Raw genomic sequence first — 288358 nt, 5'->3', positions numbered from 1 at the left:
GATGACTTTATTGAAATCGTCCGCAGTACAGTAAAGCAGAGTTTCACTATTTTAAAGGTGGACAACTAGGATAACCTTGTCATATCATGTACTCTACCCAAACGTATATGGTTGCATGTAGACAAAGAAGGAAGTTCAGATTTGATGGTGCTGAAGCAGTGCTTGATGGAGATGTACAGTTGTGTTCAGAATAATAGTAGTGTAAGCCGATTTCCATACAAAATGCTTAAATTTGGCATTCTGTTACTTTCTTTCCATAGGAGCAATCGGCATGAAATTTTGGCAGTAAACTACAAATATAGCCAATTTCATTATCACATAATTTGTTAATTTTCACACTACCGGTAAAAAAGTTAAGCACCAGGCGAAATCGTTCAAAATAATAGTAGTTTTCATTATTTATATATCTGCTGTATTTTGAGTTTTTGAATTTTTCTAAATTTAACGCCGATTGCTCATAGCGAAACAAAGTAACAGCATGCCAATGTTGAGTATTTTGTAAGAAAACCGGCTTTTACTACTATTATTCTGAACACACTTATGACGCATGATAATAATGATAACACACGTGTACTAGCTGTGAATATCTCCTTTTGTGGACTATGTTACCAGCTTAGGGACCTACTTGCTTGATAAAGGCTTATATAATTACATAGATCAATTATTTCGTTAACAACTTCGGCAAAACACCTCGCGACCCTTTATCGCAGAACACTGAAAAGTGTTTCGAAAACTAAATCAGTTTTCAATAAAAATGCAAACAGAACAACGATGAATGCAATTATGCCTAAATGAATCACCATTGTCAATATGCCCTGTATAAAACGCTTATTATTGGCTCTAAAAGCACATTTATTTGAGAACAGGAGCGAAAACTATTGTGTGAATAAAATAGGCAAACTTCAGTGAGCTGGTCATTTAGTGAGAATGCCGGAAGAAAAAGTTACATCATTCAGGTGGAAGTCAGCGGCCCCGTGAAATACATTCGTGTATGTTCATGTGTATTGTACCAAATTATTCCAGATTTGAAACAAATGATTGATACTAGCTCTAAATCGACTATACAAGTATAAAAACTATAGAAATCTATGAAAAAAAAAATCTTAAGTAACTCTGGTAAGTTTAGTTAGTTGTTAATGTCTAATCATAAAAACGGTAACAATTTTATACTAGTTGAGAACAGTTTGGCCAACTTTTTGAGTGTTTTTGTAAGTATTTTGTAATATTTTAATGAGGATTATATTGAAATTTTAGATCTAAAACTTCAAATCAAGATTTTTCGAGATTCCTCCTAGGGACTTTTTTAAAAATTGGTCCAGAGGTGCAACATAACCTCAGAAATCGAGCCCTGTGCTCAGAATTGATGGACAATTTTTTTGCATAATAACGGTATGTCGGGGCACCGTGAGGAGACGTGTTTCAAAAACTTTTTCTGAACTTTTTTCTTCAATTTTACATAAAAATAAATTTCAGCATACTGCTTATATTTGGTGGGAGTCAAGCTGAAAAATATACACGACCTCGTTTGTTTTAATTTAAAGCCTCTAGGATTTGAAGAATCCCAACTATGCGAAATCCATTACCCACTTGCCCCACGGTACCTTAACATAATTAATAATTTCAGGCAAAAAATCGTAACAATCTTCTATTGCCACGATTAATGCGTTATATATTTAGGTTAAGTTAGGTTAAGTAAATTGAAAACGTGTGTTTTTTCTCTTATAAGCAGGTGAAATCAACTCACCTGTAAAAAATCTGAACTGCTACGGCAAATGAAATGTAATATGTTGTTAACAAAATGTTAATAAAATCTTAAATTTGTGTTACCAAATTAGGATGAAAGTGTTGTCTAACACAGAACACCTAGATATAAGAAATGAATGTAATGTTTGAAAAGATACTAATAAAGAAAAAAAAACAGGAATAGGCGTGATGGGAAACCTACGCTAATGGCTACAGTACTTGTAGGTAAAGTTTTGAATTTCGGTATGTTTTCTATGAAATAAATGCAACACCACAATTCATTGAATGTTCACAATATCCCTCTGTTTTTTTATTTACTGTTATTACTGATTTCTTACACATATTAATGCTTTATATTCGGTAGTATATCGTAATATGTATATTTTATATTAGTTCAATATATTAAACAATCTTATTTCCAGTTGTCAATAAATACAGAATACAATGCATCCATAATTTCGTCGGATTCACGAGTTTAGATAGTAAAGATCAACGAAAAACAAAAAGAAGGAAACAATTGTTGTTGTTGAATATCTAAAAACAGCAGCAGCTCCTTCCGGCTCGATGAAACAAGAGTCACTGTATATTGAAATAGTGAGATGTTGCTAGCAGTTTGAGTTGTGTGGAATTACTTTGGTTTCATATTTATAGCATACGGCGCACCATGGCGCCGAATCGCCTTCAAGTTTTTCAATTTTCTGTACAGTGAACAAGAAATGCTGTTGAAAAAAAGAAACGACTAGTCTAACCTTTTGTTTGTTTATGCAATTCTGTTTGTCTTTTGCTTTCTCTAAATCTGTGCGATGAAATGTTTTTATTCTTCTTTTCTCTGTGTTTGATATTAGTGTCGTTAAGTTCTCAAGTTCGTTCAAGTGCCTTAGACTCTTATAAACGTTATATTTAATTTAGCTTCAGAGATTTTCTGGAAGAAGTGTCGTATGATCAGTGTAATTTTGTAGAGTGGATTGAAGTATCGTCATATTTGTTTCAACATGTTCATATTGAAAGCCATGGTTTGATTAAAACATGTTAAAAAATGTCATAACGTTTGAATAACGAACGGAAACGAAAATTTTTACTGAAGTGTTTGAAAAATTATCAAGAGTTTCACGGGTCAGGTCTTTTAGTTAGGTTATTTATATTTCACAGCAATTTGACCATAGCTAAACATCGGTTTCTGAATTTATGAACTTATATCGTGTAGTGGGATTACTATTTTACAGTACAATAGATTAATTTCAATAGTTTCCATGTCACGTTAAAGGACTCGGTGTGTCAATACATGAACAATGATAGATTAGGTAAAATGTTCTTTTCCTCGCCGAGAGGAGAATGTTCACCAATATGAGTACCGTTCAACATTTTACTATTATTAAGTTGCTAAGTCTTTTTTCAGCAATATAACTGTAGAACCAAGTGAGAAAACTCTGAATACTTATTGAAAGCTATTTTGGAAGAAGTATTGTTTAACAATCGATTCGAATAATGGCTGCTGGACAGTTGTACGTACGTACATCCTAGAAGATTTTAAAAGAACAATTCGTGAGAAAAAAAAAGTACGTGTTTTATGCAAAAGAACAATGAAAGATGAATGTCGGCATATTTAACTTGGTTGCTTCCATCACAGTCTCATGAGTATTGAGTACCAGATGAAAGTTCGATATTTTTTGTTTAGACCTGATTTCTTGCTTCTTGTGGATCAATTACTTTGTAAAACGATGTCTTCCGGAGCAGTATTTCATGAGCATGCACAGATAAAAGTACATTTCCAGAAAAGAAATCAACACTAGTCACGACTGACTGACATAGGCAGTCAAATTACAGATAATACAATTAATTCAACCGAAATCAGTTTTATCAATAACTTGTAAACCAAAATGGAAAGATTGAGGTTATTTTTTAGAATAATAAATAAACATTTGAATCATTTCGCACGAATGTCAAACCGAAAAATTATCTACAGCAAACCTCTCAGCTATTCTAAACACTGACAAACAGACACCCAACTCTACTGATATCCCACTATTCACGTGTTTTTGAACGGGATTTTCAATAAGTATAGGTAAGTGGACCATCAGATCGTTCATATCATTTTTGCTGACAAACAGACGCAACGTTTAGAACAGTTACCGATTCAACACAAATATGACGAAAATTATTCAATTGTTACGTTTGTTTGTCTATGAACACTGTAGCATTGTGTGGTTTTATACAGGTGTAGTTATACGCATCTCAATAGAAAACGAGAGTACCACACAAAAATTGCGAATTTGTATGTATGTTTCTCACAGCGTTTGAGTTGCATAATGCCACTGATATTCTGAGCGATGCGTCTGTCTGTCTGTGCACTGAACAATATTAACTACCAGACCTTATTCACCTATTTACATTGCAGTTCATCACGTTACAAAGCAACTGATTGAAACATTCATTTTATTTCAAATCAGTTTCGTCGTCCAGCAGCTCGTCGACGTCTTTCTCCCAGTTGGTGCGATCATTTCCATCGTTAACCACTTCGTAATCCTGCAACTCCGCCTCCAAATCCTTTTCCCATTGCTCTTCTACGAGTGAAGTGTTCTCGGCGTTGAAGGTCCATATCGTGTTTTTATAACAATGGCGTGTATTCGGTGTAGATTGATGGTGTAGATGTTCGAAGAGGAGCAGGAAAACGAAAATTACAAGAACGAAACAAATTGAGTAAGCAAGTCTTAACCGATAGCCCACAACGAAAATCGTCCTTTTCCAAATGATTCAACAGCAAAGCAAAGTGGGTTTGAAATATCTCGTTAGATTTGTTTCCTACTGTGGCTATAAAGCACTGTCCTGCGGTAAAGCATCCATTATTTTGTCGTCTATTATTGTACTATTTAATCTATCCGTATCTACGTTAACGTTATGAACCTAAACGATTACCAGAGTTACACACGTTGTTGGCTTAAATCACGATCAACTAGTTTTCGAATAAATAAACCTTTGAACTAGCATCACGCCCATCTATTGCCATTATAGAGGTATCACATACAAACGGATGCAACTATTGAGATTCATCGTTTATTCAAACGTTCGAGAATTGGCAACACTGATGCACCGAAAGAAAATAACTCTCTTAATGCACATGACTTTGCACATCTTGAAAAACCTGATAGATTCTTGTAGTTAAATCGATACTGCTATCTACTTTCAGTGTTCTAGTGCATGATTACTTACATCACATGCTGCATCCGTTCATCTATGACAGTCGACTAAAAATTAAAATATTCTTTGCGTTTAGCGCTGTGCTAAATATTAAATGTATAATAAAACAATCGTAATTGAATCTTTCTCTTTTTTTCTCTAGAACTGTGTGCCGTAAGTGGAAGCGGCGATGTATATGTACACATCTACACTTGGATGCACCACATTTCCCGATGCATTTCGCTTCGTTTAATATAACTTTCTCTTTTGTGGTTAAAATAAGTGATCTGCTAGCTTCGTCTGCCGACCCGGTAATACACTCTCTTCATTGTAGTTTCCAATGTTTAATTAATCACAGCTTATTTTTAATTGCCTTAAAATTTATTTGTCTATACAGATTATTGCGTTACATAATTTTGCTATGAAATTATACGACTGATGGTTTGGTAGGCAAACAGAGGAAAAGCCGCGTTGAGAGGAAAAGGTAAAATTACACAAAAATCATATGCTAAACTAAACACGTTGTCGGGATTAACTGAAAGCTGATATTTGCTTCAATTTAGGCGTCCGAATCTTCTGTTTTTAGGGTTCATAAGTTAGAAAATGTTAAAAGTTTGTGAAAGTCACAGCAATTTATCACCGTTAAATCGTAAAAAACGAATTGATTTGTTAACTATTAATACGAGATGTATACAATAATAAAATGCAAGATTTTAATACAATTCTGCATGAAAAACTTACAAAAACATATACAGTGAAACCTCCACGATTGTACGCGTCATTTAACGCTTTGATGAAGAGAAGATCATCTTCTATCGCATAATGGTTACCCATGATTTCATGACCAACGGGTGTTATTATAGATTAAGTGAGATTTCATAGCTCCTATGATGGTCCTATACGTAATTTGAGAGCACTACGCATTAATGCTATTGAACAGCCTACCAGTAGGCGCAATCTGAGAATTTTTCATGTTTGTGAATGCAGATTGCAGAGGTTTTAATGAATACTGGAGTAAAATTACTTTGACAATATTTTCACAACATTCTGAAAAAAACCCTAATAGCTTATCGCATTAGCGTGTTAATATACCAAAAGAGTTCATCCTTGAAACAACTGCAACAATATCATCATATCATTTTCGAAGCTAGGAGACTGTAGGTAGACTCTAACTCAGATATACTAGAAATAGTATCTGTTTCTGTTGGCAATGTTGTTCAAACCTAACGAAAATCAGACGCCTGAACTCGGAAACAAATCAGCCTCCATTCATCTTATTTTTGAAATACAAGTCCGGTATGTGTTCGTGTGTGTGTGTGTCTTTCTGTATGCGTTCGCAGGAAAAACTTCAAATAAATCGACAGCAGACAATTGCTAGTTGCAACTAGTGATCCTTTATAAATCCTTTATAAAGGATTACTAGTTGCAACTGAACAAAAAAAAAAAAAATCTCAGATATTTCTACTTCTGTACACTGCATGCCGATCGGAAAACATCACCACCGTAGATATCTGTTTCGATATATCAACCAATCTGATCGTCAGCTTTAGTCGTCTCCTGGATGCTTTTCGCTTCGTTTCCACACAATTCTGACAGTTTTATTCACCTATTTTACTTTGATTCATCTTGATGCTCAACGACGTTGTTGGTTTTGTATTGTCTTTTCTCTTAAATTACGTGTGGTTTCTCTTCTTTGTAATTGAGTTTTAACGAATTAAATATTTTCTTTAAATAAGTACATATATTAATATTTGTATGTTTAATATTTCCCTTTATCAGTTTCTTAACATCCTACACCCTTGAATAATTAGTTTTAGCTTTCTCCTCTTTTAATGTTTTTGTATATATTATTTTGTCGTCAAAGATGTATAGATTTTAACGAAATGCACAACATTGAAAAAATCTTTACTTTCATTCCCTTTTTTTCGATTTGTTAGTTTAAATATGAATACTGCTATTTAATGATAATCTTTCGTAAAGTTCAACGCGAAATATGTGATTTTTTACAGACTAATCTTGGATTTTGTCATAGCTTAGCGTCTTGAAATGGCATTCACGCGGAGTTTAATCCGGGTCAAAACAAGGAATCACTTATTCAAAGAAAATATATTTCAAGCCCGTTCTATACATGTAACCGATTACAGGGAAATGTCTGCAGCTTAACAATATTTAGGTTAGGTTTGTTTGGAAGTTTAAACAGGTGCATGTGTCAGACAAGTGGTGGCTCCAATATATGAAGATAAATTAGCGCAATTTTTTATACGAGAATCACGGCCTCGGTGGGTTGTGAGTTAGAATTAAAATATTTTTGTATTTTTGTTTATCGGACTTTCAATCATGCCGGGATATTTAGGTGTCGTGAAAAAGTCAAGCCACAGCCAGATAGAGGTTAGTTCACTGGAACTCCTAAGATGTGCCGTTATGTGGTAAGCCATAGATAATTCGCATAGCCTTCCTAGCCATAGCTTTCTTCTGGGGTTAACATTACTCTGAGGTTACGAGGAAAATCACATCAAGACAGAAAAGTACACTTATTGTGTTCGATAGTTTACTTTGAATAGTTTAAGTATGGAAACGATACTTGTCGGGAATAAATATCGGTGGTCTCTAGCACCGATTACGAAATAAACTTTATAGAATTTAGAATAGAACGAGAACACTTTTTGATTGATTCAAGACTGGTTATGGCTCCTCCAAATATACATACTAACGTAACCATGCTTAACATCAAGATGTGTGTTTTGACTTGTACAGGATTATACTAAAATTTAAGGTATGGCATAATTGATTCTGATTTATCTTTGTGTGCTCGTATGATCGTGTTATATGAAGGGAAAAATCCTCCTGCTCCATCCGTGTGTGTTGCTGTATATTAGCTGAGATGGGTTTACGGTATGAAACTAGTGGTAATTATTTTTACTTTTGGAGTTAGTTACATATCTGTTCATGAATATTGTAACGTTTTGTTTACTGTCTCGCTTAACCATCTCTTGATACGGGCGTAATGGGTCTATGCTTTTAAATATTGTAACTACGTCTTTAGGCTGTTTGAGTATCAATTGTTGGTTGAAAGCAAAAGGGAATAAGAAAAGAATACTGTTAGTCACATTTTCGTTGCACATAATATTAGCTATAAAAAACAACTGAATATGGAAATAATCTTTGCTAAGCGAAAAATTTGTTGTTATACACTGAAAGCTTGACTTAAGTAATGCGATATTTAAAAGACATTTAGTAGGGTTGTGCCAACATTCTATTACAATACGCTACACAAATAAAAAAATGATACTAAAATTATAGGAACAAGTGAAAACAGAGTTGCCAGATTACTCTCTTCCAACCGTTATCTCTATCACACCGAATCAGTGCAGCTATACACACATACACATATGTACTACAGTCGATTCAAACAGCCTAAAGTAAGTAAGAAAAGTTTCACAAACGTTCTTTTTGTGTCAGTAACTATATAGCCACAGTAAGTGAATCTGGCAACCCTATTTACATAATTGGTTCGAGACTCTACATTTGCTGTAGCTGAATATGGGCGACTATAAAACAATATCCGTTATTGACGGATTGAACATATGATTTGTTAGGTATATGTTTAGGAATTTGATCATAAACCACGGAGACCTTCAATTTTAATCTTGAAATGAAACACAAGCAGTAGTTCATCATGCCTAGTAGTTGACGTGGTTTATGAGCAGTGTCTAGATGAGTGCTAAAACAAAATCTTATATCTAATTCATAGCGAAGTAACGCAGTGAACATAAGAGAACGCACGATTTATATATTTAAAACAAAAAAAAACAAATAAATCAGTATCTGTAAAAATAACAATGGCATGAATCAAGTGAAAAATATCATTGCTTTTCGTGAACAACAAGTTATGGGATACGAAGTACATTGGAATATATGAAAAACATCGGACAGAATTTGTTTGTTATCGTAGGATCGAACTCGAACAGTCGCTGTAGTATTTGCTAGTGTGAAATCTTAAAATACAATTTTTGAGAATCTATGAAATTTTATTTGAGAAATGAAGGAGTGATCCCTGGATGAAATATTTGAGGATAAATTTGTCGAATTTATTTCGGAATTCGTGGACATGTTTTTGAGCAATTAATGAGAAAATCGTGGGGATTTTATTTTAGGAACTCATGTAGGATGTAGATCATGTTTGTGAGATCTGAGTCATTACTGGGAGAATTGGTGGGTTAGTCTCTGACAAAATATTCAAAACTTGAAAAGCTCTAAAAAAAACAGTAGAAAATAACGTTATGATATTAATACTTCACAAGTCGAAACTGACTTTTAAGATATTCAAAGATTTTTTGGACAAATCCCTGGATTTTCTACTTCCAGGTATAAAGGCAGAAGCAATTTTGATGAAACACCAGGAGGAATTTTCGAGAAATCACCATGGTTAATCATGAGGCAATTATCGATAGTATTCAAGCAATGACATTTTTGAAAAATACTTGGAGCCCAGATAGCTGTAGCAGTAAATGCGCAGCTAATCAGCAAGTCCAATCTGAGGGTCGTGTGTTCGAATCTCGCCGGTCGATGATCTTTTTGTAAAGAAATCTTCTCGATTTCCCTGGGCATAGAGTAAAGGGTGTACGGAATCAAATTAATTTGATATATTGTACCACTTTTAAATGGTTGTAACTTTTTACCCGTTGGGTATTTTCTATTGAAGTTTTGGGTTTAATTTGATCAATGTGTATTTGTTTACGCTGTGTAAGTTTCGCTAGCAGATGTGCAATCGTTGTGAAGATGGAGTCGGAAGAACAGCAGCGGCGCAAAAAAAAAAATGCGCACGTACCTCTGAAATTCGGATCTATCTCATTGTGCCATCAGCAGAAAGCTGGGAGTGGTACATTCTTCGGTGTCTCGTGTTTTAAATCGGTCCCACGAACGTTTGACCATCGATCGGTAAGGAAAAAGTGGCAAAAATGGATTTCCGTATAGTGCTAAGGATCACAAAAAAAGTAGTTCAAGCTTTCAAGAGGAATCCTAACAGGTCTGTTCGAGATTTGGCGAAGCAACTGAATTTATCCAAAACTTTCTTGCAAGGTGCGAAAAAAGTGAAGGACTACATACGTACAAAGTCCAAAAGGCGCCTAATCGCAATGAACGGCAAAATACGATAGGATTTTGATGATACGTATGTAAAAGCAGACTTCCGGGGCCCCAATTTTCCACTGCTCATCATAAATTCGATGTCCCTGAGGACGTTAGAAAGTAGAAGATGTCAAAACTTGCCAATAAATATATGATTTGGCAAGCAATTTCGTCGTGTGGAAAGCGAAGCACCCCATACGTGACAACTGGAACGATCAAAGAGCAGGTGTACCTAAAGTAATGCCTCCAAAAGCGTCTACTTCCTCTTCTAAGGTCACACGATGGTCCTATCCTAAGGAAGTAGAATCGGAGGGAGATATGAAAAGCAGTGTTAAGAGAAAAGTTCATGGAAAAATATTTATAACATATTTTATTTTACTCCCTGAATGTTTGAAGATGATTGGTTGAACGCCGAATTTTTCCAAATATTTGTGACGCAATTTGATTCCGTACACCCTTTGTTGACATGGTTATTTAAATTCATGGAGATTACGGAACGGAATGATTTTCTCATAGAACGGAAATGTCCTCAAAAAGGCTCTGGCGGGACCTGTGCCTATTTGAGGACATTTCCCTAAAAAGCTACATTGGCATTGATTTTTTATTGGTTTTGATGTGTGAGATAATCTTTCTCATACTTTGCTGTTCGGATAGTTTACGTACACCCTGTAGAACAATAGAAATCCAGAATTTATTCTGGTAGGGTTTCATGTAAAAATCCATAAACAAAATATTGCTGTTTGCATTTGAGATGCAAATCTTGACTAAACGTCTTCCAAATGCGGTAACACAAAGCAATCAAAGGACACCTAGCAACGATTATAGAAATCACCGCCACCCTAGCAAGAAAAATCTATATTTGACATCGCATTTCTTGTGAAAAATCTTACCGCGTTTGGTGTTCCCGCATTTGATATTTGCATTTCAAACGCACACAGCAATAAAAAAATGTGGAGCAAACCTTCGAGGATGTTTTTTTTTCCTGTAGGGGTCTTTGAAAGGTCTAAGTGTTATCTAAAGTAGTGAGAGGAATTCAGACTAAAATAGTTAAATTTTCACATATTTTTATCGCTTGCAAAAAACGATGAAAATGTTCATTTTACCTGCACTATGTGGGTAAAATGAACAGCTGGTGGTGGTAAAATGAACATCATGCGAAAAACGTGAGCAAAATACATGTTTTTGGAAATTTTCGATGCATTCCCGAAAATATATCCATAAATGATTGTAACCCATTCAAAAATAAATTTAAAGGTATCAGATTCGACATCATATCATAACGATATTCACCTCACTGAAAAACCTCAAGACCTCCGTGTTAAAAGTTACGTCAGCTCGTGTTTTAAATCGTGGTTTTCTAAAATCTTAGTTCTCGTGAATATATTCACTTCAATCGACCCCCGTATCAACTCGAACACTTCGATTTATGCGCTAAATCGTCCGCGCGTGATAAAAATTCATTGAAATTTGTTTTTTCTCGGAAAAAGGCTTGGTGTTTGGAATATTCAGAGAAAATCTTGACAAAAAGTATACATTCTCACCTACAACGACGACGCGAGTCAAAATTTAAAAATTAAATTTTAATTTAAATAGGGTGCAGAGCTACTTGGGCATTACCATGATTCACTTTGGCATGGGAGGTTTTTTTTTTCGGCCGAATTGTCTGAAATCTTTGCAAGAAGAAGTACTTCAATAGCACGCAGCATATTGTTGCCAAATATGAGATCAGTAGCTTTAAAAAAACCCACTGCCGAAATGAATCAAAAGTGCCAAGAATAGAATCCGGCCCTAATAAATAAAATGTTATTAACCTCTGTAATATTCATTGAAAACAAACATGAGATTATTCTAAGTTATGTCTCTGCATAGGTTTAAAAATATGTCATGTAGTCATGTTAAAATGATTCCAGAAGACTCATATACCTAAATAAAAAAAAACATTATCAAAACATGCAGAAATTGTATTATTTTTTTATATTTCGTCTAATATGATATAAATGTTATGAATCACAAAATAGTTCAGTATGTTTTCCAATCTGAAATATAAATATATAATATATTTTAGACATTAAGCTTGTTCATTGAACCGCATAGTAAAACATAACATAAAATGAAAAAAAAAAATCAGATAATAAAGAAAATAATAAAGTTAAAAAACAATCGTCAGGAATATTTGTGTATTGAATGCCAAACTGTCCATAAAAGCATTACTGTCCCAAACAGGTGTCTAAAGTTGTATTTTCTACAATATCATTTTCATGTTTTAGCATACAATAAAAATGTTACACTTTATTAGGAAAAAAATAGATTATATACATTTGTACGGTGCAATATTGAAATAGTAAAGCTTATTAGTTTAAGTAGACGATAAACCGAATTTAGTACTATACCATTGAATTCCACTATAGTTTGTATCTTTTGACAGATACGCGTATTTCGAACTCAACTGTAAGGTCGAAATACGCGTATCTGTCAAAAGATACAAACTATAGTGGAATTAAATGGTATAGTACTAAATTCGGGTTTTCATCTACTTATAGGTATTCCACTAAACAGCTCGAGGATTTATTATCATCTTATTAGTTTACTTTTTTTGTATTTTTGACTGGGAAAAGTGCTTTCCATTATTTTTATATAATTTCCTACGCTTATGCATTTATGAACAGTAATGGTCTGTATAAATCAACGAGTTATACCTTATATACAAATAGAAATATTTTTATGTTATTGGACACCAAGAGATAAGTCATAGGAAATTGTAACACGCATTATTCGTCTTATGATACACATTATAGACTACATTTGTACTTTACCGTACTGGTGCATCGAATTGTTTGCAAACGTACTCACACATGTCATCGAAAGAAAGAAAATAAAAAAAAAAATGCTAATGGCGCAAGCACTATTTGCTACCTGTGCTTAAGTTATCCAGAAGTTTAAGAATGCATTGGAGAATGGTGCGTATCACATTAGACAACATAAAAACGTTATCGAAACGTCATTTTGAGACAGGATGCATGTTGAATGCTATTCAGGAGAAAACCATATAAAACTGCAAAATGATCAATTGCTACAATAGCCACCAATCATCATCGGATAAAGTGTGCATACCGGGATGATACGTTTTTATGTGGTTTCGATAGGTTTATTACGGAAACCGAATGTTACAGCAGTTTCTTAAGACTGGCCCATTCGCGAAGAGATTATCTGGAAATGGCAAAAGGATGACCACGTGTATTTTTTTGGGGGAGCTAGAGAGGATTAAGGATTTTGCTACGATCGGATAGATAAAAGTATATATACAAACTAAGGTTCAAGGAGACAGCAATAGTAAGGATAAGATGAACGGCTTGAAGTTTCGTGTTTCATCTGTGGTTATATCGACACATCTGTTTGTTTGAAACGAATTTCAGCTCTATCTTTATTGTGCCTCAAGATACACTATGCTAATCCACTGTGTTGTTAGCAATATTGTTATTGATTCTAGATATATCGTTATGTTCAGAGTAATTGTGGTTTGAAATAAATTTTAGACAAAAACAATATTTTTGACCTGCTCTACTTAATCTTTATGTGAAAAATGGCAAAAAGTTCCAAGTATGAACAGGTTTTTTTTTTAATATGTGAAAGTGGAAAACGGATCGGTAGAATCCATTGCTTCGCTATTGAACGATGGTTATCTAAAAACTTTATTAAACTTGTATATCTGAGTTTAAAAGTCCCTTGATTTGTTGGGGGAGAGTGTTATCTGTTCATAGTCTATGCTCCATGTAATTGCAAAATGCAGTATTTTCAGAATCGATGCGTTCTACAAACAACCACCTATTATGCACATTTTTAATAATTTTGTTTTTAGGTGTAGTCTGAAGTAAAGTGTATAAATAAAGAATTTGGGTTCAATAAAGCTCAGGGTAGAGTCATTTCGATGACTCTCGAAAGCTGCAGGTTAAAAACGTTTTGAGCGACAAAAATCAATGTTTGGATTAATTATATTGTTATTTAGGGATTATACGTATTTAATATTAAATTGAAGTTGTTCAAGAAAACCTACCATTTCTAGAACTGTTAATGAGGGTTTGAGAAGCTGAAATGATTGGTATATTTAGTACAGTGAGAACTAGACTTTGTGTTGTATGATATCGCCTTCTACGTTCTCTTCTAAACTAATATATGTTATAGGGAATTATGCAATATCTCGACCATAAGGTAAATAAATATTTGAAATTTGTTTTACTTTAATCCTTGTTAATTGTATTATTTTATGGGTACTGTTATGTGGAAATAAGCCATTTGGATAGTACACAAATTATGTCACGCTAAATTTCAACTTTTTGACTCCCTGTCCTTTGTTTATCACTTTTTGGGTATGAGTCTTCCGAAAATTTGGTAAGGCTTGTCACGCTTGCCTTGACCATTTACCCTTCTCATTGGAGCGTGACATAATTTGTGCATGACCCCATTGGAAGCAATTATAACTGGAGACTTGATCGTTCTTTGCGATATGAGATGAAGTAATGATTTAAAAATTTAATGATTATTAATTGTGAAAATATCAAAGAGATATACCATTTTAAAGAAATTAGATATTTGAAAAAAATAATGTTATTTGTGGCCAAGTATGGACTATGTAGCTTAAAAAAAAAACTCTGTCGAAGTGAATCAAAAGTGCAAAAAATGGGATCCAGTTCCCTATTACACAACATTAATTAGACTATTATTGAAAAAATAAGGTCAGATTAAGTCTCCAGGGAATCTGAATTAGCCAGTCTTCTCTACAGTAAGAACTGTTCAATTTATACACCAGACAACTTTGGCCCATTTTTTTTTTGTTTATTCATAAGATCACATGTTTTTATAGCACTGGTGACGGGTGAAGAAGTCTGTAAGTCGCAGACAATATAGACCTATCTGTAAAGATAAGCAACATATTAGAGTTTTAAAGGTATTTGCTCGCCTTACTAGTGATTTTAGTGTTTTATTTTTTGCAAAAAGTGAAGTGTTAAAATTCAATTAATGTTTTTTTTTTCTTTTAAACATACCTACTCTAATAATCCCTCCCCTAAATTTAATAAAACAGTGTAGATTCAAAGTGAAAAAAGTGAAGTTTCTCAGGAAGTTGTTTGGAAATTTTCAATTTTCGTTGAGGTCTCTTGACATAATATCATCATAATTGTTTTTCAGCTACACCTTTAAGATTTCTTCAAGTAATCTCTCCAAGAATTCCTCTAATGGGGCCTTCCTTAGCCGAGTGGTTAAAGTCCGCGGCTACAAACCAAAGCCATGCTGAAGGTGTCTGGGTTTGAATCTCGGGTGGTCCAGGATATTTTCGTAATGAAAATTTCCTTGACTTCCCTGGGCATAGAGTATCATCGTACCTGCCATACGATATACGAATGCGAAAATGGCAACTTAGGTTACTGTAGTTATCTAGAAGCACCGGTTTTGGCCATAGCTCCAATTGTAGCCATAGTGGATTACACACCATTTTATACAGAAAATTACAGAAAATTTGGCCAGGGTATTTCTAAGTTGGCCACAGTCATAAGAAATAAATGCAATTTGCCAATTGAGGCACCAGAGTTAAGAATGTGGTCAAAACAGGCTTAGCTGCCCTATATTGACAAACTTGATTTTCAATGCGAAAATAAGGGTCATGCTCAGTTTCGATATTTTTCATTCATGATATGGATTGGATGCTTTCATTTGGCGTATTTACAGTACTTGTAGGACTTTCTATACATATTTTCTTGAATGTTTTCTCTTAGGCTGACCAAAACTGCTTTTACCCTAGGTTTATGTCCACCCTTCAAATGTTATTGAAGTTTGAGAGTATGCTTCAAAATTAAAGTTATTTGCACTTACTATTCCATTTTTGACTGAACCTCAGTCAAACATCTGCCATGAGATTTGCAACATGATTTTGTGACATCCCGTTACTGATATTACAAAAATACACAACTTTGCCGAATATACCAATGCTGTGAAACCATCATATCGAAAGATATAATGAACTTATGGTAAAATTTACATAATTTTCGACCATTTTTCTAGGCAAGTTTTCCTGAATCTGCACTTTTCGGTAGCCATATTTAGTATACTTTTATGCCTTATCAGTTAAAGCCTCATGGCAATAGAATGATCGGGTCCCACAGGGCACATTGAATCCAACCATTTTTTGAAGAGCTTGGAATTTCGATCTTAAATAGTTTTTTATTCTTTTGTGTGCTCAGTGCGCAATCATTGAAGTTGGGATACTCTGTATTTGTTATATCACAAATAACATATTGAAACAACACCTTAGTCACACTAAAACTGTTCAATATCAGCATCAAATCGTAGTATCCGACGATCATTCGTTTTCGAGAAAATTTTAAGAACAAATAATATGTATTTTATGATAAAAAGCAAATAAAAATAGAGAATAGAACAAAATATCTGGTCGACCAAATTCCTCTCAGTTTTCAAGCATTTGGTTGTTGTGCCAGCAAAAGTGAACTTACGCCCAAACTTGCTGATACGTGAGAAACCTACCTAGTAAATTCTCAAAAGTAGTATTAATTTAAATAAAAAACCTGATGTTTTTCGATGCAATACTTTAACAGCTTGTGCACATACAGATGTCTTCGACATAGTTGTTTAGTTTTGTGATCTAAAATATTACAGAACAACCCAAGTTTATTGTTTGCACTGTGAGCACAAAAAAGGTCAACATACTATTTGAAGTCAAAATAAAACTACACGCTTGTCAAAAATTGTTGAAATTAATGTGCCTTGTCAGACCCGATCGTTCTATTGCCATGGGGCTTCAGCTGATATAATGAGGCATCAAAGTATACTAAGCAAGGCTGCCGAAAAGTGCCGATTCAGGAGAAACTTGCAAATAAAAATGGTAGAAAATTATATAACTATTACCATAAATTCATTATATCTTTCGATATGATGATTTGGTATATTCGGCAATGTTATGTATTTTTGTAATACTTATATAAAATGTTGTAGAACATGTCATGTTCATAAATTTCACATTGAGCATATAAATGGTCAAAGAACTGATATTTATTGTAAAATTGGTTAAATTTGAAACATTAACCGTGAAAACTAAGTCAAAAATATCAAGTATGTTCAGCAAAGTTGTTGAAAATAAAAAGATCTAAAACTTTGCTGAAATAGGGTAACGTATATAACTTGGTGATGCATATAATTTGGACAGGCTGGTCGTTCTATGCTCATTTCCAATGAGATGGTGACAAATCGATGTACGGGAAATCATGTATTTCACTATTAATACACTATGCTACTTATTAATGGTGACCATTATCATAACAATTACAAACTAGCTTCAGAAATATCAAAATTTAAAATTGTATCAACAGAATATCTATGAAACCTACGAATGCAAAAGGATGTACATTTCCAGAACATACATTAAATGCAATAATGACGCTCAAAATTGGCATTCCTGAAAAGTTTGAATGTGGCAATATGATAAAATATGTCTAAAATTGATGCTAAGTTGATCTAAAATCTTAACATGAGTATATAAGGCATAAATCAGATGATGTCCAAAATAGATTATGGTTTTTGTTCAGTTGATATAATTTGGCCATCTGATGAAACACACTGGATTGTCGCATGCATGCATACTTGCAGGCGTATTCCGTGGATCTGATAATATTTAAATTGAATTAAATTATTGATTATCACTAATATACACATCCAATAGGCGAAAAAATGTAGACGTTACATGTGAACTCTAAAAATTATATGATATGACAGTATTTTTAAGAAACCATTGTATAGATAATGAGATAACGCCCCTGTTCAAATTATATTCACATGAGGGTGTCCAAAATGTATATTTGGTGTCCGAAATGTATAACAGACAGGCCGCTAAAAACGCTGTTTTGGAAGCTTGCAGTTTGTAAGCATTTGCTCCCCAGAAACTCAAAGTACAATGACACATTATGCATATAAGTAACATTGCGTAATAACATATTAGTATCTAATGCAGTTAATCGATCGCCGTTTATAGACATATACTTAGCCTGTCCAAAATACATAATTTACCCTATTGTCGTCCTAAAAATTTCGTTCAAAAAATATGTTTTGCTCGGGTGCTCTATTCAGTTTAATTAAAAATATTTTTTATTAATACTCGGGATGCTAATCCAAAACAATGTCTCGAAGACACTTATAGGCTTAAACGCCTCTAAGAGGTTTTGGCCGTCAATTTTCAGTTTCGTCACACTGTGCGACGATCCTCATTGGTTCATCTACCGAAATTACTACACATACTAAATTGGGCTCCCTGAATACGAATATGCTCGCCAAATTGTACGAATCTTGATAACAAAATCTGTGTTAGAGATATATTTTACGTATCTTCATAAACTTTTTGGCTGACGCCATGTTCAAATACGTATTTAGAACAAGAAGTTTATGGATGATTATCCTTACCACACCGAACACAATTTTGGCATTTCACATTATTTTTTAAAGAAATGAAAGTTCTTTAACACAGAAAACTTTACAACACACAATTCAACAATAGTTAAGACAAACAACATTTATTTCCTACAGGTTATATTGATATTGGTGTACTATTAGTAAGAAATAAAGTCGCATGGTACGGTCCTGAATTTTCATCAGATTTTCGATATACCCTTTTTGTAATCTATGTCAATGTGTCAGAAATATGAAAAAAATAAAAACATTCATGAGCACAAACTGTGTTTATTAACTTTTCAGGAAAATTTAAGTTTTTTTCAACAAAAAATCAAGTCCCGATATCTGTTCAAAAATAACAAACATTCGGTGTACCTTTAAATAAATAATGTTTTATGTTACTCTAAGTAGGTATCTCTTCCTTTTGCATGTTGCGGGTTTTTGAATTATCGCTATTGTGGTTTTGTACATGTTTTGCCACATATTTTATAGACAACTCTAAAAGCCTAATAATTGCCAAAGGAACCATTTTCTCCACGCCTGCTATGGCTCCAAAATGTCAAGGATAAAACCTGTATTAAATTTATTTTAAATTGTCGGTTTATATGAAAATTAACAACAATTTTAGACAAATATTCCATATTGTTTCTTTTGTAAACCTTATGCTCAAGATAATGATCTTTTTAATTTTATGTTAAAGATAAACATAGCTTTACACGCTTGACATTTTTATTAGACCATTATTTACTACTGGAACTGATTTTAACTTCAGGCATGTTTGCAGTTTTACCAGCTTTTCAAAAATTAAATTGTGAGTAGAATGGTACATGAAGATTCAAAATATGTATAAAACCAAATAACAAAGTTGTGCGCTTTACTGAAGGTCATATTTTAAAACTTAGAAATTCACATTCACGCTGCTTGCGCCACATCTAAATCGTAATATTTTCGGCCAAAACTTTAATGTTTCTCATTTTATGTGATTTGTATTCAGAAGTGTGCTCTTCTTTTGCTGAACCTTTGTTTTTAAGAACTTGAGAGAAATAAGCCGCACCCTATCGTGCAGTTTTTGGCTACTTTTGATGCCTCAAAGTATGCACTAGGCGCATTAAGGAGGATGCAATCCATAAAGTTAAGTTATACAAAAAACAATGAATATTATTCGATGAATATTAATGGAATATTTTGCATGTTTTTCGAATTAGATCACAAAAAAGTTTGATAAAACATACTTCAAATTTTATGTAAACATCAATTAAACCAGTGTTTTATACAACTTTGGCGACCTGTAGCTAAAAATTGTGACGTACTGGGACATTTCTGAGATCGGCATCAGATTCACCGACCCCAAATCTACTAGAGATATAATTTAATCCTTGAGACACGCAAAAAGGTCATTTTTGTTACGCTGTGTTACCGTAAAGTACCCATATTTCACGTGCGCTCCTGATTTCGCTCACTGCACTTACATTTGAAACTCAGTCTTCTAAGAGCATCCTTCTGCTCCCAGATTTAAACAAGCATGCTTTGAAATCATCTCAATGCGCGGGATCGTTTTGAATCCTGATTTTTCCAATCTCAGCGTGCGGGATTTATGCAAAGATTCAATCCCACGATTGAATCTCTGTCATTATGCTCATAGTCAATCGATTGAAGGTAAAATGCTCTTCGTATGGAATATTTGAAGTTTCGTAGGGGATTGGGACAAATAAAACCTGACTACCGAACAAGAGACAAAGTAATATGTCAGGCAATGAAATTCAGCAAATAAAAATAGAGTAGAAATGGTATCATACCACTGCAAATTGGAACTACTTGTGGTTATTTTCACTCAAGGAGAAATTAATTTAGACAAAAATTCGAGCGCCGGAGTTTCGTTGAATCCAGAATTGTTTCAACGGAAATTCAATCATTTGCTTGTGATTCATATTTTCAGCTCAAGAGCTCGGAGTCCCGTCTACATGATGATTCATTCCGTCAGGTCAGAATACTACCAAAAATTGTTGCTAGTTTCCAGAAACTGTTCACTGGAAGCAGCTGTGCATCATAAAATCTTTCAGATACATTCCAAATGAGTCCTGTCAGACAAAAGTTTTCATCCGATATTGAATGAAATATCAATGCTTACTCGATTCATTTACGCGGCCAACAATCGATCAAGGATTGAATCCTGGGATTCAATCCTCTCATACACGTGGCATGATTCATTGCATGCCTGGATTTGAACAAAAGGTGCGCGCGGAATTAATCTAGCTCTGATGGTTTTAGATCTTAGCAGCTCTTGGAGTGGGATTTTTTAAAGACTGTTTGAAACATGTTTTGCAAAATATTTTTTTGTTGGCTAGTATTTTGAATAATTCTACTTCAGTTACGGTTCCATAATATGTAATTATATAGTCCAATATGCATCAACAAATATCAATAAAATGTCAGTGAGCGAAATTAGGAGCGTGCGCGAAATATGGTAGCATCAAGATCGAGTAGTGAATCCTACTTAAATAAATAGCTCCTGATCTTCATGAAAAAATATCTTGTGTCGGTTTAAGATAAAACAGCGGTGAAAAGTCACTAGTGCAACTATAGGGGTCGTCTCTTTCGTAAAGATTATTTTTAATAAGCGAGAAATCCAAAGTTTCTCAGGACGTGTCTATAATGTTTGATTTTTTCTTTTGAGCACACGGTTATACTAAATCCACTTTTTATCTAACACCAAACCCGCCCGGATCATAAATTGAACAGTCTTTAGTACGATATGAAATCTCATCGAGATAATGCATTTATTCGCCATGCTGATGATGTTCTATCTACAAATATCAATATCGATCATCGGTTGCAAAATAGCTTATTCGTTATAGGTCTATAAAAAGCTGTTGATCCATATTATATTGTTTCAATTCTGGATTAGGCATATTACACAGTGGTATGTTTTATTCAAGCCATGCATTTCACATTTGGGACTGTGCAATCGATGGAACTGTTTTGTGCGATTTTGCCACACACGTACACACGTGCTCAGCTGTATCAAATAGTGTTTCCTTGGGAAACCAAATTAATTTCAACCCTTTGAATCATGCCATCATTCTATGTGATATTTGAAACATATGTGTAATATTTAACGAAACATAAAACATGTAAAATCATTTAAACTCATATTCTCAGAATCAAAAGTGCTGCAAAGAACCATCAGTAATAATTCCGATTTTCGTTGTCGCTTTCCGCCGTAATTGACCATCACATGAAAATCTTACCACTTTTCTCGGTAGCATTGCCAATGCTTTCGCTAGCCTGCTTGACAAGAGTATCAATTCCGAGCTTTTTCATATCCGCTCTTACTTCTTCAAGAGCTTCTTGACTAGCTTTGAAAGATTCCGATACAAACTCTGTTTCATTCGCTGCCGGTGGCACAGTCTTGTCAGCATTTTCGCTACTGCTCAAAACAGCCGATTCTTTCGCTGTTTCGCGACTTATTGGTGGTTCTTATCAGCAGAACATAAGAAAAAGAAAAGAAATAAATTACGGAAAATATAAACTGAACTAAACTGGTGAAACATACATAAAACATCGTTTATAGTCAATATGTCCTACGTGAAACGTATAGAGCTACTAGACACCGAATTTCAGCAGAAAGAAATAGCTAGATATGATAGGCAATCTACTAATTTAATGGTACATTACCCTCTGTATCTTCACTGACTCCTCGCCTGACAAACTCGTTTTTGTCACCTAGCGTACCCAGATCTCCTGCTTGACATATCAGGGAAACGCGGTAGAAGTAGTTGCGCCAGAAGTTCTCTTCCGTGATGCTGAAAGTGAGTAGAGTAGATTTGATTAGATAATTTTGTCAAAAATGATTATAAAACAGTTACTTCCAAATTATCGTTATTGAAATGTGACAAGGTGCTCAATAGTCTAGCTAGAGATGAATTAAATATTACATATGATATTATTTTGGGAAGTTTACTGAAAAGCTAATACAAATTGAAAACTATGTAATTTTAGATTCACTGTAGATATAACATTATTTTATAATATTTCTAAGTTTAGTGTATTTAGACCTATTAAATGTTAATAAGGAGATGCTTTTGATCCATTTCTCGTTCAATATTATTTTAAAACTAGTAGGTTTAATTGTTGAAAAAATAAGTCAATTACTTACATTTTAGGTACTAGCTCAAATCGCATTTTCTCTAGCTCTTTGTCTTCATTCATGATGGCTAACGCAATGGGATAAGAGACATCATAATCGAATTCAAATTCAACCCCGGCTGGTGGTGCTCGCACAAAGTTTCGACGATCCTGTACACGAGGGAGGCACAGAGCGGAAAAAGTAAATTTAATTAACTGTGTGCTTCTTTAAAACCATAGCCGAATGCTTACCGCTGACAGACTGAGAATTTCTTCTTTGATTTTGGCTTCGTTCGCATGACCGGACCATGGGCAAGCACCTGGACCGCCGCCTCCCTGCTGGTTCTTAATGAATGCTTCCTGCTCTTTGTTGAACTCGCCGAGAATAGTCTAGTGAAAAATGGAAACAAATGAAGCTTTCATCATTCTTCATACTAAACAAACGCTAAATGGTGCAAACTAACATTATCCTTTAGGTGTTTAATTTTATCGCCAGCCTTATTGAACGACGAATACAGGAACGACCCGATCGATTTGGCTCCAGCTGTGACTTTGTGGGTAACTGAAATGGATATTAGCAATTGCAACATCAACATCATCGTGTGTACCAAACTGAGCGGCTATAAAGAAACAACGTGTTTGTTTGTTGACTTGTACCTTGACCAATTTGTCCGGCATTTTCGTCTGTTGGCGTTCCGGGGCCTGTGGCAGGACGAGAATCAGCTCCTCCGGTAGCACTAGCGATGAAAATAAAACATGAAATAAAAACCAAAGTGTTATTTTTCTCTGCCTAGTCAACTTCGGATGCTTTTGGTAATCAGAAAAAACTTTAAAAATAACAAAGTACAATTTCAAATCCTTAAACTTTAGAAACTAGTTTACTTTTGTTATAAAAAATATCTCAAAAAGTTGATTATACGGCAAAAATGCGAAAAAGTTGTGTTCATATTAGAAAGTTGTAATATCTAGGAATAAGATTCGTGTACGATGTGGAGTAATTAGTGTAAAAGTGTGAATATTCAAAACTATTGTGGAACAAGTAAATATCTGTGAATAATCAAAATACTTCGTACAAGTTTACTACAATATGAACCGGAAAAAGCAAAGCTTTTGCAAAAAGTATGGCCCTATTTTAATAAATGGTAAGCAGCATTTTACGATAAGGTATAGAGTTTTATTATGCAGAACAGTTGATTGTATTATTTTGATGTAATTATTTTTCATGATTAGTATAGATTTATAAATCACAGATATTGGACCCTACGATTTCAATTTTCTGCAAATTGCTTTGCATTAGGAATAATCTGTGATGCTCGATTCACCTTAATCATTTCTCTCCTTCCGTTATTACAAAAAAAGAGTAACTTTTCAAACATTCTTTCTGGCGCCGATAATGGATCACTATATATTGATTCATAAGCAAGAAATATAGCACATTTCTTTACTACTACTATCAATATCAACTAAAAACCAGATATCTGCCAAAGAAGAAATTCACAATTTCGGAATTGCCCTCCTTCCCCAGGTCCTGCTACGGAAATAATATTTGTGTTTGTATTAAAAAAAACAATATCCTGTCATTTATACATACTGAACTATTGAGTTATGATAGACCTTGAAAAATTTTTGGAGTCCACCTTACAAACATCTAAACAGAAATCATTTGAAGGTGTAATCACGAAGAATCTGGCAGAAATCTGTTGGGAACCCAGAAGGATTTGTCAAGGGTTCATTCTACGAATCGGTTCTTGGTGTATTTACTAAGCTGTACCTCAAGGTTTTCTAAGATTTTTTGCAAGTAATTAATCTATGAATTCCTCTATAAGACCACTACTGGAACTTTATCAAAAAAAAAAAAATAAATAAATAAATAAATAAATAAATAAAAATACTACATGAATTCTTTAGAGCAATTTGATTTGAGTAGTTTTAGATATTTTCTCAAGAATGTCTTCAAGAAGTGTTTCTTGAGTTTTTTCAAGGAAGTTTACAGACAACTACAGATTATTGGAATTTGTTGAACAAGTTTCCCTATATATTCTGCCAAGTACTAGTTTACAGAATATTCTAAAAATTACTCCAAGTGTTACATGTTAAGGATTCTATGGCAATTCCTATGAAAATTACTGCAGACAATTTATCGGAGAATAAAATCTATAGGTATTCTTCCAGGGCTTCCTGGATAAAAGCTCCAATCTCTTATAGATATTTTGAGCATTCTCAAGAGCTTCTTCAGAAAATAATCCGAGAATTTAACCAGATGTTCCTAGAATCTTGCATTGGTCGTCCGATAGATTTTGCCCACGGTTTCGCGCGTGTTTTCGTCGCTGGAAATTTTTTTTTCCTGTTTTGGAGCGTCTAGCTGGGTAGTGCTTCGTGAAACCCAAGCAGGACAGTTCGGTTTTGCGTCGTCCGATAGATTTTTCCCACGGTTTCGCGCGTGTTTTCGTCGCCGGAGAATTTTTTTCCTGTTTTGGAGCGTCTTGCTGGGGTGAGTATTTGGGAAGGCCCAAGCAAGACGGTTTGTTTTCGGGACGCTAAGAAGTTTTGCTGTCAGTGTCAGTTTTGTGTTCAGTCGAGAATGTATTACCAACTGGTGAGTTCGTTTCATGCTTATGATAACACATTTTTTCTTGAAAGCGTAACTTTTATGTAATATTAAAACAAACTTTGTATGATTCGTCACTACAAGTGTCGGCATTATGCTTTTTTTATACAATTTCAATATACATATATTTTTCTCTTTTTGACATTATTAAAAATTATCTTTTGAATTGTTCGACATTGTGAATGTTGACGTATTTTCTAAAACTTCTACCATATCGAGACAAAATGCACAGTAATACTCATATGTAATTTTCAAACAAACTATGTATGGTTCGTCACTACAAGTGTCGGCATTATTCCTGTTTCATATAATTTAAAATATATACATGTAATTTTCAGTTTTCGTCATTAATAAAAACGTCTTTTTAATTGTTCGACATTATAGATGTTGACGTATTTTTTAAAGCTTCTACCAAAAACTTGTCGAGACCAAAATACAAAACTAGCTTTAAATATAAGCCGCATATTTACCCCTTGTCCATGGATCGCATCACCGACCAGAGGTGACTCCCAGATCTTTTCCTCCCTCACTAATAAACACCCTCCCGTGGTGATTGTGGAGATGCAGAGGTATTCTCGGTCTCTAGAAGCAACAATCATTACACCCTAACATTCCTTCCCCATCCCAACTGGCTGTAAGGACTTGGCCGGCAACGTTATTGATCAATAATATTAGATCTGCTAAAATTGCACTTCGAGAGTAAGCTGAAACTCCCATCCCTTATTCATTTGGATCGTAGTGCAATTCTTACCAGTTCCGATCAATCACGGAGTAGCAATCATTGACATGTACAGTCAGTCTATGCTATGCTATGCTATGCTAGATGTTCCTAGAATCTTGCATTGATTTTCCAGGAATTCATCCTGTGATGTTCCTAGGGAGTATTATCTAAAATTTTTCACACGGTTCCTCTGAGAATGCAAACAGAAATCCTCCCAAAGATACATAAGGCATTATTTCATAGTTTTTTTTTTTCTTCATGCTCCCATTTATCTAGGAATATCTGTGAAAATGTGCATATGTAGATTCAAAAAGGATTTTGTCAAAATATCACTTCTTAGGTTCCATAGATTCCTGCAAATGATATTCTTAGAAAAAATATTGGACAAAACTATAGAGGAGTACCGTAAACCCGGGTGAAATTGATCACCGTGACAAACGATTTTTTTTCTTCCTAATGGAGCACAAATATCAATGTAACCTGCGTAACTTGAATTGTGTATTGTGAAGTTTTTTGCGTTAAACAATGCTTATTTATTTATAAACATCCATAGTTTTGACAAACATCTATAAACTTATAATTCTAAACAAAGTTTTGAATATGGTATTAACTTGAAATTTTGTGAGGATGCTTAAAATACATCCCCAAACCAGATTTCATCATCAAAACTCGTACCAATTTGTTCATTCGATTGAAATAATTGAATTTCTGTTAGACATCAGGAAATTACTTAGCTAATAGCATACATTTAGTCGTTTTCTGCGTAATTCTTAAAGTTTAACTTTTTTCTTTAAATATTGTTTTGTTTAGAATACAGCAAGTATATTCGAATCCAGGTAGCTCAAATTCAGTATGTAGAGTTGTTTAAATAATTAACAATAATGACAAGTGACCATAATTACATATGTTAGAAAACTTCGGTACATGAGCCAATGAAGCTCACCGTCGTACTTATTTTCCTACATTCGGTTGCTTGACATTACCAGGTTATAGAAACCAGACAAGAAAAACCGTGAAGAAGGATAAAATCACGGTATCTAAAACAATTTCTGGAGTATCTCTAGATTCAATCTCTATTTTTTTTTTTGGCAAACTGAAAGAAATTTTTAGGTTCTTGTAGTAGCTGTTGGAGCTAATTCTAAAAAAAATCCTAGAATTTCTTCCAGGAATACAGGCAAAAAACCTTGGTTGAACTGATTTTTAATCTCCAGAGAAATTCCTTATGGAATTAATGGAAAATTGGTTCTGCACCTATCCAAATTACCAGAAGTAATGCCTTATATAATAAACTGAGGAACTCTCAAGAAAATAAATCTGATTTGGGGAAATCTTTTAAGAAAATCTTGAATTGTTTACTGAAAAATAATATAGGCAGTATTTATGGAACAAATATTAAAGGATTTTCAATTGTCATTACTGAAGAAATTTAAGAAGAATTATTTGGTGGCATCTATTGCGAAACTGAATGGTTGTCCCCTTTGAAAATAAAACCTTGAAATATCTTTGGAGTGGGAGGAATCTATAAGATTTATGAATTATCTTGTGTCTGAAAGCAATAAATTCGAAAAAATACATTCTGAAAGAGATCGTTGAACAATGCAAAATACCCGGAGGAAAAATAAAAACCAATCCTGTGAAAATTCCACCAGGAATTCCGCAACAAATTTCTGAGGAATTTGGGAAGGAGCAATACTTCGGGAATATTTTCGGGATGCCTAGAGAAATTCGAGAAGTATTCTTGGAAGAAATGCTGGTGGAATCTATTTTGGGCAATTCTTGGCGGCACTGTATGGAATTTTAATATATAGTGGCCAGGTTTAAATTGCCGGTCCTTATAGTGTAACGTTTCATGCAAAAATTGTACATAGGTAATGATCGTTTTTGCGTTAAATTAATGAATAAACTTTTCAGGTCGCTTAACACACCTCACCCCCATGATGGAAATCGTGGCTGCAAGACGCTATTGAGCTAAATTTCGTTCACGCTCACCAGTACCACTATCAGGAAGAGCTAATCTTTCTGATAGTGGTGTTAGTTGGCGTGGGCGGGCTAAAAAGGGCTCAACAGCAACGTTTCTGAAAAAAAGGCTCAAGACCTCTTGGGCCCTTTTCAAATGTTTATCCAGAGTTATCGACTGCGAACTTACCTCTGTCAATAGAGCATTTTTGCATTCGTATATCTTGTGGAAGGTACGATGATACTATGCCCTGGGAAGTCAAGAAAATTTCAATTGATCCTTGAACAGTTGGGTTTGAAACTGATCATAATGGGTCACCATTAATTAGAATATATACGAAGGTATGAAAGAAGAAGCAATGGATATGTATTAGTAAAAAAGTAGATTAAAAAAACCTCACTAATTTACACGGCTTTCTATGGGAGCTCGCACGCTTGTAGTTGTGAAACATTCTGCATCGTACACGGATGTCCAGCACACTAAATGTCTTCTTCCCCAGCTCATATATATTCGCATTGGATTACCATCACAGAACCCATGACCTTCAGCTTGGTCTTGCTGTGCTTTTACCGCTACGGTTATCAGGGCCTCTTTTCGGTTATTCTACACACTTATATTTCTTCACCGACTTGAACAAAACGGTTTGCAGAGACTCCAACAGTAGAGATTTCTATAATTTTCAGTGCTAAATCTCGGAATTTATTTTATCTGTACATTTCAGGCAATTCAATTTATTCACCGAGATCTTGGAAAATGTAATCAAATTAATCAAGTATGTATTCAATCGTTTCCCCGTTTCTTTCCAGAATGCCAATGTCGAAAGTATCTTAAGCTAACTAAGTAGTCGTGAAAATCTTTCATTCTGTTGGAAGAATTTAACCTTCCAGTCGTCGCGCAGTTTGCCACCGTGAGAACCACCACGCTGCTGTTGTGAGCGAAAAGCGTGGTTTTTTCAACAGTGTTGTACAAAATACAACAGCGCGACGACTGAAGTGTTAACTATATTTCACGTTTCAAAGTAAAATTGGATTAAACGAGTTTATTATTTATGAGAGTTGTGAGAGAAGGGATGAAAATTTGAAACGTTATCGAAATATATACTCGTTTGTCTTATCAAATTCACTTCTTTTGTAGAAGGATATATCGTTCTAAATACTGTTGAGAGATTTGCAATATCCTAAAAGCTAGCTCATTAACCCTTTAACGCTCATGATGTCTGTAAATCACTACCACTTTTCGACGAATGAAACATAAACTAATTCACGTCGATATTGTACCGTGTGTATTGGATTAATATTATAAGTTTATCAGAAGAGTCATACAATTTACTTGATGATTTAATTGAGTAACCATTGTTAAACAATTAAATAACTTTCGATTTATAATCAAAAGCATACCTTCAAATTTTATCATGCAGTCAGCCAGTTCAATATCTTGATGATGAAAGTTTTTAAAACATCAACGATGGAGTGAGATTCTTCACAGGCCTAGTCTTCACCATTCGCCCATATCAATTGATAGAATGGTTTCATACCTGAAGCATTGGAGACTTAAACATATTTTAGAAGAAAAAAACGGCTCATTCTGGAGAGTCGTGAAGGGGCCTACCTTAGTCGAGTGGTTAGAGTCCGCGGCTACAAAGCAAAGCCATGCTAAAGGTGTCTGAGTTCGGTTCCTGGTCAGTCCAGGATCTTTTCGTAATGAAAATTTCGTAAATAAAATAACTGAACAAAAATGATGTTTTTCAGTAGTGTTAAACACGCTGCTGGGAAAGTCGAGCAAACCTGCGGGGCAAGATGGGCACTCCCTTAATTAACATTGATTTTTTTTTTAACTATCAAAGGTTTCTCATTGATACGCATTGTATATACTGCAACTGCATCAAGCTAAACATTTTAAATTTTGTTTGAGCAAAAAATTATTGAATCATTTCACAGTGTGGAGATATAAATGCATTATCAATTTTGTTTTACTAGAAATGGCTCAATTTATTAATACAAGCTAACCAACATATGTAATGAAGCTAAAGCATCTAGTCCATGTAATGTTAAGCGTATTTGATTGTTTTTGCGAAAAAAGATCTCACTTCCATAAGGTGTGCTCATCTTGCTCCGACTTGTAATAAATATCTAAATCAAGTAAGGTATCGTAATCCGGAGTCAAAATGATCACTGGGGCGAATTTGATCAGGTCGGTACCAAAATGCATTTCCTCCCAAGGATGTTGAAGGTTTCGTTGGCACCACAGACATTCCATGTATTCTAGTTTATAGATATCTAATGATGATTTTGAACTATTTCATTTTTGTTAGGGTCAATTTTGCATAGAAATATTCGCACATTTTGAAGGTATAAGAAATACAGTTGGAAATGTCGGTGCTAAACAATCCACTGGTACTATGCCAACATGTCAACTTTAAGTGTTTAAAATGTTGTGTAAGCTTTAGTATGAACTACTGCACTCATTTTTGATATCGTACAGCATAGCAAGTATAGTTTTTTGCTCATAAAACCGTTTATTCTCAAATATTATGCTTATTTCAAGGAAAATTGCCTACATTTAGACGTATCAGGCAGATTTCCAAAGTTTAATTTTGCAATAAAATTGTCAAATACTCGAGTTGTAAGAATTTTGACATCATTTTCAGATTCAGGAGACCCAAATTTAGTAGAAAGTGACATTTTATTTTTTTGAGATTAAATCTATTTTTATGATATGTTAAATATTATTTTATGAAAAGTCGATAACATAAACTGATAAAGATTAATGAAGCACTGATTTTGTCGAAATTTATCTGACAATATTTAAATTCCAAAGGATAACACAAAAAAAATGCAAAATAGTGATCAATTTGCCCCCGGATTACGGAACTGTATTTTTTTCAATGATTTTTTCCTTTATATACTAAAAGATTACACAAAGTCTTGAAATGTTGGCTGAGAATCAGAAATTTGGTCAAAATATTGTTATACGAGTCTTATTTTGTTCTGGTCATTTGTTATAATAAAAAAGTTATGATAATTTACTAATATTTTCAAATTCATATTATTTTCAATAAATTTTATAAAAGATAGTAGTTAGATGCACCTTAATTCAACAGTGTATATTCCAATAGTGAAGGTACTAAGCATGATTCAACTTATTTGATTACTCAAAATTCAAGAAGTGCACTTAATGACGGGGTTGGTGGTCTAATGGCTACCGCTTCTGCTTCATATGCAGAAGGTCATGGGTTCAATCCCAGGCCCGTCCCTTTCCTCGTACTTTGTAGTTGTATATCTCTCACTTGCTTCTATCTTCCATTCTAAATCTATCACACTCAAACTATTCATAGCAAACGCTAGAACCAGAGACGGACTAGAAACCGTTTCCCTAACGCTTCCTACTTCCACGCGCACGCCTTTCTTACGCCTGATACATAGGCAGTCTGCTAACCACAAAAGCAAACCTCTCTGCCATGCCTTTCCCCCAATCCATACACTCCCGCATGAACTGACGTGGATGCAGTGGAATAATACGGTCTACGTGGGAGTCAGTTCAATGCATCATCAATTCCTCCCCCTTCCCCTCATTGGTCTGCATTCTGACGTGGCAGGTGCCATTGTTGCCTAAAAATAGAAGATCACCAGCACTTATACACTGAGGATGCCTGTTAGTCCCAAGCAGTCATTCGGTTGGTTCCTTGTGTAAGTGCAGCTGATCTGGCGATACTGGAGTGCATCCACGGGCGGCCAATCAAGCTCAAGCAAGCTCAAGCTCAAGCTCAAAATTCAAGAAGTGCACTTAATGTACACATTATTGTTGTAACGGGAAGTAATGACCATTAGCTTATTGAGAAAAATGATTTCATCGCAGGAACCAACGGCATGTCAGTAAAAAAAAATACCTCCACTATTGGTACACTGTTCCTTTAGCTGAGGTATATTTTTAATTTGTGTCCCTATAATTGCGGTATCCGTTGTTTTCTTATGGGATCCTCCATTATAGGAACACATTACCGCAACTATTGGTACAAGTGAGTTAAGTTAAACCGTTTTGTTGTATTTTATCAATGTTGAAGCTATTTAAACGATATTTTAACTATTTCTTGTATCAACAAGTCAATACGTCGAATGGCAGTGTCCGTTCTGTAGTTAACACAATGGAATCAGCTAAAATTGCACTACCGCAACTATAGGAGCACCAGCAACTAATGGATCATTCACCCTAACGATATTAAAAAAAATAATTTGATCAGTCTCAAAATTGAGGGGTAATCATTTTCTCATCTTGCCCCAGGTGGCAATTTTGCCTCATCCTCCTCTATTTATCTAGACAATAATCTTATTAAAAATATACCGAACGAGTAGGAGAGACGCGTATTCGAAAAAAATGGTAACCTATGGCTTAGACTTCACTAAAAAACTCCCGCAGAAATTGAAGTAATGCATATAATAATTACTGACAAAACTTGAGAAGGGATGTCCTAAAAAACAAATGTAATGCTTACAGAAATTCCATTTGTCTGAGAAATTATTGCAAGTTTCTAGGGTATTCCATGCATATCTGGGCAATACAAATGGAATTTAAAAAATTCGTAAAATCAATGTAGAAATTTTGTAACTTTTTCAATTTTTTTTTTAATTTTTTAATGCAAGTTTAGTTAACTAATATATACATATACAACAAAACATTTGCAACTTTTTCGATTTTTCGTACATAGTAATCAATTTTAATAGGCTAGATTATGGTTATTTATGTACCGATTTGAATGAAATGGTTTCAGTACGTTAAAATTGAAGTTATATCTACTTCAATTTTAACACATATGCTTGAACGATTTTTTCAATTACTAGTTCAAAAGAAATAATTGTTTGATTAAAATGAAATTTTTGACGAAAAGTTATAATATATTTATTTGAAAATAAGAAAGCTTTACACAAAAACTGTCTTCAGCATATTTGTTCATCTTGCTTTGCGTTATTGTTTTTCTACTCGTGATTGGAAGAATCGCTCCAACATTTATGTTGAAATTCAAGTAATGTCTGACGTGCTGCGAATAGTTCATTAAAATCGGTTTAATAATAACTAAGATCTCAGGCTCCGAATTTGACCATTTTGTATGAAAAATCGAAAAAGTTGCAAATCTTTTGTCCAATACTGTGTGCATTGTTATGTTTTTGTGCACAAGGTAAGTTCAAAATTCAAAACACAAATCAAGTGCCTTCAGCAACGTGTAAAATTGGTATAAAATATTACAATAACATTCATTCATTCAACAAATACGCAAAAATGAAAATATTTTTTTTTATCGAGTGATAACTTTTTCACACTGTATTAACAAATCTATAATAAATCTGGCTCTCACGTTCTAAGACTATTTTGAAACAAGTATTAATCACGAAATGATTCATAAGAAACCCGATTCAGAACAAGTCTTTTATTTCGATTTTTGAACACTTGGATGACGACGACACACATTTTATTGGATATGTAGATTCTAACCACCCTTAGTTCAAGAATTAAATAAAACATTTTCCCCCTTATGGCTTAGTTGCTGATTAAGTTTTTTTTCCACGACGAGCAATGTGTTATTTTAAATGTTAGGACAAATAATAGCGAGATTGCAGCAGATTGTTATTATTGTAGCTCATAAATATTAATAAAAAGGAAACAATTACAAGTAAAATACAACACGATTTTTCTTTCTCAGTAGTACATTACGTATCACAAGCCATTCTTATTTCTATTAATCTTAATTTTCTAGATAGAAAATATTTTCAGAGTTCTACAAGGCATGTTTCGAGTAGATGAAGGTGCTTATCGAATGACCGTGTATGTACTCAATTCTACTAGACTGAAACATAGGAAATGCGGTGTTTAAGATTCTGCATAATAAATCAACTTACCATGTATTGAGATTAGCGAAAGCTGCCGAAAGCAAACTTGTACGAAGCTTCTATGTGAAAAACAAATCAAAACATTGATAGTGTCGAACTTCAATAAGCAAACATAACAACAATATTATGAAAAAGTGGATCAAAAAATGTAAAGCTGAAACAGATTATGGAACAAAAGTGTACCTTTCCTGTGGTCTGTACAAATTACAATATAAGTAGACGGGATGAGAAGAAAAAAGATAATATATTGTATACCACTGTATGGATAAATGATCGTTGTCATAGTTCATGTCGTTTGCTTGGCGTTATGCTACTCGCTGTATTCTCGTAGAATCAGACAAGCTAAAATTAACCAAAACTCAATCATATAAGCCCTCTGAGATAAACTCATCGTTCTTGATATACCCTTACGTAGGTTTTACCTCTTATAGGCATCCCTGTGCTTGACGTATCGACATAAACGTGAAGGTTGAGAGGCGTATCAAGTGGCACATATTGGACAAAAATCAATAGGCTATGTGCTTGTAGAACCTAAATTTAATTAGACCTTGAGCTCGTCTTTCTGCTCTTCTGGTCAGGCATCCTCCAGTGAGCTGGGGGTGGTTTTCGCACACTATCGACAAATTGGTACGTCAAATTGTGACGATATTAGCGATTATTGCTACCGTGATGCTCGTAGTACTTCAGGGAGCGTCTATGAATTACGTTACGCTTTTATTAGGGAAAGGAGCTTTTGTCAAGTGCGATGATATCAAATGTTTAGACCTATGCAAAACTTTTAGAACTAGGGCAAGTCGCCAATTGTTGAACAGCCCGTGTATTCCTTATGACGTGTTCAACAATTAGCGAGCATTTTGACCGTTCAAAAGGATGTTCAAACATGATCAAATTAATGAATGTTACCTCAGATCAGATGAATTAATGAATGTTATCTCAGATATCATTATTATTCTTTAACATAGTGGCTTTTCGCCCATGGCGGATTTACCACATTTTTCAAATGATAATTTCCACGAATAAGTAATTTTGAACAGATGGCATATCAATTTCATGATTTCTATGATAGTCTCCTCGAACAGCATTTTAAAGCATTTCTATTGCATGATGCGATATTTCCATGAGTCGATGTTCAAATATCGACTTATGGAGGTTTGACTGTAATTTCAATATATATTACCAAGAAAAACGATAAGAATTTCCTGATGTAAATAATAAGAAGAAGCGAAAACATTGCGGTACCAAATATGACGGTGAACTTCGATCAATTTCATGACTTTTATCATGGTTTGAATTGATTCTTATCATTTTTGTCTTTCCTCTTTCAGAAAAAAATGCTAAAGCTTGGTTTAATTCAAACCAACACTGTGATTTTTTTTTGTCTTAATAATGGTTATAATGGCCTCCAGATCATAAGACCAAAAAAAAGAGCTATCCATAAGGCTGTGGTGGGAGATTCATGAAAAACAACTTTCTTTAAGAAAATGTTCAATTTTACCGAAATCTTTCATTTATGATAACTGAACATTAAACTGAAGTATGGGTAAGGTTCAAGAATCCATCATGCAATCATCAGAAATAAAAACCCAGTTTTTTGTTCAAATTTCAAGAAATCTTCATGAAAATCTATCATTGCGTTATAGTTAGCAAGTGTAATGCAATGATAGATTTTCATAAACATTGCTTCGAATTTGAGCAAAAAAAAATTGGTTTTGAAAATTTGTAAAACGACAATGGTTATATTCCTCTTAAGGCGATCATAGAACTAGATCGATAAGATTTTAACATGGTTTGGAGAACAGTCTATTGCAATCATTGTCCTATAACCGTTTGTTAGAATATTTGATTTATTTTAAAGCATGATAAATTCTACTGAAATTCGTTGGGATAAGTGAATTTTATGCTAAAAATGACTACAGCGATCACAAAGTAGTCAAAAGATACATTTTTTTCAAAAGAGCGACAGCTTGATTAATAAGATTTGAAGTAAGGACAACCTGTAATTATTTGTAACACAAATAGTACTAACTAATAACTATGACTTTTCAATTAAGACATTTTTTTAACTACAGACATGTCATCATAAACTACTCTTATAAAAAATAACATATATCGGCGTAGTTACAACTTAGCGACCAGTAAGAAAATTGTGATATTTTCGTCTATAAAACAATTGATAAGCTTCGACAGTGTACCTTAAACTACCAAGCAAACGACATGATGTGAAAACGTCGGTACGATCTATTTTAGTTGTTGTAATGGATGTAAAAAAGTGGCAGGTTGTGGAGAAAACTGTTTTCGACCGATACCAGTGGTCATGTCCCCATAAGTTGTTTCCTGACTTAGAGTTATGATGAGATATATCAGATTGATTGTGGGTTACATGTGTATTGGTGACGCTATGAATACGAAATAAAACTGATTGATACCGTTGCGGAAATTACATGGAAACAAATCGATACTTGATAAACGGAATGGAATCGAAAACTACATTTATGTTCAAATTATATCACTTAAAACTAGATTTCAAATGGGCCATACACAAATGAAGAAATTTTTGTGATCTTCTATCTGCATTGCAATATTTTCTACATTACTATTGTTTAGTTTTGGAAACATTGTTGTCGTTTTTTGGAATATCAATTGGTTATGTGCGTAAGTTACGTATTGGCGAGCTATTTCGGAAAGTTATGATACGAAAGTGCATATAACAGAAAAGCGATGTCCAGAGGATAAGGCGATGAAATGAGATGTGCAAACATGGAAAAAATGCCGTGAAGCAGTTGTGAGAATGATTATGTTATAGCTGGATGTGGATCCTTGTGGTCAAGCGGAGTTTACGAAAAAATAGTTGATCTTAATTGAATTATTAACTATATGAATAGGATAATTTTTTCTCGAAAACCCCAGTAGAGTAAAGTGAGGCAAGAGTTTATTTTTGAGATTTCTAGCTCAATTTAAAACAAATGTTATAAATTTCATGGTGGTTCAAATGCTATTCAAGTAGGGGACTTCCACTCCAAATATTATAGAAATCGATTGAGATTTGGAAGAGTTATAGCTTTTTTTTATTGTCTTAAGGCATAGAAATTGTAATTTTCAGTCGAACTTTCATGGAACATGCATGGAACAATATCAAAATAAAATCTTATTCAATTTTTTTGTTTAAGAGGGTTTCTAGATCTATCATAAGGATGCTTTGAGTCGTATTAGTTTTTTCATAAATCCTTGGAAACCACTTTTGGCCTATAGTGGGGCAAAAGTTCGAATCAGCGGGGCAAATGTTCGACCCATACATTATCTCGCGGAAATAATTAAAAATTGCCTAAAAGCTACATATAACCTTTAATTTTAGCGAAATATGCTTGATCGTGTGAAAAAAGTCATCAAAATGTCTCCTTTTTAGTTAGTTTTGCGAAAAACTGATATTTTTCGGTATAATACATTTAACTCTGTTTTGGGCAATTTTTTGATGAAAATTTAGTTTGTATTTTTCAATAAACATAAGTTTACGGTTTGTATAAAGTATACATGTCACAAAAGTATCGATAGTATGTGTTTCAGTCAGCGAACTATTGCCCCACGCTTGATTCGAACTCTTGCCCTACCGGTGGGGCAAAAGTTCGTTCAAGACAATCAATTTTAGAAATGGGTAAACATTTAGGCAAAGTTTGTTCAGCAAAATTATAGCCAATATGGTGAAGGTTCACCGTGTGGTATTTATTTATTCACAACTGCTATTGTTTTTCTGAAAATATTGATTGTTCCACTAAGGTCGAACTTTTGCCCCACCTTACTCTACCTTACATCGGTGTTGCTATGTTAGAGTGATGACTGAACTATATTACGCATTTCATACAAAACTGTCAAGCTTTGATAATACATTAGGGTGGTTCCAAATGATATAAAGTTTGGAAATCCAATCTTCCATATCTTTTATACCATCCTTACCATAAAAATAGTGTTTTGTGAAATTTTCGGTGGAGATTTAATTTTTGGTTTTTGGTGGAGATTTAATGGGTGATCAAAGACGATGTGGGTTTATATGGAAATTACTATGGATAAATTTTGAAAATAATAAAGGAAGCTGTTGAAAAAGTGAAACTTTTTTGAAGTATAAGTTTTGTTTGAGAAGTTTGCATAAGTTTACCGATCTATAATCACACATATAGTTAAATAATAGCAAACAAAGTCATTAATATCTCATCTCCCATCTGTTCGATTATTCTCTTCAGCAACTTCTTTTATTATGGTGTAATGAATAAGTTTTTACTATGGAATGATAAGTTTGAACTTACAAGTTTGTTACAATTCTAACGTGTTTGGAATGTTTTTTTCCATAGTAATTTTTATACAAACTTAATTCTTCACCGGAAAAGCTGAAAAGTGCACAGAATCCTATTTTTATGGTCAGGATGACATAGAAGATATGGGAGATTGGATTTCCAAACTTTATTTAATTTTGAACCGCCCTAATGTGATATCAAAGCTTGACCGTTTTGTAGATACGGGAGATTGGATTTTCAAACTGTTTTTGTTTAATTTTGAATTGCCATAATATAACATATTAAGCTTATTTTACAGATTATTATATGTTTTACTAGATAAATCAACATATGTTGGTAAATTAGTTCCATTAAATTGATAAATTATTTATGAATTCCGGTAATGTTTTCATAGAAATAAGTATAATTCAACAATAATTTATTTCTTAAGAATCCCGGAAATTTCAGCTGTGTTAGGAAAAGTGAAAGTTGGCCATAATCCGTAAAATTAGCTAATGAACGAAAAACGATGGAAGTAATTAATAAACCTAGCTCCTTATATTTTAGCCCAAACGGACGTAATTGTTTGATAAGAAACTCAATTCATCAATGTTGCTAGACCGACATATCTTTTACTAAGCGAGCCACACACTTAGGCAGATCGCTGTTTTCGTCGATTAAAATCTCTAGTACTCTCGAATCCTAGAGGTTTGGTGTTTTCGACAAAATATTTTGAAATAATTTGTGCTACATTTTTGACATTTCTTCCGAAGACACCTATGCTCTAAGACTGAAGTGAATGGCGCGGCTCCACTTTTCTTTCTTCGTGACAATGAAGCTAATGTTCTTGATTAGTCGTAGATAACAAATTATCTGCTGCGTCATGAGCTACCCAAGATTTTGTAGAACACTGTTTTTGGACTCTTTTTTACTAAAATCTCAGAAAAACAGACGAAATAGCTAGAACAATTATTAATTCAAATCATTGTCATGCGAACATTAACACCCAAAGCTGAAAATATTGTATTTTGCCAACAGGCCAGTAGGTGGCGGCAGTGCATGTATAAAATTCGAACAAAAACGATACGAGCGCCACGATTGAGCCGTCGGCCAACTACCAAATATTAGAATTGAGCGTTGTTTCGCTGTACGATGAAAATAGTCCGAGTGTAACGTCGCTTGTCTGTGCTAAAAGTATTATATAATCTGGAAATTTTGCCAGCAAATAATGAAAATTTTCTTTGTTATTGTTATGTTTAAAAAAATTTACGTGAAAATTATTCAAATAATTTTTTTAACAGTTTTTGATGAAGTGTCATACAACGCCATCCACATCAGTGATAGAGCCATAAGTGTCTTCGGAACAAATGTCAAAAATGCCTAAATGAACAACTTTGCAGAAGAAAGTTTGTTGATAGGACACTTTTGTCAAAGGATAATACTGATTTAGATCAGTTTCAACTTATCTAGCTAAATGCGAATGAGTTAAAATGTGATAAAATTCATTTCAAAAAAACTTTATCTTTGACTTTGCTTTATAGCTGTTTGCGTTTGAAACGCAAATATCAAATGCAGGTACACCAAACGCGGTAAGTTTTTTCACAAGGAAGGCGAAGTCAAAGTTTGATTTTCTATGCTAGGTTTTCGGTGGTATAAATCATGGTTGCTAAGTATCCTTTCATTACTTTGTGTTACCGCATTTGTAGCCAGGTTCAACCCGATTTGCACGTCAAAGGCAAACAGCAATACTATCTTGAATCGCAAGTCAGTCCCATCTCTAAAGATTAGGCATTGGAAAAATTTACTGAGAAGTGTTTACACTTCTTTATTTATACAATTTCTGCTCGTAATCTGAGATGAAATTGCCTGATTTCCTGCACTGAATTATGCAGGGTCGTTAGGCAAATAACTGTAATGAATTCTTATACTACGCTTTTTCATACCGCACTGTTTTGAATTACACAATGAATCGTTGCGCAATTTTCATAAATTTCAAAATAATGGTAAATCGCAGCCCGATTTGAGTTTTGATATCCTCGAGCGGTCTTTTTCGAAATTGCAAAAAAAAAGTGGTAAGCTACTAGGTGAAGAACCAGCCATATGTCAATGTACTAAAATTCACCTTAATAAAGAAACAAAAAAAAATCTTGTAAGCAACTCGCTGCAGAACTCAATTTATATAGCACTCGTCGCAACTACCAAACTCGACAAGTGTTATTGAATACACGCACGAGTCGTGTTGTAAAAATGATAATTCTGCGACTTGTTGCGTAATCTACTTTTCATCAGTAGGTAATTCCACCAATCCGTCATGAAACAACCTACTTTCCTGCACCATATTATGAGTTTTGTAAAAACTCATTACCCAACTGATATTTGTTGCGTTGCGAATCATTACGCAACGCTATTTTATTACGTAACTCATTTGAGTTACTTAACGAATCCATTATACAACGATTCAAGGAAATTGCAAAACTATATTGTACGTAAATCTATATGATTTCTGATTTCGATGATGCTGTAAAAGCTTAATTATCCATGAGGGATATCCGGCTATTTGCCCAAACGTTGTTTGGCCAAACACTATTTGATCGAATGTATATTGACATGTTATCTATAGTTTCTTACTAGTGTAATTGTTCAGCCAAACGGCATTCGGACAAATGACCCTATCAGCCAAATGAGCCGCCCGTTAAGGAACGTCGGGTTAAGGTGAAGATGAATCGAAGCCAAAGTTAAAATTTTCAAGAGCACGGATCTGGAGAACCGAACATCCGTTCAAGCAGAAAACTTAATCGATTGGTCCCTAGCTGGTGGTGACCAATCGATTAGGTTTTCAGCTCAAACGGATGTTTGGTTCTCCAGATCCGTGCTCTTGAAAATTTGAGCTTTGGCTTCGATTCATCTTCACCTTAATATGCGCTAACTAAGGAAAAATGCCTACATATTTCGTCAAGAAATCCACCTCATTCTAATTGGATTTACAGGAAAGTCCAAAAAATAACTAAGCAATAACTAAAAACAGTCATGGGTAATCAAATCTGAGGTATTGAATTAAAATCAAATGAAACCTAAAACATTGTTTTTCAAAACAGTGGGGTAAAATGCGCCAACCAGTTTCAAACAAATTGTGTGCGGCAAAATCAAGCTATTTACGCAATTCTAATGCATGCACCAAATACAAGACCGTTCCATATTTTATTTGAGTTTCTGCGTCATTATTTCAATTCCACCTATGATATTTAATCAACAATTGGGTCCTGAAATATTTAATGAATTCTTGTTTTTATTTAATAATACGAAAGAGCATGTTCTAATTTAGCAATTTTTTCAGCTCAAATAACGGCTATAACATATTTAAATTTTAATCTTAAAAATGGTTCCCAATATGAACCTTGACACTTGACATGTTTGACGTTCACTTTATCGACAAAAATGCCACAGGGCTTTTAGATTTAACACAGAGGTTGTTCCTTTCTGACATTTCGGAAGGGACACGGAAAACAAAATATACCCAACATTTGAGTTTAAACCAAGGGGTGTGACAGCTTCTCCGTAAATAAATGTTTTTTTGGGCTTAAACCAACGAAAATCAGTTAAAAATATAGTAAACATGTGTTTCTAGCCTAAACTAAACCGTTTGGTACTAAAATTGGCACAGGGCTTTAGGACCCTATTATGTACCTAGTTCCCCTACAATCAAGAAATCGATGTTACGCACTTTATCACGTCAGTGCATTTTGCAACTTTTTTTTATTTTAATAACCTTTATATACATTATAAGGTCATTTCAACGTTTATCTTTGAATTGCTATTTCTTCGCAATTCCGAAACCAACTCTTAGGAAAACATGGATTTGATAGACGGTGGAAATATGATAGCGAACAGTATTTTGATGATTGTACTAAACACTTAAATAAAACGAACGAGCAGAGCACATGCGATGATTGTCACGATTGATAAGTAAATCTGTGTTTTTTTTTCATGAGAGCTTATCTACATTCATCGATTTCTCTTCATCGTTGCTCTCTTTGGATTATTGCAGAAAACAGATTCTATTTTCGTAACATATTTTTGTGCTGTAGGATGAAAAATCAGTTCTTGCTTCATTAACAAGAAATATTACAGATTTATTTACTTTAGCGAAGTTATTAGCGAAAGAGAGGATCGATGAAGAGAAATCGCTTATGTCAACACAGAAATATTCAAAATATGTGAATGTTCAATTCAAACGAAACTAAAATAGCGATGAACTGCAATCTAGAAATTATTAAACATTATTGATTATAATAAAGTACACAATGGCTTATTTTCATATAAAATGGTCAAGTTTGGATACCTGTAACTATGCTTATAGCAAACCGATTGATCTTGAATTTGAACTGTATGTTGCAAATAACTTCAAGTTAGGCTTTAAATTCTATGCAAGAATTACAAAGTTATTAAAAACCAAAATTGCAAAATTTTAATTCTTAGATATTTTGAATACGAACAATTTAGGATATATATAATATTCCACAATATTTTGAATTTCTTCTAAGTCGTTAAATTTGCAGAAGCAAATTTTCTTCTAAATATTACCATTTTAAAAATATTTCATTCATTTTCAGAAAATTTCAGTATTTTTTTCAAAATACACACTCAATCAGACTATGCGCGTTCAGTAAATAAAATTATCGAACAAATCAGAAATTCACAAGAACAATTCAGCAGCCTCTGACAGCTCATTACGAACTGAACTACCGAAATACGGTGAATTCTTTACCGAATAATCAGTAATTTTAATGTTCAACTGAAGCTTCGGTAAAATGTCTATTAGATTACCGACTTCAGTTATTTGAACAAATAACAGCGTCAATCAATCGTGTACGTTTCTCTCAGGGGCGTTGCAGTAAAATTGTTCATGGAATGTCTGAAAACGAAATTGTGCCAGTATCTCATAGATTTTCTAGGCAGATAATTATGATGAAGGTGAGTTTTTGGTAGCGTATAAACGGTTCACCTATAAACTAACGTCAATGTTTGCAGTCCTGTTGTCAGTGTTCGCAGCTACCGTTGAAGTTTCTCGTGCGCATCCTGCTTTGTGTTTCCGACAGAAAATGTGGCATCGATCGTCTATGTATTATATTCATGAGTGTAACTATATATGACGTCTATTTAACTTATGAAATAAAGAAGCACAATCACGAACGTCCATCTTCGTTGTTTTTATTCCTTACGAAAAAACAAGGTTCCAAGGAAAATAATCTGTGTACCGTGGCTACAGTTTTTCGGTAAACGATTTCCGACAATTCGGTTGTTTTGATAGCTGGGCACAAAAATGCGGATTACTGAAAGATCTGTAATCAACTCGTTTACCGAACCGATTACCGATCGTTCAGCTGTTGAGATTTCGTTAAATGGATTAACGAATTTGGTAATTTGATCTAAGTGTGTAGTATTTTTTAATAGCGTCAAAACTTTTGAACAGAATTCAATTAATTTCTCACATATCAAAGCTCAAGTTATTTCTGAAACGCAGTCCAAACTTGAAATCAATCGGTGAGCTATTTTGTACCATTTTGTATGAAAATCGGTCTTTGTGTAGTACCTTCCCCTTGGTTATGCGACCTTGCCGCGATGGGAGGGCATAATCCATTAGCCCATATGATGGAAACCAAAGGCGTAACCTGTAGTGGTGGTATCACATTTTGGCATTTTTTGCTTAAAGCCGCGTCATAATTCATATGGCATAGACGCATTAATATCTCGGATGTGATCCAACGGACATTCTGCGTCATTGATAGAATTGATGCCCATTTCAAATAATTAATCTATTCGAAGTGGACATTAATACTATTGGTGACGTTCAGTTTGCCTTTTGCTAACCAGAATGATCCGTAGCCACTCTTACTATTAGCTAGCTAGATACATCGTTATCATATACGACGTAGGGAATACTTAGGAACTCTTAGGAAAATGACTAGTAGATTCACTGAGTAGAAATAAGTGGCGACAATCTTATTTTAATATGGTTTTTACATTTCCATAATAAGAAATACCTCTTTTGTAACAGCGGTATAAATAATCTAATTCCAGCTTCATTTTCGCAAAATTTACAAGTAGAAAGTAGGCGTTGTGAAGCATTGCATTTGCCACCGAAAAGTGAATCTTGTAGGAGACTGTAATAGAAGCCTAAGGTAACTTTACTCTTCAATATTCACTATAAAAATGACTATGGAAAGTAAGACGCTGAGATCGCTTATTAGGGTACACTTGCTAATTCCGAAAAATTGTTGAACAGACAAGGAAAGCGACTTTTTTCTTTAAGGATATATGAACGTAATGACCAATTAATACTTTTAACAACAAAAATGAAATTTACTAGAACTACTACTAAACAGCCTAATTTTGTTAAGACTTGACGACAATTGACATTTAAGACTCTAATCTTACGTAAAAGACAGGAGTAATCAGAATAGCACTTGAATGACAAATTATTCAAAACCATTTCGATTAGACAGTATTAGTAATGACACTACTACACTACTATTTCAAACAAATTCTAATGGAGCTGCTGATTTTCACAATGCTTCCTTTTCTCAGAAGCAAGGGAATATGGGTATTTTTCAAAAACTACCACGTCACAATACGAATAAAAAACAGTGTTCATGTGGGCGCCATTGCCTAGTCCGTCTGAGTATTGGTCCTGGTAGAGGGGAAACTTGGCAAAAGCCAGACCGAGGGTTTAGCCTTGACAAGTTAAGCTGTCAGGCAGCTCCAACTGAATACCATACAAAAAAAAAAAAAAAAAAAAAAAAAAAAAAAAAAAAAAAAAAAAAAAAAAAAAAAAAAAAAAAAAAAAACCGGTCTTTGTGTAGTTTATTCTGGCCAGTACTGTATTTGACTGAACATGTTTCAAGCATATTCTAAAGAGCCTTTTGGTTAATATTGTCTTAAAATAAGTCATCAACGTTACTTGTACCTAATTATTGTTAATCTCTGAAATTTTCAATTATAGACGACCTGAGTGATTTGGAAAATTTTGCCGATACAATTATTTTGCCAGCTTTAAGTCCCACTGCCATTCGGCTGATAAAAAAAAAACAAATAATTTGTAAAGTATAATAGTTGATCGATTGTGCGGCAAACTCGCCAAGGGCGTAAAGCCACCAAAAGAAAGACAAATAATAATAATAGTTGATCGAATCTCATTAAAAAAAAACAAAAATCTCAAGACATACACCAAAAGGTGTATTCATCGCTATGTCAAAAACGTCGTGAATAGGCATACTGAACTAGGGGAATGAGGACAACAATAAAAAGGACATTATGGAAGAGTGAAGAAAGGCCATGTACTGTAATTCTACACATCACGAAAATTTCTTTTGCGTACATCATACAACTGAAAATATTGAACGAAATTTGAAAATGTTTTTTTTTTTTCAAATAAAACGAACGAATAGAAAATTATCGAATGGTGAAAATCTGCATCAAAAAATATGATAAACTGAATCAACGTTATATGATAGCATATTTGATCAAATAGTTCATAGGGGAAATTATTGATAGGATGATCATTTTTGTTCATTCGTATGGCACAATGAGGAGAAAATATCGTAAAAGTTTCTACATCGCTTCCAGCAGACATTAAAAATGTACGAGAACAGCTAAAATCGACTATGGGTAAGGCTCGTTAGAAGAACACTTCATAATATAGAGAAGCATACATGTCATAAATGGTAGCAAGCATTAGCGCAGAGAAACTGAATGCAACTATTATACTTATATATACTTATAGAACATGTCGAGTCAACTCAGCTTTTTTAGAAAATTGTTCGCTTTGTCGCGTACCCAAGTCTCTACAGAGATCGATTGATTGAAGAAGGATGCAAATAAAATTTCGCATATTTCTCTGAGCTATACAACATTCTCATTTCGTTTCCTCTTTTCTTTACGAGTGTTTCCTTCTCACTAACTAGCATAATTTCAATCAATTATGTATCGGCCCATTTACCTAATATACCTGGACCGGTCTTCGTCGTCGGCTGCATCCGTCGCTCCTGCAATACCTTGATTCGTATTCTCTGGCGATGTGGCTAGGCCCTCATTCGTGATGCCACCGTTTTCGTCCTGGTTTTGCTTACGGAGTCCGGGTATTGAGGGCATGGAAGGCATTGCAGGCATCGCTGGCATTGAAACCGTTGGCATGGATGGCATCGCGGGCATTGACGGCATTGATGCATTTCCGAGCCAACCTGTCACCTTTGACGATACGCCAGAAAATACACCACTTTTGGTGGGACTGTGGAACAGAAGATAAAAGACGATTATTAGCCAAGTACAGAAAGCATTACATGGTATAATAAGGAAGCTAGGACTTGACAAATCTTGAAGAAGAATATCAAAAGCCTATGGGTGCAGAGCTACTTGGGCACTTCCATGATTCACTTAGGCAGGGGGGTGTTTCTCGGCCGATTCGGCTGAAATTTTTCAATAAGAAGCACTTCAACACGACGCATATTGTGGCCAAAAATGGGCTCCAGTAGCTATAAAAAACCCCACCGCCGAAGTGAATCAAAAGTGCCAAGAATGTAAAATGTAAAAATGTAAAATAAAGACTCTGCACTGACTGTGAACTTAAACTAGACAACTTACAAGCATGAGTCACAGGTAAGAAATATGCGTTACGAAAATTTTCATGACTGAATCGGGAATCACACCCACACTCCATAACACGATATGCTTCACTAATGTGACCAGATGTCCCGAGAAGTGTCCCGCAAAATGTCCCGTATTTCAAAATCTTTCATTATTATTACCTACTTTTTAACCAACATGTATTATATGCAGTCAAAGAAATATATTAGCAACATAATGAAGTTTACAAGTTTCTTTCGTAAAATTACCCACTGTCACTGGTAATTACTTTATACTTTCTATCATCTATGTGATAAGATTTAAGGCAACTTCGTCCAACCTTTTAGATAGACGAACTAGATCTCAGGAACAATATTATCAAGCAATCTAAAAATTTTAATGCACAAGCAATTCAACATACAATTCTATAGTAATCAGTGTGCATTAGAAAGATGCAAATTTCGAAATTTTTGCTACCCTATGCTTAAACAATTTAAATTATGGTAAAAAGCATCCTACCAAAATTTAAAATGATTTGGAATAAATTTGACTGTGCACACGCCATTTGAAGTTTATATGAAGATTACAATGGAAAACGCCAACCGTTTGTGTTCAGCCCTCTATCTCTTCGTCATAATATTTTATGGAAAATTGAATACAGTTACAACTTTGCCGAAGACCACATTTTGATTGGACATCAGGAAAAAATGTTATTCATATTAATGAAAAGTAACCGCATATCAGTCCCACTATAGATTTCCGCACCGTGTAACGCAAAAATTATTCTTGTTCTGATCATTTTTATATTTCTCTTGGAAAGATATCGTAGTGAAAGTTTCATAAAAATTTGATCAAAAAAACAAAAATGCAGTGTTGCTCTGAAAGTAATTGAATGATCATCTCAGCATGGTTTAGACTTTGGAATCAAGAATAACAAATTATCCTTACGTCTCAACAAAATGTGGTCTTCGACAAAGTTGTAGCTGGGAAGATTTTACATGGGAAGAGTGTGTTCGCTTTTTCATATATTATTATGACGAGCAGATAGAGGACTGAACACAAAATGTTTGGTTTTTCCATAGTAATTTCCATATAACCTTCAAATGGCGTGTGCACAACCAAATTTCTTCCAAATCACTTCAAATTTTGGGAGAATGATTTTCATCATAATTGACACCGTTTGAGCATAGGGGAGCATTAATTTCAAAATTTGCATCAGTCTAGTGCGCATCGTACCTTTGTGCTGTGCGTACACGAATTCTTCCTGCTCTGGGAAGTTTACCGAAAGTCAGTACTTTTCAGTGCTAAAAAAAGTACTTTTCAGTGCTACAAAAACAGCACTTTTCAGCGCTAAAATAAAAAAAAACGGTACCTTTCAGTGCTACTAAAATTATTTTTTCTACTATTGATCCCTTTACGATCCTTATTTGGACCCGTTGCCTTCGATTTTTTGTTGGACCCGTTGGCGAAAGCTAGCGGTGGTAATCCTTCTTGGACACCGTCTTGGGAAAAAATCTCTTAGGAGTTCTCGTCTTCTTTCGTTTATTCACTAAAAAGGGTTGCAACTACAAACAAAAGGAAGGGTGAATCTCTGAATTCACAACTTTCTTTCAAAAAAGTGGGATCTCAAACTGTCACTAAACGTGGCAAGAATGGAAGAAAGGACGTTGCTCCGAAATGCGAACTTTCTTCCAAGGGTAAAATGAATAATGTTGATAATTGTATCGAAATGAGCAATCAGTTCGATGCCCTAGACAAATTTTCCGAACACTAAATCGAAGTAGCCTCTAGGCCAGGCTCTGGTAAGTTGTTCAGAATTTGAGGGATTTAGGCAGGAGATCTTGAACTCCATTAGGAGAATCAAGGTTTACTTCCAAATCGCAAAGAACGGAGACTGTCGCTTTTTTCCGAAAACTCTTAAAGATCGTGAATTTCTTCTCAAACATCTTGAAGATAAAAAGCACATTTTTTTACTTATGACGACAAAATTGAACGTTTGTTCAAAGTCGTCTTGAAAGGTCTCTCGAGTGACTATAAATCAATTTTTGAAAAGATCAAAAATGGAATAAATGATTTACTTGGATTTTCCCCACTCCAAGTAATCTTTATGAAACGGAGAACCCAATCTGGCATTGTTCGGAAAGGGCTTTCTCAAGAATATTATTAGGTTCAATTTAACAAAAAAGAACTTAATAATATTAAAGCTTTAGAAAAAGCAAAACTTATGTTCGATGTCCGTGTGACATGGGAACCTCACTCAGTGCCGTCGGTGCCAAAAGTGCACGGATAAAAATCTGATCCCCACACCATGATTTACAAATCATGAAATTCATAAATTGGTTAGGTCATAATATCAGGATCACAAATCATGGTTCCTGGAGTCATAATCATGATTCCTCATAAGCGTAACATCCAGTGTGAAAACACTTAGCGGCGCACTTTGCTTCATCTCATTCGTATCGATCTCTTTACATTCAAGATGACGAAATGGTTAAGTGGTAGAGTACGTGGCCCACAATCGGAAGGTTCTTGGCACGAATCTCAATGTACGCTATTTTTAACTTTTTTTTTATTTTGTCGATCATAAACGGATGCGGCTCAGCATTTTTGGCATTTGAATCATGATTCCGAGCAATCAGCTACAAAAACCTAACGTGTGTGTTGCGTTACGGCAATCTGACTCATGATATCATGAGTCCAAATCATGGTGTATTTTCATAAGACGAAAACACGCTGGAACCATGATATCATGAGTCATAATCTTGTTTTTGGATTCTGATTTCTACCCGTGTGGGGTCATGGTACAAAAAATTGCCGCATGGATGCTAAATGCATGATTTGCGAAGGGTCTTCTCATGCTAAGGACGTCTGTCCAGTGAAGGAAGATACCACCAAGTTTATATGCTCGAATTGCGGGGGCAATCATAAGTCCAATTTTTGGGCTTGCCCTTCGCGAAGGAGAGTAGTCGAGGCTTGTGCCAGGCAGATGAAAGATAATATCCGTTACGATAACGGTCGTTTCCGGAATTTGCCTGGTTAAGTATCGAACAATACTCATTTTTCGGTTAACGATCGCTTGATTAGGAATCATACCCATCAGGAAGATCATAATCATGCTCATTCACAAACTAATTTTAATCCGTCGGGTAGCCGTTCGAATCTTTTAATTTCGAATGTATCTATCCACTGAAAATCCTTTGCTGATATCGTAGCAGGTAATTTGAACTCCTCCCCTATTCGTACTATGAGTACCCATTCTAATTGTTTCAAATCAAATGAAAAAAAACCCCGCCGACACAGGAAACTCCTACTCCGCCTCTTCGTCTAACAAAAATTCTGACGGAAAATCATCAAATGTACCCACTTCAATTGATATGTCTGCCTCTGATTTTAATTTTCTAACTGAACAATTGAATCTAATGATTGATGCAATGTTCAAAGCCACCACTATGACTGAAGCAGTCCATGTTGGTGTAAAATTTACTAATCAAATTGGTATAGGATTACGTTTTTCTAATGGATCCAATAAATAATAATTTAAATATTTTAAACTGGAATTCTCGTTCTTTGAATGATAAAGAGGACGAGCTGTTTAATTTTCTTACAGCTAATAAAGTGCATATAGCAGTTATTACTGAAACATATTGAAACCTGGATACAAACTAAAAAAAGATTCTAACTTTTTTGTTTATCGTAATGATTGTCTTTATGGGGCATGTGGGGGAGTTGCAATCATCATTCATAGGCGTATAAAACATCAACTGTTTTCGTTACTTGAAACTAAAGTTTTTGAAACTTTAGGAGTTTCTGTTGAAACACAGCTTGGTAAATATACTTTCATAGCTGCCTATTTGTCAAACATCGCTCATGGAATAATTCGCAAAGTAATTCCAACAGCAGAATTTTGTTTGATGAGTGCTCTTCAGGATATTTCTCAATTCAATACCCTGATAGTCTTACATGTTTTTCCTCTCCTAGAAACCCTTCTACGATTGATTTGGTCTTAACCGACTCTAGTCATCTTTGTAGCCAACTGATCAGTCATGCTGATTTTGATTCTGATCATGTCCCTGTTACATTTTAAATATCCAATGAAGCGATTCTTAATCCTATCAGCTCCACTTTCAATTATTTTCGAGCCGACTGGAATATATATGAAACGTATATCGATAGTAATCTTGATGTTAACATTTCTTTACAAATTATCTAAAATTAAAAAAAAACCTCAGGAGTCAATACCGGCATTGAAAAAGGAAAACAAATTGTTACTAACTTATTGCGAAAAAGCTCAAAAACTGGCTATGCAGTTTGAAAGCGCACACAATTTTATTTTGCAATTTTTTTCCAATTGAAAATCAAGTTACTCAGAATTTTGAAAGCATTTTCAATCAAGAGAACGTTTTTGAAAATTCCTGGGAGACTGATTTGGAAGAAGTGAGAAATATTATTGGGATAACAAAAAATATGATTCCACTGGATTTGGACTTCCAGAAAGTAGCTTATCGTTTTCTAATTCATATATTTAATAAATGTTTTCAGTTGGCATATTTTTTTTGACCAATCGGACACTGTTAAAGTTGTACTAATTTTTAAAACCGTCTAATCAGTTTGCTTTCCTCCATGAGTAAACTTTTAGAGTAGCTCATTTTGAACACTATGATGGTCCACATTAATGAAAATTCAATTTTTGCCAATGAACAGTTCGGATTCCGCCATGGACATTCGACCACTAATAAACTTTTACGTGTAACAAATTTGATTCGTTCCAATAAATTTGAAGGCTATTCTACTGGTCTCTACTTGACATAGAAAAAACATTCGACAGTGTTTGGAATAAAGGCTTGATTGGGATTCCAAAGTTATCTCTCTAATTATACACTTCAGGTTAATTACCAAAACTCCAAGTCTGAAAGAGCTGGTGTTTATCAAGGATGCATTTTTTGGGCTCAATATTGTACAATATTTTTCCATCTGATTTACCCGAATTATCTCAGAATAAGCTTTTGATATTCAAACAAATTTTCAGGTCAGCCATGTTGTATGCTGTACCAATATGGGCTAGCAATTGTGACACCAGGAAGAAAGCTCTGTAGAGGATTCAACATAAAATTTTGAAAATGATTCTGAAGCTCCCTTCCTGGTTTGGTACTAATGAGTTACATAGAATATCCAATGTTGAAACATTGGAACAAAATTCAAATAAAATAATTAAATTTAGACAAAAATCGTTGCAATCTTCTCGGCGATAGGTTCGTCATAGAATTAAGTCAGGTTAAGTGAATTGAAAGCCCTTAATTTTTTCTCTTATAAGCAGGTGAAATCAACTCACTTGTAAATATTTTACGCTACGGCAAATGAAATGTAATATGTTGTTCAAAAAATGTTAATAACAGCTTAATTTACTTTAACCATTTTAGGATGATATTGTTGTCGGTGTTATAACACCAAGCACCTAGATATAAGAAATGAATGTTAGGTAATTACATTAGTCCCATTGATTACTTGGGGTGATACTATTGGTGATTTTGTAATTTTCCGTGGCTCGGAAATCAACATCAACATTTACATTGGCAAAATAAGCAAATTTTAGATAAACATTAAAAGATTTTAGTTTCTGGATCTAGACAACACAGATGCAATATCTAGAACAGTTTGTTAAAATCTTGCCTTTAGAAAGGCGACTGTAAGTCTTGCATTTGTTATCAAGCACAATTACTTGATTATCATAATTATATCAGGAATCATAATTACATTAAAAAAATCGAAATGTTAATTATTAATCAGCTACTGTGATAATCGCCCATTTAAACTGAGACAACAATATTAGTGATAATGAATAATAAGCGTAAATTAATTATTCATCGAAATAGGAAACAATTATTGATCATGAATAATTTTCTGAAAAATCATCAATCATCTGCTGAAGAACATATCTAATTTCACTTACGATACTGACGCTGTCCAATAATTCAGTCTCGGAAATGAATTTTTCCTCAATCCAAAGCATGTAGTTTTATATGTAAACCTATCCCAACGAGGTGTGCCGGGTACAAATACAAGGCTTTCATTTTTGAAGCCTACAGACACGTTCGGTTAGAATGTACAGCTGATATATTTGGTACACTGATTAAAAACCTATCGTATATAACAGAGTTAATAAAGGTTACAACAAATCTGTTTCCCACAACAAACTCTACTGGAATGATGGAGCTGATCACAATTTTTTTGTTTATATTTTCTACGGTAAAATAACATATGAGATATTCGATAGATAAAAAGTTCATGAATTGTTTTGTTTCTTTATGTGTTTTAGCTTTTCTCTATCTCTGAAGCTGTGTTTAAGCCACTCACAAAGGAAGAAATTCGTGGTATCGAAGCTAAATGTGTGGAATTGCAACAGACACCGGACATATATTGGAACTTGTTTCTAGAGCTACAATATCTGGACGATCCAATTACTCGCCGACACGTTCGATGTTTTGGTATAATGTGTGATTTTTATAGCGACGCAACGGGACCCAAGTTGGATAATTTGTATGAGCAGTATAAAAATGTTACCAGTCTTAGTTGTGATGAATGGTATCAAGAAAAACTCTGTTGCATTGAAAGTGTTTATGCTAATGGTATTCCACGTGACCTTAATCGAAAAGTGTTCATGGCATTCTCGTGTTTTATAGATGAATTTAGTGCTTTTGTAGGATATTGGTAATTACGATAATAAGTGAGAAAAAACAATGCGATGTGATATCTCAAAAGTGTGTTTGTACAAAGTTGTTCGTTATATAATTTTGTGAATTCGATCATGCTTTATTTTTGTTACTATACTTATCAATAAACGAGCTCTTCAATAAAGATTGAAACTTAACCCTATTAAAATTGAAGACTTCAAAACGTCTAACAACAACCGAAATAAATGAATGAAGAATTTGCGTTACTGTACTACGAGGTTAGCACTTAATTAAAGAGAAAAAAAAGCAACAGTTTACCAGTATGATTGAATTTTGTATATTATGTCCTTTGAAGAACAACAAGGACGTAACAGTTGTTGGTAAACACATCGCTAAAACAACCGTGGATCCTGTAGCAATTCAAGAATAGCTAATAAACTTTCCCTAGGAAGACCGTTTGTCGTAGACAAAATATGTTCTCATGGTTCAAAGACACAATATCTGACGAGGAGTGGCAACATCGACATGTGCCTCTCTATCATTACCGGATGCTACTGCAGTCCATTCCTCACGTAGTAAATTCCGGTTTGTTTACCACCAAAGTTAATAGGAGGCAGATTAGTAAAAACAAGTGAAAGCCATAACAATTGTGTCTGCTCAAATACATTGCATGGCGGAAGAAAACGGAATAAACCTGGGTTCTCAATCGCTTCTCCTTCTTCTTCTTCTTCTTGGCATTACGTCTTCACTGGAACAGAGCCTGCTTCTCAGCTAAGTGTTCTTATGAACACTTCCACAGTTATTAACTGAGAGCTTTCTTTGCCAAAGTTGCCATTTCCGCATTCGTATATCGTGTGGCAGGTACGATGATACTCTATTCCCAGGGAAGTCAAGAAAATTTCTTTTACGAAAAGATCCTGGACCGACCGGGAATCGAACTCCAACTGCGAAGTCATGATAGAAAAGTGTCCAGCGTTGCATAAGTATTTTTGTACAGCTTGGAAATGAAACTAAGATTGCTATATGCTAGACATATTTTCAGTTCAGTTCTTCGTAGATTTCATCCACTTCCTGGCGAAATCCTCTAACAAACTATTGACGGGACTGAAGAAATTTGAGAATTTCTCTCAACAGTATTAGCAGAATTATAGAACTTATACCATGACTCCACAGTTATGGATCAAAAAGTGTTGAGTCCAACCTATAAAATTCAATAAAACAACATAGAAAACATAAAACTTCAATGTAAAAGCACGAATTGAATCGTTTATAATTGGAACTTCGGTTGGTAAACTATTATGAGTGTAATATTCAGTTTATCTAACTAATGTATCAAAATTAAAAGTTCTATCAATTTCTGAAAACCGTATTATGGATCAATTTTCATATTATGGATCAAATTGTGACATATTACGGATCAGTGCGCAAAATCAAGAGATTTTCACCTCAATGCATTTCTATCGCATGATTTGGCGAAAGTTAACAATGCGTCACATATTACTGCAAAAAAAAAATAGCAGAGTTGGAGCTGGAAACAAGGGTAAAATGTCCTTTTATGGAAAGATTAAAAAGAATTATTAATGGATCAATAGATACAACCTAAAGGTGCTTTTCGGTTAGTTTACACTTTTGAGACACCCTGCTAAGACCGTTCAACCATGATAATTGTGCTTGTTTGGACGCATATTTCATCTCTAAATAGGTTGCTGCTCAAGATTTATGTTTTTGGAGATTTTTTCGGTGATACTGCATTGCAGTAACTAAAACATGAACTGTTTTTGCTCCTCACCAAGTATTTCACCCATTTGTGTCTGCTAAAAATGAAATTTACATACCTTGATGTTTTATGATAAAACTTAGTGCTATTGCCTTAAAATGTCGAATCTAATGATTTAAATGACAGAAATCTACATTCTTTTCAAGTGATCCATAACCGTGGTAAACAATCATTTCCTGGACCATATTATGGATCCCTAGTTAGAACTGCTAATATTCAGTTTTTAGAATCAACATTGTTGATTCAACAATCAAGAAAAATGTTTTACAAAGATGAATTTATACTGAATCTAAGCGAATGAGCAGTATTTATAACATAACATTTGAATTTTATCATCTTTTTTTTTTAGTTTCTTCATTAGTATGATTCCAAACATTACATTCATTTCTTATGTCTAGGTGTTTTGTGTATTAGACAACACTATTCTCCTAATTTGATAAAACAAATTTAAGATTTTATTAACGTTTTGTTAACAACATATAACGCATTAATCGTGACAATAGAAGATTGTAACGATTTTTGCCTGAAATTATTGATTATTTTATTTGACATTTGTTCCAATGTTTCAACATTGGATATTCTATGTAACTCATTGGTACTATACCAGGGAGGAAGCTTCAGAATCATTTTCAAAATATTATTTTGATTTCTTTGCAGAGCTTTACATTACAACAGCTAGTCCATATTGGTACAGCATACAACATGGCTGACCTGAAAATTTGTTTGAATATCAAAAGCTTGTTCTTAAGACAAATTTTTGATTTTCTATTAATAAGGGGGTAGAGACATTTTACATATTTATTACATTTGGCTCGAATGTCCTCAATGTGATTTTTGAAAGTTAAATTCTTATCTAGCATGAGCCTTCATCTGACCAATTTATTGGAACCCCACTCATCGTGACAACATGTCTACTTGAAAGTTTCAAGTAAAGAGCTTTTGGTTTATGTGGGAATATTATTAGTTGAGTTTTGGAAGCATTAGGAGAAATCTTTCATTTTTGCAAGTATGAAGAAAACATATCCAAACTATTTTGCAATCGACTACAGATGACACGCAGACTTTGTCCTTTGGCGGAGAGGCCTGTGTCATCTGCAAACAAAGATTTTTGACATCCCTGAGGTAACTCAGGTAAGTCAGATGTGAATTTTATCATCTGTGGGAGCTTAAGAATGCTGACGGCACCTCTTACAGACGTTTCATAACTACTTCCAACGGTAGTGCTTGATGAGTACCTGACAATATATGAAAAACTGTTAGGTGAGGTCTTCGCAGATTTCTGAATAAATCCTTCAGTATATTTATCTAATCTCGTGAAAATCTTATGCAGGTGTCTAGATGGTCTACATGATATGGTCGAAGACTCCCGATCCGTAAGTTACAATTTCGATTCTCGTTGAAAAATGATATCTTCACTTCAATCATTGCGCTGAATTTTAAACAGCACATGTGACGAAACTCATGACACCGCAGTGGGACACATCTCAAGAAAAATGAGACACACCAAAAAAGGTCTCACAATGTACAGCGCACTTAAGTCTACAGCACGTACGCAGTAACTCTAATTGGGAGTCATGGGATCGAAGCCCACCAGAACGATTCTATTATTTTTCACAATTTTACATCTCAATTTTTGTTTACGACCTTCAGTTTTTTTTTCAAAAACACCGTCGGCTGGTTTAAGCCGTAATATACATGACAAACCTAGTTGCACACAATGTTGGCTAATAACTTTATGCTTCAATTCTATTCATTACTTTTTTAATAAAGTTCTTCTTCATTTCAAGTAATTTATATTTTCTACTATTTTTTATGCGTTTTGACTGTTCTCGATTACCATGCTTGCATGAGATTGTGGTGAAAGCTTGAGAAATTTGAGAACCGAGTGTAGCACGCTGGTATAGTGGAATATAAACAACAGTGTCGCCGTTCGGTTTTCAGTGTGGGAAATTGAACGTTAGTGCCAACTGTTAGAATTTCAGAACGATGTAAACAAACTTGTCCCTATTTCGGAAATGACTATCTTTTTTAAAGTTCAAGAATGCTTACAATAAGGGGGGGGGGTCACCCCGAGCAGAAGAAAATAACTACTGAATACCAAATTGAGGTATTCCATACCAGATAATTTCCAATACTTACAACCTGAATGAGGTATGAATGAACCCTGCATTAAAGGTAAAATGCCTCAAATAATACCTTCTGCATATTCTACAAATACCAAGCTGATAATTAGATCAGGTATTGTAATACCTAAATAATACATTATGGATTTTCATATAAAAGTAAAATATTTCAATAGTAGTTCAATACCTTCAGCAGTCCTCAATAGCTACCGAATACCAAAATGAAATATTTTTAATTGTTTTGAACATTTTTTTCAAATACCATTATAATACCAAAATAAGGTATTGACAACTGAACAATACCTAATTATGGTATGATACCAAAATATGGTATGCATAAGTTATTTCGAGTTATTCCATCAGAACTGCTATGCTGATGATACAACATAAGTACCCGAGCAGAAGAAAATAACTACTGAATACCAAATTGAGGTATTCCATACCAGATAATTTCCAATACTGCATACCTGAATGAGGTATGAATTAGCCCTGCATAAGAGGTAAAATACCTCAAATAATATCTCAAGCATATTCTACGAACACCAAACTGATAACTAGATCAGGTATTGTAATACCTCAATAATACTTGATGGATTTTTATATAAAAATGAAATTTTTCAATTGTAGTTCAATACCTCCAGCAGACCTCAATAGCTGTTTAATACCTCAATGAAGTATTTTTAATTGTTTTAAAGATTTTTTTCAATACCATTATAATACCAAATTGAGGTATTGACAACTGAACAATACCTAATTTTGGTATGATACCAAAATATGGTATGCATAAGTTATTGGGGAGTTATTTGTTCCTCCTCGGGTAGTTTTCCTATTCGCGTTCTGCAATAACGAGAACATGATTGATACAAATGTGGACAAAATATTTGGACGAAAATCGTTTCAGTCTTCTATTGCAATGCTTTATATATTTAGGTTAGGTTCATTGAAAAGCGATTTTTTTATCTAATAAGCAAGTGAACTCAATTCATTTGTAAAATTCTGAACTACTATGGCAAATGAAATGTAATATGTTAACAAAATGGTAATAATAGCTAAATTTAATTTAGTCAAATTAGAATAACACTATCATTTTAAATTGATAAAACTAAATTTAACTATTGTTGCCCAACACAGAAAACTTAGATATGAAAGAATGTAATGCTTAAAACCATGCTAATGAAAGAATTAAAAAGAACGTGATTGCTGAAGTTTCAAGATGATGATTAGTCAAACATGATTTTTTATAAGAATTCAACATTGAATATGCTCTTTTCCTAGTGTTTGTTTTTGTGTGCTTTTGGAGGCATAACCCTTTTAAAATGAAATTATTTTTTTAATTGATGTTTAGTGGGGAAATAATAGGAAACAATTAAAAAATTTAACTGTTTTGTTTGTTGTACCAGTGAAGTCTTATGAAACGCTTAACTCGTAAGCGTATTCCATTCTCAGCGCTCTCAACGTTTGCAAACAGAAGGCAATATGCGTCTGATACCGCAAATACTTCTGTTCGTTATTGTTTCTGAAACGCGTGTACTCTGGTTGACAGTTGCGTAAAAAGTGAAAGAGTGAAACATCTTCGCCTACTAGATCGTGTTGCCTAGTGATCCTTTATAGAGAGATAAGCGGAAGTAAAATGGAAAGATTTGGCAACAGACCATCAGTGCTGATTTTGCTCGGCGTCGAGAACAATATTGTAACACGGAAATGACTTCCTCATCGCTAAAAAAATTATTTTGTTTCGTTATAGATCTTTGAGTTACATATTCAAACTAATAAACAGCCCAAAAAATCAACAACTAAAAATAGCATTGAAAAAAATTTAACCCGTATAGGCCTGAGTGAAAGCAAAAAATCTAAAACCCTTACCACTCAGCGAATTGTTAACAGATTCAAATGATTTTTTGTCAGTATACTGGCACACATATCTAGTTTCTAGAAGTGGACAGATGAACGCGGAAATATTCATGTGGCCGGAGTTATTCCGGTGGATTACTGGGTCAGGTCGGGTGAGAAGAATACTGTGCGTTTGTGCCCCTGAAGGTAGGCAAATTCCAAGTCACAGGTAATTTCCGGAGTCGGCTATAATGTGGCCACTACACAACGGAATTTTAAGAAATTTGCATCAGTGTAAACCTTTTTAGAAACGATTGAATTGGACAACTATGAGTTTTGCATATGATTAATCCTACAAATGACCATTTTCGGGTCCCGGGACGCTTCAAACTTACGATAAAGTAACCAATTTGTTTATGAACATCTGTGCCAAGCTTATGGGAACGCATTTTAGTGCACAATTATGTTTGATTTCTACTTTTCGAGAATTGAAACGGTTTAGTATCCAACAAATCCATAGCCGGTTCTTCAGGGTATTTCGTCCGAATGTACACATCCGGTATATTTCAAACGGTGCACAACTCATCATTTATAATGTTGAATATCAGATCTTAGTGATTTATGCAAATAAAAATGCTTGTCATTGCAAATAAATAAAGGTAACTAGGCATGTCCCAAAAAATAGCCCTTTTGTACCCGACTTGACCCAGTGACCCACCGGAATAATTCCGGCCACAGGAATATTTCCGAGTTCCTTTGGCTACTTCTAGAAACTAGAAATGTGGGCCACTGAACTGACAAAAAATCATTTGAATCTGTTAAGAATTCGCTGAGCGGTGAGAGTTTCAGTATTTTTGCTTTCACTCAGGCCTATACGGGTTAAAAAAGAAAAATATTTCATTTTTTGCTTCATGCAAAATTACTTTTACCGAAATAATTTTAAGCGGATAACATTACTCCTCAAGAAAAGTTCAAAACAAACATAACGCATGTTCGTTTGGCTCACACTTTGACAGCTCTCGCTGCTCGATTGGCTCACACTTTGACAGAAATGTCAGCTTCCGCGAATCTCTCTTATAAAGGATTTCTAGTGTTGCCTAGTTGCGGTAGAGAGTAGACACATTAGAAATAGAGTGCTAATGTCACGAGTATTCACGTTGCAGTTAATCATTATTCCGCTCAGGTATTATGCGTTGTTACGCATAGATTTTACTTATAAATAATCTCAGACTTGGAAGCGATCAATCATGAACAACTTCCCAACGACAATTTAAAGTGTAATGAGAGACTCGAAGCAAACCTTATACGCTTATACCTTATAAATTTATACATATATCATCCCTGTTGACCTTTTTTTGTCGAACCTAAATTTTGATGCGTACCAGGAACAAAAAGATAGAATGTCTCACGTACGTTGTACATTCAAATGACTGATAAAACTTTGGGACATAGTGGAGTTGTCAAATGCTTTCCATAAATCATAAGTGGTTTAACCAGCAAATGTAGAACACAATAAAGCTTAACACAATGAAGTTGTCTATTAACTTGTTTGTGATTTTGATGCTAACTACGGTAGGTTTATTACTCCTAATCGATTCAAGAACCGGAGTATATTATGTAACTTATATGGTTATCTTCCAGTTATTCGTGTCGACGCATCAACTTGGGTTCAAACCTTTCTCTGCCGAGAAACTAAGAGATATCGAACTCATATGTATGAAATTACTTCGGCAACCTATTGCATTTTGGTACAAATATCTCAACTTGGAATATCCTGACGATCCGATTACCCATTGCCATTTGAGATGCATCGGAATATCTACTGGACTCTACGGAGACGAGTTCGGAGCCCACTTGGACAATATTTATGAACAGTTTAAGGAGAATACACTACTAAATCGCACTGCATGGATGGAGGAGAAAAATAATTGTTTGGCGAAACAGTTTGCGGACGGTTTGCCGGATGATTTGTGCAAACGAACTTTCTTGACATTTAAGTGCTTTGAAGTTGATTACCTGTTAGCTCTTAGTAAATCGGATTGTAGTAAAATTAGTATATAAACGATGTGATGTGAATAAAAAGCGATTAATTTTACTACTTGTAGCATCTACTCAAAAGCAAAACCCACACCCGTTCAACCAATCAGTGATTTTCGATAGCGATCGGTATCGATTCGTTTTGAATCGCTAACGATTCCCATCGTTGGATAAAGATTTACGAAGAATGTTGAAAAATGGTTGGATTGGCAGAGTTTACAAGACTGTTGATGTGAATAAAAATCTATCGAACATGTAGTACGAATTCCTTTTAACATGAGCTTTACCTACATGAGTGTAGCTAAGAACTGTGATTATGAATTTCCGTATCCGCTGTGGAATTTTGAGATTACATCAATAAACCTTGGAATAATATAATTCCTAAGGATTCTTGAGATATTGATAGGAGTACTGATGTTTGTTTGTGAAATTATGGTGGAACTTCGAAGCAACATTAATGTGGGACTTTTGATAAGCATGTTGAATTCAGATGATAAATATGAGATTCAAGATTTTCGGTATTTTAATAGGACTCCTAAATTTTTGCAGTATCCCACAATTTTTTAGCATTGAAAATAAGTTATTTTCATAATAATTGTTGAGATTTGGTTGGAATCTTCGAAATGCAGGATTTTCTGTCGGAATCATTAGAAAACCAGTGCAATCCCGGTATTTTTTAGGGTTCTAGTCACTTGTTACTTGTTATTTTCTTAATTACTTAGTTTTTCATCAATACTCTTGAATGCTGGTGAGAATCATTGCGATTTCGAGATCATCAACAACTTTGTGGGAATCCTAAAATCCAGTTGGGAATATAAAAATTGTGAATTGTGGTGACTCCAGCGGTAATCGTTGGAATTCAGTGAAGATCTTCTCTGAAACGCAAGGATTACCCCCGAAATCTCAAAGATTCTAATCGAAATTTCAATGATTCACATTGAAGTCCAAGAGATTCCTCCTGTTTTCCGAAAGGGTCATATTAGAATCAGGATCCTTCCACACAGAAAAAAATCCGTTCTCGTATCTGTGAACAGCAGACGTGAACTCGTCAACAAGCAAAAAAACACCGTGAACTATATCATATTTATGCGTAAACATGATGGCTGCTCATGGTGAATTTTTGACAGTTCACGTTTTCCAGAACTCTTTTTTGAGCGTGCATAATTCCAAAGATAATAATCAGCGGAATTCAAAACATGTTACGAGAGTACTAAAAACTACTTTTTTTATTCTTCCAATCATAGGCGATTCTTTTAAGTGACAGTTTTGTTATTTTCATTGAAATCACAGGAGCTAGCATTTCAATATGAAATTTTGTCTCTTTTAAGTCATAGACAGTTCTTTGAAGTTTATGTATAACTTCAAAGAACTGTCTATGACTTAAAAGAGACAAAATTTCATATTGAAATGCTAGCTCCTGTGATTTCAATGAAAATAACAAAACTGTCACTTAAAAGAATCGCCTATGATTGGAAGAATAAAATATTTAATAAAATCGTAGGAAATAACTTTTTTGCGATTTCTCGTAGTAATAGGATGTTTATCATCACGCCAATCTATCATGAAACGGCCTACTCCTACACTGAAGTATGCAGTGCGGGAATATTCATTACGCAACCGAAACCAGTGTTGTAATGATTCATTACGTAACACTTTCTCATTACGCAACTGTTTTGAGTTGCGTAATGAATTATAACACAACAATTTTTCAGAAATTGTAAATTGATGTTGAATGCATTCCGATATAATTTCTCTCTTAACACTTATCATTACTATTTTAAAGAATCAATGAGAAATCGATTTAAAAAAATTGAGTCCATATTCTAGGAAAATGACAAGGCCCTAGAGTACTGGTGCGACTGCTAAGATTTAAGAAAATCATGTTCCTAAACGTTACACTACTGTAAAGCAATTGTTAGCAAAAAAGAATGGAGCTGGAAATACACAAGTCTCACGTACAAAGGCTAAACTGCAAAGGCTGATAATGTACCAGAAAAATAGAGGAACTCAAAAACCCTACTTAAAACTAAAGCGGATACACAAACAGAATTAGAATGTTTTTAGCTTCAAAACAATGAAGTGGTCCTTAAAATTGTTGGTGCTTTTAACTACAGTAAGTTCATTTCTGTTCATTGACTCTATATTTTAATGCCCTTCGCACATATCATTCCAACAGTTATTCATACCGTCACAACAAATCATATTCGCGCCCCATTCTGCGGAAGAAATACGGATCTTAGAGCAAGGTTGCGTTAAACTACTTCTGCAGCCATCGGTTTTTTGGTACAAATATTTGAACTTGGAATATCCAGATGACCCGATAACGCACTGCCACATAAGATGCCTCCTGATAGCTGCGGAGTTCTACGATGACGAGCTCGGAGCCAAGTTGGATAATCTTTTTGAGCAGCACCAGCACGACACGCCACTAGATCGCACCGAATGGACGGAGGCGAAAAGCATATGCCTGGCGAGACAATTCGCCAATGGGGTGCCGGAAGATTTATGCAAACGGGCTTACATGACGTTCAAATGTTTCGAAATCGAATTTTTAATATCTATTACTAGGATGGATTGCAATAAAATTAGTTTATAAGCTAAGATTTTCCCAGCTTGAGTCATATATTTATCCAACGAGGCTTGTCGAGTTGGATAAATACATTGAGTGCTGAAAAGGAACGAGTATTGCAGCAAGTTGCACACCATTTTTTTTTAATTCTGTTGCATATCAGCCTACTTCTAGGAACTTCTTTGTTGGCAGCTGGCAAACTAATATCTGAGTGCCTCCATCGAATAACTCTGGATCTCTTAATGACTTTGTCATCTAGCTTCTGATTTTACACGTTGGAGATCCTAATTCAGATGAGAGATTCTGAGTATAAAAAGGACTGATGTTGTTTGTTTATTACCGACACATTACACCTCAGGGTGCATTCGTGTCGAACTAAATCATTGTACAATTTCATTTAACAGGAATTTCTTAGATGCTCTTAGAAATAATCCAAATATAACAATTTTCGTAATCGTAACATTTTCTAGTGTGAAACGCCAAATGAGCTATTGAGGAATCAATGAAGAATTCATATTGAGAAAGTCATCTGAGGAAATTTCTGTAGAAACGTCATGACGGATCTATGGCAGTGTCTCTAAAACAGTCCCTGGATGAATTTATGAAACAATTCGTGAAAAAATCCGTGAAGAATTCATGGAGAAATTCCTAAGAAATTGTCAGTAAAGAAAATCGACGTAGGAAGTCCTTCAGGAATTCTTGTAGAATATCCTGAAATATTTCCTAAACCAATTTCTTAAACCCCTAGATTCATTTGTTTATTTTCCTGGATGAATTCCTGGAGGAATCTTTAAAAGATATTCTAGAGTAACAGCTGGAAAAATCGGTAGAAGAATTTATAGAAGAATCTCTTAAGGAAATTCTGGTACAATTTTCGGAGTGATCCCTGTGGAAATTATAACAGCATTGGCATTTTCTCAAAAAATACGCAGCGCATTATGTACGAATTCATCTTAGCATCGTTGGGAAAATTCTAATTCTAACCCCAGGAGCCCCAAAATTTTACACGAGAATTCACTGCTAAGTGAAAAAAGTAACTTTGGAGACTATTTTACTCTTTTTTTTTTGATTGGATATAGGATTTCATTGAAAATAGAGACCTTTTAAAGTCTTGCATTGAAATTGAGGGAGTTAGAGGCAAAGGCATGTAAGTGGCAAAGACCTAATTTTGTGAAAACTGATTTTGAAGGCAATCTTTAAGTCCATACAAATTGTATGCCAAAACAACAAGCCAATCTTCTACGAAATATGTTATTTTTTCTGTTGGACGGAAATCCTCATCAATAAACAGATAACGAAAAACCTCGCTCAAAATTTAAAATCTGCTCTTGATAAGTGGAAGAATAAAATGTGTAAAAATCAGATTTGTATCTGCACTAGTCTAGAAAGGACAGTATGGTAAAGTCGTGCCCATACCTTCTGAGACGCCCTATATCTAACTCAAAACCGACCAAAATGTCACTTAAACCCCTTTCCATTTGGGCCCTTCAATTGAAATGATGACCAAGTCTCTAAAAAGAGAGCTGCTTCCAATCCTAAACCTAACTATGTTACCATAAAACTGAAAATTGATTTACAAAAAACCAAACAGTGGTGCAACCAATGGGGGTATTAGGGCCAAACGACCCCAGTGGTTCAGTGGTTTTTACAATTATATTCTCAGAAATTGTGTTAGCTTTATCAAATTCTTGGATTCTAGAAAAGTTTGTTAGAAACAAAATTATCTGCGAATTGATCAAGGCTAAAACTAATAAATAAAAAAATTTGCTTGCTTTTTCAGAAAAAACAAACTATAATATAGAATTTATGTGAGAAATTCTCAATTATTCAAATATATTTAAAGCTTTTAAACAATTAATTGACGCAGTATTCGAAGCACCGAAAATCTTTCAGTTGGCTCAGTTTTATTACTTCCAGGGCATATAAATTTCCAGAGAAATGAATCTTTTTTTCAAGATTTGAAGTCCTAAGAATGCTGTCAAAGCATTTAGCAGCCGCGGCTGACCGGCTTGCCAGTGAAAGCATATCTGTCCCAATAGGCATTTTAACAATTTTACGATTTTGTAGGTGTGAATAACGAATCACATTTTTTTTAGTGATAATCAATGCAAATTGAGTGTTCATTCTAAACATTTGTTTCAAACACTAACGAAGAAAAATGAACGCATGAGTATGCATTACAGTAGTTAATAAATCGGATAACAAAGTTGTCGAAAAGCCAAATTGGACGAATTGAAATTTTTATGGTTTTATTACACATATTAACACTTTTTTGTTCTTCAGACTAGGTTTGTCGGTATTTACAGTAATGTTACAGCCCTATTTGAACATATTTGAAAACCAAAAAAATATATTTGAGAAACAACACAGATGAAGAGCTTTAGAGCGCGTGTTTGAAAGGGGTCGTTTATAAATTACGTCACACTCTAGGGAGTTCCCATGTAAAAAATGCCACATTTTCTTGACGTTCCCGAACGCGTCATATACTCAAGTTGTTCAACTCGAGAACCAAATCCTGGTTGTGCTACTATATCCTATGGAATATTTTTTGGAAGGAGAACTATTTAAAACAAGGGCTACAATTGTGTTTTGGAAAGACTGCCATGAAGGACTCTTGGGGATGGTACACAAATTATGTCACGCTAAATTTCGACTTTTTCAACCACCTACCCCCCATTGTCACGTTTTTTGTCTTCGAAAATTTTGTAGGGCTCGTCACGCTTGGCCCACCTGGAGCGTGACGTAATTTGTGCATGACCCCTTGGAAAAAATGTTGAAGAGATTCTTGGAACAATTGTTGAAGAAAATATTAGATTCCTGGCGAAATTAAAATCATGGCATTTTTTTGTATGAAACGTTGAAATGTGTTTAAAATTCATTCAAGTTTACATCAAATAACACTGCAGAACACGTTTTTATCTCAAGCACGAAAGTACCGCTATTTACTTAAGTAAGGGTTGCTCAATCCATTGCCGTTTTCAAAAATATCTTAACACGTCTAGTTTCTGAGATATTGGCTGTTGAAAATGTAATATTTGATTATTTAAGACAACTTGCATGAAAGTTTTCCTGCTTGTATGGTAATTGATTTGCTTAATTTGCCAAACTTCATGTGTATAATAATACTAATCAACTAAGTTTATAATATTTTCAATGCCCAAGTTATTTTTAATGGTTTAGAAAAGTATGTACCGTAATCCGGGGTAACATTGATCAGCGGGGTAACATTGATCGGGATGACTCATCTTGTTAAACGTTCAAATAAAGATTTATTGATGAAACCTTTTCGAACCATGAATGATGTCTCTCTTTCGTATATTCATAAGCTAATGATAATTAAGGTTTTTGTCAAAATTGCGTTTAGTTCATGCGCAAATTTGTCAACTTTTTGAAACAATGATTTCTATCATTTTCACTGACACTACCGAAAATTCATGTCTCACATGAGTTCTGCAGACGATGTGATCAAGGAAAATGCGGTTCTTACTAAAAATGGCATCGCCGAAAACGTTTCCGTTGTCAAATCTTTCATAAGTTTATTCAATTAGGTAACATTAACTAATTACTATTACAAATGTAGAATTTCCTAAGGAAATTGCCTACTTTTAGGCGTATTCCGCGGTTCAAGGTGTTTTTAATTTTGAAATAACTCAAAAAGTAAATGACTTGTAAGAGTTTAGTCTTCATATTCGGCTTCAGGGGCCCTGATTTTAGTAAGTAACGACATTTCCAATATTAGCGAACGTTGTTTACTTGGGTGATCAATGTTACCCCATATCAGCTGAATCAAAAAACCACTTGAAACATTTATTTAAACATGTTTAAATATTTCGAAAAACAAAATAAAGTACATAGTTAGGAGCGGTGGGTGCCAGTACTTGTTTTAAAAATATGAAACTTGTAACATTTGTATTGTGAAATGAAAAATTTAAGAAAAACTAAAAAAAATGATCAATGTTACCCCTGATTACGGTATTGTATTTTGCCAAATAAGAGAAACGAATAATTTTGTATGGAGACTACAAGAATGTTGAAAAAATAGATTTAATCTAAATTTAATCAAGCAATTTCAACCAAATTATAACTGAAATGAAAGTTAAAGTCCTTTTTGGCATACCTGGTGGATTAGATCACAAAAAGTGATAAATCATACCTAATTTTTATGTGAACATCAATGAAACCCGTGTTTTATATAACTTTGGCGACCTGTAGCTAAAAATTATGACTTGCTGGAACATTTTTGAAAACGACATCAGATTCAGCAATGCTAAATCTACTAGAGACACAGAACTTGATCTTTGAGAGTCTCATTTGTAGAAAGAATCACTCAAGAAATCTTTACATGAGTTCCCAAAAAATGTGGTATTTTTCGTCATATATGAAAGGCAAATTAGGTAAAACTCAAATTGTTCTTGTAAATGTTGCAAATGCATTAAATTGGTAATGAAATATTATTCCTGGAGTAAAAACATTTGATGATGCACAAATTTACAGAAATCGAGCTATTTTTAGATTGTGCCCGGTATTGGGAGATTCCTTTTTTGAATGTCCATTTTGGCTATAATACATAATCGAAATGACAAAATTTATATTTATATTTTCAAATTTATCTTTATTTGTTTCAAAAATAATACTTATCATAAAGTGGTATCAGGATTACATAAAACCACAATTTTTTTAATAATGAATTTAGTGGCGTAGGTGTCCGGTACTGGGAGTCTCCCCCTAACTTTTGTGGAGACTTGAGGATATGTTTAGGAGTTATCTGAGACACCTAAAATAATTCCGAATATGTCCATAGAGATGTTCCTTTTTGATTTTTTTGTGTAATCGTGATAAACAATATAACATGATTTCCTATTAAAAATGCTACGTTAATTTCTAAAGAAACCCCTGTAACAATTATTGCAAAATTAAGGTATATTTCCTGTAGGAAACCAAGAATAAATGGTAAACCTGAAAATGGATTTTTGAACAAACTTCTGCATTGTTTTAACACTTCACATCTCTGTGAGATTTTTTTAAGAAACTTCAGGACACTTTAGTTTTCAGTAAAAATTACCAAGTTCACCACTAGAAACACAAGAATTCATTTCAGTATTAATAAGGGCATCTCTGAAAGAATTCTTAGAGGATCTTTCAGAGGTATCTCTTGAACGAGTTTTTCATGGGTTACAGATTGCATAACATCATCTGAGTAGAGGGTCTTGTTTCCCGGACTCGAAAAAATCCCGGGATTCGGGATTTTATTTTTAAAAATCCCGGGATTTCCCGGGATCCCGGGACAAAAATCCAATAGTTCCAAAGCGACTATAGAATGGCCGGAGCGGGTATTGATGCAATGTTTTGTTTTATAGAGCAGTTTCATAATAACCGAACCTGTTTTGGAAGGTTAAGTTGAATTATAATAGACAAAAATAATTCATTCATCAATATTTCACCTATCTGCAGTTGAAACTAATGGGCAATTATTTATGTTAATTTGAAACGAAAATCAAACGTTATGCATAAGGTACAGGTGTAGGTGATACCAATCAATCTCAAATTTTACCAAATCTTTTAAAATCTATTCTCATGAACTTATTTACATTATTGTGTCATACGGAATCTTCATGCTTTCAAATTATTGGCATGACAACCACAGGCATGTTAGTCCTAAAAAAGTGTAAGGTACACCGGGCAAACTAAAACGGTTACGAGAATATGAAATGGCATTGATAAAATTTTAATATGATGAAAAATTCAACCACTAAAGCATTTGTCGACAAATGGAACATACCGCAGATAAACCTGCTATTTTTTATTGAAAATTTCGTTACTAACATACCTGAAAAAGTATAAGCATAAGTGGCCTTAAGCCTCAATAAAAACGCTTATTGAGTAAGCTAAATGCAATAACTAAAATACATTTTTGCATCAACAATCATCATAATAACATGCAGCTTGTTTTTTTTTGTCATTATTAGAAAATATTACAACCATATTTTCTAATTCAATATGTAATTTCGGGAAATCCCAGGATTTTCAAAAATATCCCGGGATTCCGGATTTTTTAGATCCCGGGATTACCCGGGATTTTTGTCCCGTGGTGGACAAGACCCTCTACATCTGAGCAAGACTCAAGCTAGGATGGTGGCTACCTACATACATACAGATTGCATAACATCATCTTTTGGTAATGATTTTTTCAAGTGATTCTGGATGATTTATTAAGACCCACTTTCCTTCGAGACTACAACCGCACGTGCACAGAATTTAACAAACATCAAATATTTATAACCATTTTGCAATCAATAAAACTATTTGTTACATTTTTACGTAAAAAAAAATAATGATTTTAATGGTTTTTACAATGTGCATTTTTTCTACACGCTTAGAAATACAGGTCAGACTCGTTTAACCGGAGTATGGATTTTTTTTCACTCCGGATAATCGAATCAATAAGAAAAAAATTGAAATCTTCGATAAAAGAACTTAAATATTATCTTTTTTCGTTGTTTTATTTATATGATGCGGTAGCGTAGCCAGAAATTATTTTTTGGAACAGTCTTTACAAAAATATATTTTTTTTTGACCAGCATACACAAAAACACTTTTTCAAACCCTCGTTTTCATAAATACGTTCAAAACTGTAAAACCATTCATATTGTATATTGCACTACCAAATTATCTCAGATTTAATGTGAAGATGAGTCGAAGCCAAACTTCATATTTTCAAGAGCATGGATCTGGAGAACCATACTTCTGTTGAGGCTGAAAACTTAATCGATTGGTCACTAGCTGTTGGTGACCAAACGATTAGGTTTTCAGCTCAAACGGATGCTTGGTTCTCCAGATCCGTGCTCTTGAAAATTTGAACTTTGGCTTCGATTCATCTTCACCTTAAGCATACAAATTGAAAAACAAGAACATCAAAACACAAATTCCGGATAATCGAGTCTAAAATTCCGGATAATCGAATCCCGGATAATCGAGTCACCGGATAATCGAGTCTCTAGATAATCAAGTCCGACCTGTACTTGCTTTGTTTAATTGAATAAAAACATTGTCAACCTTTACCCCTCTACCGGCAGCATCATTTTTTACCACTAAAAAAAATTCAAATCGCGATAACTTTTTTGTTTCTCAATATGTTTTCACAAGACCTCAAAAAACTCTTCTTGTTTAAGAATCCGTGTCGATTTTAATCATTGGTAATTTTGTTTTGAAGATATTCCGATGTTCCTTGGGGGACCGACATTCCCCATATAAAATGTCTTTGGTGGCCATTTTGTTTTTGGTCAATTTATCAAAAACTAAAAACAAAATGTGTACTATACAATTCCAGGTAATAAGGAGCTACTCTGAAAAAATCATACAAATCGGTTCAGTATTCTTGGTGAAATCTGAAAATTACGATATGAGGTTTTCTAGAGTTTTCAAGATCTTTATTTGTTCAGTTTGGTACCAGAAACATATATGCTCATTATTCAAAGACGAGTGCACCAAATTGCTTCATTTTTTTCACAACATACTAGCAATAATGTATCATTCCAAGGAGTGAATATCCGAGTACGATAAAAATTATGTAGCTTGAGATATTTACGTGGGTTATTGCTATGCGTCGGTCCCCCAAGGAATTTCGGAATATCTCAAGATCCAGATGACCAATGATTAGTATCAACACATGTTCTTAAACTAGAAGAGTTTTTTGAGAGCTTGTGAAAAAATGGTGCAAAAATATCGACAAACAAATAAGTTATCGCGATTTGAATATTTTTTTAGCGGCAAAATATGATTGCTGTTTTATAAACGTGATGAATTAAATTCAGAAAACAGTTTTGTTCATTCAACCTTGCAAAATTCCTATGCGTGTAGTTTAAATTTCATGGAAACATTTATTTAAAAACCGGTGTTTTATACAACTATGGCGGCTTGTAGTTGAAAATTGTGCTGGATCACTTCTGAGAGCGGCATCGAATTCAGCAACCCCAAATTTACTGGAGGCACATGATTTGATCCTTGAGATACGCAGATATGTCATTTTTGCTACGCGGTGTAAGGAATTGTAATTTTTGATTTCGGCTCCGTTATGCCTGATGTCGCTTGAATAAAATAATAAGTAAATAATATTAAAAGCAGTTTTATCAGGTTTTTACTGATTTGTCATGAAAAACTTACACAATTTGTATTAGACTGCATTCATCAAGAATTTGTTAACTCAAGGCAACCTTGGAACACTGAGCCTTGTATTTTTTCAGCGATAGTGATTCTACATTCTAATAAACTTTTGACTGAATAGAAACCAGAGAGTGAGATAAAAATGTTGCATCAATTTTATGTATAATCCGATTTTATAGACAATTTTGAAATCAAAACGTTCACTAAATCAAGGTATACCTGTACGTCGCAAATAAGTATTTTTTTTTAGTAATCAGTTTATAAGCTTTTGCTTGTTTTTAAGCATAAATGACGGTACAATTCGCAGTTGCTACTCCGTGATTAACTATTTATAACTCTTTAACTGTTTTTTTTTTTCAATAGTAAATAATTGTTTGTTAATAGTTTTACTATTTACACAGTTAATTAACATTGAATCAATCTGATGAGTATGGAATCATATTTAAAAATATTAACGTAACAAAGCAGTTATTTTTTTTTTCAGTCAGGAGGGGGAGGTCAACGGCTTCCTCCCTGCCTATCCTGGTTATCCATGCCCAAAAATTATTTATTCCTGTATAACACAAATTTAAAGTCTGTATCTTCGGTGTTACTCTTGAGGATAAAATGTCTTATTCTTACTTTTAATAATTATCATAACGTCATCTTCTTCTCATCAATTTAATATTTTGTCATTTCTCTGTAGTACAAAAATGACCCACACAGATTGTCTAACGAGATGAAACTCATCCACTTCATACACAATCGAGACAATAACGCTTTATTTGTAGCCTCTGATAAATGAAATCATTCTATTTTTCTATGAAAATTGAACTTTTTATAATTTTATAGACGAACGAAAAACAACACCCCACGAGCTCAAGTGTATGACAGATTCTTCGCATCATGTGATTGGAAAATTTCACTCTCACTAAGCTCGGCGGCAGTCAGAGATGTGATAGAAACGTCGTCTCTCAGTCTGGTCGATAAGGTTCCAAATTGAGACCAAAAATTATTTTCCCATGCATCATGTTGTGGATGGATACGTAAAAATTCACATTGGGTTATGCCGAGGGGTACTATTTTTGTACAACTAACTATGTGATAACCATCGCACTTTTCACTTACCTTTTGTCACCTTCATCTCCTAGGGGTGCCGCAGCTGCGTCTGCTGCCGGAGGAGGCGCTGTCGTTGTCGTCGTCGTTGCTGTTGCAGCGGAATTCGGGGGTGTTGGAACCTCCTCGTCCTGTGGTTCACCTTTTGCAGCTCCAATCCATGAGCTGACTTGGTTAGTTAATCCGGAAAACATGTTCACTGCAATGACGAGGTTTCCTCGTTTTAGATGGATTAAATTTTTCTCTTCGTTACTTTTGTATTCCTGATGTTTAATTAACTTTCTTAAGAACTGCTAAAAACCTATCACGTAACACGAGAAAAGTCTTTGCTATTACTAGGTCGAAGGTTTTCACTATTCACTTGGTTTCACTGAATAACGAAAAGTTCTTGGAAATACCTAAAAATTTCACACACTCTTGCTAACTACCAATGAATATAGAACATTGCTCGCATTTCCAATTAAAATAGTTGAAAAACACTTTTGCGAAACGCTATTTTCTTCTTTTTGATCAGGATTCCACCTAAGCAAGAAAATTTTTCACTCCCGGTGTCAATTAGAGACAAAGAATTTTCGTGTTCCAAGATGTGGAAAATTAACCTAGTGTCGAAATCAGATAATTACCAAATTTTATGGGCGAGGACTTTGCGGTGCTAAAATGTTCACACCCGAAGGTTTAGGACTTTGAAAAGGGGCTTTCCAGTACTGTAAATTCTGGAGAAAAGTACACTGAATTTCAACTTCCGTCCACCACTTGACACGGCAACCGATCGAATTCCAAATCGGAAATCGTTCTGCAAATGCGCATCTGCCAGGATGAAAAACTACTACCTCATCCACACGTTTCCGCACGAAGGATGCCCGAAAGGCCCGAATCGTCGACGATGGCGAGCGTGTGCTTGGTCCGGGACATGCGTACTGCGTAGAAAAATGTCCCACCAGGCACGACCAGTGATCTGTCAAAGTTCGGAAGCTCTCCTTCGACTCTGCGGTTCCTGCTTGATTGAAAACGCTGGTTTAAAAAGTGCCATTTCAAGTGGAACTTCGTTACCTCTAATGGAGTCGCGTGGTTGGCTAATTTTATTGCGTCAACGGATTCATTATTCTATTCAAAGTCATTATGTATGTGCTTTTCTGGTCCAAGGTCAATCGCCCAAATGAAGACCTTGTCGATCAGGGTTCGAAATAGTAGCAGTCAAAATTTACAAATTCTAAATGACTCGAAGGAAATAAGTCTGGGACTGTCTTATTCCCAGTTTTGCGTATATTCTAGTACTGCCCGAAAAGTACTATCCAGCAATATTAGTATACCTAAAACTATGATCTACTTATACGCCCAGGCGTAAGTAAATAAGGATACAAATGATGGATATGATGAATATGATAATATGAATATGGGGCAAAATGAGTCTTCCTTGATTTAGAACAGGATTTCTGTTATCTCGTCTACATCATGTTTGATTGGGGGTACGCCAAAAGAAAAGCCGTATTGGGAAAAACACGGTCATAAAATGGTGGGTTCACATCCCACTGGTCAAGGATCTTTTCTTCTTGGAAATTTTCTCGACTTTTGCCATTTTCAAATGGCAAAACTCTCAGTTGATACCTATGAAAGAGCTCATAAGAATGCTAAGCTGAGAAGCAAGCTCTGTTCCAGCTAGGACGCAACACCAGGAAGAAGAAGAAAAAATAGTTACAGGTCATTCTAGAAATCCTTGGAGTATAGACTTTTAATCTACAGGCGTAATCATTTTTCTAGATCATGTTTTTTCCGGGTCCATTGTGGGTTCCAAAATGTTATGTTATTCTAAATCTTGCATTGGACTTTGTAAGAATTATAATGTATAAAAATCTTGATAATTTTTTTTTGCGAAAATCTTACACAGAATTAAGTAGGAATTCTGTCCACAATTTTAAGCGAATTGTGCCTACGATTCCTTCAGAATATCGTTTAATAATCATTTTAAAATCTTACCTAGAAATTTTTGATAATGTTGTCCAGGATTTCACAAGAAACTTGTTCATAATTATATTACAAATTCGCCTGAGATTCCATCCAAATCTTACCTAGGGTACCTATATTGTAACCTTGACCACAATTTTAGAACATTACGTGTTGAATTCGATAAGTCATGGCAGGATTCTCACATAATCTGAAGATTCTGTAAGAAAGTCGTGTAGTTGAAGTCGTGTCAAGAATTCTTTGACAATCCTGTCTATTTTTTAAATCATGCCAATCATGCCAAAGATTCTGTGTAAATCACTCCTAAGAGATGGTAAAAGTCTTTTCCAGGAGATTCTGTGTGGCTATTAGCATATGATTCAGTGAAATTATGTAGGAAACTTTATCATTCTGGCAATGACTTTTGTTCATGTTTTATCGAATGTAGAAGGAAGTAATTGTAGAAAAAAAATGATGTTGTTATCCTAACAAGATTAATGTTTTCAACTTGTTTTTTATTCATAACTAGTGGTCCCGGGAAACTTCATCTGGCCATCGAGTAGGTTGTTGCAAAATGACATGTAAGCTCCCATTACAGATTGAATTTCTCCCATTTCCCTAGCCTTCCAAAGATTTTCCTAAACTTTCTATTCACACGAGTCGAAGTCCAGGTCAAATTCAACAGTCAAAGAATGATTGAAATCCATAGACCCGTTCTCAAGCCAACTCGTGAAATACAAACAGCATTTCATTTTTATCTATATAGATAGATAGATACAGTAATGTCCCGATTTTGTCAGCCCCATGCTGTATTTTTGGTTTACAAAATCGGGAAAGAGCTAAAATTGGGAAAACAAATTTCAACTGGTTTCAAGTTTAATTTTAACTTAAGGACTAAGATTTATGATTTTGGTAATATAAACTTTGTATTTTTACTTCCACTTTCTATGTACCGTAATCCAAGGTGACATTGATCAGTTTCTTGGATAACTATCAAAAATTTCAAATTTCAAAATTTCGACCTTTAGATGATTGTATAGACGTGGCCAAGGTCATAATTGACTTTATGCACCCAATATTGCCAGTATAGACGTGCTTACTCTGATTAAAATAAATATCAATTTTAGGCTGACAAAATCAGGCAAAAAAGGATGCTAAAATCGGGGATAGACAAAATGGGGTCAAAGAAGGTGCTAAAATCGGGGGTAGACAAAATCGGGGGCTGACAAAATCGGGTCATTACTGTAATACCAAGATGATCTTCTCAAGTAAGATTTAGTACAGAATCATCGTACCTTCGTGCTGTGCGTACACAAATTTCCTCTGCTCTTGGAAGTTTTTAAAACTACTTAAAGCAATAAAATAGTACTTCTCATAGCCACAACAAATATTTTTCAGTGCTACGAAAACAGTACTTTTCAGTACTATTTTTCTACTATTTATTTATATTATATTTATTTACGATCGTGGTTTAGACGCGAGCCTTCGATTCTTCGATGGACCCGTTGGTGCAAGCTAATGGTGGTAATCCATCTTGGACACTGTTTTGAAAAAAAGACTCTTAGAAGGTCTCTTCTTCTTTCGGGTGAATCTCTGAATTCACAACTTCCTCCCAAAAAGCAGGATTTAAAATTGTCACTAAACGTGGCATGGATAATGTTGATAATTGCATCCAAATGAGTAATCAATACTTTAGTTAAATTTTCCGAACACCAAATCGAAGCAGCCTCTAGCCCAGGCTCATTGATTCAAGTGAGGATTTGACTAGAAAAAAACAAGACTCATGTTCGATGTCTGTGTGACAAGGGAACAATTATAGAAACCTGGAGGAAACAGACACAAACCCACTCAGTGCCGTCGGTGCCAAAAGTAGGGTTATGGTATAAAACATCGCTGCAAGGATGCTACATGCATGCTTTGCGGAGGTTTTTATTACGCTTAGGACGTCTGTCCTGTAAAGAAAGATATTAAAAAGTTTGTATGCACGAATTGCGGGGGCAACCATAAGTCTAACATTCCCCAGAAAGCTGTATGTATATCCTGTTTTATTTTCCTTTGCGTGTGATCTTCAAATTCCCATAATCTACAAACGATATGTATAATCCTACACAATGTAGCAGTGAGTCAAAATCAATGGAGAGCCCATAAGGCATAAGGTCATTTGGCATAAAATGAACTGGTATAAAGCTATTTGGTATAATTCAGGGCTGGTAGCAAGAAGTTGTTTTACTGACCAGATTTAAGAAATAAGTGACTAAATAGTGACTACTGATTCTCAAAAAAGTGACTTGAGCATCTACCATAATCAGTTTTATTTCAGTTCTTTTACACTGTGTTACTCTTCATATGCTATTTTTTTTGTAAAATCTTTTTTTTTCATTTCACATTTCCGTTTAAATTCCCAAAAAATACATCTTGAAAATTGCTATAATTGAAATCATTGTAATTGTTCTTCTTCTTCTTCTTTCTGGCGTTACGTCCCAACTGGGACAAAGCTTGCTTCTCAGATTAATGTTCTTATGAGCACTTCTACAGTTATTAACTGAGAGCTTTCTTTGCCGATTGACCATTTTTGCATGTGTATATCGTGTGGCAGGTACGAAGATACTCTATGCCCTGGGAATCGAGAAACTTTCCTTTACGAAAAGATCCTCGACCAGCGGGATTCGAACCCACGACCCTCAGCATGGTCCTGCTGAATAGCTGCGCGTTTACCGCTACGGCTATCTGGGCCTCTGTAATTGTGTAGATCCCAAAAAATTCCCATGACTTCAAGTCAATAAGAATTTGAGATTAAAGCCTGATTTGCTACTGAAAAGGAATCGCTGAGAAATTTCTCGCCGATTCCTTGCAGAAATTTGCTACAGCGACTCCCATTTGAACTGACATTTCTTTTCAACTGCGTACTGCGATTAGAAAAAAGCGCATTCTTGATCGATTCCTTGCAGAAATTTCACATGCATCAAGATAGGCCGAGAAATTACTTGTCAACAGCGAATCAGGCTTATGTCTAGAATAATTACAAGCTTAAGCATATAGATGAAATTCAAATAATTATAATATTCACCGAGGAATACTCTCTATTTGGCTTCATTAGACTCTACTTTAACACTTCTAACTAATAAGGCCAATATTTTGCGTAACTAGATCAAGATTACGAAATACCGCAAAACGGGATATCTTTGATAGTTTTTTCGAAGAAAACTTGAATATGTATGCATGCTGTTTCGAACAATTACAGTTCATATTTTTAAAGCATGTACTGGCAGCCTAGCTATCGATTGCAGTTGATAGATTGCCAAAATATATATTTTGAATGGATATAGAATTTTTCATATAATCGAAAGTCGGTTTTCTGTTTTGGAGTTACTTTGATAATGTAGTATAAATCTAAAAAAAAATGAATGAATTACGTAACATTTATAGAAGCTTGCATACCTCTAGGCGATTATCGTTATATATAAATTTGTGACATAGATTACAAAAATGGTCCCAGTTTGTAAAAATGCTTTTCGCTAAGGGATTTGAGACCATATTCAAGTTCTATGATAACTAGGCTGATCTCAGCCTAACTTTCAACAACTGGAAGGTTAATGAAAATGAGCTAAAATCCAGATACAACCTTCTGCAACTATGTTTATCAGGGTATCAACTAGTGAATTTGTCATTCTGAGCTTAATTGAATGCGATTAATTAGAATACGGAACGAAACAGTGACATAGGGCCAATTTCCAATATATTTGAAACGAATATTCCATACAAACTTCGAATTGAATGCGCCAGCTAAGGCTTATATCTAGGGGGTACCCCGCTGAATTTTACAACTTTTTTGTTCAAGGTGAAGATGAATCGAAGCCAAACTTCAAATTTTCCAGAACACAAATCTGGAGAACCGAACACCCGTTTGAGCTGAAAACTTATTCGATTGGTCACTAGCTGGTATGAATTTTCACCTTAAACGGATGTTTGGTTTTACAGATTTGTGCTCTTGAAAATTTTAGGTTTGGCTTCGATTCATCTACACCTTAAGGGCCAGTATAGTAACGCACTATCAAAGTTGCCATGAGATGGAGTTGCTGTACCGTTCTCAAGAAACGCGGAAGTTCCATCAGAAGCTCAACACATCCCGCAAAGGCTTCGTGCCGCGAGCTAAAATGTGCCGGGATGGGAGCATCTTGACGGACGGACGCGAGGTGATCGAAAGATGGAAGCACTACGATGAACACCAGAATGGCGCAGAGAATACAGGCACAGAAGGTCAGGACAGCGAAGGTGATGGCTACGTCAGCGCAGCGGACAGTGGAAACCAACCAGCTCACACGATGGGGGAAGTTAAGGATGCCATTCAACAGCTCAAGAACAACAAAGCCGCTGGCAAGGATGGTATCGGAGCCGAACTCATTAAGGTGGGCCCGGACAGGTGGGCCCGGACAGGTTGGCCACTTGTTTGCATCGGCTGATAGTCAGAATCTGGGAAACGGAACAGCTACCGGAGGAGTGGAAGCAAGGCGTTATATGGCCTATCTACAAAAATGGCGACAAACTGGAGTGTGAAAATTATCGTGCAATCACCATCCTAAACGCCGCCTACATAGTGTCATCCCAGATTCTCTTCCGTCGTCTATCACCTATAGCAAACGAGTTCGTCCGAAGTTATCAAGCCGAATACCAGGTCCCTACGCACCATTTGTTCATCGATTTCAAGACGGCATACGAGAGTATTGACCGTGTAGAGCTATGGAAGACCATGTACGAGAACAGCTTTCCCGGGAAGCTCACAAGATTGATTAGAGCAACGATTGACGGTGTGCAAAACTGTGTAAAGATCTCGGGCGAACACTCCAGTTCGTTCGAGTCTCGGCGGGGACTACGACAGAGCGACGGACTTTCGTGCCTGTTGTTCAATATTGCGCTTGAAAGTGTCATGCGGAGAGCCGAACTCAGTCGAGGCACGATTTTCACGAGATACGGACAATTTGTTTGCTTCGTGGACGACATGGATATTATTGGGAGAAAATTTGAAACGGCGGGAGATTTGTTCACCCGCCTTAAACGTGAAGCAACAAGAGTCGGGCTAACAGGGCAGTTTCACGATAGACGGGGATACCTTCGAGGTGGTGAACGAGTTCGTCTATCTCGGATACTTGTTGACGGCTGACAACAATGCACAGTGGTCCAGGTAGCAAGTTTACGCGGACATGAACTTTTCGACGTCATTTTGTGGTTTTAGAGTATAGGCCTATTCACATGACGTCTCAAATCAGCTGATCGAGAAGCACTTGGACAGTTCTCGCGTAACTTTTCAAAACGTCCTAAGTAACAAATGTAAACAAATCGAGATTACCATTGCAAATCATTTGCGTTGCACCACTTAGCAGCACACTAGAACACTCGTTCTGATATATTAACAACAAATTAATCTATTAAAAGCTTAACAAAATGACCAATGTTCAAAACTGCATCGCTTTTAATCAATTGTTACATTGGACCTTTGATCAGAGAACCAACCACATGTCCTATGTAACATTTATGAATAAACACGATTCTAATGTTACATTGGACATTCCTGAATAAAGCTTTGGAATTGAGTTTAAAAAGTAGAATGATTTGGAGAAGCGTGTCTGAGACACTACTTAGATGTATAGAATGCCATAATAACTGCTTCTCAATCATTTCAGTCGATATTTTCAGAGTCGCACTGCCTCGCAAAATTGAAAACGCTCAAGTGACAAAAAGAGAATGAGTTTCACAAAACTGTATTTTGGTCTTTTTGCCAAACCATGTTTTACCGTTTCGCTGGATTGGATCAGCTGCAACTTTTCTTTTCATATTATTAGCGCATTGCGTGCATATAGGGGAATGATATTGAGCACACGATTGAGCATCATGATGTCATTGTATCAATCTGATTCAGATGCATGGTCGATCAAGCATATACATATGCTTCCTCGCAGCAACACGAGCATCGTACATGCGCGACTTGCTCACACATATTTGCAGAGCGATCAATCACCGAAGAGAGGAGAAGCTGTATGTATTTGTTAGGCGTGGGCTCCTTTCTAGAGTTCCTACAACAAGATGGACGGCGTCGTCATCGTCATCATTCCCCACCGCAATTTCTTGTTTCAACCGATGGCTGGTGCTGATTGCAACACAGCCGTCACCACCACCACGTCATGCAGTGGGAAACTCACACATGATCATGTGGGCGAAACCGTCATAAAAACGGGGGGAAAATTGAGGGAGAATCAGTGAGAGAGCAAAATGTCCTACATACAGCTCAACGTTTCCCCTCCTTATGTTGTTACATAGGACACATAGACGGAGGGGAAGAAGTGACGTCGTGGGATTGAATGAATCAAAACAAAGCACAGCTGGTGTCTCCGATTAGCACACCGCAACAAAATGTCGATATTTTCAGAGTCGCTCTGCCTCGCAATATTGAATACGCTCAAATGACAAAAAGAGAACAAGGTACACAAAACTGTATTTTGGTCTTTTGCCAAATCATGTTTTAAGCTTAAGCTGGATTTGATCAGCATTCGCTCAGCTGCCAGTTCTCTTTTCATGTTATCAGCGTATTGAGTGCATGTAGGGAAATGATATTCAGCATCATGATCTTATTGTATCAATCCGATTCAGATCCATGGTCGATGAAGCATATACATATGCTTCACGGCAGCAACACGAGCAACGTGCATGCGCGACTTGCGCACATATATTTGCAGAGCAATCATTCACCGAAGAGCGGAGAAGCTGTATGTATTTGTTTGGCATTGGTTTCCTGCAACACAATCGACAGCGCCGTCATCGTCATCATTTCCCACCGCTATTTCTTGTTTGCGCCGACGGCTGGTCAGTGTTGCCACATTTATATCTGTACCGAAGGCTCAAAAATCTTTTTTTATCTGTACCAGAGATTCCGAAAATCTGTAACCAAAATCTGTACCACATCCAACATAAATTGATGAAAAAACCCTTCAAATCCTAATTAATATGGATATTAACCATGGTTTTTATTGAAATAATTTCACTTATTACATAAAAAATATTGTTAAATTCTATGGAAACAGTATTTTTCAATAATAATTTTGTGGGAATTTTCCGCATTCTTTACAAAAATCGCCATTTCCAAAAATCTTTACCAATCTGTACTTTTTCGTGAAAATCTGTAATCTGTACCGTACAGAATCTGTACCAAAATTTATCAGAAAATCTGTACCTTACCAGATAAATCTGTACTTGTGGCAACACTGCGGCTGGTGCCGAATGCAACACAGTCGTCACCACCCGTCGTGCAGTGGGTAACTCACACACGAACAAGTGTGGGCGAAGCCAGCATTGAAACGGGGGGAATATTGAGAGAGAAACCAAGGGTGGAGGGCGGCTGTCAACTGGGAGTAAAATTGAAAAGCCGCCAACCTAAGTCCAGAACCAATTTTAAGGCTTAACGCGGAGAAGTAAAAATCATTCCTCGCAAAATTACAGGTAATCAATGCGCTTGAAAGAAATTGTTAGCCAGCAGTTATTTGCTACGTGCTACTGCAGTTCGCTGTTGGCAATTTAATCAGAAAATTCTGCTAAATTCCCAAAATAGATGTTTGCGAGAAAATTAATTACGCCTTTACCATTGTTTGGTCGTTATTTTGTATGGTTGTTTACATTTTAGAACCACCGACACGTTGGGATAGCAATAAAGAGCCGCCAGTACCACCCTTGAGAGAAACAGCGAGAAAGCAAAAAGTCCCAAATACAGCTCAACGTTTCCTCTCCTTCTGTTGTTACATAGGACACGTAGACGGAGGGGGAAAAGTGACGGCGTGGCCTTGAATGAACCAAATTGTTGTTGTTCGTGAGAGACTTTAACCCGAAGGTCATTCGTCCCTTCTTCAAATGAATCTAAACAAAGCACAGCTGGTGCCTGCGATTATCACACCGCAACAAAATGAGCAGTTTAACTTGAATGTTGAAGCAGTTCAACGCATGTGGATACAAAATGAAATAAAACATGCTTGCTGTGTGCTCAAATCAAAATGTCCGATGTTACTATAACTGAAACAAAATGACCGAAATGAATGTCCAATGTAACAATTGTTGAAACAGAACGACCTATGTGATTTATCCTATGTACATATTTTTGGTCAAAACGTCCTATCTGATGTTTTTATAGATTTCAGTGTAATTTCCAAATAAATTGACAAAATTTCATTTCATACGTTGAACTCTATTACACTGCTTCCCTCTACAAGCAACACAGTAGGGAAAAATTGTTTCATTTTGATACAGTTTCAAAATATATTTTCACAACCTTCAAGCTTGATTTACTCGAAATGTGTGAATTGTTAGATAGGCCGTTTTGAAAAGTTACGCGAGAGTTCTTCTATGAAAATGACAGGCCCGTGTTAGCACCGGTCCTCCACCGATGTAAACAAATGCATAGACGGATCTGTCACATGAAAAGGCCTATAGGTTGCTTCCCAGAAGTGTCTCGAAATTAGTTGTACTACAATTCGTACGAAAGGGATTTTTTTCTGCACTAATCACAATAGTGTCCTATACGCCAACTTTTTTATGTTAATAGATAGCAAGTTGGTATATTCAGCAAAGTTGTGGCATATTTTAATACAAAAAAACTTTGTAGAACAAACATTTTTTCTATCTCTTATACTTTCTGAGATAATTAACTTATTATATACAAACACGAACAAAATTATTTTTTCACTCATAAGTCATTTATTTACAAATTTTAGCAGCCTACTATGTTCTACAAAGTTTTTGGTACTATTATATTTGCTGAATATACCAACTTGCTATCTATTAACATAAAAAGTTGGCGTATAGGACACTATTGCGATTAGTGCAGAAAAAAAAATCGTAAGAATTGTAGTACAACTAATTTCGAGACACTACTGGGAAGCAACCTATACTCTAAAACCACAAAATGACGTCAAAAAGTTCAAGTCCGCCTAAACTTGCTATCTGGACCATTGTGCAATGATTGTCGGGAAATACGAAGGCGCATCATCAGCGGAAGTCGTGCCTACTATGGGCTCCAGAAAAAACTGCGGTCAAGAAAGATTCACCCCCGCACTAAATGCACGATGTACAAAACGCTCATAAGACCGGTAGTCCTCTACGGGCATGAGACGTGGACTATGCTCGGGGAGGACTTGCAAAGTCTTGGGGTTTTCGAACGCCGAGTACTAAGGACGATTTTCGATGGCGTGCAGGAGAACGACGTGTGGCGGCGAAGGATGAACCACGAGCTCGCTCAACTCTACCTCGAACCCAGTATCGTGAAGGTAGCTCTGGAAGCGTCAGGGCATGTTGCAAGAATGCCGGACAACAACCCTGTAAAGATGGTATTCGCTACGAATCCGGTCGGAACAAGAAGGCGTGGGGTGCAGCGAGCTAGATGGAATGCCCAGGTGCACCAGGACCTGGAGAGCGTGGGTCGCAGTCGAGGATGGGGAGAAGCGGCCATGAACCGAGAGAATTGGCGAAATATTGTTGGCGAGGTTTTATCAAGATAATTGATGTAAAACCAAATAATAATAATAATAATGATTTTTGAATAGCCATTACTCTAAAACTGGTAGTTCGATTTTAAATCTTTCACAGTCAAAAAGCAGGACTCTTCAACTAATAAATAAAAATATTCGACATTTGACATGATTATTATTGCGGCGCTCATTTTAAATCCACATCCACTGCCCATACTCGCATAACAGTCCCATATATATAGGGAATCCCATAGAATATGGGACTGTTATGCGAGTATGGGCAGTCCAGCGCGGCGGTAACGCGCAGATAATATGCACGCAATTCAAACGTAACGTAAAAATTGAAGTAGGCTTGGATTTTTTCGATTTTCAAAGACGCGTATGATTCATAGGGTAAAAGCACCGGTTTTGGCCAGCCTAAGAGAAAATGTCAATAAAAATTAAATGGGAAGCCGTATTTATACTACAAATATGTCAAATGCAAGCTTTCAATCCATATTATGTGTGTAAAATATCAAAAGTGAGCTATAACCATTGTTTCGCTTTGAAAATCCCGTTGGTCAATATAGGCCAACGAAACCAGTTTTCGCCAGAGATTTATCTTCGGTTCCTAAATTGACCAATCGCATTGATTTCTCACGAGAGTGGCCAAATTGGGAGTGCCCTGGCCAAATTAGGTGTATGGGAGTTAAAATGATAAGGAAAATGAATTGTTTTTCTTATGTTTTGAATCAATTTGGACGATTAAACGAATGTAGCTCTATCATGTGAATATGATCTACTGAACACAAAAGGTTTCATGCTGATTGGCTATGTAAAACGGTGTATAATCCTCTATGGCTACAACTGGCGTATGGCCAAAACCGGTGCTTCTACCCTATGTGTTATTTTTCTATAAGTGTTTCACCACACCGAAAAACTTTCAGCATTTGGACCAATTTTTGTAAAGTTATGAATTTTTGAAAAATCCGTGTTACGCTGTTTTGGGGTCACCGTTGCCTAAGGAGGTTTTTTTGCGTGACAGTCAATCAATATTTTTGATTAAAAATGGTGGTAGAAGATCTAATATGATTGAAATACTGCTTAAAACCTATGTATCATACACGAGTCCTTCAAACGCCAACTGAGGGAGAATAAAATATTGATTTAAGCTAAGTAAGCTGTTTCGCTCAAGAAAAGTAAAGAAATTCCTTTACTGAAAGGGTCAAGAAATTTCCTACAGAGAGCCCCCTTTGAAGTGACATTTCTTCTCAACTGCATACTGCGATCAGAAAAAAGTTATTTTCTTGACCATTTCTTGGGAGAAATTTTCCACGCATCGAGATAGGCGATTCCTTTTCTTGTCAGTAGCAAACCGGCCTTTCGGCCTGAGTGAAATTGAAATTTTCCATCAGTAAGTTTCATGGGTGGGTTTCCATCAGTCATGAGCGATTCGATGGAAACGATAAATGTTCTGAAGCATTTCTGTATCACCATTCTTATGTATTAACCTATGAATATATGTTTTGGAAGCATTCTCAACAAGTTTCGAAAGAGGTTCTTCTTCTTCTTTTTGGCGTTACGTCTCAACTGAGACAAAGCTTGCTTCTCAGATTAGTGTTCTTATGAGAACTTCCACAGTTATTAACTGAGAGCTTTATTTGCCGATTGACCATTTTGGCATGTGTATTTCGTGTGGCAGGTACGATGATACTCTATGCCCAGGGAATCGAGAAAATTTCCTTTACGAAAAGATCCTCGACCAGCGGGATTCAATCCCACGACCCTCAGCATGGTCATGCTGAATAGCTGCGCGTTTACAGCTACGGCTATATGGGCCCCGAAAGAGGTTCTTTTAAAATTTATTCCTAGAAACTATTGATGTATTCTTAAATAGATGCTTAGATACATGCATACGAAAAAAAAAGAGTATACTCTAGCTAAGGTACCGTCAAACGGGGTGACTTGCAACACTTTTCAACTTCAATCAGCCAAAATCATGATCTAAACAACATCTATAAATCTAAATTCCTTTTTGAACTTTTAATGGCCGGCCTGCCTACAGAATGAGATGACAGAAGATTGAATCAAATTATTTTATCATATCAAAAATAATAAAAAATATGAAATGTTTTGAATGTCCTCGTGCGGGGTGACTTGCAACACTCAATGCTAATTTAGATTTTGGTAACAAAATGCTGATATTTTTTATTAGTCGCACTTATTAACTATTGTTATTCATATATTTAAAACATTCGAACCAGTTCAAGAGCCTTTTCATTACTTATTTGTAAGAAAATGATTGGAATATTTATGTATGGGAAAATGAGGCGTAAAATCATCAAGGTCCAATATTTGAAGCAAACAATATTTTTAACGAATGTTTGTAGTTGATTGATGAAAGATTACTCTTTTGATTATAAAGTAGTCATAACACAAAACTTGTCCACTTCTATAAAACTCAAAATTGTTTGAAAATTAAGTGTTGCAAGTCACCCCGCATAGGTATATTCTTATGAAAAGTATTTTTATCCTGAAGTTGTTGCTACAATTTCGTAAAATAAAATTCATCATATTATCACTTATTAGTTATAGAAACACCATGTAGAGTATTAATTTTGTATATTAAATCTACCTCATTTTTTCAGGTCACGATTTGGACCTTCCATCAAGTATCAGTTTTCAAGACATTTAAAACAATAATGTTTAATTTGTAAAAATATATCTAATAACTGCTTTAACTGTGGTCACTACTTGAAGTGTGAGTCACACGTATTGTAGCACCGATTTATAACAAATATTCTTTTGATATTTGTGTTTTATAGCTAAATTCTGTTGTAAATTGCAATGTGTTGCAAGTCACCCCGCCGTTGCAAGTCACCCCGTTTGACGGTATATAGGTTATTCTTGAAGGTTTGATTCGGAAAAAAAGTCTATCCAAAGAAGTATGATAAGTTTAGTAAGTTTTATTTCCATAATAAGTTCAATTTCCATAATAAGTAATATTTCCAAATAGAAGAACATTCAATAATTCTATTTTGTTTAGAGATTTATTGTTAAAACCAACATTACAGATTTTGTGGAATTTAAAGGAGCTAATGTGCTTCATACTAGGATGGTTTGATTAATTAAAAGATTTTAAATTCAAAGAAAATAATTAGGATGCATATTTTAAAACGTAATGCTTGACAATAGAAGATAAAAATCTAATTATGCACCTGGGATCGAATCCCATCCCCGAGATAGTCACTAAAAATTTCAGTGAAGACTTCCTTCGGAAGGGAAGTAAAACCGTTGGTCCCGAGATGAACTAGCCCAGGGCTAAAAATCTCGTTAATAGAGAGAGAAAAAAAAATAATTATGCATCACAAGATATAAAAATTTCTATCGAATGAGAATGACCACGATATTCCAAAAGGACATTAAACATTTGAATATTTAGTTTAACAACAATTAACTTCTTGTTATTGGCATTACGCCCTCACTAGGACAGAGACTGCCTCTCAGCTCAATGTTCAATAAGCACTTCCTCAGCTACTAACTGAGAGCATTTTTTGCCAAAGTTACCATTTTAGCATTCGTAGATCGTGTGGCAGATACGATGACACTATATGGCCAAGGAAGTGAAGCAAATTTCCATTACGAAAAGATCCTGGACCGACCGGTAATCTAATTCAAACACCTTCAGCATGGCTTTGCTTTGTAGCCGCGGACTCTAACCACTCGGCTAAGGAAGGCCCAACGAACTTACACCGTACTAATAAAATAACAAGGGCCTAAATAAAGATAGATTTGAGGGTTTTAGGCCTATAGGAGAAGAGATTTTTTTCACTCCTACAGGCTTTCCCTCATCCCAAGAAAAAATAAATAAAATAATAACAAATTACGTGGAACTCTATGAAAGATTAACTTCATGAAAAGTGACTTGCTACTAGCCCGGTCCACTACAGTATTGAAAACTAGTACCAATGCCTTGAAATATCTCAACTATTAGCTTTAACATACGCATTTGTTATACTAAACCAAGACATCAAGAATTTTCAAGAGTAAAATTTAAAGAACAAAAAAAAACAACCTCGTTGGCAACCAATCGATCAAATTATCATTTAAGACCATTGTTTTGTTCTCTTGAAAAATTTAGATGTGGTTTTAATTAATCATCTTTTGATGATGTTTTCGATGTTATAATATATGATGAAACGCGGTTTTTATGAATCTTATTCTCATGGTGTCAAAATCTCGATCATGATTGAATTTTCATGAATCTTGGATTTTTACGAAACGTGGGCTAATATTTTGAAATTATAAGCTTAAAAATATTCCGTCGGTGAAAATTTTCCCATACAGTTTTATGTGCGAAATTGGTTTTTCTTACATGTAATATAGAAAAGAAACTTAAAAGTTGATAATAATCGAAATATTGATACCGTGATAAAAAATATTTCACTAGTGTCATCTAAATTCCGCAATATTTCCGAGATTGCTGAATTTGTGATTACTCCCATTCAGACACATAAATAAGGCTTAAAAAAGAAATATTTCGTTTCGTTTCTATAGCGCTCGCTCAGTTGTTCGAAATAACAACTAAAGCTTAATTTGCTGCTGAACAGGAATCGCTAAAGAAATTTCTCGTCGATTCCTTGCAGAAATTTTCTACAGCGACTCCCGTTTGAACTGACATCTCTTTTCAACTGCGTACTGCGATCAGAAAAAAGCGCTTTCTTGCAGGAATTTCCCATGCATCAAGATAGGCCAAGAAATTACTTGTCAGCAGCGAATCAGGCTTAAACTCGGAAAATTTCCCAACAAAAGCAAAGCTGCCGTTTTCAGAATATTGAAATATTTGACGAAGAAACAAATATAGTTTAATTTAGATGCCAAATTGTAACAGTCCAACCCTAAAAATTAAAAGTTTGCTCAATCAAATAAAACATTTCTTTTATTAGAATTGAAAATCAAAAATTAAAAAAAAAATGCTCTGTTCAACAATTTTATTTCAAAGAGTGCTCCGCAAGCCAAAATGGCATAAAACCTTTGGTTTAGATGATTTAAATATATTGGTATATTTTTCTCTGACCTCAAGTAAAATTCCCTGACTTTTCCTAACTGGTCATAAATCAAATTCCCTGACTTTTCAGGTTTCTATACTATAGTTTCCATCAATCTTTGTGTAAGTGCAGTTTTTTTTTGTAATTACAGTATAGAGAAAGGCATATGACATATTGCCACATGCATATTCAAAAATATTGCTCATTTTAATTCTTGAATGTTCATCTCGATGTAAATTATTTAAAGTTTCAATGTATAGCATATAACATCTCTAAAATAAACTAAAATTGGAAATTACAAACATTTCTGCTTCGGAAAAGAACTTGCAAATTTTATCTCAACAAATTTTAGACTTGTGAATAAAAGTGTAAATCAAAGCTAATATTTTGTACTTTTACATTGTTAATGCAACGCACACTTGTAAATTTAACTAATAATATTAGTACCACTGACTTGTTATATTAGCATGTGCATTGGTGCCTGAACATTTTTTTTATGGAGCTTGAATTTACAAATTACAAGACTAATATTATTAGTAACATTTTCATTATGCTACAGGGCCCAAGTTTATTGTTCAAGTCGATATACCTAGGTCTTACTAACGAAAAAGGCAAAACATTAATCAACCAATTATGTAGGTTGGTCACTCAGTTAATTACGAGCTCAATACTAGTGTCATCGAACTTCTTATGGCTAAGACCTAAATAATATAAAGTAGACAAATATATGCTAAATAAATTACTTCTTTTAATAAGTATTTCCATATTCAATCTACTCCAAATACAAGTTTCCAAGTAAAGTGTCTATTAGCTCGTTTTGGGATAAGCTATCGTCACAAAGCCAGCTATTGTTAAAGGATATTTGAAGAATGCATTTGATACACATTGAATAGTTTTTCATGTTCGATTTCTCCAGCATACATGACGAACGAGGAATTTGTATGAAAAATCGATAATAGAGGTAATTGGTAAGGCGAGCAATTGCGTGGAATTTTTCACTTTGAAAACAAGACGAATAGCCCAATCATGTACATACTTTTCGGAGCTTTTCCAATTGCTTTGCGGGACACACACAATAGCAAGTATTTCCAGTAACTTTAGCGATCAGATTTTAGGAAAATTCACAGTATTTTTCACTAAACACTTGGGAAACTGCTGGCGCTTGCAAGAAAAACAATCACTTCAATGATAACTCCAGCCAGTGACGTTTCACCACAAAACAACAGCCCTTCGATGCACACTCAAGACGGATCACTCTTTTCAGAGAATGTATTTACATTTTTCGAGCAGTTTTAACGCAGTGGTTCAACGCACTATTTTTGTTAATACAGTCGCCTCTCCACATCTCGATATCGTAGGGACCATCGAGATAGGATCATATTTTTAATTAACTAGATTGAAAACTTCTCCGTTGTTAGGAAAATAGGAATAATAATAAATAAGCAAACGTCATTCCATGCTCCCCAATATTTTTTAATCGCGAAAATCTGATATAGTATCCTTTGATAAAGTTGCTTATCGACATACAGAGAGAAAATCGGGAACGGAAAATCAACAAAACCACAACGAGATATGGAGATATCGTGATAAGGAGGATATCGAGATATGGAGAGAAAATTTATATGCAGAATAAAGGGACCGAGGAAATCATCGACATAAGGAGAGATATCGAGATGTAGAACATCGAGATGTGGAGAGTCGACTGTATAATTTTCGAGGTGCAGATGCATAAAAGCCTTGCTGCACACTTTGTTTGGTGACATGAGGCTGGTAAGTTATGTGAATTTACTCTTTAAAACATGATAGGTGTAGGGAATAAGATTAATTATAATGAAAGTTGTTTTATTGAATCATTAGAATTTGTGTGAAAATATACATCAGTGTATCCATCGCATAGAAGAATGAGCAAGAGAAGCGCACGGAAATCCAACTCCATCATTTTATCGGATCGATGTCAATCCAAGCGAGCAAAGGATGATCGGACGCTCCAGACAAAGACGAAAAGAACGGGTAGAAGAGAAGAATGAGTAAGGGAGAAGAGTATACATGGGCTAAATATTTTATAGATTTCAATGTTTTTTTTTGTGAAATCGATAAGAATTTTAATAATTTCAAAGGGAACCCTGGTGTTTTAGGGGAGATCCTCATTGAATTCTAAAGACTACCAATGGAATCACTACAATTCCCATAAAAATCTCGACATTCTAAGTTCTAGATATTCCAAGGATACTATCAGAAACCCCACCAAAATAACGAGAATATCACAGAAATACTTAGAACTTCCGGAATTCAACATGCTGTTAAAAAAAACACACGGGGAGCATCAAAATTCTACCGCAATTTCACCAGAATCTCTACTGGTGCTAGAAAATATGTGGTTCCAAATTTGATAGCTGTAATCTCAAGATCTCTTCATAGATGTGAAGCTAGTATTTAAAAAATCATCAATCACTGGCGTTGGCAAATGCCGAAAACCTACCCGAGAAAATTCTTTGATGTACCATCATCATAAAATCATAGACATGAAGAGAATACCAGACTAATCGCAAAATTACACTACAAATCTTGTCAAATAACAGCACCTTCATGATTTGTGCAAATTGTCGCGTAATCGATTAGATTCCATGCATTTTCTTCATATGCATGATTGTATTAATTTTAAGTGTCACTCTGAATAGATTGTTCTTTACGTGCAGATTCACTCTGCACTCTGAATGGAAATTTCTTAACGTGTAGCTTCAGTCACTGCTCATGTTCGAAAGTAAAAGTACTACATGTTCGAAAAGTTTTTTATTCATACCAAAAGTGTAGTAAACTTTGTGGATTTTGTTTTTGAGTAGATGCTACATGTAGTAAAGTTCAACGATTTTTATTCATACGACCCATTGTAACACGGACATGACTTCTTCATTGCTATAAAGTGTATTTTGTTTCGTTATAGATCTTTGAGCTACATATCAAAACTAATGAACAGCCGAAAAAATCAAAAACTAAAAATCGCATTGACTAAAATTTAAAAAAGTAAAACATTTCATTTTTTTGCTTCATGCAAAATTATTTTTACCGAAATAATTTCAAGCGGATTACATTACTCCTCAAGAAAAGTTCAAAACAAACATAACGCATGTTCGTTTGGCTCACACTTTGACAGCTCTCGCTGCTCGATTGGCTCACACTTTGACAGAAATGTCAGCTTCCGCGAATCTCTCTTATAAAGGATTTCTAATGGAAATCTGTTATTTTGTTGTTGTGAATTTTCTGATTTTGATGCCTGATGGATTTTTATGGAGCCTGATATGCTCAATCCAAAAATGCATAAGAAAATCAGCTTTTGATGTTTGTTTGTTGATTGATAGAACATATAAATGAAATTCTGCTATTTTATTGTTGAAAATTTTCTGATTTTGATGCCTGATGGATTCTTATGGAGCCTGATAAGCCCAATCCAAGAATGCATAAGAAAATCAGCTTTTGATGTTTGTTGATTGATAGAACATATAAATGGAAATCTGCCTCTAGCGGATTGGAGCGTCTGAGAAAGACGTATGTTCCGAATGAGTCGCATACAAGGAAATCCAATCCTCGAGCGGATTGGTGCGTCTACGAAAGACGTATGATCCGAGTGGATCAGATTGAAGGAAATCCAATCCTCGAGCGGATTGGTGCGTCTGAGAAACGACGTATGATCCGGGTGGATCAGGTTAAAGGAAATCCAATCCTCGAGCGGATTGGTGCGTCTGAGAAACGACGTATGATCCGAGTGGATCAGATTGAAGGAAATCCAATCCTCGAGCGGATTGGTGCGTCTGAGAAACGACGTATGATCCGGGTGGATCAGGTTAAAGGAAATCCCATCCTCGAGCGGATTGGTGCGTCTGACAAACGACGTATGATCCGGGTGGATCAGGTTGAAGGAAATCCAATCCTCGAGCGGATTGGTGCGTCTGAGAAACGACGTATGATCCGGGTGGATCAGGTCCTCGAGCGGATTGGTGCGTCTCAGAAAGACGTATGATCCGAGTGGATCAGGTTAAAGGAAATTCAATCCTCGAGCGGATTGGTGCGTCTAAGAAAGACGTATGATCCGAGTGGATCAGATTGAATGCAATCCAATCCTCGAGCGGATTGGTGCGTCTGAGAAACGACGTATGATCTGGGTGGATCAGGTTAAAGGAAATCCAATCCTCGAGCGGATTGGTGCGTCTCAGAAAGACGTATGATCCGAGTGGATCAGGTTAAAGGAAATTCAATCCTCGAGCGGATTGGTGCATCTGACAAATGACGTATGATCCGAGTGGATCAGATTGAAGGAAATGCAATCCATGAGCGGAATAATGCATCTAAGAAATGACGTAAGATCTGAGTGGATCAGATTGAAGGAAATGTAATGCATGAGCGGACTAATGCATCTGAGAAATGACGTAAGATACGAGTGGATCAGTTTAAAGGAAATACAGTCCTCGAGCGGATTGGTGCATCTGACAAATGACGTATGATCCGAGTGGATCAGATTGAAGGAAATGCAATCCATGAGCGGAATAATGCATCTAAGAAATGACGTAAGATCTGAGTGGATCAGATTGAAGGAAATGTAATGCATGAGCGGACTAATGCATCTGAGAAATGACGTAAGATACGAGTGGATCAGGTTGAAGGAAAAACAATCCTCGAGCGGATTGGTGCATCTGACAAATGACGTATGATCCGAGTGGATCAGATTGAAGGAAATGCAATCCATGAGCGGAATCATGCATCTAAGAAATGACGTGAGATCCGAGTGGATCAGGTTGAAGGAAAACAATCCTCGAGCGGATTGGTGCATCTGACAAATGACGTATGATCCGAGTGGATCAGATTGAAGGAAATGCAATCCATGAGCGGATTAATGCATCTAAGAAATGACGTGAGATCCGAGTGAATCAGGTTGAAGGAAATTCAATCCTCGACCGGATTGGTGCGTCTGAGAAAGACTTATGATCTGAGTGGATCAGGTTGAAGGAAATGTAATCCATGAGCGGACTAATGCATCTGAGTAATGACGTAAGATCCGAGTGGATCAGGTTGAAGAAAATTCAATCCTCGAGCGGATTGGTGCGTCAGAGATGAATCAGATTGAAGGAAATGTAATGCATGAGCGGACTAATGCATCTGAGAAATGACGTAAGATCCGAGTGGATCAGGTTTAAGGAAAAACAATCCTCGAGCGGATTGGTGCATCTGACAAATGACGTATGATCCGAGTGGATCAGATTGAAGGAAATGCAATCCATGAGCGGAATAATGCATCTAAGAAATGACGTAAGATCTGAGTGGATCAGATTGAAGGAAATGTAATGCATGAGCGGACTAATGCATCTGAGAAATGACGTAAGATACGAGTGGATCAGGTTGAAGGAAAAACAATCCTCGAGCGGATTGGTGCATCTGACAAATGACGTATGATCCGAGTGGATCAGATTGAAGGAAATGCAATCCATGAGCGGATTAATGCATCTAAGAAATGACGTGAGATCCGAGTGAATCAGGTTGAAGGAAATTCAATCCTCGACCGGATTGGTGCGTCTGAGAAAGACTTATGATCTGAGTGGATCAGGTTGAAGGAAATGCAATCCATGAGCGGACTAATGCATCTGAGTAATGACGTAAGATCCGAGTGGATCAGGTTGAAGAAAATTCAATCCTCGAGCGGATTGGTGCGTCTGAGATGAATCAGATTGAAGGAAATGTAATGCATGAGCGGACTAATGCATCTGAGAAATGACGTAAGATCCGAGTGGATCAGGTTGAAGGAAAAACAATCCTCGAGCGGTTTGGTGCATCTGACAAATGACGTATGATCCGAGTGGATCAGATTGAAGGAAATGCAATCCATGAGCGGAATAATGCATCTAAGAAATGACGTAAGATCTGAGTGGATCAGATTGAAGGAAATGTAATGCATGAGCGGACTAATGCATCTGAGAAATGACGTAAGATACGAGTGGATCAGGTTGAAGGAAAAACAATCCTCGAGCGGATTGGTGCATCTGACAAATGACGTATGATCCGAGTGGATCAGATTGAAGGAAATGCAATCCATGAGCGGAATCATGCATCTAAGAAATGACGTGAGATCCGAGTGGATCAGGTTGAGAAAAAACAATCCTCGAGCGGATTGGTGCGTCTCAGAAAGACGTATGATCCGAGTGGATCAGGTTAAAGGAAATTCAATCCTCGAGCGGATTGGTGCATCTGACAAATGACGTATGATCCGAGTGGATCAGATTGAAGGAAATGCAATCCATGAGCGGAATAATGCATCTAAGAAATGACGTAAGATCTGAGTGGATCAGATTGAAGGAAATGTAATGCATGAGCGGACTAATGCATCTGAGAAATGACGTAAGATACGAGTGGATCAGGTTGAAGGAAAAACAATCCTCGAGCGGATTGGTGCATCTGACAAATGACGTATGATCCGAGTGGATCAGATTGAAGGAAATGCAATCCATGAGCGGATTAATGCATCTAAGAAATGACGTGAGATCCGAGTGAATCAGGTTGATAGAAATTCAATCCTCGACCGGATTGGTGCGTCTGAGAAAGACTTATGATCTGAGTGGATCAGGTTGAAGGAAATGTAATCCATGAGCGGACTAATGCATCTGAGTAATGACGTAAGATCCGAGTGGATCAGGTTGAAGAAAATTCAATCCTCGAGCGGATTGGTGCGTCTGAGATGAATCAGATTGAAGGAAATGTAATGCATGAGCGGACTAATGCATCTGAGAAATGACGTAAGATCCGAGTGGATCAGGTTGAAGGAAAAACAATCCTCGAGCGGATTGGTGCATCTGACAAATGACGTATGATCCGAGTGGATCAGATTGAAGGAAATGCAATCCATGAGCGGATTAATGCATCTAAGAAATGACGTGAGATCCGAGTGAATCAGGTTGAAGGAAATTCAATCCTCGACCGGATTGGTGCGTCTGAGAAAGACTTATGATCTGAGTGGATCAGGTTGAAGGAAATGTAATCCATGAGCGGACTAATGCATCTGAGAAATGACGTAAGATCCGAGTGGATCAGGTTGAAGGAAATTCAATCCTTGAGCGGATTGATGCGTCTGAGATGAATCAGATTGAAGGAAATGTATTGCATGAGCGGACTAATGCATCTGAGAAATGACGTAAGATCCGAGTGGATCAGGTTTAAGGAAAAACAATCCTCGAGCGGATTGGTGCATCTGACAAATGACGTATGATCCGAGTGGATCAGATTGAAGGAAATGCAATCCTCGAGCGGAATAATGCATCTAAGAAATGACGTAAGATCCAGGTGGATCAGATTGAAGGAAATGTAATGCATGAGCGGACTAATGCATCTGAGAAATGACGTAAGATCCGGTTGGATCAGGTTGAAGGAAATTCAATCCTCGAGCGGATTGGTGCATCTGAGAAAGACGTATGATCTGAGTGGATCAGATTGAAGGAAATGCAATCCATGAGCGGACTAATGCATCTGAGAAATGACGTAAGATCCGAGTGGATCAGTTTAAAGGAAATACAATCCTCGAGCAGATCAGTGCATCTGACAAATGACGTATGATCCGAGTGGATCAGATTGAAGGAAATGCAATCCATGAGCGGAATAATGCATCTGAGAAATGACGTAAGATCTGAGTGGATCAGGTTGAAGGAAATTCAATCCTCGAGCGGATTGGTGCGTCTGAGATGAATCAGATTGAAGGAAATGTAATGCATGAGCGGACTAATGCATCTGAGAAATGACGTAAGATCCGAGTGGATCAGGTTTAAGGAAAAACAATCCTCGAGCGGATTGGTGCATCTGACAAATGACGTATGATCCGAGTGGATCAGATTGAAGGAAATGCAATCCATGAGCGGAATAATGCATCTAAGAAATGACGTAAGATCTGAGTGGATCAGATTGAAGGAAATGTAATGCATGAGCGGACTAATGCATCTGAGAAATGACGTAAGATCCGAGTGGATCAGGTTGAAGGAAAAACAATCCTCGAGCGGATTGGTGCATCTGACAAATGACGTATGATCCGAGTGGATCAGATTGAAGGAAATGCAATCCATGAGCGGATTAATGCATCTAAGAAATGACGTAAGATCCGAGTGGATCAGGTTGAAGGAAAAACAATCCTCGAGCGGATTGGTGCATCTGACAAATGACGTATGATCCGAGTGGATCAGATTGAAGGAAATGCAATCCATGAGCGGATTAATGCATCTAAGAAATGACGTGAGATCCGAGTGAATCAGGTTGAAGGAAATTCAATCCTCGACCGGATTGGTGCGTCTGAGAAAGACTTATGATCTGAGTGGATCAGGTTTCTGTATAATTTGAGCTTCCGATTTGAAGGTTAGATTTGGTAATGAAACTGACTTAGCAGTTGTTTGTATTAGCATTTTTTTTGTTAAAATTTCGTGCGAGGATATTTTTTTTATATTATTATTGAGCATTTTGCACCTTATTAGACTACTGTGCAGAAAATTTTTGCACAGTGAACATTTGAACACCTCACACATACACGTACATTACAGTTTGAAGGCTGCTTTGATACTATTTTCTCGTCTTTGTTATGATGTTATACAGTGGATCCACAATTAAGAATCGTCCACAATTTATGAATCAGCTGACTTTAAATGACAAAATAACAACAAAAATCAACACAAAACATCACGTAAACAATTTTACTCAAAATAAATTATAACCGAAAATGTTTCCGTGATGTTTTGTGCTATTTTTTACTGTTATTTTGTCCTTTAAAGGCAGCTGATTCATAAATTGTGGGTGATTCTTAATTGTGGATTCACTGTACGAACGATTCCCATAACATAATTGACATCATCGGTGAATTTTTTTCACTCGGTCCCTGAATACAATCTAAACATAGCCAGAAATGCCACCGGAAGAATGCTTCAGTGCCCTGTGCAGTATTTATATCTCTAGATGACGAGTTCAGTTCGTTACTCAACGTGAAATATCGTGATGCATCGAATTGCCGGACGCTTCGGAAGCCGGACACTGGCCTTTTTTACGGTGTTTTTGAACCTAATTCCGATTCTCCATGCATAAAAGTTGTCGATAATATATTTTTTGGGTGATTTAAGAAAGGGGGCCCGGGATTCGAAGCATCCGGATACTTTGAATCAACACGGTACTTGGGTGAACTAATAGAGACCGATGAAGATCAAGTTGCTAAAAGTACTTCCGCTCTTTCGGCATGAATCGCTAATCGACTTGAAGCTGACAACGGATGATTTGATTATTTTGGATCAAGCAAATAAAAGTTTCTCAAAGGAGCTTTACGGCTGCTGGCTATTGCCGTTTGCGATTTCAAGGACCAATTGCCGTGAAAAGAAGTCTGTTAGTGGGGTGTAGCTGGCAAAACGGTGGAAATTTTTTTACACCAATGCTGGTTGTTTCGAATACACAAAAAAAAGAACTTTCGATGCAATCTATTTGACTGCTTTGAAATATTGTGAAACGTCATAAACAGCTTTTGTAGCATACGCCTGCTGATGTTAGTAAGTGTGCAAATTGTATCTAGCACATGAACAATTTCATTAGAATCTAAAATTTCGTGCAATGGTCAATATTTATAAATTATAATTTGAGCTTCCGATTTGAGAGTTACATTTGGTAATGAAACTGACTTAGCAGTTGTTATAGTATTTTTTTGATATTGTTGTTTGATGGATTCTTCTGAAGCCGGGCAAGCTTCATCCAAAAAGTATGATCAGTTTGAGTTATAGTCATATTTTGGGAGTTTGAATTTGTTGATGAAATTGACTTAACATTTATAAGGATTTTTTTTTGCAGATGGATTTTTTTGGTAGGTACTTGGTAAGTTTGTATTAGCATTTTTTTTTGTTAAAATTTCGTGCGAGGATATTTTTTTTATATTATTATTTATGGTGGTGAGTATTACCCCTTGAACACAATAATATTTACGCATTCTTCTTATTTGCAGGATTAGCGACACCAAAGCTTCATAATTTTCGAGTTGTAATTCCATTGATATTATACATTGGTTCATAGAGGTGTTTTAATATTATCTAGGTATTGCAAAGAACAGCCCTTTTCAATATACATATTTTTTTTTAGATTTGTTTATTCTTCATTTTCATTGAATCGTTCATTGACATAAAACATATTTCAATAAACCCCTTGATGTTGCGTTCAATTATGTAAATAATGAGATTAAAGAGTAGAAGAGGGGGAAGATGTAGGGAATAAGATTAATTATAATGAAAGTTGTTTTATTGAATCATTAGAATTTGTGTGAAAATATACATCAGTGTATCCATCGCATAGAAGAATGAGCAAGAGAAGCGCACGGAAATCCAACTCCATCATTTTATCGGATCGATGTCAATCCAAGCGAGCAAAGGATGATCGGACGCTCCAGACAAAGACGAAAAGAACGGGTAGAAGAGAAGAATGAGTAAGGGAGAAGAGTATACATGGGCTATCTGAATCGGGGTTATGGGGTTATATGAAGGAGAACGGGAGATCAGTTTTAAGAATGAAGTGTTTGACAATGGTTGTGTTTGAAAAGTGTGTGATAAAAAAAAAGAAGGAAAATAATACAAAAAAAATGGAGTTTTTAATAATTAAATAATTGTGTTTTGTGCTATAGATTCGAAAATCCGACAATAGGGTGAATACCTACTTTGACATATTAATTATTTTTTGCATGGAGGATTTTTCTCCACTTAATTGTCTGAAACTTCGCAGTAAGAAGCATATATATTGTTATTATTTCGGACAAGAGATTAGTCACTCAGCATTATTTAACGTCTAAGTTCCTAACTGTTCTTAATGATGCAAAAGCTCCTCACTGTGTAACAATGTGCCACCTGCCACAGTAAGGTGACCGATTTTATAGAGCACCAAACAGATTTTATAGAGCAACCAAACAGACAATTTGACGGTACCACAACCTATCCTATCTTCGATGTGCCACTATAGTGAAACCGTATGTTGTTCCAAACGATTCACCTCTTGGTTTCAGATCTGTAAAAACATGGTGTGATTTAGTAGATTTTTTATCACATCTGAAACACTAACTGAATAGCATGTGAGCAGAAATTGTTCATTGCTGTCCTTTTGTTTGCAGCTGCGAATATCATGCTTCATGTAATCCTAATTGTAAGCTAGAAATAGCAATATATGAAAATTTAACCAAACGTCAAAAGTACAACTTTGTATTGTTTTGATGATCGCTGTACTTAAGATGTATTGGGGCTTCTGAAAATCAAACGTCATATATAACAGCTCAAAAGCTAACTTCTCGAAATTGAGCATTGGACGTTTTATTCATTTTCATTTTTGTTCAATAAATAGATTCTGATGTGGATGAGTGTTTTATCTTCTTTTTCTGGAGTTACGTCCCACTGGGACAGAGCCTGCTTCTCAGCTTAGTGTTCTTATGAGCACTTCCACAGTTATTAACTGAGAGCTTACTATGCCAATGACCATTTTTGCATGCGTATATCGTGTGGCAGGTACGAAGATACTCTATGCCCTGGAAGTCGAGAAAATTTCCAACCCGAAAAGATCCTCGACCGGTGGGATTCGAACCCACGACCCTCAGCTTGCTCTTGCTGAATAGCTGCGCGTTTACCGCTACGGCTATCTGGGCCCGTTTTATATATTGTTCATTACTGAAAATGTTATCATTTGCACGGAGTAACTCATTTCTTTCAAATTTGTTACTGAGGTCCTTTTGAAAAGTTTTGAAAAGAAATTTGTAAAACATTCCTACAAAACCGTCACGAGGGGGTGGGTGAGTGTCAAAAATGGCGATTTTTAGCGTTATGAAATATTGTGTATTTCTTTCACTACTGGACTGCGAAGTGCGAAGTGCGTAGTGACTTATGAGGTCAAGTGCGAAAGTGTCAATAAAAGTGCGGGGTCACATTGAATCTTGTTGGTGTCTTCAGAGCACTTATTCTTTGATTTACGAAGAATAAGTCCCCCGAAGACACCTACCCGATTTGATTCAATTGCGCACTTTGATTAGCGTTCCCGCACTTGTAAAAACTTCTGCGATAGGGGTTCATTCAAATATTACGTAACGCAAAATTTGCCAATTTTGGACCCCCTCCCTCCCCCACGTAACAGCTTTTGTATGGAATTTTTTAAATTTTTGTATGAACCGTAACACTATGTCAGACCCCCTCCCTCCCCCTGTTGCGTTACGTAATATTTGAACAATCCCTAGTCCAGTGGTGAAAGAAATGCGAATGGACCAATGCACGAGTTCACTAATTTGACGTTTGAGCGGTGCCGAATTCATTCGTTGCCATGGTCACGTAAATAACACGGCACCGCTCAAACGTCAAATAGTGAACTCGTGCATAGATCCATATGTGAATGAGCCCTTTATTAATTTTCATTTATAAAAATAAGTATAAATTTTGGGAGATGTGACCGAGCAGGTGTATTTATGATGGTTGATAACTCTAACTACTCGAAAACAGTCAGTCGAGCAGCAAATGCCGCAACGAACAGAGAAACGTCAAATGAATAAAACAAACAGCAAAATGTAAACATTTTTTCTGTAGTTGCATCGTAAAATATAGAAGATTAAATCTTTTATTAAATTTTTATTAATTTAGTAAAGAGTTTATAATTTTAATTATTTTAGTAAAAGCCTAATTGTAATTTCAAATTGTGGATTGATTGATAACTAATATATTATTCATCTGTATGGTTTGACTGTTAATCAAACAAAACTTGACGATGCATCTGGGAGCCATTAAATTGGCTCAAAAACAAAAGTAAGTAACCGCTAATTCCTCTTTCAGAATTTTCCGATAACTTCCTATGTTTTCTATGTATATTATCCTTTACTTAACTTCACAGGGAGGCCAAACTTGCGGCCGCCTTTCCTAAAGGAATCCGGTGTCAGAAATGCTTGGAGTTTGGCCATTGGAGCTATGAATGCAAAGGCAAACGGAAATACGTTCATCGCTCTTCGCGCACACAGGTACTGAAGAAAAATCTCAACAAACTGGATAACAAAAAGTAAGTCACTTTTCCACTTAACTCAATCCACTTCCGGTTTAACGGGTCAGCTAATAATCTAAATGCATTCTAGCAATTCCACTGCAACCAAGCCAGAAACCACTGCAAAGCAACGAAAAAACGACACATCCTCATCCAACAGCTCGGACAGCTCAAGCGACAGCAGTTCCAGCTCGGATTCTTCCGGATCTTCGTCGGATTCGGACACGAGCGATAGCGAGAGCAGCTCAAGCAGTAGCAGCAGCAGCAGCAGTTCCAGTGATAGCGATTCGGATTCGTCTAGTTCGTCCGATTCGGACACCAAGGAGGAGCCGAAAAAGCGTAAGAAAACCTAAACATTTAATGCCTACATTTGCTGCAATCGTGTGCTGAATGCTATGCGTGACCACATCTCTCTTTGTGACTGTAATTGAAATTGATGGATTCGTCTGAAGTTGCTAAATAGTTCATGAAATCCGATCCACTGCATTATATGAGCTATTGAATACACAACTATGATATTATACTCTTTTTAACCGAAATCCATTTTACTTTGATGTGCAGCGTTTGTCCAATGCAAATTGAATTAAGGGATTAATGAGGGAATAATGAGTATGGGAGCACTGCTAAAATAACTTTATTTAACCCTTATTAAACCAATAAATAAATTATTTATTCAGTTTAATATTGTAAAGTAGTTTTTAAAGATCTCGAGCTGTCCGGAATCCGGAAGAAAAACATCCCATCTGTAGCGGTCCAAGTTTGATGAATAGTAGCAACGAAAGGGATACGGTGATCAGAATGCCGGTTGCAGAGGCCAACAAAGCGAAGAACTTGGCCATACTCAAGGTAGGCTGGTCGGTTTGCCGGCTGAGCATACATCAGCCTTCTGAAGTTTGCCTCAAGTGTTTCGGGAAGGGCCAAAAGTCGAGGAATTGCAATAGATCCAGCAGAAGTAAGATGTGCAGAAAATGCGGCACCGAAGGCCATAGGGCAAGCGATTGTAACAGGGTGTCGACTACCTGGAAAAACCTGGAAAGTCAGGGAATGTCAGGGAATTTTATGTTTGACCTGGACTGCCCATACTCGCATAACAGTCCCATACCAATTTTGTCAATTTTTGAGTTAGCTCCGTGAATGGTGTTTATTTTCAGTGTACTTTCCAAAATCATGCTTAAAATTGAATCTTTGTATGGACAAAATGAGGAAAAAATACCAAACCATGTGCGTCCCATATTGAAAATACCCGCATTACAGTCCCATTAGTTGATTATAACGAAATTGAAACAAACCATTTTGATAATAATTTTTGTAATCTTGCATCGTGGTTTTCATTTTATTAAAAGAAGGAATAATACAAACTATACTGATTGAAACCATGTTCATTCACGAAAAATACTTATTCTAGCTTGACATGAATGTTTTCTAGAATGACTTCTGTTGCGATAAGTGGTAGAACCACAAATAAAAGTATATATCCTTGCGAGGCTAAAAAACAATAAAAATAGATTCTCTTTGAAACAAGGTTTGGCCAATTGGCAACTTATTTGAATAATTGTTAACGAAATATCCGACAGGCTCAACTTTCATCGGTATGAAAAGGGAGGCTTATCGCGCACATCGCCATTGGTATCATCGACAGGGTTTTCATAGACGTACGGATTATATAACATCTAATGCCGAAAAAGGATGGTTCTGGGCACACAACAGTATTATCCACGCATGGGAAATCGCATGTTTGAAGCGATTGTCATCATAAAGATCCAAAACTTGCTCTATTAATTATATTCCTCGGTACGGTTCAAGTTCAACGTTCCTGTGCTGTGGGTGGATTCAACCAAGAGGCCGACAGAAAAAGACAAATCAAATTTTCAACACTATCATTGTATAATGTATAGTACCTACCACCGAAATATTTTTCGAAGTAAATTTGCAATTAAAACATGCGAGTACTAAAAGTTTCAGAAGGAAAACTGCCTTGCGATCAATTGTAAACTTCAATATTAATGTGTCAACGTGCGTGATAACAAAGTAAGCGAGTCCCAAGGAATGGGACTGGTATGGTATGCGGTTGGCTAGTGAAGTACTCGGATATCGAGTCCCATTGGCTTGTGTCCCAGATTTGGACTTTTAACCGTGTTACAGTTGTTGACGATTTTATAATATTGTAATGATAGTGTGTAGAGTAATACTACCACGATTTATTGCTGTCAGCAGCCTTGGAACGAACACATTTCCAAATATGTTTAGAAGCGTTTTTCTCGACATGACGATTTTTCTAATGGGACTGTATTGCGAGTATGGGCAGTGGAAAGTCAGGGAAAGTCAGGGAATTTCACTAAAGGTCAGGGAAAAAATATCAAACTTCATGAAAGAAATACAATAATTTCTTACATGCTATGAATACGAATGGGAATCAATCTTTCAAAGCAGCAGTTCGCTTTTATACATAATTAAATAAAATGTAAGCTTCGACATATACTTATCCTTAGAATTAATAATCTTCTGACATAAAAAGTATCAGCAGTGCTCCATCTATTTAGTTCAAGAGTTTGCTAGATTTGATCATTGACTATTTTCGCGGATTTCGCTCAAAATTTTGAGATAAAAATGGAACTCACTACATAAAATCATGGCAATCCTTAAGAATTCACTCAAAATATCGAAGTAAAACGGGTAAAACGTTACTCGTATCTCGATATCGAATTAGGGACCATAGTAGAAGTTGGTTTTCATGGCTACCGAATGTCTGGTTGCACTGGTTTTGTGTTTTGTAACTAGCGTTGGGCAAATTTGACCAGAACATCGATGTCACTGAATCGATTCAAATTCAATATGTCGAATCAATTCTCCGTTTAAATCGATTCGAATATCAAGCTCATATGAAAATTTACAAATACAAGCTTTCAAAACAACACCAAATGAAATTTCATATCATTGCTAAATTCCTCCGATTAAATAACGTTTGAAATTGAAAATTATATATTAAACATTCTGAGGCTGATTCAAAACTCATTAAGGCTGTGAACCGTTTCACCAGTTCGTTTAACTTTTAGTTAAAATTTGACAGCTCGATAGTTATTTCCCCTCCGGTTAGAAATAACCCTGCTCTGGAGCATGGTTAAACTTGACAGTTCGAAAGTTATTTTTTGCTCTCGTGAATTTGAGAATAACTGACCATCTGTCAACTTTGTTCTGAAATAACTACTCGACTGTCAAAGCTCAAATGGGTCGACTGCGATGTTCAATTCAACCATTTGAGGGGAAAATAACTATCGAAATGTCAAATTTTAACTAATAGTTAAACGAACTGGTGAAACGGTTCACAGCCTAAAAATTCTAATCAATTGCATAATTTTGAATCGAAACCAAACATCGAATGAAGAAAATCGATTCATTCGATATTGAGTGCTCCTACCATCGATTAAAAAAAATCGATTAATCGGAACAAAAAAATCGTTTTCGGAACATCGATACAAAATCACCACATATTTGCCGAAGACATCAATACTCTATCTTTCCTAGCTTTAGATTGACAACCAAAATTGCTCCGTGTGCTCAGTACACGATGCGACCGCTGCGTGTAACTTTTTTTGAGCGACTGACGGAAGGTTAAGGTTTTTTTTTTTATCAAGAGCTCTCTCATAAGTATGCCCAGTTCGTTCTTTCTAAGAAAGAATATACTCAGGGAATGCTCCAGAAATTCTGAAGACGCCTCAATTCAGAAAGCAAAAAAAAAAAATATTTCGAAGAGTCTGCTCGATAATCTATTGAAATTCTATGTGATTACTTGGATATTTGTATACTTATAGAAGAATAAATTCTTATGTCGTTTTCGTTTTTAGGAACTGGGTCGGTGATCAACACATAAACAAACAAACGTCAAGCAAATTGTAGTTCGGTCGAACCTGAATCGGGTTGGGGTTGAAACTGTGATTCAGAACGGGTTGCGCCAGTTCCAACCTAGGTTCAAAAACGAATTCGACATTAGAGGAATTTCTTCGAGCATTGCTGGAGGCACGCTAAAAAAAAATAAACGCGTTACAATCAAGCATGCTGGATTTGCATCATTAAATTGATAACGTGTTTCCATATTTTTGTGATTTCTGCAAAGCATGTAATAACAGTAAATGTGAGTTTTGCTCAAGCTCAAGCTCATGTGGCTAAGAACATGAACATGAAGAACAACAAAAAGAACATGATCTGAGCAAATGCGTCTCTGGTGTATATATCATACGAATAGTCGGATATGTATCTTCTTGTACAAATCTCATTTTTGTTCAAATTATCCATTTCAGTGGCCTGGATTTTTTCTGGAAAACGACTGGAAGGTCAGGGAAAGTCAGGGAATTTTATTCTACAAATTGAGTCGACACCCTGTGTAAGCAAATCGCTAAGTGCCTAATATGTGTCGACAGAGCAGACAACGGACACTTAACGGGCAGACCCAAATGCCCGGGTACAAACGGAGTATCAAAGCAGCCAAAACGGAAGTACCGTTTTGATTCATATTACGGACAGCTTCAAATTCCGGACACTCTACTTTGTATGGGAAACATTTCACACGAAATGTTTCAGTTTTGCCATTAAAAAGTTCTCACTTTTGAGACTCGTTTTCATAAGCTTATTCCATAGATATCTTATTAATGAAATTAATGAAGAACAACTGCCTTATACGTCTCTTTAGTGGCTTGACGATTTCAATTAATGATTTGACTTTTCTATTTGTGATTTTCATGGGCTGTCCGGAATTCGAACCAAAGTGTCCAGAATATGAGTCAAAAGTGATGTAGCAACCGGAATAAGAATCATGAAAACGCCACACATTTCTATTTATTTAAAATTATTCACGTTGCGGAATCAAAATCTTTACTCACCATTTGAAAGTTAATTGTTTTGTAGGCTCAATAACTGGAAAGAATCATACAGCATGATTTATTTTATATGATTTTTGATGAGTTATACGTCATTGAGGCGTGTCCGTAATATACCTTAGATTAGCTTAGCTTAGACCAGTGATTCCCAAAGTGGGCGAATTCGCCCCCTGGGGGCGATTTTCAGGCTCGAGGGGGCGAAAATTTGTAAAATAGAATTTGGGGGGCGAAAAATTCAGAAAGGGGGCGAAAAGGCTAACACGGGAGCATTTGAAAATAATAACTCATATTTTTTTTAGGACACACATTAGAAGGTTAATCAATTCCAAACTTAACTAATTCCAGAAATATTTTACCTTGGATCGGTATATCTCCAATCAGGGTCATTTTGATATTATGATAGACTACACTTAATAATTGTCAAACACATGCATTCAGGTTTTTTAATATCATGTAAGTTTTAAGAATGGTCGGTATCTGAAATTTTCACAAGGTCGGATGATTAGCCACAGATAGCATTTCGTACACAACAAATTTTGGATGTAAAAACATGTATCTGAGATTTTTTAGATTTTTTGCAAACACCCAATATTTTATAAAAGGATTTTTTTATGTGGGAACTGTGAAGTTGGGAAGCTAAAATTTCTTTTATAGGCTTCCAGCTTTTTAACAGAAAAAAGAAGATACGGTTGCACTCTTTCTTATCATTTCTCATGGAACAAATCATTTTAGGAGCAACATTTTCTTGGCGATAGAAAAAATACACATTTTATATATTGCATTGAAATATGAGTTGAAAAACATTCTGGATTTTCATATTTGTTCAGTGTTTTTAGGTTGAATGAAAGAAAAATTGTTCCAAGAAACGTCAAACATTCATTATTCACAATTTCTGAAAATTATTGCAGTAATTCTATAAATAAAAGTTAAACCAGTATGTAATCACCATTAACGAACCATTCCCCAACTACGTCACAAGCTGGCGCTTATGTATATATTTCATTCAAATAAAACTGGGCTGAACTTGTATCAAAAACTGATTCAGTAGCCTGTAATGCACGTAAAATATTGTTAAAATTGGTATTATGATTTGCAATCTAGTAAATCTTTCCTAATAATTTTGGGATATCGATATTTATGAAAATATTTTTAAATGTACATAATAAATATTGTATCGTGATTTTGTGGATATCGATATGCGAGTCAAATACATTTTTTGACATGCAGCACTTCATTACATAAAATATTGAAATCACATATCAGGGGGGCGATTCCAGATAAATGTTGGCCTCAAGGGGGCGAAAGTTGAAAAAGTTTGGGAAGCACTGGCTTAGACTGACTACACATATCAATGGTTGCTATTCCGTGATTGACCGAAGTCAGTGAAAATGCACAAATAATCAACTAGAAGATCGGCTGGGATTGGCCATAATCTTCTTCAGTATGCATAATTCAGTGACTCTATTTATACATGGTCTATAACGGCGCCGGCCACGTCCTTGTAGTCAGGTGGGATTGGGGGAAGGAATGTTAGTGTGTAACCTTTGCTATTTGGAGACCGTGTTTGCCTCTGCATCTCCACAAAGGTTACTGGGAGGGATGTTTGTTAATGGGAAGGATCGTTGGGTCACAGGATTCACTTTGATAAGCGATTAGACCATGATAAATAATTATTTGTGAGATATAAACATGCTTATATGTAAATATAATATTTTCATTTGATATGAACAATATCTATGTAGAGAAAAATTATGCCGACACTTGAGGTGACAGGTGAGGTGACTTTCAAAGTTTGTTGAATAAAGTGAACCTTTCGGAAGTCTACACTTGAAGTGTCGAACCATTCAAAGTTTTTTTTGAATAAAAAAAATTTAGACATAAATAATTTATGAATCAGAGTTTATGTCGACCCTCACAGTGACAAACCTTTCATAGTTTGTTGAAAAATCATATTTACGTCTCACCGTTGTAACGATTAAAGGTGCAGTCATACATATGCAATGAATACGAATGCAATGAAAGCCACCAACGAAAGAAATCGGATGCTGATAGAAGCGATGGAAGAGCCAAGCAACTCAACGAACGGTGTTGCGCTGCACAACGAATCAAGGTGCAACGAGAAGGAAAGATGGGAAAGTCTAATGCGAGAAGCACACAGCACTGCAGAGAGGACGGCTAGTCAGAAGACGAAGGGGTCTATTTTATAAGTCGAGTCGATCAAAATGACTCGACTGGAAACACTGTCGACTAGAACTTTCACTCGACACGGCCCTGTCACTCGAGTTTATCGACAGTTGTCACTCTATGTGACTGGATTACTATGGCAGTCGACGGGTGACATCTGAAATATGCATGCTCACTTTGATCGACCGTGATTACAGACGAGTCACATGAATCTGCTCGATTTACAAAATAGACCCCGAAATCTACAATGATAACATTCTACACTGACTTCCTCGGTTAGTTTGGAAACCAAGAGGATATAAAAAGTAAGTTTAAGCAATGCACATTGAAATATTTTAACTTAGCGAATTCAGTAGTAGAAGGAACAAACGCGTCAAAATAAGACGTATTGAAAAGCAGGTACAGATAAGTAAGCATTTCTAGCTCAAGTAGGAAAACCAAACGTGTTTAAAACAAAATTCAATCCGCTTAAAATTATGCAATGTAACATCCAAAGTTTGGAGATAAACAAAGCTGAGCTACATCGAGTCCTTGTTAAAGGAAGCTATGAAATCGGTTTGCTATCAGAAACATGGACGAAAAGTAGTTTAGAACAAAGCAACCGTTTTAAAATCTCACCGTACCACTTTATAGCCAAATCGCGAGACGACAACTACGGAGAAGTTGCAATCATGCTAGTTAATTATTTCAATTACCTGACAGTTCCGATGTCCACTACATCAGACTGGACTCAGGTATGCGGAATTAAAATATGCTTCCTAGATATAGTAGTAGTATATATCAGTCCTCATATTCCGGCGAATGTCTTCGAGGATGATATGGCCAAAATTATCAGAAGTTTAGATGGTGATAGAAAAGTGCTTCTAGCAGGAGACATAAACGCACATCACTATGCTTGGGGTAACGAAAAGTGTGACCGTAAGGAAAATATACTAATGGATACGATCAATAGCAGCTTGTTCTTGATAGTAAATGATGGTTCAAGCACATTCGTTCCAATTCATCTTAACAGAAAACCCACAGCCATCGATATCACGTTATGTACGGCGGAACTGTTCACAGATATCCAATGGAATGTTTCCGACTTCAGTGTAGGCTCTCATCATATGGTCATCGCATGCATCCTAAAATCCAAAAATGTGTCCTCAACCAAATACATCTACAACAACAGCAGAATTTGTGAAGCGATGTCAAATCTGGATCCAGAAGCTGTAAAATGTCGACAGATTGAGCGGTCAGTGGCCATACAGCGTCCAGACTTTCGGAAAGAGGCTGAAAAAGGAGAAATCACACGCAGGGAAAAACTACTTTCGAATGGGAAACTTTTATTCAGTAAAAACGTGTACAGTAGTATACGCGGCGACTGTTCGGTTGATAATGATCGTTCGGTTCGTTTCACTTTCTGCCGTTCGTTATTTTCTCTCAAGGTGCGCGTTCACAAAGGTGTTACTGCTGTCGAGGGGTGAGCCAATGTTTGGGTGAAGGTGTGCTCATTGCCACTCAACACTCCTCCTCAATGAGTCGCGGCTTCATTCGATGTTCATCAGTCCGAGCATTTGACAGAAACGCTCGTGCTTTTGCGGACCAAGGGGTTTCGTAAACAGGTCCGCCACCATCAAATCCGTCGGACAATACTTTAATTCGATTTCGGATTTCGACTTTAGTTCGTGTACGAAGCGCTCCCATGTCTCGATGTGCTTCGATCTACGATTGCACCTCTCCGTCCGTACGAAGGCCAGACAGTCCTGATTGTCCTCGTTCAGTAGCGTAGGCACAACTTGCTTTTCGTCGAAGTCGCTGAGCAACTGCCTCAGCCATATGGCCTCTTGACAGGTCTCGCTGAGTGCGACAAACTCAGCTTCCATGGACGACAGCGTCACGCAGGCTTGGCGACGGCTAGCCCATGAGATAATTCCACCTCCAAACGCAAATACGAATCCGGAAGTACTCCTCCTACTTTCCGGGTCTCCCGCCCAATCGGCATCAGATTGGCCGATCAGCGGTTGTTCTTCATCGCCTCCAAGTCGCAGACACCAATCTTTGGTCGATTTCAAGTAACGCAGCATGCGTTTCGCAGCAGTCCAATCATTCTGTTTCGGTGCACTGAAATGTCTGCCCAAGATTGCTGTACAGGCGGCGATATCGGGTCGAGCCAAGACGGACAGGTAGAGTAACCCTCCGACCAAACTGCGGTACCTGGTGGGATCCTCGAAGGCTTCTCCCTCGCTGACCGTTTTCAGGTACATTGGATCCATCGGAGACTTGGACGTTTTTGCTTGATCCATCCCGTGCTGCTCAAGTAACTTGTTGATGTTGTTCCGTAGACAGACCTTGAAAACTCCAGGTTCCCGTGTGACTTCCATCCCTAAGAAGTGTCGAACTTCACCTAAGAATGTCAGCTCGAACTCCTCTTGCAGACCCTTGCTAATCTTCTCCATTTCTGCTTCCGTTGCAGCGATGAGGAAATCATCAACATAAACCAGTATAAACGATTGGTTATGCCCAGAACCTCTTACAAACAAACACGGATCTGCCGTCGATGCCGAGAATCCTAGCTTCGTCAGTACTTGCTTCAGCCTGCGGTTCCAGCATCGTGCTGATTGATGAAGCCCGTAAATGCTTCTCTTCAGCTTGCAGACAAGCTCCTCCTTTCCAGGCACTTCGAATCCGGGCGGTTGCCTCATGAATATCTCTTCGTCGAGTGTTCCGTAGAGGTATGCTGTTTTGACGTCAAAGTGGCTGCTTGGGCACGTCAGGAGTTAATCATCAATATTAACCTCCTTTTCCCGAGCAGCCTAGATAGCCGCGTAGTGTCGGTAGCGGTTGTTTCAACTGGCTAAGAATTAACACTACGGACTGCCTGTTCCGGTGGTAAAAGTCCACCTCACAGGTGACCCCTAATTTATGGTGTGATGCGTACCGTGCCTAAGAATGAATGGTTAGGGGGGTCTAAATAAAACCTAACCGCAAACGGAGCCTGTGGGGTACCAGGGCGCCCTCCACAGTATTGAGTCCTTCCTGTGCTACCCGGAGCAATGGTGCAGGTGACCTTGTGTTTCTCCGAGATAATCGGCTGCCCTTCTTCAGTCTCTATCTTGAGGCTTAATAAGGGTGGGATTATGAATATGTTGACATTTAATTTAAATTATCACCTATATGGATTCGCATTATGCGTTTTACACAGTGTATTCTGTGCTCTTTCGCCTTTGGCGACTTTAAATAGATACCGATCTGGTTTTTTCGTTGCTGGTCTTTTTCGTGCTGAGATTGCAAAAAGCTTAATCCTGCCTAGTTTGGGTAGTGGCTACGGTTAGGTTAGCTCAGATCAATCTTCAGCATAAAAGAACAGCAACGATCAATCTTTGCAGACTCATGCAAAATGGTGCAGCCCAAGTGGCGCTAGTTCAAGAACCCTACTTTCGTAGAGGGAACTTCTATCTAGGTAACCTTGTGGACCCAGTTTTTGCTACTTTTAGCAAGCTTGAAATGGCAAACTCGCGCTCCATGCCCCGCGCATGCGTGCTCGTAAATAAAGCAATCGTTGCTACACTCATTTCTGAGTTGACGACCAGAGATGTATGTGCTGTCACAATTGATGTTTCTGTTGGTGACCTCAACAGGAAATACGTCTATTGTTCGGTATATTTACCACATGATGAACCATCCCCAACGGATGACTTCAAACGAGTTGTCGTACACTGCGTAACAAAAGGCCTTCCGCTGATTGTGGGCAGTGATGCCAATGCTCATCACATCATCTGGGGCAGCTCGGATATCAATTTGAGAGGCTCCAGTCTGATGGAATACTTAAGTAGTACAGACCTTGGATTACTTAACATAGGCAATCGCCCAACCTTCATGGTTTCTAATAGAGAAGAAGTGTTAGACATAACGCTCTGCTCGAATAGAACCAGTCACGAGTTGACGAATTGGCATGTATCAGATGAGGAATCATTATCTGATCATCGCTACATCTTCTTTGAACATTCAAATGTAACTGCGCAGACTTTGCGTTTTAGGAATCCCCGGTCAACAAACTGGGAACTCTACATTGAATTGGTTGCGACCAAATTTCATGGATATTCTCCGTCCTTTGAAAATCCAAGTGATCTGGATGATGCCGTTGATACTACAACATCCTACATTATGGAAGCTTTTGAAGAAGCATGTCCTCTGCGGTCTGTAAAGACTACAAGAGGGACCCCATGGTGGAATTCCGATCTGACTAGACTCAGGAAACAATGTAGAAGGAGTTGGAACAGACGCCGTTCAGCTGGATCAGAGTCGTTCAAGTCAGCTCGCAAGGCTTACAAGAAGGCTCTTCGTTCTGCTGAACGATCCGGCTGGAAAAACCTTTGTACAAATGTTTCCAGTTTGAGTGAAGTCAGTCGGTTGAACAAAATTCTTGCAAAATCTAAGGATTTCCAAGTGAACGAAATTCGCTTACCTAATGGTGACTTTACTTCTTCCGATGAAGAAGTTTTAGAATGTTTATTCAATACACACTTCCCCGGATGTGTGGACATAGCATCTACGGATGAACCAAATGTCTTTTCATGTAGTTACGAGTCTCTGGCCTCGGCTCGCAGTATCGTAACTACTGAATCGATTCAATGGGCACTTAATAGTTTTGCTCCTTTCAAATCTCCAGGAGCGGATGGGATTTATCCTGTTCTGCTCCAAAAGGGATTTGAGTCTATCAAACATGTTTTGAAAAAGCTACTTGTAAGCAGTTTTGCTACCGGGTACATTCCCAAATCCTGGCGTGATATTACTGTAAAGTTTATCCCAAAAGGAGGACGTGCGTCGTATGAGGAAGCGAAGAGTTTTAGACCAATCAGTCTGACCTCTTTTCTTCTGAAATGTCTGGAACGCATTATCGATCATCACATCCGTGATGTTTATTTGGCAAACATGCCTCTTCATGTGAATCAACACGCTTACCAATCTGGAAAGTCCACTGTGACTCTTTTACACAAAGTTGTATACGATATCGAGAAAGCATTCGCTCAGAAGCAATCGTGCTTGGGTGTTTTCTTGGATATTGAGGGTGCCTTTGATAACGTGTCTTTCGATGCCATATTGGAAGCCGCACGAAACCATGGGCTACCTACAATGATTACCAATTGGATTCATCAAATGCTCAAAAACCGACATCTCTTCTCGACATTGCGTCAAGCAGCGATTCGAAAATTGAGTGTTTGCGGATGCCCCCAAGGGGGAGTCTTGTCACCACTTTTGTGGAATCTCGTAGCAGATACGCTATTGAGGCAACTCAATAATTGCGGTTTTCCAACTTATGGATTTGCCGACGACTATCTAGCTCTGATAGTTGGTATGTGCATAAGCACCCTATTCGACCTGATGCAAAGTGCTCTTCAGGTAGTCGAGAGTTGGTGTCGCCAATATGGCTTTTCGGTTAACCCGAATAAAACATCTATTGTTCTTTTTACGGAAAGACGAAACCGCGATGGAATTCGACCTTTACGTCTTTTTGGCACTGATATTAATGTGACTGATCAAGTAAAGTATGTCGGAGTCATTCTAGATTCCAAACTTTTATGGACAGCTCACATTGATTTCAGTGTCAAAAAAGCTTGTATGGCCTTCGGTCAATGCCGGCGAACCTTTGGTAAAACTTGGGACCTCAAACCCAAATATATCAAATGGATTTACACAACAGTTGTTCGACCAATATTGGCATATGGATGTCTTGTGTGGTGGCAAAAGGGCGAAGTGAGAACAATCCAATCAAAATTGGGCCATCTCCAAAGGATGTGCTTGATGGCGATGTCTGGTGCGTTCTCTACAACTCCCACAGCAGCGCTCGAGGCCCTTTTCGACGTTGCGCCACTACACATATATCTTAAACAAGAAGCACTTTCTTGCTCTTACCGTTTATGGGTACTGGATCTACTGGAGAAAAATCCAGTGAATCGTAGATCTACACACACTTCGTTGTTTCCACTTTTGGTGAATTGGGACAAAATTGTCCTTGCTCCAAGTGATCTAACAATTGCTTGTAACTTTCCTTACAGGACATTTACCACACAATTCCCTTCACGGGAAGAGTGGACGTCTGGCTATTTGGAAAGAAGTATATCAAACAATATAGTATGTTACACTGATGGCTCCCTTCTTGAAGGTAGAGCTGGTGCAGGAGTATATTCTCGTGAGCTAAGGCTGAATCAGTTTTACTCACTTGGTAGAAACTGCACCGTTTTTCAGGCGGAAATATTTGCTCTTATGTGTGGAGTGCAATCAGCACTTCAACAGCGCGTAATGGGTAAAGTCATATACTTCTGTTCAGATAGTCAGGCTGCTATAAAAGCTCTCGCTTCGGCCAACTCAAGGTCGAAGCTTGTTATCGCATGTCGAACTCAAATTGAGGAACTGAATTCAGTCAACTCTGTAAACCTTGTATGGGTACCTGGCCATTCTTCCATCGCTGGAAATGAATTGGCTGATGAGCTAGCTCGCGATGGAGCATCGCATGACTTCATTGGCCCTGAGCCGGCTATTCCAATTTCGAAGTGCTGGGTGAAGCTTCAGATAAACTCTTGGGCGGCAACTCAGCACAAGCAATATTGGAATAGTTTGGAGTCGTGTCGTCAAACAAAATTGTATATTACTGAGCCATCTCCAAAGGTGGCGAAGTATTTAACAAATCTGTCAAAGCAGAATTGCAGTCTCTTGGTCAGAGCGTTGACAGGCCACTGCCGACTCAACTATCACATGGCAAATATTCAGCGTGCTGACTCATTTGTGTGTGATAGTTGTGACTCCGATTATGGAACTTCGTATCACCTGATATGTAACTGTCCAGTTTTTGCGCAAATGCGATTCCAATTACTTGGTAAACACTTATTAAGTGAAACTGAATACAGAAGACTGAATCTTCAGGACATCCTGTTATTCTTAACCCGCTGTGGTAATGAGCTATAGGCTCTCTTTACGCTCATGCGTTTTGCAGTGCCCTTTTTAGGGCGCTGTTCGAACCCATTGTGGTATGGAGCTACATGCTCTCATTTCGCTTATGCGATCTTCCCTCTTCAAGGGACCCCACTCCTATTTCCTCCCATCTTTCCCTTCCCTTTCCTCTCCCATCGGGTAGATGATGAAATAGGCTCAAATATGGCGATGGCACAAATCTCCCAACTGGTGGGGAACGTGCCTTTGGAGCCGGCCTTCTGATACCTGATACAGGTGCAAACACCTCTTCGAAGTCGATACCCGGTTTCTGGGTGTAGCCTTGGGCTACTACTCGCGCTTTGTACTTAACTACCTTGTCCATTTCATTTCGTTTGATCTTCAGCACCCATTTTGATCCAACAACTTTTCGCCCGCGGGGAAGCTGCACAAGCTCCCACGTTCCGATGCGCCGATGAGACTCTAGTTCATCTACCATCGCGTTACGCCACATCGGTTCCTTCATGGCTTGCTTATAGTTGTCCGGTTCTTCATTAGTAATCTTCAAGATACTGCGGCGGATAGCCATTTCGGTGAGCGACCGATTCTTACGCTCGGCCACTCCGTTCTGCTGGGGAGTGTAGGGGGTAGTAAACTGCGGGGTGATGCCCTCGGCTTTGTAGAATCTTTGCAGCTCACATTTTTTTTATTTTTATTTTATTTTTAATTTCTTTATTAGTATCATTCCAAACATTACATTCATTTCATATATCTAGGTGTTCTGTGTTATTAGACAACACTATCATCCTAATTTGGTAAAACAAATTTAAGATTTTATTAACATTTTGTTAACAACATATTACATTTCATTTGCCGTAGCAGTTCAGATTTTTTACAGGTGAGTAGATTTCACCTGTTTATAAGAGAGAAAAAAAACGCTTTGAACATACTTAACCTAACTCAACCTAAACATATAACGCATTAATCGTGGCAATAGAAGATTGTAACGATTTTTGCCTGAAATTATTTATTATTTTATTTGACATTTGTTCCAATGTTTCAACATTGGATATTCTATGTAACTCATTGGTACTATACCAGGGAGGAAGCCTCAGAATCATTTTCAAAATTTTATTTTGAATTCTCTGCAGAGCTTTCTTCCTGGTATTACAACAGCTAGTCCATATTGGTACAGCATACAACATGGCTGGCCTGAAAATTTGTTTGAATATCAAAAGCTTGTTCTTAAGACAAAGTTTTGATTTTCTATTAATAAGGGGATAAAGACATTTTACATATTTATTACATTTGGCTTGAATGCCCTCAATGTGATTTTTGAAAGTTAAATTCTTATCAAGCATGAGCCCTAGATACTTAACTTCATCTGACCAATTTATTGGAATCCCTCTCATCGTGACAACATGTCTACTTGAAGGTTTCAAATAAAGAGCTTTTGGTTTATGTGGGAATATTATTAGTTGAGTTTTGGAAGCATTAGGAGAAATCTTCCATTTTTGCAAGTATGAAGAAAAAATATCCAAACTTTTTTGCAATCGACTACAGATGACACGCAGGCTTCGACCTTTGGCGGAGAGGCCTGTGTCATCCGCAAACAATTCGCAGCTCACTGTTGTTGAACTCCCCTCCTCCGTCCGAGCGAATTACCCGGGGCTTGCGGCCGAACAAATTTTCAACCCAACGCACATATTCCCGAATAATGTCGGTAGCCTCCCATTTATTCTTTAGCAGGTATGTCACGGTAAAGCGACTAAAATCATCTACGAGGTTCATTACGCACCTGTTACCGCTAGGTGTGACTGTCTTCATCGGGCCACACAGATCAGTGTGCACGATGTCCAGTACTCGGGAGGATTTTCGCTCAATCACCGCCGGGAAGGGAGCTCTGGCAGCTTTCCCTTCTAAGCAGCACTCGCACACAAGCTTCAGTCCGCAGTCGCTTACCTTCATGCCGGTTCCTAGTTGCTCCTTATTTATCCGCTCAACCGCCGCCCAATCACGGTGCCCCATGCGGCGATGCCACTGGTGCTGGCAGTTCTCCTTGTGCTGATCCATGGAAACCTTCATCGATACTCATCCAAGCTTCAGATGATACAATCCGCCGTAACGACCACCAGTCGCCACAACGGCATTCTTCGCATCGACGATTTGACAACCATTCTCATCAAAACACACTTTTAGGTTCTTTTGAGCCAACCTTCCAACTGACACTAGGCTCGTCGACAGTCCAGGTACAAACTTAACATCACTCATGTCAATTCTCACTATTTCATTTTCGCCATCAAGGCCGAACAACACTCCACTTCCTTCGCCGAGCACCTGCGTTCGCTTTCCATCCGCCAGTGTAATCCACTCACCGGCAAACTCTTTCAGCGAAGTGAAGAACGCTTTGTCGTTCGTCATGTGGGCACTTGCCCCACTGTCGATGATCCAAGCGAATTGTTCACCACCTTCGACAGTAAACGCCACGTTCCGTGCTTCACCGTGCGCCGCTTTTGCCTTTGCACCACCATCCGCATCCTTGCCGGCGACTGGAGCAGAATTTCCGCCATCCCTGTTCGCTGCCAAAAACTTTCGGCAGTTTCGTCGGAGGTGACCTTGCTGTTTGCAGAAATGGCACACGCGAATTTCCTTCTGCTTGCCCTCGGATGATCGCATCGCTTTTTCCACTTTCGCCTTACTGGAACTACCACTTTCTCGTTCGAGTCGGCGATGATACTCGTCATACTCGTCCATCAACTTGGCCTTGACGACGTCGATGGAAATGTCATCGTCCGACCTGCTATCAAGAGCAGACACCAAATGGTCGAACGACGCCGGCAAACTTCTCATCAACATACATATTTTGGTGTCTTTATCTAACTCAGTGCCGGCGGTATCGAGCCGATCAAAAATGTCCTCGATTTCCATCAAATGGTGTTCCAGGTTTCCACCTTCCGCGAGGTTAAACGAGCACAACCGTTTCAGAAGCGATACCCACACGGACCGCGTCGTCTTCTGATGATAGTTTTTCAATGCAAAATAAGCATCACGCGCGGTTGAACAGTTTTTCACTATAGCCAATTGGCTATCTTCCAACAGAAGCACTATTGTGCCTTTGCCTTTCTATCCGCACTTTTCCAAACAGCGGTGCGTTCTTCTTCTTCCGGAATCTCGTCCACAACGACATTCCAAATATCTTCTCGGCAAAGCAACATTTCCAACTTCATTTTCCATGTTTGCCAATTTTGCCCGTTCAGTTTCGGGATGGCAAACTTTGCGTCAACCATTGTTGTGCTAGCACACACACACTCGAAAGTTTTCCGCGATCTTCACACACACACCACTCTAGGTGTAACCTCACTTCCGGAGGAACACTTTTGTCTTCCCGCAGATGGTGATTCTAACCACACTTTTTCGGAGCAAGCGACGCGCACTTTTCCGGCTCAGCCGGCCGAACTTCGCTTTATCAGCGGGAACGAAAAACGAGGCGCACTCCCGAAATATCAATTCGAAGCTCTTCCGATTCTTCCTGGGCCCATCACCTGTCGGCAGATTGGACGGCCAGTGGCCAAACAGCGTCCAGACTTTCGGAAAGAGGCTGAAAAAGGAGAAATCACACGCGGGGAAAAACTACTTTCGAATGGGAAACTTTTATTCAGTAAAAACGTGTACAGTAGTATACGCGGCGACTGTTCGGTTGATAATGATCGTTCGGTTCGTTTCACTTTCTGCCGTTCGTTATTTTCTCTCAAGGTGCGCGTTCACAAAGGTGTTACTGCTGTCGAGGGGTGAGCCAATGTTTGGGTGAAGGTGTGCTCATTGCCACTCAACATAAAAAAGGTCGAGGATTTAATACCAGTAGTCAAAAAGACAGGGATTCCAACAATAGCTGGCCTCTTTGATTGGTGAAGCGGCTACCCCACTCCACTGCCCATGCATTAAAGTCGCCAGCTATCACTACTGGCTGCCGATTAGCTAGTTCGGCTATCATCCTGTCAACCATGTTGGAAAATTCTTCAATCGACCACCTTGGGTGCGCGTAACAACTGCAATAGAACACGCCGTTGATTTTTGCTATTGTAAAACCGGCATTTGAGCTAGAGACTACTTCTTGGATTGGGTATCGTTCTGTCGTACCTATAGCTGCTAGCTGTTGAGACCTATCCGCCACCCAGTTCTCGTTGTTGGCTGGTATACGGTATGGGTCCGATAGTAACACTACGTCAGTCTTGGTTTCCGAGACTGACTGCCAAAGCAGCTGCTGGGCTGCATCATAGTGGTTTACATTTAACTGTGTTACTTCCGGTTTGGCTGCATTGATACTCCGCTTGCGCCCAGACATTTGGGTCCGCCCGTTAAGTGTCCGTTGTCTGCTCTGTCGACACATATTAGGCACTTAGCGATTTGCTTACAATCGCTTGCCCTATGGCCATCAGTGCCGCATTTTCTGCACATCTTACTTCTGTCGGGACCATTGCAACTCCACGACTTATGGCCCTCCCCGAAGCACTTGAAGCAAACTTCAGGAGATTGTTGTATGCTCAGCCGGAAAACCGACCAGCCTACCTTGAGTATGCCCAAGTTCTTCGCTTTGTTGGCCTCTGCGACCGGCAGCCTGATCGCCGCCACCTGGGTGCCCTGCGGGCCCTGTCTTGGTCTTACTGGCTACGTCGATGTCAAACTGCTCTTTGAAGGCAGCAGAGACCTCCGCTGCGTCGGTGATCCCATCCAGATTTTTTACACTGGAGAGTAGCTTCAACAATAAGGGATCTCACACCAAATTTGTCGCCAAGTACTTCTTGTGCCAGTTGCTTATCAGTGCCGTAGCGTGCGGTTGGCCAGGTTGGCACCCGCCAAGGGCGCCAGCCTGTGGGGGGCGCCAAAATGCGTCAAGCATATGCTGAATTTTGAAAAAGATTTATTAAATAATGGCGCCTCTTAAGTCACAATTTCAAAAAAAATTCCTTTACATAATAACGGAAAAGTTAAACAGTTCCTGAATTGCTTCCAAAGACTATTTAATATTTTTAATGATTATTCATTTCAAAATTTAACATTATCATTATTTGCAAAATCTCTAAGTGATATTGAGAAGACATAATGAAGTATTCAAATACACTTGATAATGTTTCAAATTAAACACAAAAAAAAACAAACATTCTATTGAGCGTGATTTTATCGATGACAATCTCACTGTACCACAAATTTAATTCTCACAAAAACCTGAAGGAAACTCATAGAATCTTCCACAGGGTTTTCAGAGTAAGGTACATAATTGTAACAGAAAATCCTGAACATTTCACATGACGCAAGGTGAGTTTCTGACAGATTTCCTTTGTAAACTTCTTTACAGTTGGGAAAAATATTTAAAAAATCACAACCTGGAAAATCATAATCCTGAACAACATTTTCAGAGAATTTCATGTCAGTGAAGAACAAACATGAGTTGAAAAGAATGAAATTAGTTTTTTCCTAGTATGAATCAAGTATTTATTACTGGAGAAGATTTAGCACTAACCGATCTTAGATCACGTTACAATTCATTTCTGAAACGAAAAAAAATCGTAATGAATTCTGCGTTCAAAGTGCGTAATGTTCCAAAGTGCCTTTTATCAATGATTAAAACAATTTTATATTTTCCGTGTTACTGTTTGGGAATTAAAATTTTAAATTTAACTGAATAAAATTGAAAAAGTTTTTTTAATTAAATCTTTTCAAAGGATGTGATGAATTTGTTTCTATTTTTCGGAAAAATCTTAGCAAAACAAGTAAAACAATGTTTTCTGGAGGAGTTGTTAAGCAAAATTATTTTGAAATCTAGAAGCCTCTGCATTTTTCTAAGCAAATAAAAATATAGTTAGCACATTGTATCCAACAGTTTAAAAATTAAACTAAATGGTCCAGCGATTTAAATAAGAATTTTATTAGTGCTAAGCTCAGCATTTTCTGCAGAAGCGTCTCAAGAACAATAATGTTCTTATGAGTTACCTCAAAACATCTTTCAGATAATTTTGAACAGTTTTCAAGAAAATCTTTCTTGTACATCGTCTATTGATATTTATCAAATATTTTAATATTCTCTAAATAAGTAAATACTTATGTCACAGCATGATATTTTTATGGTTTCGATATTACTTTCATACCGTAGTCCTTCTAGTACTTAAAAAATAATGTTTAACGGAAATTGACTAGTTTTCCGAGAACCATGCAGGCATATAAACGGTTAGCATAAAACTTGGATAACTTTAAAGATACAATTAAAGTTGATTTAAAAGAGGAAATGGCCCCTCTAGAGTCATATTGATGATATAATTTATAAAATTTATGCGAAGTAGGCCGTTATTGAAATTTGTACGTGATGTTGATGATTGTTGCTAGAACATGTCACAATTTCGAATTGTAGTTAATCAATTGGTATTGTACTGATGCATCTGAAAAAGTATCAGCATACTTTTCGCATGTATATAGCGATACTTTTCCGGATCAATATGATCTATGAGGACTGAAAATTTTCCCTTTGAAACTGCGAGCTGCTATGTCAACATGACTTCCAAAAACGAATGACGGACTACCTAGCCTTAAATCAAATATCTTTGCCATATGAGCCTTTAGTTTCGAGTTTTATTTTGTTTTGTAACGTTATATAAAAAGATGAAGAGGTTTTGTGACTCCTTGAGAAAAAATTCGAATGTAAATCAAAGGGGGTTTCCCTCTTTCAAAACTCTAAATTCCTTATAACTGTAGTTATATAGTATAGTACAGCTTGAGTAGCATGGTTACTTGGAATGTTTTACGTAAACGGTAATCACATACAAACTCGCATCATGAAAACAAAATTGACTTGGGGCGCCCAAAGGGAGGTTTGCCAAGGGCGCCGTGAGGCCACGCTACGGCTCTGTTGCTTATAGACTGCACCCTTTTCCTTGGCGTCCTTCTTTAAGACTAGGATCATTTCACCAATCCTAGTTCGCCTTATGCTCCGCACGTCTGCGTCCAATGGCGATAGCTTCTCCGTGCTTCGCATCGCCTAGTCCATATATTTGTAATTACACGTCCACGAAATTCTGGCGGAAAAATCTGAAAACTTTTTAAAATCAATAAAATAGTCATTCAAGTCACCGTACTAAAGTTTGGGTTCACATGAGCCGCACGCAAATCATTTTTGTCAATAACACTGACATTTTTCAACCGATTTTAATAGTTTATAGTTTTTTTTTTAAACGCAAACGTTCATGATTGGTTTGCGATTTCGATTTCACACAATGTTCGTGTTTTAACCCGTATAGGCTGAGTGAAAGCAAAAATACTAAAACCTTTACCGCTCAGCGGATACTTAAGGGATTCAAATAGTTTCAATGGGACGTGTAATCACAGGGATATGGATAAAACACTATTGAATGTTTTTAGGGGGTGAACCCAAACTTTTGCACGGGAGTGTAGGTATTCAACCCATGTTTCGTCATAGGTAATTCGGTCGGTGATATTAACTTAAGCTCAAATTAAATAGCTCGTTTTGCGATGTGATGTATTTTTATTTACCGATAATCTTGATTTAAAGTTACATTCTGTCATATTTAGATTGCGAACCATTTCAAATATGGTTCTAAAAAAAATAGAAAAAAAAAAACATCAACAGTGGGGCATTCCAATCAGCAACTAACAAAATAAACTTCTCCGATTTTGGAAGTAACTCTTTGTCGAACAACGTTCGTACTATGCGTGTGATTTTTTTTCCTCATTCAGTTTTAATAATGCTCCTTCATTGCACTTTTCACGATTGTTTTATTTCAATTGTCTTTGAAACGAAAAAAAGAACTAACAAATCAAGACATAAATTAAGTTTCTTTTCGAAATAGTCAAAGTGTAGTAATGATTGAAAATAGTTTCTTTATACCTGATTTCACAAACCAGCTCTCTTTAATGGCACTATCAATGCGCACCGATACTGTACGGCTTGATTAGCACGCTTTGCTTCATGCTGAAATCACCAATAGTAATAATATAGCCGGGATTCGTCCTCTGGAAAGAGCATGTTTTCTTATTAATTTTTAAGGTACAGATTCCTTTCAGTTTTGTCACTACTAACATTTTTGAAACATCCAACGCTGTTTGACGCATGTCCATAACCTCACTGTAATCAACTTTAGGGGGCGCTTTGCCATTTGTGTGTTCTTTTATTTGTATTATTTGCTAGCACATCTTAATTTTGTTCGCCTTTTGTCTGCTATTTAGGTATCTTTGTTTAAAGAACTATGCATGAATATAAAGTGAGTGTTCTTGTTGTTCTCATTTTTTTTCAGAGGTAGAATATTTGTCGGTTGCTTTGTATCCTTTTAGTTCAGTTGTTAATGTTTTCATCGTTTTATATAATCATTTATTTTGTAAGAGACGAAATTTGTGTATTGACCTTGCGGTACTTGTTTGAATCACTTTGATGCGTAAACATTCTTTGTTTTTTTTTTCTTCTAATATTTAGCATAAAACTTTGTAGATCGTTATCTGTATAAATAAGTTTATTCATGATTTAGTTGCTAAGTATACATGTTTTCATGCTTATCATAAACGTTATCTACTAACAAATCACACGTTTTTTATTTCCTGTTTTCGCTATCCGTTACAGACGACTTGCTGTGATTACTGAATTCTGTCCTGTCTCTCTATTCCAACGTCAGGTGTTTAGAAGAACAACATTAACATAATTTTAGCAAAAATTGCCTACACAGTTTCAATGCACAAATAGGGATTTTGAAGCAATCTACTGAGTAACTTTTTGCACTAAACGTCTCGAACGGATAGTACGTCTTATATTTTAACAAGCATTTGCATGCGCACTCTTGTAACACTCTTGTGATCACTACTCGTACATGTACATATCAGCATATCACTATAAACAATAATTGTAGATCCGTCACGCGTGAAATAAATATCCTATACATATACTGAAGCAGCTATACGCGTTGTGATTTACTCTATACCGCCGCGGGGGCCATCAATCGGCATTTGATGCAACACTTCGTCCAACAGTTGCAACGCCCGGTGCAGGTGTACTTCTACCCAGCAGGGCGTCTCTTTGATTGACTGTCTAGGATAGTCGGGGCCCCAGCCCTTGACGAAGGACAGCCGGAGGATACAGAGCCTTCGCAAGTCATCGACACCGATTCCAGCAGCGGCCGACAGATCTAGATTGAAGATAGGCAGAATGTAAGACAATTGTAAAGGTTAACCTGCGCAGAAAAAAGATACGTTGTCTGTGCTTTTAAGTTATATTGACCACAAGTTCAACTTCGCATAATTTGAACGGATTTTCTATTTTTCAATTTTACTAAAAAAAAAATGAAAGTAATCTCTCTTATGATGATTTATTGCCGGGTGGGGCTATTGTGAAATTAGCGTAATTTACAAACTTGTTTACGTTTATATCTGAAAACCAATATTGTAGGTTTTAAACTATGCTTTCTTTGGTAAATATTCGCAAAAAAGAAAGCATTATAGGGTTCCGGTGCAAATTGTTGTAATGTACCAGTAGATTGGACTATGGAATATAACACATATTTTTCGATGAAAACGACATGCGTTATTTTTGGTGGATAGATCGCCTCTAGACTAGATCTTAGGATGGTTCCATATTCTGATGATTTGGAGAATTGGTGTCTTCGGCAAAGTTGCTCATTGGTTCTTATGCATATTCACTTATTCAAATATTCAACAATAGTTTTTTCGGCAAAGTTGTTTTGTTTAGGACTATACTCGGCAATACTCGTTTAGCGATTCCATAATTTTGGTGGGTAATATTTCTGCTGATGTATAGCAGATAGAAGGCTGGCATTTTCGGTAAAGTTGGTCGTTAGACCAAAGACTATACGTAGCTTGTCTTATATGTTCAACATACTGCCGCTACATCATACATCCCTCCCCTTGGTTATGCGACCTTGCCGCGATGGGAGGGCATAATCCATTAGCCCATATGATGGAAACCAAAGGCGTAACCTGTAGTGGTGGTATCACATTTTGGCATTCATATAATAGGGTCCTAAAGGCCTGTCCCAATTTTAATGCCAAACGCTTAAGTTTTGGCCAAAAACACATGTTTACTCAATTTTTGAATGTTTTTCTTTTGTTCAAGTCCAAACAACATTTTTTTAGATTTTGTCACACTTCTTGGCTTAAACTCTTTTGGGTGTATGTTGCTTTCCGTGTCCCTTGCGAAATGTCAGGTTGGAACAACCCCAGTGTTAAAACTAAAAGCCCTGTGGTGTTTTTGTCGATTAAGCGAACGTCAAACATGATCAAAAGTGTCAAGATTCATTTATGGACCCAATTTTTAAATAAAAGTTTAAATATGATTTAGCCGTTATATGAGCGAGAAAAATTGCTAAAATAGTTGCAGTAACATGCTCTTTCGTGTCATTGAATAAAACCAAGATTTCATCAAACATTTTAGGACCCAATTGTTGAACAGACAAGGAAAGTGATTTTTTTCTTTAAGGATATATGAACGTAATGACCAATAAAAATTATAGGTAGTATGAATTCATCTTTGGAAAACATTTTTCTAGGTTGTTGATTCTAAATACCGAATATTAGCACTTCTAACTAGTGATCCATAATATGGGCCCGGAAATGATTGTTTACCACGGTTATGGATCACTTCCAAAGAATGTAGATTTCTGCCATTTTAAGCATTGGATTCAAAATTTTCAGACAATAGCACTAAGGATAAAACTTATAAAACATCAAGGTTTGTAAATTGAATTTTTTAGCAGACAAAAATGGGTGAAAAACTTGGCGTGGAGCGAAAACAGTTCATGTCTCAGTTACTACAATGCAGTATCGCAAAAAAGGGCATTTTACCGTTGTTTCCAGCTCCAACACTGCTATTTTTTGCAGTAATACGTGATGCATTGTTAACTATCGCCAAATCATCCATAACTGTGGGTCATGGTATATTAGTTTGAATAGTGGATGCTCATTCGCGTCTCCTAATGGAAATAATCAGAAAATGCTTTACGAGTAACTTTATCGAAAACAGGCTGGCTACTTGATATTCATCCTGAGAAATATGTTTGCCTCCTAGTGGCAAAATATCGGACTAATGATTGCCGAATTTCTTCAAAAAACAATTTTGCAAAAAATTTAAAAAAGTAATGCGCAAATAAAAAAAAACACAGAAATGCCCCAACGTGTAAAACAAATTCACAAGTCAGTTAATTAACAAAGAAATGACAGCTCTTCAAAGTGCTTTGGGATTATATTGAGCACAGCACAAAGACAAAGAGTTTACAACAATACTCACTTCGGGGAGCACCAACAGCTAATCCAGAAACCCCAGCTACCGCGGCGGCTTGCATTTGTGCAGCTTTCTGGGCGCTCGTTGCCAAAGATTGCATCTGAAGGTGACACTGGCGGAGATCAAACACCTGAAAACATACAACAGATTAATGTTTTGTTCCATCTCGTTACATCAACGCTTATTGTTAGTTACCTTTATGCATGCCGCAGGATAGATTTTGTGAACCGCATCGCCTGGCGTGCGGCCAGCCTCCCGATCCAGATAGTAACTTTGTACGAACACTGAATGGTCACTTAGGCATCGCAGCCACACATCTCCTTCGCCACGCAGATCCAGCTGCACTCCCTTGCCGATGTGTAGCCTACAAGGATATATAAAGTTAGAGTTAGTTTTGTGAACCAAACCAAGCGGTGGCCAAGGGGTGCTTCGTATTCCAGCACATGCTTTGTAGGTTCAATCTTTGCATGATGTACAGCGTATGAAGCACATTAGCGAGATCATAGGTCAGTTCCATAAACTTCTTATTCAGCGCCACAGATCGATTCACCCTATGTCATAGTCTATGTTGCATTAGCGGTTGCTCGTATTCAGATGGTAATGTCTTCGGGAATTCAACGCGTTTATAGTTTTGTGAATACATTGAATTTCGAGATATATATATATATATATATATATATATATATATATATATATATATATATATATATATATTTATTTATATATTATATATATTATTTATATATATTTATTTCGTTTATAGTTCTTCACATTTTTTTGTCAGCTCGAAGGTTGAAGTGTGCTCTTAGATACAGTAAATTCTCCCTTACTCGATCTCCGTATCTCAATATCCAGTTAGAGAACTATAGTAAAATTTAGTGTGCATGGCTACCTCGATGGTACCTTGAATCGCATATTTCCACTGGTTTAGTATTCTATAACACGATATCTCCCTAACTCGATGGTCCCTTCAGAGATCACTGTACATCATATCTTGTGGCTGCTTCTCGTGCACTCATTTGCCTTATAAACATCTTGTTTACAAGACTTTATAAGGCCTCCAACAGCGAAAGTTTTATTGTTTGTGCTTTATTTTTGTTGCTGTTTGTTTTTTGTACCCTACCTTTAAAAAAAAGCGAATTATAGATTAGATCCCAGTTATAAAATTAACATTTTCACTGTTCGGTCATAGAGGACAAGAGGTGTCCGGACACAGAGGACTTGGTTTACAAAAAAAGGTAGAAATTCTACATTTTCTAATAAATTTTGCATTGTGATTGATGCAAAACTTACTGAAGTCAACGTACGGAGACAATTTAGCTTAAGTTATAAGAAACATTTGTGGCTACACTTGTATGAAATTTTATCGTTTCACGTTATTTTGGTAGATTATATCAGAAAGAAACTTTTAACAGCTACTGTTTGTTTAAGTTTGGACATGAAAACGTCATCGTTTGTATACACTGCAAAAATGTGTTTTGGAATAATCCTGGAATACTAAAATCTTAATATCATTATTTGTTTTTGGAAAATTCAAACTGTCCGGCCATAGAGGACTTCCCCCTACATCACATTTAACACGTGTTGATTAAACTGTGTTGTTCAGCTATGACAAATTTACCGGTTTTGTAGTAGGTATGACACAATTTTATTATTTAGTTATTTTATTACTCATCATCTTAATTTTGATATTCTAAGTCATCAAAATAGGTTTCAACCTCAAATTTCATACTCAATGACATTTCATCTCGAAAATTTTATTGGGTGGTTCAAAAATGATTTCCATACTTAGTTCAAATAGTTCCACGGCACCAAAAATGATGAAATTCTGGGTTATGCTTTAATTTAAGGTGAAACAGTTTGGAAACAAACTTCTAAGATTGCACTGAACCTTCATAGGCACAAATCTCGCGAAGAAAGCATCCCACAACAGTGCACTTTTTATTTTGGCTTTGTGCACTAGCAAAAAGCTTAAAATAAGAAAAACAGGAACATTTGCCAACTGTCTCTCCAGTTTTGTGCCTTCGAAAACGTGAGTAGGGGGAGAAGTGAAACTGCGCACTGTTGCATTTTCCGTGATTGGAAACACAAATGTGGCTCAACGTTTACATATATCATTGTGATATCCAAACCAGCATAGAAAACAGTGTGTTCGACCAATGTTGCATTATGCAGTGCCCTAGTCTTCCTGCACGCCAAACAATGTTCGTAACTTGTTCAATTAAAATTAAACATTCTGGCAAAGACAAGCTAGAGATTGGTGTTAACAAAAGAGCACATGGGGGCGGCGGCGGCTTACCTTGCTTTTTCACTTTGCTCCGTTCGATGCACGTTGCTGAGTGCACCCAAGCAGAACCGATTTCCACCAGACGGATCGACATACCCGTCGACGGTTACATTTGGACGGTTCGATGGTACTTTGAACATTTCCCCAACCTGGGTATCGAGCTCGAAATAAGCAACCGAACACCAGTATTCCGGTGCCGGTTGTCTAGACAGACGTTGTTGGTTTGGCAATTCCTGCATTTGGCCTGTACTTGATCCACTGACACTTCCAGGGCCACCGCCGCCATGCTGCCAGTACTGCTGGTGACCACCCTGAGACCGTGGATCCGGCGCTGGCGGCTGAATTGATTGCGTATACGTTAGCGTGTTGGCACCGGACCATGTCGCCGCACCGGTCTGGTGTTGGCCGTACTGTCCCTGACCGGAGGATTGTTGTGACTGCTGCTGAGGTGGTGCTTGTTGTTGCTGTTGACTGTTTGGTGGCTGCTGACTGTAACCATTCTGCTGCAGGTGAGGAGATACGGGCGATGTGGCAGATATCGAATTTTGTACTCCCATGTTGGGACCAAGTTGAGGATCACCAGCAAGCGTGGGATCCACGGTGCTATTGGTGTAGTATTGGCCTTGACCGTCCGCACCAAGGAGATTGGGCTGTGATGAGCTTCCTATAAGTCCGTTACCACCGTTTGTCATTTGAGGATTTGGTGGAGCGGATTGAGGAGGCCCCTGTGCGGGTCCCGGCTGAGGAGGGCGCAACCCACCGCCGCTGGCTAACTCGATTGGATTGCCTAGAACAGAGGCTGGAATGTGAAATATGAAGCGTTAAACTTAATCAAATACAGTACATCAGACGAGACCCGAAAAATGGATTAATGTTACAGGTTTATTAAACTACATTGAAGGTTGAGGGAAACTGTAAGGACGCCATTCACCGCTCATTTAACAGCATTTCAACAAGTTAAATTCTGTCAAAAATCGGTTGTTTGATATTTTTCATAATTTTGTGCGCTAGACTGCAAGATAAAGTCTATGGTTTTGTATGAAAAAAGGTAAAATGTGAAAAATGTATAATGGTACCGTATGACATGTACGCCAATGACACAGGTTTAGGGCGCCATTCATCGTTCATTCTAAGTGAGGACCTACATACAGCACTAGTTGTAATTACAGTTAACTCTCCCTTACTCGATATTCCGTATCTCGATATCGAATTAGAGAACCATAGTAAAAGTTGGTTTTCAATGGCTAATGGTCCCTTGGATCGCAGTTACACTGGTTTTATGTTCTATAACTCTTTACCTTTTGCATTGTAATTACTAACATTTTCATTGACAATTTTGCCTTCTTTCCTAATTGGCATTATAACTACTAACATTTCCATCGGCGATTTTCCCTTCTTTTGATCACCAGATTTTCTTTTAAGTAGCACTATTTAAAATTGTAATTTATTTTCTTTTATGCCAAACGTCCATTATGCCAAATGACCATTATGCGAAATGACCATTACGTCAAACGACTTTATGCCAAATGGCTTTATGCCAAATGACTTTATGCCAAGCGGGGTAGCCCCGATAATTTGATTTGTTCGGAAAAATTGAGAAAAAAACAGCAGGTCAAATTGTCCTATACTGATAATAATCGCATATCAATGGCACAGATTTTGGCACCCTATAACATAAAAATGAACCGTGTTTTGATCATCTTTATATTTTTCTCGGAAAGATATTGTAGTAAAAAGCAAATTGTGAAAGTTTTCTTAAGAATTGACCTATTTTCTCAATGCCTACTTTTTACAGATGGGACTGACGCGATTCACGGCAGTATAGTACGGCAACATATTAAACATTTATTATGGCAGCTAAGATCTGCCATAATAAAATCATTGTAAATCTCATGTTAACGGCCTTAACAGCCTAAAATTATTTTTTTGTAAATAATATATAAGGGGAAAAGTACCAGTTTTGGCCACCCTAAGGAAAAATATTGTTTATACATAAATCAAACGACCTTTGGTTACTGTCAAAATATTAAACGAAAGCTTAAATCCATGATCAGCAGGGAAAATATAAAAACTAATCAGAAACTATGTTTTTGAATTAAAAATGGGGGTGGCGAATACTGGACCCCTTGCACCAGTATTCGTCACGATTTCAATTTCGGTTCCTGAATTCGCCACCTACGTTGATTTCTTATGGAGGGTGGCGAATCAGGAACACCATGGCGAAAAATAGGTGCAAAGGAGCAACCATTTTAAGGAAAATGATTTTTTTCTATTATTTTCTGAGAAAATTTTGCGGTTTCCAAGAATGTTTCCGGAGCATTTTAAAGCAATTTAGCGAACACTGAACAATTAGCAACCATATATGTCGTAAATCGGAATATAATCCGGGGTGGCGAATAACTGGAACATGGCGAATACCGGTACACCTTCCCTAATATTAAATCTTATCAATTCTTTCTGATACAATCGATTTTGGTATACTGGTACATGCTGCGAAAATTTGTTCAGGTTTTTTTTTAAATAATTCAATGAGCAATGAATGGCGTCCTAACGGTAATTGGTTAATAAACATTATACAAACAAAACATCTTAAATTCTATACATTGTGATTAGGCTCTTGATAAGTTTTGGTAGGGTTAGAAGGGGCAAGATGGGTCAAAGGTAAAGAAAGCTCAGTGCTAATTCGTAATTTATATATTTTGGAAACTGAAATAATGTTATCAGATGATAAACATGTAGCTAAGTAGTTTAGGGTGGCGTATTGGTTTTATTATTTTTTACGTTTCTCACTTTTAAAAATAACAGTCCAAAATCGTTAATTTCCTCATGCGATACACAGTGCCGTAACGTGCAGTTGGCCAGGTTGACATCCGCCAGCCTTTGGTAAGTAACAATGAAAAATTTAAACTATTCCTGAATGGCTTTAAAAAATATTTGATATTTTGGATGATTCCCATATATTAATTTCATAATTTAATATTAGAGTTTGTATAGGTAGTTACTTGCTTGATCTATAAGTGATCTTTGTGTTTTTAAAACTGGTTTAAGCACAAATGAAGTGTGTAGTGTTCAATTGAAGGTATTGAGAAGAAATAAGGAAATGTTCAAATAAACATTATAAAAATTATCAAGACTTTTTGAAACACAAACATTCTTTGAGAGCGAACAAAAGTTATTGCCAAACAGCTATTTTTCAAACGCAATCTCACTGAATCACAGGTTGAATTCTCACAAAATCCTGAAAGAAACTCACAAAATCTTTCAGTGGGTTCTCAGAGTACAGTGCACAATTGTCACAGAGAATCCTGAACAGGTCTTTTACATGATGCAAGGTGAGTTTCGGGCGGATTTCTTTCGTAAACTTATTTTACAGCTGGGCAGAATATTAAAAAAAATCGAAATTTGAGAAAAATTCTCACAGGCACCCCTGACCCAACCCAAAAAAGGGAACATGTTGGGGGTTCTGAATACTGAACAGTTGCAATCTTCAATGCAACAAATTTTGTATATTAGTATTTCCTCGCCTAAACGATATATTCTAGAGTAAGTAAAGATAAAAACTGAAGGATAAAAGTTGACTTATAGTTAAACAGTAATTTTACGAAATTAATTTAGTTCTTATCTTATTTGACTGTACCAATAATAGTAAAAATTGTCAGAAACCATTTTGAATGTCGAAGATGGTTTGTTTTGATTTTATTTAGTAGGAAACATTGATTTAATGCAATATTAAACAAGAAAAATAAAAGTTCATTTGATTTTATATGAGAAAATTGCGGTGTCCCTCTTGCCCCATAAGACATACTGTTTTTATATATGTAAAACTTATTGTCAAAAGAACTTTTTCGAAAAAAAAAATCCTCACAGCTATATTAAACAATTGTAAATCATCAATACTGTGCGGAAAAATCCAAATGTTTTGTACTTATTGGGAGTCAAACCTTGTTTTCCAGTCTTACATTCTTATAATATTTCGCATGTTTCGCGTTGGTGAGTTAAATACATTTTTCTATTTTTTTGTACTAAACATTTTTAACTGTAATATTTACTGCCCATACTCGCATAACAGTCCCATATTCTATGGGATTCCCTATATAAATGGGACTGTTATGCGAGTATGGGCAGTTTACACAACTCTCAATTAGTACTCAATGTATTCTTATCCTGCGTTAAACATTAAAAAATTGATTTGAACTACGTAAATTAGAGGTGGCACTTTTGCCCCGGGTTATTATATATAATTATTATTATATTACCCCCTAATTTTTTTCACCACAAAACATTATTCAAATCGAAATAACTTTTGTTTCTCATTTTAATGTATTCGAATTCTCTGAGCAGAATCTCAATAGAGAAACAAAAAAAATAGGTTTGAGTATCTTGTATTACTCACTAATTGCTTTTTTTTTTAGATAGGTACGCGTAATTCGACTACCTTTTGCAGCCTTCTTCAGTGTCAGTTACTCGTATCCACTGAACAAATCGTCGCATCTCCCTACCTTAAATACTAACAGCAGATAAGTAGGGAGGGAGATGCGACGATTTATTCAGTGGATACGAGTAAGAAGAACTGAAGAAGGCTGCAATTGTTATTCGAAATACACGTATATGTCAAAAATAAGACGTTAGGACGGAATTAAAAGGCACAAAATACTCCAATCTACTCTTTTTAATTCTCAACTTTTGTTTGTTTTTCGATATTTTGGGGCCATTTTTTCACAAGCTCTCGAAAAACTCTTTTACTTTTAGAATCTATTTTGATCATTGGTCATCTGGATCAACTGATATTTTTGAATAAATGATATGTTAGGTGGCTACCACAATTCTGTTTTGAAGTTTCTGTCTTTTTCTCGGATTTCCCGGTAAATTTATCATTGTTTTCCTGGTTTTGAGTGCACTTAGTAAAAAAGCTATTCCAATTTTTCAAATTTAAATCTGTTTATATTTACAATTATGTATTGTTTATGTATTTATATTTTTATTATATTTATATGTTTTTGCATATTTCTTTAATGTTTTCTCAAAAATCGGAATCAAATAATAATGAAAAAATATAAGGTTATACTCCTTACACAAGAAACTTCATTTTGCTGGCGTAAACGGGAATGCAAAGTGACTTTCGATCGAAAGTGTATAAGAACGTAAACAAGAATAGGGGTGTATACTTCGATTTATTGCTGACCAATTAAATCTTTGGAACATTGTCAAGAAGCACAGTTTATCAAAGTAATACACTTGTGGGTGTGTGTAATTTATTTATTGCAAGGATCCATCAAAGCCAAACTTCCAATTTTCCAGAGCACAAATCTTGAGAACCAGACAATAATTTGTGCCGAAAAATTGATCAATTAGTCACTTGCTGGTAGTGTCCATTCGATAACATTTTTAGCAAGAACGGTTGTCTGGTTCACTAGAATTGTGCTCTGGAAAATTCGAGGTTTGGCTTCGATACATCTTCGCCTTAAAAAACAAAATAAGTATAAAAACTCTGTAGAATGATAATAATATTTTACTCGTGAATATCAATCTCATTAAAAACCTAAATTTTTATTAGATCATTCAACAACTTCAAAGATCTTCCCTGCTTTCAATCTTTCATTCCATAAAAAAAGATTGGAAATCGGTTGAGCTGTTCAAAAGTTATGATTTTTTTTTTTAAATAAAAATATCTAATGCGCTGAGACCAACAGTGTGTGCCGATAAAACATGACTGAATTTTTTATTTTCAAAAAAATATATCTCAAAAACAAAAAAACATACATCGCTAAAAATTTGACAGTAAACATAAAATTTTCTGAACTTTCAAGAAAAAATAAGAACAGCAATAGCCCCTTATGTCCCGAGGCCTTTAAAACACGAAAACGCAATTTTTCATTTTTTTTTTCGTGTAAAAAAAAAACAATTTTTGTGAAATTTTATATTTTTTTTGAAAAGTCAAAATCTTTAGCTTTCATTTCGTCCAAGAAATTTGAAAATCGGTCAAGCAATTCAAAAGTAATGATTTAAAAAAAAAATTCCACGGAATTCGGTGACCCTCTAGATCGGTTTTTCATGGAATGGCTGAAACACAAACCATCCAAGGTTTTTCGGAAACTATGATTTTCTGGATAAATATTTACCATAGGTTATCTAATAGGGGCCTTTCTTAGCCGACTGGTTAGAGTTCGCGACTACAAAGCAAAGCCATGCTGAAGGTGTCTGAGTACGATTCCCGATCGGTTCAGGATCTTTTCGTAATGGAAGTTTCCTTCACTTCCATGGGCATAAAGTATATCTTCGTACCTGCCACACGAATGCGACAATGGTAAATTTGACTAAGGAAGCTCTCAGTTAATAACTTTGGAAATGCTCATACGAACACTAAGCTGAGAAGCAGGCTTTGTCCCAGTGAGGACGTATTACAAAGGAGGAAAAAAAGAAGAAGGTAATCTAATGATAGAACAACCTTAGGGGCTTTAGACATTAATGAGTTATTTCTAGAGAAACTTTTTAAGAAATTTATAATGAAACTTTTGTAGGAACTTTGGGAACCGCGCTTGCCATAACATCCGGATAAATCCATGGTTTGTGTACCGTTTTGATTAATATTACGGACACTTAAAGCCTCAGTGAAGTATAACTCACAAAAAAGCATATAAAATAAATCACTCCGTATGATTCCTCCACGTTATCGAACCTTCTAACCCCTTAACTTTCGAATGGTGAGTGAAGATTTTGGTGCATGTTCTTCTTCTTTCTGGCATTACGTCCCCACTGGAACAGAGCCTGCTGTTCTTATGAGCACTTCCACAGTTATTAACTGAGAGCTTACTGTGCCAATGACCATTTTTGCATGCGTATATCGTGTGGCAGGTACGAAGATACTCTATGCCCTGGGAAGTCGAGAAAATTTCCGACCCGAAAAGATCCTCGACCAATGGGATTCGAACCCACGACCCTCAGCTTGGTCATGCTGAATAGCTGCGCGTTTATCGCTACGGCTATCTGGGCCCCCCATGTATAATTTTAAATAAATAGAATAGGCCGAAACATGTATAATTTTAAATAAATAGAAATGTGTGGACTTTGCGTGATTCTTATTCCGGACGCTTCCTTACTTTTGCCTCATATTTCGGACGCTTCGATTTGAATTCCGGACAGGTCAAACAAATCATAAATAGAAAAGTCAAATCATCAAATGAAATTGTTAAACCACTAGAGAGACGCCTAAGGAAGTTTGACATTATACATTCTCATAGATATCTATGAGAAATGCTTATTAAAACGAGCCTTGAAAGTTAGAACTTTTGAACGGCAAAAATTGAAACATTTCGTCTGAAATGTTTCCCATACAAAGTAGAGTGTCCGGAATTTGAAGCTGTCCGTAATATGAATCAAAACGATACTCTCAATAGAAGGTAAGATTTATAATAGAGAGCATAGTTACAAACAGTCGTGATCTGTGTTGCGACCCCACTAGCACTTTTTTTAGATTTACATACATAAGACGGGTTGATGAAGCTAAGAAGTACTCCATTGAAGAGTTAGTTTTTATCTGTTAATCATAGTATGATAAACGGTTGATAAAGTAAGTTGACAATGATAAGTTTCCACATCATTAGAGAGTTAGTTATCGAACGTACTGCTAGAACTAGTGTTAGTCTGTTATCTCAACAAAGATCTAATTGTCTTACAATGCGGCAGAGACGACGAAAGCCGATTGAGTGGAGCGGGATTGGAGGCAGTCGATGAGGACGAACTTTGGTTGTTCATCCAGCTGCCGTTACTGTTTCGCGGGGGCTCAGTTGGTTCCATTTTTGGTATAGGTCTCGGGGCACTGCCCGGCGGAGGAGGAAACATACTGCCCAATTGTGACGGGTCTAATCGACGAAACGTAAAGGGCCAATATTAACACAAGATACGTGAAACAACAAAATGGAAAAGCTTAATCTCTAAATAGTGGGAAAGCAATTATCTCTGTACCTGGAACTTGTTGGTGCATTCCCATGCCACCGTAGCCCGCCCCTGGCACCATTGCCGGGTGGTGTTGTATCGTTCCAATTTCATTGCCATCAATGTCCATTGATCCCGGCACAACCGAACCCGGGGTGTACTCATCTTTGATTAAACGACTCGGCCCAGTCTGCAGTGTTAATCCTGATAGATCTGCGAAGAGTTCAACGATTGATGTAAATGCTGCTCAGTACTCGAGAGTCAAAATCAAGGATCCTACCAATTCCGGGGGACACCACCCGCTCATAATGGTACGGGTTGACGCAAACCGAGTCGCATTTGAGATCGAACGCGAACTGACAGTACTTGACGTGCTTCAGTTCGTTTTTGTGGAGATCTGGCCAGCGCCATATGCGGGCATAAATCACATGAGGGAAACCTTTGCGCCCTGCCACCTAGTAATGGGGGTACTTTTACAGTGAATTCTTCTTACGACGGAAAGTAACATGAACCATTACCTGCAATCGACCATCGAGGGTCCGTTGGATCGTGACGCACTTGCTGGGGTGCGCTCCGTTTGTGGTGATGGCCGTGATTAGTGAGTCCAGCTCGTCTCGTTTCTCCTTCAGCTTCTTCACCAGAGATTCGATGGCCCGTTTGGCGAAGCCTTCGCTTTCCCCACCTTGCCGGTGACACATCAGCGAATGGACAATGCTGAGACAGGCATCGGCACTGGTTGGAGCGGTGCTCGGCATCGAGGACATGTCGCGGACAACTGAATTGTGGGAAAGTAGAGAAGAACATGTCATTAATAATGGAAATTAGGGACATCAACGACAATGGTTATATAGAACGGAAAGAATCTATCGATTTGAACTTGCAAGGAAAACACAGTTTGAATTTCGATGTCGCCTATCATATACACATTTCATGGTTCTTAAAAAAGCTGACTAACACTTTTGAAATAAATCCAAAATTGCATCTTCCAAGAATTCTATCAAAAATTTAGCCAAGAATCTCGTCAAGAACTTAACAAAAATCTAGACAAGAATACCTAGACGACCTCGCTTTTTATATGTCCTTCAAAGATCTTGCCATGAATTCAAGAAAAATCTTATAAGAAATTTGTTGGGGACAGGGATTGAATCCTGAGAAAATTGAGAGAATCTCTCACGTATCGCTCTCTGTAACTATCATAACATGCTGCACATTATGAGAGACTGTTTATCGTATACTGCTACAAGTTTGATCAGATTGGGGGGATAGTAGTGCATGATAAAACCCCTCTAAACATGCTCCAAGCCTGGGGGACACTGTTGTTATTGGAAGTTCGTGGATTGTTTATCGTGCCAGTTAAGAAAAACCCCTATCCCCACCGGTAAACAAGCGAGAAAAATGGATTTTATCATCGCTCTCTCGTTGGGGCTCTCGCTCGCTGCTTCCATTTATCAGACTTGTTACACCTTGCGATACAATGACGATCGTGGACCGCAACAGATGGGATGTTTTTCTTTGCTTGCTTTGATCGTGCTTCATTCTCAAATGAGAGCGAATTCTGCAACGCCTGGTTGGGGATGATTGGAAGAGTTCGCTCTAAATATGTAAAAATCCATACAAACTCTCATCGGAGGCCTTATAAAAATAGATCAAGAGCTACTAGAACTAGTACAGTAAGGACCCAATTTTGTCAGCCCCTCGATGAATTTAAGACTGACAAAATGGGGAACCTGCCAAAATTGGGTCATTTCATTTTGTTCCTGTTTTTCAAATTTTGATGAGTTACAGGGTTACATGGAATTTTAAGAGGGCGATGGACATGGGCGTAGCCGGGTTTTTTTATCAGGGGCTCTCCCCTTCCCCTCATATTGGTAATATCGATTTTTAACAATCAATAAAAGGCATTGCCATTGCTCCCTCTGGCTACGCCCATGCGTGTATGACATGAAGCATCATAATCAAATTAAAGTAAACGTGGTAAAACATGACAAAAAAAAAATTTGACGAAATTTATATAGGCTGACAAAATCGGCTCAAAAAGCTGACAAAATCGGGGGTAGACAAAATCGGGGGCAAACAAAATCGGGGGCTGACAAAATCGGGTCAGTACTGTATAACATTTTCCGTAATCTTGATCTAGTTACATAAAATATCCAGCCAACCAAAATGTACGTACAGTGAGTCACAGTGAAAATCGTCCACCTTGAACATTACCAGAAAAGTAATTCGTACAATTCATGTATAAAACAAGAATTCAAATTCAATGGCTCGTTACGTTAGTTCGGCAAGGGTCTTGACAATTGTACGCAATTCAAGTCATTGAATATCGTAAGAAGAAATTTAGCTCTAAATTTATTAAAATAATCAATAACAAGGTCACAGTGAAAATCGTCCACCCTGTCGTTATGCATGATTTTTGGTGTAATATTATACAGTTTTCATTCATATCATTTCTTTAAGTCGCGCACACACATAGGGTAAAAGCACCGGTTTTGGCCAGCCTAAGAGAAAATGCAAATAAAAAATAAATGGGAAGCCGTATTTATACTACAAATATGTCAAATGTAAGCTTTCAATCCATATTATGTGTGCAAAATATCAAAACTGAGCTAAAACCATTTTTCCGCTTTCAAAATCCCGTTGGTCAATATAGGCCAACGGAACCAGTTTCAGCCAGAGATTTAACTTCGCTTCATAATTTGGCCAATTGCATTGATTTCTCATGTGAGTGGCCAAATTAGGTGTATGGGAGTTAAAATGATAAGGAAAATGAATTGTTTTTCTTATGTTTTGAATCAATTTGGAAGAGTTAATCAATGTAGCTCTATCATATGAATATAATCTACTGAACACAAAAGGTTTCATGCTGATTGGCTATGTAAAACGGTGTATAATCCACTATGGCTACAACTGGCGTATGGCCAAAACCGGTGCTTGTACCCTACATACATTCAAGCACGATCTGCTATGCAAGAATAAGAAAGGTTCGTTTTTTTGGAGTATTTCCATTAAAATGGCACGAAATAAACAGACATCGTCAGATATAAGAAAACTTGTGATAAAACTACACAAAAATGGCAAAAATCAACTGAAAATCACCAAACTTGTTGTAAAAGGACATACTACAGTGTGTATTATAATAAACCACTGCAAAATTGACCATTGAGGTAAAAACAAACCCAAAACATCGTTGAAGAAAATTTTCAATGAAGCGATTGAGTGTTAGCTTCCTCGCCAGGTTAATGCTGATCCCAAGATAAGTGCACCGAAACTCGCAATTGAAGCAAAAAAGTATCTCAGAAAGCAGGTATCTCAAAAAAAAATATCTCATAAAGCCAGAAACTGTGCGTAGAGTGCTTCGAAAACGTAACGTTTCATGGCCGAGTTGCAAGTCGGAAGACGTTTATATCACCGAAGTACGTGAAATGTCGTATGGAGTTTTCAGAAACACACGTTGGAAAGGATTTCAACTTCTGGAAGTACTTCCTATTCACAGATAAGAGCAAGTTAAGTATTTTCGGATCTGACGGCATGGTTATGGTTTGGCGGAAACCGAATGAAGACCTGAAATTGAAAAATCGTTGTGAAACTGCTAAGCATGGTAGTAGTTCCGTGGTGGTTTGAGGCATCATGCCAGCATCTGATGTTAGTAACTTGCACTTTATCGACGGGATCATGGCTCAAAACGTCTATCTTGATTCACTGAAGAAGAATTTAAAGCCTAGCGTAAAAAAATGGCTTTTAATTTACCTATCTACCTTATCTCTAAAAAATGGGCATTACATCTACCAGGATAGAAATCTGAAACATACAGCGGCAAATCCGAAAGCTTGGTTAAAAAAAAATACATATCAATCATCAATCTGCCAAGGCAATCTCCAAATCTTGACGTTATCGAGAACTTGTGGCATCAGTTGGACGTTTAAATCAGCAAACATAAAAAAATGAGCAGACACAGTTTGAAAAGTGCGCTTACTATTGAATGGAATAACATCGCTAAAATTTTAACTGCGAAACTTGTGCGATCTATGCCAAATCGTTTTGAAGAACAAAGGCTTACCTACTCGATACTAGTTTACCTGAAAAATTGATATCGGTGGACGATTTTCACTGTGACTTATATTTGAGGTTTAAATTTACTTTATTATTTTTCAATTCCGTTTTGTTTTTAATATTTATAAAAACAGTGCCACAATTAAGTAATGGAAATATGCAAATAATTGTATGAATTAGAAAACCACAGCTTTTTATTTACAGTAATAACAGAACTTTGAAACAAAAATATGAGGGTGGACGATTTTCACTGTGACTCACTGTATAACGAAATCATCTGGAAGCTTTGTATGTGCAACATTTCACTTATAAGATGTCGTGAAAAGGCCTTCTACTTACAAAAGTGGAGGCGATATACGTACATATATTACGTGATGAATAATAGCGTACAATGCGAGTGTATAAATTTTCTACCGAACTAATCTGTGATCTTATGCGACTTAACTTATGATAACAAATGTTGATTTGACAGCTGCTACGGATTGTTTCGACTTACTTTGTACGAGTGTACGGGACGAAACAAAATGCACAAATGAACTCAGAAAAAAAGCGTTTTATGCGAGGAAACTCATCAATCTGACGATGTCATCTACCGTGTTTTGTGGGATTGATGTAAATTGTATGAATAAACGAGTAATCACGTAATAAGAACTTTCATCCGACTTCTGGTTGTCTGGGTATTGACCTTATTAGGTAAAAGAGTTTGGATGGAAATGTGAAATGACAAAAATTTTAGTTTTACAAATGTTCCAAATTCTTATTAAAATTTACAAAATAAAATACATTGGTGATATAAAAGACACAAAACTTTGAAAAGATTAAAAATTTGCTAAAATAAAGGATTTTTTACGTAAATGTTAACTTTTCTGTTTGAAAAAATAGTGGGCAATATCTTGAAATTTTGGAAGTACAATAAAAATTTCCAAGTTTGGTGCTCAACTAGACCTACTACTGAAAAGTGCGATGGAAAAAATACGTATGTTTTCACGTAAGAATGACATTTGGATTGTTTTGAGTGTAATTCTGAATAGCTGTCGCCTGAATGATGTAAAATTTGTGAAGATTCCAACAAACATTTTCCCTACATAGTAATTGAACAAAACGGTGTAGCATTTTGTCATACAGTTTTTGTTGGAAAATTATAGAAAATCAGATATTTAGACGCGCTGCTTGCACGTAAAGTTTTGAGGATATATGTGAAGAATGTAGATTTATTTTTAAATAGATTTAGAAATAACGTTTTAAGGCCGCACGGGACGTCATCATAATCACCCTATCCATTTCAAAAAGCAAATTTCAAGAACCACTCCATATATCGATGCGAAAAATGTATCACTATGATTCTATATATGTAGTGCACAACCCGATACATTTTCAGCTTCATCGGTTCACTAAAACTCGAGATTTGCTTCCGCAAAGTTTTGATGATAATTGTTAGAGTGAGACGAAAGATAGGGAAAATAACACGGTCTCCCGTGTCCCCTTAATTCTTCTCAGTTTTTCTCAATCGATCAAGAGTTTAATCAATCAATCAATCATTGCTGTCATTGCAATCAGCAATACTGTTAGAAATGTCGGTACTAAACAATCCGTTGGTGCTAAGCCAGCATGTAAACTTTGAGTGTTAAAAATGTTATGTAAGCTTCCGTGTGTACTGCTGAACTCATTTTTGAAATCGTACAGCATTATAAAATAGTTTTTTGCTCATAAAACCGTTTATTGTTGACAAACGTTCTTATTTCAAGCAAAATTGCATACATTTAGGCGTTTTATGCAGATTTACAAAGTTTAATTTTGCAATAAAATCATGATATACACGAGTTGTAAGAATTTTGACATCATTTTCAGATTCAGGAAACCCAAATTTAGTAGATAGGAAAATTTTACATTCTTAAATATGCTTTATTATATAGTGATCAATTTCGCCCCAACGTGTCATTTCCAATTTATGATAATAAAACTAATTTTATGAAATGTTAAATTTTATTTCATAAAAAATTGATTACATAAACTGATAGAGATCAATGAAGTACTGATTTTACTTACTGATTTGAGGAGCTCAAACGCAAAGGAGTGTAAGTAACATTTTCGTTGGTTTTGAGTTAAGTTGAGGAAATTCTACTGTTTCACACGATATTTTAACAATATTTTCACTGGATTTTTCAGCTTTATTGAAAAAATAACATAGTTCTTAGAAGGCTGGCCTGTTTTTATGACTTCCATACAATTTGTATAGAATGAAAGATTTTTTTTAAAAAACAGTAGATATTCTTAAAACTAAGTTTTTGTCACTAGAACCCCACCCCTTTGCATCTAACCCCCTCATTCTTATGCCAGTCGTTACCACAAGACTACCAGACGCGAATGACATTAGTTAAAACCTCTATAATAAATAATAATAATCACAAGACCAAGGAAGCTTTACGTCTTTACAGGGCTGGTAACCTTGAAAATAGGAAATTGGAGACCTTTTGCCAGAAAAAAAGACATAGAACAAATCAAAAAGACCAAACAGGAACGAAAAAACAAAACCTAATTAGATCCAGGAGATAAGAGTTTGATTCTTCATAGCATCAGAGCAGAAATTACTCTAAGATCAAAGACTTTTTTTTAGAATGCTTCGTGCCATTACAAGTAGGTGTTTTTCATGATTTTCTCTTGCAATTTCATCAGAATTTTTTTCAGGTATTTGCCCAAATGTTCAGATATTACTCTGGAAAGACTTTGTTAATTGATTTTATCCCAAGGAATTTCTCTACGAATTTTGTTTGAGATACCTTAAGAATTCAGTCTGGATTTTCCAAGAAGAACCACAGAACAAATAATTCTTCAAGGATTGCTTCGGAAATTATCGGAATTTCTCCAACAAATTTTTGAGAAATTTTTCAATACAGTCATAACTTCTTCTAGAGTTTTTTCCAATGATTCATTCATCGATTTCCCTAGGACATCCTCTAAGATTCCCGGTCAGAACGTCTATTGAAATTCAATTACTAACTTCACCAGAAATTTTTATGGACTTCCTTTAAATTTGTCTTTTAGGATTTATATGAGATTTTAAGGCAAAGTAGCCCGTCATTTGCTTTGGTAGCTATGTTGACATTGCAGCTCGCATATTCAAAGTGATAAAACTCAGTCCGCATAGTTCATATTAATTCGGAAAAGTATAACTATATGCGCTAACATGCAGAAAGTATGCTGATACTATTTCAGATGCTTCAGTGCACTATCAATCGATTTTCATCAATTCGAAATTGTGACATGATTCAATGACGGCCTACTTCGCATCAACAAGAGATTTCTATAAAGATACCTTCACATTTGCTCCAGAGATTTGTTCTAAGATTTCTACAGAAATTTATCCAGTAATTCTTTAAGATTTTCTCATGTAAGTATTGACAGTTTTTTTTCAGGAATTCTTCCAGGAATGTCTCCAGGGAAATGCCAAGGAAATTTTTCTGAACAACAAATCCGTGAGATGTTTCTAAAAAATATTAGAGTACCCTTGATAAAACTTGCGTAAGTATTAAAGTCAAATAGTTCCTAGACTCTTGAGAAAATTTTAGAAGATTTCCTAGAATTTCTGAGAAAATTTTTAAGAAATGTTAGGTAAAACTGCAGAAGTGATACTTGGATGGAATGCTCTAAAATTCCTAGGAAAAATAGATTTGTTCGAATTTTTGATTTTTGAGATAAAATACAGATGAATTCTTGAAGAAATTCACATGATCAGGAGGAGGAATTCCGGCAGCTACACTCTGAAATAAACCATTGTGGATTTCCTCGGAAGAAATTCTGTACCAATCTTTGGAAGATCTCCTAGAGTAACAACTGAAGGATTTGGTTGAAGGATTAGTGAAAAATATTTGGCAGAAATTCTAGTATAGTATTGGAAAACAAACAACAACATAATACCTGAGGACTTACAGGTAGTAGCTTTGGAGTTCTCAATTTCCTAAAGCAAATTATGGAGAAATTCTTCTAAGCATCCTTTGAAAAATCTCTAGACGCATGGGAGAATTGATAGAAAAATCTCTAGAAGAATTTTTGAAGAGATCCCTGTAGAAGACCCTGAAAATAAAATCATTTTGATAATTCCTGAAGCTCTTCCTCGGGGAATCTGAGACGAAATTCTTGAAGAGCCTCTTGAACCTGTTATAGCCTCTGAAGGTTTCTTCGGAGCCTGTACAATTTTGAGGAGTCAATACAAGCAATGAGGAAAAAAGATACTTTAGAGACCATTTTAGTTAAAATATACTTTGGAGACCTTCTACTAAAAATTGGGTTTTTTAGAGACTTGCAATAAAATAGAGACCAAGTCTCTAAAAAGCAACCTACTACCAAACATGTTTTTTTTTCGAATCGTTCATTGCATCAACTTTTGTTGTCATTCATATTAAACCTTTTAAAATCAATTTTATTGAACGATTTTTTTTTGTATGGTATTCAGTTGGAGCTGCCTGACAGCTTAACTTGTCAAGGCTGAACCCTCGGTCTGGCTTTTGCCAAGTTTCCCCTCTACCAGGACCAATACTCAGACGGCCTAGGCTATGGTGCCCACATGAACACTGTTTTTTATTAGTATTGTGACGTGGTAGTTTTTGAAAAGTACCCATATTCCCTTGCTTCTGAGAAAAGGAAGCATTGTGAAAATCAGCAGCTCCATCAGAATTTGTTTGAAATAGTAGTGTAGTAGTGTCATTACTAATACTGTTTAGTCGAAATGGTTTTGAATAATTTGTCATTCAAGTGCTATTCTGATTACTCCTGTCTTTTACGTTAGATTAGAGTCTTAAATGTCAATTGTCGTCAAGTTTTAACAAAATTAGGCTGTTTAGTAGTAGTTCTAGTTAATTTAATTTGTTGTTGTTAAAAGTATTTATTGGTCATTACGTTCATATATCCTTGAAGAAAAAAGTCGCTTTCCTTGTCTGTTCCACAATTTTTCGAAACTAGCAAGTGTACCCTAATGATCGATCTCAGCGTCTTACTTTCCACAGTCATTTTATAGTGAATATTGAAAAGTAAAGTTACCTTAGGCTTCTATTACAGTCTCCTACATGATTCACTTTTCGATGGCAAATGCAATGCTTCACAACGCCTACTTTCTACTTGTAAATTTTGCGAAAATGGAGCTGGAATTAGATTATTTATACCGCTGTTACAAAAGAGGTATTTCTTATTATGGCAATGTAAAAACCATATTAAAATAAGATTGTCGCCACTTATTTCTACTCAGTGAATCTACTAGTCATTTTCCTAAGAGGTCCTATGTATTCCCTACGTCGTATATGATAACGATGTATCTAGCTAGCTAATAGTAAGAGTGGCTACAGATCATTCTGGTTAGCAAAAGGCAAACTGAACGTCACCAATAGTATTAATGTCCACTTCGAATAGATTAATTATTTGAAATGGGCATCAATTCTATCAATGACGCAGAATGTCCGTTGGATCACATCCGAGATATTATTGCGTCTATGCCATATGAATTATGACGCGGCCTTAAGCAAAAAGTGCCACAATGTGATACCACCACTACAGGTTACGCCTTTGGTTTCCATCATATGGGCTAATGGATTATGCCCTCCCATCGCGGCAAGGTCGCATAACCAAGGGGAGGGAATTTTATTGAACAAATTTGACAAAAATAGACCAAACTGCTTGCTTTTACAACCAGTGAAGTTGTTCTAGTTCCCTCATCTATTTCTAGATAACAAATTGATACATTGTAAAATTCTGCGAAATGGCCCGGCTAATCGCAAAAGTTTTCAGGAGAAACTGAAAATGTTTGAAAAATGTTTCATCGCGCAGAAACTCCATCAAATATTTCACTGGAATTTCTACAAAAAATCTGCAAAAAAAAAAAACTTTCAAAATATCGTCATGATGTATGATGCTACAAAATATCAGCAGGTATTTGATAATATAATTTTTTAGAAATGAACTAAGAACTACTTATAGAAATTTTTACGGCAATTCTGAATCAGCCATGATTTTCTAGAGAGTGTGGTGTAGGAGTTCTATAGGAATTGCTCGCTCTGAAAATCGTCAAGAGACTCAGCAATGCTTTGATTGATCAAGCACATTCAGAAGTCATTATGACGATGTAACTGGTATTAGATTAATCCATTGCTTCATGCAAAGATTCTTCAACAATCTTCTGATAATTCTCTATTGATGTTCCAGAAACTTTTCATAAATTACTTCCAGGAACGCTCACGGCAATTAGTCCCAAAACACACACAGGATTGGCCGCAGCTACGATGAAGAAACCATCCATTGATTCAGTCAGAAATGCCATAGAGGATTGCTCTATTTGCTTTTCTAGTGTTTAAAGAAGTATTACAGTAAGTTTCTCGAATACCAATGAAAAATGTTTATCGTGTCTTATATCCTCCATAAGAATGGACACTTGCTTTTGCCGGGGCGAGCGACGAGGGCAGGATCAAACATGTCGCGCGTCGGTCTCGTAAGTGAAAAAATGGCGTGATCGATGAGTTCGGTTGAAGAAAGTGAAAAAGTGCCGCGATCGGTTAGTTCTGTTTGATCTTTCGACCTTGACACTTGCTTTTCCCGGGGCAAGCGACGAGGGCAGGATCAAACATGTCGCGCGTCGGTCTCGTAAGTGAAAAAGTGGCGTGATCGATGAGTTCGGTTGAAGAAAGTGAAAAAGTGCCGCGATCGGTTAGTTCTGTTTGATCCTTCGACCTTGACGCTTGCTCCTGGGCAGTGCGTCAAGAAAGCCCGAACAGTTTTTTTTATTCTTTTTGGGTCGCGCGCTTATTTTTTTATCCTGAGTGCTTTTTTATAGCCGAGTAAACGAGTGAAGCCGAAAGTGGATTGTGGCTGCTCAGTCAAGGATAACGGATCAATTGGTGAGCTCGTTTCATGCTACTATTTCTAATCTATAAAATATGTATGACTGCACATTCAATCGTTACAATGGTGGGATGTAAATATGATTTTTCAACAAACTATGGATGGTTCGTCACTGTGAGTGTCGACACAAACTCTGATTCATGATTTATTTATGTTTAACATTTTTTTTCAGAACACCTCTTATATACCTTTATTTTTGTAATTAAAAAAACTTTGAATGGTTCGACACTACAAGTGTAGACTTGCGAAAGGTTCACTTTATTCAACAAACTTTGGATGGTTCGCCACTGTAAGTGTCGGCATAAGAATAAGAGTGTTCTATGATGTCCCAACCAATCGAGTTTTTTGTTTCTTTTCAAATGAGTAAAATATAATAACACATGCTTTCGTCCTGACAGCTGTAGGAATGTTACATTTCGGTATTTGTTCAACAAACTTTGAATGGTTCGTCACCTCAAGTGTCGGCATAATTTTCCTCTACATAAAAATTGTTCATATCAAATGAAAATATTATATTTACGTATAAGCATGTATATATCTCACAAATCATTGTTTATCATGGTCTAATCGCTTATCAAAGTGAATCCTATGACCCAACGATCCTCCCCATTAACAAACATCCCTCCCAGTAACCTTTGTGGAGATGCAGAGGCAAACACGGTCTCCAAAAAGCAAAGGTTACACACTAACATTCCTTCCCCCAATCCCACCTGACTGCAAGGACGTGGCCGGCGCCGTTATTGACCCTGTATAAATAGAGGCACTGAATTATGCACACTGAAGAAGATTATGGCCAATCCCAGCCGAACTTCTAGTTGATTCTTTGTGCATTTTCACTGACTTCGGTCAATCACGGAATAGCAACCATTGATATGTGTAGTCAGTCTAAGCTAAGCTAAGCTAAGCTTATATCCTCCATAAGAATAGCTGTGTTCAACGAGCTGCTCGAACTTGGTTGCAACCACTTGCGAGTCAGCTTTTGGTGTTCATTGAGCCACTCCAACCTACTTCAAGTCGCTCGGGTTTGTGTTCATTGAGCCGAGTCCAACCAACTCCGAGTCGCTCGAAACAGGTTGGAAGCTAGAGTCCGAGCTAGTTCAACCAGCTCGCAGTAGCTCGTGTTTTTGACGTTTAAAAACGTAAACATTCAGAAAAAAAGCAAAATTCCAAAGCGATACGGATTGTTAAGTGCGCGAATTTTTTTTCACGTGGAATTCCGGTAAATTAGTAAAAAGAGTAAAAAGAGCGTTCATTGAGAAAGCAGCTTGGAGTTGCTCGAAGTAGCTTTGACAGTTATTTGTTGACAAAAAATACGAGCTAGTACAACCAACCCCGAGCAAGTTCGATCAAAGTCATTGAACACAGCTAATGATTACGACGTTGGTCGAGTTTGTATGTATATTGAACAGATGATAAGTAATTTATTTTTCTAGCTTTCTGCTGATTTTTTTTTGTCGGATCCTACCCAGGTCTGTCCTCCCCACTTCCCGCGTCACTGGAGCCAAATAGCGTCATAATAAATGATTACACTGCGAAACACGTTTTTGTCTCAAGCATCAACTTACCGCTATTTACTATATTAAGGGTTGCTGAGTCCATCGCCGTTTTCAGAAAAATCATAGCACGTCAAATTTTCGAGATATTGCCAGTTGAAAATGCAGAATTTGACCATTTCAGCCAAATTGCATGCAAGTTTGCCAGCTTGTATGGCAATTTATTTGCTTAATAGGGTCCTAAAGCCCTGTCTCAATTTTAGTACCAAACGCTTAAGTTTAGGGCAGAAACTAAAGTGGCCAGACGTCCCGGATTGTGCGGGACAGTCCCGGATTTGAGTAACCTGTCCCGCATCACCAAGCGTCCCGGATTGAAGAGATAACCAAAATTAATGGAATTTCTAGTTAAAATATGAACCGGATGGCTTTCTCCATGTACCAACAAAACTGTAGTCAAGATCCTAACAGCATTCACAGACATTTATTCTTATTCTAACATAATTTATGTTGGAATCTTTACAAAATATTATTTGAACTCTAATATGAATCTAAACACAATTCTGGTAAAATCAGAATTTACACAGTATACACGAGTAAAAATTTCCACAAAATTTCTGACACAGTCTCTTAAAAATACTCACAGGATTCGAAACAGCATTTATAAATTTGAGGCGCATGATTTGGTACAGAATCTTCTCATGGCACTGTTCAAAATCTTCCAATAATTTTCTTTTGTTTTACAAAATATTTTTCCAATTCCTGCATTTTGCCATCATGTCTGAACTCTGAGATTGTTTTAAGCAAATTAACTCACCGAATATAGCTCAGAATCATTCTAGATTAGAAATATGTCTTGGAATGTTTTCATCCAAAATCTTGAAAGGATTCAGTTCGAAATGCTATTATTTTTTGCTTGAATATCTTTGAAATTTATTCGAAAAGCTTACAAAAAAAAACTCCATGAGAAATCTAGTTCGAAAATACCGCGTGATTCAGATCTAAATTTAAACTTGTTTTGATATTTTTATCGGTTGAATGATTAAAATTATTCCACGACAGTTTGAGAAAATTTCACTAGAATATGTGTTACTTTGAGCAAAAGAGCAATAAGTTAGCAAATTTCTTAGAAATAACTACCTTAAAACTATCATGAAAAAAATCTAATCTTTTTCATAGATTTTTTTTATATTGATTTATAAAACTATTAATAAAAAATGTGTACTATTTAATAATTCGCACACAAATTTTCATAAGTTTACCAAATGTGTCCCGCACTGAGGCTTAACATATCTGGTCACTTTAGCAGAAACACATGTTTACTCAATTTTTAATTGATTTTCATTGGTTTATGTGCAAAAAACGTTTTCTTATGATTTTGTCACACCTTTTGGTTTAAACTCAAATGTTGGGTATATTTTGTTTTCCGTGTCCCTTTCGAAATGTCAGATATGAACAACCCCAGTGTTCAAACTATATGCCCTGTGGCATTTTTGTCGAAAAAGTTAATGTCAAACAAGATCACAAGTGTCAATGTTCATATTAGAAACCATTTTTAAAATTGAAGTTTAAAAATGTTATAGCCGTTATTTGAGCTGGAAAACTTGCTAAAGTAGTTGCAATAACATGCTCTTTCGTATTATTAAATAAAAACAAGAATTCATTAAACATTCTAGGCCCCAATTTGTCACAGAATTCAAACTTCAAGTTTAAAAAAAATAATTACCAACAAAGTTCATAATATTTTCGATGGTAAAATGTTATTTTTTGTTGGTTAAGGAAAGTATTGTATTTTGCCATATAAGACAAACGAAGAATTTTATATGAAGACAGCAAACATGTTGAAAAAATCGATTTGAACAAAATTTTGTCATATAACTAAATTACCTATATCTAAATTGAAAGTTCAAGCCCTACTTTGCATTCTTGGTGGATTATATCACAAAAAGTTTTATAAATCATACCTAAAATTTAATATAAACTTTAATAAAACCAGTGTTTTATACAACTATGGCAACCTGTAGCTAAAAATTGTGACATGCTGGAACATTTCTGAAAACGGCATCAGATTCAGTGACCCAAAATCTACTAGAGACACATAATTTGATCCTTGAGACACGCAAAAATGTCATTTTTGTTACGCTGTGTTATTATACAAATTATGTCAAATTGCTTCATGCCATGCTCCCTTAGTCAATGAGTCGTTTGTGATTCTTTAAATTTTACGTAAAGAAGGGTGTACAGGAACAGGAAGTACCAAGTACATGTACAGCCTAAGCTAGAGCATCATGATAAAAATATGTTTATGGTACTTACTTTCCTGCGTCGGGGGGAGGCCCGCCCCGTAGAGGTGAGCGCCGCCCGAGAGGCCCACCATCCTCTCGAAATCCTGGGTCAAGCCCAGGTTACTTTTGGTATCCACTTTGAGGCCTTGCTTGATTCCGCTCCGCTCCGGGTGTTACACAAGATCCAGTTTACTACACGTTTTCCTTGATGCAAAGAAGGTTTCGACTGGTCACAGCTAAAGTGGTGCCCTCATTAAACACATTAAACAACAGCTCGAGAACCGAAACCGAAAAAACGACCTCTTGCAGCGATCAAGATCCGCTTAACTAGCACAAAACACACACACAAGGCTTATGTGAGCAGAACGAAAAATGCTTTCTTCGCGGAAAGAAACTTTCCTTTAAAACACTTTTAACTTGTTTTTCTCTGCAGCAGCACAAAAGTGTTATTGTTTATAGACTTGGCCCTTCAACAACACACAATAATAACCATTATGACCACTTCTGGATCCAGTAGAAAAGGTCGTTCCAAGGCAGAACCGAAACAGGCGGACAAGGAACACTTTTGTGCATTTAATAATGACTTAATTTTCTTCCTTCTTCACCACTTCCCGGTCAATGCACAAAGCATAACGATGCCATGCCCTTATTCAATATTTACTGCGCTCTCAATGTTTAGCACTGCTTCTAGGGAAAGTACCACTGGGCAAAATACTTTCCTCCCATGATTAGTAGTAGTAGGCTGAGCCTTCCACAATGTTTTCCGATTGATTTTTCTCCGCGATGACAATCGGAATCACTGAACTTCCAACACGCCGAAATTAGTCCGAACTTGGCTCACTTTTCACCACCGCTCAACGCAATAATTCGCGGCAAATTCCGGCGAAAACTTACTTTATTACTTCGATGCACTAGGTATACTTCCTTTGCTCGTACCCTGGACGATAGGATTTTTAAAATGGCGAATCGCTCCGTTCGTATACTGCTTTTTATGCCTTTCCTCACTGCTTCGCGGGGAGATCTCCTGCTGCTGCTGTTCGCTGGCGTCCGTCATCCGCACCCAAAACACTTCGCGAAGAAACCAAACCAAAGCAAGACGCGTGCTGTCATACGAAATGTAAATATCACAGTAGCTGTGATGTTAAAGTCACCAAAATAGCTTTCACGGTAGTTTGCGAATACCCTTTAATGGGTAAAAATTCACCCATTTCCGCTAGAAGTGCCTCTCCACATTTAAAGAGTAAACACGGTTTACTCTTTAACGGGTAAAAGCGGTTTCTGTCAATGAATGGGTATTTTTTTACCCTTTTTGTAAATCTCTCTCACGGCATAAAAAGGGTAAAAATTTACCCTTTTTGGCATAAATAGGGTAAAAAATTACCCTTTTTGCGATTAATAGATATAAATAATTATAACCTCAAATTATAACTTATGAAATAAATAAATATTTGAATTAAAATAATAGTTTTTATTAATACAATTAATCGTTTTATACGCTTGATAAATGTATAAAGATATTTATACTGTTTCTGCACCAACAGTTACTTCCTTTCGATGGTCGCTGGTAGTAGATCATGTCAGCTACAGGCACGGTGGCAGGAACAACGAGACAACCTGAAAATTATGCGTATTTCAAGATTATTATCAGTTAATATGTATAAAGGTGTTTAAGTTCACAACTTACCACTTCATTGTTTCCTTTCATCGGTAAACGTTGTATAAAAAAGTAAAACCTACAAACAATTAACTACAATTTCATTAATTTTGCATGCGTAGACTGCGTCGCACAGCTGCTTCAAATTACTATAAATGATTCCCAACTATTTTTCACCCATAAATGGGTTTTTAAACACCCATTTTTAAACTACAGTTGCTGTACTGTAATGGGTATTTATTTACCCTTTTTACATTTCTGAATTTACCCGCTTTCTGACAGATATTGATGCTATTCCAAAATGAGTATTTTTTTACCCATTAAAGGGTATTTGCAAACAACCGTGTTGGTGAGCGAATTTGACGGATAGCGCCGACAATTTTTGTCGCATAGGATTCATCGAATGTAGCGCGGTTGTTGCACCATGGCCAGATTCATTTCCCGAGCGCGTGCACGGAAAGAAATAACAATTGTGATTTAAAAAAACAGTAGCGGAAAATCAACTGATGATCATTGTCGTTCTACTATTATCAAACATTTTAATAAAAATAAAATGCTTTTAGAAGTGCGCAGCAATGCTAAATCGGTCTGATGTATTCTGCGCAGTTCATATGTATTTTCCACACGTTCTCCTATAATTGTTTTTAATCCACTTCGATACCGTCAATCCGCCCCCAAACTGGATGGCGTACACTCAGCTTAAGGTGATTATAAAACGAAGCCAAACAAGGGCACAAGACTGGAGAATCTGACAACAGTTTGCGTTGAAAACCAATCAATCTGCTTGCTTGCTGGTGGTGACTAATGGGATAAATTTTCAACGGTGAGAGCTGTTTGGTTCTCAAGTCTTGTGCTTTTGAAAATTTGAGGTGTGGCTTTGTTCTATAATCGCCTTAACGCAATTTATAATTAAGTATTGAGTTGTAAATATTAGTATATATTAGTTGTGTTGCTAGAGGACATCTTGAAAATTCACTGAGATTCTTTCAGAAACCCTTCTGAAATTATTATATGTAGTTATTTCTTTGATCGCTCTGATTTTTCCAATAACCTCCTTGGGACTTCCTATTGGACTATCCCAGAAACCCATCTTGGGTTATTATAGAAATCCTTTCAGGATTCTGCTGTAAAATTCTGGAATTCTGCCGTAAAATTCTGGAATTCTGCCGAAAATGATTTAATGATTGCTTTCCAGTGTAATGGAATCTATTTTAAAAATCTGGGTTCGGGGATTCTCACAAAATTTCTCGGGATTTCTTCTGGAAATCCAATCGAAATTATTATTTAAATTCTGATATTTTCCTCGTAATTCTTCAGTATTTCTTCCGTGAAACTCTTTGAAAGTTCTTCTAAATCCCTTTGAGATTCTTTCCGAAAAATGTCTTAGATTATACCTATTATTCTAGAATACTCTCGGAAAGACGCCTGAGACTATAATCAAAAAAATCTATTATTTCACTTCACTTTCTTCCGTGCAAATTCTTGGGATTCTTTCAGAAATTCCTCTGGAATTCTTTTGTAAATCCCAATGGAATTCTCCCAGAAATCCCTGTGGAATACTTTCGAAAATCCTGCTAAGAATCTTCCAGATGACGGGGATTTTTTTAAATCTTTATTTATGGAAATCATCCGAAAATTCCTCTGTAATTGTTTGCAAATCCTCCTTATATTCTTACAGAAATCCTTCTTATATTCTCACAGATTTATTGCTATTGATTTTATTGTTTCTGCCTGAGATAATTTTGTATATCCAGAATTATTCCGAAAATTCCTTCGTGATTCTTTAGAATTTTTTTCTAAGATTTTTTGAGAAAATAAAACTCTGTGATTCTTCTGGAAATTCATAAGGAAGTGTTTTTGATTTTTTTCGTGATTTATCATTGATTTTCCTTGAAAATTTTCTTAAATCCTTGGCAGAATTTTCTGAAAATCCCTCTTGACTTCAAATGGAAATCCTCCAAGAAAACTACCGGACAGTCACTGGGACTTTAAAAAAATACCTATGAGATTCTTTGATTACTGATTTATTTTTCTGAGCATCTTTTGAAAGTGACTTTTAAATGGTTCTGGAAATTCCATTTGAAATTATTCCGTAAATCTTTCTGGAGCTCTTCTGGACATCGTAATTATTCTGGAAAATATTCATGAAATCGTCTGGATGTCTGTGACTTTTCATTGAATCTTCAGGGGTTCTTGCGAAATAACTTCTGGGATTCTTTTGGATATCACTGTAAAAAAACATTCAAAATCCATTCGAAATTCTCCTGAGATTGTTTCAGGAATTTACGAGAATCCTTAAAATAATTCTTTTAGAAATCTCCCTGATAATATTTTAGTGATTTCTCTGTGGTTCTTCTGTAAATCGACCTGGGATTCTTCCGGAAATCCTCCTTTAATTCCAAAGCAATTTCCAAAAGAATTTTCAGAAGGATATTTTTAAGAATCCTGTATATTTTTCCCTAAGAATCTCAATGTATTTAAACAAAATTCCAGGATAATTTACGGTTGAATCCCACAAAAACTTCCGGTGGAATTCTTGAATGCTTATCATTCAAGCAGAATTCCAGTCGTATTTCCGGATGAATTTCGGGAGGTTTTACGGAAGAATCCCAGCAGAATTTCTTGAAAAATTCCAGTAAAATTTCTGGAAGAATCTTTGAAAGATGTTTTGAAGTCCTCCAGCAGGATAACAGAAAGAAATCTGGGGGTATTGTAGAAGAATTTCCGAAAGAATCCTAGAGAGATAGTCGAAATAATAACAGTTTTCTTGAAAAATTCAGGAAACTCCCAGAGTCTAGAGGTAATTCGGGAATAATTTCTGCAAGAATCCTTAACAAAAGGATTTGAAGGATCCTCAGAAAGATTTTCGAAAGTATCCCAGAAGGCTTCCCGAAAGAATGCTAGAAAGATATCTGGAAGATTTCCTACAGGATTTTTGGAAGAGTCCCAGACAAATTTCAAGAATATGGACGTAAAAATCTCAGTGGCATTTCTAGAATAATTTCAGAAAGTTTTTTGGAAGCATCCTCGAAAGTATTCTAAAGGGATTCCGAAAGCATCTCAGGTAATTTCCGGAAGAATACCAGAGGTATTCTCATAATAATCCCAGAAGTATTTCCGGAAAAAGGCCAGAGTTATTTTCGGAGGAATTCTCGACGAATTTGTAGTAGAGTCGTAGTACATTTTTTGGCAAAATCCTCTAAAAATATCCAGAAGAATTGCATCAGGATTTTTGTTAGAATCTTCCATACAGATTTATGCAAATATTCCAATAAGATGTCCAGAAGAATCACAAAGGATATCGGAAAGAATCTCAGATATAGTACCGGAATGCTAACGATGTTTTTTAGATGAGTTCAAAAGCGATATCTGTAAGTATTCTATGATTTCCAGAAGAACTTAGAGAAAAATCAGAAATAATCTTTAGATTTCCAGAACAATCCCAGAGAGGTTTTGAATGATTCATAAGTGATTTAAGGAAGAATCCCAGGAGGGAAATTCCATAGAATTCTGGAGTAATTTCTGGACCAATGTCTTTTTTATATGCTGTATCAATATTTACAAGTAATTATAATAAACAAGTATTTATGGAACAATAACAATTTTAATTTATCGCCATAATTGAACGACAATTTTAATTGGAATGTGCATCCACCACATCATCCCTCTCAGAAGGATTGTGATTCTAAATTTTTTTTTTGCGGTGATTCAGAATTGTAATCACATACTAGTTTAATTGTATGTGGTGTCATTCAATATTTAAAATAAGATTCGTTAAACCGAACATGTTGATCCTTCGACATGAACCAACGAGCATTGCTTGAAATAATGAGATTTTTTCGATTACTTTGATTACTGATTTCTTTTTCTGAGGATCTTCTAAAAGTTACTTTCAAATGATTCCTAAAATCCCGTTTGAAATTATTCCATGAATCTTTCTGCAGTTCATCTGGACATCGGAATTATTCTGGAAAATATTCATGAAATCTTCTGGATGTCTGTGAATATCTTTTAAATCTTTCAGGGATTCTGGCGAAATAACTATCCCAGAAGTTGAATATCACTGTAATTTGGATTTAGAATTCTCATGGGATTATTTCAGATATTAACGATAATCCTTCATACAGAAGTGATGTTTCTGTGAATCGCCTTGGAATTCTTCTGGAAATCCTTCTATAATCCCAAAACAATTCTCAGAAAATTTTTCAGAAGGATATTTTTAAGAATCTCAATGGAATTTCTGAAAAATACCAGAACGATTTACGGTTGAATCTCACGAAAACTTCCGGTGGAATTCTTGAATGATATCCGGAAGAATAACAGTCGTATTTTTGGATGAATCTTAGCAGGTTTTACAGCACAATCCCAGCAAAATTTATTGAAAAATTTAGAATAGAAAGATATCCGAAAAAAAACTCCAACAGGATTTTTGTAAGAGTCCCAGGAGTATTTCAAAGATATTGGCGTAAAAATCTCAGTGGAATTTCTTGAAGAATTTCAGAAAGATTTCCGAAAGCATCTCAAGTCATTTTTGGAAGAATATCAGAGGCATTCTCATAAGAATACCAGAAGTATTTCCGGATAAAAATCTAGAGTTATTTTCGGAGGAATTCTCGAAGAATTTCTAGTAGAGTCGTACATTTTTTGATAAAATCCTCTTTAAATATCCAAATGGATTGCATCAGGATTTATGGTAAAATCTTCCATAGTATTTCGAAAACAATTTTCAAGAATTTCAAAGAATTTAATTTCCTGGATTTCAAAAGTAATCCTTAAGGAGATACACGCAAAATCACATACAGTGTTCTGCAAAAAAATCCAAAAATATGTCCAGAATAATCGCAATGGGATATCCGAAAGAATCTCAGAAGTAATACCGGAATGGTAACGTTTTTTTTTGGATGAATCCCAAAGCGATATCTGGAAGAAAATTCAGAAATAATCTCAAGATTTTCAGCAGAACAATCCCAGAGAGGATTTGAAGGATTCATGAATGATTTAAGGAAGAATCCCGGGAGACGCTCCCAAAGAATTCTAGAGTACTTTCTGGAACATTTTTTTTTCATATGATTTATATATAAAAATACTTTGATTCAAATATATTTCTTGTGTAGCATTAAGTTTAACTACAGACATAGTTCGTAACATCAATAATAAATTAAATTTATAAATCTTTTAAACACATCCAAATTAAATAACAGTTCAAAGAGTAAAATACCATTCTCATGAGTTTTTGAGAATCATATGGTCGATGTTTAGACAGACCAGACTAGATGAATTTTGGAGCTCTAAGGATACGTAAAGAACTCCATCAATTTTAAATCTTCCATGTTATTTTGATACAAATGTATCATCAAAAAGATAAGGTCCATTATTACAGTAAATATTTATAATATTTTGATGTTTCACATGTTTGGGGTACATTTTTCTTACTCGATTGAAAAAAAAACACTTGGTTCAGTCTGTCTGAACACCGACCATATCTATGTTTGCTATTTGATATTTAAATACTTGAATTGTGCTGTATCAATATTTACAGGTAATTATAATAAATAAGTATGTATCGAACAATAACAATTTTAATTTATCCCCATAATTGAACGACAATATTAATTAGAATGAGCCTCCCCCACATCATCCCTCTCAGGAGAATTTTGATTCCCAATATTTTTTTTTGCGGTGGTTCAGAATTGAAAATATCAAAAGTCTATTGCAATCACATCCTTTTTGTTCAATTGCATGTGGTGTTATTCGATATTTAAAATAAGATTCGTCAAGCCGAACATGTTGATCCTTCCACAAGAACCAACAACAAGCATTGCATGTTAAGAGATTTTATCGTAATGCACAACCAGCCTAAACGTTCTTCCCCTTTTGTATATGTACTAATTATAATTTCAAATTATTTTAATTAAATTAGTTGTGTTGTCTACTATTGTACACGGCAATATGTTTCAAAATAAGTGGAGCTGCTTTTAAAACAAACTTTAACATCGATCAACCAAACCATAGAATATCCAATAGCGAAAAAATAATAATAATAACCGATCATTGCAAATCGAGCCGAACTGGCGCTCTTTCCGTGCGCACGCGCTCTTTCCGTGCGCACGCGCTCTGTCCGTGCGCACGCGCTTTCTGCAGAGCTGTCAAACAGACTTTTGTGCCTTCCTTCTTTCGCTCTCCTTCAACTCAACAACTCAGCACGATCCACCTCGCGGTGGATTGGTGAGCTGTCTGGTTGTTGCAGATGAACACTTATCGTGTAGCGTGACATCATCATTGACAGTAAGCGTGCAACTCACCAGACAAACGATAGGTGTAATTAACAACTGCGCTAGTTTGTTGGTTAGAACAGTCATTTTGACGTTTACATTTCAAACGGTAAATAGGGTCTGTTCATACATTACGTCCATTGGCAACAACATTTCAAAAGGGCCGACTTGCGCGAAAATTGAGTTTGCTCCAGGGTGTGGCATGAGCCAACAATATTGACTTCGCAGCACCAATCTGGAGTTCGCCGGTTGGACTTCCGAAGCGAAGTTTTGAACGAACTAACTGTCATTGCTCTGCCGGCTCGGCTTTTATCTCGACTGTTTTAGAAAACTGTCCAACATCACGTCGACGGAAGAAGTTTCACCACAACGGAGGATTTGTCAGTTCGAGCGCCAAAATCCTTCCGATTGAAAATGTGTTGGCGGTGCTTAAGGTGCAACTGTTTGCTATCCGTAAATGATGATCAATTTTGTAGTTTTGGGGATGTGATATCGGTTCTACCGGACATAGATGAACTGAAAGTGTATCAACATACCTGTTGTTAGCAAGCATATGATCCGGATAGAACACCGAATGATCGATATGATATAAAACAGAAATATTTTCTTTTCAACGATAGTTTGAACATAGATTGTTCATGGATGCCACGATGAGTCTATCGTGTGTTACCTTAAGTTCGTTGATAAAGAAAAGGAAATTGAGCGAAGTTCTTTTTCTGAATTTTATCGGGATGCACAATAATTGATATTGAGTTGTTTAGTGATGAAAATTTCACAGTTGTAGCACTATGAAGATTTGTTTGCTTAGTTTACTACAGAATTCTAAGTTAATGCATGTGTGAAAGAATTTTTTCAACAAATTTCATAATACTTTCAAAGTTTAAAAGTAATTTTTTCATTTATTAGAAAAGTATGGTAACTTGCCATATAATCGGAATGAATAATTTCATGTGACGATGGCGGCATGTTGAAAAAATCGATTTATTCAACATTTATTCGTGCATTCAAACCAAATTAAATCCTACGTAATCCTATTCTGATGATTATTGGTGGGTTAGATCACTATATACCACTATATACAGCATTTTATACTACTTTGAGTACCCGTAGCTCAAAATTGTAATGTGCTGAAACATTTTCGAAATCAGTTTCAAGTTCACCAACCCCAAATTTACTAGGCACGTGATTTGATCTTTGAGACACGCGAAAATGTTATCTTTGTTAAGCTGCGTAATATTACTGCTAGCTTTGAAAATTTTAATCATGCAGATTCATAACCTGCAACAAACAGACATTAAATTTTCTTTCCGGAATTGCAAAAAATCGATGATGTACAATTTGCGTTTTCATAGACCGTTTTAATTGAATTGAGTTTCTTCTACAAGTATCTACTTGTTTCATTGTTTCTGGATATTTATTTTTCAATTGTATCACACTTTTTTATGGCACCAATGCAACAGAACAGTGCAGTGTATGGTAAAAACACCATAAATAACCGTCAGCAGATAATCACACATACATTATTCTCGAAGGCTGCTTGGGCACGTCAGGAGTTAATCATCAATATTAACCTCCTTTTCCCGAGCAGCCTAGATAGCCGCGTAGTGTCGGTAGCGGTTGTTTCAACTGGCTAAGAATTAACACTACGGACTGCCTGTTCCGGTGGTAAAAGTCCACCTCACAGGTGACCCCTAATTTATGGTGTGATGCGTACCGTGCCTAAGAATGAATGGTTAGGGGGGTCTAAATAAAACCTAACCGCAAACGGAGCCTGTGGGGTACCAGGGCGCCCTCCACAGTATTGAGTCCTTCCTGTGCTACCCGGAGCAATGGTGCAGGTGACCTTGTGTTTCTCCGAGATAATCGGCTGCCCTTCTTCAGTCTCTATCTTGAGGCTTAATAAGGGTGGGATTATGAATATGTTGACATTTAATTTAAATTATCACCTATATGGATTCGCATTATGCGTTTTACACAGTGTATTCTGTGCTCTTTCGCCTTTGGCGACTTTAAATAGATACCGATCTGGTTTTTTCGTTGCTGGTCTTTTTCGTGCTGAGATTGCAAAAAGCTTAATCCTGCCTAGTTTGGGTAGTGGCTACGGTTAGGTTAGCTCAGATCAATCTTCAGCATAAAAGAACAGCAACGATCAATCTTTGCAGACTCATGCAAAATGGTGCAGCCCAAGTGGCGCTAGTTCAAGAACCCTACTTTCGTAGAGGGAACTTCTATCTAGGTAACCTTGTGGACCCAGTTTTTGCTACTTTTAGCAAGCTTGAAATGGCAAACTCGCGCTCCATACCCCGCGCATGCGTGCTCGTTAATAAAACAATCGTTGCTACACTCATTTCTGAGTTAACTACCAGAGATGTATGTGCTGTCACAATCGATGTTTCTGTTGGTGACCTCAACAGGAAATACGTCTATTGTTCGGTATATTTACCACATGATGAACCATCCCCAACGGATGACTTCAAACGAGTTGTCGTACACTGCGTAACAAAAGGCCTTCCGCTGATTGTGGGCAGTGATGCCAATGCTCATCACATCATCTGGGGCAGCTCGGATATCAATTTGAGAGGCTCCAGTCTGATGGAATACTTAAGTAGTACAGACCTTGGATTACTTAACATAGGCAATCGCCCAACCTTCATGGTTTCTAATAGAGAAGAAGTGTTAGACATAACGCTCTGCTCGAATAGAATCAGTCACGAGTTGACGAATTGGCATGTATCAGATGAGGAATCATTATCTGATCATCGCTACATCTTCTTTGAACATTCAAATGTAACTGCGCAGACTTTGCGTTTTAGGAATCCCCGGTCAACAAACTGGGAACTCTACATTGAATTGGTTGCGACCAAATTTCATGGATATTCTCCGTCCATTGAAAATCCAAGTGATCTGGATGATGCCGTTGATACTACAACATCCTACATTATGGAAGCTTTTGAAGAAGCATGTCCTCTGCGGTCTGTAAAGACTACAAGAGGGACCCCATGGTGGAATTCCGATCTGACTAGACTCAGGAAACAATGTAGAAGGAGTTGGAACAGACGCCGTTCAGCTGGATCAGAGTCGTTCAAGTCAGCTCGCAAGGCTTACAAGAAGGCTCTTCGTTCTGCTGAACGATCCGGCTGGAAAAACCTTTGTACAAATGTTTCCAGTTTGAGTGAAGTCAGTCGGTTGAACAAAAATTCTTGCAAAATCTAAGGATTTCCAAGTGAACGAAATTCGCTTACCTAATGGTGACTTTACTTCTTCCGATGAAGAAGTTTTAGAATGTTTATTCAATACACACTTCCCCGGATGTGTGGACATAGCATCTACGGATGAACCAAATGTCTTTTCATGTAGTTACGAGTCTCTGGCCTCGGCTCGCAGTATCTTAACTACTGAATCGATTCAATGGGCACTTAATAGTTTTGCTCCTTTCAAATCTCCAGGAGCGGATGGGATTTATCCTGTTCTGCTCCAAAAGGGATTTGAGTCTATCAAACATGTTTTGAAAAAGCTACTTGTAAGCAGTTTTGCTACCGGGTACATTCCCAAATCCTGGCGTGATATTACTGTAAAGTTTATCCCAAAAGGAGGACGTGCGTCGTATGAGGAAGCGAAGAGTTTTAGACCAATCAGTCTGACCTCTTTTCTTCTGAAACGTCTGGAACGCATTATCGATCATCACATCCGTGATGTTTATTTGGCAAACATGCCTCTTCATGTGAATCAACATGCTTACCAATCTGGAAAGTCCACTGTGACTCTTTTACACAAAGTTGTATACGATATCGAGAAAGCATTCGCTCAGAAGCAATCCTGCTTGGGTGTTTTCTTGGATATTGAGGGTGCCTTTGATAACGTGTCTTTCGATGCCATATTGGAAGCCGCACGAAACCATGGGCTACCTATAATGATTACCAATTGGATTCATCAAATGCTCAAAAACCGACATCTCTTCTCGACATTGCGTCAAGCAGCGATTCGAAAATTGAGTGTTTGCGGATGCCCCCAAGGGGGAGTCTTGTCACCACTTTTGTGGAATCTCGTAGCAGATACGCTATTGAGGCAACTCAATAATTGCGGTTTTCCAACTTATGGATTTGCCGATGACTATCTAGCTCTGATAGTTGGTATGTGCATAAGCACCCTATTCGACCTGATGCAAAGTGCTCTTCAGGTAGTCGAGAGTTGGTGTCGCCAATATGGCCTTTCGGTTAACCCGAATAAAACATCTATTGTTCTTTTTACGGAAAGACGAAACCGCGATGGAATTCGACCTTTACGTCTTTTTGGCACTGAGATTAATGTGACTGATCAAGTAAAGTATGTCGGAGTCATTCTAGATTCCAAACTTTTATGGACAGCTCACATTGATTTCAGAGTCAAAAAAGCTTGTATGGCCTTCGGTCAATGCCGGCGAACCTTTGGTAAAACTTGGGGCCTCAAACCCAAATATATCAAATGGATTTACACAACAGTTGTTCGACCAATATTGGCATATGGATGTCTTGTGTGGTGGCAAAAGGGCGAAGTGAGAACAATCCAATCAAAATTGGGCCATCTCCAAAGGATGTGCTTGATGGCGATGTCTGGTGCGTTCTCTACAACTCCCACAGCAGCGCTCGAGGCCCTTTTCGACGTTGCGCCACTACACATATATCTTAAACAAGAAGCACTTTCTTGCTCTTACCGTTTATGGGTACTGGATCTACTGGAGAAAAATCCAGTGAATCGTAGATCTACACACACTTCGTTGTTTCCACTTTTGGTGAATTGGGACAAAATTGTCCTTGCTCCAAGTGATCTCACAATTGCTTGTAACTTTCCTTACAGGACATTTACCACACAATTCCCTTCACGGGAAGAGTGGACGTCTGGCTATTTGGAAAGAAGTATATCAAACAATATAGTATGTTACACTGATGGCTCCCTTCTTGAAGGTAGAGCTGGTGCAGGAGTATATTCTCGTGAGCTAAGGCTGAATCAGTTTTACTCACTTGGTAGAAACTGCACCGTTTTTCAGGCGGAAATATTTGCTCTTATGTGTGGAGTGCAATCAGCACTTCAACAGCGCGTAATGGGTAAAGTCATATACTTCTGTTCAGATAGTCAGGCTGCTATAAAAGCTCTCTCTTCGGCCAACTCAAGGTCGAAGCTTGTTATCGCATGTCGAACTCAAATTGAGGAACTGAATTCAGTCAACTCTGTAAACCTTGTATGGGTACCTGGCCATTCTTCCATCGCTGGAAATGAATTGGCTGATGAGCTAGCTCGCGATGGAGCATCGCATGACTTCATTGGCCCTGAGCCGGCTATTCCAATTTCGAAGTGCTGGGTGAAGCTTCAGATAAACTCTTGGGCGGCAACTCAGCACAAGCAATATTGGAATAGTTTGGAGTCGTGTCGTCAAACAAAATTGTATATTACTGAGCCATCTCCAAAGGTGGCGAAGTATTTAACAAATCTGTCAAAGCAGAATTGCAGTCTCTTGGTCAGAGCGTTGACAGGCCACTGCCGACTCAACTATCACATGGCAAATATTCAGCGTGCTGACTCATTTGTGTGTGATAGTTGTGACTCCGATTATGGAACTTCGTATCACCTGATATGTAACTGTCCAGTTTTTGCGCAAATGCGATTCCAATTACTTGGTAAACACTTATTAAGTGAAACTGAATACAGAAGCCTGAATCTTCAGGACATCCTGTTATTCTTAACCCGCTGTGGTAATGAGCTATAGGCTCTCTTTACGCTCATGCGTTTTGCAGTGCCCTTTTTAGGGCGCTGTTCGAACCCATTGTGGTATGGAGCTACATGCTCTCATTTCGCTTATGCGATCTTCCCTCTTCAAGGGACCCCACTCCTATTTCCTCCCATCTTTCCCTTCCCTTTCCTCTCCCATCGGGTAGATGATGAAATAGGCTCAAATATGGCGATGGCACAAATCTCCCAACTGGTGGGGAACGTGCCTTTGGAGCCGGCCTTCTGATACCTGATAGATCACTATATACCACTATATACAGCATTTTATACTACTTTGAGTACCCGTAGCTCAAAATTGTAATGTGCTGAAACATTTTCGAAATCAGTTTCAAGTTCACCAACCCCAAATTTACTAGGCACGTGATTTGATCTTTGAGACACGCGAAAATGTTATCTTTGTTAAGCTGCGTAATATTACTGCTAGCTTTGAAAATTTTAATCATGCAGATTCATAACCTGCAACAAACAGACATTAAATTTTCTTTCCGGAATTGCAAAAAATCGATGATGTACAATTTGCGTTTTCATAGACCGTTTTAATTGAATTGAGTTTCTTCTACAAGTATCTACTTGTTTCATTGTTTCTGGATATTTATTTTTCAATTGTATCACACTTTTTTATGGCACCAATGCAACAGAACAGTGCAGTGTATGGTAAAAACACCATAAATAACCGTCAGCAGATAATCACACATACATTATTCGATATTTATTAATATCTATTGTTTAAATGTTTCTAAACTGGTTGTCCTACATTTATCTTGGTAAAATATGGATCGTTTAGCTACCTATCTGTAAACCGTCCACACAAATTTTTGTTCCAGAAAATCGTCGATTTTAAATGGTTACATAACTTAACCGCCCATTTCCCACATTGTAATTTGCTCATTTACCGTTCACTGTGGAAACCGTTTGCCGTAAGGGAGATTTATTGTTATTTTTCATGTTATCCGAAATTATTAAGATATGGTCGCAAATTGTTGAGGACAATACGGGAAACAGCTGCGAACCTGGTTTAAGTTGCGGTGTCACGAAAAAAAATGCTCTTTAGAGCCTACAATTTGTGAATAAACCCCCTTCTTGGGGGTAATGTAAGTAATCTCCACAGACAAACAGACGTAACACTCTCATCATTGGCCATCGACCACCTTTTTAACGGTCGGTTCAAAAATATGGTAGGTGGCCGATTCACCAACCGCAGCGCTCGCATCGTTTTTGTTCGTGTTTGACGTTTGCACACTACCGCCATCTGTTGGCCTATCGGCCAAATAAACCGATTTTAGCATTGGGCGTACATGTCCTCGTGACTATGATTTTGATCGACATTTGTTCTAAGTGTTACGTCTGTTTGTCTGTGTAATCTCCATTCATCAGTGGAAACGTACAAATCTGTTTCATAGTTGAAATGTAACTGATAACTATACACAATTAGGGTTTGTTCATAAATTTCATAACGCTAAAAATGGCCATTTTCGACACCCACCCACCCCCTCGTAACGCTTTTTGTATGAATATTTTACAAATTTTGTACAGCACGAGGACACCCACCCACCCCCTTCAGCGTTATGAAATTTGTGAATGGGCCCTTAGTTTGTTTGAAAACTATATAATAGTTTTTCAAGCCAGACTTAAGCCCTCAGTACACTGTTTGTCAAGTGTGCAAATTTTTCCGCACGCATAAACCAACATGCAAACATCGGTCTCAACAATGACAAAACATCTGAAGTGTCAAGTGGATATTGAAGTGTTAGTTTATGCGTGCGGAAAAATTTGCACACTTGACAAACAGTGTACTGAGGGCTTTACGCTACAGATGCGGCTGTTTTCGGTAGTGAGCGGCAAACGGGGAATTTTTTTTTACAGTTGCTCGTCGTGCGGAAACCAAAGAAGATCAAGTTTTTGAGTTCATGCTGTTTGTCGTATGTTTTTTTTTTTGCAATTCACTACTAAACACTTTATTGTGATTACTTTATAATTACCAAACAAAAGATCAATTTCAATTTTGTTCTTTGCGACTTTTGAAACAAATATTCGAATTGGGTCCTAAAATTTTTAATGAAATCTTGTTTTTATGTAATAACACGAAAAAGGATGTTACTATAACTACTTAAGCAATTTTTCCCGCTCAAATAATGGCTATATCATGTTTGAAATTTAATTTAAAAATTTGGTCCATAAATGAACCTTGACACTTTTGATCATGTTTGACGTTCGCTTAGTCGACTAAAACACCACAGGGGTTTTAGTTCGACCATTGGGGTTGTTCCTATCTGACATTTCGTAAGCGACACGCAAAACAAAATACACCCAAAATTTGAGTTTAAGCCAAAGGATGTGATAAAATCTAAAAAAAATGTTTTTTGGGCTTAAACCAACGGAAAACATTAGAAAATTGAGTAAACATGTGTTTTTGGCCTAAACTTAAGCGTTTGGCACTAAAATTGGGACAGGGCTTTAGTGCATTTGAGTGAAGTCACTGGAAAGCGCACACAGTAAAGCAGGTGACCAGAATAATTAAATGATTTGTGATTGGGGAACTTGTTGCCAGTTCTATTTGCGCAACTCTCCATTCATAGACTCTGTAAATAACTATTGTAGTAAATTTTATACAAACATTTGATGGCAAATAAGAAAATAATTTAAGGTGAAACATATAGGAACCCAAAGATGGCCGACTTGTGCCCCTACTCACGTTTCAAAGGCACTAAACTGGAGAAATAGTTGGCAAACGTTTCTGATCTTCTTGTTTTAAACTTGCAGCTAGTGAACAAAGCCAAAATAAGAAGTGCACTGTTTTTGGATGCTCTCTTCGCAAGATTTGTGCCTTTTAAGTGTTAATGCAATCTTGGAAGTTGATTTCAAACTGTTTCACCTTAAACACATGTATCAAACACTATACTTTGCTAAACTCCAATGGAAAAAAAAAATTAAATGTGTAAAATTTCAAATGTTATTCATTGATAATCTTGTATCAACAAATCTATCCGATCCGAAACACTCGTGAACTTTTTTGTAGAACTATTTTTTATCCTTTATCCTTTATCTTGTCTAAGAGTCAAGTGTTAGTCCTAAATCTTTGACTTTGGTAACGGACGGGGAGGAGGCTACCCTCATAAAACGATTTAGGACTGTACCACCTACGAATTTGTGCGAATTGCTTAATGCTAATGCTAACTATTTTTTTTTATCCTTTATCCAAAACATTAAAACAATAAATATAAATCCAGGAAACATTAAAAATTCTATTTCATTGTCAGAAGACGATAGACAAGGGGATGACTTACGATTTCAAATCAGAACATTTTTCTACAGAGGATCAAACAATTACGACGCAAAATTTTGCGAAATATTTCTCCATCTTATAAATTGTATGAGGCTGAAAGCCTGGAAATTTCCAAAAACTACGACGCTACTCAACAGAGACCAAGTCAATGGCAATACATGCATGGCTTTTCAAGTTGATACCTACAAATCGTTTTATTTATTTATAGGATGATAGTGTTAAGATATAAGAAATTAATATAATGTATTGAATAATACTAATCTTCTTCTTATTGGCATTATGTCCTCACTGGGACAGAGGCTGCTTTTCAGCTTAGTGTTCAATGAGCACTTCTGCAGCTATTAACTGAGAGCTTTCATTGCCAAAGTGACATTTCCGCATTCGTACATCGTGTGCAAGGTACGATGATATTCTATGCCCAGGGAAGTCAAACAAATTTCCATTACGAAAAGATCCTAGACCGACCGGGAAACGATCCCAGACACCTTCAGCATGACTTTGCTTTGTAGCCGCGGACTCGAACTACTCGGCTAATGAAGGGCCAAATAATACTACCTAATGAAAGAATTAAAAAAAAAATGGTTCGCATATTATACAGTCGCCTCTCCACATCTCGATATCGAAGGGTCCATCGAGATAGGGAGAGATCGAGACAAAGAACAATTTTTGATGAATACTAGATTGAAAAGCACTCCATTGCCAAGACAGTAATACACAAACAGACGTCATTTTGCGCTCCTAACTTGTTTTTGAATCCCAAAAACTTTGGTCTAGTAACCTTCGATGTTGGTCATATCGACATACGGAGAGAAAATTGAGAACAAAGAATCAACAGGAACACATCGAGATATGAAGATATTGAGATAAGGAGGATATCGAGATATGGAGAGAGAAAATGTATGCAGACTGAAGGGACCTATGAAATCATCGACATAAGGAGAGATATCGAGATGTAGAACATCGAGATGTGGAGAGTCGACTGTAATACTGGACTTAAATCGTGTGAATTATCATCAACTCAACAATCGTACAACAACTTACATGATGTGTATTTTATTGCTCCTTCGTCCTTACAGAACTCTATAGTGATAAAAATACATTAACGAAACGCTCAAATTCCAGCGAATGATTAACGTAACAATGTAAAATAGAAACACCAATGGTAGTGTAACCAAAATGATTCGGGTATTTCTTAGATTGGGTACTGCGTTATAACCCAGGAAGGTTATATAAATGTAGTAACTGAGCGCGGCCAGCCAGATTGTGTTGCCTATCAAAGTCGAAATAAACCAGTCCTGGCTGATGAGCGGATGATAGAAGAATAGCTGAATGAAGTGCAACAAAATTAACGGAGGGAAAAATGCATTCAGATGCACATCGAATGCATAGCCCCATTCCACGTCCAAGTCCGAGGCACGATCTCGCAAGTAATGGTTCGTGATGAACCACAGCATTGTCGCCACTACCATTCCGCAAAGAATGCAATCCACAAACACCACGTACAATAGAAATACTAAACTTTGGCCGATTCCTAGGCTCAGCACCCACGCAAAGCCGATAGATGTGACTAGAATGAAAATTAGACCATGAATTACGTCCGATAGCATTGATAAATCATTTTCTTACCACACAAGCATCCAACCAACAGTACCAGGAAAGCTGGGTCATCGCGCGCAAACTGAGATTTGGTTTCTGAAATGATAAATTGAAAACTCATAAGTGAACATAGGTTACCACAATAGATCAATTAATGGGCACAGTGGTTTAAATAAAAAAAAAATGTGAAAATAGGCATTATGGTCTCCCAGAAAACAATCAATGTTCGAAAAGCTATGGTACTCAACCATGGTATAGAAGACATACTTATTTATAACATTTTTAGTATAAATCAACTATTTTGAAAATCGTTACGCCTATACGCCATAGGGGTTTTGCAAGATTAATTTATGAAATATGGTAGTTTTTGATGAAAATTGTCATATTGTGCGTATGTTTTAAGGTGAAACAGCATAGAATCTAACTTCAAAGGCATTACACTGTTGTTACAGGGCATTTCTTATTTTAGTTTAGCTATATGCACTAGCTTGAAATAAGAAGATCAGGAACTTTGGTTTACTATTTCTTCAGTTTAGTGCCTTTGAAAAAGTTGGTGTTTTTAATTTGTTTTTATTTTTTTGCGTTTTAAATTATTTTTATAACTAGAGTTACATATTTCTCAGGAGCACATAAATGTACTGATGAGCCTCCTACCAAACCGTCTCTCAGCTCATCGGAATCCTAGTGTGCTGCGCTGGTCGGAGGCTCACGAAAATGCTAAAAGCGTGCGCTAGGTGATATGCTCTCGGGGAGACTCGTCTCATGCGCTGCTCGGCGCTACGGCTCGCCACCGGTATCCAAGTTGTGAAACAACTGCTTAGTAACAAAGAGCCTCTACAACTACTTTCGCCTTATTATGCAGGTGTCTAGATGTCTAGATATGGTCGAAGACTCGCGATGCAAGAGTTACAATTTCGATCCTCGTTGAAAACTTTTGCAATCACTTCAATTAGTGTACACAATTTTAAACAGCACATGTTCCACGATCGGCAATGATTCGCAGCTTGATAAATATCAGCAGCGAATGAGAGCTCCAAAGAGAGAGCGATGATAAAATCCATATTTTTCGCTTATTTACCATCGGGGGTAGGTGTTTTACTTTACTGGCATGATAATCCCTCAGATATAATCAGAGCTGTAGCAGTAGACGATAAACAGTATCTCATGATGTGTTGCGGATCATGATTGTTACAGAGAGCAATAAGTGAAAGATACTCAAAATTCTCTTAGAACTCAATTCCTGTGCAAGACTGGTTCGAGAGCTAAACCAGCATTTCGAAGTAACGTCGTTGGGAGACATCAAGCATTTCCTGGGCATCGAGGTGAACCGATCCAGTGAAGGCGTAAGCTTGAATCAGTCAACGTACATCCGAAAACTGTTGAAGCGTTTCGGAATGACGGATGCCAAACCATCGAAGTTTCCTCTCAGTCCCGGTCACACACAATCAAAGGAGGAGACAGATGCCGACAAATTGCCAAATAACCACCAATTCGCCAGTTTGATTGGTGGTTTATTGTACGTGGCCGTGAACACGCGTCCGGATATTGCAGCTGCAGTTTCCATTTTGGGAGGAAGACCAGCTGCCCGACGCAAGCTGACTGGCTGGAAGCAAAACGGGTATTGCGATACCTGAAGCACACGCTGAACGACGAGTTGGTCCTGGGAGTAGATGGATCAGCACTGAAGGTCTACGTCGACGCTGATTGGGCCGGCGACACTAGTGACCGAAAATCGACGTCTGGTTTTCTGTTCCATTTCGCTGGTGGTTCGATTAGCTGGAGCTCGAAGAAGCAAACTTGTGTCACACCAGTAGCACCGAAGCCGAGTACGTGGCACTTGCCGAGTGCCTCCAAGAGTTCCGTTGGGTTCGCCGAATATTGAGCGATTTCGACGTTAACCTGACATCACCAGTGGCGGTGTACGAAGACAATCAAGGGGTGATCAAACAATCGAATTCACCAACCATTGGCCGCCGTTCGAAGCACATCGAGACGAAATTCCACTTTGTTCGAGATTTGCTGCAGAATGGTGAAATCGACATTCGTTACTGTCCGACTGATGCGATGGTTGCGGATATGATGACGAAGCCTTTGCAGTTCGTAAAACTGAGGGGTTTCCGTGAAGCTGCTGGAGTCCTTCCGTCGAGGAGGAGTGTAGGAGATGACGACGTTGAACGCAGCATGCCATGAACATTTGAATTAAAGCATGTTGCTATGGTTGGCGAATGACCTTCGGGTTAAAGTCCCTCTCAAACAACAACAACAACAAGTGGATTGCTCAGACGGTTGGCCAAGCATTGGTGATAGAGGCTTGACGGTTGTAGCAGACGTAGGTGGTGGTGAGACTGGCGATGTGGCGATAGCGCTTGATGTGGAACGTGGTTCGGGCAGATTCCAGCCTTAAGCTAAGTATGCTGTTTCGCTCAAGAAAAGTTAAGAAATTCCTTGAATGAAAGGGTTAAGAAATTTCCTACAGAGAGCCCCCTTTGAAGTGACATTTCTTCTCAACTGCGTACTGCGATCAGAAAAATTGTGATTTTCTTGACCATTTCTTGGGAGACATTTTCCACGCATCGTGATAGGCGATTCTTTTTCTTGTCAGTAGCAAACCGGCCTTTAAGCAAGATATCCAACGGTAGCTTTGATGATGCCTTGATGTGCTTCGTTGGGGGCTTGTCGTCTGTCACACGAGTTCGGAGCTGATTGATATGAGACCAGCAATATGCGGCGCCGCCATATTTTTGAATACAACATGTTCTAAGCAACCGTTGGATACTCAAATGCATTTCAATGTGGATACTTAAATGATCTTAGCTGTTGTCAAATCCATTAGGTGAGATTGGGATTGCCATATACGTGTATGAGACCGAAGCATGTGCTTATCTTCCACCCACACGTTGAACATGACACGTCCAATTAGTAAACAAGCTCAAGAGCATGAGCTGTTGGAGGACGGAGCAGGTCAAGACTGCTACGAGTCCTGCGACCGAACATTGCTTATGATGGTGATTTTCCTTGGGGTGTGGCTGGATTCGGTGTTGCTCGGTAAGTAAATAGGAAAACATCCAAAGCTTCCTGTATAACTCCTTTCCCCTTGCGTATTTTATTTACCGATCGCTTCAAGGTGTCCACAAATCTTTCTGCTTGCCCGTTTGATTGTTGGTGGTACGGTGCAGTAGTGATGTGGTTGACACCATTCTCCAAACAGAAATTATCGAGCTCGGCGCAAGAGCTGTGGACCGTTGTCGCTTACCAGAGTCTCCGGCATTCCAAGACGGGCGAATAAGCTGAGGATGATGCTGACTGTAGTGGTAGCCGTGGTTGACTTGGTTTTGACTCTTTCGACCCACTTTGAATAGGAGTCGACGCTCAGCAGGAAGTATTCACCTTCTATCGGCCCGGCGTACTCCACGTGAACGCGCTGCCAGGGATACCATTTTGAAGTTGAGTGGAAACGCGTCGATTGAGTTTGTAGCTAGCGCCTTCACATCTTTCTCCTGCACAATGCTAGTCACTACGAAATCCTTTTCCGGCTTCACGTGATGTTCAATTAACCTTGACAAGACATCTGCGTTGCCAAACTTGTCCGTGTTGACGTAGATGATCTTGAAATCGTACATCAGCAACTGTAGCGCCCAGCGTTGCAAACGATTGGCCGTGTAGACGGGAATGCCCTTTTTCGACCCAAAGATTCGAAGAAGTGGGGCGTGATCCGTCTGCAACGTGAATTTCCGGCCGAAAACCATCTTATGGAACTTGGTTACGGCGAAAATTATCGCGAGCCCTTCGCGATCTGGCTGACTGTATGCTTGCTCAGCTGAGGTTAACGCTCTGGACGCATGCTGGACCGCTTTGATAGAGCCGTCGGGGAACTTGTGGCTTATTCTGGCCCCGACTCCGATGGAAGACGCATCTGCCGACACGATGATGTCTAACTCCGAGTTGTGTGTAAGGAGCAAGTCGGAAGACAGGATTTTCTTGAAATTCTCGAACGCTTGCTTGAGGAGCTCGTCAAGAGTGTGCCTTAGCGTTCGCACAATTGGGAGAAATTTCCCGTAATAGTTAATTGCCCCTAGGAAAGAACGCACTCCCGTATGTTGCGAATCGCCTCAATTTTGGCTGGATTCGGGCGTAATCCGCGCTTATCAATAAGGTGACCAACGTATTTGATTTGCTGTTGGACAAACGAACACTTCTCCGCTTTGATGATGAACCCGTACTCTTGAAGTCGACGGAGGACATTTTCGAGATTCCGATGATAGTCTTCTTCGTCCACACCGCCTACTAACACATCGTCGAGGTAGCCCGACGTGTACTTCAGCCCAGCTAGTATGGTGTCTACTAACTTCTGAAACGCTCCTGGTGCTGGCTTGACCCCTGGAGGAAGTTGGTTGTAGCGGTAGAGTCCCCGGTGCGTATTGATAGTCCGCATTTCGCGGGATTCTTCCTCTACCTCGACCTGTAGGAATGCATCGGAGAGATCGATTTGGCTAAAAAACTTGCTATTGGCCAGTTTTGCGAAGATGTCCTGTGGCAGCGGGAGAAGATACTGGTGCGGCTGTAGGGCGCCGTTCAAGCCAGTTGAATAATCACCGCTCCACTCGCCTTCCTCACGACAACTATCGGAGCTGCCCACACCTAGTGCTCGACTGGTGTTATGATTCCAGCCTTTTTTAAACGGTCTTGTAAATTGCGTACGCTACTGGTCTCTTCGGCGAAACACGGGTTGTGCTCCTTCTTTCAGCGTGAGGTGTACCTTTGCTTTTGTACAAAGTCCCGGATCATTGGCCGTGTAGTTCCGGCGTCCAGAATAGAACTACGGACAACCCGTTCCGGTGGTAAGAGTCCACCAAACGGGGTAACCCCAATTCAAGGTGTGATGCGAAAAACCGTGCTGAGGAATGAATGGTCGAAGGGGTGAAAAAGATGTTCGGCCATTAACGGAGCCTGTGGGGCACCTGAGCACCCCTCACAGTATTTGTCCCTTACCGCGTTAATGCAGGGCTCTGGCGTGGTTGACCTCTTTTCCCGTGCTACTCGTGGGATCCAAAATGAGTACAAATTCAAACAACAATCAGATTAGTAGTGGTAGTGCAGGTAGTAGCAGTAGTAGGGAAGCGAACCCCTTCGCAAGAAGTGGGCTAGCTAGATCTCCGTTGAGGAGAGTAGAAGCAGGAGGAGGCAGCAGTGCACGTAGTGCCAGTGCTGGAACCCATATTTCATCCCCGGCTAACGCATCGGGTGAAGTTATGGATGGAGCGTGGTTGATGAGGGCCATCAATAAAAGTAGAGATGGGCTCTCTGCGATGGAAGTGGCTGCACAGCAGCTCGACTCCATAATTGACTTTGCGTCCTCGAAGTCTAACATCAGCAAGGACCTCAAGCAGGCCTTGCTTAGACTTCGTAAGTCAATGTTGGCGGCCAAGCAGAACCATGCTGAACCCATGGTGACTGTGGCTGCGGCAGAACCCGTGGAACTGAAGGTGCCGAAGTCTACCCAGACGGAACCCTTCGTTTTCGCGGGCAGCCCCAAAAGCGTGGAAGCGAATGCTTACAGCAAGCAATCGCAGAAGCGCGCGAGGCAGCCGTCAGGGGAGGAGCTACCCGGCGGCGCTCGTAAGGCCAGGCGGATACTGACCCCGAAAACCGGCAGAAGTGCCGGAAAATCGGACCCCAGCCAGGCGTCCCGGAAAGCCGAGAAGGGTGGGCCCGAAAAGGCTGGCCCCTCACGGAGTGATGGGAACAGGGGGTTGCGACCTTTGAGAGGTCCTCCATCACCACAGGTCAGGGCGGAGCAGGGGGGGGACGCCCCCTGGACAACCGTAGTGAGGAAGAAGAAGAAGAAGAAGAAACAGGAGAAACAGGAGCGCAGGGATACCAGACCTAAGAAAGGTAGGAGGGTAGGTGCCAAGCGCGAAAAGGGTGATGCGATCATCATCAAGACGGAAGAGTCCAAGTACTCGGAAGTCCTGAAGGCGATGCGCAGTGACGCGAAGCTTGCGGATCTAGGAGCCGACGTACGCAGTGTCAGACGCACTCGTACAGGTGAAATGATCCTCGAGCTTAAGCGCGACAAGGAGCGCAAGGGCGCCGCCTACAAAAGTTTGGCGGAAGAGGTCCTTGGCGCTGGTGTTGAAGTGAGGGCTCTGACGCAGTCAGTGACTCTGAAGGTGATGAACCTTGACGAGATCACTAACGCAGAAGAGCTCGTCACGGCACTGCGGCAACAGTGCGAAGTGCAGGTGCCCACCACCGCCGTTCAGCTACGGAAAGGTCCGGCAGGTACTCAGGTGGCCTTAGTACACCTACCTGTGGCAGACGCAAATAAGTCCGCTAAGGTAGGTAAGATCAAGGTTGGTTGGTCAGTATGTTCACTGAACATACATGAGCAACCAGTGATCTGCTTTAGGTGCAGGGAACCTGGACACAAGTCCTGGGGCTGTAAAGGCCCTGATAGGACTAAGTTGTGCAGGCGTTGTGGTGAGGAAGGTCATAAGGCACTAGGCTGCAAGAACCCTCCCAAGTGCTTGATTTGTTCCGGCAAGTCCGTGAACAACAATCACCCAACGGGAGGCTCAAGGTGCCCGACCTTCAAACGAGCCATCAACGAAAAATCACAGTGCAGGTAACGCAGCTGAACCTGAACCACTGTGACGCAGCTCAGCAACTGCTGTACCAGTCAGTTGCTGAGTGGGGGACGGACATCGCCATCATATCGGACCCATACCGAGTACCCGCCGGCAACGGCAACTGGGTCGTGGATGGATCCGGAAAAATGGCGGCGATATGGACAACGGGTAAATACCCTGTCCAGCAGTTGGTGTCTACTACCTACGAGGGCTTCGTGATCGCCAAAGTAAACGGGGTCCTCTTCTGTAGCTGCTATGCGCCTCCGAGTTGGTCGACCGAGCGGTTCACGCAGATGCTGGACTGTATGACGACCGCGCTGACAGGGCGAAGGCCAGTTGTAATAGCGGGTGACTTCAATGCCTGGGCCGTGGAATGGGGAAGCCGTAACACGAACCAGCGAGGTCAAATCCTGCTAGAGGCACTGGCCGTGCTAGATGTCGATCTGGCTAATGTTGGTGCCAAAAGTACCTTCAGCCGTAACGGAGCGGAGTCGATTATCGACGTTACTTTTTGTAGTCCTGGCCTAACGAGTAGTTCGAACTGGAGGGTAGACGATGCCTACACTCACAGCGACCACCTGGCGGTTCGCTACAGTATCGACTACAACAACAGCAGGCAGCGGGTTGAGGAAGCGGCTAGGTCAAGGCCAAGCCCTCGTAGGTGGAAGACATCGTACTTCAATGATGAAGTACTTAGGGAGGCGCTCCGCCGTGAGCGTAACCTACTCGGCCTAAGCGGGGACGAACTGGTAGCGGTGCTTACGCGTGCATGCGATGCGACCATGCCTAGAAAAGTCCACCCTAGGAATGGGAGACCACCGACATACTGGTGGACTCAAGCTATTGCGAACCTGCGCCGTGCCTGCCTACGGGCCAGGAGACGGATGCAGCGAGCACGTACCGAGCAGGAGCGTGAAGAACGACGGGCGGTGTTCACCGCTGCCAAAGTCGCGCTGAAGTCTGAGATAAGGGCAAGCAAAAAGGCCTGCTTCGAGGGACTCTGTCAGAGTGCCAACGCGAACCTGTGGGGTGATGCCTACAGGATCGTAATGGCGAAGACAAGAGGTGCAATTGCTCCTACGGAGCAGTCTCCACAGATGCTGGAGGGGATCATCGAGGGGCTCTTCCCGCGCCACAACCCTAGCCCATGGCCTCCTTTTGTAGGACAGCCGGGGATTGGGGCTGGTGATGAGGATAGAGTAACTGATGAGGAACTTGTAGGGATTGCAAAATCCCTAAGCATGGGGAAGGCACCAGGTCCGGACGGAGTTCCAAACCTGGCCCTCAAAGTCGCAATCTTGGAGGCTCCCGGTATGTTCAGATCTGCTATGCAGATATGCCTGGACGAGGGAGTATTCCCAGATGCGTGGAAGAGGCAGAGCCTGGTACTATTGCCAAAGGCGGGGAAACCACCCGGTGACCCGTCGGCGTATAGACCAATATGCTTGATTGACACGGTGGGGAAAGTGCTCGAGAAGATCATCCTCAACAGACTGTCGAGGTACACCGAGGGTGTAAATGGTCTCTCAGGCAACCAGTTCGGCTTCCGGAAAGGGAGGTCCACTGTAGACGCTATTCTGACGGTTAAGAAAACCGCTGAGATAGCACTCCAGCGTAAGAGGAGGGGTATTCGCTACTGCGCAGTAGTGACTCTGGATGTAAGGAATGCATTTAATAGTGCCAGCTGGGCGGCTATTGCTGATGCGCTCCTGCGTCTGGGGATACCCGAGTACCTGTACAAGATTCTCGGAAGTTACTTCCAGAATCGGATATTAGTCTATGACACAGAGGTGGGTCGGAAGTGCTTTCACATAACCTCAGGAGTCCCGCAAGGTTCCATCCTGGGTCCGGTGTTATGGAATGTCATGTACGACGAGGTGTTGAGATTAAAATTCCCGGCGGGTGTGGTCATCGTTGGCTTTGCCGACGATATTACGCTGGAGGTCTACGGTGAATCGATCGAAGAAGTGGAATTGACTGCAGCCCACTCGATCGCAATTGTGGAGGAGTGGATGAGCTCCAGGAAACTGGAATTGGCTCACCACAAAACGGAGGCTGTTGTTGTCAACAACCGAAAGTCGGTGCAGCAAGCGGTGATCAGTGTAGGCGACTGCACAATCACTTCGAAGCGCTCCGTCAAACACTTGGGGGTGATGATCGACGACAAGCTTACCTTCGGTAGCCATGTCGATTATGCCTGCAAGAGAGCCTCCACAGCTATTGTGGCACTGTCCCGGATGATGTCCAATAGCTCTGCGGTGTACGCCAGCAAGCGTAAGCTTCTGGCCAGTGTCGCCTCGTCCATACTGAGGTATGGTGGCCCGGCTTGGGGCACGGCTTTGAGTACCGATAGCTACCGTAGCAAGCTAGAGAGTACTTATAGGCTAATGTGCCTGAGGGTTGCGAGCGCGTACCGTACCGTGTCACACGATGCACTTTGTGTCATCACCGGTATGATGCCTATTGGTATCCTTATCATGGAAGACATAGAGTGCTTCGAAATGCGCGGCACAAGAGGCATACGCAGGACTGCCAGACTGGCCTCCATGGTCAAATGGCAGCGTGCGTGGGACAGTTCCACCAAGGGAGTGTGGACTCACAGGTTGATTCCGAGGTTAGATATCTGGGTCAATAGGCGCCATGGGGAACTAACATTCCACCTAACACAGGTCCTTTCGGGTCATGGATGCTTTAGACAATATCTACACCGTTTCGGTCATGCGGGTTCTCCCGAATGTCCAGTTTGTGCAGGTTTAGAGGAAACGGCGGAACACGTTTTGTTCGTGTGCCCGCGTTTCCGCACAATGCGTGACCGCATGTTTGCCACATGCGGTCGGGACACGACTCCGGACAATTTGGTCCAGAGGATGTGTGCAGACGAGTTTGGCTGGAATGCCGTTTCATCGGCTATCACCCACATCGTCTCGGAACTCCAAAGGAGGTGGCGTGTGGACTCGAGGAGTGACTAGTGCAGACGCTAATCAACAGGTGGTCCAAGGGTTCGCAGTCGGCTACGTAGGTCATACCGGTGCCCTACGGTCGAAATCGACCCTTACAGCGATTAAGTGGCCGCGGGGAGAACATCCTGGTAGCGCTGCTGTCGTGGCGCCGGTCTACTGGGTGGGTACGAGCCTCTGGTTGTTCGGGGCAGGTGGAGGCCCCTTCGTCAGCAATCCCAGCTCGTGCTAGCTGATAGGGCCTGAGCCTTCAGTAGGTCAAATTGCGAAGCCCGCAGTATCAGTTCTTGATACCTGCGGTGCAGCTGGGCGCGGGCTTAGTGGTCGACCCTGCCCGCCTTCAGCGGACAACGGGAGGTGAGGACCACCCGGGAAGCTGGCAATGCGCCAGCATGCTACCTTGGTGGACCCCCATAAGCGTGTCATCGATGTTCGTTGCTGCATGGCTACGCAGCTAACCTGGAGGATGCGATGTGCAATAGCCCCTCTCCGAAGCAATGCCTTCTTGGTGGTCCCGGAGAGACGAAGGGTTTGGCGGCAATGGAAATGGTTTAGTGGGTCGGGGGTGTAGTCCTGTTTACTGCTTGTACGTAGTAAATGGTCCCCAACCCCACACTCCCGGACCTCGGTGAGCAGATTATCCCCCCATTGCTTAGAAGGAAAAAAAAAAAGTCCCGGATCATCGTTGAACACTGTCGGAAAAGCTTGCTTTAAGATGCCGACTGCTGTGGGCGAGCTGCTGACATGATTGCAGAAGCGATCCATCGGCATCGACCAGAAGCCGAGCAAATTGAGTTGCTGTTTTACGTAGAGCCGGACTTGACGTTTTACCTCATTTATGGAAATCGCACATTTACACTCGAACTCCAACTTCGGTGGCTTTTCGGATGCTGTCGAGGCTGTATCTAGTTGAAGACTGATCTGCCGATCGTTCACTAGCGCACTCACAAATCTTCTTCTCTTCTGCACGTTCTTCACCACGACACTCTTGGTTACCGTCTTCCTCGGAGAAAATCGCTTGTTCGGAGATCGTGGACTTATTACCTTCCTTGCGCTAGAGCAGTATCCGTCTTTGTGACCGACTTGTCTGCACTCCCGACATAGGCCAGGGGAAGTAATTCACCTAGAGTGAATTTATAGCAGAGAAAAAGTAGATATTGTAAGATTTTTGGCAGGAAAATTAATGACAAGTTCATCCACTTCTCCTGGCCTATTGATGCTTCTTGAAGGGACAATCCTTGGAGTAGTGCATGGAACCGCAGTTCCAACATGGCGAACCTGGTCCTGTTTTAGTGGCTTCACTTGACCCGGACGAAAATCCCTAAACTGGCGAACGCCGTTCGTATGGAGATGCACGCTTCCCGACGTGATGCTTGCTCTTGACTGCTGAATGTTGCCCTGCCTCAATCATTGCTGTGTCGTGTTTGATGCTGAGGAGACGTTGGCACTCATCCGATATTTGCTCCAATGTGATGTCGATTCTTTCTTCGATCCTGCTCAGCAATCTAGCACGAACTTCCACGTTGCTCTCCGCTTTTAAGCCACACACGAATACTAGGCACTTAAACTGTTCTTCGGTAAGTTTCCCGAGTTTAAACTCAACACACAGTTTGTTAACTCTGCATGCGTACGTTTTGAAATCCTCGGTAGCTTGCTTGGCGACATGCAAGCACCAATAAAGCCTACTCAGCACAGATTCCGGTGTGCCAAACAAGCTTTTTAGCTTGACCACAGTATCAGAAAAGCAGATGTCCTTCGAAAGCTTGGGAAGGATATAGCTGGGGTAGCGTTCGTATTCCATTGGTCTAGTTTTACGGAGCAATAACCGCACCTTCGCCTAATCATCCAAACGAACAGCATCCTTGGCAAACAAAGCGCACAAACCAACCTGCAAATGTGACGTTTGCATCTGGCTCGTATCGGAACTTCTGTATATTACTTACAAGCGAGTCCAATATCTGCTCCGGATTTGGCGCTGTTTGGTGGTGCATCGAAGACAGCATCGTTTGAAAGAATGATTGCTGTTGCTGTTGGAGCTGTTGGAAAAATTGGAAACATTGTCCAACGAATTCGTTCGGTGATGGGTTTTGTAGCTGCTGCTGTTGCGGGGTTTGAGGCTGCGGAAACTGCTGGAAGCGAGGCGGTACTTGTTGATGAAACGTAGAGCGGAGAATCGAATTCGACGGCTGCTGCTGCGGTGGTAAAAATGCTGGTGGGTGTTGATGTTGTCCTGCCTGATCTTGTTGCAGTCTATTCGTCGCAATTGATGGTGGATGCGAACGATCACTCCCGGACGGGAAATTGTTGTCGTCCATTCTTCTCCTCTTCCACGCGGGAGACACTTTTACCGCTGTTTCTCACTATTTTCGCTCAATTTTTTTGCCACTTTTACGTTCGCGCGTTGGCGGTGACCGAGTACATTATTGTGACGAATAAAACACGCGACGAAAAAGCAACGAACTAAATCTTTATTTAAAACGGTTACAAACTATTAACACGTTACACGCGGTACTTCATAATAAACATATTTTTTTGAAGAATACATAGAGATTTGGAAATTTTATTTGAAATTTGTTTAGAGAAATGTTTGAACCGCAACAATACTATTTTGATGAAATGCCGTAAGAAATTTCTGGGGGAACTTAAGGCTTAAGGCTGTGCTGAATGTTGCATCATTCAATCATTAGCAATCATCAAAAATTAAAAACCAGTTTTTTCGTTCAAATTTGTAGTAATCCCCAAGAAAATCTATCATTGCAATACATACAGCAAGTACAATGCAATGATAGATTTTCTTGAGCATTGCTTAAATTTTTAGCAAAAAAAAACTGGTTTAGAAAATTTGGAAAACGATGATGGTTATTTTCCTCTTGATGAAGAATGCTAGGTCAAATATATCGAGGAATTCATGGTAAAGTTTCATCGAACAATGCCTTGAAGCAATTCATGAGAGTAAACGTGGATGAATTTTGAAAAAGAATCTTAATGAAAATGCCTAGAATAAATTAGAAAATGGGCGTAGGAATTATTGTAGCGTTTCTTGGAAAAATCTCGACACGATTTTTTTCAAAACTCTTTAATAAACCTTTGTGGAAGAGCTCCTGTAGGATCTGTGGAGGAAATTCTGCGCGTTTAGGTAGCGGCACAGCCGACAATTTATCAGTTGAAAAGATTTTGTGTCTCAAAAACGACATGCTACTGTACTACTGCTTCTAAATTATTTCTCTGAATGTAGCCGAAATTCCTGCAAATTTAGAGCAGAGAAAACCCTATCGGAGTGAAGATCAAAAGATCAAGTTATGCGACAACTTTTGTGACTAGGTTCAAAATAGCGACAAATCATTAAAAAGTGATTTGCTATCAACCCTGTAACTATAAAGAAGCTTAACAGTTAAGCTGTAAGTTACAGTGACTCAATCTCATTTTCGTACGGGGCTCTGTTTTCATATCAAGTTGGTATAAATCTATTAAATGGTGCATGGACTTCGATATACTTTATCAATAATGAAGGTTATAGGTGTCATCTATTGTTTGGCAATGACAAACTGTATTCATTTGCTTAAATCTTTGGAATAATGGAAAAGTATTGAGATTGTGTCTATAATTGACCCAATTCCATATTCGTACATCTAACAAAAAAGAAATATACAGCATTCAAAACTAATTTTTAATGGACTAGATGATTACTTAAGCTCTTCGTTGTGTTGTTTAGATGCAGTAGAATACATTTGGAAAATTTAAATTTTTTTAAATTTATTTGAAACTTAAGTAAATTTAAGAAAAATACCAGTTTTCCCATGTTTTTTGCTAAAATATTCGATAAGTCGAACAATAAATTACATTTTTTTCAACATCACTTCCTTAAGAATGATAACTGCGACTATTGCACAAATTTCAAAAAAATTTAATCAGTTTCAGAGTAGCTAGGAGTGGATATCGACAACTTATACTTTTGAATCTTAGGTAGTATAACATTTATAACAAATCCAAAACCAAAAATTTTAGTCAATTTCTTTATGTTTGGCTCCTAAATGTATATACATAATCCATAGTTAATGTTCCTATCAAAACATTGCGTAATTATCATTTTTAATTTACACTTTACTACCAAACATGATTAAAGAGATTTAAAGAATAAATATTATTGCCATAACCGCAAAACAAACGTTTTTTAAAATGATGAAAACAACAGGATATATTCTATTAAATAGTATATCAATGCTCTCTGCTCATTCAAGTTATTTTGTATTTTTCTTATAAAATCAATAAATTGCAAAATAGGGTGCTATTTTGAATTTAATTTGAATATTATTTCAAAGATAATTGAATATTACGATGACATCAATTATGTGGAGGTATGTACAGCGTAGTTTAGGGTACTTTATTGTAAAACGAAGTTCGTAGTTCAAATTGTTTTTACAGACAAATTCAAAATTAACATATACCTGTTGTTTACAATGAAAATTTGGTTTACATTGATTAAAAATATCATTTAAGAAGAGTTTTGAACTTATGGCACAACAATTTTCTGAACTCAAAAGGGATAAAAACTGTTTATAATTTCTGTGAACTATATATATTTCAACTAAATTTCTTACTTACGAGTATAATCTATAGATTGGATCCAATGACAAAAATAAACGTTATTGTTCGAATTATAGGATTTAATAGCAAAAATCATTGGAAAACTGGCATTTCTCATAACTTTACCTAAATTTCATATATGTCCACTAATAAATTGTCCAAATGTATTTCACTACATCTGAACATCATAATAAAGCATTTTAGTAATCAAATAGAGCTTATAAATTTAGTTTTGAACGTTGTGCGTATGAATTTTGGTAGGTGTACGAATATGGAATTGGGTGAATTTTAGACATCAATTCAATACTTTTCCATTAATCCAAAGATGAATGAAAATGGAAACATTTTGTGATTGGCAAACAATAGATGACACCTGTTACCTTCAATTTAGATAAAGTATTTGTAGCTCAATACTTCATTTAATAGTTTTTTACTAACTTGATGTGGAAACGGTATCCTGTACGAATATGAAATTGGGCCACTGTACTTACATTCAAGGGGACCACTAGGACCTTTCAAACATTGATTTTTCTGAAACAACCTAACAGGCACATGGGGAGGGTGGCTCCAGAGGATGTACTTACGCTTCCGGTAATTGAAGTTCCGGTACACTTTCTTGGGCGCAATGAACAAGTACAGCATTTGCCACATCGCAAACTCGAAGTCCATCTGGTCGAACTTGATGAACCGCCGGAGATATTTGTAGCTTTTGTTGGTGGCGCTCATGCAGTCGTTCCGGTAATTGGCCGGCGGAGGCAACGGGGATGTGGTTCTGGATGACGACATTCCCCCCAGGAGCGAAGAGCTATTACTACGCGAAGGAGTCGGAGAGGTGGAGTATTTCATATTGTGTTGCTCTTCCGTAATGCGTTCTAGAGTTGCACGAATTCACTTCAATATTTCCGTAGTTTGTTTGACTGCGTTTAACAAACCGCTACACTCATTATTATGATTTTTCTTACTAAATTTGCACAACCTTTTGCCTGAAAAATGCAAAAAGTTTGGACAGTGAGCTATTTTGTGCAGACGAAAGTGTAAACAAAACGTTTTGTCAAAAAGATAAACGTTTCCAAATGTAAACTGTGCTGAATGTTGCATCGCTACACTGAACGAAAGCATCTGATGAAAATTGTAAAAGTTTCATTAAGATTTCTCGCGTAACTTTTCAAAACGGCCTATCTAACAATTCACACATTTCGAGTAAATCGAGCTTGAACATATATTTTGAAACTGTATCAAAATGAAACAATTTTTCCCCACTGTGTTGCTTGTAGAGGGAAGCAGTGTAATATAGTTCAACGTAAGAAATGATATTTTGTCAATTTATTTGGAAATTACACTGAAATCTAAAAAAATATCAAATAGGACGTTTTGACCAAAAATATGTACATAGGATAAATCACATAGGTCGTTCTGTTTCAACAATTATTACATTGGACATTCACTTCGGTCATTTGTTTTCAGTTATAGTAACATCGGACATTTTGATTTGAGCACACAGCAAGCATGTTTTATTTCATTTTGTATCCACGTGCGTTGAACTGCTTCAACATTGAAGTTGAACTGCTCATTTTGTTGCGGTGTGATAATCGCAGGCACCAGCTGTGCTTTGTTTTGATTCATTTGAAGAAGGGACGAATGACCTTCGGGTTAAAGGCTCTCACAAACAACAACAATTTGACTCATTCAATGCCACGCCGTCACTTTTTGCCCTCCGTCTATGTGTCCTATGTAACAACAGAAGGAGGGGAAACGTTGAGCTGTATTTGGGACTTTTTGCTTTCTCGCTGTTTCTCTCTCTATCTTCCCCCCGTTTCAATGCTGGTTTCGCCCACACTTGTTCGTGTTTGAGTTACCCACTGCACGACGGGTGGTGACGACTGTGTTGCATTCGGCACCAGCCGTCGGCGCAAACAAGAAATAGTGGTGGGAAATGATGACGATAACGGCGCCGTCGATTGTGTTGTAGGAAACCAATGCCAATCAAATACATACAGCTTCTCCGCTCTTCGGTGAATGATTGCTTTGCAAATATATGTGCGCAAGTCGCGCATGCACGTTGCTCGTGTTGCTGCCGTGAAGCATATGTATATGCTTCATCGACCCTGGATCTGAATCGGATTGATACAATAAGATCATGATGCTGAATATCATTTCCCTACATGCACTCAATACGCTGATAACATGAAAAGAGAACTGGCAGCTGAGCGAATGCTGATCCAATCCAGCGTAAGCCTAAAACATGATTTGGCAAAAAGACCAAAATACAGTTTTCTGTACCTCGTTCTCTTTTTGTTATTTGAGCGTATTCAATATTGCGAGGCAGAGCGACTCTGAAAATATCGACATTTTGTTGCGGTGTGCTAATCGGAGTCACCAGCTGTGCTTTGTTTTGATTCATTCAATCCCACGACGTCACTTCTATGTCTATGTGTCCTATGTAACAACAGAAGGAGGGGAAATGTTGAGCTGTATGTAGGACATTTTGCTCTCTCACTGATTCTCCCTCAATTTTCCTCCCGTTTTTATGACAGTTTCGCCCACATGATCATGTGTGAGTTTCCCACTGCATGACGTGGTGGTGGTGACGGCTTTTGAAGTTTCGATGATGACGATGATTACGATGACGGAGCGTTGATCGTTATTAGCGCATTGCGTGCATGTAGGGGAATGATATTGAGCACAAAATTGAGCATCATGATGTCATTGTATCAATCTGATTCAGATGCATGGTCGATCAAGCATATAAATATGCTTCCCGGCAGCAACACGAGCAACGTACATGCGCGACTTGCTCACACATATTTGCAGAGCGATCAATCACCGAAGAGAGGAGAAGCTGTATGTATTTGTTAGACGTGGGCTCCTTTCTCGAGTTCCTACAACAAGATGGACGGCGTCGTCATCGTCATCATTCCCCACCGCAATTTCTGGTTTCAACCGACGACTGGTGCTGATTGCAACACAGCCGTCACCACCACCACGTCATGCAATGGGAAACTCTCACATGGACGAAACCGTCATAAAAACGGGGGGAAAATTGAGGGAGAATCAGAGAGAGAGAGCAAAATGTCCTACATACAGTTTCCCCTCCTTCTGTTGTTACATAGGACACATAGACGGATGGGAAGAAGTGACGTCGTGGGATTGAATGAATCAAAACAAAGCACAGCTGGTGTCTCCGATTAGCACACCGCAACAAAATGTCGATTATCAGCGTATTGAGTGCATGTAGGGAAATGATATTCAGCATCATGATCTTATTGTATCAATCCGATTCAGATCCATGGTCGATGAAGCATATACATATGCTTCACGGCAGCAATACGAGCAACGTGCATGCGCGACTTGCGCACATATATTTGCAGAGCAATCATTCACCGAAGAGCGGAGAAGCTGTATGTATTTGTTTGGCATTGGTTTCCTACAACACAATCGACGGCGCCGTCATCGTCATCATTTCCCACCGCTATTTCTTGTTTGCGCCGACGGCTGGTGCCGAATGTAACACAGTCGTCACCACCCGTCGTGCAGTGGATAACTCCCACACGAACAAGTGTGGGTGAAACCAGCATTGAAACGGGGGGAATATTGAGAGAGAAACAGCGAGAAAGCAAAAAGTCCCAAATACAGCTCACGTTTCTTCTCCTTCTGTTGTTACATAGGACACATAGACGGGGGGTAAAAAGTGACGGCGTGGCATTGAATGAATCAAATTGTTGTTGTTCGTGAGAGACTTTAACCCGAAGGTCATTCGTCTCTTCTTCAAATGACTAAAAACAAAGCACAGCTGGTACCTGCGATTATCACACCGCAACAAAATGAGCAGTTCAACTTGAATGTCGAAGCAGTTCAACGCACGTGGATACAAAATGAAATAAAACATGATTGTTGTGTGATCAAATCAAAATATCCGATGTTACTATAACTGAAACAAAACGACAGAAATGAATGTCTAATGTAACAATTGTTGAAACAGAACGACCTATGTGATTTATCCTATGTACATATTTTTGATCAAATCGTCCTATCTAATGTTTTTATAGATTTCAGTGTAATTTCCAAATAAATTGACAAAATTTCATTTCATACGTTGAACTCTATTACATTGCTTTCCTCTACAAGCAACACAGTGGGGAAAAATTATTTCATTTTGATACAGTTTCAAAATATATTTTCACAACCTTCAAGCTCGATTTACTCGAAATGTGTGAATTGTTAGATAGGCCGTTTTGAAAAGTTACGCGAGAAATATAGATATTTTCTCATACAAACATTTTGAAAATACAATACGATATATTGTTCATGTATTGTCTTGATAAGCAATTCGTGTATTGTTGTACAATACAAAAACAATTCAACGAACTGTATCATGGTTGTATTCGTCGTTACAGCTAATGTCAAGTGACTTCTGAAAAACTACTTATTTTTACTTTTTGAATATTTTTCACCCAACATTTCTTGCTTTCTGAACTTGTTTTGTTTATTTCTTTCAGCAAAGCTACATAGAAAAAAGCAACAGTTGTTTTACACGAAAATAGGAATTTGACCAAAATTGTAAGGTATAAAACCAATTAAAAACAATACAATGTTCTGTTACAATATATTATATTGTTTTTGAATTGTATATCCAAACAAGAATAATATTGCTTCGACATTCAATTACAATACGCTGTATTGTATCCAATACGTTATATTGTACATTAATGGTTTATTCCTGAGACGAGACTCGCGAAGACGGTCTTCTTTTTCTGTGATTGCTGAGTTTTTTTCTTATTCCACTTAGTGTTTATACCAATTATGCGCATGCTGTTCAAAACCTCACATGAACATCTCAGCAAAAAATGATTGAGTTTGCATCACATCGAATCATAAATAGCCGTTTGAATGAGATTTCATGTCAGCAAACGTAGCAGACATTAGAAATAATTAATCTTTTGCTTAGATTTATCAGCAACTTTGGAAAAAACTGCTCCGCCGACAGAAGTTTTTAATAATATTTTACTTTGAACACAACACTTTTCACTTTTTCAGCCATAAAAACGGTTGGCTGCATTTGACGTTTCATGAGAGGGGAATCTGGGCTGCATATGACGTTGATATTTTTCCTCTTCGCGAGTCTCTCTCAGGTTTATTCCATTCACTGAATGATACGTTTTTATCCGGGCGTGTGTCTGGATCTCGAAGCTGCGTTGGTTCATTCACAAATTTCATAACGCCAAAAATGGGCATTTTTGATACCCACCCACCCCCTTGTAACGCTTTTTGTATGAATGTTTTACTTATTTTGTATGAGCTGTAACATTTCAAGGACACCCACCCACCCCCTTCAGCGTTATGAAATTTATGAACAGGCCCCGTCCGAATCAAAACGGTACTCTCGAAATCCCGAAAAACACGATGGACGTAATTTTTGAAACCGCCCTAAAGTGCATACTGAGCTTACTTTTTATTTTGGTTTTGTCACGTCAACGACGTCAACATCGCGAAAATGCATTCGTCGTGTTTTGTTCTGGGTGAAAAATAATGAAAACTTCGGAAAATTGTGCAAAGTTTTTGCTAATTGAAGCTCGCTAGCATTATAAGTTCTCAGATTTGTTCGAGTGGACCGTGTAGTCGAGGAAATAAAAACGGAGAATTTGTTGAGTGTGGATTATATCGATTAGTGGCATCCGGTCGAATCGAAACTTCTACAATGTCGTCTAGAGTAAAACCCATTCATTTGGCCCCGAATCTGGAAACTTTGGAGTCCCTTTACACACTCCCGAAGAACATCGACATGAGAAAGGTTCTGGTGCTTTGCCAGAGCGCCAACCGACTGAAACAGTCGGCCGACAGGCATTATGTGGAACGAGACGAGGAGAATGCGTTCGTCATGTATATGAAATACTTGAATCTCTTGAGCACAATTAAAAGTCACCGGGAATATGCCGACAAAAAGCGGAACATTATCGAGGCTCTGGGACCAAACAAGGAACTGATTCTCATCTATGAAAAGGTGGAAAAATTGAAGACAAGTCTAAGTAAGCGATACGCAACCTCTTGCGCGCAGAATGAACGGGAGCAGAACAAAATTCGAAACCTACATGACCACATAAGCCCCATAATATCCCACGTGAAAGATTCGATAGATGCCAAGGAACTGTTCGAAATGATTACCAACTCGAAGCTGAGCATGCTCATCATGGACTGCCGCTCGGAGAAGGACTTCGAGGACAGCCGGATCCGGTACACGTTTATGGTGAATGTACCGGAGTCGTTGCTGGTTCCCGGGATGACCGCCGGGAAGATTCATAACGACCTGCCAGCAGAGTCGAAGAGTTTGTGGATGTACCGGAAGGTGAAGGAGCAAATAGTGCTGATGGACAATAGCACGCGGGGAACCCCCCACAAGGATACGCCCCTCTGGGTGCTGGAAGATATCCTGAAGAAGGTAAGTGCTATCGTCTCTAATTTTCCCAAATTTGCACTTCTAGCCGATCATACCAAGTAGGATAGTTCAGATAGTTTTAACGTATCACATAACTGCACTAGGATATCTTAAAACATCACGTTGTTGGAGAACTTGGAAGGTCAACCTCCAAATGCAGGGCTGACAATAGGCCTATTTTTAGAGACTTGGTCTCTATTTTAATGCAAGTCTCTGAAAAGTCTTTTAACGGAACGTTTCTAAAGTCTCTATTTCAACAAAAATGGTCTCTGAAGCCAAGTCTCTTTTTTCGGCTTGCAGCGAATCCTGCTTCAATTTATATTTCTCCCAGCAAAAAATATTAGGCGACTACTTTATAGGTTCTTCAGGAATTGTTGCTCAGTTTCAGATTCTTAGCGGAATTCTTCTAGTTATTTGTACAGAGATTCGGGCAGAAATTCCGCCACCAAAAATTCTCACAATAAAAATTATAATAAATTTATAATTATTATTTAAATAAAATTATTAATCACAACGATACTAACTAGATATATTTGTGAACTTTATATGCACTCAGCTGCATCGCTGAGTACGTTTATGAAAACAACGACTATTGTTTTGCATATGGTTGTACACGATGCACAATGATCCAAATCGACAATTTAGCAGGAAAAAAGAGTTTTCTCCGTTCTCGTCGATTTTAGACGTTCGATGTCTTCAGAGAAGTTATTCGTAATTGAGTTTTGCATCTTCTGAGAAAAAAAGTTGAATAAGGTGGCCCTTAGTTAAGTTTGAATTTTGACTCAAACTCTTTTGTTTGATGAAATTTGTGAATAGCTCTTTTGCAAACTTTTAAAAAATGTTATTTTGAACAACTTTATTATTAAATTTATCAACAGGCTTCGTAGCCCCAATGATATTGTTGAAACTAAGGACAGCAATATTAATTAAAAAAAAAAAACTAAATCACAAACATAATCTTGGTCACAGTCTCAAACATAATCATAAACGTTGTCAGGCAATTAAAATAGTTATTTAAGCAACAAGTTGCAAAATGATGATTTTTTCAGCTCGAGTGGTACATTTATCCAACGAGGCTTGCCGAGTTGGATAAATACGACGAGAGCTGAAAAAATCGAGTTTTGCAACGAGTTGCGTACAACTTTTTTTGCAATTACGAAAAATGCCGTTATAGTTGGATTATTTCTTGGAACATAAACATATTTCAAGAAATCCCACGTGAGCTTCCATGCGTAGTAACAGTACAGTTTTCCTCAATCAGGTAGGCTGTGGAATGACTGTCACTTATTTTCTCACTTCCATTGCCGATTCCATTTTCAGTGACTGATCAGGTAAGACGCTACATACATTTTCCCTCAATATCGAAATTATTATTTTGTGCTGAATTGCCCGCACGAACCGCCGCATAAAATTTCCGGCGAAAGTGAACGAACAAGACGATCCCATTCCAACAGATTACAACTCAGAATCCATCACAGTCAACTAGCCCCTGACTCTAAATCCATTGGACGATCCAATTCGACTCAATTCGGATCTTCAAACGGATGTATAACCAGAACCCAGTTGACTAAGTTATTTAGGGCCGATTTCTTCACCTTCCGTTATGCCGTAAACCACGTTTACCCGTATGGTTAAACAAGGTTTAATGCCTAAGCGGAGGTGAAGAAATCGCTTATTATAGACTCAGAGCAATTCAATAAATGACGTATAGAGGCAATCAGATATTAATTTGACATCTCCCAAAACAGTGCTGAAAAGTGCTACTTTTCGATACCGTTTTCAGTGCTGAAAAGTAGCACTTTTCAGTACTGTTTCTCTTGGTAGTAAAAGTAGGCCATTATGTTCATCAATTTCTTGTTAAAAAGTAGGCTGATATACAACGGAATTGCAAAAAAAACATTTAACATATTATCGTTGTCGTTATCCGTTTCTACCAGCACAAAACTCCGAAAATCTTCGACGAAGCGATTCACGGGTGAGGTGGAAGTCAAACAGTAGGGCAATCCTGTTGAAGACGCGCTGGGGATACCGATGATCGCCCCATGCATTCCGTAGTTAGTACTTCGTAGTGGCAAGCGTAGCATAATATTGTTCCGGAGTGATCGTGACTGGGAGTGCAAATCATTTTTTTAAAGGATGAAAACACAATCTTTCCGTCCTTGTAGCGTGTCTGCAACCGTAAGAGCTCTGCAGACGTCCCTTCTGGTGCGAAGTAGCTCTAGATCAATCAGCTGGCATCGACTCTTGTCGTAGGCGGGGCTCCAGACCGCGGAACAGTATTCCAAAGTGGAGCGCACGAGCGAGCAATATGGACCGATGCACGCGTTCACTATTTGACGTTTGAGCGGTGCCGTGTTATTTACGAGACCATGGCAACAAGTGAATTCGGCACCGCTCAAACGTCAAATTAGTGAACTCGTGCATTGATCCATAGGGACTTTAAGCAGTAGACGTCTGTGAAGTTCTTTGCAATCCTGAAGATGAATCCCAATGTTCTGGATGCCTTGTCGACAATGTACGAAACATGCGGCTTGAATGTCAGCTTTGAATCCAGAATCACCCCGAGATCCTTTACTTGGTTCACACTATCGATTGTAGTTCCCAGCAGGCAGTAGTCAAATATTATCGGCTGTCTTTTCCTTGTAAACGTTATAATAGAACACTTCTTTGGGTTAACAAGCATACGGTTCAGGAAACACCAATCGGCAAAGTGATCAAGCTGTTGTTGCAAAAACCCACAGTCGGCAATGGAGTGGATCTTAAGAAACACTTTGAGATCACCAGCATATGATAGCCGAGGACTTCTGATGGCCGAATGAACGCCATTAAAATAGATTAAGAAGATCAGGTGACTACCTTGGGGTATGCCAGACGTAGCATAAAAGCTGCCAGATCTGCAATCTCCTATCGTCACTGTAGTAGATATAGATTCCAGAACAATTCCAGAATAATATAACAACGTGGCATGGCTTGAAAATGTTTAGCGTGTCTGACGTCGAAACATGCTATAAATACGGAACACGAAAACGATCCGATAGAGAAGTATCAAGAAATCATCTGCGTATAACAAATGTTATAGTATTAGTAATCTCCAGAGAGCAAGAAACTTCGGGTGTGAAAAAAAGAACGCCTACTACTACTGCGACAACTCGCGTAGGGATGAGCATCGAGACACACGTTCGGGTCTGAGTGTTCGAGTTAATAAAAACGAACACTGAAACGAGCGCTTCGATTGATATTGAGTCGGATCGGAGGCTCGAAGCCGCAACGATGATGAGGAGAGATCAGTCTGTTAAAGAATGTTGTTACGATTGGACGTGATTGTTTTTCTGAAGCGGAATGTTTCAATCCGCGTGGTAATGGCACCGGCCTGATGGTGAACAAAATTGATTTTGCGTTACGACAGTCACCTTCAACAGGCGACCGGTTAAATAAGTTTTGAACCAACTAGAGAGACTGCCACAGGTTCGGCTTCAAGCTTAGCGATCGCAATAGTATGGTTCAGCTTGTCAAATGCGTCGGACAGATCGGTGTAAATAATATCCGTTTGTGATCGTTCTACCATGTTGGTTATAAACGATGTCAAACAGAGCAAATTGGTGGCGGTGGAACGACCGGCAGTAAACCCGTGTTGATCAGGACAAAGATGTTGCTTGCAGTGCGACAGAAGTGGTTTCATGATAACGAGTTCGAAAAGCTTCGACACGGCATCATCCCTCTGTAATTGTCAACGTTGCGCTTGCTTCCTTTTTTGTGCACCGGAAACATGTGTGCAATCTTCCAGTTAGAAGGAAATATGCCGCTCGAAAGTGACGGACGAAATAAAAAAGAAGGGGGCTCAGCAAGCCGGAGATGTGTTTCTTTAGGAGTATGGACGGTACTCCATCAGGTCCAGGATTGTTGGACGCCTTCAGTTGCTTTGCTGCTTCTGAGATCATTCCTTCGTCTATTTCGATTGCACCTAATGCTTGGTCGTTCAAAGGAACATTTCTGGCTGCAAGTGAAACTTCATGGCTGCTTAACTGCCCATACTCGCATAAGAGTCCCATATGAATTTTCACTACTTTTGAGTTAGCTTCATGAATGATGTTTATTTTTAGTGTACTTTATTTAATCATGCTCAAATTTGTGTCTTTGTATGGACAAAATGCGACAAAAATACCAAACCATGTACGTCCCATATTGAAAGTACCCGCATAACAGTCCCATTCATTAATTACGGGGAAATTTTGTGTTGTCTAATTTTTATTTAATTGAAAAAAATATAATAAAAATTGCAGTGTTTGAAACCATGTTTATTCACGTAAAATTCTTATTCTTGCTGGACATGAAAGTTTTCCCATCTGTTGCAATAAGTGGTAAAACCACATCTTGAAGTTTTTTCTTGCCAGCTTCTAAACAAAAATTAGCAAAAGTGTTTTTTGTGTAGGTATACCGGCCAAAATTTGTTTTTCTTGTAGAGACCCCTACTATTTCTTGAAAAAAATTCTGGCTACACCACCGCATCATATAAATAAAATAACGAAAATAGATAATATTTAAGTTCTTTTATCGAAGATAACATTGTTTTTTTTGGTGATTCGACTATCCGGAGTGAAAAAAAATCGATACTCCGAATAATCGAGTCCGAACTGTAGATAATCGCCAACAGCTTTGCCGTCATCAGGGTAAATCAAAACTTGCTCAGTTGTTACCTATAGTATGGTTCAAATCCAACATGTTCGTGCTGCAGGAACTGTAAAATCAAATCCTGGAACAACTTCGAAACTTTCACTTTTACCATTATATAATTTGATAACTTCAAAGGTCATTTGAATTTAAAAGATGCGAGTACTAACATTTGCAAAGAGAAAAATGCCGAGGGAAATACTGTAAACCTAAACGTAAATGTGTCAAGGCGCGCGATAACAAAGTAAGCGAGTCCCAAGTAATGGGACTGGTATGCGGGTATATTTGTGTTTGGCAAGTGAAATACTCGGATAGCAAGTCCCACTGGTTTGTATCTTATATTTTGACATGAAAAAAAACCATTTCAACTGTATTTTCGTTGTTAAAGATATAATAATTCTTCAAAGATATTGTGTTGAGTGAAGCTACCACGATTTACTACTTTCAGCAACGGCAAAACGAGAACATTTGAAAATATGTTTAGAAGCGTTTTTCTCGACATGCTGAATTTCTTAATGGGACTGTATTGCGAGTATGGGCAGTTAAAGTCTCGCTGCTAAAAACCATAGAGAACTTCTCTGCGAATAGCTGGCAAATTTCCTGAGTAAATGAACCCGTTCTCCCATTCAATTCCATTGAAGATGGCAGCCCGTACGTCTTCCGCTGCTCGTTAACGTATTTCCAGAAAGATGTTGGCTTCAATTTGAATTCACGTTCAATTTCACGTTGGTATCGCAAAAACATTGACGACTTAAGCGTTGATATTCGTGGTTCAGCCTCACGTAATGGCATCTTAGAGAGGGTGTTCGAAATTTGGTATACTTGCGGAGAGCTGTTCTTTTTGACTTCATTTTTCGCAGTTCTGCAGTCTGCCAAGGAAGTCGCGAAACTTGATGCACTCTTTTTGGGACGTGCCTGTCAATCACGTATGCCAAGACATGTGAAAAGGTTAAAATAGTATCAACTTCGTTACGATCCAAAACATTGTCCCAGTCAATGCTACTCAACACTTCCGCAATACTATGGTGGTCGGCGTTCTGGAAATCATAAGATACAGTTGCTGGACGATCGACGCAATTGACGAGGAGGGTTCTTTTGACGGAAATAATCAATGGAGGGTGATGGGGCACATCCTCAACCAGTGGGCATGGGGCCACCGAAATAAAGGGTGCTTCATCCTGGGTACTGACGAAGCAAAGATCCAAGCTGCGTCCGTTCTCATTGACTACGTGATTTATCTGGGAGATCATAGCGGCACTATAGCTGTCCAAGAGACCGGCTTCACAACCATGGATTACGGAGCGTTCGGGGTCCGGATAGAAGAAACCATTGTGTGATATTTTCCACGAGTTGAAGTCACCTAAAACGAGGACCTCATCGACAGGTGAAGCAGTATCGATAACAACAAAAACTGATTGAGAGTGAGTTTCGAAGACAGCATTGACTCGGGTCAGATCGGGTGCAACATAAAGCGCGCATAGAAACAGTTTTCGATCGCGGAGATCAACACATAACCAAACTTGTTCTAGGCATTTCCAGGTTTCGTTTTCGACGACGAGGGCCGTTCTCGTCGAACGGCAACGAGTACGCCACCACCAGTAGATTTCTTGCTGTTATCTGGAGTTCGATCACAACGGAAAACTTCGTAATCTGGTCCAAAAATTTGGCTAGACAAAGTTCGAGAATCAAGCCACGTCTCGATTAGAACGATGATATCAAAACTGGAACCCGAAACAGCCAAGCGGTAGTCCTCCACACATGAGTTAATTCCACAAACATTTTGGTAGTAAACTACGATGTCCTCGAATCGTTTTGGTACGGGATCGCTGATGTTCCTGGAATCCATGTAAATATCAGGCGACGACTGAGGGCGTACAGAAGGAAAATACTCGCCGTGATTGGATGCTTGGAAGATCCTCTCTCCATATCTGACTACAGGACCGGAACGACTGTGATGAACGGAGCCAGCAGAAGGCAGGACTGCGTCAGAGGGATTAAGGGCTTCCATTGAACTTTCTAGAGTGCGTTCCGGGTGTCCAGGAGGGGTTGAGTCCAGTGCCAGCATTGGTAGACATTCGGATGAAGATTTCTAAATCGAATTCTCGGCGTCGACAGTCTCGGCATGAACTGATAGAGTACTGAAACACGGAAATTGATCAGGCGAAGAATTGCTATATAAAGAAGCGTACTTGCCTGATAAAGAAGGTTGGGAGACCCTGTAACCAAGCACGACAACAGGACCAGAACGACTCCGATGGCAGGAAACAGCTTGCTCGACTGTGTCGTGAGGATCGAGGGCTCCCATAAGGCGACAGGCGGTGCGTTCTGGTATACTGGAAACGATGGCTGCTTGATCTACGTTGCTGCTGGTAGAAGTTTACTTGAAAGATCCATTCCGATGGTGGGAGTGGAGAACTGCGATGCTCCGACATCGGGAGATACCATGATGGTCGGCGTATTCAAGGATGGTAACCATAAGTTTTTTGAGCTATTATCTTCGAACTCGCGAAACAATAACCCTTTTGGCCATGTATCTGGACTCAAAGCGGAATAGCGATTCTAATCTTGTAGGATATGACGCTCAAACGAGATGAATCAATTCCGCGTTTTACAAGTGGAACAGCCTTAATGGTGCCCTCGCTCTGCAAACAGTCTTTGACTAATTTTTCGATGGCTTCGGGTTTGACACTCGGATGAATACGGGAAAGATACACCCAAAACAGCTGAACAGGTTCAGGGACGGTAACTATGCTGGCGTTTGACATTTCCTTAGTGCCCCCAAGAAGTGGTTTAGTGACAGCCGGATTGAAAACTAACTCATCATCACGGCGCCTTTTCGACGGTGGTTGTCGAAAAGATGAAGCAGATTCTCGCAGAAAAGGGAAAGTAGGTGCCATTCGTTTAGACAATAGGGTCCTAAAAGCCTGTCCCAATTTTAGTGCCAAAAGCTTAAGTTCAGACCAAAAACACATGTTTACTCAATATTTTAATGTTTTTCGTTTGTTTAAGCCCAAAAACATGTTTTAATGTTATATTAGATTTTGTCACACCCCTTGGCTTAAACTCAAATTTTTGGGTGTATTATGTTTTCCGTGTCCCTTCCGAAATGCCAGATAGGAACAACCCCAGTGCTAAAGCTATAACCCCTGTGGTGTTTTTGTCGTCTAAGCGAACGTCAAACATGATCTTAAGTGTCAAGATTCATTTATGGACCCAATTTTAAATTGAAGTTTATAAATGATATAGCCGTTATTTGAGCGGGAAAAATTGCTAAAATAGTTGCAGTAACATGCTTTTTCGTGTTATTAAATAAGAACAAGATTTCATTAAACATTTTAGGACCCTATTGAGCGATTTGTTGTTCTTGTATCGCCAGTTCCTTCCTAATCTCGGCATGTACCATCTCCTGTCTATCGGCAATAGCCTGAAAGGCATCGCCGAACGATGAAACGACCGATTTGAATCATGCGATTTTCATGAGCTTCGCACACTCGTCACACATCCAAAACAAATTTGGGCTGTCGTGAAGGATTTTCACAAAATTGTTTATTTAGCTTTGTAGTCGAGCATCTAAGGTGAATCATCCGTTCGCAAAAAGCCATCCAAGTAATGTGTTCGTCTTCACTTTTTACCGGCTTTGTTGAATACACTTTTGATCTAACTCTTCATTTTAGCTAAGTAAATTGATTTTGAAAGTTTTAACTTAGGGTGGACCCAAAAAATCAGTTATTTTGGTCTAACTTTTTTATTTTCAATGTTTCGATTTCTCATGGACCGTAAGTCGCCACCATATTGGATTCCAAAATGTTAAATTGAAAGCAATTTTCAACTTGGACAAATTTGTCGAAAAAATCATGCTTCTAAATGATCAGGAACTGGGGATACAATGATTTTCATGAACCGAATGTCGCCATCGTGTTTTCTAGGCCGCCATTTTGGATTCCAACATATTCAAGTGAAATCAATTTTCAACCTGAACAAACTTGTCAAAGAAATGATCAGATTCTTGAGATATGTGATGATTTATCATTTACGGTATTTTTTTGTTCTATTTTAAGGTGATTTTTAGCGCATACGGCTAGTTCATCACCATTTGCCAGAAAAGCGCAAGAATGGCTGCTTTTAATAAGGAGTTTTACAGACTTTCAAGCAGCATATCAAAATACAAATAAACTAACACAAAATTTGAAAAACACGTTTTCGGTGAGATAAAATTAGTCGCCAGCAACAGGTTCAAGCTTAACATAATTGTTTCACACTTTCACACTAAACCGGGAATGGAGAAGAAGCAAGAACAAGGTAGAGCTCTCCCGGAGGAAGGTCGAAACCCTCCACCGGCAGAGATACCCCGACTGCGGGAAAAAGTAAGGTTATATTTGGGAGTATAGTCCTGAATCTTTCAGGAAACAGATGACAGTGAATGACTGTTGAGTGTAGTCGTATCGTTGCATAGGTTTTCCCGAATGCTCCCCGTTAGTCCATGGTTTCTACGATGAAATTCGTACTGAGGGCAGACGCATAGGAAATGTTCCACCTTGTTGTGTGTATTGCAAGTGGTGCAAATTCTGTGGAAAGGCAAGCCTTCCATGTTGTGCGATAAACGGGTGTATCCAGTCCGCAGTCAGGAGATGATCCGCAGGAGGTTCTTTTAATGAAACAACGTCAGTCCATGGTTGGGTATCTTGTTTGATCTTGCGTAGATGACAAGTGCTCTGCTGGGACCATTCGGTTGCCCACTGCGCGTTGACGGACTTGGTTATCCATCTTTTGATGTCCTGAAGAGGAACCTTGTTTGTATACCTTGTTGACGCGTATCCTGCACCAGCGAGGCGATCAGCAGCTGTGTTTCCAGGTACACCACAATGTCCAGGGATCCACGCAAAGGTGGTGTCAGGTGGGGCAAACCGTAAAATACCTTGAAGCCATGGATGGGCGGGGGACTCGGACTGAAAAGCTGATACTACACTAGCTGAGTCAGTAAGTATTAAGATGGGTTGTTCAGCAGGAGTAGTAGCCGCGATAAAAACGGCTGCGGCTTCGGCGGAAAAGATGGAACATAGTGGGGCGAGACTTAGGCTTCTCGACACGTCAATTCCATAAATGCCGATTCCTACGCCACGGCTCGATAGGGAGCCATCAGTGTATCTGTGGAGGTGGTTTGGGTAGTTATTACGGAGCCATTCAATGACAGACGCTCGAAGTGTGATGGAGTTGTCACCGGCACGAAAACGGTCCTTGATTGTACTATCGATTTTTGGTTTTCCTGACTGCCAACTCTTGTCTCCGTACCAATGAATCTTGGTCACTGGAGGGAGATCCACGTTGGCTGCCGTGCGAAGGAGAGGAGCAAGATCCTTTCATTTCTGGAGGTTTTCTCGGCGAAAGCAGCGGCCTTCTTGCAGATAGTTGCGGATATAACATGGCGGAAAGGAAGTATACCAGCTTCAGTGCATGCGGCGTCCGCCGGAGTACACGGTAACTGCCCCGAGATGATTGTTTATTAGTTCAACATCTTTGGCGGAAGCCACACAGACTGCTTAAATATTCTTAATTCTATTTTTAAAAACTAATCTACTAATATTGAAGTCGAACAAATCGTAAACGCCGTTGAATAATCTACAAGATCTGTCCAATGGGTTATTATACCCATAAGCGGTTCGGTGTGCAGGAGTCCATAAGAAGTTAGTGTTGCGCAGTTGTCGGAGAGGGGCATGAATATTGATTTTCTGGAGCACGCTGTTGCAATCGATATGATGCTTTATCATGTCAAATATGAATAATCTCTGCAGCGAAGTACGGCGTTTTGACAGCGTTTCCAGTCCGATAATCGCACATCTATGTTCGTATGCTGGTAAGCTATCTGGATTGGTCCAAGGGAGCCGCCGTAAAGCAAATCGTACAAAACGTTTTTGGATGCGTTCAATACGCAATTCGTGGACAGCATGATGTGGAGCCCATATTTGAACTCCGTATTCGAGAACACTTCGAACTAGCGAGCAGTACAATGTCTTCAGAGCGTAAACGTCGTCGAAGTCTGCGGTATTGCGGCACATGAACCCGAGCATGGAACTTGCCTTAGCGATTGTTTTTGAGATGTGTTCAGTAAATCTCAATTTGCTGTCTAGAATGATTCCCAGATCCTTAATGGAGTAAACTCGTTCAAGCGGAGCATGATTCATCGTGTAATCAAATCTTATCGGTGACTGTCCACGAGTATAAGTGATTACCTTGCATTTGGAGGCATTTACCTGCATTCCGTTGATCTGACACCACGATAATAGCTTTTCGATGTCAGCTTGAAGAACACAACAATCTAGAGTTGATTTTACCACACGGTAAATTTTCAAGTCGTCTGCAAATAGCAGTTTAGAGGATCTTAAATGGTCACACACATCATTTATAAATAGTTTAAAAAAAAGCGGTCCCAGGTGACTTCCTTGTGGAACACCAGATGTGATCTCAAAAACATTGGATGAAGAATCACGAATCTTGACAAAAGCCTTCCTAGAAGATAAATACGATTTCAGCCAGTTTACGATCCACGGAGGAAGCCCAAGGCGGCTTAGCTTTTCTACAGCAAGGTCGTGAGGAACCTTATCAAAGGCTTTGGAAAGATCTACATAAACCGCATCTACTTGCTGGCGCTTCTCAACGTTTTCAACAACGGAGCTGGTAAAAGTCATCAAATTGGAAAGTGTCGAACGTTTCTTCATGAATCCGTGTTGGAATTCCGAGATCATTGGTTGAACTGCTGGGTACAACATGTCGTGCAGCAGTCTTTCGAAAACCTTAGACAAGCAATTCAGGATCGAGATTGGTCGATAGTTGTCTACTCTATGCAGATTTCCGGACTTGAATATTGGTGTGATGGATGCAAGCTTCCAGACATCTGGGAAAACGCCTTCTTGGAGAGAACGGTTGAAAATACACATGATAGGAGTGGCTAAAGATGCTGCACAATTTTTGATAAAAACAGGTGAAAGACGATCTGGACCAGGGCCCTTCGATGCATCGACTGATGATAGCGCTCTGTAAACAATGTCAAGACTGAATTCTGGCTGAGGTAGATGAATGTTGAAGCTTGGTAGCTGGAGGTTAGCGGAAGTGGTATCGGTGGAGGAACTTCAATCACAATAGGATACATCGACCGGAATGCCAGAATATCTTCTACGAGCGTTGACAAAAGACCAGAATAATATCGGATTTTCCTTGCAGCCAGTCAAATGTGATGCGAACGTAGGTATTGTACACTGGTGCGAGGGTTTGGAGCAGCCTTCCGGTAGCGATACACGTTAATTCCAGACCGTAGACTAGACGGCTGTCGATTATTGCGTGAGCAACTCGAAAACGTATGGCCCGATTGTTAGATCGATGTGGACGAGAGATTGTACGCACTAGATTTAACCGAGTACGACAATTTGTTTTCACAGACTCAAAATGTTGTTTGAATGTAAGCCCTCTATCGATTATGATTCCAAGGGTTTTGACGGTCTTTTTTAGCGGAATGGGTTGACCTTGAATGGTGATGGAGGAACCGGTAATTCGATGTCCAGTGTTGCAAATATGACAGCGAATGCTGTTGGGTGCCGACAGAGTAAACTCCACCGACGAGGTCCATTTGACGACGGCGTTGACTGCAGCTTGAGCCTTAATTCTGGTGTGCGGCCTGGAATTACTAGCAAGATATCATCCGCGTATACGAAAATGTAAATCCCACTTGGGAGATTTCGGAAAACACCATTTATCGCCACAAGAAAAAGGGTGACTGCAATAACGGATCCTTGGGGTACGCCGGTCTCTTCGGCGAAAAGCTTGGATGTGTTGTCACCAATCAGTACACGGAAAGTGCGATTGGATAAAAAGTTTTTGATGAAGTGGATACGTGCCCATACATTTCCCATTCCACAAACTGTTTGAGTACCAGAGGAGTCCAGGTGCGGTTGAAGGCTTTGGAGAGGTCCAAGGAGATCACCTCAGTGTGCAGCCCTTCGAAATGTGCCTTATGAAGGATATCACCCAGAGAAGCAAAGTAGCTGTTAGTCCCGTATCCAGCCCGAAAGGCGTGTTGTCGGCGGTCAAGATGACCTGCAGCCTCCAGTTGTTGTTTGAGCCGTCTATTGACCATTCGTTCCATAATCTTAGAGAGACAGCTAGTGAGCGCAATCGCACGGGTAGAAATCTGAATCCAAAAACAAGATTATGACTCATGATATCATGATTCCAGCGTGTTTTCGTTTTATGAAAATACACCATGATTTGGACTTATGATATCATGAGTCAGATTGCCGTAACGCAACACACGCGTTAGGTTTTTGTAGCTGTTTGCTCGGAATCATGATTCAAATGCCAAAAATGCTGAGTCGCGCTTCCGTTTATGATCGACAAAATGAAAAAAAGTTAAAAATGGCATACATTGAGATTCGAGCCAAGAACCTTCCGATGGTGAGCCACGTACTCTACCACTCAACCACTTCGTCATCTTAAATTTGGAGTGATCGATACGAATGAGATGAAGCAAAGTGCGCCGTTTAATGTTTTCACACTGGATGTTACGCTTATAAGGAATCATGATTATGACTCCAGGAACTATGATTTGTGATCCTGATATTATGACCTAACCAATTTATGAATTTCATGATTTGTAAATCATGGTGTGGGGATCAGATTTTTATCGGTGCAACCGGATGCTTGATGGTCCACGAGTTGGATTGTTGACTTTGGGTATAGGGACGACGAGGCTTTCTTGCCATTCGGCTGAAAAAGTGTCTGACAGCCAAATTTGGTTGAGAATTTCCAGGAGTTTGGTTTTTCCGGGAAACGGCAGATTTTTTAGCAGCGGATATCCAATGCCATCAGATCCAGCTGATTTGCCTTTACTGCGGCCAAGAGCGAATTTTAATTCTTTGAGTGAGAAACGTTCGTTGATGGCTGCACCTCTTAAATCGTATGGTACGGGGAAATTAAGAACAGAGTCTGTCGAAGGATTGTAACGGCGCTTAAAGAGGTCGTCGTAGCTTTCAATAGCCGAGAGACTTGAGAAATATTGCCCAAGGGTATCGGCGACTGCAACGGGATCGGTGACTAATTTATCCGGCATTTGTATTGATAATGGAGCTAAGTTTCTTTTGCCACTCAGTGCGTTTACCCGGTTCCAAAGTTCCGCGGAAGTTTGTGAGGCGTTCATACCTTCCAGAAACTCTTCCCAACTAGTGCGTTTAGCGTTCCTGATAGTTTGTCTGCACTGGATGTGTAACATTCGATAGCGATTAAGCATGCTATCTTTCTCAGGGTGGCCTTGTGGCAGCCGCTTTGCAGCACGAAGCGCTTTTCGTCCAAGCTTGTTGCTCAATAATGCAGCCTCAGCTGCTTTGTGGATGAGTTCGTTAAAGTCCGGGATACTTTATTTATTTATTTATTATTATCTTACACCAACAGACGATTTGTGTCCCAATGGTGATTAAACTATCTTAAATTTAACAAGTCATGGTGCGCAACACAAAAATAAAATTAAATCGTTATTCGTCCATTCTTCTTGAAAAGAATACAGAAAGGTTACGACGGATTGTAGCACGGGACAAATTAAAATCGAAACAAGAAGCTGATCTATTGAAGACTCGTAGCGCTCCATTTAGGGCGCTATGCTGGCCATAGTTTGTGCGTCGAAATTGCAATCTCAGCAGTGAGTTGTTACGTAGCGCTCTGGGACGAACGTTTAGATCAATCGTCCTCAAAATAGTCGAACAGTCGATCCTTCCTTGTAGCGTGTCGGTTACAAACATTGCTCTGGCGATGTTACGGCGCACCTGGAGAGTTTCCATGTGAATCAACTGGCACCTACTTTCATAACTCGGTAACCGAAACGGGTCTCGCCATGGAAGTCGACGAAGAGCAAAACGTATAAAACGCCGCTGAACGGATTCGATCCTTTCCGTACCATTTTGGTAATACGGATTCCAAACGACAGAGCAGTACTCTAGCGTCGAACGAACGAGCGAACAGTACAGCGACTTGAGGCAATTCATATTGGTGAAGTCCTTGGCGATACGAAAAATAAATCCCAAGGTTCTGGAGGCCTTTTCCACTGTATAAGCCACATGTCGCTTGAAAGTTAGCTGGGAGTCAAGGATCACGCCAAGATCTTTAACATGGTCTACACGTTCAATTTCGTTGCCTCGAAGGTTATAGTTGAAAACAATTGGCTGTCGAATCCGAGCAAACGTAATTGTGGAGCACTTGCTTGGATTCACTGTCATGCAATTCAAGGTACACCAGTTCGTGAAGGTGTCGATCTCCTGCTGAAGGATTCTTGCATCGGACTCGAAGCGAATCCTACGATAGATCTTCAGGTCGTCTGCGTAGATTAAACGAGGGCCTTTGAGTACGTAATTGACGTCGTTAAAATACAGCAGAAAAATCAACGGGCCTAGATGACTACCCTGCGGTATGCCGGAAGTGGCTAAAAACTCATCCGAGATAATGTCTTCAACAGTTACGGTTAGCTTGCGGCCGGTGAGATATGAATGAAGCCATCTTAATACACTGCCACAGATTCCGAGCTTTTCCAGTTTGGCAATCGTTATTGCGTGGTTTACTCTATCGAATGCCGCAGACAAGTCAGTATATATGACGTCGGTTTGGGTTCTTTCCGCTAGACTTTCGGTGATATGTGACGTCAGACAAAGAAGATTCGAAGCGGTCGATCTTCCGGAGATGAACCCATGCTGGGCGTCGCTAAGGTACTGTTTGCAATGCGAGAGCAATGGGTCTGTTCGGGTATCAGCGATCGCCAACCGCATTGAAGATCCCCTCGGTGAGCGATTCATGTTTCATTGATTATCAAAGGAAAATGTTACACCCAAGACCGAGAACATCGAGTGATTTCGCTCATCCAACCGATAGTTAGTGCAGAATACGTCGGCATAAGGTTCAGACGGAGCCGTGATACCAATTTTAGTACCGAAACCCCAGTAGATGTATAATTGTTAGTTAGTGTAATAAATGTAGTTTTGTGTGTTAGAAATAAAGTGTTTGTAATGTGCAATGGACCTTATTAATAAATTGTGAAGCTTTAAATTATGTGTTGAGTGGATAAAACCCCGAGAAACCCTACCAAGAATCGGTCAGCTGACCACCCAGTATAATCGCCGGACGTCCACTTCAGCCACCCAAGGAACCGCTATCCAAAGGCCACCAAATACAGTCCACTCGGAAGGAAGGTAAGGACCAGCTCCCAAACATTGGTCCTTCGAACCGGATAATCGGAAGGATCCCGCGAAAGCCGGAACGCCATTACACATTCACCGGAGAAGGAATTTGTTCTAACAAGCCGAAAATCGCCATCACAAAACTAAACCCAAGTGCACTCACCGTTCGCGAAGAGGATTTGGATCCATCGAGAGATCAGTAGGATACAAAAATCCAATTGGAAACTGCTATCACCACTGCAGCATATCACCATTATGTTGTGGTATTTTCACTGAAATATCACCGAAACGGGCTGGTTGCCCTGGTTAGCCCAGGTAAATTAACTTTGAGCAGTACATGTCCTGCCGTTGCTGGACCACTTTTCGGTTTCTACACCACTATTTTTCTCATCCACAATCATCCAAAAACGCAACCGAACTACGAGTGATGATCAACTAAAATAGGCTACTTGTTTTGGTTTGTCCAAAGTCACCAACACCACGTAGAGAGGCCCATTCAAGCTTCCTACGGTAGTAATCATCGAAACGACCGTCTACAACGCCACATACTTGGAAGGAAACTACCATATCATTCGTTGGTAAATGCGTCAACAAAACGAAGAGAATCGAATCCGACTTCACCAAGAGGAACTGATCACTGTTTGAAAATACCGCGGTACTGAACATCCAGAGAAAACACCCACCCGACGACAACTTCTATTCGATCCACGGCAAATTCCTTCCGTTTGAAATGTTCACACACGACTGTGCAATTGTATGATTGCTCTCGAGAACGTTTAAAATAATGCGACGGCAATTAATCAAGGCGACCAAACAACACCGAGGCAACAATTTACACTGCGCAACGATCGACTGGATAACAACGACCGACGGAGACGAAAACGTACCTACAACTGTGTGCGATTGGGATCGACTGGGACTATTGGTGTCAGCAGGCTGCTTGTTTTTACAGGTCAGTGATAATTATAGTACATCAATGTATATGTCTTGCCGAAGCGGGAGAAGATAGATAGCTACATTTGCCCTTTCTCTTGTGCACGTGGATGTGGTTCATTTCATTCAACTATTTTCGTGGAGCATAATCGAGGGGCTCACAGATGCGTTTAAATCGATTGATGTTTCCACTATTGCGGAAAAACAGTTGTGTACCGTGATATTCCGGCACACTGTTCCTTGGCCAATTAGAAGCGCAACAACTGCCTTTCCAGGTTAGTTTGAATGGTATATGCCTAGCCGAAGTTCGACACCACAGAAACTACATAAATGTTTCTCCTTTTTCCTGGTACTTTTGGATCATTTGAGGAATTCATCGACACTGCTTTGCAAATTATTCTCAACGGTTTTGGATCCGCTGGAAGAGCATACCTGTAGAGAGGGTGGAATTTCCTGTTTTCTCAGGTAAATATAAGAATTGCTCTACAGTGTATGTCTAGCCGAGGCTAGGATTGACAGAATAATACATCCACGTTTTCTTGTGTCCAAAACTGTTCGAGCAACCATCGCGAAGATGCCATCAACGACATACGCTGCCAGGAAGACTCCAGCCATGCGAACGCTGAAAACTACGTTGCGTTCACTGCTTAACATGTTTCAGGACATTTGTGGGTTTGTGGACAGGTTGAGTGAGGTCTCAAGTACCAGCCAGGTGACGGTTCGGCTGGACAAGTTGGATGAACTGTGGGAGAAGATCAACGATGTGATCCTGGACATCGAGACGCATGAAGAGGTAATCGAGGATGACGAGAGCTACACGGAAAAGCGATCAGAGTTCAGCAGCAAATACTACGACGTGAAATCTTTGTTGCTGGACAAGGTGAAGGAATTGGAGGATTCATGCGGTCTAAATCAATCCATCCGGAACCTGGATACAACACAACAACCAACCATAGAGCACGTAGGCCTACCGCAGATTAGGTTACAGACCTTCGATGGCAATATCGATGAGTGGCTGAGCTTCCGCGACTTATACACATCGCTCATCCACTTGAAGGCAGACTTGCCGGATGTGGAAAAATTCCACTATCTTAAAGGATGCTTGTCAGGCGAGGCCAAGGCACTAGTAGACCCGTTGGCAATTACGAAAGCCAACTACCAAATCGCTTGGGACATCCTAATGAAGCGATACAATGACAGCAAGCAGTTGAAGCGGCGGCAGGTCCAAGCGTTGTTTAGTCTTCCGAAATTGGCCAACGAGTCGGCTACCGAATTGCAGTCGCTGCTAGAGGGATTTGAACGCACTGTACAGACGTTGGACCAGCTAGTTGAACCCGGTGACTATAAGGATTTGTTGCTATTGAATATCCTGTGTACTCGATTGGATCCAGTAACGAGGAGGAGCTGGGAGGAGTTTTCGTCAACAAAGGAGCACGATACGATCAAGGATCTGACTGAATTCCTGCAGCGTAAAACCAGAGTTCTGGAGTCCCTTCATATGAATCCACCCAATGGCAAACCAGAGGCCTCTCAATCGATATCTATCATCCGATCGAGCTACAATCCTACTCAGTCAACAAGCAGACGCTGTGTAGCGTGCTTCGAAGACCATCTTCTTTATCAGTGTCCAGTCTTCCAACGGATGTCCATAGCCGATCGTGACATGGAAGCTCGTAATAACGGTCTCTGTCGAAACTGCTTCAAGCGCGGACATCGAGCGATTGAATGTCCTTCCCGATACGTGTGTCGAAATTGCAAGGGCAAGCATCACACTCTGCTTTGTTTCCGATCATCCTCTATTAATGGTAACAACGAGTCGTCAACCATACGAGCTCCTGAAGTGGGCAGTAGTATCCAATCGCCAGGTAGGCCGAAGATTCCCCATGGAACGCCTACCCTGGTATCATCCAACGTATCCGGTGTCAAAATGTCTACAGTGCTTCTTGCGACAGCCGTCGTAATGGTAGAAGGTGATAATGGAGTGAGGATTCCGGCTAGAGTACTTCTTGATTCTGGATCGGAATGCAATTTTATGGTGGATCGATTAGCTGAACAGTTGAACGTTCAACGACAGCGTTTGGATGTTTCGGTGTACGGCATCGGACAGGCCAACAACTCAGTGAAGGAAAGGGTGACCGTAACTATAAAATCCCGTGTGTACGAGTTCTCCAGAAGGATGGAGTTCCTGTTGCTTCCAAAAGTAACTGCGAACATACCCACAACTAAAGTAGACATGACCGGATGGCAATTTCCGGATGGTGTACAATTAGCCGACCCAAGTTTTTTCGAATGCAAGGCGGTTGATCTGGTACTGGGCATTCAATGTTTCTTCGACCTTTTCAGCCAAGATGATCCAATTTCGTTAGGCGAAGGACTTCCCAGCCTCAAGAAATCGATGTTTGGATGGATAGTGACCGGATGTGTGGAAAGGCCGCAAATCAATAACCATGTAAACTGTAGTTTAGCGGTTAACTGTTCCCGATCGAAAAGGAACTTTACCAAATCGAAATCACGTAGTTGGACAAATTACAACCGAATATCCTGTATTTCCCAGAAGAGCAAGTTGAAGCAGTCTGCGATAGTCCAGCAGCATACACAGTTGATCAAAGATAGCAGACGTTTGGTCAATTCCAATTTTTTGGCTGAAGGCCGGGGACCAAAGTCGACAACCAAATCTGCAATTGAGCGTTTGAGCAGGCAGTTCCCCAATAATGGTCAACCCAGGAGCAGCAATGGTGCTGCATCCCAATTTGGATTTGAAGGAGCCCAGTTAGATCCATATTGAACGGTCCAAGACTAGTGTGGGCAAGGAAAAACAGATGGTCAACCCTGACAAACAAACAGTAACGGAAAATCCAAGTAGCTGGAATTCAAGCTTATGTTGAACCGGAGACTCCAAGATCCGTGACCCAAGCCAATTCCAAGAGACAATCGTAGAGGAATAAATCCAAAAAAGAGGAAGTGTATCTAGTAATGGTCTGGAAGTAGAATCCAAGCCAAATGTTATCAGATAGTCAACCCGTCCATGTGTGCACGAGAGGTATCTTTTCTTTTATTTCAGAAATCCCAGCTATTTCAGGGCGGGCGGGGATGTTCGGGTATCAGCGATCGCCAACCGCATTGAAGATCCCCTCGGTGAGCGATTCATGTTTCATTGATTATCAAAGGAAAATGTTACACCCAAGACCGAGAACATCGAGTGATTTCGCTCATCCAACCGATAGTTAGTGCAGAATACGTCGGCATAAGGTTCAGACGGAGCCGTGATACCAATTTTAGTACCGAAACCCCAGTAGATGTATAATTGTTAGTTAGTGTAATAAATGTAGTTTTGTGTGTTAGAAATAAAGTGTTTGTAATGTGCAATGGACCTTATTAATAAATTGTGAAGCTTTAAATGATGTGTTGAGTGGATAAAACCCCGAGAAACCCTACCAAGAATCGGTCAGCTGACCACCCAGTATAATCGCCGGACGTCCACTTCAGCCACCCAAGGAACCGCTATCCAAAGGCCACCAAATACAGTCCACTCGGAAGGAAGGTAAGGACCAGCTCCCAAACAGGGTCCATAACGACGAGTTCGAACAACTTGGAAATTGCGCCCAGAGACGTGACTCCACGGTAGTTGTTCACATCCCTCCGCTCACCCTTCTTATGAACAGGAAACATGACGGCGGTTTTCCATACGGATGGGAAGTCTCCGCTTGACATGGACAGATTAAATACGTGACGGAGAGGGACTAAAAGATTTTCGATATACTTTTTAACAAAAACAGACGGAATTCCGTCTGGCCCGGTATTGGTCGATGATTTGAGCTGTGAAGCGGCCCTAGAAATCATGGCGTCGTCGATGTTGAGTGTACCAAAGCTGTCACCTGCCAGAAGTGGAACATTGCTAGCGGCTTGGATAATTTGTTCTTCGGAAACAAATTCGTTACTAAAAGTGCTCGAGAACTTGTCGGCAAAAAACTGACAAATACGTCGAGGCTCACTGGTTACTTCGCCGTTTAACGTCATGGTTGAAGGGTAACCGGCTTCTTTCCGCTGATCTTTCACATACTTCCAGAAGAATTTCGGGTTTGCCTTTAAGTTGCGCTGAAGATTCTTCTGGTATCGTCTGAAACTATTTCGACTGCTTACTTTGTAGGCGGAATTTAGTTTTCTGTATTGTTCCTGCAGCGAGACTGTGTGGTGTTTGGAATATTTCCTTAGAGCAGATTTCTTTGCTGTCTTGAGCATACGAAGTTCTCGGGTCATCCATAGTTTGCTCTTAGCTGTGTAGAAGTCAATAAAACACTTGTTACTTCTTGGAGCTCTGGATCTAAAGTGACATTTATTATAACATATATCTTACGTGCCTCCTATGATTGATACATGTTTCTCGGCCTACTACACCCCTCCTTAACTTTATTTAATTTTAATTTATTTTAATAACATTCAATATAAAAGTGCTTAACAGTCAATTTCATTAATATTATAATCTTTCAAATACTCAGGCATTCGTCGTTCTCGTCTTGGTTTCTTAGTTATTCTGCTGGTATCATCCCGGCCATCTTCTTCACGATGCTTAGGATCACTAGAAGCTTTGTTTTGATTCGGATCGAACAGATCTTCAGTAGCAGCTGCTTCAGAGTTCTGAAAAGGGCTGCTTGATGTAATTCGTTTAGCATGGTTAACATGTCTGTCACTTTCTGCTCCGGTTTTGAGATCCTTAACCGTAAGCCTCGTCCCGTTTCGTCTTAAAACTATGTTAGGCTGTGGATTGAAATTAGTAGTAAGTTTGTTTTTCTTCATTTGGTTTTTCAGTAGCACAGTATCGCCGACGTCAATTTCCGAGTATTTAGCTTTCCTTTTGAAATCGCCATATTGTTTTCCTTTATCCTTTTTAATTTGGTCAAAACTGGTTACCACATCTTTCTCATCTTCTTGCGTATTCAGCGCTTCAGGTAATTTGTCCTTCAACGTTCTACCAAACATTAGGACCGCTGGTGATTTTCCAGTAATGGAGTGGGGAGTGTTTCGGTAAGCCAAAAGAAAACTGTATAGATCATTTTTCCAATCTCTTCCCATAGCTACACTAATCCGTATAGTTTTCAGTAAGGTCCTGTTCTGTCGTTCTACTAGACCATTCTGAAATGGTGCATAAGGAATTGAATGGTTTATTCGAATATCATTTGATACGCAATAATCCTTAAACTCTTCTGACTGAAATGGTGGACCATTATCGCACACAATTTCTTCTGGGAATCCGTATCTTGAAAAGATAGTGCGTAATCTGAATATCGTCAGATTTGCCGTTGTAGAAGTCATGATTTCAATCTCCGGAAACCTTGAATGGTAGTCTACTGCAACCAAAAGATGAATGCCATTCAATACTTCCATAAAATCTATGGCAATTTTCCTCCATGGTTTGGATGGCATTTCAATACGAGTCATAGGTTCCACCGATGGTTGCGAAACAAGCAAACATCCATGACATTCCTTAACAAAACTATCCACCATCGTATCGATACGCACCCACCAAACTTTCTCTCTCAATCGCCGCTTCATTGCATCAATACCAAGATGTGGTTCATGGGCCAATTGTAGAATTTTCTTCTGAAGGCTTCTGGGTATGACAATTTTCTGATTCTTCAATATTATCTGCCCGTCTGTTGATAGATCATTTGCAACTAATCTGTATCTAGCTAATGTCTTCGGCCAGCGTTTGTGTGGGTAAGGCAACCATTTAATTAATTCCAGTAAGTCTAAATCTTTTTTAGTGGCTTCGATTATTTCAATAACTGGAATCGCTACAGGAGAAACGTCAGACGAGATCAACCTTACAATTCTCTCACTTTCCTCATCGTAGCTACTTGGACATAAGGTCTGATTTTGACACATTCTAGATAATGGATCTGCAATGTTGGATTTTCCAGGTCTATAAATGACTTTGTAGTCATAAGACATCAATCTTAACTTCCATCTGTCAATCCTAGCACAAGGTTTCGATCGGTCTCCGAATATCGTTACAAGTGGTTTGTGGTCTGTTATGAGCCAGAAAAACTTCCCATATAGGTAAAAATGGAACTTCTCTGGTGCCCATACTAAAGCTAAAGCTTCACGTTCCGTTTGGGCGTATCGTTTTTCTACATCTGACAGTGTTTTTGAAGCGTAACTAATTATGTTGTATTCTCCCGATCTTGTTTTCTGAAACAGAACTGCACCTAAACCAACTGGGCTGGCATCAGCAACTACAAATGTTTCTAACTCAGGATCGAAATAAGCCAAGGTCTCTTCTTTTAGTAAACTATTTTTCAGTAGTTCAAACGCTTTTTGGTGTGCTGCCGTCCAATTGAATATTGTGTTTTTCTTCGTAAGAGATACTAGCGGATTGGCAATAGTTGACAAATTTGGAATGTGACGGCTTACGAATGTTACTAAACCCAGAAAGCTTCGAACTTCTTCGGCAGACTGCGGTTCCCGAAATTCTCTGATAGCTTGTAACTTCTCTTGTGAAATGCGAACACCATTCGATGTTAAGTTAAATCCGAGAAAATCAGTTTGAGAGACACATTCTACTGTTTTGGAATCATTTAACATTATGTTCCTTTCGGTTAGTCGACGTTTTACAATATCAGTTCGAATCTGTAAAATCAAATTATCAAAATCTAATATTTAAACATAATATTCTAAAGTTTAAAATACCTTCAATGTTGCTATATCGGGAGCATGGATCAAGATATCATCAATAAACACAATTACCCATGGGAATTCTCCCAATATTGTCTCCATACACTTTTGAAAAAGTTCAGGTGCCGCTGATAAACCGAAAACCAATCGCTTATATCTCATAAGACCCAAAGGAGAGATAAATGTGGTGATGTAACGGCAATCTTCACGCAACATGAGTTGGTGGAATGCTTGCTTAATGTCGAATTTTGAAAATACCTTGCTTCCCCGCAGTTGGCAAGCCATTTGCTCCAATGTTGGAAGAGGATGAATCTCTCTTATTATAGCTTTATTAGCTTCTCGAAGATCTATTATGATTCTCACTTCAGTCGCACTTTTCCGTTTTACAATCATTGGAGATACCCATTCTGACGCATCTCGAACACGCTCTATAATGTCCTGTTTTTCTAGTTCTTTAAGCTTCAAAAGAGTTAATTCTTCTAAAGGAATAGGGATCCGACGATAAGATTGTTGAACAGGAGGAATACTTTTATCGATTTTGATCGATGCGCACATATCTAAATTTTTAATATTTATTTCAATAATTATCCATTGGTAATATAAATTTGAAGCACAATTTTTACTCACCTTTAATTGCAGGCAACGTATCATCAGACAACGATCTGAGGAATTTTACCACACCAAGCTTTTCGGCAGTGTTTCCCGATAGTAAGGAACATTTGCCATCTTGGATAACGTAAAGCGTAGTGAAGCAGGACTGATCTTCGATTGTGATTTTCACATCAACTTCACCGAGTACAACTAGGGCTTTGTTTGAACCATACGCATGAAAAATCTTATCACTTCCTTTGCGAATACCGAAAGCTTCAAACCCAACTTGCTTCAAATGTTTCCAATCCATTTCACTTAGTACATCTTCGTCAGCACCTGTATCTATGATGAACCTGATATTGACACCTCCTACTGTTGCTTGAACTGACCGTTTGCCTTCCAGATGAAAAATTTCTCGGATCTCTACAGGCTTGGTCACATCATCAACTTCGCGAATGAATTTCGGTTTTCTATCGAATCGAGACTTTCCGTTCGTCCTCCCAGTTTCTTGCTTCATCGATCTCTTGAATCTTGATTGTTGACTTTCGAATTTACGGAAACGATCACAACACCGGGCAAAGTGTCCTTTAGACTTACATTTGTTGCAACGTGATGAACGGGCTGGACATCCTGGATCTCTAGAGAAATGATTACCAAGGCACCTAAAGCAAGTCCGACTAGGTTTATCTGCATTTTTGTCGATGCTCTGCATGGTGTTCAAATCACCAATCTCGATTGACTTGCCACGAAACTCTTGAACCTATTATTATTATTTTTTTTTTTAATTGGTGAAATTACATATATATTACATGGGACACATTAAAATAATTTTCAAGTAGTTTAACATTACCTGTGCTCTTACTGACTCATGTGTTCGACCAATTTTCAGCATATCATCAAGACAAACATCAGCCTCGAGATATTTTGCTCTCAGTTTATCGTCATTTTGTGTAGCTACAACTATCTGGTCCATCAACATTTGATCGAGCTGGTCATCAAAATTGCAAAGGGCGGCCTGTGACCTCAACCGAATGACGAATTGATCTAGCTTCTCATCTGGATTGAACATCATCTGTCTGAATTTGAATCGCTCATACCGCAAAGACATACGAGGCGCATAATAATTGTCTAAAACCTCCATCGCGATGCGGTAAGGATTGTCCATAACATTGCTGACCACAGATGGCACATTTTGAGCAATTTTCCGTACATCCGGACCTCCAAAACACATAAGAGCCTTGTACATTTCCTCATGATCCGTTACGTTTTTCAACGCAAGATACGCGCAAAACTGATCTTTCCACAGATCCCAGCGTGAGCTTGTAGGACCCACATCATTCTCAACAAACGGGGTAATTGTAAAATTGAACTGTGGAATAATATGATTCCAATTATAATTTATAAAATTATATTCCAAATAATCTTCTATTTGACAGTTATTTATTTTCTTCGTGAATTGGATCAACTTTTCATTTGCATTCATTACACTCAACCGTTGCATAGCAACGGTCCAAAGCGACATCAACAACAGCGTTGATTTTTTTTTCAGACGGTCTTGATACAATTCACTACGTCTTCACTAATTTATTGGACTGGAACCTTCGTTCCCTGCAATCTTTTCAATTCGGAGACAGGCTGGAAATTGATTTCCCTTTGTCTACCTGGACAGACTGGATTACCTTTAATCCCTATGTGTCAGGATTTTTCCAGAACAGACTAGAATTTTCCGAATTCTCTTTGTTTCTGGTCACTACTCAGACAGACTAGAACATTCTTTCTCTATGTCTGAGATTTTTCCTGGCCAGACTGGAATGTCTTCCCTTTGGCTCAGGTCAAAATTTGAAACAATTCACTCAATAAAAACTGTCAAATATTTTCTCCACTTGAAATTAACATAAAGTATAATTACCGTAGCCATTTTCTGTTCCGCTCAACGATGATTGTATGGTACGATGAAATAATTCCCACTCTCGAGCCTCGCGATTCTCACTTTTCCACTTCTGCGGCTGGAATTTTCTGTCGGCGGCCAAACGTCCTTCACTTTCGTCGCCAATGTAGAAGTCAATAAAACACTTGTTACTTCTTGGAGCTCTGGATCTAAAGTGACATTTATTATAACATATATCTTACGTGCCTCCTATGATTGATACATGTTTCTCGGCCTACTACAAGCTGGATGACATATTTTAGGCACATGGCGCTCAATGACATGTCCTAGTATATGCGAGAGAGTTAGGGCAGCGTTATTGACATCACGACCATCGAGTACAAGGTCCCAATCAATCGCAGAAAGGAATTCGACAATGCGATCATGGTCTGCGTTACGAAAGTCGTAGGAAATCGGATCAACCGACTTCAATTCAGGTACTTTCGAATCGTTTAGAATGAGGACCAAAGCAGGGTGATGGTATACTTGTTTGACCAAAGGCGATGGAGCAACTGAGATTGATGGAGCGGTGTTTTGTGCACTGACGAAACATAAATCTAGAGAGCGACCGTTTTCATTCGTTGTGTAATTAATTTGTCGCAACGTAGCAGAGCTGTAGCTGTCGAGAAGTCTTGATGCTCCGATATGCAACGTGGAACGGTCTGGATTCGGGTGTAGGAAACCATTGTCAGACGATTGCCAGGATATCCCGGGCAAGTTGAAATCTCCAAAGATGACGATTTCGTCGGTCGCATCTGCCATATCGATCGCTGACATAATTGATCGGGAATGAAGATCGATCAGTGCCACGTCGCGAGTTCGATCGGGAGGCACGTAAACTGCACACAAGAACACCTTCCGATTTGAGAGCTGGAAGCTCACCCATATTTGTTCGATGCTAACCCATTCATCGCTGTTGATGACGCTTGGTTTATATTTCCGCTTGATTGCAACAAGAACGCCGCCACCCGTTGATTTGCGACTATTCAAAGGTCCACGGTCGCAACGAAAAACTTCATATTCTGCCCCGAAAACTTGTCCCGAAAGGGTTCGAGAATCGAGCCACGTTTCTACCACGACGATAACATCATAGCACTCGTCAGATGTAGCTAGAAGATACTTGTCAACATCTCCATTCATCCCTCCGGCATTTTTAGTCGCTGAGTCGGAAATTCGTTCAGAGATTCTGGAATTTGGTTCTTCAAGTATCGGTTGTTCATGACTTGTATTAAAAGTATACTCGCCTGAGGTAACAGATTGGAAGACTCCCGCACCACAACTAACCACAGGGCCGGGACGACTGTGAAGAACGGAGGCGGCGATTTGCTCGACTGGGTCAGAAGGGCCGGGAGCTTCCATAAGGCTTTCCACATTGCGGCCCGGTAGATGGAACTGGGACGTTGAATAAGAGTTCTGGTGCAAACTCGCTGGTGGATCGTCGTTTTCGGTAGAGTTGCCTGGAAATGCAGGCTGGGAGACTCCTTCCAAACCGCCGTAAACAGGACCAGGACGACGAAGATGGCAGGATGCACAAACGGAGGAATTCGAAGTGGCGTGGTGATTAGGCTCGACTGTTACGGGGTCAGAAAGAGTTCCCATCGTGCTTCGTTGCGTGCGTCCTGGTGCGATGCTGACCCCTAGATGTCCAAGCTCGAAGAGTCCATGGGAGGCGGAACAGTCATTCCTTGTTGTATCGTTGAAGACAGGCTGATAACTCTCGGTAAGTTTTTTGCTCGATTATCTTCGAATTGCCGAAAACGTATGTTTTCAGGCCACGTTTCACACGAGAAAGATTTTTCCTTGAATTGAACGCTTAACCCAATTTTGAAGGACACGTAATTAAGCGTATTCAAATCCTTTCCTTTTGGCACCAGTTTAATCACTTTGAGATGAGCGTTGGCTGTCAGTTCACAGCACTCCCTGACAAACGAAGAGATTTGGTTTTCAGTCGTATTCGGATGGAACGCGGACAAGTAGATCCATATCAAGTCATCTTCTTGGCGTGAATCAAGACAAATAGTTGAACAAGCATTTGTCGTTTTCGTTCCCATTTTTATTGAGCCATCTTCAACGTTAACGGGGTTCCCATCAGTGTCCCTGAAGCGTTTAGCTGATTTTGTGAAGCGGTTAATACGATGAATTGCGGGCCATGGATTGGGTGTGGAGAATGGTGTGGGAGTAGTTGGCATCCCGTCGACTTTAGCCGACAAGGTCTTCACACTGGCGTGGAGCTTTTCAATTTCACTTTGCATAGACTGTATGGCAGAAGGCATCATGGAAGATTTTTCGTCAAATCCGGTCATCATAGCACGAAAATGTGCATTTCCAAATAAGTTGGCGCATCCATCACACATCCAAAAAACGTTGTTTCGATATTGCCCGAGCTGCTTTCGGAGGGGTTCGTCAACGTTTACGCAAAAAGCGTGGAACGATGCACCGCAATAGCCACGACAGACGACACCATCATCGTCGGATACTTTCTTTTGGCAACGCTTGCAGACCATGATAGCGCCTTTAGGTAGGCTACAAGCAATTTAACTGATGCGGTGTAAGTTCAGCAAAGCTGATCTTGGCAGAAACGATGACGTAGACCAGAAGGCGAATAAAAACAATCACCACCACTTGTTGTAGCAAAGTGTTTACAAAATCCGCGAAAAATCACGAAACAAACGATGCTTAACGGACAACTTTATGCTAATAGCGCGGCGGGTAGCAATACGAAACGGCGCAAACTTTTCTGGATATTTATAGTTGGTTTATTACACAATTAACAGCGATAAAGAAACGTACGATATACAAAGCAAACTATACGCAAACAGAAACCTCCAACTTCTTGCTGGTGGGATCGGCAGCCCGAAGTGCTTCACGAACAGAATCATTATATATCTCCCAGTCCGCACGTTCATACAAATACAACCATCTAGGACGTCGAGTAGTGATCGGAGAGCTAGCAGCTATGGTGATCTGTATCGGATGATGATCACTTCCGTGAAGATCAGGAATGGTGTTCCACTGGAGCTTAGGCAGAGTTGAGCGACTAACTACGGTGATGTCGATGGCGCTAGAGTAGTGACCGTTGTAGAAAGTGTCGGAGCCATCGTTGAGTATTACTAAGTAGACTTCTTCGAAAAGATCGAGGAGGGTAGTCCCTCTACGGTCTGCACGATTTCCTCCCCAAGCAGGGTGATGAGCGTTCATATCCCCCAGGCATATCACGGGCCCAGGAGTGGCTTCTAACAGGGTTTTGACTTGTTCGTGGAGATTCGGGAGCGCCCCACATGGACTGCTCGAGGCGCTTTCTTCAGATTTTCTTCATCTAACTTACTGTTCGAGTGCAGGAGTCGACCCGAAGGTTCCGGTAGGGGTTTGGCTTCCGGTCCAACGGCGCCCGACTACTCGAGGTAGAGTCTAGACAATTGTCTTCGTTGGTTGGTTGTGGAGTCGGTGGAGTCATGTTGAGGGTGGAGGATGTTCCACCTAGTTGATGGTGTTTTGATGGGAAGGCTATTTAGAGTTTTTGCTAACGTTTTTCCGAGTAAAGGCTCCCCCAGATCTAAGCGATTTTTTACGGCGACAGCGACAAACAATCGCCGCGATTTCGCTTATGTTTCGCTGCAAGCACTGTTTGATAAGCGCGTCTAAGCCACAGCGACGCGATTTCACAGCGATTCGCGTCGTGTCAGTCAAGATCGTTTCATAGAAGAGTGCTTGCAGCGAAACAACAACGAAATCGCGGCGATTGTTTGTCGCTGTCGCCGTAAAAAGTCGCTTAGATCTGGGGGAGCCTTTAAGTGAGGACTGCCTTTGTACCTTCGACGCGTTCACGCTGTCCTGCAGCTAATCGGGAGAATTTGCTTTACTGTAAGGTCGTTTAGGAGTAAAAGGATGGCTTTTTGTAAGGCTTGACGTCTCCTTCTTGCGGATCATGGGAGAAACAGGGGGTCTTGGTGTTCCCATGTGTTTGGAAGAGTTCGGAATGTTGTCGAGAGGATGAGAATCGTCGCCATAAATGTCTAGCGGATCATCATTAGGCTGTTGCTTCTTGGGTGTGAGGGTTTTGGAAAGATCGCTTTCAATTAGGATTGCAAACTCGATAACAGAATCTTCTTGGGTGCGCGCGTTGTGTGCAGTGCTGGTAGACGTATTAATGGAGCTTTTAAGGTGTTGTACTTCTTTCTGCATTTCTATGTTGGCTGCTATCAAATTCTTAATAACTCGATTAAACATCGCTTCTTGTTTATCTAACATTGCTTGCAAGCTGGAAGGGATACAATCGACTGCTGGGGGATTTCCGTCCAGGTTTGAATTTGATGTATTTTGGCCATGAAGAGCGCTCTCGAGCTGTTCAATGCTTCGGTCGCGCATTTTTATTGTCGCGCGCCCACCAAATCGGAACGCGCGTGTGGGACACGCGACGTGTGACTCGTTCCCGACATAACTGTCATAATGACATGTGTGACGCTGCATTCTTACGATGTTTATGAACACAGCGCACTATTAAAATATTAGTCGTGACGCTTGAAGATTGAGAAAAAATATATTTAAAAAAAATATTTTTGCGTACGTTTTTGGGTCGTTTGACCAAAGACAAATTAAAGACCCCCATGTCCCTTGCTGCTGACCAAAATTTTATGGCTCATAAGGTAATCTAGAATGCCGTTCAAAGCGTACTGCGATCTGTCAAACGTGGGTACCTTTTGCACTACCGAGGGACCAAATGCAGTACTAGAAGTGGTACCCAATCTGAGCCCGAGTGGGACGGACCTGGTTTGACTCCTCGTAGATACGCCTAGCTTCGAGGTAGGGCACATCTTGATCGATTTTGATACGCTGGATGTCGTTTTCTTTTCTATAAGCAGGACAGGACCGCTCTCTGATTGCGTGCTGGGTAGTATCACATTTACTGTAGTATTTCGCTTCGGTGCAGGGCTTATCGGCGATAAAATCTGGTCAATCAGTCAGTGATTTTCGATAGCGATCGATATAGATTCGTTTTGAACCGTTAGCGATCGCCATCGTTGGTCAAAGATCTATAAAGAATTATGAAGACTGGTTGGTCGGGAAGGGTGATCTCCAGAGCATGTACCACAGATTCGCTTTTCAATTTTACAGCGTGACTTCGTATGCCCGAAAGCCCAGCAGTTAAAACACTGCATGGGCGACGGGTAATAGGGACGTGTTCTACAGCGAATGTAGCCGAAGTCTAAAAACTCCGGTCTGTTGGTTCCCCTCAAAGAGATAATAAGGGTCGATGTGTTGATCCGAGTTTCACCGGATTTTCGGGTGGTTCGCCTCACTTCCTTTACTCTTTGGTCTTTAAGTTCCTCTGCGATTTTTTGCTCTGATTCATCGATCACATCACGACAACTGACCACACAACGCGTTGTGTTCAGTGCAGGGTGCTCGATAATCTCAATGGGAGAGTCAGAGAGTGTGGTCATCATTAGCAGCTTTTCGAAGTGCGGACATTCCTCACCTTTAGCGCTTAACTGTTTCCGTTGGCCTCAGGATAGGCTCCTTCAATGTTTGCACCAAGATGAGTTTGTATAGACTTTCGAATCATGAAAGGTGCGTGTGGCAGAACATTTTTATTCACGCCTTGAAATCGGAGGACGTGTAGATCATTTACAGTAAGCCATGACTTGGAAGAACATTATTATTATTATTCAAGTTGTCAAGCAGTAAAGACTGAAAGTTTCATATTGGCAACGATAGAACCCACGTTCTTCTGTTAATTTGACGTTTGAGCAGTGCCGAATTCACTAGTTTCCATGGTGACATAAATAACACGGCACCGCTAAAACGTCAAATCTCGATTACTTTTTCAAATCGACGTAAGTAACTTTCATACAGTTTTGAGAAAACTAATTGAGAAGAATCACAACCTGTCTTCTAAAACTGTTTTAAAATGAATCACTTTTTTAACATTTTTTCGCCGTGTACATCGCTCAAATTTTGCATACAATCAGATCGCGTTCAAAAACTAGGTAGTTTCTAAAAATTTCAACAAAAATAATTATAACAAAATGATAAGCCGTTCCATACAGTTACTTTCGACGTTTTTCTACCAGTGTAAAATCGGCTCAAGTAGTGTTTTGTTTTGATTCGTGGTTAAGTCACTTTGTCTCTCTATACAACGGGGCGGCGAAAGTAGTGGTTAGGTTGCGAAAGTTGAAAATCTTACTTTCGTCGTTTTGTAAATCCGGAAATTAAACGTTCTAAAAGTGAAAAATCTAGTTGGGTAGGAGCGGAACATGTGGAATTTCGTCTGCGAAACACGTAGGATCAATAAAGTAAGTTTATTCACTTTTTTGACTTGATACTATTTGAATAAGTTATCGAGAAATAGTGAACCCGTGCATAGGTCCATTGAATAATTATAGAAGAATGTCAATATTGGATGTCGGGATGAACGGATGACCATTTTAGCTTTCAGTTGAGCAAAAAGGACATCAAACGTGTAAGGGGCTGTCCATTAACCACATGGTCAGTTTTTTGAATTTTCAGACAGCCCCCACCTTCCCCCTCGTGATCATGTCATTGAAGCAACCAGTTGGTTTGAAGCAATCGTTAATCCTAGTAATCCTTTATGAGAGAGATTCGGGGAAGCTGACATTTCTGCCAAAGTGTGAGCCAATCGAGCAGCGAGAGCTGTCAAAGTGTGAGCCAAACGAACATGCGTTATGTTTGTTTTGAACTTTTCTTGAGAAGTAATGTAATCCGCTAGAAATTATTTCGGTAAAAGTAATTTTGCATGAAGCAAAAAAATGAAATATTTTCCTTTTTTAAATTTTTGTCAATGCGATTTTTAGTTGTTGATTTTTTCGGCTGTTTATTAGTTTGGATATGAAGCTCAAAGATCTATAACGAAACGAAATACACTTTTTAGCAATGAGGAAGTCATGTCAGTGTTACAATATTATTCTCGACGCCGAACAAAATCAGCACTACTGGTCTGTTGCCAAATCATTCCATCTTTTTTCCGCTTATCTCTCTATAAAGGATCACTAGTTAATCCCTGGGAGGGAGGCACAGATACTACACACGAAATATTAAACAAAGTTTTTCTCAAACCGCAAGATAACTCCAGTTTTCCAACGACAATCAAGGCAGACTTGATGAAAATTGCTAGTTTTCTTTTATTGTGTACCTTCGATCTTTCCGGATTAACATGGAAAAAGGGCCACAGTATTCTATGCATTCAATATTCCTTTTTATTCGAAAATGTAAAAAGCTGCGTATTTCAATACTTTGTATTCAATCATAATGAAAGGTGTTATCATGACATTACTTTTGAATACTTTTGAATTGATTTTCGTTTTATTTTTGTCACCTTTGATGAAATGCAAAAATATGTTTTGATTAATTACGCGCTATTATCATGTTAGTCCAGTGTTTAAGATCTGGGCTCACAGTGACATTTCGTGACAGCAGAATCTCGGCTCACTGTGACGTACATAAATTTCGTATTGGTTTCTCCCTCCCAGGTTAATTCCATCTCAGTAACCTTGGCTTTTGTGACGTTTTGTAGTTATTATCATTCTCATACTTACCTCTAAATAAACCACACGTTTTATAATTTCTTTATTAGTATCATTTCAAACATTATATTCATTTCTTATATCTAGGTGTTCTGTGTTATTAAACAACACTATCATCCTAATTAGGTAAAACAAATTTAAAATTTTATTAGCATTTGGTCAACAACATATTACCTACATTTCATTTGCCGTAGCAGTTCAGATTTTTTTTATTTCACCTGCTTATAAGAGAAAAAAACACGTATTCAATTTACTTAACCTAACTTAACCTAAATATGTAACGCATCGTGGCAATAGAAGATTGTAACGAGTTTTGCCTGAAATGATCAATAATTTTATTTGACATTTGTTTCAATGCTTCAACATGTTCTATGTAACTCATTGGTACTATGCCAGGGAGGAAGCTTCAGAATCATTTTCAAAATTTTATTTTGAATTCTTTGCAGAGTTTTCTTCCTGGTATTACAACAGCTAGTGAATATCAAAAGCTTGTTCTTAAGACAAAGTATTGATTTTCTGTTAATAAGGCGATAGACACATTTTAAATATTTGTTACATTTGGCTTGAATGCCCTCAATGTGATTTTTGAAAGCTAAATTCTTATCTAGCATGAGCCCTAGATACTTAACTTCATCTGTCCAATTTATTGGACCTCCTCTTATCGTGACAACATGTCTACTTGAAGGTTTCAAATGAAGAGCTTTTGGTTTATGTGTGAATATCATAAGTTGAGTTTTGGAAGCATTAGGATAAATCTTCCATTTTTGCAAGTATGAAAAAATATCCAAACTCTTTTGCAACTCTTTTACTACAGATGACACGTAGGCTTCGTTCTTTGGCGGAGAGGCCTGTGTCATCCGCAAACAAAGATTTTTAACATCCATGAGGTAACTCAGGTAAGGCTGATGTAAACATATTGTATAATATTGGCCCCGAAATTCTGGTATGAGGAACACCAGCTCTTACAGGAAGTCTTTCAGACTAAGAGTTCTGATAATTAATCTGCAGTGTGCGATTTGACAGATAACGTGGGATAATTCTAAAAATGTAAGTTTTTTAATTATACAATCAAGCCTTCATGCCAAACGCTGTCGAATGCTTTTTCTATGTCTAGAAGAGCAAGTCCAGTGAAATAGCCTTCAGATTTGTTGGAACATATCAAATTAGGTACACCAAAAAGTTGGTGAGTGATCGAATCCGAACTGCTCATTGACAAAAATTGAATTTTCATTGATGGGGACAATAATTCTTTTCAAAAATGAAAAGAACTTTCAACTGATGGAGGAAAGCAAGCTGATTGGATGATAGCTAGAAGCTTCTGCAGGATTTTTGTCTGGTATTAAAATTGGTACAACCTTCGCGTTTTTCGTTTGTCGGGAAAATATGCCAACTGCAAAGATTTGTTAAATATATCAACTAAGAATGATAAGCTACCTTCTGGAAGTTTTTTGATGAGGATGTGGAAAATTCCAGCATCGTCAGAGGCGTTCATATTTTTGAAGTTCATTAATAATAGTTCTCAATCTTCCAAATCAGTCTCTCAGGAATTTTCGAAAACATTCTCTTTGTTGATAATGCTTTCGAAATCCTGAGTCGCTTGTTTTTCCATTGGACTAGTAGGTCCTAAATTAAAATTGTGCGTGCTTTCAAACTACATAGCAAGTTTTTGAGCTTTTTCGCAATTAGTAATATTTTGTTTTCCTCTTTCAAGGCCGGAATTTGCATCTGAGGTTTTTTTTTTCAAAATGTTTTATAATTTCCAAAAGGGCTTGGAGCCAGGGTTCACTTGAGAAATTTTATTTTCAATTTTTTTGTTTCTTAATTGAGAAAACCGATTTTTAATTTCTTTTTGTAGATTCTGCCATATAATTTTCCTAGCAGGATCGCGAGTGCGTTGAAATTGCCTTCTCCTCACGTTTTTAGGACAAGAGTTTAAGATCATCGTCTATATTCACGGATTCGAATTTTACTTCACATTTTGGTATTGCAATGCATCTTGCTTCAACAATGGAATTACATAGTTAAAGTTTCGAGAGCATTGTCAATATCAAATTTATGTTTGCAATGAAATGTGAACATCAAGATTAGAGTCAATATATGTTTCATATATATTCCAGTCGGCTCGAAAATAATTGAAAGTGGAGCTGATAGGATTGAAAGTTACTTCATAGGATATTTGAAATCTAACAGGGACATGCTCAGAATCAAAATCAACATGAGTAATCAGTTGGCTGCAAAGATGACTAGAGTCGGTCAAGACCAAATCAATCGTAGAAGGGTTTCTAGAAAAGGAAAAAACATGTAGGGCTATCAGGGTATTGAATTGAGAAATATCCTGAAGAGCACTCATCAAATAAAATTCTGCCGTTAGAATTACTTTGCGAATTATTCCATTAGCGATGTTTGACATTAAAGTCATCAATGACAAAAAATGACTTAAGGTACCGTGGGGCAAGTGGGTAATGGAATTCGTATAGTTGAGATTCTTCAAATTCTAAAGACTTTAAATTGAAATAAATTAAGTCGTGTACATTTTTTTACTTGACTGGCCTCATAGAGCAAGAGTTTAAACGTTAATTCACATATCCATTTACCCACTCGCCCCGCGGTACCTTATTGCGAGTCTATTTTCGCAAGTCAGTTTGGAGCAAATCAACATGGAAAATAGGCAGCTATGAAAGTATATTTACCAAGCTGTGTTTCAACAGAAACACCTGAAGTTTAAAAAACAAAAAGTTTCAAATGACGAAAAAAGTTGATTTGCAACTCTCCCACATGCCTCATCAAGTCAATCATTACGATAAACTGAATAGTTTGGATCTCTTTTGAGTTTAGATACAGGTTTTAAATAAATTTCAGTAATAACTGCTACATGTATGTTATTAGCTGTTAGAAAATTAAACAGTTCATCCTCTTTACCATTCAAAGAACGAGCATTCCAATTTAAAATATTAAAATGATTTTTTATTGGACCCATTAGAAAAACGTAATCCAAAAACAATTTGATTAGTAAATTTTACACCAACTTGGACTGCTTCAGTCATAGTGGTGGTTTTAAAACATTGCATCAATAATTTGTTTCAATTGTTCAGTTAAAAACAAAAAAAAAATATCAGAGGGAGACATTCTTCTAGATGCATTTTCTGATGATTAGGGTAACCAATATATTTTGGACCCCTATATATTTTGGACCACCTGGGCAATTTTCCAGCAAATGTCACAGTTTTAATCGAAAGACCAACTCAATTCGCGTGCCATTTGGAAAAACAGGTCTATTCGGGACTACGAAGCTGCTGCTGTTTTCCTCGGTTTTCTGTGAGAAAAACAAGGAGAGATATATATTTTGCTTTTTTTTCACGCACACAATGACAGTTCCTTACGAGGTTTCCCATAAGTGCGAGTGCTTTGTGAATCTCTTTTTGTTTCGTAGTCGCGAATTCCGCACTTTCATCAACCGTTTGTACAAAGAAAATGAGTTTATTTTATCTGAAATTAATTTAATCAAATCGGTTCATCTATACAACCGTTACAACACATTACACACCGAAATTGAAGCTGTCAGAAATTTTAAGTGGAGAAGTTGAAACTGCCTGCTACAATATCGGCATACGAGTTTGCTTGGGTAGATCCATTCGAAATTAAAAGATTCGACGGAAGAAAATTAGCTTGTGAATGAGCATGATTATAATTTACCTGATGGGTATGATTCTTAGGCAAGCGATCGTTAACTGAAAAATGAGCATTGTTGGAGATTCTGCTAGGGGAATTGCGGGAACGAAAAACGTTGCCTTCCATCTGCCAGGTAACTTTTTCCTATCTTCCTTCATAGGACAGACGTTCTACGCGTGAGAAGAACTTCAGCAAATCATGCATTTAGCATGCATGCGGCAAAGTTTTGTATCTAAAATAAAAAAAAATGTAACAGTAGAAAAAAATAGTATACAATAGAATTGGAAAGCTTGCAATTTGCAAGAGACGATGCGTATAGAAAAGCTAGTACTAATTGGGATGAAGGTTGAAAGTTTTAAGAAATAAATATGCATACTCTATCAGAAACGCTAAAGCAGAATTCACTCAAAAGAAAGTTGAACAAAACAGAGGAAATAGAAAGCAATTATGGAAAACCCTAAAGTCGCTATGGAACAGTACAGAAAACCCACCAATTAGGTTAATATTTGATGGAAAGGTTGTAGATAGTTTCTCTCATGAAATATGTGAAAGGTTAACAGCAGTATTGCAGATGTTCCAAACTGCTTCGAAGATGAGAGCGATCACACATAGCGACCAGTTTGCTGACACGTGGGATGTGTTCCATCGTATTTCATATGATGTGTAGATATTCACAAAATTGGTAGTTCATCAGCCATTGATAATGTAAATTTACAAGTGCTTAGAAGTTACCGGAGAATATTTGCTAGAAATAATTAATGAGTCTCTAGAACAGGAAAATTTACCTAGGGTTTGGAAACAATCAATGATAATAACAATACCACAAGTGTCTGGAACAACAAAATCTTTATAGTTAAAAATCAATTACTTGAGTGTTTAAATGAGCAAAAGATATTAATAAGCGAACATTCTTGATTTATACAACACCATTCATGTGAATCTGCTTTGAACTTACTTTTATATAAATGGAAACGAATGATAGAAGAAAAGAAAACGATTATTGTTTTATTTTTGGACCTCAAACGGGCATTCGAAACTATATCACGCCCAGAAATGTTAAAAGTTTTGAAAAAAGGCATAGGAGGACAGGTTCTCAAATGGTTCGAATCATATTTATCCAGTCCAGTCGCACACAAATATGTCAGTATTGCAACTCTACTTCAGTTCCCAAATCAGTGCCGTTTGGTGTTCCTCAGGGAATTGTTTTAGGACCGATTTTATTTATTTTATAGGGTTTTGTTCTTCGTCGTATGCGCTACTATTCGTCGTATCAAACATTAAATGTTCCACTACGGCGGATATTCAAACTTACCTGCAACATAGATTCATTATCCAAGTGTAATTTTGTGAAAGCTGTTATGGTTTGTACACTTGTACACCAAAAATGCAATAAAACCAGGTCCGTCACACTCGGGCTCAGATTGGGTACCACTTCTAGTACTGCATTTGGTCCCTCGGTAGTGCAAAAGGTACCCAAGTTTGACAGATCGCAGTACACTTTTCACGGCATTCTAGATTACCTTATGAGCCATAAAATTTTGGGCAACTGCAAGGGACATGGAGGTCTTTAATTTGTCGTTGATAAAACTACTGTATTTAGGTAAATAACTTCAGTTCAATTATCCACTTTGCACTTTTTCACCGAAATCGCATGGACGAACCAAGGGTGGAGGGCGGCTGTCAACTGGGAGTAAAATTGAAAAGCCGCCAACCAAGTCCAGAACCAGTTTTAAGGCTTAACGCGGAAAAGTAAAAATCAGTCTTCGCAAAATTACAGGTAATCAATGCGCTTGAAAGAAATTGTTTGCAGGCAGTTATTTGCTACGTGCTACTGCAGTGCGCTGTTGGCAATTTAATCAGAAAATTCTGCTTAATTCCCAAAAAAGATGTTTGCGAAAAAATTGATTACGTCGTCACCATTGTTTGGTCGTTATTTTGTATGGTTGTTTACATTTTAGAACCAGCGACACATTGGGGTAGCAATAAAGAGCCGCCAGATCCACGCTTGGGACGAACACGATTTGAGAGAAATGCTTAGTTTCTTCCCGCCCCCGTGGGTGACTTACATCGCCGGGCACTTATTTTCACTATGGAAAACCTTCGTACTTCTTCACTGAAGGATTTCATTCCAATCACACGCCGTAAAACTTCAATAAATCACCAAATTTTACGAAATTTCCTCAACCGCCGCGTATAATTGAGAATGTAAAAAAAGTTCAATCCGTCGTACTGAGAAAAAAAGCTTGTGCGCATCAATGTGTGCGCGACGCTCGACGTAAAAATACGGTTCCTTTGATTGTGTTGTTTTCGCTGTACTGTGAGCAAATGCCATAATTCTGGACAAACATTTCAAAAGGGCACATCGACATTGGTAAACGTTGGCTTTGCAAGACGCTGCCGAGCCCAATTCAACCCGATCACGCTCACCAATACCACTATCAGGAAGCGCTCACACCAATCTTTCTGATAGTGGTGTTAGTTTGCGTGGGCGGGCTAAAAAGGGCTCAACAGCTACGTTTCTGAAAAAAGGCTCAATACTTCTTGGGCCCTTTTCAAATGTTTGTCCAGAATTGTACGGTCAAAAGGAATTGTGTTCATATGTTTGTGCTGAATTTTGATAACGAACAATGAATTTTGAAGGAAATTAGTATATTCCATCATGCTGAAGGAATGAAGGGAGATGCCAGTAGATCTATATATTCTAGTAAAACATTTTATTATAGCGTTGATATGTTGTGTTTTAACCATTCAATACACACAGTGAGCCGTAAGTTGTGAGACGAATCTGGAAACTGATTGCGACGGAGTTGAAACGATACGGATTGAGAATACGGTAAGATGCATTTTCTTTGCATTATTTCCAAAAAGAGATCAAGATTTATCAAAATGTTATTGTACAATGCTAAAGCCGTTTTGAGAAAGAATTTTTTGGCATCGGTTTGTGTCAGCATCATTCACTGCAATACTGGGAAAATTGCAGTTCTCACTGATCAATGCTTAATACGATGGATACTAGCACATCACCCTACACGGTGTCTTTATCATGTAACTTTATAACAAAAAAAATCGGCATGTCTCAAATTTGAACCAAGGAAAGACAAGTCCTTCCTCTTTCATTTGCTGCTAAAATGAAAATAATCCATCGGGGGGTCTAGTGCATTTTTTTTTATTTTGTTGTTTGTGAAAGGTATCATTTTAAATGCACCGTGAATTAATAAATTTTGGTGAGGGGAACTGTTGATATGGATTTAGATGAAAATGTTGCAAAAATCTTGTGTCAATATCTTGTAGATTATATTCTAGACAGTTATAGACCTAAAAAATTACAGGCCGAGGCCGAAAATTAAATTTTTGAGTTGCCTCTCCTTTGTTTTTATCCATTGTTGAAATTTACATTACTTTTACAACTAAGTATGTCAAACAACCTCTTTTCAATTTTGGTTTGTATCTCAAGTGCAATATACATCTTCCTGACTTGGATTAGAAACAAACGATCGAGAGACAAAAGATCGAAAGGACAATAAGTCGAAAGACAAAAGGAAGATAAGACAAATGGTCGAAAATGCAAAAGGTCAAAAGGACAAAAGGTTGAAAGTGATTTGCATTATGGGAAATTAAATCATCTTTGAAAAAAGATTTTTGACCTTTTGTCCCCTCTTTATTCCTCTTTGATCTTTTGCCCTTTCGACCTTATGTCATAGATTCTAGAATATTGACAAGTTCACATTTGTGCCAATGACAGACGCAATATAAAATTTCATAAATCCAATATACCAATCCAATTGCAATAGCAGTGCAATGTTGACACTATTGTCCATGTGTTTGTAGTGAGAATTGACAGAACATTGCTTTTGTTTGCGATGGTAAAACAAACAGAATTGCTGACAAATATTCTCAGATTGGCAGCCAGTCTAGGGTTAAAAATCACTTAAATAAAGATCAGAATCAGTGGCGACTCGTAACCTCACTTTCTACCTGTTCTACGACTCTAAGAATGACTATTTCGGCAAATTTAGATTATAAATTTAAAAGTTAATTATTGAAATCGTCTTTTCTAACAAATATCTATTAATTACATGCAACATTGTTGCTGAAATTCAAGAATTTATATGCGTGGAACAGGTAGATTTGAGGTTAGGGAATCGCCACTGATCAGAATATTATTAATTATGCTTTCGAATATACATTTCCTTGTGAATTGATGCTAGAAAACGTGCAAATGAATTCATACAACCATCGATAGGTTTCATTCATAAAAAATCTACCTGTGAAAGATTAATCGTGTGATCCTAACATTTTGCTTAAAGTTCTGAATAAGTGCTGTCATGTTCAGTTTTAGCATAGTTTTATTAGAGTTGTACGGAATTCTATAGTTATTCATAAAACAAATAAATTCAATCAGCTTTGTAAATGTTACTCAGTAACTTTACGATTTTGCTAGCTTAACAACGAAATCATACGAAGCTTTATCAAAAATATCAGGTGAATCATCAAAGTCTCCGATTACACCAAGAAGGAGTCAAAAACGGTAAACTTTAGTGCATACCCGACTAGAGGCTTGTAACAAAAATATAAAAAAAAATTATCAGAATATGATATGCATATCATATTATGATATAATTTTGTTAGGCTCCGTTATCCATAGCACATAATAAAACAGAAATATAACATAATGTGTTTTATTCCCATTTAAGATATTTTTTTGTTAATTTTTAACAACTTTATAACAAAATAAATAGATAGTTACCCGACTAAGGGTACATAACAAAATTATATCAGCATATGTTATTATGTTATAAGTTTTTTTCTAACATAGGTTGTTACAAACATGATGCAGGATGTTGTTAAAATAACTAAAATTATAACAAAAAGTGTATGAATAGTAACATAAACATAACAAAATGTGTTTAAATTCTATCAAAAACATATCAAACCAAGTTATAATGTTTGATACAAAGTATCAAAATTATAATACTGTTCGATATACGATAATGTTGTATATTATTCAAATGCATAACTATCTATTTATTTTGTTATAAAGTTGTTAAAAATTAACAAAAAAATATCTTAAATGGGAATAAAACACATTATGTTATATTTCTGTTTTATTATGTGCTATGGATAACGGAGCCTAACAAAATTATATCATAATATGATATGCATATCATATTCTGATAAATTTTTTTTATATTTTTGTTACAAGCCTCTAGTCGGGTACCCGACTAGAGGCTTGTAACAAAAATATAAAAAAAATTTATCAGAATATGATATGCATATCATATTATGATATAATTTTGTTAGGCTCCGTTATCCATAGCACATAATAAAACAGAAATATAACATAATGTGTTTTATTCCCATTTAAGATATTTTTTTGTTCATTTTTAACAACTTTATAACAAAATAAATAGATAGTTATGCATTTCAATAATATACAATATCATCGTATATCAAGCAGTATTATAATTTTGATACTTTGTATCAAACATTATAACTTGGTTTGATATGTTTTTGATAGAATTAAAACACATTTTGTTATGTTTATGTTACTATTCATACACTTTTTGTTATAATTTTAGTTATTTTAACAACATCCTGCATCAAGTTTGTAACAACCTATGATCGAAAAAAACTTATAACATAATAACATATGCTGATATAATTTTGTTATGTACCCTTAGTTGGGTATGCATTTGAATAATATACAACATTATCGTATATCGAACAGTATTATAATTTTGATACTTTGTATCAAACATTATAACTTGGTTTGATATGTTTATGTTACTATTCATACACTTTTTGTTATAATTTTAGTTATTTTAACTAGAGATGGGCAAAACAGTTCTTTTCAATGAACAGTTCCCGTTCATTCCGTTCTCGAAAGTGAACTAGTTCTTTTGAACCGTTCATTCGCTCTTAAAAAAATCTTTTATTTTCGCCTTTAAAATAATGTATTTATTACGATTCATGAAAGATTTTTTTAGTTAACGCTGGAATTTTCTGCTAAATTATGATTCTATTATCGATTAGAAAACTTTGACCAGTGAAAATTGAACAGAATGCATTTATTTTGAAACTAGTATGAAGTAGTATAAAATGAAAATAAATAAGCTCAATACTTGCGTTTTCCTTTGCGCGCCAAGACTTGTCCGTCCGTGTTTAGCCTTAGCCAGCTAATTTAAACAAATATTGAATGAATGCAATGATTAAAGCGAAGTGACGAGGAATCATCATTTACACAAACACATTTCATTCGTTGCTCATTCGGCGCACCGAATCATAACCACCGTCTTATGGACGTAGGAAGGGCAGGGCATGCCAAGAGCGGAGTGTAGCGTTCATCATTCGCTTCGTTTTTCTATGCCGTTTGTTTGACGAAGACAATGGAAGAATGCATTTTTTAACAACATCCTGCATCATGTTTGTAACAACCTATGTTAGAAAAAAACTTATAACATAATAACATATGCTGATATAATTTTGTTATGTACCCTTAGTCGGGTACAGACTTGTTTGCAAATTATATCCAGCAGATCTCAAGTACTATGTTTCGTATAGCTATGTTGTGTTCAAAACTTATAAAAGCGCCAACTCGGACGACTTTTGATGCTAATCTTCTATCAAAAGACGTTCGAGTTGACGCTATAATTAAATTAGAAAAGTCACAGGGATTCAAAATCATGAAGTTTGAGCCGTCGCATGCCTAGTTTTGGTGCTAAAACTTAGTGGTCCCATATTACGGGTCTCCAGGTGGCCATTCCGGTACTCCAAAAGGATCATAATAACCATTCAGTCACCCTCTTGGCAAAATGCATCCAAACATTAAAAATTGTAAGGAATTAGACACAATTCATTTGGTTTCGGGGCATAAACCCGAGTAATTTCCGGGTTTCCGGAACCGGGTGTGAATAAATAAATGATTTGAGAATCTCTATTTATAATCTACGTGAATGTTTGTTCAATAATATAAGGACGGTTCAGATTACTTGTTTAGTTACGAAACTACAGGTTGTCAAAGTAAGGGTCTCTAAAGAGACTTTTTTCAGATGTAGCAGGTTCCCGGTGGCCACAGTGACCAAACCCGGATCTCCGGGAGGGTTTCTGAAACTAGACATGTGTACCTTACATTTAATCCCAACAGAACTGAATTCGGTCAACACACTGATTTTTTCGAGCTGTTTGAATTTTCGGGTCGAAAACGACCCTAAGTCAAAATTTGTAACTTCTTTTATGGAAGGTCCCCAAGGGGCCATTTAAAACTTTTGTTTCCGCAAAAATAAATGTTCTCACAATAAAATACCTAATTTTCAGAAAATGACAAATTGCTAGGTTATTTTAATCAAAAGTTATAATGATTTGAATTTTTAAATGGGTCGAAAACTATCCAAGGTCCTTGCTAAGGTTAAGTTATATCCCAAACTCCGTAAAAAATTGAAAAAAAAAAATATATATTGCTCTAGACCCTCGACCGATTATTTTCGTTTTGGTTGCAAATGAAAGGGGACAATCATGGCTTTCATGTGTCAAAACTTCAGACATGCCGAATTTTTTGTTTTGAAATTGCTCTACGAAACACACCGTGGCCTACATCAAGATATGAATAAAACGAAATTCACTCTTCCTTTTGCTCGTGGCTGCAACCATCTTTAGTGAATGAACGAAAGAAGAAGAGACCTTCTAAAAGGTTTTTGTTTTTCAAGCCGGTGTGCAAGAAGGATTTCCACCGCTAGCTTTCACTAAAGAGTCCAACGAACAATCAAAAGACACGGATCAAAACATGTATCGTAAAGGGATTAATAGTAGAAAAATAGTACTGAAAAATACTGTTTTGTAGCACTGTTTTATTGCTTTAGGTAGTTTAAAAATATCTATGAGCAGAGAGAATTGATGTACGCACAGCAAGAAGGTACGATGCGCGCTGCCCGTCGGAGACTACTGTTTTAAAAATTTTATGAGGTTTCTTTGTTGTCATACTTACTCGATATTTTTCAATTTGATCTTCTTTGTTCTACCAACTATACGCTGTAGTAGTGACTTGAGAGCAAAAATTAGGCATACAACTATTATTTGGAGGTTGAGACTTCAAGTTTTCCGACTAAGACAAATTTTGGGATATCCCTAAGCTGCAAATGATAACTCAACGACATTTGCAATTCCTGCGAAAATTGGCAATGACTGATCTATATTTTTCAAAAATTGATTACATTTTTGTCTTACAGTGGGATCATGACGTGGTTTATGAGAATCCATTCTTGCGAGTCAATGGTGGCTTTCAAGACTTTTTACTGCACTATCCACAGTACTGTACTAATCCGAACCACACTATACCGGTAACGGACCAAGACGATGAATATCGTTTGGGTAAGACAATGATTTTAGTTTTTTTTCTATATTGACTAATGGTATCAACAACTTTTTATCACCTGATTGAACAGACGACGTTGAATATCCTAACATCAGCGATATCCGGATGAAGGATGATAGCTTCGAGTCGCAGCCAGGACGACCAACGGTCGATCGAAATAGCAAAGCAGCAGCTCTACACACGTACAAGACGAGTCAATCGAAGCCCATAAATGAAATTTTACACGAACAGGAAAAGTTAATTGATAAATCCATTCAAAATGAACAAGAACTAATGACGACAGTGGACGAATTGACGGAAATTAAGGACAGAGAGAAACGCGTCGCAGATGATCAGGAGAAGGAAGAGCTTAATCGAACAGCTATTGAACTTAAATACAAATTGATGGAGCTGCAAAACAAGCATATGGATATAGTAAGCTTATTTGAAGAAATAGTATCTAGTATTTCAATTATCTAAACAGTTGATACTTTCAATAGGAAAGCGAAAACAATGATCTGAAAGAGCAACTGCATCAATACAAAGAAAAAGAACGTTGGAAAGAAGAAGAAGGCGAGCGCATATCTGCACAGGAAGCTGCCCGTCTTGCCGAACTAGCTCAGCAAAGATCCATGTATGTTGAAGAACTTCTCACAAAAAAAAAAAAGATTAATATCTACCCATCTATTTTTTTTTTAGAATCAAACAGAAGCAGGAAAAGATGGCGCTCTTGGAGCGAGAACGCAACGAGAAAGAACGGCAAGCCAAGTTGAAGGAAGCGTACGAGAAGAAAATGCAAATGAAAGAAAACCTGGTCGAACGGAAGCAGACGATTCCGCAGTTCGATCGTGCCGCCAAACCGACCGGCGTACTGTCCGACTACAATCACAACGTGCAGCGTGAAGTGCAACGGGATTTTGCACCCGTCTATGGATCGGTGGTAAGTACACGTTGCTCTCTCATCCACTTGCGTCATTCGTTAGCGTTATCGATTTGCCATTGCTAAATGGGTAGAAAGGAAGTGTGGACTATACCTTCCATAGAAGTAGTAAGGGGGTATACCGGTAACATTTACTGTACGCTCTACAGTAATATGGTGTGTTGCAACGCAATGATAGAGGGTTCATTCACAAGTTTCATAACGCTGAAGATGACCGTTTTTGTTTCCCACGGACGAAACACCTATTGATAGCAGCTTTTCCGTTGAGCAGCTTCAATGCTGTAAAGTCCATTTATTTATAATTCTATAAAACTATTCTAAAAACATATCGACTTACATTTTAGTGTACATATCCGTTGTTTACAAAGGTTTAAACTCCCACCGACAGACACTATTTGCTGCAAATTCTTCACCTCAACTATCTGCACATTATTGTTCAGTGTTGCCAGTTTCATAGAAAATCTACCACAACAATCCGCAACTAATACTTTTCGTATGAATATTCAGAATGGAGTCTCGTCCTAAGGAGCACTTGGTGCACTACACATTCATAGATTTCCAACTATTTTTATTTTTTTGTATGGTATTCAGTTGGAGCTGCCTGACAGTTTAACTTGTCAAGGCTGAACCCTCGGTCTGGCTTTTGCCAAGTTTCCCCTCTACCAGGACCAATACTCAGACGGACTAGGCAATGGCGCCCACATGAACACTGTTTTTTATTACTATTGTGACGTGGTAGTTTTTGAAAAATACCCATATTCCCTTGCTTCTGAGAAAAGGAAGCATTGTGAAAATCAGCTCCATAGAATTTTTGAAATAGTAGTGTAGTAGTGTCATTACTAATACTGTCTAGTCGAAATGGTTTTGAATAATTTGTCATTTAAGTGCGATACTGATTACTCCTGTCTTTTACGTAAGATTAGAATCTTAAATGTCAATTGTCGTCAAGTCTTAACAAAATTAGGCTGTTTAGTAGTAGTTCTAGTTAATTTCAGGTCTTTACGTTCATATATCCTTGAAGAAAAAAGTCATTTTCCTTGTCTGTTCAACAATTTCTCGAAACTAGCAAGTTTACCCCAAATGATCGATCTCAGCGTCTTACTTTCCATAGTAATTTTATAGTGAATATTTAAGAGTAAAGTTACCTTAGGCTTCTATTACAGTCTCCTACAAGATTCACTTTTCGGTGGCAAATGCAATGCTTCACAATGACTACTTTCTACTTGTAATTTTTGCGCAAATGAAGCTGGAATCAGATTATTCATACCCAGGGTGTCGACTACCTGGAAAAACCTGGAAAGTCAGGGAATGCCAGGGAATTTAATTTTTGAGCATCAACAGTGCTCTTTAAAAAAATATTTTGTTTGAGTTTCCTAGATCAACTTATTGCCTAGTTCCTCGCATTTTGCTCAAGATGTTGATTGAAAAAAATGAAGTTCATGTTGATCTTTCCAAGTTTGCCCAAAATATCCAAGTAAAACCAATAAAAAACTATAAGGATTCACGTATTTTAATGAAGATGAATAAAAGCCGTATCTAAAATTTTAAAGAGCACATATGTGGTGAATCAATCAACCATTTATTTTTAAAAAAAGATCGATTGGCTACTCGTTGGGGGTGATCAATCGATCAATTCTTCAGCTCTGAACACTGTCTGGTTTTCTAGATTGGTGCCCTTGGTGGTGTTTTTTTGTTTGAATGTTTTGGACAGTTTCACTCATGTTATATTTGATGTGAAATTGCAGCATGAGAGGCATGAGAAACTAAATTAAGAATATAAAATTTTGTGGAAAATACGTAATTTTCAGACGGGTATGGACAGGATATTTCCTAATTTCTTTTAGGTTGTTTCTAAAAACAGTTTATTCAGATAAATATGTAATATCGCCTTTCTTTTGGATTTTTTATCAGAAGCTTTCCCATAGGTACGCCAAGTTTTTTTTTATATATACCTAGGAAATTCTCCAGAAATTCTGAGGATGTCTCTCAATACGCATCGATTTTTTATTTGTAATCCAGAACATCATTGAAAAGCAGGATTTTCAGGAATACTATTTGAAACAAATTGCTTGATTATTGGCAATTTGTGAGATTACTTGGAAATACTCATAGAAGAATTCTTAGATGAGTTTCTCGGAGCATTGCTGAATGTACGACGAAATAAAGAGAAACATCAGAGAACTTATTATGAGCGCATTACTCATTTACTGAATGCATTCTGTTAAGAATATTTGGATCGATTCCCCGGGGAGAAAAATATTTTAAAAATATTCCTGAAATAATCCTCAGAATTCCATATGCTATTATTAGAAAAATTCAAGACTAAAAGAAATTATCTTATACTTTTTAGAGAATCTTGGAGATGAGGAGGGAAAATCTTAGTTCATCCATAAGTATTGAATGAATATCAGGAAAAATATCACAAGAATTTCTGAAAAATCTTTGTGGAATTCACTCATTTTTAAGATTTTGTGCTATGTGGAATTCCTTGGAGCAATTCTCCAAGAAAGTTCTTTGGCAATGGCTAGAATTTTACCTGGAAAAAGAAAAAGTCAATTCTTAGGATAACTAAACCACTAACTAACTAACTAACTAACCACTAAAAAGGATAGTAGATGATCGAAATAGTGTTGAGTTTTGTTTAAAAAGTTATAATCAGGAAGGAGTCCTTCTCAATCACTCAAGTTTATCATTCTTCTTCTTCTTGGCATTGGGACAGAGCCTGCTTCTCAGCTTAGTGTTCTTATGAGCACTTCCACAGTTATCAACTGAGAGCTTTCTTTGCCAAAGTTGCCATTTTCGCATTCGTATATCGTGTGGCAGGTACGATGATACTCTACGCCCAGGGAATTCAAGGAAATTTCCATTATGAAAAGATCCCGGACCGACCGGGATTCGAACCCAGACACCTTCAGCATGGCTTTGCTTTGTAGCAGCGGACTCTAACCACTCGGCCAAGGAAGGCCCCTAATCAAATTTATCATGTCTACTTGAATAAACGCTCAAGGATGTTATCTAACCGGTACATATATCTCAGTAATGTAAAAGCTTATGTTCAGTTCATTCATACGACTTATATCATGCAAACCATCGAATATGTATCTTCTTGTACAAATCGTACTGATATCGGTTATAATAATTAACCAAATCAGTGGTCTGGAAAACGACTGGAAGGTCAGGGAAAGTCAGGGAATTTTATTTTCAAAATTGAGTCGACACCCTGATACCGTTGTTACAAAAGAGGTATTTCTCATTATGACAATGTAAAAACCATATTAAAATAAGATTGTCGCCACTTATTTCTACTCAGTGAATCTACTAGTAATTTTCCTCAGAGTAATATTCCCTACGTCGAATATGATAACTTTTATGTTTCACTTGGAGTTTGTAGATTCACTCTTAGTTTAAACTTTCGGGATATAAAGGGAAAACGAAACTACGTGTGGTTTCTACCAGATTACAGAATCTTCTGCTGCTGGATATATTTTCGATTCGCTTCTTAGCCTACTCAATAATCGATCGGCTTTTCGACCGTATAACGACAGGGGTTGTATCATTCTACGCGATAGATTAGATTCGTACGCGGTACGCTACAGTCCTTCCTTCTCAAGAACCTTGCTATATCTCAGTCTTCTTAAAATACAATTTCAACTTATGTTTAAAAAATACAATTCAGAACGTATTGAATAAAATTCATTCATTTAACTCGAAGGCATTAGGCACAAAAATTTCCTCAAAACCAGACCGGTCAAACTTTATCTTCCATTTCTCGAGCGCGACTCCTGGTCATCATCAGGCTACCGCTCGTTTTCTGACGTCTTGCTCTCTTAGGAATCGGTTAACTCAATACGTCCGGAAACCCTAGCAATGGTTCTTCTTCGGCATCGGATCCAGCACAACCTTGGTACTCGTCTGACTCCGCGCGCCCGCGCTTCCGATTCATTTCCGGAAGTAGCAACATGGATCCTCGAACCAGAGTATAAGCCAGCTTCAATTGATTCTTGTGAGCCATGATCGTCGTCCTTCTGCTGCTCCAGCATTTCCAAATGCTCCGCTAGTTTATCCTTTAGCTTGTAGGGTACCGTATACGCCTTCTTGAAAATGGGCTGCTCGTTTTTCAGGATCAGTTCCCCCTCATAGCCTACGATAGGTTCTGACAAATCTTTCTGCTCATTCAGATTATTCACCAAAGTAGTATTCGCAAATCCAGATCGCCATCCAGGGAAGAAACAATCAAGCCATGATCTTCCAATCAAAGGAACAAAACTGTTGTTGCATTTAAGCACTACTAACTTTAGTTGTGCTACCAAGCCATTCAACTCTACTTGCACAGAAATTTCTCCTAAAATCCTCAACCGCGCACCATCAACAACAATAAGCTGTCTATTGGTGTTACGCATCGGAATCGCCTTGAAAAATTTCCTGCAATCGGCCTCACTGATCACAGAAACAGCTGACCCTGAATCAATTTCCATTTTCAGCCAACAGTTTTGCACCTTTGCTTCAATCATGCATGGTTCATTCAGTTTGTTAACCGCAGAAATCATTAAACACTCCATTCCATCTGTTTCTTCGTCTGAATTATCATGTCCACCTGACCGCTTGAAATCGTAGCTCGTGTCTTTTTCACCCTTCCCAACATGATGCACTGAATTTCGATTTTTCAAACTATAATAGTCTCTTCTCAAATGACCTCGTTTTTTTTGCAGTAATTACATATTGCATTATTAGCATATGCACCACGATTCCTAGCTTCAGACGGTGATCACAAAACACGAAAACTAACACGCCTATCGTACCGATTCACGTTCCTGCCTCTGTATGACCTGTCTAATCTATCACGTCCATAGTCTCTATTTTCACCAACCTTTTGACCTAATCTACTCTTCACTGAATGCACTTCATCCCTTCTTGTATCGCTACTCATTGCTTTAGTTTGCCTGTTGGCTACCTCACTGCTAAGCAATTTCTTTTACATATATTGCGTCCAGTGTCAGTGTCTCCGACATTAGCAAAGACTTTTGTAGCTCCCGATCATGAAGTCCCATTATCAAACGATCCCTGATTGCAGTTTCCTTAAACTGCTGAAAATTGCATAATTCTGCCTGAAGCTTCACCGACAAAATGAAACTTTCAGCTGATTCATCTGCTTTTTGAAAACGATTGTAAAAATAGAACCGTTGCATCATGTCGCGATCTACCTTGTCGAACCTTTCCTTCAACTTTTTCACTATATCAGCGTAATTCAACAGTGAGAAATATAAGTTTCAACTCATCATACACAACCGGGCCGGTTAGAGCAATCAGCACCGATTTCTTGCTTTCTTCCGTCCAATTATTGAAAGAACTAAGATGCTCCAAACGTTCCATATAATTTGTGAAGGACATACCCTTCACGTAATGGTCTAACGTTCCAGACGAAGGCATGGTGCAATAGCAACAATCAGCAGAAATAGAAAAAAAAACCCACTTACTTGATGCACTTTTTCTCACCACTGGTGCAACTCACCACTGGTTTGCGTCTGTATGAGACGGTGTCCGGCCGTTTGGCCGAATTACGAACAAAAAAATTATCAAATTACTACAACACTTATGTGTAAGATTCTTAGGTGTTACCCAATAATTGATCCGCTAATTAAGGCTCAAGTAAAAATGGTGCAAAAGTCAATACTGGAAAAGCAGTTTTCTTTTTCAAAATAGACAAATCGAAGACAATAAAAACATACAGCTCTTTTATTTGCCAAATAAAAAGGCTGTGTGTTCTTATTTTCATCAATTTATTGTTTTAAAAGGAGAAAACTGCTTTTTCAGTTCTGCTTTTTGGGCCATTTTCTCTAGCACCTTAATTGACTTTAATGATGTGACGGTACGTCATGTTCGTCACTATATAAGTGCTCCAAGAGAATGATACAATTGACCCGTTAATTTAGGACTGAGTTGTGAACACCACTCATTGCATCAAGAATCAAAGCTCATGGTTGTTTCATCTGGGGCTACCAACGGTATGATAAGGTTCCAGTTTTTTAATGATTTCATTAGAAGTTTTTCCTTCTTTTAAGCATAGGCTATTCTTTCGAGTTATACTGGTTTCATTACTATTGACAATAATTCAGCTTATATTCTAATTGGGAACTTTACCTTCTATAAATCATCGGCAGTTCTTTGTAGTTATACTAATATAAAAATTGATTGCATTGCAGTTGCTTAAATTTTCATAAGAGATTTTTCCTTCTTTTGATCATAGGCTGTTCTTTCTGTTTATCCTCCAATATTAGGATTGCAACGTGTGAACAGAGCTCTGCATCGTTGCTTGCGTATAGCAGTAAACTTGGTAAACAATTACGTGGAAGAAGCTCACAATTTCTCCGCTGGGAAAATAAGAAGGCAAAATTCGAGGGATCGAAGCAATCCAAAATTCGAGGGATCGAAGCAATTCAGTCCTGCAGCAGGACTAATAAGTCGTGAACCGATTTAATTACTGTCAAAAGCTGACTACAAACACAATGCAAAAACTTCTGCTGGCAGCTATTACCGCTAGCAGAAAAGTGAATATTTGCTTACATTTAGGATGTTCTTCTTTCAGCACTGACTGTTTGTTGAACTAACATTAAAGAACCAGTTATGTGTATATCAATGATGATTACCCTTCTTTAAAAATAAGCTGAATAAGTTCTTTGAAATTAAGCTGCGAAACTCACTACAATAACATGTTAACTGTAATTCACTATTATTTCCTATTTCGGTCAAACGGCATTCGGCCAAATGACCCTTTCGGCCAAATGGCGTTCGGCCAAACGGCATTCGGCCAAATGACCCGGAACCAAAATGGTTCAAACGTCATTTAGCTCATGGAACGGAGCAAAGTGAAATGGAATGCTGCGAAACGAAATGCAGAATCTGTTTTGATTCAGTGAAAGAGGTAACCAGAAACTTCACAAATGATACTGTCGTTTTTTTTTGTAGAAAGCTGGTTGCCAGAAATATTAACTTCCAAACCTTAAAGTTCACATACAAAAAAACTCCTTATATATATTGAACATCTGCAATATCTCGTGAAAATCTCCAATGCTGACCATTCTTAAAACTCACATGATATTTAAAAAGCTCAATGAATAACACAAATATTTTGTGTTTGACAATCATGTAATGTTTATAATAATTTTAAAATGACTATGGTTAGAGATATAACGATCTAAGGTAAAATAGTCCAAGAAATATTGAAGTTTGGAATTGATTAACCTTCAGATGTGTGTCCTCCAAAGGTTATGAGTAATTATTTTCAAATGCTCCCATGTTAGCTTTTTCGCCCCCTTTCTGGATTTTTCGCCCCCCAAATTCTGTTTTACAAATTTTCACCCCCTTGAGCCTGAAAATCGCCCCCAGGGGGGCGAATTCGCCCACTTTGGGAATCACTGTCTTAGCATGTTTTGGTGGAAGGGTTCCTTTGCCGAAGGCGCCATCTTGCTAAATAATCAGGATCCTGAAATATCTGCTTTCAAGAGATTTCGTTTGTCCACTTTACCGGTTCCTTTAAGACACAATTCGATGGTTACCGAAGGGTCAGAATGTTTACAAGGTTCTATTCTTCCACTGAAGAAATTTCACATCATATCTGTCTAGCTTCTTATACCTAATTTATAAAAAAAAACTGTTCTTTAGCGACTGATGGAAGGCTAATGGACAAAAGCATGTTTCCCGCGTAAAAGCCATTAATGTATCCGTATTATAATCAGAAAACTTTGCTTCGAAATAAAACTTAAAAATATTTTTTTCAACGAATCTTATCGGAACAGCATAAGCCACATAACGTCATTTTCCCTAACGTAACAAATGTAAGCTTCTTGTCAGCAAAAAGATTTCACGTTTTTACTCACATGGATGCAAAACTGTTACAGCCCATAATTGATGACCGGAGCTATATGGTTGTGCTAGGCACAGGTGAGAGAAGATACAACGAGCAGAAGTTACAGTTGCGTACTAATATTGTGGACAGTTCATTTGCCTTTTTATGTTTTTCAAGACATTCGTTTTACTAATAATTTTCACGAAATGTTATTTGCTTAGTACAATAGTGGTGTATTATAGACGATTCAAAATGAAACGCTAGTAAATTAATTAAATTTGTTTAATTTGCTTCATCGGGGCCCAGATAGCCGTAGCGGTAAACGCGCAGCTATTCAGCATGACCATGCTGAGGGTTGTGGATTCGAATCTCGCTGGTCGAGGATCTTTTCGTAAAGGAAATTTTCTCGATTCCCAGGGCATAGCGTATCTTTGTACCTGCCACACGATATACACATGCGAAAATGGTCAATACTCAAATCTTTAGGAAATAAAGATAAATTGGAAACATAAAGTCAACTTTTGGAAAATCGAATGTAGAAAATACCAATTTAATTCATATTACAATGACTTAAGGCTTCAGTGAAGTATAATTCATCAAAAAGCTGTGAATTTATTTATTTTTTTTAATACCTCAGCGTTACTTACTTGATACTTGATACTTGATGGGCTACAATTCGCTACGATGAATCTGCGCCGAATGGATGAGTCTTCTCCACCAAGTATTGTTCGCAGCACTTTACGTTCAAACACCCCGAAAGCTCTCCGGTCGACTTCCTTCAATGTCCATGATTCATGGCCATATAGGACACCCAGAAGGATCAGTGTCTTGTATAACGCGAGTTTTGTTTTCGTTTGCAGGCTACGGGACTTCACCTGGTTACGGAGCCCGTAGAAAGCCCGACTCGCAGCTGCAATACGTCTTTTCACCTCGCGGGTAACATCATTATCGCATGTCACTAGTGTTCCAAGATACACAAATTCTTCCACCACTTCAAACTTTTCACCACCTAGCACCATTTCGCTACCACTAACACGTCCGGACACACGTTGACCACCAGCTATCATGTACTTCGTTTTTGTGGTGTTGATCGTGAGCCCGATCCTCGCTATCTCCCTCTTGAAAGACACGAACGCCTCTTCCACTGCCTGACGGTCAATCCCGATGATGTCGATATCGTACGCAAAGCCAAGGAGCATATGAGAACGTGTGATAATGGTAACGCTTCTCTGCACACCGGCTCTCCTGATAGCACCTTCGAGCGCTATGTTAAACAGCAAGTTAGAAAGAGCTGCACCCTGTTTCAATCAAGGCGGGTCCAATTCTCTAAGGTGTCCTATTATGCTCACTTTGTGGAGAAAACCAGACAGGGTAGGTGAGGAAGGGGTGGCCGTTTTGTTTACAAACATCTGAGACAGGTAGTCAAGAGATTGACTCCTGATTGGTTGGAGAAACAATGTTGTCAAGAATTATTCTAATCTGGTCGCCCCTGCTCCTTGTGTGCTCTACTCCATTCTTTCTTTTTTGACAATTTCGTCCGCACTGATGGCATCACAGTTAGATTCAGTTTCAGCATCATCCAGGCAAGGGCCCATTCACAAATTTCATAACGCTGAAGGGGGTGGGTGGGTATCATTGGGATGTTACAGCTCATACAAAATTTGAAAAATATTCATACAAAATGCGTTACGAGGGGGTGGGTGGGTATCAAAAATGAGCATTTTTGGCGTTATGAAATATATGAATAAACCCCAAGGCAGTAATGTTTGTAAACAAAACGACCAGCAAGTCAAAGATGGCCTCCTAGCCGCTTTCGCCAAGTGATTACACCTTACTCTGGCTACAGAGTAAAATGCACACACCTTGGTTTCAATCCATCAAAGGTTACGAACGATGACGAAATATCGTCCACCACCCGCACACTTGATTTCGATCCATCCAACGTTGCACGAATCAGTCTAATCAGCTTCGCCGGAAATCCATGTTCGGACATAATTTGCCACAACTCGTTTCTCTTCACTGAATCGTACGCTGCTTTGAAATCTACAAACAGATGATGAGTCTGCAAATTGTACTCCCGGAATTTATCTAGGATTTGACGCAGGGTAAACATTTGATCCGTCGTTGATCGGCCCTCTCGAAAACCAGCTTGGTATTCGCCGACAAAGGACTCCTCATTTCATTTATTTAGTTAACATCTACACAGATAACACTGAATCAACAATTTCACGCCACAATACTCGGTTCGTGGCCGCATCTCTCCATCCTCGGTTCTACCCCACGCTCGCCAAATCGATACGCACTTGATCCGCCCACCTAGCTCGCTGCGCTCCACGCCTTCTTGTACCAACCGGATCCGAAGCGAACACCATCTTTGCAGGGTTGCTGTCCGGCATTCTTGCAACATGCCCTGCCCATCGTATCCTTTCAGCTTTGGCCACCTTCTGGATACTGGGTTCGCCGTAGAGTTGGGCGAGCTCGTGGTTCATCCTTCGCCGCCACACACCGTTCTCCTGCACACCGCCGAAGATCGTCCTAAGCACCCGACGTTCGAAGACTCCAAGTGCTTGCAGGTCCTCCTCGAGCATCGTCCACGTTTCATGCCCGAACAAATGCCTACTAGTTTGATTGGAAGGTCTCATTTCCCTTTGTACAAGAAAGGACATCGACTGGAGTGCGTCAATTACCGAGGGATAACACTCCTTAACTCGGCGTACAAAATCATGTCTGGAATTCTGTTCAACAGATTGAGACCGTACAAAGGACTCCTCATACGGTCTCAATCTGTTGAACAGAATTCCAGACATGATTTTGTACGCCGAGTTAAGGAGTGTTATCCCTCGGTAATTGACGCACTCCAGTCGATGTCCTTTCTTGTACAAAGGGAAATGAGACCTTCCAATCAACTAGTAGGCATTTGTTCTTCCTCCCATACCCTTGAAATGATACGGTGAAGAAGTTCGTGCAGCTGCTCACTTCCGTGTTTGAGCAGTTCGGCCCGGAGCTCGTCCTTCCCAGCAGCCTTGTTGTTCTTCAGCCCATTGATAGCTTTTTTTACCTCATCTAGCGTTGGAGGGTCCACAGCCTGTCCATCGCCATCGATTTGAATTCTGCTACCAGATCCACTTCCATTATCTCCGTTCAACAATGACTCGAAGTACTCTTTCCACCTGGCGGCCACCATTGTATTATCCGTCAGCAAGTTTCCTTCGCGGTCGTTGCACATGGCGAGAGACGGCGCTGTTTTTCTCCGCCCACCATTTACGGACTCGTAGAACCGTCGTGTGTTGTTCTGTTCCATAGCTTCTTGCGCCTGAGCAATTACTGCCTCTTCATGCTCCTTCTTCTTTCTGCGATGGATCAGTTTTTCGGCTGCCCTTGCTTCCTTGTACTGCTTTCTGCTCTGACGGGTACCAGACACCAGTATCCGGCTTCTAGCCAAGTTCTTCTCGTTCGTCATTCTCTGGCACTCCTCGTTGAACCAACCGTTCCTGGTCTTCATTGAGCAGTACCTACCACTTATCGCGCTACTGTGCTCACCGCTCCGTGGATCCCACAGATCGCTGAGGTTGACGCTTTCCTCGATTTCGCTAATCCGCTCATCGAGCTTTTGATGGTATTCCGCTGCTACACCATCTGCTGACAGGCGTTGGATGTTGAAACGCAACGATTGTCGATTTCTAGAACTTGAAACGGTTGATAATCGCGCTCCAATTTTGCTTACAACTAGATAGTGGTCTGAGTCGATATTAGGACCCCTAATAGTTCTAACATCGATGACATCGGAAAAATGTCGGCCGTCTACCAGAACATGGTCGATTTGGTTGCAAAGTTCGCCATTTGGGTGCTGCCAGGTGTGCTTGCGAATATCCTTGCGTGCAAAGTAGGTGCTACTGATGGCCATTCCCCTGGTGGCAGCAAAGTTCACTAAACGTAAGCCGTTGTCGTTGGTTACAGAGTGACGGCTCTCTTTACCAATGATAGGGCGTTAGCGTCGCCGATGACAATTCTCACGTCGTGTTTTGGGCATTCTCCATAGGTCTTGTCGAGGCATTAGTAAAACGCGTCCTTCACGTCATCGGGTTTGTCGTTAGTCAGTGTATAGACGTTGGTCAGGCTGTAGTTGAAGAACTTGCTCCGAATCCTCAATACGCAGATCCGCTCGTTGATCGGGCTTCACCTAATAACGTGCTTCATCTGCTTCCCAATCACTATGAAATCGACTCCGTGTTCAGCTTTATCGCCACCTTTGTGGTAGATGTTGTATTTGAATGCGGAGTTAGCGACGGGGTCTACCGCTCTGAATTCACGTTCTCCAGATCTTAGCCAAAGCACTTCCTGAATAGCAGTCACGCACACGCCAACTTTTCGCAATTCACGAGCCAAAAGGCTCACTCGTCCAGGTTCATTTAAGATCCTGACGTTCCAGGTACCGAGTTTCCAATCATAGTCCTTATTTCGTTGCCAGGTCAGTTGCCGAAAATAACGTTTGGTTCTCCTTCTTTCTCCATTTTTCGTGGTGGATAATGAATTCGGTATGCTACCTTACCGGTGTCGCGATGATGGGACTGCCATCTTAGGTGTAGCTGACGTGATACAGCGTTTCATACTCAGCCGCTGGATGCCAGAACAGGCGCTGTTTGAGCCGCACCTCCTGGTGTACAGACGCTCAGAACGTACCTCCTCACTCTAGCTGATGTCAGAAGGACAACAGTGCCCAGGCTGCACTACCAGCTAAGTACGCAACCCTTATCTGGCGGTCTTTGTGATCATTTAACCCGTGGAAGCGCGAGGTAGGAACTTCTGAGGACCAGAGCTGTGTCGGCCGCTTCTTCCTGATTGTCGACTCACCATTTTGCAGCCCAGCGTTACCAAACATTAAAAACTCTTACCTTTTGAATGGTGGACGAAGATTTTGATTCCGCAATTTTGATAATTTTAAATAAGCATAAGCATTGATGATCGCAAGATTCGTAGTTGCTACTCCGTGATTGACCGGAATTATCAAATTTGTACAGGGAACCAACAGATGTAGCTTGGGAATAGCAAATCCCATCTTCAATGTCCAATTTCGAGGACTCCAAACTCAGGAATGTCAATAACGGTGGCGGTCACGTCCTTACGGTCATCAGGGAATGGAAGGAATGTTAGTGTGACGTCCATTGCTACTAGAGACCGAGATCACCTCTGCATCTCCATGGTTTTCACAGGAAGCCCTAGTAGCACACATGTTATAATTGAGGCAGAATAACTCTTATATAACCAGATCTGTGCTCCTAGGAGTTTTGTTAGTGGGAGGGATCAAAAACTTCATAATCAGGATTCACCTTGGTAAGTGATGCGATTCATGTAGCCTCAAATTGAAAAATATCTATCAGTGCGTCGACAATTCTCGCGCAACGTTACAAAAGGATCTATCTAACATTGAGATGCTCTCTTTGTTTACTTTCTCTTTAATCAATAACTAAGTCACATTAACCTCTTCTGTTGCGTTTTCGTATGAAAAGCTAGTCAAGGAAATTGCCATTCGATCAATAGTGAAAAACTTCCCAAAAGCTTTAGTATTCCATTGTTATAATCGAAAGGGAGCGATAGAGAAGAGAATCATATTTGTACTTAGGTTATTTAGTAATATTCAGCGAGAATTCTAATGTCGAACTATTCAAAAGTTATTTTTTTGTAATTGCGACAAATAAATAAAAAAACATGTACGTGTAGTTCAATGTATTTTATAAAACAGCCATAAGGGCTTATGCCGACACTTACAGTGACGAACGAAAGCTTCTACAGTTTAAAAAGTAAAAAAATGGAAAAACGGATAATTAGACATCTATTGAGCAATGTATGCGTTCAAACATTTACGTTCATTTACGGAATCGAATACATTTTGCACCGCTCTAACGTTGAACTATTGAACCCGTGCATTGGTCCATACTGTACAGACAAAACGCATAATCTCGTCAGGGCTCTCATAGCGCGTATGCAAACCCACAGAGCAGAATATCAACAAAAGGAATTTCTTTGATCACAACGCATACGCGTGAGTATGACATCGGCTTCAGACTCTCACGCGATTGACGTACTTGCATGAGAACTCTTACCAGCAACGCCATATTGCATCTTGGTGTGGAAAAATCTCATCAAACCTGCATCACACTACACTCAGCCACGGAAGAAAGGGTCAACGAAGACAAACGATCAGCACACGCTTCGAAATCTGCAACTACCCCCAAACTAACACATTGCATTACAATGTCATATATGCTCCACAAACAGATAAACTTGCATTGGACCGATGCCGATGCACGAGCTCATCATTTTGACGTCTGAGCGGTACCAAATTCACCCTTTCCCATGCTCACTGAAATAACAAAGCATTGCTCAAACGTCAACAGGCGAACACGAGGTTTATGGCACCGGCACGATAGGTCCAGGCGGCTGGAAAATAGCTAGCTTTTTGCTTCCTCTCCCTTCTCTGCAAAGAGATGTGAAATCAAAACCTTGTCAACAAACCAAAACACAGAATGAATGAGGCAATAATCGTTACTCACAAGACCCAGACAACCAGAAATCGCATGAAAGTTCACGTTACAACTCGTTTATTCATACTAATTACATCAAACTCGCTAAACACCGTGGATAAACTCGTCAGATTGATGAGTTTCCTCGCATAAAACACTTCTTTTCTGAGTTCATTTGTTCATTTTGTTTCATCCCGTACACACGTACAAAGTAAGTTGGATCAATCCGTAGCAGTGTCAAATCATCATTTGTTATCATAAGTTAAGTCGCATAATATTGGTTAGTTCGGTAGAATATTTATACACTCGCATTATATGTTATTATTTATCACATAATATATGCACGCATATCGCCTCCACTTTTGTACGTAGAAGGCCGTTTCGCAACATCTTATAAGTGAAATTTTGCACATATAGAGCCTCCAGGTGATTTCGTTATACGTACATTTTGGTTGTCTGGGGAATCAGCACCATCATCCGAACACCCCTAATGCAATGGAGTTATTCACTCCCACCGTACCCAACTCCAATCAGTTCCTCTTTCCGTGCGTTTTAAAATCCAAAATACCGTCTCGTAGAACACGTCACCCTCATACAAAGCACATCAACATAAATAATTGAATTGAAACCCAATCCAATTTTTATTTCAAAGAAACCAAACCATACAGACATGAGTGCGCCATACTCCGTTAGCTACATATGAAAGAAAAGAAAGGCAAACCGAACGTGGCACGGTAATCATTGTCTGGTTTGAATCGCTACTGGTAACGACTCACACATTCACACATTATACCTTCAGATACACTGATGCACACATCCCGCTTTAATTTTGAATTCCAATCCAACCTTCATCATGTGAGAAAAAGAGACAGAAATATCAAGCACCATGAAAATATACTTCCTAGTAGAACACTGCAATCCCACAGCAATGGGTGGAACCGCGTGAACTAGATTTTGATTTATCTTCACAATCCTGCATTTTTTTATTTCAAACTTCACAAACCACACACAGATCACATTGTTATAATAACAACATAATAGCACTTGGACAATACATTAATAGTATTTCCTAGCAAAAATACACATGAACTATTGCGGGGACGGACCTGGTGTAGTGGTTAGAACACACGCCTCTCACGCCGAGGACCTGGGATCGAATCCCATCCCCGAGATAGTCACTAAAAATTTCAGTGACAACTTCCTTCGGAAGGGAAGTAAAGCCGTTGGTCCCGAGATGAACTAGCCCAGGGTTAAAAATCTCGTTAATAAAGACAGAAAAAAAAAATATAGCATCACAATTCTACTAACTACACACCGGCAGTGATGCCTGTCTCCTATCATTCCGCAACTCTGATAATTTTAAATAATGAGAAACGTGTAGTCATTTCATGATTCTTACACGCGACAAAGAATGCGTTCACTAGCACAAGCTGGGAAGTGATAGCCCATGCACATCACCGCCTCAAGGTACCGGTACAGTTGTGTAAGCTTCTAGAAAGCTATTTTGATGGTATAATTCTCGCATAACTTCTGATCTCGCCCTAAAAGCCATTGGTAACCATGTGTGTAGCTCGTTGTTTCTGAGCATTTGAATGGATTTTCATGTTATTTAACAACACTATGTGGAAGAAAGGATCATTATCTCCTGCCCGTGGTGTTGGTTTGGATGCTTATTCTTTCATTTGCTCAGAAACAACGAGCTACACACGTGGCTACCAATGGCTTTTAGGGCGTTATCTCAGAGTATGCGAGAATTCTACTGTTCTCGCATACTCTGAGATAACGCCCTAAAAGCCATTGGTAGCCACGTGTGTAGCTCGTTGTTTCTGAGCAAATGAAAGAATAAGCATCCAAACCAACATCACGGGCAGGTAGATAATGATCCTTTATTACACATAGTGTTGTTAAATAACATGAAAATTCATTCAAATGCTCAGAAACAACGAGCTACACACATGGTTACCAATGGCTTTTATGGCGAGATCAGAAGTTATGCGAGTGTTTAACATATATGAGGAGCAGAAAAGCGTCCAAATTACCGCTGGAGTATCTTAAAGTTCAATCCTGGGCCGGATGTTATGGGATGCGATGTACAATGACGTACTGAAGCTGCTCCTTCCGAGGGTCCTAAAATTGTTGACTTAGCTGACGACATCACCCAAATGGTCTATGGCGAATTGATGGAGGAAGTAGAGCTGACAGTAGCGCACTCTATTTCCATAGTTGAGGACTGGATGAAGTCTAGGAAACTAGGACTGGCCCGTCACAAGCCTGAGGTGGTGGTGGTCAACAACCGCAAGTCCGAGCAACGGGCGCTTATCTCGGTAGGTGATTGCACCATAGAGTCCAAGCGTTGACAAGCTCAGCTTCGCTAGCCACGTTGAATATGAATGTAAAAGGGCATCTACGGCTACGGAGCTCTGCACAAAGATATTTTGCTCTCTTTTACTCTTACATAAAATTTGTAAACAACAAGGCCAGTAAACGTCAAAATCTCATGCAAAATCAAAACAGTGCAGAGCCCCATAGCGGTGCTTTCGATGATGATGTCTGACAGTTCTGCTATAATAGTCCATTTTACGAAACGACAACACTGATGATATTGCTGTTACTTTCACACTTTACGACACCGCCTACTGTCAAAATTTCATTCATAAACTAAACGATCAGCTGTTCAAAAACGTCTCGTAAAATGGACTATTGCCAGCAAACGCAAGCTCCTGGCAAGCGTGGTGCTATCCATACTATTTGTCTTCTTCTTCTTGGTATTACGTCACTGCGACAAAGCCTGCTTCTCAGCTTAGTGTTCTTATGGGCACTTCCACAGCTATTAACTGAGAGCTTTCTTTGCCAAAGTTGCCATTTTTCGCATTCGTATATCGTGTGGCAGGTTCGATGACACTCTATGCCCAGGGAAGTCAAGTAAATTTCCATTACGAAAATATCCTGGACCGACGGAAATCGAACCCAGACACCTTCAGCATGGCTTTGCTTGGAAGCCGTGGACTCTAATAACTCGGCTAAGGACGGTCCCAACTAAGGTACGGAGGACCAATCTGGTCAAAAGCGTATCGAACGAGCAGAAACCTAAAGTGGTTGGAAAGAACGTACAGAATGATGTGCTTAAGGTGTCGGCCAGGGTAGACGCGTCACGCGAAGTGACGCGAAAATCCTTTGGAATTTGACAGTTCATTATTAATAATTGTTATTCTTTCCCGTGCAATTTTCGCTTCGCTTCGCAATTCGCGTCTACCCTGGCTGCGCCCTAAGAGTAGCAAGCGTATACCGAACGGTATTGTCGCGCGCCCACCAAATCGGAACGCGCGTGTGGGGCACGCGACGTGTGACTCGTTCCCGACATAACTGTCATAATGACATGTGTGGCGCTGCATTCTTACGATGTTTATGAACACAGCGCACTATTCAAATATTAGTCGCGACGCTTGGAGATTGACAAAACAATATTTAAAAAAAAATGTTTGTCCTTATTTCTGACGGATCCATAAAATCTAAAGAGTCCGTGTGCATTGTCTCAAATAAATCATGGAAAGCGGCAAACCAAACAATTTCCATTTGAAAATACTCTTTTAAGCTAACGATCGTTGTTTTATTATGTTCTGTCGTGTACCAATGCTAATTAGGAACTACTGTTTATGTGCCCATTCAGAACAATCTAAAAAATAAAACATTTAAAAATTAATAAAAGCCCCATTTGATCAGTTGTTATTTTCCTCCTCGACCACATCCAAACACAGTAACATAATATAGTAATATTATTCTATAATGACTGTGTATTTGTGTTGGTAACTGTAACGAACGTCCATAGAAATAATGTTATGATATAAATGAAAGTGATCATGATTTTTCCTTGAAATTTTATCACTTTGGTAGTTTTTATGTTTAAGGACAGATTTTTTTTAAGAGCAATATAGAGATGCTCTTTAACTGGGGGATGCAAACTGAAAATCAACAAGCAGCCAGGCTGCTGTCAAACTAAAATTTGTATAAAAATGATCAGAGTACGCCTAGAAATGTACGGTCGTGATTTCGACACGCTAAAAATTGTTATACAATTTTGTTATTGTTATTGTTATTAATTTAACATAACGACTGCCAACTGTTAAAGAATTGTTGTGCATGGTCCAAATCATGCATAAGTCTCCATTAAGGTGCAAGAAAAAATGGCTCAAAAGTCAGAACTGAAAAAGCAGTTTTCTCCTTTTAAAACAATAAATTGATGAAAATAAGAACACACAGCCTTTTTATTTGAAAAATAAAAGAGCTGTGTGTTTTTATTTTCTTCGATTTGTCTATTTAAAAAGAGAAAACTGCTTTTTCAGTTTTGACTTTTGCACCATTTTTACTTGAGCATTAACTGCTCAAATATGTTCCTAAATAACATACGACCAGAAACTTTTTGATTTAGTCTATTCATTGGGTTCATTTCCTGCATTGAGCTGATGGAGCTTTGTGTGAAGTATTTTAAGTGTGCATTTTGAATGTGGTTTCCTACGAGACAAGCTAACACACAACTGTTAGCACTCGTGGAAAAGATTGTGTTCAATTTGAACAACCTACATTTTCGAGTCCGCACCCCTTAGCCCTTCAATTATAAATTACTTTCAAGTACAAACATTGATGTTCTTCTTCTTTCTGGCGTTACGCCCCAACTGGGACAAAGACTGCTTCTCAGATTAGTGTTCTTATGAGCACTTCCACAGTTATTAACTGAGAGCTTTCTTTGCCGATTGACCATTTTTGCATGTGTATATCGTGTGGCAGGTTAGAAGATACTCTTATGCCCTGGGAATCGAGAAAATTTCCTTTACGAAAAGATCCTCGACCAGCGGGATTCGAACCCACGACCCTCAGCATGTTCATGCTGAACCGCTACGGCTATCTGGGCCCCTAAACATTGATGTAAAATACGTTTTCTGTTAAAATGCTTTAAATAGGTCCATAAACAATAGTTCCTAATTAGCATTGGAACACGACAGAACAAAAAGAAAAAAATGCCTGAGAGTTATCCTAAACCAAACGAGTATCTTTCGTATGGAAGTTGTTTGATTTGCCGCTTTCCATGATTTATTTTTCAACTAAAATCGTTAATAAATTTAAAAGAAGATGAGATATAAAGTTGGTGTCTTCGAGAAAAACAATGGCTTTTCGATTGTTGAAATTTTTCTGGAATACACATTTTAGCTTAAGTTTAGAAAAAGTTATTCCAAAAAATCTGATTTTAGGATAGTTTCATTCAAAATGCTCTGTAACTCTTTAACAAACGTTTTTACAGATTTGGTGCCTGAGAAGAAAAAAAATCAGTTACCATTATCTACATCTTAGCTGTTTTCACGTTGCACTGCTAGGTGGATAAATCACACATATTTTTATGCCAAAATAAAGCTTATGAAATACTCTCCGGAAGACACCGTCCTTCTAAAACCACGTTCAGATATCGAAAACTAAAAAACGGGTAGACTCAAATATGGCGGTGACACAAATAACTTTTGGGGAACGTGCCTTTGGAGCCGGCCTTCTGATATCTTCATCATCTGATATATTCATTTAGCACTACCGCAAAAACAACTCATTTTACTTCTATTGATCAGCAAACAAAAAAATGAGCACCATTTACGTTTTTCAGTCGCTATTTGGGATGAAAGTTCATATACAGAAATACAGTGATTGTTTTTTTTTCTAATAAGTTTTACTTGACTTGGAAATATTTACAGCTGAATATTAATCTCGTGCATCTGGCAGAAATTTAGAAACAAAAAAAAACATTATTTTGAAAAATAATTTTCTTGGTCCCCAGGCATTGCAACTAATATGTGAATATATGTGAATTGTGTATTGTGCTCTGCAAGAAAAATCCACGGTATGCGATTAATTGAAAATGTCGATATACCGTCGCAGTGATAATAAAATCATCAAATGTTTCAGATTAAGTTAATTTGAAATATTCGCATCCTTGAAGAACGAAACAATTCAAACCTACATGAATTTTGACATTGCGTTTGAAATGAGTGCATATCTGCGTGTTACCGCGTAAATGCACATCGCGAATGATGTGCAAGCCGTCCGCTTCGGTGGTGACCCAACGATTCTGTTAGATTGTTATAATCCTTTTTTTTTTAAAAACAAGATAAATCTAACAATAATTTATAGAGAAAACAAACAAGGAATCATCTATTATTAAAAAATGGAAATCGGAGATATCTACGAAGAAAATATAACTGGGCTAATTTAATTGATAATACGTTCTTCTTGAGCTTTTATCATCTTTTTCAGCCTGTTCAAATCGGCTGGTTGAACGTGTCGAGAGAAACGAGAGAAACCGACTTCGTATTGCATGAAAGTTAGCATCATACTTGCATGCTTTACACTCTAAGAACATTCCATTTCCATATTGACTACGCCAAATTCACCAAAGACCAGAATTTGTTAATTTAAGATGATTATAAAACAAAGCCAAACTTTGAATTTTCAAGTGCACAAGACTGGAGAATGTGACAACAGTTCACGTTGAAAATCAATCAAATTACTTGCTTGTTGGTGGGGACCAATGGGATAAATTTTCAACGTGGAGCGGTTCTCAAGTCTAGTGCTCTTGAAAATTTGAGTTGTGGCTTTGTTCTATAATCACCTTAACAATAGATTAATTAAACCTACATATGCTTGGTATGCATTTGATCGTTATCAATATGATTTTAATTAATAAAATCTCTCATGTTATAATATCGATAACCTAAGTTGGTGTTAATACATCTGGATGGAAAGGCACTTGATCTATCCGAACGAAAAACATTCTGTTAGGAAACTTCTTAGAGTGTACAAATCTTACGGAAAGAGAAAAATGAGCCTCTGTACGTGCCATAAATTCTTTTGTTCCCATGACTTTTACTGTGCGCCGTGTGTTGGTGCTGTCTCGCTCTCTCTCATGGGCAACTTGAAAACAGGGCGCACAGTAAAAGTCAAACGTTATATAGCATGCATAGGCTCATGTACAGATTACTAAGCTGTGAATGTATTTATGTGGGACCTTAGTTATATGGGATTTGGTTCAACAGTTGCAGTTGAACAGGTTGAATGCACAGTAGCGTTTTCCGACGGCATGTCTCTCCAACTTTTGTGCTGTTGTATTTAGCCTTGGGACAATTGCTATGCTACTTTCTATGTAGTGCGTATAAACCCACACTATATTGAAAACCCTCCCTCAAGCTATTTTAAAAATTGTTGAATTTGATTTGGTTTTTTAAATTAGTTGTACGATTTTGATTCAAATGGTCTACCTGTTCAATGGGGCCTTTCTTAGCCGAGTGGTTAGAGTCCGCGGCCACAAAGCAAAGACATGCTGAAGTTGTCTGGGTTCCATTCCCGGTCGGTCCAGGATCTTTCGTAATGGAAATTTCCTTGACTTCCCTGGGCATAGAGTATCATCGTACCTGCCATACGATATACGAACGCGAAATGGCAACTTCGGCAAAGAAAGCTCTCAGTTAATAACTGTCGAAGTGCTCGTAACGAAGAAGGAAAAGGCTGACCAGACGCCTCTGTCATTCTCAATCTTTCTTCTAAGGTTTTCACAATTTCGAAATTATTCGATCAATGCACACACTAACAAACATATTGCCAAAATGTGACCGTGTTGTTGGATTTGTAACATAATGACTTTTGAAAATTATATTGAACTATTTGTTCGAACTATCGTTTTTTTAGGTCCCACTTGCCCGGGATACCTTACTAAACAATCAACTAGTGCTAAAATTATATGCAAACTTTGGGTGTCTGAATTGTTATGTTAGCGGAACTGTGATCTACTGAACTTGTTTTTGAAATGGACCGATGCACGAGTTCACTATTTGACTTTTGAGCAGTGCCGTGTTATTTACGTGACCATGGAAACCAGTGAACAGAGGCGCGTCCACGTTCGAAACCATGGGTAGGACAAACGTTGGCAAATATTTTGTGCCCAGTGAAACTAAGAAAAAAAAATCAACCTTGGACTGGAAATTGAAAGTTAATATATATGAGGGGCTCAAACGCAAAGAGGTGTAAGTGACATTTTGGTCGGTTTTAAGTTGAGTTTAGTTGAGGAAATTCTACTGTTTTCAGCGTTCTAACGATATTTTCTGGTGATTTTTCCGCTCAACATAAAAAATATTGTTCTTACAAGACTGGATTGTTTTTTTTGACTCTCATGCAATTTGTATAGAATGAAAGTATATTTTCTAGTTTTTTTTTAACTGACACCGTTTTGCTTCTAACCCGTTCATTTTCATGTCAGTCGTTACCACAAAACTAAGAGCTTATAGTCTTTACAAGGTTGGTAGCGACTGAGTGCCCTAAAAATATGAAATTGAAGACCTCTTGCCAGAAAAAGACCAAACTTACAAAAGAAACTAAAAAGAGGCTGAAAAAGACCAAGCAGGAACCAATAAAACAAAACAAAACCTAATACGAGTCAAGGGAAAGAGTTTGATTGTTCATAACATCAGAGCAGACATTTCTCCAAGATTAGACACTCTTTTAGCATTTCTCACTACATTACGATTAGTAGTACTGTATGTGTTTTTTCATGATTTTTCCCAGGAATTTCATCAGAAGTTTATTGAGCTATTTATCTAAATGTTCAGGTATTACTACAGAATAATAGGATAGGATTTCATCAAGGGATTTCTATAAATTGCTCCATAGATTCCTTCTAAGATTTCTATAGGAATTCCTCCAGTAATTCTTTGAGATTAAGTCTTTGACATTTTTGTCAGGAATTCTTCCAGGAATGTCTCCAGGGTATTTCTGTGAGGTGTTTCTTATGAAAATCCTAAAGTAATCTCTGATAAAAAATAGGTATGTTTTAAAGTCACTCTTAATGAACAAGGATCTCAGAAATAACTCATGAACTCTTATTTTCTTTCCTGAGGAAGTTTTTGAAGATTTCCTAGAAAAGAAATCGAAGCATTTTGGATTTCTAGGAGGAAATGTGGATGAATTATCAAAGGTATCCACATAAACAGATGGAGGAATTCTTAAAAAAAAAAAAAATAAACCCCTAATCAATTTCTTTCAAACACCCTGGTATTGAATTTTGTGAATTTCCTTGAAAGAAATTCTGTGGAAATCTTAGAAAGATCTCCTAGACAAACAACTGGAAAATTCAGTTGAAGGAATATTTAAAAAAAAATATCTGGAGAAATCCCTTAAGGAGACCCTGGATGTGCTCTAAATAAAATCACTATGATAATCCCTGAAGCTTTTCCTTGTGGAAACTGAGGAGAAATTTTTGAAAAGCCTGTTGAACCCGTTATAGTTTCTCAGAGTGGAACCTGTTTAATTTTGCATCAGTATTCAATGTAAGCTGAATAAGGATAAAAATACTTTAGAGATCATTTTGGTTGAAGCATATACCTTAGAAACCTTCTATTTAAAATAGAGACTTGCATTAAAATAGAGACCAAGTCTCAAAAGAGAAATCAGCCTTTATTGAATCAAGTTTTGTTATCATTGATATCAAAAAATGTAAACGTCCTTTAACCTTTTTCTTGCTGGTGGATTATGGAAGAAAATTTCTTCTCTTCGAAGAAAATGTGCGCCGGAATTCACCTGCTGATTTAGAAAATTCATGTACCCAACATAGGCTACTTGATGAGATTCACAATTTTGAACTACTGTATTAGGAGAGCCACGTGATTTCGCAAAAATTCAAGCCTACTACTATTACCATTCCCAGCACTGATCGCAAGTTCAGAAATCACCATCACACCTTCGTAGTGTACACAATGCGACTGGTATTAGATTAATTCATTACGTCATCCAAAGATTCTACAATAATCTTCTGATAATTCTTCATGGATGTTCCAGAAACTTCTCATGAATTACTTAAAGGACTGCTCACGGGAGTTTGTCTCAGTACGTATACAGGGCTTCCCGTAGATATTTTTAAGAAACCATCAATTGATTCAACGGATTCAACGGATAGTTTCCCACGATACACTATAGATATTCTCAAACGTTCTTCTCACGAGCCATTACTTTTGGAGGTCATGTACAAATAATGTCACGCTTTACTAGTTAAGAGAAACCCTTAAAAACTTTATCATGTCTGTCAACCTCTATAAAAATGAGTACGACATTGATCGAGTTTGTATTGTATATTGAACAGATGATAAATAGTTTAATTTATTTTTCAGTTTGCCTCCTGATATATTTTTTTAGATCGTGGATAGGACAACCCTTTGACTGTCCTACCCAGGTGATTTTGTGCGTAGTACATGTCCTACCTGTCCTACCCACTTCCCGCGCCACTGCCAGTGAATTCAGCACCGCTCAAAAGTCAAATTAGTAAACTCGTGCATTGGTCCATATAGCAGGCATAGTTTTTCGATCATTAATCCGTTTATTTCCGGAAAACGTACTTATTTTAAGAACAATTGCACACACGTATCTTGCTGATTTCCAAAGTTTAACTTTGCAATTAAATGATCAAATACACGATTGTTAAGAATTTCGATGTCATGTTTTGAATCAGGGCAACGCCCTTCCGAAATTACTATTCAACCAAAATCTCAAAGGAGTCATGGGCAGCGCTGATGGGCAAATAAATTCACACCGCTACTGTTATTACATCCTAACCAAACAGGCTACCTGCCCAGGCACGTTGTCCTGTCGATGGTTTGGCATTCCATTCTCGTTATTCGCCATTGTGTACCGGCATGTGGCCACTTCAGTGCCGTTCCGAATAGTAACACTTCTGGCAGAAAACGTGCTCTTCTGTTCGTTGTGTGTTGGTCGGTTGGCGTAATCATCGTCGGTCTTCCATGCCAACTGCGGGGTAATGGTATCAGCAGCATAATTACGTTTGCGGTGAAAAGAGAAGGAAAGCATTTCACCCAAGCCGGTCAAGCCTAACGCCAGGGAGCTGTAGTATTTATTTTGAAAATTATTCAAATTAGTTGTCTCGTAGAAACGGTGCTAAAATGTAGTGCAAGTCCGTCGTTCCTAGTCGTGTTCTAGTCAGCCAAGGGTTTGAAACTGGACGTATTTTAGTGAACATTTTTGAAGATTGTTATTTGATGGCTCGATGAAATTGGAGAATTTCTCCAAGTGATTTAGCCAATAGAAAGTTAGTGTTAGTTTTATGTAAGAATTACGATTGTCACTGGATTAGTATTTAGCCATCGGTAGCAGTACTAGTGCCAAAAGGATAAACGCTTTTACTAGGACCGATAACTCGTGCTCCGCTTTTGAAGTGCATAGCTATTCAATCTCTCAAAGTAACGTCTTCTGGTATGGTTCACACATGAGGAAGCATTATCGCACAAAAGGACAAATCGGTCAAACGCAGTTCATTTTCAATTCGGGTATCCTGCACGTTTGAATATATTGAAGCAAAAATCACATTGTAATTAAATTATTTCGTGCATCAACTGGAGCAACTGAAACCAAATATAGTGTTAATCATGGTTGTCGTAGCAGGGTACAAGATTAGGCTACCGCATTACCAATTGCTGATACCATACAAAAAGGTACGTCCACACTATATAATTTCTCCTTGTCGGTTCACTGAAAAATTACTCCAGCTGTATATGTTATTGTGCGCGTCGGGAGATTATCATGTAGGCAGAATTTAGTTTTTGCATAGCTACATCAAAACAAAACACAAAAATGTATTAATCCACGTAGAAGTGATACAAATGTTTTCTGTGGGGTTTATTGCTGATTTCACCCCGAATTGGGCCGTCACAAAAGTGTGGCCGCTTCATCAAAGCGTGATAGTAGCAAACGTGCACTTTTATCACACTTTTTCTGCACTCTACAATTTTTGTGGTATATGGTGTCCCAGAAAGTATGGACACGTATGTGTATATATATACATATAACGTATATCACAATATTTTTCCAAACATTTTTTTTTATATTTTTTGTATTTTTTCTCGGGGTGTTTCAAATAATGTTTGTGAAAATTTTGTTTGATAAAATATCCGTTTAAATTATTTTTTTTGACAATAGAAAATTTATTCTTATCTAGCCAGCACAGATCCTACTTTTGAGTTTTGTTGAAACTCAACTAATACATGTTTTTATCGAAATCCTTTGATGTGGTGAGTTCGAGTACATTGTATCGAAGATGTTCCACAAGTATTTATGTTAAAAAGTTTATTCGGCTTTGACTTGAAAAAATATTAAATTCTAAAATATCGTCAATTTTTCTCTCCACATAAGATAAATTCACAAAAATCATATATTTTCAGGTATTATCAATATAAATAAAAACAATTCATTTCATATTTACTTATGCTAAATATCTATAGTTTTGGATAGGCAACAAAAGTTTTAAATTTTTACGTGTTTTAACGGATATACAAGGACTTGGTTTGACCCTTTTAAAAATGGAGCACAGCTGAAATCGATTTTTTAGTTTCTATTCAAATTTCATATACTTAAGTTATGGTTTCCAATAAAATAGGCTATAGTCTGATCATTTATCGTATCAGCAATGATGAATATACTTTTTTCAAATTTTTATTGTACGTACTCTATGGCCTAGCACAATTTTTTTTCAACAAAGTCGCTCAGATATAACGCGATTTATGCAGACTTGATAAGAGGAGCTTCCGGAAATGTTACACCATATTCAAACAGGTAGCGGAAAAATTACTCAAAATTCAAAATCTGCTCTTAATAGGTGCGAGAATAATATGTGTGAAGATTGTTGTAAATGGTAATTGACTAGAAACTATTATTAATACTGTTTTATAACTTAAATAACTAAAATAGTAATAAGACTTCTTCTTATGAAACTTGAATAAAACAACAACCAATACGATTAGACTCCGTCACATGCCACGGCTCAGACCGACGATTGGAAAGTTCAGGGCCCACCGGCTGACGAACGAAAACGGCCTACGACTAATTGGTTTTGCCGCCTCCAAGAAAATGGCCATTCGTAGCACCTACTTCCAGCACAGCCTTCCATACCGATACACCTGGAGATCACCACTGCAGACAGAATCGCAAATCGACCACGTTCTGATTGATGGTCGGCACTTCTCAGACATTATCGACGTCAGGACCTATCGTGGCGCTAACATCGACTCTGACCACTATCTGGTGATGGTCAAACTGCGCCCAAAACTCTCCGTCGTTAACAACGTACGGTACCGACGGCCGCCCGGTATAACCTAGAGTGGCTCAAGCAACCGAATGTCGCAGCGGCATACGCGCAGCAACTCGAGGCTGCATTACCGGAAGAGGGTGAGCTGGACGAAGCCCCTCTTGAGGACTGCTGGAGAACAGTAAAAGCAGCCATCAACGATGCAGCTGAGAGCAACATCGGGTACGTGGGACGGAGTCGACGGAACGATTGGTTCGACGAGGAGTGCCAGGAGGTTTTGAAGGAGAAGAATGCAGCGCGGGCGGTCATGCTGCAGCAAGGGACCCGGCAGAACGTGGAACGCTATAAACGGAAACAGCAACAGCAGACCCGCCTCTTTCGGGAGAAAAATGCCGCCTGGAGGAGACGAAGTGCGAGGAGCTGTGCCGGTCTCAGGAACCGCGTAGGTTCTATCAGAAGCTCAACGCATCCCGCAACAGCTTCGTACCGCGAGCCGAGATGTGCAGGGTTAAGGATGGGAGCATTTTGACGGACGAGCGTGAGGTGATCGAAAGGTGGAAGCAGCACTTCGACGAACAATTGAATGGCGCTGAAAGAACAGGCATTGAAGGTCGGGACAACGGATGAAATGCCTTCGTCAGTACTGTGGGCGATGGAAACCAACCAGCCTTCACTTTGAGGGAGGTTAAGGATACCATTCATCAGCTCAGAAACAATAAAGCTGCTGGTAAGGATGATATTGGAGCTGAACTCATAAAGATGAGCCCGGAGAGGCTGGCCATTTGTCTGCACCGGCTGATAGGCACAATCTGGGAAACAGAACAGCTACCGGAGGAGTGGAAGGAAGGAGTATTTTGCCCCATCTATAAGATAGGCGACCAGTTAAATCGCGAGAACTTAAAATATTATCCCAGATCATCTTCCGTCGTCTGCCACCTGTAGTAAACGAGTTAGTGGGAAGTTATCAAGCCGACTTCGTTGACGGCCGATCGACAACGGACCATCACCTTTTCATCGATTTCAAGGCGGCATACGATAGTATTGACAGCCTTGAGCTATGGAAAATCATGGACGAGAACAGCTTTCCCGGGAAGCTCACGAGACTGATAAGAGCGACGATGGAAGATGTGCAAAATTGCGTGAAGATTTCAGGTGAACATTCCAGTTCGTTTGGATCCCGCTGGTGAAGGTGAATTTTCAAGTTATAAAAAATGACTTTCAGTGAACCAAACATAACTTTTTTATTTTCCAACCAATTTCAAAACTTCAAAATTTGTTTAAAATCATAGCTAGTCTTAGTTTAAAAATCTTTTATCCAAATTTATCCTCATTTCACTAAAAATTTCAGCTTTGTTTAACCATAACTTCTTAAATACTCAACCGATTCCGAATATTTTTACATGTTTTGGAAGAAAATTCAGTTGTTTTCAAACTGTTCATACAACACATTTTTCTAAAAAATGGCTTATTTAACAAAAACTATCCAAAACATGACTTTTTAACAAAAAAAATCAAATTTCTTTGGATTATTTAAGTTTTTTCGCTAGAAATTTCATTTTTTCTATAAAACTTAAATTTATAAAGTATCTAAAGTATCTCACGAGTCAAATAGTGCATATATTTTTTAACATACGCAAACATACTTTTGTTTCAAAATTAATTAAAAACTGTTGCAAAGTCCTTTTCAAAAGTTTAACAAATGATTAAAACCAGTTTTAGCTTTAGAGATAATATTTAACTGGCAAACATTTGCAAAAAACTCATTTTTCGTTAAAAAATCATGTTTTTGTGCAGTTTTTGCTAAATAACTTGCTCAAGACATTTTTTTAGTGGAATGTGATGCATGAAAGGTTTGAAAACAATTAAAATAGCTTCAAAAGCATGTAAAAAGATTTGGAATCGGTTGAGTAATCATGAAGTTATGGTTAAACAGAGGGGAAAAATTTGTAATAAATTATTTTTAACTAAAACTTGTTTTGATTTTAGACAAATTTAATGTTCAACGAAGTTTTCATAAATTTAATTTTGAAGGTGTTGATGTTAAAAGTTTTAAAACCGCTTGGAAAATAACAAAGTTATGTTTACTTCACTGAACGTCATTTTTTAAACCTGAAAATTCACCTTCATGATGCTTGCGCCATTTCTAAATGTTAATATTTTTGGCTCAGACTTTGAGGTTTTTTTTTTATGTGATTTGAATTCAGTAGAGCACACGAATTTTTGGTTTTGAGAACTTTTGAAAAATAAACCGCACCCTACTGTGCACCCGCCTGAAACGCGAGGCAGCAAAGGTTGGACTGGTGGTGAATGCGACCAAGACAAAGCACATGTTAGCTGGTGGGGCCGAGCGCAACAGGGCTCGCCTAGGTAGCAGTGTTACGATAGACTGGGATACGTCCGAGGTGGTCGACGAGTTCGTCTACCTTGGATCCTTGCTGACGGCTGACAATAACGTTAGCCGTGAAATACGGAGGCGCATCATCAGTGGAAGTCGGGCCTGCTATGGCCTCCACAAGAAGCTGCGGTCAAAAAAGATTCACACCCGCACCAAATGTATCATGTACAAAACGCTCATAAGGCCGGTAGTCTTCTACGGGCATGAAACGTGGACGATGCTCGAGAAGGACTTGCAAGCACTTGGGGTCTTCGAAACTCGAGTGCTTAGGACGATCTTTGGAGGTGTGCAGGAAAACGGTGTGTGGCGGCGAAGGATGAACCACGAACTCGCCCAACTCTACGGCGAACCCTGTATGGGGCGATCCATTAATTACGTAAGACAATTTTGGCGGTTTTCAAACCCCCCTCCCCCCATGATAAGATTTTTTGTATGAAAATGGAAAATAATTTGTATGACGCATAAGAAATCTCAAACCCCCCCTCCCCCCATAATCCCTTACGTAATTAATGGACCACCCCTATCCAGAAGGTTTCCAAACCTGGAAGGATAAGCTGGTCAAGGCATGTTGCCAGAATGCCGGACAGCAACCCTGCGAAGATGGTGTTCGCTTCGGATCCGGTTGGAACAAGAAGGCATGGAGTGCAGCAAGCTAGGTGGGCGGATCAAGTGCGTATCGACTTGGCGAGCGTGGGGCAGAACCGAGGATGGAGAGATGCGGCCACGAACCGAGTATCGTAGCGTGAAATTGTTGATTCAGTGTTATCTATTTAGATGTTAATTTAATGAAATGAAGTGACTCCAGTGGAATTGATCGGTTACCTAACACAGTGTGACAAGGAAAAACTTTAGCTTGTTGATGAGAATGATTACAATTTATTCGGTGTGCTTGGGGCTGAATGGGGTTCTGGAAATTTCTTCCAGGTTTCTGGAATTTTTCCAATGTCACACGGACATCGAACATAAGCCTTGATTTTTGTAAAGCTTCAATATTATTCAGATCACTTTTGTTAAAGTGAAATAAATAATATGCTTGAGAAAACCCTTTCCAAAGAATGACAGATTAGATTCTCTTTTTCATAATGATTACTTGGACTGAGGAAAATCCAAGTAAATCGAATATTCCATTTTTGATCTCTTCAGGTGTCTTATAGTCATTTTAGAGACCTTTCAAGACGATTTTGAACAAACGTTAAGTTTTGTCATTATTTGTGCTCCTTCTTTTCAAGATGTTTGAGAAGAAGTTCGCGATCATTAAGAGATTCCGGCAAATCGCGCCAATCTCCTTTCTTTGCGAGTTGGAAGGAAACCTTGATTTCCCTAATGGAGTTCAAGATCTCCTGCCTAAATCCTCCAAATTCGGAACAACTCTCTGTTTCCTCACTTGAATCGAAGAGCCTGGGCTAGAGGCATGCACTAGACTTGATTTGAAGAAATCCATCGTATTCACACATCACAGTCGGGTCTAGTACACGACACTGAAGACGGCCTTGCAGTTGAGGTCGAAATACGCGTATCTGTCAAAGGATGCAAACTCTAGTGGAAATTCAATGGTATAGTGCTGAATTTGTTTTTTTTTTTTTTATTTATAGGTATTCCACTAAACAGCTCGGATATTTATAAAGGAACGTATGGAAATTGGCCCAATCTCACCCCTTCTGGGTGGTGATATTGGGCCAGACAAACTAGAATGTATATGCAAAAAGAACAAAATCAAGAGAATCGTCTTCTGCTCAAATTTAGTAGAGCTTTCTCATGACATAGTAGTCATTAACCAAAAAGTGAGATTTTCTATCCAAACTCAAAAGTAACATTTTAGGCCTTTTTTAAAGCTTTTTTAAACTAATGGCTCCAAGAATCTAACTTTTTGATAATATAACCCCCTAGGCCCAGTATCACCCCCGATGACGGTACTGAATTTCTATCGCGAATGATTTTACCACCTTTCATTACCACTCATCGGTGGAACTGGTGGAAGTAGCACAATCAGTCATCAGTCTGGGAGGGGTGGCTGATGCGATAAGCTTATTCCACCGGTTGACGCTCCCTTTTGGAGTGCCATTTTGGCCAGTTACACGTGAGCATGGCGCGTGGATTCGACGGTTCATTGCATTATGTATGGATTCTGTTTGGTATTTACCTGTGCTTTGTGTGTCCTTGAACATGCGACCGTTGCCCAAATTTGAGCTCCCACATTTAAACATCAAGAACCGACCTATTTGCATAAGTTTTTCATTTATCAAACAATGAAGGAAAGAAGTAGCTGTTGGCGGTAACGATATAGCAAGATCTGTGTAACGAAATGTAAAAAAAATAACCGAGAAAGAAATCTTACATTTTTATCCTGGCTCTAAGCGGTTTTTTGAGTTATTTTAATTTTTTGGAAAAGCTTTAAGCTTTAGCTCCAATTTAGTTTTAAGAGAGGAAAACATGTATCATTAATCAATAGCACAATAATTGTCTATGCATTATCAAACATACGCACAATTTTATTTTAGGACTTACTAGTACAATTGAAAATCAAGCTGCTTAGAGTTTCGAAAGCATTCTCAATCAAGAGGGGATTTGGAAGAAATGTGAACCCATTATTAAAAAAAAAAACAAAATTATGTCAATTTGGAATTGAACGGACTGCTCCAATGTTAAAACTTTCTGCAGTACACTTTGGAAAATAGACCCTCGTTTGGCATAATGCCATTTGGCATAATGCCGTTTAGCATACAGTCGTTTGGCATAAAATCGTTTGGCATAACAGTTGTTTGGCATAATAGTCGTTTGGCATAATGGTCATTTTGGCATAATTTGAAAAAGGAAGATACTGTAATGGTACAGTAATATGCAGGGCCATAAGATGCGTCATAAAATACTATGTTCCTTTTTTTTCAAATTACATGGAATAACATTTTGTTAAAAATGCGCCATAATATCCCGGACATAATGACCCCGGAAGTCATGTATGATGCAATTTCAAAAGTGCTTCATTGGATATTGGTTTCCTTGATACATTAAGATTAGAAGTATGTCCAATCAATAATTGACAATGGAACATACGATCTAGAACGGTTTATCCACATCCCTTTGCTTAACGGAAGGAATTTGATCAAATTCAATGTTTTTCACAATTATGCCATACGGCATTATGCCAAACGGGGTAGACCCTATTTAAAGAATAATTTAAATATTCTCATTAAGTGAGTGCTACATCAACATTTCCTTCCCCTATCCCAAGTTACGGTAAATATGGGCGTGGCCGGGAATAACGATATCCATGGTTTTGGTATTTTTGTTTGAGATTGCATCAAGGTTCACACCCTAGCCTTGTTCCAGATTATAGATACATGAGATTATCAAAAGAAAAACATGAATATCGCTAGTATCCAATTTACGAAGTATACCGTAACTATGCTAACGCTAACACTTGGTAAATATTTGGTTTAGATTGATACAGAGTCTGTCTGTTGATTTATGCCTTGCCAAATATTTGCACTTTTGGCATATCATGAGTATCCCACTATACTCGTTTCTGGGAAGCTCATTTCCTCACCCGTTCTGACGTGAACCAGTTCCACGTGCTCAATTGATTTTCTTTTCCGGTTTCCACTCTTCACATTGTACTTCGTAAATGAATCCTTTCGCCGACAACCACTGGACAGATTGGCAGTTGTTACCCAACGAGATTCGACGAGCATTTGCTCATTTATGTCAATGTTCATCGGTCATTGCCTATAGTCTGGGTCGGAATTTTAAAGCGGATAATTTGATTACCACATAGTTGTCGTTGTTCTATAGCAAACTTACATCTGATTCAAATTAATGTTTCTCCTTGACAGGGACGAGGACTTACTGGACTAAAGAACTTAGGAAATACCTGTTACATGAATAGTATACTTCAGTGCCTCAGCAACACAACATTCCTCAATGAATACTTCCTGGAAGAACAGTTTAAACAAAATCTCAACAGGTGAGTGACATTCGCACTTTGAGGAATACCGGAAATTTAATCGAATATAATTGTGATTACAGAAACAACAAGACTCAAGGTAGGATAGCAGAAGAAGTCGCTGCTGTGATCAAAGCTCTATGGACTGGTCAATACAAATGTATTGCAAGCAAGAACCTGAGGGTGAGTAGGGGATTATGGAGTGTTCGTTATAAATTGATTTGATAGTCCTTTCGTGTTTTTCAGTTCGTCGTTGGGCAATATGAACGTCAGTTTGGTGGAATTGAGCAGCAGGATTCGCACGAGTTGTTAACTATTTTAATGGACTGGCTCCATTCCGATTTGCAGACAGTGCCAATAGAGGTAATTGTTCTGCGCATCATGCGTACTTTGAAATGAGAATAATGGCTAATGTCGATTTTTTTTTTGTCTTCCAGATCGATACCAGTTTGGAAAATCTACCGGCATCGGAAAGAGCTTGGGTGGAATACTTCAAAGGAAAGGAAAGCTACGTCGCCCAGCTTTCCTACGGTCAGATCAAAAGTATGGTGAAATGTGTTAGGTGCGGAAAGGAAAGTGCCACGTACGAGTCGTTTTCTAGTCTCAGTCTCGATCTGCCTTCCGATGCCAATCGATGTGATCTCAGTGTAAGTAGTTTTCTTTCTGAACCCTTATGTAACTACAATTTCAATGGCACACCTCAACCCAAATAACACAAACATCCGTAGCGATAAACGCGCAGCTTCTCAGCTAAACCATGCTTAAAATTTCTAGGATCAAGAAACTTTTCTGGTTTGAGATTTTTCCGAGTTTTCAGTTTCATCTCTATTCGCCCGAAAAAAAAATGACAAGGCGAGCCAGAAGGTCGGGCCATGGTGTGTTGTTTGGATGGGCATCTAATTCGTTCGAAAGAGGTGCGCTTTGCGAAAGAGGATCACGTGATTATTGAGTTGAAATAGAATTCAGTTTAACTCATGCTTTTGTGGGTCCTTCCTTGGGATGGCGGTACCGTACCCTGTCTCAGTGGTGCATTTTGAACTGAACGCGAGCCAAAAGTGAACGGAGCCCGAGCCGAATTTACACTTGAACGTAGTAGTCAATGAACTTACGAGCAAGAGCTTTCCGTTGCTCAAGAACGGCCCGTTCAGTTCACAATAATGATTGGAGCTTCCACTTCAGAAACGAATGTATCAATCGTCGTAATTTATCATGAATATAGAAATCATACAGCGCTCGATATTATGCATATCAAAAACATAACATACACCTCGATTTTGTCATAAATCAGCCAAAACTGATCGCGTTCATTTTTCGGCTCGCACGGGTTCATATTTTTGAACTGCTCAATGTTCAAGCCTACTTGATCGCTGCGTTCAACAAAATCACGGTGTACTATGGACCGATGCACGAGTTCACTATCTGACGTTTGAGCGGTGCCGTGTTATTTACGTGACCATGGCAACGAGTGAATTTGGCACCGCTCAAACGTCAAATTAGTGAACTCGTGCATTCGTCCATACTTAATTTTTTATGCCGTGAACAAAATGAACTGGAACGCGAACTGAACGCGTTCAAATGCATCACTGCCCTGTCTAGTTAACTGGGAATCGCGAATTTCTGCAAATTTCATTTCAATTTGCTCATTTAACCAAATTGCAAAGTATATTTAATGTTAAGTTTTTTTTTTTGAGTTTCAAAATTGCCACTTGGCAGGTTAGCTGTCAACGATAAATTATAATAAAAAAGGATTCAAAGTTATTAAATTTTAAATTCTGAAAATTCTTCAGAATTGGTAGTGACTGAGAGGTTGGTAGCGACTATGAACGTTGAAGATTTCATGTTTAAAAACACAAAAAGAAACCTCTTTCACTGCGTACAGCCAACGTGTTCGTGGTCTTTCACGAAGTCGCCCACCTGTACCTGATTCCCTGCTGAATATTATTTTCGCAATTCTTTCTTCTGACATTCGCACTAAGTGACCAGCCCACCGAAGTCTGCGTATTTCACACGCTTAATAATACATTTTCGCATCTTTAAACACTTGATACAACTCGTGATTCATGCGTTTGCGCCACTTTACGCTCGAAAACACAGAAGGCTTTAAAGTCTGCCCCTTTCAACGTCCACGCTTCGTGCTCGTAGAGAGCCACCGGAAGAATCAATGTTTTATACAGGGCGAAGTTTGTTTCTGCAAGTTGCGGGACTTAAATTTGTTACGTACCGTGTACGCACCTAACTTTGCGCAGCTCCAAACTTTGCGCATTTTTAACAAGCATGAAAAAATGATAATTAATCAATGATTTTTTCAACAATTCTGTTTCAGTAACATGTTCGTTTATGTGAAATAAGTATTTGACATACATTTGTTTACTAAGAAACCCTCGTTAATGTTTGTAAATAATAAAAAAACCTTGACGTTACTCGTATAAATCTCAACTTTTACACCGTCTTAACACAAGCGCTAAGAAGTGGCTCTGCCAAAAATCAACATTTTTCTGAACAAAACTGTGTTGTGAGAAGTATATTTGCGGTATATTTGCAAAAAGGTAATATTCTATTAATTCCATTAATTTTCCAGACAATATGTCGATATTTTATTTGAAAAAAGCGATGCGCAATGTTAGGACCACTTTTTACATAAGGGTCTTAATTTTTGCGCACTTCTAGCAATTCAAAATGGCACGTAAATACATGTACGTCATTGCAAATGATAAAAGCTGTCGGTCTAACCAGGAATGGTCACTCAATCCATAAGGCAGCGGCTACATATAATATTCCTGAAAGTACCTTTTGTATGAAGCTGAAGGCGTGGTGTGCATCGAAAAATCTCGAAATACCCTACTGAATACTGTATTGACGCAGGAGGAGACTTTTACTGTAAACTTGGATAATTGATAGCGGTTGGCTTCTCAGTTGATGGACAATGATTCACTTTCCAGTTGTCTAGCAAAAAAGCCCGCTCAATTATGGAATATCCGGTACGTACGGCAACAAAAAATAATGAATGGCTAGTGATCAACGATACATCTCCCGAACTAATTGATGCTTTCCATGAATTCGATTTCAGTGGAAAGCTTGAATATACAATGGACAGCATTGCAAACGAGAAAACTCTACAGCATAGTTCGGCTGAGCTTCAGTTGAAGCACATAATTGCTTATTAAGACTCGTCAAGTTCATCTGGAAATCCTCCATTTCCAGCTGACAACATGTACAACAGAGAAGATTTGCTTTAAAAAAAGCTCATATTAGTTGTACCCTTTTTGTTTAATACAATAGCAATAAAAAAGTAATATTATTTGGAGCTAACGAGCATTTTAAGGCATGCGCAAAATTAGGCACATCATGCGCAAAGTTAGGAACAATTCAGATTTTGTGCGCAATGTTAGGCACAAAATGTTGTATCACCTTTTGCATTTTTTAATTTTTTATGAATTATTTTTATTCTTTTTAAATCATGTGTTCTACTGAAGGGTTAAATGTCTATCTTTGGCAGAAATTTGATTAAGAATATACATATTTTATCCTTATTTGAAGCAAAAATAGGATGATAATTTCATAACTGCGCAAAGTTTGGTGCGTACACGGTAGTCCGCAAAAGGCGCAACACGTCTTGTCCCTTCGCAGTAAACGTCGTTTTCACATATCACAAGTGTTCCAAAGAAAAAAAAATCTTCAGCAACTTCGAACACATCCTCATCAAACACTACCTCAGCACCTACACCACCAAGCCTACGTCTATCTTTGCCTGCAACTATGTACTTGCTAGAATTAACGGTCAGGACTGTCCTCGCTGTCTCCCTCTTCAGAGGTACGAAGGCCTCCTCCAATGACCTGCCAGTTCGATACCGAGGCCATCCAAATAGCTGGTGGGCATTTCTTCGTTTTTCCATACCTTCAGAAGTAGCTGCTCACTTCCGTGCTTGAGAAGCTCGACCGGTATCTCGTCCTTCCCAGCAGCCTTACAGTTCTTCTGCTCGTTGATTTCCTTTTTAACCACTTCTATGGTTGTTGGGTCCACAGCTTAGTCGTCATAATCAATATTTATACTGTTTTTCGCTTCATTTTCCTCGTTCAACAACTGCTTAAACTGCTCCTTCCACCTGACAGCAACTACCGTTTTATCGGTTTGCAAATTCCCTTCTCGATCATTGCAAATGGCGCGCACTGGTACGGTATTGTGCCGCACGCCATTGACCTTTGCTTGAGCTTTAGCTATCATGCTTTCTCCGTACTGCTTTTTTTCCACGGTGAATTCGCTATTCTTCGGCTCTCGCTGCCCTGTACCGCTCTCTGTTCTGTCGGGTACCGGCTACAAGCATATGGCTTCTGGTGACATTCTTCATGTCATGTCATTCCCTGGCATTCTTCATCAAACCAGTCGTTTCGTTTTCGTCGATGATCACTTCGCGCGCCTTTTTTGTCACAGCTTCGTGTTAGGGTCCCACAGGCTTCGACATCTCCAGAAACGTTAATTCTTCCCAACTGCTCATCTAGCTGCTGGAGGTACCAGTTGTTAGATATTGAAGCGCAGCGTTCTGTCAGTTATAGAACTGGTGACGCTGATTAACCGTGCCCGAATTTCAGCTACAACGTGGTCTACCTAGGAGATATCGCCACTCGGGTGTCGCCAGGTGTGATTGCGGATATTCTTGCTTGCGAAGTAGGTACTGCTCATTGCCGTCCCTCTGACACCAACGAAGATTACAATAAATTCTTCTTCTTCTTGGCATTACGTCCTCACTGGGACAGAGCCTGCTTTTCAGCTTAGTGTTCTCATGAGTACTTCCACAGTTATTAACTGAGAGCTTTCTTTGCCAAAGTTGCCATTTTTTGCATCCGTATATCGTGTGGCAGGTACGATGATACTCTATGCCCAGGGAATCAAGGAAATTTCCATTACGAAAAGATCCTGGACCGACCGGGAATCAAACCCAGACACCTTCAGTATGGCTTTGCTTTGTAGCTGCAGCCTCTAACCACTCGGCTAAGGAAGGCCCCGAAGATTACAAGCCGCATGCCATTATAATTGGTAGCGGAATGAAGGCTTTCTGTTTCAATGACAGGTCGAAAGAAGTCTTCTTTCCCGATCTGCGCATTTGCGTCGCCAATGACTATCTTGACATCTTGTTTTGGATACTCTCCGTAAGCCATATCTAGGCTCTCCTAGAACTCATCCTTCATGTGATCGGGCTTATAGCTCGCTGGATCACATATGCAGATCAAGCTGTAGTTGAAGAACTTGCCTTTCATTCTCAACACACAGATTCGGTCGCTTACCGGCTTCCACCGATTAACTCACTTCATCTGTTTCCCCAGCACTATGACGCCAGCTGTAGTACATGTGGTACTTGAATGACGTGTTGGCGACGAGATCCACCGCGCGGAACTCACGTTCTCCGTTTTCCGGTTAGCGTATTTCCTGGATGGCTGCCACATTCACGGCGACATTCCGCACGAGCCAGGAGCTCAACACGCGTTCAATCTTAAACGAGAATACCTAAACCATGCCCATCTTTACAGTAACTTAGAATAGGGAGAGAAATGTTGATGTAGCACTTAATTAACGAGAGACCTCCGACTTAGAGATACTATCATAAGTACTACGAAGTTTGGGGTTGGGAGCGATATAATGCCAGGATTTGCCTAAAAAGATGGCGATATACCCTGAGCGGCGTGAAAAAAATCATGGTAGACATACAGCGATCACCCAAACCGTAGCAGTGAAGGACCAGAACACATCGTAGCAGATGCCATTAATACAGGACAACGCAGCAGGGTAGACCAGGACGAGACTTCTTCTTCTTCTTTCTGGCGTTACGTCCCAACTGGGACAAAGCCTGCTTCTCAGATTAGTGTTCTTATGAGCACTTCCACAGTTATTAACTGAGAGCTTTCTTTGCCGATTGACCATTTTTGCATATGTATATCGTGTGGCAGGTACGAAGATACTCTATGCCCTGGGAATCGAGAAAATTTCCATTACGAAAAGATCCTCGACCAGCGGGATTCGAACCCACGACCCTCAGCATGGTCATGCTGAATAGCTGCGCGTTTACCGCTACGGCTATCTGGGCCCCTTCCAGGACGAGACGAGGATCGTAAAATAACTTAAGGAGAAACCAGTGTTCTACGTCAAGGCGGATAAAGGAAATGCGGTAAAATGTGGATAACAATAAAGGTGGATTACGACAAGAAAATGGAGAAAAAGATAAACGAATCCCGAGCAAAGTCGAATAACAACCTCATAACATAGTGATAACAAGATGTACATCATGATTTCAATTGGTTATTTTTTGTTATCAATACGAAGACTCTTGTTATCATCAAATTTTGAGCTGTCAGATCGAGAATGCCACCGACGGGTGAATGACGTCAAATGTTTGTTATCATAATTCGATCTTTATAACTAATTGATAACATAATGAGGCAGGCTTTTTCTAGGACTTAGAACTTAGATTTTTTTCCCAACTCCAAGTTTTATCTTTAATGAATTATTTTTACTCTTTTCCTCACAGGACTGTCTGGACATGTACTTCAACGGGGAGCGCATCATGGGATGGAATTGTCCACAGTGTAAGAGCAGCCAGGTCGCTATTAAAAAATTGGACATTTCGAGGCTACCGTCGATACTGGTGATCCACTTCAAACGATTCTACGCCGACCCGGAGGCGCTGTCTACGGTGTACAAAAAGAAGCAGAACTATGTCAAATTTCCGCTGACCGATTTGGACATGTCGCCACACGTTGCACCTTCGGAGAAGACACGCAATCACAAGCTGAAATCTCGCCGGTATCACTTGTACGGTGTATCGAACCACTACGGATCGATGGAAAGTGGCCACTACACGGCGTTTTGTCGGAATAAGCTACATAATAAGTAAGAAGAGTTGAAGCAGTCATGTTGAACTGTTACTAAATTGTTGGTTTTGTCTTGTTCCAGGTGGTACAAATACGACGATCACACCGTGTCTAGCCTCGACAAATCGGATGTGTGTTCCAGTGCCGCGTATATATTATTTTATTCCGTTTTACCTGAGCGAAACCCATCGGATATGTAAGTTACGATAGAAACAATATCTTTTCTATGTTTGTCCCATTTGTTGACCAGTTTTAGTCAGTAATCAGAAGATTCGATATATTACCGCAAAGTGCGACGAAGAATTTAGCATTTACCTTTAAGATATTTCGTTGGAAGTCTGCTGTAAAATAGTTTTGCAATACGGAAAACTTGAGTTGTTTTCGGTTTTTAAAACAGAAACGATGGTACTGTGATCTTCAATCAAAATATTTCAGATTATATGGGCCGCAAATAACATATATATATATGAGAAAGAGAGAAGATTGGCGACATATGTATATTTTAAATGAAACAAAAACTTATTGAACTCATACAACGGGGCTTTCTCTGTCAATTGAACTAAAAGAAACATCCATGGTCGCAAGCTTTTTTTATACGTTAAATAATTATCACTATCGTATTGATTACAGTTCAATATTGTTCTTACGATTAGATATTACAATATCTATCTTACGATTTAATTTGATTATGTGTCTAAACGTATCAATTTCGATTCTCAGATATTGCCGTTGGTGTCGTAGCTATAGAATGTATTATATGTAGACTTTGACGTTTGTTGATTTCCGTCAGCTTTGTATTGCTAACCCCATTAAACATTTGACAGTTCAACAGCCGACTAAATTTGTTGAAAAATCTGTCGATTGTTGCACCGACGCTTATGGAAGGTTAACACAGGGATCAACCGAATATCACCCGATTTAATAGGGTGGGCCGACGTAATCCTACTAAATAGGTAGATAAATCGGTATTTTAAGTAAAATCCAAGCAAGTTGACCTACTAAACACCAGATTTCGTCGGCCACCCGATTTAATCTGGCGATTAGTCAGTTGATCGCTGTGTTAAACTTCCATAAGCGTCGGTGCAACAAACGACCGATTTTTCAACCAATTTAGTCGGCTATTGAACTGTCAAATGTTCAATGGGGAAGCTGATTGTAGACAGAAGCAGAAGGGAGTAAAGCATGCGTACTGAACGTATTGAAATAAATAAGGAAACTCGCAACTGATTACGCGCAAAGCCTTGAAGCAGCGTTTCCGGATGAGGGAAAGCTCACCGAAGCCTAGACTACTGCTAGAGTAGTTTGAAAGCAGCCATTAACAACGCAGCAGAATGTGTCATTGGGTTCGTGAAAGGAAATCGACGGAACGGTTTGTTCGACGAGGAATGTCAGACGGTTTTGGACGAGAAGAATACAGCGCGGGCGATTATGCTGCAGCAAGGACCCGTCAAAATGTGGAACAATATAAACAGAAACGAAGACAGCAAGCCCATCTATTCCGATATAAAAGTGCCGCCTGGAAGTTGGGGTGCGAAGAATTGGAGCAGCTGTATCGTTCTCAAGAAACGTGTAAGTTCTACAAGAAACTCAATGTATCCCGCAAAGGCTTTGTGCCGCGAGTCAAAATGTGCCGGGATAAGGATGGAGGTATCTTGACGAACTAACGTGAGGTGATCGAAAGGTGGAATCAACACTACGATGAACATTTGAATGGCGCAGAGGAGGAAGACTAAGGCAGCAGGAGAAATGGCTTTATCAGTACGGCGGATGAGGGGAACGTGCCAATTCCCACAATAGGTGAAGTTAAGGATGCTATCAAACAGCTCAAGAACAACAAAGCAGCTGGGAAGGATGGTATTGAAGCGGAACTTTTAAAAATGGGTCCGGACAGGTTGGCTACTTGTCCGCACCGATTGATAGCCAGGATCTGTATATACTAAATATACAAAAATGGTTAGAATGTGAACTATCGAACGATCACCATTCTTAACGCAGCCTATAAAGTGCTTTTCCAGATCATCTTCCGTCGTCTATCACCGCTAGCAAGCATTCATCATATTGTGGGAAGTTATCAAGCGGGAGATACACCAAAAGTGCCGCCAATATCAAATCCCTACGCACCACCTTTTCATCGATTTCAAAGCGACCGCAAAGAGGTGTTGAAAATTATGGACGAGAATGGTTTTCCCGGGAACTAGTGTACAGTGCTGTGTGAAGATATCAGGTGAAACCGTTTGAAACACGCAAAGGACTTCGACAAGGGGACGGTCTTTCCTGCCTCCTGTTCCATATTGCGCTAGAAGGTGTTATGAAACGAGAGGGCTTCAACATGTGGGACACGATCTTCAATAAATCCCGCCATTTCATCTGTTTCGCTGACGACGTGGAAATTGTCGGAAGAACGTTGCTAAACACCAGGCTGAAACGTGAAGCAGAACGGGTTGGATTGAAGACGTCGAAGACGAAACATCTGCAGGCTTGAGTAACCGAGCGCGATAGAGCTGAGCTCGCATTGGCGGACGCTTGATGATCGACGGAGTTGAGTTCGAGGTGGTGGACGAATTTGTCTACCTCGGATCATTGGTAAAGTCGAGTAAAAACTGCAGCAGAGAAATTCGAAGACATATCATTGCCGGAAGTACTGCTTACTACGGACTTAACAAGACCTTGCGATCTGCCCAAGTAACCATAAGCAATAATAATAAGCCCTTAATCAGCATCTTAGATGCGTACATGCATTATAATAGCACCACAAATGCTTACACACCTTATAACAGCACTTCCGCTGTATAGAAACCCTATTACAGCATAATTAATGCTTCTAAGCCTGATGCATACAGGCATTAAATAAGCACTATATTGGTTTTATATTCGAATACAGGGCATGTTTAAATGCCATCCAGTGTTTTGACAGATATACCACGTGCTTTGTGTTTGCATAATGTGGTAAGAGGGAGTCAAACATAAATCTTCTCACTACTACAATTGCAGGTTTTATGACGGGGAAAAGTGATGGTTTAAATTGGTCACTTTTCTTTCCAATACTATTCATCTTATGTGGCCGTAGGAGCAAAGGAGCAGGACAACAACTCAACAATACGGGTGTCGCAGGTTCGAGACGCAAAATGAGAAAATTCATCATCACAAAACGAGGATCAAAATGTGGCAATTGCAAGTCCTCAAAAGGATGAAAACTACCAAAACGAATATGTCTGATACGGAGAAGTACTATCTGTATCATTTTATTACATTTTTTGCATACTATTAAAGGTTTCCGTTTTCATTCATTCATTTATTTACCTCGTGTACCAGTTGCTTGGCCGCATACGCGAAAACTCTCTGGCTGCGTACGCGAAAGCACAAAATATTCGCCTAAAAACCTGGCGAAAACAACTGACATTTCTCACGTGGTCTTATATCAGCATTAGTGGTGCAGAGAAGCACGGTTATATCTTGGCACTATAATGGCACGCTATTTTGCCTTTTCTGGCATTATAATAGCATTATATGCGTATATAAAACTGACATGCATCAAATGATTGAAATGAACCATGAGCTTGCGCAACTTTACGGTGAACCCACACTCAAAATAATCCAAACGTAATTGTTACGTGAAAACATACGTGGTTTTTTCCATCGCACTTTCCACGTAGCTCTTACGTTAATCATAGGTAGCCCAGAATGAACGCATGAACTTTTGAACTTCGTCCATTCCACCGGCGCTACACGTAAGAGCTACGTGGAATAAAGACCAACCTTATCTCTAATAGGCATTGGACGAAAACTAATTCCCAATCGGAAAATGTAAACAGACCTAAAAGATTGTGATATTTTTATATTCAATCTGAGCATTGTGAATCCTGTTTCGCAAATGTTGTAAGTTTGTTCTGTCTTGCTGTAGCCTTCGCCTTCGCGTGTTATAATTGATAGAGGTTATAAATAAGGTATAAAATATGAAGTAATGCAGGGATTCTTCGGTATTCAAAGCATATTTACCTTGAAATCAATCTAACACAGGGTTTAAAGTTCAGCAGCTTCTGAAGTTCCTCAAAAATCAAGCGGGCGCCATCTTAGGATTTGCGCTCAACACCGAATGTACGTACAACATGCAGATGTCAAAATGAACTTAGGCACCTACGTAAATTTCACGTAAGTGCGATAGGTAGCCTCAGTAACAATTACCGATTCACTATTTGATGGTTATGAATGTCTTAGTGATCTTTATCTTAGTCAGGTAAAGTGGAGGCAAAATGAATTCGGAATGATCTACGTGATTTTTCACGTAGCAATGACGTTTGGATTTTTTTGAGTGCAGTATCCAGCAAGTCGCCAAAGCTGGAAGGATATGATTGGCGGGGCACATTGTGAGAATGCCGGACAACAATCCCGCAAAAATGGTGTTCATCTCGAATCCGGCCGGTACAAGAAGTGAAGCAGGATATTGGAAGTGTGGAGTGATCGAGAAACTGGATGCTAGCAGCCATAGACCGAGTTAGTTGGCGTAACATTGTGGCGCAGGTCATGTCTTGGAGGACGTATCGCCATCAAACATAAGTAAAAGTAAGGGTGGCCCAATATTTCCAGCACTACTTCAAAACGGAGAAGCGGTTCTGATTCTTCTCTTATGAAGATTTTCAAGGCAAGTTTAAGATTGAACTATATTCCATCAAAATGGAGGTTGGTAAGAGTCATATTCATACCTAAACCTGGGAAACGAGATAAAACGAACCCAAAATCTTTTAGACCCATTAGTTTGTCATCAGTTCTGTTGAAAACTATGGAAAAAGTATTGAAGGATTACGTAAACTCAACTTACATGCAGACATATCCATTGTTTAAATATCAGTATGCATATCAAGCTGGAAAGTCGACAGTCACAGCGCTTCATACGCTGGTAGATAAAGTCGAAAGATCTCTTTCAGTGAAGGAAATCGCACTCTGTTCTTTCTTGGACATTGAAGGTGCTTTTGACAACACTTCATATTCTTCAATAGCAAATGCTATGAAAAAAACGAAATTTCAACAAATGCATTGTCGACTGGATTCATACTATGCTAGCAAAAAGAGAAATCACTTCAGAACTGGGTGGTTCGTCTGTAACCATAAGGGCGACGAAAGGATGTCCGCAAGGTGGAGTACTTTCGCCACTTTTATGGTCTTTGGTTGTAGGTCGTCTCAGAAGCTTAGAAGCTAAAGGTTTCGAGGTTGTAGGCTTTGCGGATGATATACTGCCCATAAATGCATAACAGTCCCACGTGAGTTTTCGTCAATTTTTTGTTAGTTGCGGGAAACTTCATTAAATTGTATGTACTTTCATGGTATTATAGGAGAACAGTACGTTTGTTCTAGAAATGTGAAAAACAACATCGAACTTGGTCTGTCCCATGTTACTAATAAACGCATGTCAGTCTCGCGACTTGTGTGATAAGGACTCGCGAGCAATTGTGTTAATAAGGAAGTCAAGTAAGGGAAATATATTTACCCACAATTCGTCCCCTTAATGCTTCAACTTTTTAGAGTTCAATTTGTCGAAACATAAATCCTAATAAAATCTTGCAGATATTCACAGATCATAAGCGTGTGTTTTTTCTTGTACTTGTAGCGATGCCGCCGTCTTTGAACATCCACTTGTTTCACGCTCTGGCAAATATAGCTGGTTTGCTCTCGTGAATCCAATGCCCAGAGCACCATATTGAGACGAATACGGTTGTCCTTCGAGATGTTAAGCCCGCAGTTCATTATACACCCATAATCGACAAGCATTAGTTGGTGTGATGAAAGGCGCTTATTGGTGACGGTGTATCTCGCTTTCAAATCTTTTTTTGTTCTCTTGCGTTTTTGGCGAGTTCATCAATGGCCGTATAACTTCCGTCTGAGTCCATTTCATCAGTCCCCGCCGCATATTCGGTGTCCTCCAAAGATTTCAAATAGGGCTCATTCACAAATTTCATAACACTTAAGGGGGTGGGTGGGTATTCTTCGGTTGTAACAGCTCATACAAAATTTGGAGAACGTTCATATAAAAAGCGTTACGAGGGGGTGGGTGGCCCAAAATGGCCATTTTGGGCGTTATGAAATTTGTGAATAAACCCATAGCTTACCCAATGTTCAGGGTACGCCTTCGGTGGAAACTGAAAGGTGTCGTCGCCACCAGCATTGCGGTCACAGCCGTCCTTATTGTTGAAGCCCGCGCAGTTGTCTTCTGAGCCCACGTCATTGTCCAACGGGTTGCCATCGGCCAATATCCTGCACTCATCCTCGGAACTAGCAGAAGTACCACAACTTTTCAAATAATCTAGAGCAAACATTTCCGCGACTTTTAATGTGGACACTAAACTGTCAAAACAACAATAATTCACATGTGAAGACCGATGCCTCATAGTAAGCACTGATACCGTTATGCGTTTATTCTCGTACATTCAAGAGCAAATAAATACATATCAGTCACGCGTACATTTTCTCGCAAATTAACTAATTATTTGAGAAAATTAATAAACAAAATGTATGTAATGCTCTAATCAATAGTTCATTGCACCATTTGATTGCAAATTTGGGTGCGAAAACATCGTTTTTTTTTTCAACTTAATTGGAGTAAATAGAGCAAAATAGTGTTCACGACTTCTATCGCGTTTTTCTTAGGTGCGTTGTTTTGCTAGTGGGACTGGTATGCATTTATGGGCAGTATAGTCATCGTAGTAAGAGGAAAGTTTGACAACATAGTATCGGAAAGAATGCAGCAGGCCCTAAAGTATACCCAATCATGGTGTATAAAGGAGGGTCTAAGCATTAACCCGTCAAAAATCGTGATTGTCCCATTCACTAAAAAGAGGAAAGTCAACTTAAAATCTTTTAAGATTGGAGAAGTTGAAATTCAAGTTAGCAGTCAGGTAAAATACTTGGGAGTAATCTTAGATGCCAAGCTTAGCTGGAATGCGCATCTTGACTCTACGATTAATAAAGCGATCAACGCATTATGGTTATACTCCAAAACTGACGGGAGGAAGTGGGGCTTGAGGCCAAAAATGATTATGTGGATTTACACATCTATTATACGACCAAAAATTACCTACGCTTCATTAGTGTGGTGGCCTAAAACCAGGGAGGCTACTGCAGGAATGAAACTAGCTAAGCTTCAAAGACTTGCGTGCATTGCTATAACGGGAGCAATGCGCAGCACTCCATCGAAAGCGTTAGATGCTATTCTCAATCTGCTGCCTTTGCACGAATATGTGCAATTAGAAGCGGAAAGAAGTGCTCTAAGGCTTAAGAGGTCTAAAAATGTTTTGCCAGGTGATCTTATTGGCCACTTGAGCATTTTGCAACACTTTAAAAGATGACCGGTGATGAGTATGAACGGAGACTGGATGAGACCTGAGGACAACTATGATTTTCTCTACAAGGTAAGCGAAATGACGCGTACAAGTTGGGATGTCGGAGGTCCCACGGTTCGTGAAGGCTCAATCATATTCTTTACTGACGGCTCAAAAATTGGAACAAATACAGGGGCTGGGATCTTTGGACCCGGAGTAAATATTTCAGTTGCAATGGGACATTGGCCAACAGTGTTTCAAGCTGAGATTTTTGCAATACTTGAATGTGTGAATGTCTGTTTGAAAAGAAAATACAGATATGCAAATATATGTATTTTCTCTGATAGTCAAGCAGCTCTAAACGCATTAAGTGCGTATAAATGTACATCAAAACTCGTCTGGGAATGTATTCTCTCGTTGCGACAGTTGTGTGAATCAAACTCGGTAAATTTGTACTGGGTTCCAGGACACTGTGGCATTGAAGAGAATGAAAAGGCAGATGATCTTGCAAAACGGGGCTCAAATTCACAGTTTGTTGGCCCGGAACCATTCTGTGGTATACCAAACTGTGCAGTAAAAATGGAACTTAAGTGCTGGGAAGAACAAAAGGTGATGACCAACTGGATGGATGTCAAAAAGTGTACCCAGTCTAAAAGATTTATAACTCCAAACACAAATAAAACTAAAAAGATTTTAGAGCTTAACAAGAGGGTTCTTTGTACATACACTGGCCTAGTAACTGGGCACTGTCCGAGCAAATATCATTTGAAGAACATTGGCCAGGTTCAGAATGATATTTGTCGCTTTTGTAATATTGAAAGTGAAACATCGGAACATCTGCTTTGCAGTTGTGGTGCATTATACAGGCGCAGATCAAAGTTTCTCGATAGCGGCTGTTTACAGCCCAGTGAGATCTGGTCTGCTGATCCGAGAAAGGTGATTGGTTTCATAAACCATATCATACCTGATTGGGAACGTGTCATGGTAAGCAGCTGATCGTCTAATCAATGGCGTTCGGCTAGCGTGACATGTACAGTAAACTGGGACATACTACAATAGTTCTAAATATTGGACGTAGTAGTTTCAACCCCCAACAAAAAAAAAGAAAAAAGGGTGGCCCATCTTTATATGCTGATAGTCAAACTCAAGTCTCAACTCAACTCAAGATGAGCAGTTGGGTGGAAGCAACCTTTAGCTTGTGGGATCCTATCTACGAAGCTGTGAACTCAACTGCGTGGGACTTCATTCGTACTGGTCATTAGCGTGGGACAAAATTTAGATTCTCGCTTCAGTCCACTTTTTGGATTGCATTTGGGTCCCATAACAACTGTGCAAAATTTCAGCTCGATCGGTGAAACTATATTTTAGCGCCAGTCGTTCAAAGTTTGCTTAGGATTTACTATGGGAAAACTTACTTTTGCACAGAAAAATCGCTAGAGGTCGCCCATCGACCTCTATAAAAATTCCGAACGCAGACCTCGATAGGTAACTTTTACCATGAAGAATATTGCCGAAGACCGCGAAACAATCCGACAATTGTGAAGAAAGTTATTCAATGAAAATCTATTGGCAAGGCGACGTTGATTAACACGTAAAGGAATAACAATAACAACAAAATCGGGCAAAATTTCCGAATAGTCGATGCTTAATAACTTTTTTTATAAGCATCGGATTGCTGCGGTCTTCGACAATGTTGTTCGTCGTAAAAATACCTATCGAGGTCTGCGATCAGAATTTTTATAGAGGACAATGGGCGACCTCTGGCGATTTTTCTTTGCAAAAGTAAGTTTTCCCATAGTAAATCCCATGCAAACTTTGAATGGCTGGTGTTAAAATATAGTTTCACCGATCGAGCTGAAATTTTGCACAGTTGTTATGGGACCCAAATGCAATCCAAAAAGTGGACTGGAGCGAGAATCTAAATTTTTCATACAACCGTATCCCAGGCTACTGGTCATGCGGAGGTTTTATGCAACGATCAATGACACGCTGCTGTGGAAGCGTAGCGTTTCATCGATCATAAGGTAGCCGCATTTTCATTAAGCTTTCTCATTTCTGGACACTAGTCTATTGAAATTAAAAAAAAATGTTCGGCGGATTAGAGGGTTGAAG

At 38.4% G+C, this 288358-nt stretch overlaps 5 protein-coding genes across 19 annotated transcripts; 2 read left to right on the top strand and 3 right to left on the bottom strand.

Moving 5' to 3' along the window:
• Nucleotides 1-2020: 2020 nt before the first annotated feature.
• LOC110673999 (synapse-associated protein of 47 kDa) lies at nucleotides 2021-90618 on the bottom strand. Of its 12 annotated transcripts, none has more exons than XM_021851221.1 (11): nucleotides 90516-90618; nucleotides 72932-73220; nucleotides 46038-46325; nucleotides 33963-33974; nucleotides 23272-23351; nucleotides 23079-23176; nucleotides 22867-23004; nucleotides 22646-22785; nucleotides 22165-22292; nucleotides 21738-21965; nucleotides 2021-4304 (listed from the first exon to the last, which is right to left on the bottom strand). In XM_021851221.1, exons 2-11 carry the CDS (start codon nucleotides 73111-73113, stop codon nucleotides 4177-4179), a joined length of 1422 nt encoding a protein of 473 aa, XP_021706913.1. In that variant the 5' UTR covers nucleotides 73114-73220; nucleotides 90516-90618; the 3' UTR covers nucleotides 2021-4176. The 12 variants fall into 12 exon arrangements, with proteins under 12 accessions (XP_021706913.1, XP_021706912.1, XP_021706911.1 ...); XM_021851220.1 differs by having other exon boundaries at nucleotides 72932-73289; nucleotides 90427-90591; XM_021851219.1 differs by having other exon boundaries at nucleotides 90427-90591.
• An 11328-nt stretch (nucleotides 90619-101946) lies between these two features.
• Nucleotides 101947-102958, top strand: LOC110678895 (zinc finger CCHC domain-containing protein 10). The gene is made up of 3 exons (XM_021852479.1): nucleotides 101947-102196; nucleotides 102282-102443; nucleotides 102517-102958. Exons 1-3 carry the CDS (start codon nucleotides 102159-102161, stop codon nucleotides 102776-102778), a joined length of 462 nt encoding a protein of 153 aa, XP_021708171.1. The 5' UTR covers nucleotides 101947-102158; the 3' UTR covers nucleotides 102779-102958.
• Nucleotides 102959-123900: 20942 nt separating this feature from the next.
• On the bottom strand, nucleotides 123901-153676 carry LOC5578896 (mothers against decapentaplegic homolog 4). Of its 3 annotated transcripts, none has more exons than XM_021854627.1 (9): nucleotides 152634-153676; nucleotides 138414-138670; nucleotides 138176-138350; nucleotides 137926-138108; nucleotides 137637-137822; nucleotides 129976-130750; nucleotides 127872-128040; nucleotides 127683-127806; nucleotides 123901-125568 (listed from the first exon to the last, which is right to left on the bottom strand). In XM_021854627.1, exons 1-9 carry the CDS (start codon nucleotides 152692-152694, stop codon nucleotides 125354-125356), a joined length of 2145 nt encoding a protein of 714 aa, XP_021710319.1. In that variant the 5' UTR covers nucleotides 152695-153676; the 3' UTR covers nucleotides 123901-125353. The 3 variants fall into 3 exon arrangements, with proteins under 3 accessions (XP_021710319.1, XP_021710318.1, XP_021710320.1); XM_021854626.1 differs by having other exon boundaries at nucleotides 129976-130762; nucleotides 152634-153675; XM_021854628.1 differs by lacking the exon at nucleotides 137637-137822 and having other exon boundaries at nucleotides 129976-130762; nucleotides 152634-153675.
• A 16935-nt stretch (nucleotides 153677-170611) lies between these two features.
• LOC5578893 (protein unc-50 homolog) lies at nucleotides 170612-186412 on the bottom strand. Its single transcript, XM_001664054.2, has 3 exons — nucleotides 185925-186412; nucleotides 171201-171266; nucleotides 170612-171141 (listed from the first exon to the last, which is right to left on the bottom strand). Exons 1-3 carry the CDS (start codon nucleotides 186184-186186, stop codon nucleotides 170645-170647), a joined length of 825 nt encoding a protein of 274 aa, XP_001664104.1. The 5' UTR covers nucleotides 186187-186412; the 3' UTR covers nucleotides 170612-170644.
• Nucleotides 186413-190792: 4380 nt separating this feature from the next.
• Nucleotides 190793-279469, top strand: LOC5575964 (ubiquitin carboxyl-terminal hydrolase 15). 2 transcript variants are annotated; one of them, XM_021855821.1, is made up of 11 exons: nucleotides 190793-191773; nucleotides 237198-237339; nucleotides 237414-237757; nucleotides 237823-237956; nucleotides 238022-238262; nucleotides 271966-272096; nucleotides 272159-272258; nucleotides 272322-272438; nucleotides 272513-272722; nucleotides 278594-278955; nucleotides 279019-279469. In XM_021855821.1, exons 1-11 carry the CDS (start codon nucleotides 191036-191038, stop codon nucleotides 279134-279136), a joined length of 2637 nt encoding a protein of 878 aa, XP_021711513.1. In that variant the 5' UTR covers nucleotides 190793-191035; the 3' UTR covers nucleotides 279137-279469. The 2 variants fall into 2 exon arrangements, with proteins under 2 accessions (XP_021711513.1, XP_021711514.1); XM_021855822.1 differs by lacking the exons at nucleotides 190793-191773; nucleotides 237198-237339; nucleotides 237414-237757; nucleotides 237823-237956; nucleotides 238022-238262 and adding an exon at nucleotides 263589-264151.
• Nucleotides 279470-288358: the final 8889 nt, after the last annotated feature.

This window comes from Aedes aegypti, chromosome 3, assembly GCF_002204515.2.
Source record: "Aedes aegypti strain LVP_AGWG chromosome 3, AaegL5.0 Primary Assembly, whole genome shotgun sequence".
Lineage (NCBI taxonomy): Eukaryota > Metazoa > Arthropoda > Insecta > Diptera > Culicidae > Aedes > Aedes aegypti.
This window is presented reverse-complemented; position numbering and strand designations above follow the sequence as displayed.

What these genes read in the sequence shown, in the direction of transcription:
- LOC5578893 (XM_001664054.2), bottom strand. Translation starts at nt 186,186, where the DNA reads ATGAAATACTCCACCTCTCCGACTCCTTCGCGTAGTAATAGCTCTTCG. An exon ending in GAACTTCAATTACCGGAAGC is followed by an intron (nt 171,267 to 185,924) that starts GTAAGTACATCC and finishes TTATCATTTCAG; the next exon opens with AAACCAAATCTCAGTTTGCG. An exon ending in GTTGGTTGGATGCTTGTGTG is followed by an intron (nt 171,142 to 171,200) that starts GTAAGAAAATGA and finishes TTTTCATTCTAG; the next exon opens with TCACATCTATCGGCTTTGCG.
- LOC110678895 (XM_021852479.1), top strand. Translation starts at nt 102,159, where the DNA reads ATGCATCTGGGAGCCATTAAATTGGCTCAAAAACAAAA. An exon ending in AAATTGGCTCAAAAACAAAA is followed by an intron (nt 102,197 to 102,281) that starts GTAAGTAACCGC and finishes TTAACTTCACAG; the next exon opens with GGAGGCCAAACTTGCGGCCG. An exon ending in AACAAACTGGATAACAAAAA is followed by an intron (nt 102,444 to 102,516) that starts GTAAGTCACTTT and finishes AATGCATTCTAG; the next exon opens with CAATTCCACTGCAACCAAGC.
- LOC110673999 (XM_021851218.1), bottom strand. An exon ending in GGAGATGAAGGTGACAAAAG is followed by an intron (nt 46,326 to 72,931) that starts GTAAGTGAAAAG and finishes TCTGTTCCACAG; the next exon opens with TCCCACCAAAAGTGGTGTAT. An exon ending in TTAAACACCTAAAGGATAAT is followed by an intron (nt 23,005 to 23,078) that starts GTTAGTTTGCAC and finishes ATTTTTCACTAG; the next exon opens with ACTATTCTCGGCGAGTTCAA.
- LOC5578896 (XM_021854626.1), bottom strand. Translation starts at nt 152,694, where the DNA reads ATGGTGGGCCTCTCGGGCGGCGCTCACCTCTACGGGGCGGGCCTCCCC. An exon ending in CCCTCGATGGTCGATTGCAG is followed by an intron (nt 138,351 to 138,413) that starts GTAATGGTTCAT and finishes CCCCATTACTAG; the next exon opens with GTGGCAGGGCGCAAAGGTTT. An exon ending in AGCTGTTGGTGCTCCCCGAA is followed by an intron (nt 125,569 to 127,682) that starts GTGAGTATTGTT and finishes TCTTCAATCTAG; the next exon opens with ATCTGTCGGCCGCTGCTGGA.
- LOC5575964 (XM_021855821.1), top strand. Translation starts at nt 191,036, where the DNA reads ATGTCGTCTAGAGTAAAACCCATTCATTTGGCCCCGAATCTGGAAACT. An exon ending in AAAACAAGCATATGGATATA is followed by an intron (nt 237,758 to 237,822) that starts GTAAGCTTATTT and finishes TACTTTCAATAG; the next exon opens with GAAAGCGAAAACAATGATCT. An exon ending in CTAGCTCAGCAAAGATCCAT is followed by an intron (nt 237,957 to 238,021) that starts GTATGTTGAAGA and finishes TTTTTTTTTTAG; the next exon opens with AATCAAACAGAAGCAGGAAA.